At 39.5% G+C, this 288,358-nt stretch overlaps 1 protein-coding gene and 1 pseudogene across 2 annotated transcripts; one reads left to right on the forward strand and one right to left on the reverse strand.

The window, feature by feature from the left end:
- Positions 1-21,777: 21,777 nt before the first annotated feature.
- LOC149175056 (uncharacterized) lies at positions 21,778-221,904 on the reverse strand. 2 transcript variants are annotated; one of them, XM_089419505.1, is made up of 6 exons: positions 220,980-221,882; positions 201,640-201,737; positions 201,498-201,522; positions 112,719-112,839; positions 112,505-112,639; positions 21,778-22,273 (listed from the first exon to the last, which is right to left on the reverse strand). In XM_089419505.1, exons 1-6 carry the CDS (start codon positions 221,410-221,412, stop codon positions 22,069-22,071), a joined length of 1,017 nt encoding a protein of 338 aa, XP_089275631.1. In that variant the 5' UTR covers positions 221,413-221,882; the 3' UTR covers positions 21,778-22,068. The 2 variants fall into 2 exon arrangements, with proteins under 2 accessions (XP_089275631.1, XP_089275632.1); XM_089419506.1 differs by having other exon boundaries at positions 22,041-22,273; positions 112,505-112,614; positions 220,980-221,904.
- Positions 155,741-156,723, forward strand: LOC149175057 (uncharacterized; annotated as a pseudogene).
- Positions 221,905-288,358: the final 66,454 nt, after the last annotated feature.

The raw sequence follows: 288,358 nt of genomic DNA on the forward strand, positions 1-288,358 counted from the left end.
AGTGTTTTCTTCATTACATATGTTCTTTACCATTTATGCACTTTTGGCAAATAACAAAGTTACCAACTTAACAATAACTATAAAGTCAAAACGAGAACTTTAGCCCAAAAACCCTTATTTTTGCGCAAAAAAACATGAAAAAACACCCATAAAGCGAAAAGTGTTGATGTGGCATCAACATTTTTTCATTTTTATTTTATTTATTTATTTATTTTTAGGCAGGGGGTTAAAAATTCAACCATTTTTAGCAATGGTAATAAAAACCACCCTATAAATGAAAAGTGTTGATGTTGCATCAACGTTATTTTTTTTCTAAACAAAATTTCATCATCAATGACGTTAAAAATAAAATATCACGACTCCAATTAAACTTAAATTCCAACAATTTTCAGCCATGGCATTAAAAATAAAATGTCACAACTCTGAAAAAAAACCCTAAAATTCTAACAAATTTCAACCAGTGTTCAAGATATAACATCGTGACTTTGAAAAATCTTAAAAGTCTGATATTTTTCAACCATGGAATTAAAACCAAATATCACGAGTACTAAAAACCTTAATTTTTCAACATGTTTCAACCATGGCATTATGGACCAAATATTATGACCAGAAAAAGAAAAATGAACACATATTTTAAAAATTCATATGCCAAGAGTAATTTTTATTTTAAAGGCTAAAAGTATAGCTCTTTTGACATCTTAGCCTAAAACAACTTGTCTCATTGCAACGAAAACTTAAAAATCAACTATGAAATTGAAGTATCCCCTTTTTAATGGGGCATTAAAATTGCAACATTTTTTTAACTATGGTCTATCAAATCATAACAATAAATAATATCATGAACAAATTTACGTATAATTTAAAAATTCAACATTAATTCCTAATATTTTTTTACTTTTAATCAAAATATCAATATTAAGTCAATTGAATGAAACATAAATTATTTCTCAAAGTTATTGTTGCATTGTAAATATTTTAAACAAAAGAATTCTTCATAATTAAAACATATAATCCAACAAACATTGAAAATATATATGTGTGTGTGTGTGTGTGTATTATTCCTTTCGAAATTTTACTTAAATATTTTTCTCTCGTACCATTGTCTTATTCTTTTAATTAAAATTTTTAGGAAAATTCTTCAAGAAAATTTGCTACAAAATTCTCTCAAAAAAAAATACCACAATTTTGTACAAAAATTACCAGCACAAATGAAATTACAAATATAAAACCCAGAAATGCTACAACACGAAATACACAAGAGAAATAGCAGTGCACTCAATGAAATCCAGCCTTATTATATTAGATGGGTTCTGGGAACTTGTTAAAAACAACAACAAATATTTGAATGGTTGACAATAGCTCATCTCGAGTAGCTCTCAACCTTCCATTAAATCACTGGAAATGAAGCCCAAATTGGAGATTTGGGTGATCCCCACTTCCAACCCGCAGATTTACTCCAAATTTGTTCACCCATTGATGTTGATGAAGCTCTATGAGATTTATGAATGAAATATCCACAATAGTGAGTTGGGGTTTCGTCCTACACACCAAGAAACCCAAAGGGTTTTCATCATAAGGCTCTTTGAATGTAAAAACCAAGTTCTCCAAACCTTTCCCAAAGAAAATATTCCAAATCCAAGATATCCCAACGACTTGTTTTCCCCTCTTTTAAAGATTTGATGGATCTCTCTTCAACCTTCTAGAAGCACTTTAATTTTATTATTTTATTTTCATTCTAGAAGTTTCTCCCTTTTATTTTATTTAAGTGAATATTTTTATTTTATTTTATGAAAGTCACATTAAATCCCAGAAAATGATTAATCTGCCTCTATGAAACTTCTGACCACTTAAAATCATTATTTATCATCCCATCCTGTAGATCTCTTCATCCTAGTTCCAATGAGCTATTACACTAAGGTGTTTCTCCAAATAATCTACTTCAAATAACACCTTTAGCATATTTAATTAAAATATGCTTGATAATAACCCCATTTTACAAGAATCGTCAAAATGCAACGGAACGAAGAATAAACTATGCAAAACTGACCCTGGTGATGAAATATAGCAAGTGAACACCATTGGCCCCATAAAACTCCTCCAAAACCCTCAAGGCCCACTGATGACATAATCTTGCTCATATGACCTAGATTACACAACCCTAGAAATTCACCCTAACCGCACCATAAGGGAAACCAAAACTGGGGATATTATAAGTCCTCCCACCCCGAGATTGCTTTCCCTCAAGAAATCCACATCTATCCACTGTAAAGGGATATGTACACTGATTCCAAGATCCCATAAGAACCATTGTCACATCATGCCTATGTGCCACCAAATCATGAATGGATCCCCCGATGCCTGGATCCCAAAAAAGGCTTGGGCTCATCCTACCACCAATAGATTCATTCACCTGGATCCCATTGCCACCTTGGCCATCCATTATTGCCCATGTCCCATGGCCCCAATTATACATTATCCTTGTACTTTGTCCCTGGCTATGGGTTTTGCTCTATAAATTATCCACTCGGTAGTATACCAACTCATCACTTCTCTCTAATCCATCCCCTGGCATGGACCTTGTGCATAAGGCCCTATACAAGAGTCAATCTCATAGTGTTGATGCTAGGCTAGTGCAATTGGAATGTTGATGAACTTTTGGCCAATATCCCAATGCCAACTAGATCATCTAGTAATCTCGATGTCTAAAGACCTTTGCTGAGTTGTGTTGCTAACTAAAACTACCTTTGCAAGTCTAACCCATTTCATAGGGTACCAACTCAATATATCTCGCCATTCAACCCCGTGGGAAGGATCGAATGCATGAACATTTGTACAGGGAACAAGTCCACTATGCCAATGTTGCACCATGCTCAACTCATGTTGCTTCACCTAGTCAACCCATAAGATCCATCTAGAAAACTCTACCCAAGCTCTCTCCAATGTGCAGAGGTGGGTTGATAGTGTTGCAAGCCCTGTCTATGTACTTCTGAAGAGGATTGCTCTAAAACTCCAATTTTTTTATATGCTCCCCTGGTTGCCCAATTAGGGACGTCAGTTGTTCCCCAATGCTAGACAAATTGGCTGCTAACTTGGCACACACAACTCCAAGCTCCTTAAGTTTACTGATCTGTTGCAAGATGGTGCCTCGAAGTGTCTAGGCCTTCTTCTTCATCGCCATTAAGAACTATCCTAAAATTCTCCATCTTCCCTTAGTGACTATCATCTGGAAGTCCTGTAGACATGTTAGATGTCTTAGCACCTACTTTCACTTCATCCACTGTTGGTCCCATGGATGAATACTCAACCATCTCATCCATCACTATCACTTGAGCCTTCGTAGGCCTCTCCAAAAGAGGAAACTCATGATCCTCATGACGAAAATATAAGTCATGCATCTCCTTGTGATCATGCAAGTCAGAGTGCCCCTCATGTGTCTCGTTGCCAATGATGGACCCTTCAACCATTTCTTCAATCTACTAACCTGAATTCTTTGTCATTTCTCACTCTCCTTCTGTTAATTTTAGGATAACAATGGTATGTTCTATGCTTGGAGCAATTTTACTTCAATTTCTTTATTAGCCCAATATAAATATCTAGTTCTGCAATCACATCATCATGACAGTAAAATGTAGATAGAACATAAACAATAAGCGTAGAAGACTAGCCAAGACAAGAGGACACAAGATGTGGCACCAGCCAAGGACAAACCCTAATGTGGGAAAACCCTTCATCAATTCTTCTTATAATTCTTCAAAAGTTCAACAAAGAGAGAGTACAATATATAATATTCACTTGCCCAATTACAATGAAAATCTAATCAGTCAAACAGCAGAAACAGAAAGCCCTAACCAAGAAATTCAACGTTGGTCAATAGGGCTGAATTCTTTCTCCAATTCAACTCGATATAACCTAGTCAACTTCGGCCTGCAACAGCAAGTCCAATCAACCCAAGAACAGTTTGAAAAAGTCCAATCAAAACTAGTCAACAAAAGTCAATGCTATAGCAAACCCTAGCACAGTGAACACTGGTCAAACAGAGGTCAAATTGCCTTGGATTTCGTGCCCAAAACTGCGTCTTGTTCAAACAGAGATCCTCCACCCAAAACCGCACTCAAAATAGGTCAATGCCTGGTCAACGCAAGTCAAATCAGCCTCCTGCAATTTCAGTCAACTCTGGTCAATGGTTGGAACAAAAAACCCTTCCCTTTCTTCGCATGTGTGGAGAGCTGCCTCTGAATTTCGTACCCAATCAATGAAGGAGAGAGAAGATTGTGAGTGAGTGAAGTGTCCAAATGAGGAGGAGGCACCATGTATTTATATGTAAACGTTGAGGATGAATAGATGTGATTGTTGGGCTTCTAAGCCTACATTAGTTTGTTGGCTGACCTTGACAATTTGTCCATAATCAAAATAATTTCATGTGTACATGTCAGAATGGGATGATCTTTAGATCAATCCTAAACCTCTCGGAGAGAGGAATCCAATAAAAATATGAGTTGACTCATATGAGCTATCCAATGTGAAGTTTGGCCCTAGTTGCCAAATTTAACACTCCCTCTCAACTAGGGAGAACTTCACCTACCAAATTGTCTGACAATCTGTACGATCACTGTCTTTGTTCTACTCTGCTTTGTTGAACAATGTAGAAAGAAGAAATGATGGATCATACCATTCTCCACTGACCCGAAGTCAGTCTCCAATAATAGAGTGTGTCATACCACTCTTAACTGACCCGAAGTCAATTTCCATTTATCTCAGATGAATATCAACATCCTAGCATAGGGAGTACAGTAGTACACGATGCGTCCATCGGTTGTGCTATGGTCCCTATCCTCATTTCCCTACTCATTGGCCAGATGAGACGTAGTTCCCATGAGTCTCGGACTGCATGGGTAGGATGCACCGGCAAGAGAAGATGAACTACTCATCCTACTCATATGCCATAGGAGAAGGTGAACCACTCAACCTATGCATATGTCATCATGGGATATCACAGGGGAAGGTGAACCACTCACCCTGTACATCGTGCACCACTAGGGGAAGGTGAACCACTCACCTTATGGTCACTCATCGCTCCAAGAAGTACCCCAAGCCCCCTGGAGCTCAACATCCATCTCATATGGGACCCTCATAAGAGGGTCTCTCCATGACTCCAAGTCATTCACGGAAGGTTAAGAATTTGACCTTCCCCAGGGGCTTCATAAGAATATCGGCGACCTGCCCATCAGTCCCAATGTGTTGGAGCCTTATTGCTCCCCGTCGTACCATATCCCGGATAAAGTGGTACCTAATATCAATATGCTTGGAGCAATCATGAAACACGGATTCTCCGAAAGATGGATCCCACTCTGGTTGTCGCAAAAGATCACGATGATATCCATCACATGTCCAAATAGCTCACTAAAGAGCTTCCTCAACCAAACAGCTTCACAGGAGGCCAAAATAGCAGCAATGTATTCAACCTCAATGGTGCTCAAGGCAACCGACTTCTGTGTTCTTCTCATCCATGATATTGAAGAAGAACCTAGAGAGAAGCAACATCCAGATGAGCTTTTACGATCCACCACACTGCCAGCCCAGTCTGCATCAGAGTAACCAAGGAGCCTCACATTCCTGGCAGTGTATCTCACTCTGTAAGTGATTGTGCCCCGAAGATATCTCAAGAGATTCTTGACACCAATCCAATGTATGTGATGAGGCTCGACCATAAACTGACTCACTGTATTCACTGCAAAATATATGTCCAGACAGGATTTCACCAAGAACATCAAGGCCCCCACGAGTTAATGATACTTAGAAGGATTTCCCAAATCGAGCCCAACAGCACTTCCACATAACTTCTTGAAGTTAAGTTCCATCGGAGTAGTCACGGGCTTGCATTCCACCGTCCCAAATCTTTCAAGTATCTTCACAATATATTTTCCTTGAGAAAGGAAAATCTCAGTTGCCTTTTGCCAGACCTCCAACCCTAGGAAGTAATGCATCATTCCTAGGTCCTTCATCTCGAATTCAGAAGCCAACTCCTTACATTGATGAATAAGAGGGTTTGCACCTGTCAGAAATAGATCATCCACATAGAGTACCAAGATGAGAGGTCTATCATTCTCAACTTTAAAATAAAGGTTTGGATCAGCTTCACTTCTCGTAAATCCCAGCTTCATTAGATAGCTATCGATCCTCTCATACCAAGCTCTAGGTGCTTGCCTAAACCCATAGAGGGCTTTCTTCAGCCTGCATACATGTGTCTGACGATCTTGAACTTTGAACCCCTCAGGTTGTTCTACATAGACTTCCTCCTTAAGTGAACCATGCAAGAAGGCAGTCTTGACATCCATTTGATGTAGATTCCATCCTTGTAAGGCAACAAGGGCTATAATCGAACGGATGGTGGTGTAGCAGGCAACCAGTGCAAATATCTCATCATAATCTACACCTTCCATTTGAGAGAAGCCTCGAGCAATGAATCTGGCCTTGAAATTTTTAGCACTTGAAGAGCCATTTCGAGGTGACAACAAATTTGTCCTTAGGTCTAGGGACCACATCCTAGACATCATTCTTCATAATCGACTCATACTCTTCATTCATTGCATCCTTCCAAACTTGGTGTTTGGCAGCTTCTTCGAATGTGCAAGGCTCAGATTGAACAATGGTGCTCATTGCAGTTAAGTACCCTTGGTACCTATTCGACTTCTTGCTTTCACGAAATGTCCCCCTAGGTGCAACATGTCTCTCGACATCTTCGAGAGTCTCCCTAAGCCATGAGGGTCTCCTTTTCGAGGAGGAGGGCTCATGAGGGGGTGGATCAATGGGATCCATTGGCCCTTCAGCATCGAGCATCGACTCATCCTGCAGTTCTCCCTACTTTCCTGAATCTGATTCTTTGTCCTTCCTTGGAAGAGGAAGGTTACTAATCTTCCCAAGGACATCATCCTCATCGAAGGTGACATCATGACTTATCTCCACTTCCTTTAACCAAGCACATAGATTTTATATGCCTTAGAAGTTTCATTGTAGCCCACAAATGTTCCTTTCTTCCCAGAAGCATCCAATTTGCTTCTCTTTCCTTTCGGCACATGAAAATATACAAAACTACCAAAAATTCTAAAGTGAGAAACATTAGGTTTCTTACTAGTGAAAACTTCTTAGGGAGTTTTGGAGTCCAACGCTTAATGAGGGCATGTATTTTGAACAAGCACGGTGGTGTTTGCAGCTTCGACCCATAAGAACTTCGGAAGGCTTTGATCATGAAGCATGGCACGAGTGGCTTCTACGATAGAACGGTTCTTCCTTTCAACAACATCGTTTTGCTCAGGAGTATATGCGGTAGTAGTCTCCCTCTTAATGTCGGCTTCTCTACAATAATATTTGAACTCATTTGATTCATATTTGGTTCCATTATCGATCCTCAATATTTTGATCTTCTTCCCAGTTCGATTTTCGACGAAAGCTTTGAAAGAACGGAACCATGAGAATACTTCGTCTTTCTTCTTCAAGAAATATATCCAAGTCTTGCGAGAGAGATCATCCATAAAGATAGCATAATACAAAAATCCTCCCAATGAGTTCATGGGCATTGCACCAAATAGATCAGAATGAATCAATTGCGATATGTTAGTAGTCTTGCTATCACTTGAGGGGAATGGTCCCCTTGTATGCTTTCCTTAGACACACCCCTGACAAACACCTTCATGTTCTACTTTAAATTCAGGCATATCTGTCACCATCTTCCTCACATCGGGTAGAGCCTTATAATGTAGATGAGCAAACCTCCAATGCCATAATTCAGATTGAAGTGATATGTCGCAAGACATAGCTCCCAATGGGCTTCCTCCAACTTGATATAGGCTATCAACCCTGAATCCAAGTGTAAATGCATCTTTGAAATTTTTATTCCACACACGTACCTCTCCATCAATGAATGCCACCTTGAATCCTTTGTCCTCCATGGTCGAGATAGATACCATGTTCTTCTTTAGATCGCGTACATATTGTACTTCTTGTAGATGAATGGTGTTACCTTGATTCAATTGAAGAGTAACATTCCCAGCTCCCTTTACGGGATAGGTGGCATTGTCTCCAAGGATAATTTCCAAATTTGTATCATTTTCAATCAGATTTGAAAGAGCTTCCTTATACGTACTGAAGTGCCTAGAGACACCACTATCAATCAACCAATTTCCCAAAGTGTCCGGAGGAGATGCAGTGGAGAGGGCAAATATAAGATAATAATAAAAAATTGCTTGCTATCAACAACATTAGGTTCATCATACATGAATCTTTGTCCAATAACTACTACAAGAACCCATGAATGGTCAATGGAGATGGGCCCAATATATTAATTCAGAACCTTGAAATCACTTTGTCCCCCAAAATTGTATTAACTTTGTCTGTCATACGAGAAAATAGATTGACTTTGAGGATAGATTTGCCACCAATATTGTTTCCTAACAAGAAAATGGGAATTTAGTTTTTGACAGATAGATCAATTCTTAGCTTCCATCACTAACCTAGATGCACAGGGTTTCTCAACCTTCACAAGATGTCACCTTATATAAAACTAGTCCATTGGTAGAAAACTCAATCTCATGGAGAGACTCGGCGTTCAAAAAGCTATTACTTTGAATTCAATGGAATTTTGACCAAGAAATGGATGTGGCCTGAATCAAATTATTTGCATAGCCTCGTCTCCTAACTAGGTAAATTATACCTACAATTAAATCGGCCCTTAGCCTCTGAGCAACTCAACCTACAATAAAACTCCTTTATGCAACAAATGTGGCCCTAGATTGGGTACAACACGATGGATGTAAGTTGTAACTCGTCCCTTAAGAAAATATTAGTCTGACCCCTTAAGTTTTACACTTTGGCACTCTGCGCAACACAATAATTCTTGGCTTGCTTAAGAATACAATTCTGGCCTATGCTTCCACGAACTCGACTTCAATAAAATTAGATAATTTTGGCCAAAGAATCTGGTTCTTGCACAATAACAATTTTGACTCCTGCAACAAACAATAAATCTAGCCTAGCAAATTGACAAGAAAACCCTCAAGCTAGTACGAAAACCAGCTTTGATACCACTGTAATATTCTTTTCGGAATTTTGGTTAAAAAAAATTGCTTTGATACCATTATAATATTCTTTTAATTAACATTTTTTAGGAAAATTTGCCACAAAACTCTCTTAAAAAGAAATGGCACAATTTCGTTTAAGAAATGCCAGAACAAATGAAATTTCATATATAAAAGCCAAAAATATTGCAAGACCAAATACACATGAGAAATAGCAGCAAACTCGGCAAAATTTAGCCACATTATATTAGATAGGGCTATGAGAACCTGTTACAAATAGTGACAAATATTTGAATGGATGACAATAGCTCCTCTTGAGTAGCTTCCAGCCTTCCTTTAAATCATTGGAAATGAAGCCCAAATTGGAGATATGGGTGATCCCCACTTCTAACCCACATATCTACTCTAGATCTGCTCACGAACTAATGTCGATGAAGATCTATGATATTTTTTAATGAAATCTCCACAATCGTGAGCTGGGGTTTCGTCCAACACACCAAGAAACCGAAGGGTTTTTTTCCTAGGGCTCTTTGAACCTAAAAACCAAGTTCTCCAAACCTTTCCCAAAGAAAATATTCCAAATCCAAGATGTCCCAAAGACTTGCTTTCCCCTCTTTTAAAGATTTGATGGATCTCTCTTCAACCTTACAAAAGCACTTAAATTTTTTTTTTCATTCTAGAAGCTTCTCCCTTTTATTTTATTTGCGTGACTCTTTTTATTTTATTTTATTTAAGTTAATTTTAATCCTTGAAAATGATTATTCTGCCTCTGTGATTTGAAAATCACTTTTCATCATCCCATCATGTAGATCTCTTCATCCCAATTCCAGTAAGTTATTAGACTAAGGTGTTTCTCCAAATAATTTGCACCAAATAATACATTTAGTGTAGTTAATTAAAATATGCTTGATAATAACCACGTTTTATGGGAATTGTCGGAATGCAACGAAACCAAGAACGAATTGTGCAGAACTAACCTTGATGATGAAATGTACCAAGTGAACCCCGTCAAACCCCATAAAACGCCTCCAAAACCCTCTGAGCCTACTGATGAAGTAATCTCGCACCTGTGACCTAACTCAATATTTGTCTTCTTGACTCATATCTTGATGTGGAAGAGCTTCGTCATTTCTTTCTCTTCCTGCTATTGAAAGCTACTCATACTCACCTACTTCTGCACTGACATATAAAAAATCTTCTCATCCACGTCCAAAGTGCTTTCAACTTGGTTGCTCGAATGGGTGGCCATGAGGTTCTTGTTCTTACTGTCTTTCTTTTTGTTCTTTGAGTTAAGCTCTAAATGCAACTTCCAGCACCTCTCCTTTGTATGATTGTCAATGTTGGAGTGGTTGTTGGGATCTTTGCAATGGTGTGTTATGTTTGTCATCTTTTTATCTTTTCCCCCTTTCCAATTCTTTCCACCCTTAGAAGTGTCTTGTAGGTCCTTCTGCTTCAATCCACTTGATTTCTGTTAAAAATGGCAACTAGGGCCAAACTCCATGTGGGTCATCTTATTTATGGCAGCTGATATTTTTATTGGATCCCTCTCATCGAGAGGTGTAGGATTGATCTAAACATCATCTGATTCTGATAAGTATTCATGGAGTTAAGAATTTATTTGTGTTATAAGACAAATTATCAAGTCGGCCAGCAACTTGTGTAGGCTCAGAAGCCCAATAGTCATGTCTATTCATCATCTACGTTTTAGTATAAATAGGAGAAGACTTGAAGTCATTTTGGAGAGACACTCTTCATGTGATCTCCTCCTCTCCACGTCTTTGGGTTTTTGGTGAAGGAGAGAAACACTAAGAGTACGTTAGGCTAAGTAGTTGATGCCCTAGTCGTAGGTGATGCCCTAGACACAGTGATGCCCTAGCCGCAGTAAGTCGCAGGCTTATGAAGAAATCTAAACGCAGTCAATGGGTCAATAGAACGCAGTCAACGAGACCTGTTCACGCAACAGAACTTCGCATTCCTCTCTGCCATTCCACGTGAAGTTTGGATATACAGGTATGACAAAACACGCATATAATCGCAGTAGCCGCAGTTGAGGAATGACGAAGCCGCAGGGAATGAAGTAGCCGCAGTCAAGGGAAAATGACGAAGCCGCAAGGAATGAAGTAGCCGCAGTCAAGGGAAAATGACAAAGCCGCAGGGAATGAAGTAGCCGCAGTCAAGGGAAAATGACGAAGTCGCAAGGAATGAAGTAGCCGCAGTTAAGGGAAAATAATGAAGCCACGGGGAATGAAGAAGTCGCAGTCAAGGTATATGAAGCTGCAGTCAAGACATAGGAAGTCGCAGTCAAGGAGAGGGTAGCCGCAGTGATAAGGAAGAGCTGCAAGGAGCTGCAGGTGGTCGCTATAAGGTAATGAGGCCACAGGAAGGAACTGTTGTAGCCGCAATCAATGCATATAGATCTCGGTGGTATCCCTGTGGCAGTTTAGATGCAATGAACAACAGTAACTCAGATTGCACAATGAAAATTACGTTGGGTGTCATCTCAGTCTCACATATGTATATGTTACTGTCTCGGCATAACCACAATGATGAAGCAGGTTTCAGTGTTGATCAAGAGCTTCTCGGCATACCTGTAAAAGGAGACATACAGTGTCAATAGTCATCACAGTATTCAGATCTAGTATTCTTGATATGAATAAGTATCTCAGAGGCAGTCAAGATGATAAGGATCATAACAGCCTCAGCATGATGAAAGAAGCAATGATCACCTAGTCAAGAAGAGTCAGCTTTGGCAAGGATCAGTGTCTAAGATCATGATCTCACAAATGATCTCATCCTATAGTAATGTGCAGTCGTGATCTTCATAGGTGCAAAGATCATCTCAGTAATAATCTCAAGGAAAAGTCATGATGCAGCAATGATGCTCTCAAGAACCTTGCAGCAGTAATGAAGTTCTTGATGTAGTAGTGATGATCTCTGAGGTGCAGCAAGGATGATGATCCCAACAGCATGATGATGAATGAGACAGCATGATGATGGGCATATTAGTAAGGAGCAGCATGATGATGGGAGCAGATGGGAGCAGCTCAGTGACTAGGTGCAGCACAGTGACGAGTGCAACATGAGTACAAGCTGCATCACTATGTTAGGTGAAGTCGTCACCTTGGAGAATCAGTTGAAGCAGAATGTCTTCAACTGATCTCATGTATCATCATGATAGGAGATGATATATGCTCATATCTAGATAAGTCAAAGTGTTGACTTCTGTTGTAAATGTACTATCTCTCTTTCTCTGCTAAACATTGAAGAACATATAAGAAGAATTGATCAAGGGTTTCCCCACATTGGGGTTTGTCCCTGGCTGGCGCCACATCTTGTGTCCTCTTGTCTTGGCTTGCCTTCTGCGATTTATGTTTATGTTCTATCTGCAGTTTACTATAATGTTGATGTGATTGCTAATCTGGAAAAGATATGGAGCTAACTGTGAAAATTGAAATAAATTGCTCTAAGCATAGAACATACCTAAAATTAACATGGTATCAAAGATGAGGTGAAGACAATGCCCAAGCAAGAGTGAAAGAGCAATCATCAAAGACAATTGGGACAGGACAAAAGGATCAATGGGTTCCACATCCCTCTTCTAAATTCACCAAGGGTGAAGTCGAAGCAAAGAATATTATCAGAATGGCGTAGTGGAAGTTTCTGATGGCCTACCGAAAGATCACTTCATTGGGAAGTTCGGATCTAAGGGTGGAAGAAAGGCGGATGCCTTGGTTGCAATAAGTTCGGCCATTATGCGAAGGAGTGTCTGAATGGCTGAGACACATCTTTTGATGAAGATAACAATCATTCCAGGGACATCTTCAATGATCAAAGGAAAGACAGTTAATGCAGGTCATCAAGAAAATGGTCGACTCTTCAAAGAAAGCAAGGAACCCCAATGCCTCAAGGCACTTCATCGGATAGATGGGTGCACTCTCTAATTTGGTAGAGATGGAAACAATCGTGGGATTATACTTGGAGTCGATGCCACCTATTCCAAAAAGGGTGTAGGGAATGTTACCCCTCAATTGAATGAGGGTAACTCTATTCATTTACAGAATCTCTTTTATGTACCTGATCGCACAGAGAACCTGGTGTCCATTTCAACAATGGAAGTCAAAGGTTACAGGGTGGCACTCATCGATGGAAAGGTACGTGTTTGAAAATAGAATTTTCAAATATGTTTTTGAGTTTAGGATTGTATCAATTTGTAGGAAGTCCACTAGGGACCAAGTCTATTGATACATAGCACCAAAGGTCTGTGAGTCAGATGGTGATAGGGATGCTTGAATTCAAAAAGAGCATGAAAGTACATGTCTGAGATGTACCGAAGGAAAATATTACAAGGGGACTATTCCCCTCATGTAGGAGGTCCTCAGGCTTGGAACAACCCGAGGAGTTTGAGATTCATGATCAAGAATCTCATGTATACAGGTGGAAGAAAGCCCTCTATGGCTTGAAGCAAAACTCCCCAGGCATGGTATGAGAGGATTGATAACTGTCAGATGGAGCTGAGATTCACTAAGAGTGAAACCGATCCAAACCATTACCCGAAGGTTGTGGATGATAGACCTCTCATACCAGCACCTTATGAGGACGACCTATTTCTGACAAGTGCAAACCCTCTCATTTGCAGAAGTAAGAGGGAGTTGGATTTCGAATATGGAATGATAAACTGCAAGCCTGTGACTACCTCGAGGATATTAACTTTCAAGAAGTTATATGGTAGTGATGTCGAACCAGATTTGGGAAATGCCTATGAGTTTCATAAACTCATTCGTGTTGATGTTCTTGGTGAACTTCCGTCCAGACATATGATTTGCAGTTAGCATGGTGAGCTCATATTTGGTTGAGCCTCACTGGATTGGTGCCAAGAATCTTCTGAGATATCTTCGGGGCACAATCTCTCATGGATTGAGATACACTGCAGGAAATATGAAACTGCATGATTATTTGAATGCTGAGTGGGCAGACAATGTGGAGGATCACTAGAGCACTTCTCAGTGCTGGTTCTCTTTGGATTCTACTTCAATGCTACGAGTATGATCTCGTGTGAAGCTGCATGAGTTGTTTGTACAAATGATGAATACCACTGTGATTCTCTGTGACAACCAGAGGTGGGATTCGATTATTGAGGAATCCTGTATTCGATGATTACACTCCAACAAATAGACATCAGATACTACCTTATCTAGGATATGGTAAGTCAATGAGCGAGGAAGCTCCAGATGATGTACAGGTCGCTACACTTTGTCTATGCCCCGGGGGGAAGATCAAATCTGTGATTTTCCCGAACGACATGGAGTCATCGAGAGACCCTTGTAAAAGGGTCCTGCATGTTGCATACATTGAGCTCTGGGGGCTTGGGGTACTTACTGGAGCAACATACGACCACAAGGTGACTCACCATCCCCTGTTGGTGCACTTTGTACAGGGTAAAAGGTTCAACCCTCCCTTTGACACCCCGTGGCGATTATGGAACAGGATGATTAGTTCTCCTGTGGGCCTGGATGATGTGTTCTCCATGGCGATTGTGGAACAAGATAATTCGTTCTCCTGTAGGCCAAGATGATTAGTTCTCCATGGCATCCACTAGATAGGATGATTCGCTCTCCTGTGGACAAGATGATTAGTTCTCCTGTCAAGGCATCCTACCCATGCAGTCTGGGACTCATGGGAAGTACCTCTCATCTGATCAATGAGCAGAGAAATGAGGATAGGGACAATAGTAGTACCGATGGACGCATCGTTGTATCTACCGTACTCCCTATGCTAGGATGAACTTCATTGATCTGGGATCAATGATACTGGTTTAGGACCAATGAGAGTGGTACACACTTTGAAACTGACTTCGAGTCAGTAGAGGACTGGTCTGGGACTAGTGAGAGTGGTACACACTCTGAAATTGACTTTGGGTCAGTAAAGGACTGGTCTGGGACCAGCGAGAGTGGTACATACTATGACACTGACCTCGGGTCAGTAAAGGACTGGTCTGGGACCAGTGGTACACACTCTGAAACTGACTTCGGGTTAGTATAGGACTGGTCTGGGACCAGTGTGAGTGGTACACACTCTGAAACTGACTTCGAGTCAGTAGAGGACTGGTCTGGGACCAGTGAGAGTAGTACATACTATGACACTGACCTCGGGTCAGTAGAGGACTGGTCTGGGACCAGTGGTACACACTCTGAGACTGACTTCGGGTCAAGTGGAGAATTGTATGAGACATTCTCGATCAATTCTTCTTCTTCATGATTCAGCAGAGCTGAGCTGAGCTGAGCAAAGCAGAGTAGAGCTGAGCTGAGTTGAGCAGTGCAGGGCACTGATGGCAGAGATAGTACAGTTGGACATATGGATCAACGGATGGAGTTTTCCCTAGTTGAGGAGGAGTGTTAAAATTGGCAACTAGGGCCAAACTCCATGTGGGTCATCTTATTTATGGCAACTGATATTTTTATTGGATCCCTCTCATCGAGAGGTGTAGGATTCATCTAAACATCATCCGATTCTGATAAGTATTCATGGAGTTATGAATTTATTTGTGTTATAAGACAAATTGTCAAGTCAGCGAGCAACTTGTGTAGGCTCAGAAGCCCAATAGTCATGTCTATTCGTCATCTACATTTTAGTATAAATAAGAGAAGGCTTGAAGTCATTTTCGTGAGACACTCTTCATGTGATCTCCTCCTCTCCACGTCTTTGGGTTTTTGGTGAAGGAGAGAGACACTAAGAGTACGCTGGGCTAAGTAGTTGATGCCCTGGCCGCAGGTGATGCCCTAGACGCAGTGATGCCCTAGCCGCAGTAAGCCACAGGCTTATGAATAAATCTAAACGCAGTGAATGGGTCAATAGAACGCAGTCAACGAGACCTGTTCCTGCAACAGAACTTCGCATTCCTCCTGTCATTCCATGTCAAGTTTGGATATACAGGTATGACAAAACACGCATATAACCGTAGTAGCCGTAGTTGAGGAATGACGAAGCCGCAGGGAATGAAGTAGCTGTAGTCAAGGGAAAATGACGAAGCCGCAGGGAATGAAGTAGCCGCAGTCAAGGGAAAATGACGAAGCCGCAGGGAACGAAGACGCTGCAGTCAAGACATAGGAAGCCGCGATCAAGGAGAGGGTAGCCGCAGTGATAAGGAAGAGTTGCAGGGAGTTGCAGGTGGCCGCTATAAGGTAATGAGGCCGCAGGAAGGAACTGTTGTAGCTGCAATCAATGCATATAGATCTCGGTGGTATCCCTGTGGTAGTTTAAATGCAATGAACAACAGTAACTCAGATTGCACAATGAAAATTATGTTGGGTGTCATCTCAGTCTCACATATGTATATGTTATTGTCTCGGCATAACCACAATGATGAAGCAGGTTTCAGTGTTGATCAAGAGCTTCTCAGCATACCTGTAAAAGGAGACATACAGTGTCTATAGTCATCACATTATTCAGATCTAGTATTCTTGATATGAATAACTATCTCAGAGGCAGTCAAGATGATAAGGATCATAACAGCCTCAGCATGATGAAAGAAGCAATGATCACCTAGTAAAGAAGAGTCAGCTTTGGCAAGGATCAGTGTCTAAGATCATGATCTCACAAATGATCTCATCCTACAGTAATGTGCAGTCGTGATCTTCATAGGTGCAGAGATCATCTCAGTAATAATCTCAAGGAAAAGTCATGGTGCAGCAATGATGCTCTCAAGAACCTTGCAGCAGTAATGAAGTTCTTGATGCAGTAGTGATGATATCTGAGGTCCAGCAAGGATGATGATCCCAACAGCATGATGATGAATGAGACAGCATGATGATGGGAGCAGATGGGAGCAGCTCAGTGACTAGGTGCAGCACAGTGACGAGTGCAACATGAGTACAAGCTGCATCACTATGTTAGGTGAAGTCGTCACCTTGGAGAATCAGTTGAAGCAGAATGTCTTCAACTGATCTCATGTATCATCATGATAGGAGATGATATATGCTCATATCTAGATAAGTCAAAGTGTTGACTTCTATTGTAAATGTACTATCTCTCTCTCTCTGCTGAACATTGAAGAACATATAAGAAGAATTGATCAAGGGTTTCCCCACATTGGGGTTTGTCCTTGGCTAGCGCCACATCTTGTGTCCTCTTGTCTTGGCTTGTCTTCTGCGATTTATGTTTATGTTCTATCTGCGGTTTACTATAATGCTTATGTGATTGCTAATCTGGAAAAGATATGGAGCTAACTACGAAAATTGAAATAAATTGCTCTAAGCATAGAACATACCTAAAATTAACAATTTCCCTTTCTTCAAGCCTGTGTTCTCCAGGTATTATGCTTATACACAAGTCTCGTCCATCAATCTGGGCTTGAATAGCATCACTTGCTTCCTTAGATGGTTGTGTACTTAAGGAATACATCTAGGTTCTTTGGGGAGATACCCAACATTATGGCCATCTTTCTAAATTATGTGATGTACTCCTCTACACATTACCCCTACTTTTACCGGAAGTAGTACCACAGGATCCACTGGTCCTCTACATACCCGATATGGTAAAATTGTGACTTTATGAGGGTTCTGAAGTCCTCGAACTTAATCACTAGAGGACTTCCCTCCAACCTCAAGGTCTCTATGTGGCTTTCCCACCAAGTCAGGGCATGGCCCTCTAATTTTAGCCGCGCAAATGAAATCTTTTGTTCCTCCTCTATATGATGAACATTGAAATACACTTCTAGTTGCTACAACCAGTGAATTAGCTTCAGAGCATCACTATCACCTTGGTACGGCTTGATATCAACCTTCGCTTCCATTTTGAATAGGGACTGCGAACGATTCACGGCACTCGAACTAGGTTGACTTTTCTCGGGTCCTTTCTTTAGTCGGTTCTCTGTTTCTTCTCAATCTTTTAATCAGACGTTTGCATTAGAACCCCCATCTTCTCCAAATATCTCGAGCTTATTGCTCAGGGCAAACATGAGGAGATTCATATTATGACTTATATCTATAACTTGAGCTTCTAGCCGCAAAAACCGCTACTCTATAGAATCACGAGGGTCATTCATAGATTCATCGGCCATGATTAGGGTTTTACAACTTTTGGCCTAATCAATCTAGATCCCTTGCAAATCTCCACAATACACCCAAAGAAACATGCGTTGATACCAATGTGATCTGTAAATTGTTGTGGATATTCCACTGGTTAGTTCGTCATAACAGATTTGATAAAACTATATTTAAAAATCCAAAATCTACACTAGTGCGATTTTATTTTCTCTTTAGATTTTCGAATCTGTAGATTGTTGTTAATTGTGTATGCATGCAAATTAAAATTATGTAGAAAATAAAGAATAGTGAAATAAAAACTCAGAACCCATGATTTGACACAAGATATGACCTAAGAAACCCTTTCGGGAGAAAAGTCAGTTGGAAGGTGAGGTCGTTCTGCTCTCTTTCTCTAAATAGAAAATGGTTGCGAGTACAAAAAAGTATGGTTTGTGGCCCACGAGCTACTACAGTGCACAAGTCCTCTTTATGTGTTCTATCTCCTCTACCTCTCAGTTATTTTTGCTCATCTGTGGAACAAATGCACTCGAAAGAATGGAACTCATTTTCCTCCTAGTGGTCCAATTATAACACATCCCAATAGCCTACTAGTGGTTAGGGATGACTACCCCAACTCTTGACCAGAGTTACAATATAGACTTTTCTAGAGTCTTCTTCATCATAATCACGTGGCTAGCCCCTTTTCCATGAATAATGGGGGCTGACATGGCATCCTCTCAAATTATGGTGGTGAAAACAGGAAGGTCAACTTCATAGTGGCATAACTTTTGCATACGGACTCCAATTGAGGCAATTCTTAAGGCGTTGGAAAGGTATTTGTGTGTAGAATATGAAAATATGGTGTACCGCTAAAGTGGCAAAGTTTTACCTCCAAAAAAGGTCATGCAATGCCTCAAAACGCTCCCAGAAAGCTTCGGACCAGTCAAAAAGGTCATGTGAGTTGATTCCTCCACTAATTCCACTCTGAAAGCATCGAGATGGATGACAAACAACATAATGATCCAATCTGGATCATATTTGGTCATTAGGAACCCAATATGAAGCAAAGAACCTTTATCTCTTTAAGGAAGAGTACATTAGAATGCAAAATAGCCATGACACTCATGAAAGTGGCACATTCGTCATCCCTAGATGCCCCTAACATTCTAGATCGAAAGTTCTATCTTCATGGGAAGCCAAATCAGGGCCCTGTTCAAGGACTGCAAAAGTGTTTTTAATAAGGATAGCCTCAATGGGGATGCCATCCAAAATAGCAATGAAAACCTGTTGAGTCTATTGGTGGAGCACATTTGGAAGCAATGTTGTTACTCACTATTGAAAAACTTTGGCAAGTTGACAACACCCTATGGAAATGGACATCAGATTTATTCCCAACATTGTGATCAATACTTGTGGAAATCCATTGGGGCATACTGCTCATGCTTATGGGCACATAACTGGCACTCTTTGTTTTGGTCCTTGTTTAGTGTTTTCCCCTGTTTTGCACCCACCATCGCCGAGATCCTTTGACAAGTTTTGAAAGTGTTTAAATGGTATTTTCATGTGTTATAAGAACTAGACCGAACCGAACTGAACCGGCTAGTCTAACTGTTTTTTAGCAAGAATCAGTCCAAACTGGTGCCACGAACTGGAAAAGGCCATTTCGGTATCAAAATGGCATTTTTTCATGTCACCAAAAGATTTCATACAATGTGACTAAGAACCCTTGGAATGCAATTTTTAAAAAAAAGTAATAATTCATGAGTGGAGCAGCCTAATATTCACCCATAGGGGCCTACTAATGCTATGTAATTAATGGTAATGTTAAATTCTCATCCTTTTATTTAATTTTTTAACATTACCATTAACTATTTCTAGATGTTTAAGAGTGGTTCCAACCTCATTGGATTTCATATGAAGAAAATAGAATCTTAAACCACACCAAAAATCCAACAGACTTAACAATTTTTAGGATTTCAAGATTGGGGGATTGCAATGTTTCCATTGGACTATGTCATGTATAAGGGTATGAACTAGCATTTAATAAAGAGCATCAACCCCTCTATGTACCTCAATGTTGGTGGCACTAATTATTGAACTCCTCTGTCATGACCCTAGTAAAAATGTACACATCAGTCAAACAAAATCTTGATTTGACATGTTAAGTTTTTCCTATGTTATTTTAATGCTTAGAGGATGATATTGATGATGAGGATCCCAATATAAGAAACGATTTTGATGGTATGTATGTACTTCTTATAGCATGATTTTCTTGGGCTCTAGAGGCCATCTATTATTGATGCATTTTTGGTATAAAGATGGATTGCACTTGGTGCTGTTTCAGTTATATGCACCATTGTTTGCTATATAGGAGAAACTTCACATATTTGTGTTTAATGGTTTGGATTCATATGGATGCACAAGTATATATGTTCTTTTTCAAAATTTTAATATTTATGTATTTTTTGGTCGACTGGTTTTTTCCTGATTTTGGTCCAGTGCACATTTTTGGGCTCTACCGATTTAATGAACGATCCAGTTCTGATAACATTGGTTTTTTCCTTTTCAGCAGATAAGATAAGATGAGATCATTTTGCTAGTGTCCAATGAGTGACCACAACAATTAGGTCAACGGGACTCAAAAGTACGCGTAGATACATAGTGGGAGTATGAAAGCAAATCCTTTCAGTTCTCTATCAAATGCAGAAAAAGAAATAAATAACTAACCAATAGAGATAAAAAGCAGTGCAAATACAATACCATTTCATGTATAAAATACAAATATCAAAGCATGGTGGAGCTAGAAGCAAAATGAGGTGAGAAAGAGGAAGAAGAGGACTCCCCGACAGAAGCATCAATCACAGTGAACAGGCCAATGCATTGTCTGATGATGTCATACTGAGAATAACAGTAACAGAGGAGGGCTGGTTATGTAATCCTGAGAGGAATTAAATTAATGAGATATATCACTCCTAACATCCAAGGTTGAAAAAGAATATCTTAACGGGATGAATTGCTACACAAATGGGCCTGGAGACCAGTACTCTTTGGAGAGTCAATCCGAGTCTAGTATCTCCTAGAGTTGGTTGGTCCACCAGGATGGTGGGATCAATCATGGGATCTAGAACCAGAGATCCTCAAAATTCTCATGGATGTCAGTCGTCCCATCTGGGGGCTCAAGAAGAAATCCAAGGTCTCATTGATCTGTGTCAGTTGTGGTATGAGCCTCAGCCTCTCTGAGGGAAAAGCCTCAAGCAAGGGCCATGTCAAGCTAGCTAAAACAACCTCGAGCAGACAGAACATCCAGAATAAGCAGTTATGGCACCATCCAGGACAAATCAACAAACAAGTAAAGGCCACCAGCAGAGAATGAATGCAGCAAACTCATGTTAAGACAACACTAGTCTATTCAGGTCCATGGTGGTCATCCAACCTCCTACCTTCCATCAGCTACGATTTTTCAATTCCAGCAATTCCTGTAACTGATTCCTTACATTTGTCTGTGGTTTCTTTCTGCAATGTGGCATTGACATTAATTGTTTTTTCAAGTCTGGAATCCCCAGTTGCAAGGCAGGGACAATAGAAATATGGCTGATACAGTATCTCCACTTAATGCTGCAATAAAGCAAGTTTCTCTGAAAAATATCCCCACCTACAAGGCTGCCACTTCCAGAAATAAGGATAAATACTTCAAATAGGAAATATTTTTCATTGATAGATGCAGCAGAAAAGTGTTAGTGGGCCAGCTGGGAATATAGGAACGTACAAATTCCAGGTTGCATAATATAATCTAGGAACATGCACGAAAATTTGGAAGTTGCTAATTTTTTCAATTTCTTGAAAACTTCCATACTGAGAACAAATTCCATGTGCAATAGATGTTTGAGGAACGTGGGACCAATTAATCCACCATAGAAAACCTAAATCATGTTACTATGGGGGGTCCATGTATTGCAGATCATGGAAATTTTACAATGTTATGAGAAGATACGAGCCACCAAATGTTGTTTAACTTCTTGCCAATTGTGAACTTTGGTGATGAGGGGGTGTAAGGAAATGTCACTAATTTTGCACCAAGGATAGCTATTATGATAGTCGAAAAGAAGAACTTCAATACCATTTTCTGCACATTCCAATGCATATCTAGGATTGTCATCTATCAGAATCTGTGCTCCAAATGACCTGCACAACATTAACGACATCATCCATCAAGGCAATAATTATGTGAGAGAAAATGAAATTGATACTACAGTCAAAATCAATTTTAATATATAAATTATATTCAAAACAAGGCTATGCAAGTGGATATGCTGGCAGTCCTTGCCAGTCTAAGGAGGCGAAATCCAAATGTTCATGCCTTGGCCCACTGAACTGTGATTATTTGATCTATTGTTTTATGTGCATTAATGAAATATCAGATGCACCGTTCCCAAAAAAACAAGGATACGAATGAACTAAAGAAAGCCTGTATAGTCCAATACTACAAACCATTAAATCATGACATCAATAAAAATTGAGAGCGGCTACTTTTTAGATATTCTTGTTCTGTCCATGTTGAACTTTTGAACTAAACATAGTAATTCTTATTTTCCTGATGAGGTGATAATGCACCCTACAGAAGGTTTCAATCAGATGTGTGACCACTGACAGCCTCCAATAAGCTGGGCATATTTGTCACCATTTGATTGGATCCTTCTACGTCTTACATGGTAATGTCTTTCTTAATGGATGATGAAGTGAGCCAAAGTCCCACAGTTTTTCTATTGATCGCTATTACTGAATTTAAAGGATGCTATTGTTTTCTGATGATGACTTTAAGAACACTACCATTAGATGGTCACTCTTATAAACCTATGGATCTAAAGTTTAGATTCTAAACATAAAATTTTGCAAAATGGGCAAAACAAAAATATCGAAACTCCCAAATAAACTTAATAGAAGTAAAGCATCACATCATTCAATTTTTTATCAAAATACTAGAGGAATCTATTCAGAAGAAGAGAAGGAAAAGTTAAAAATATTTGAAGAGTCCAGAAGGAAGATGTTGGATTGGGAGGAATCCAAATGGAGGATGAAAGGCAGATCAGTTTGGTTGGAAGAATGGGATGAAAAGACCTATGTTCTTTCAGAATTATGCAGAGTATAGGAAAAACATTAATATAATATGAGAAATGGGAAAGGACAAAGTAAAGTAAGAAGGTTTCCGGAGATCGCTGAGATCAGGATTTCCAATTTTCAGAAGATTTATCAGCAGCCTCCTAGGGCTCATATAGAAGAAATAGTCAAATGACTTCTTTCTTTCCCAGGTTCATTGAGCAGGAGAAAAATGAAGAACCAACAGCCAAGGTAACTAGATAAGAGTTTAAATCAATATTGAAATCTTTTCAGAAAGCAAAAAGCCCAAGCCCTGATGGGTGGACAATGGAGTTCTATTTGGGAATTTATGATCTGATGGAGAAGGATCTATTGAAGGTGATGGAAGAGTCTAGGGCAATGGGGAAGGTAACACATATGATCAGTTCTACCTTTATTGCTCTAACAGCCCAAAGAATGATAACCCTGATGTTAAATTGGCAACTAGGGCCAAACTCCATGTGGGTCGGCTTATTTATGGCAGCTGATATTTTTATTGGATCCCTCTCGTCGAGAGGTGTAGGATTGATCCAAAGATCATCCGATTCCGATAAGTATTTATGGAGATATGAATTTATTTTGTTTATGTAATTATAGTCAAGCCGACCAGCTTTTATGTAGGCTCTAGAAGCCCAACCGACGTGTCTATTCGTCATCTTCGTTTTGGTATAAATAGATGAGGATTTTATGTCATTTAGACACCTCTTCATGTGTAGTCTCCTCCTCTCCACGTCTGGGTTTTTGGTGAAGGAGAGAGACACCATGTGTGATACGTTGGTCTTCAAGAAATGCCCTAGCTGCTGTACATTGCCCTAGCCGCAGAAATCTGGCCGCTATAAAAGAGGTCACATATGCAGCCAAAGGAAACGTTCTATTCACATTGCCATTGTGGAAGAGCCGCAGTCATAAGGATATATATATGCAGGGCAGACAATACAACGCAGCAACATTTGTATATGCAATGATACAGTCACGTAGGCAATTGCGTATGTATATATATTGAGTCATCAACGAACAGCTTTCACACTCAGGAAATGCAATATATATTCACTGTTAAGACAACCTAAATCTGCAGTGATATAGAGACCTGAAACCGCAGTAAAATGAAGGGTTAGCTACAGCAAGAGGAAGCTGTTGCTGCAGGAGAGGCCTAATCAGCAAGGTCATTTGAGGACTGTTTCAAGGGTCCGAGTTGCTGATTGTAAGGCCGAGGCCCTGATCTTGGAGGCCAAGGTTAGGAGGACTTGCTGTAGCGTGGACAGTCCTTACGTTGGGCTTGAATCTGCTCTAAAGGAGCAGCATGTAGGGCAGCATCTTATTGGAGGACAGCCGCAGCAAGGGAAAGCAATTCTGGGCCAGTTTGATGAGCTGTTAGGGACTGTGATTGGTGCCCTAACCAGTCCCAGAATTGCAGCAGTGCAACAAGAAGTCTACAGCACTTTTAAGAGATGCTTTAAGCATTTGATTGATGATGTTTTGAGGACATTTGCTACAGGAGTTGCTATGTGCTAGGCCACAGGCCATAGCACCATAGCAAGGGCTACTTAGGGCTGCACTTTGTGCCTTAACCAAAATTGCAGGAGCAGGCAATCAGAGTAATGTTGCAGTAGATTGATGATCTACCAAAAGGGATATGCAACAGCACTCTTATTGAATGTTTTCAGGACTGCATCTTAGATCAGTCATCATTAGCAGAATGATGGACTTACTGCTGCTGTCGTAAAATCTCAGATTTGTATATTTGTACTATCTCTCTCTCTGCTGAACTATTGAAGAATATAAGAAGATTTGATCAAAGGGTTTCCCCACACATTGTGGGGTTTGTCCCTGGCTCGCGCCATATCTTGTGTCCTCTTGTCTTGGCTTGTCTTCTGCGTTTTATATTTATGTTCTATCTGCAGTTTATCATAATGCTGATGTGATTGCTAACTGTGAAAATTTAAATAAATTGCTCTAGCATAGAACATACCAAAACTTAACATGGTATCAGAGCCAGGTTAAGACAATGCCCAAGCAAGAGTGAAATAGCAATCACCGAAGACAGTTGGGACAAGATAGAAGGATCAATGGGTTCCTCATAATTCACCTAGGGTGAAGTCAAAGCAGAGAATGTTATCAGAATGGCGCTGCGAAAGATTCTGATGGTCCATCTTAAGATCACTTCATTGGGAAGTTCGGATCTAAGGGTGGATGGAAAGGCGGATGCCTTGTTGAAATAAGTTCAGCCGTTATGCAAAGGAGTGTCCGAATGGCAAAGGCACATCTCTTGATGAAGATAACAATCATTCCTAGGACATCTTCTATGATCAAAAGAATGACTGGTAATGCAGGTCATCAAGGAAATGGTCGACTCTTCCACGAAAGCAAGGAACCCCTGAATCTCTTTTATGTACCTGATCGCCAGAAGAACCTGATGTCCATCTCGGAAATGGAAGTCAAAGGTTGCAGGGTGGCACTTATCGATGGAAAGGTACGTGTTTGAAAATAGATCTTTTAAAGATGTTTTTGAGTTCAGGGTTGTATCAAGTTGCAGGAAGTCCACTGGGGACCATGTCCATTGACTCAGCACCGGAGGTCTATGAGTCAGATGGTGACTAGAATGCCTGAATTCAAAAGGAAGCATGAAGGTACATGTCTGAAATGTACTGAAGGAAAATATTATAAGGGGACCATTCCCCTCATGCAGTAGGTTCACAGGTTTGGAACAACCCGAGGAGTTTGAGAATCATGATCAAGGAATCTCATGTATACAGGTGGAAGAAAGCCCTCTATGGCTTGAAGAAAAACACCTCATGCATAATATGAGAGGATTGATAGCTGTCTAATGCAGCTGAGATTCACTAGGAGTGAAACCGATCCAAACCATTACTCGAAGGTTGTGGATGATAAACCTCTCGTACCGGCACCTATGTCTGACAGGTGCAGACCCTCTCATTTATAGGAGACAGAGGGAGTTGGATTCTGAATGTGGGAAGATAAGATGCAAGCTTGTGACTGCCTCGAGGATCTTAACTTTCAGAAGTTATATGGTAATGATGTTAGACCAGATTTGGGAAATGCCTCTGAGTTTCATAAACTCATTCGTGTTGATGTTCTTGGAGAACCTCCGTTCGAACATATGTGTTGCAGTTAGCATGGTGAGCTCATATTTGGTTGAGCCTCACTAGATTGGTGCCAAGAATCTTCTAAGATATCTTCAGGGCACAATCTCTCATGGATTGAGATACACTGCCGAAAATATGAAACCACATGATTATTCGAATGATGAGTGGGCAGGCAGTGTGGAGGATCACTAGAGCACTTTTCAGTGTTGGTTCTCTTTGGATTCTGCTTCGATGTAGGAAGCAGAAGTCGGAATACATTGCTAATAGTATGGCCTTCTGTGAGGCAGTCTGGTTGCTGAAGCTCTTCAGTGAGCTGTTTGTACACATGATGAATACCACTGTGAATCTCTGTGACAACCAGAGATGGGATTCGATTATTGAGGAATCCCGTATTTGACAATTGCTCCAGCAGATAGACATCAATTACTGCCTTATCTGGGATATGGTAAGTCGATGATCAAGGAGGCTCCATCACACTGAGATGATGTACAGGACAGAGCCCTGAGGAAAGATCAAATTTGTGATTTTCCCGAACGACTTGGAGTCGTCGAGAGACTTAACAGCAATATCATTGTGCAATTCAGTTTACAGAATAATTGCCTAAATTATAACAGACAAGTCAAAACTGTCTTTTCTAAATCCATATTCAAGAAAAGTTTGGTTTTTACATGAAAGATGGATACATGATGCTGTGGGGGTGGCAAAGGAATGAATTTATAAAATTGAAACTAAGAGATTGCCTGCCATTGTTCCATTGGATTCATCCAAATCACATTACAGGTTAAGTTGGTTGTAACTAAGGCTAATATTCATCCAACAAAAGTGGTACACAAGAAGACTCCAAAAGTCAGCGCAATTTTTTTGGTTAAGTGGTATATGCAAGGGTTCCTAAAGAAAAATGAACCAAACTCTGCAAAATCCTAGAAAAAGATGCTCACAGGCTATAGTGAAACAATAAATCTTATAGGTTGGTTGATGTTAAGACTAACATGGTATGTCTTAGACATGATGTGGTAGTTGATGAAAAAGCAGCGTTGTCCCAAAAGAAATCAGATCCAAAAGTTGCTGAAAATAAGGAGGATATGGCTAGAAAGGCAAGTTCAATGGATGGGCTGATCCAAAAGAAATCAGATATAAAAATTGATAAAAATAAAGAGGATATCGCTGGAAATAAAAGGTCCATGGATGGCACAAATCAACAAAAAGGTAGGTACTAGGGATCACCTTTCAAAATGATTACCATGATTTTTTTAGCAAAGAGGATGCAAAGACGATGCTTTATATAGCTCAAATCAGTAGGAAATCAACATTGTTTTGCAGCTGCAAGAGGGAAAGAAAAGACCAAAGTGGCGGCACAGCACCTACAAAGATGCCCATTTGGATGAACTACCAGATATGAGCCACAATGTTAGACCAAAAAGAGCATATGCTTCAATGAATTATAATGATGATGCTAATTTGGATAAGCTAGAGGTTGAGTCAAAAAGATAGACCAAAAAGAGAAAAAGCATCCACATGAATTATACTTTGATGGCTAACCTTCAAAACTCTTTTGAGCCTCAAGATTATGAAGAAGCTAAAGGCAGTCCAAAATGGGAAAAGGTTATGCAAGCCAAACATGAGACTTTGATGAACTACCAAATATGGCCTCTCACAGAACTAACTCCAAGAGAAAAACCCAATGATTGCAAATGGATTGATAAAGTCAAGTATAAGGAAAATGTAACGCTTGACAAGCATAAAGCAAGCCTGGTCGCAAAGGGCTTTGCTCAGAAGGAAGGGATTGACTATGAGCCTTGAGGAAACATTTGCTCCTACAGCAAAAATGGGTACAATTCACTTGGTTAGAGTCATGGCAGCACAGTTTGGTTGGAAACTACATTAGATGGATGTAAAGGGTGCTGTCCTCAATGGTGATCTAGAGGAAGACATATACATGTCCCAACTGCAACAAATTTCAAGTTCCTGAGAAGAAGCATCTAATACACAAATTGAAGGAAGATCTTAATGGGCTGAAGCAAACTCCCTTGGCATGATACATCAAAATTGGTAGGTAGATATTTGAGAGCAGGGATTCAAAAGATGTCATATCTACATCAAAAGCAAGAATGGTGATGTGGCAATTCTAGTGATATATGTCGATGACATCACCATCTCAGAGAATGAGGCAAGAGCAATTTCCAAGATAAAATCTGAGTTATGTTTAGCTTTTCACATGACAGGCTTAGGCCTCCCACATTATTGCTTATGTGTTGAATTAACATATAATCCCGTTTTTGTTTCATAAATAAAATATGCCAAAAATTTGTTAAATTGTTTCAGGATGGTAGATTGCAAAATCTCATCTGCACCTACGGAATATGGACTAAAATGTTCAGCCAAGAATGATTCAAATGAAATCAATAGATCAGTCTACATGCAATGAGTGGATAGCTTAATCTATGTTACTACCACTAGACCGAACTTGAGCTATTTAGTCAGTTATATCTCCAAGTTCTCCAAAAATAAAACACTGCACGGCAGCAAAGAGAGTGCTACTGTATGGATGTGAAACATTGGATTTTGGCATCCTATATGGGAAAAGCAAAGAGCCACAGTTGTCTGGCTATATAAACTCAGATTGGGCAGGATCCATGGATGATAGGAAGTCTACAATGTTGAAGGACGTAACTCGTGTCGGTCTTTATAATTGTATTTGTCAAAAGAAATTTTATTATTAAAGAAAATGACTTATTAAAGCATGGGTTTCATGCTTGGGTCAATGTTTTCTAGGTCAAAACCTCCATTGAAGGCTTCTAGGTTTTGTATTGAGTCAATAGAGTTGTTGTCATTTGTATTAGACCCTTCTTGGGCTTTTGTATCATGTAAAAAGAATATTTTTTGAGTCAAGAAGGTTATTTGTCACCTCCACACCAAGTCAGCCCTGTGTCCATGAAGTTGGCCTACATTACAGCAATTCAACCCAGCATTAAGGCTATATATAGAGAGGCAGTTCGACCTATTTGGAGCACTCACTCATCAAATTCGATCTACAAGGAAGAGAAGCAGAAAAAAAGAATGAAGGAAGTTGGGAAGACCTAAAATGAGTTCTTGGGCTATCTATCTCTCACACGAGCGAAGTTTCTAGGCAGCTGCTGGGGTCGAAATTTTGAATCTACTGCAGGTACGAAATTCTGAAGTTGGGGGCCGAAAATCTGTTGTTGGGGGGCGTAATTCTGGATTGAAGCTTCTACTGTTAAGTTGTCACTTGGAGACTTTGACAGGGATCATCTATTGAAGGGAAGGGCTGACTTGGTGATTGGAGAAGGTCTTTGTCTATGTCTAAAGGGTCTTGGATTGTCTCATCTCGATTTGAATCTACTAGTGATAGAGTTGGACTGGGTTTTCCCCTTGAAGGAGTTTTGCCTTGGCTGAGTGCCTACATCTTGTGTCTTTTGTTCTTGTGGTCTTCATATACATATAATTTGGCAATTGCTTGATGAAATATAACTAATAAAGAAGTAAAAGAAGCCAACATAATTCACAAGTAATTATCTAGAAAAAGAAATCAAACCCTAATACCTATAAGCATTGATTTCTCAACATACAACGTGTTATGTGTTCAATCTTGGCACAAGAGCAGTCTCTTGGTTCAACATGAAATAAATGTGTTTTCACTTTCCTCTACAAAAGCAAAAAACAGAGGAATAGACGAAGGGGCATTTGTAGCAAACTAGGTTAAAAGAATGCTTACAGATTTGCAAATTCACTAAAATAAGTCCACAGTATTAATGTGTGATAACTAGGGAGTTCTCAAGCTGGTGAATACTCTCATCTTCCATAAAGGAACAAAACATATTGATGTGCATTTTTCATTTCATCCAACAACTTGTAGAAGATGGAGCAGTTGAGCTAAAATATCGCCCAACTCAACACCAAACTGCATATATTTTAACCAACACTCTTGGCCCAAGTAAATTTGCAAAATTTAAAGACAAACTTGGTGTGTCTCTAGAATGACCATTAAGGGAGGATGTTAAATTTATCTAATAAATAATGGTCATCTAGACTATAGCTTTAGACATGCCACTGTTGAAATTATGATGTTCTAAGTTGTTACAATCACTTAAATCTAGAACTTCTTTATGCTGCAGACTATGTGAAGTAATTGTAAATAGAACATAAACCATATAAACGATATGCACAATGGAAGACAACCAAGAACTCAATGAGACACAGAGAAGTTAGGTCAATGACCAAGGAAAAACCCACAAGGGGGAAACCCAACTAGATTCTTCTTCTATTAGAAATCATTTGTTCAGCAGAGATCCAAAGTACAATGAGAGAATGAAAAAGTTCACCCAAATCTGAAGATCTCTGATAGCAGTAGCTAATGCAAACACTAAATCACTTTGGCTCTCCAAGATCTGCTCTTGCTCTTCAAGACTCTCTCTCTCTCTCTCTCACTAGACTCTCAAACTCTCTCTTTCTCAAATTTGAATTCTCCTTTCACAGGCACAAGTAAGTGTGTCAAGTGAGGATGAGAGGCACAAATATATAGGAAGAGCAAGGAGGTTGAATTCATGAGGAAGTAACTCCTATGCCTTTAGGAGTTACATATGCCAAATTAGGAGTGTAACTTATGCCATAAAGGAGAAGAGTGTAACTTATGCATTTAGGAGAGAAGTGTAACTTATGCATTAAAGAGGTGTAAGAGGAATCATTTTATGATGAGTCATTAAAGTGTGAAAGAGAGTGTAAGAGGTGCATAAGAGGATTAAAAAGAGAGAGGAACGAATCCATTAAGAGAGAGAGAGAGAAACATATGCATTAATTGAGGGGAGTTACATATGACATGATTGAGAGACTTGAATTTCTTTTTAATAATAATCTCATAATATCATAAAGAGGATGATAGTGATTAATAATAATAATATTGATGATTAAGTTAAAAATTAAACAATTGAGATTGATTAAGGACAAGTTAAGTGATTTTCCATCATGCAGATATGACTACAAATTGATGGAAAGTGATTTACTATTTTTGGAAAGTCATGGTTGCAAAATAGACATGACTTTCTATTTTTAGAAATCCACTTTAGAAAGGTTAGAAATGAGATTTTATTCAAGGAAATTCATCCCATGGCTGCCAATTTTCAACACTCCCTCTCAGTTAGGGAGGAATTTCTTTCTGATACAAGGATCTCTACTATCTTTGCTTTGGAACAATGATGTTACAATCTAATGAAGAAGAATCATCATAGGGGAGATACATCCATCACCCTATACACACTTGGGGGGATCCACTTGTCAACACATGACAAGGATCTCGCACATCCAAGGCTCATCACTGCTTGGGGGGATCCACTTGTCAACACATGGCAAGGATCTCGCTCATCCGAGGCTCATCATAGCTTGGGGGGATCCACTTGTCAACACATGACAAGCATCTCACACATCCAAGGCTCATCACTGCGTGGGGGATCCACTTGTCAACACATGACAAGGATCTCGCTCATCCAAAACTCATCACAACTTAGGGGGTTCCACTTGTAAACACATGACAAGGATCTCGCACATCCAAGGCTTAACATCTATGACCACCCTCTCTAGGAAGGGTCACATCTATCAATCCAAGTTGCTCTCTAAAAACCAAGAACTTTCCTTTTGGCAAAGGCTTGGTAAGAATGTCAGTGATTTGGTCATCAGTCGCTATATGATGAAGTCTTACTGCTCCTCTTTGCACCATATCCCAGATATAGTGATATTTGATCTCAATGATTTAGGACTTGTCATGGAACACTGGATTTTCAGTCAGTCGAATCCCACTCTTATTGTCACAGTAAATTACTATAGTAACCAATACTTGTTCAAACAGCTCTCCAAAGAGCTTCCTTAGCCATACAGCCTCACAATTAGCCATGTTAGCAACAATGTATTATGCTTTAGTTGTGCTAAGGGCAACAGATTTTTGCTTTCTGTTCATCCAAGATATCATGGCAAATCCTAAGTTGAAGCAACAGCCTGATGTGCTCTTTCTGTCAATAGAGTTACAAGCCCAATCAGCACCAGAGTATCCATGTAGCCTTACATCTTCGGCAATGTTGTCGCTCAAATTGTACACGTGAAGGTGACAATGCTCAGGGCAAGAGTTGTCACTCTGATCCCGGCCCTTTCCATTTAAGTTGTCTCCCTATAGCAGGCTAAGGGGGGTAGTTCCAATGGATGACATGATAAATTCGGGAGACACAACTGAATGGCCTAGCAACTTGGTCAAAGATAATTGGCAAGTTTAATTATTTAGCACAAATTGATTAGATTTAAAGACTTTTTAGTGTTAGGCCAGTGCCTTGATGAGTTATTTACTTGCACAATATAGATTAAACTCCAAGTCACCAAATGAACAGTTGCTGCTAGGATGAAATCTATCCTATAAGAGATGCAACACCTTAAAATAAGTGAGATGCAGACTCTTGGTCAATTTTAGTTAGAATGCCTATTCTAGGTGTATCCTTTCTCTCAATTGTTTTGAAGTTAGTCTCAAATGTAGGTTGTAGAGAGCAGTCCAAAGCAAGGAAGTTAAGGTCTCATTAACGATACCTCCCGTGGAGTTCTAACCACCCGAGTGTCTCTATTCCTACAAGGGATTGCCCACAAGAGAACTGTAAGGTCACCATGTTAACCACAAAAGAGAGTTTGAACTTCGGAAGTTGGGTGAGAAAGGTGGTCCTATCTTATTTTAACCAAGCTTATGCTTGGAGGTAAATTTATTGATGCACAACTAATCCTATAATGATATGCAAGATATGAGTGATAGCTTTAAGTGAAATTAAATGATTTCTAAGTATTACTAGTTATGTTACTTGAGATTCAATGCTTATGATGTCCAATACAAGAGCATAAAAGAAGTACTTAGAGAGAAATTATAGGATCAATCTCAACTAAAGCAAATGTGTAAATGAACTACTTGATTTGCCAATTAAAGTGCTTCAAAACCAATTAAATATTTATCCAATGAACTTAGCAATGAAACAAATGCTCTAAAATCAATATCTAATGACAATGGGAAACAAGGAGCACAAATCTTCCAATGAATCCTTCACAGCTTGATGTGAAAATTAGATAACACGGGAGAATGAACAATGCCAAAATTGAGACAAGAAAGCTCTAAATACAATGGGTGGCTTCCAATAGAGATTATTCAATTATACCCTTAAAACCACAAAGAATTTTACCTTAATAATCCAAATATGACGCTTACAAGATACTATAAAGTGATCTTCTTTAAATGACAATAAATAGTAACAAAAGCAATCTTATGTCACTTTCGCAATTAGGAACAATAGGCTAATTTGAAGTTATGCTCTTTAACAAGAAAAATGCTCTAATAGTAACAAAAGAAAGAATAAGCTACACTTATACAATACCAAGAGAACTTTAGAGCATTAGCAACCATTCAAGCCTCTTAAGATGTGCAATTAGATAACAATGAGATTTCTTTACTTAGGGCACAACTCCTTTAATATTGCTTAGATATCAGAGAGCACTCATATGCAATCTTGAGATGCAAATGAAAACAAAAACTATGCCAATGATGCAATGCAAAACATGAGAAATGCAAGGAGTGACCAGCAAGACAATAATCACTTTATTTCACTATATTTCCACATTAATTAGCCCAACCACTTAGAGCAACCTACTTAAATCAGATTTTCAATTAGCATCATCAATTGAGTAGGATTGCATCACTCAACCATAATAAAACCCTGGAGGGTTTGGGCGCAGGGGCGTAAGCCTGAACCATGGCCGGCTAGGCCGAGGGCCTAGAACCCTGCAGGTTTAGGATCAGAGCATGCTGACGGTGGCAGCCCAGTACGAAGAAGGACAGCGTGGGGTGAAGTGAGGCAAGTGGCAGACAAAGGCCTTGACAGAGACAGCTGGGGGAAAAAAGAAAGGTAGTTTTGGAATGAGGGTTTTACTGCGCAAGAGAATGTTTGGGTAGAAAAGGGTTAATGCGCTGGCACCTTCTCCTGAATACCCGAGTCTCTACATCGTTTTTGTTGGAGGTTTCAAGGCTTGAGCGGTTTCCTTGCGATTTGTCTTCAGAAAGATTTAACCATGGTTAACCCAAGAGAAGTTGTCGACCTGGATCCAGCTCCGGAGGATATCTTATCGGTCTAGGGGAAGGATTTAACCGCCCAGAACTTAGAATGGTATTTTGGGTCAACTGGCAGTCAAGAAAACGATTCTCTTTCACCGGGAGGGTTAGGGAACAACAGGTCTTCAAAAGTTTTACTGGAAGGAAACCTGGATCTGGGCGGTTTAAACAGTCAAGGCATTAAGGGCTTTCAGGAGGTGCACTTTCAGGAGGAGAGCGATCATCAAGCAAGGATATCCCTCCCTCTCCAAGTACGTAAAGGGAAGCCTTTCTCCCTGGGTTCATTTCTATCAGGAGGCCTCGAAGACATAGTAAATTATGGGTCGTCTCTAGGGCTTAGGAACGAAGGTGAAATTGAAAGGGCGCCGGCAGTCATCAGGGCTATTCTTGCTAAAGGCCTGGTAAGCCCTAGTAGGAATGCAGGGTGGAATGATGCCGGAACAGGTGGGCCTTTGGATACTAGAAAGAGCCACCATGGATCTGGAAATGGAAAGCAGGTAGTGGATTTTGATTTTACAGGAGGGATAGACAATGATCCAGGCAACAAAATAACATCAGCTCCACCGTCTTGAGGAACCCCATATCGGATAAGAATGAGCAGGAACAACAAGAGGAGGTGAACAGAAATGAGGCGAGCGTTCAAATAAGGGAGGAGGGTTTTGAGAAAAGGAAGACAGGGGAGAAAAGAAAAAAACAGAAGCCTATAAAAAAGAAAGATCTCGAAGCAAATTTAGTGCTGGGAATGGATGTGCAGATAGAAGAGGCTTTGGAAGTGGTCGAGTGTACCCTGGTAGGAAGAGCGAGGGGCAAGAAATACTCAACCCATTACATCAAATCCTGGGGAGAGCAGCAATGGCAGTCGGACCTAATCAACAGCTTCAAGGTCTCGGTCTTAGCTAAAGGTTGGTTCATGGTGAGGTTCGAGAATAAGGAAGCGGCAGACTGGGTTGTAGGGAGGAATTGGGCCTTTGGAAACATCCCTGTGTTATTTAAAAGATGGAGCCCGATGTTTGATGCGATGCACGAAAAGACTGATGTGTTTCCGGTTTGGGTTCGGGCACCGGGGCTGCCCTCCTTCCTCTGGGTGGAATCGGTGTTTAAGTCCATAGGAAATATGTTGGGCACTTACTTGGAAACGGATATGTCTTATATCCAAACCTAGAACAAAGCTATGGCGCGGATTTTGGTTAGTTTAAACCCTCGAGGAGGCCTAGCTGAGAAAATAAATACGTCTTCGAGCAGCCACTGGACTATGAACATCTTCCCTTCAGATGTCATAGATGCCACGTCTATGGACATTTGGCTAGGGATTGCCCATTGGGGAGGCGCCGAAGAAGGTATCAGAAGACGGCTGAGCAGGTGGAGAAGGTAGCAGAATAGAATCAGTCTACTCAGAATTTAGAGACAAAAGGGATTCAGGACGAGGAGGCTATGGAGGTGGATAAAGCTCAAGAGGGGAAGTCAATGGAACAGGCCATTCAAGTCACTCCAGGCAGAGAGGGAGCGGCTGATGTCATGCCCGGAATTGGACGTTCAATCCAGGAGTCCATCAAAGAACTTGCAGCCATCACCAATACAAACTCCAGCGAGGACTTAAAGGGTATGCGACTAGACTCAAGTAATCCATCTTTATCTAATTCCGAAATAAAAGATGCTTGCTTGTTTTCTGGTACACATAGCAAAAATTGCATCCCCGATGAACAAACTCTTGTTGATAATTATGTTGAAAACATTACGGCAGCCATCCCTTCATTAGACCTGAACCGTGAAGACGCTCCACATGAGGAGGTAAAAATTGATCCCTCTCCTCCTGTTTGTCACTATAACCTCCGATCTCTTGATAAAAAACCTGAGACATTAGAAACGGTTGGCGGAATAGGTCTGACTCCTCCTCAGAGCCTGAAGAGGAAAGTGAGGGGAAGAAAGTCCAATTTATCAAAAGCACAGGTAAAAGCGAAGTATGATGTAGCTAATGGCAAACAAATGTCAATCCCTGGGGCGCTTAGAGCAGTGCATCCCCATGAGAATGTTATAAAATGATTATTACTTCTTGGGATTGCAGGGGTTTAGCCAGTAAGCCCAAAAAACTGGCTCTTAAGGAGATGGTTATGAATTCTAATACTGATATCCTTCTGCTACAAGAGACTCTAGGGAAGAGTGAAGAAGTAGAAACAGCTTTAAATTCTCTCCTCTCGGGCTGGCACTTTACAGCAGTGGACTCCGTTGGACATTCGGGAGGATTGGCTATTAGCTACAGGGATGGGAGAATGAAGATCGTAAACCAATGGGGTATGAATCATGCAATGGGAATGGAGATTCAATCACCAGAATTTGGCTTCCCCTTAGTGATTTTAAACATCTATGGGCCATGCCAGGGGAGGGTGAATTTCTGGAATGACCTCCTGTCGAAATCAATTGTGAAATGCCAAAATTTGGTTATGGGTGGAGATTTAAACTTTTCCATTGGAAGCGCTGAGGCTTGGGGACCTTCGGCCAAGGAGGACCCTCTATCAGATTTTTTTACTGAATTCAATCAACTCCCATAATCTGGTAGATGTAAACTTAATAAAATTAAAACCGACCTGGAGGAATCGAAGAGTTGGAGAAGCAAGAATCGCTAAAAGATTGGATCGATTTCTTCTAAGCGAAGATCTGACCTCCAGAATCCCAATGTTTAGGCAGTGGGTAGGCGAGGGAGGAATTTCGGATCATTTTCCAATCTATCTAGAGCTTTCCAAACCTCCTCGAAAGCCGGCAGCTCCCTTCAAGTTTAACGCTTCCTGGCTGCAAGAGGATTCCTTCAATAATCTGTTTAGAGAGACTTGGAGACACCCAGGCAAAAGCTCATCAGAGGAAAGAGGGTTCTTGTTTATGGAAAACTTAAAAAGATTAAAGAAAGAAACTATTGAATGGGCAAAGTCCAGAAAGCAAAAACAAAACGAGGAATTACTCCAAATCAATGAAGAGCTCCAAAGGTTGGAAAGTACTGAGTCGGATGGCTATGCATCCCAGGAATCTAAGGAGAAAATTCTCTTGCTTGAAAAACACAAAAATCAAATTCTTTTGGCTAGAGAGGAGGAATGGAGGTTAAAGAGCAGAGCGATATGGTTAAAAGTCGGGGATGAAAACACGAGATTTTTCCATAATTATGCAAAAGGGAGCAAAAACTCGAACACCATATGGAAGTTCAAGAATGAGGAGGGCAGGGAGGCAAATACCTTTGAGTCTCTCTCGAACCTGGGGAGAAGTCATTTTCAGAACCTGTACGTTGAACAAGGTGAGATTACTATAGCAAAAGTAATCAGGACTGCTCAAAGCTTCCCTCGGTATGTGGAGGAGGAAGAAGCGGAGAATTTAATGTGTGAAGTCACAAAGGAGGAAGTTCAAAGTGTTATTAAATCTAAGTTGCAGGAAACGTGGGGGGAGGGGTCGTTTCAGGCAGGAAACGGAAACGAAACTGGGAAACGCGTACGGTACGGCCTGGAAACGAGTTTCCGGCCGTACTGCCACGTTTCCCGAAACGGAAACGTGGCAGTACAGTCGGAAACGCGTTTCCAGGCCGTACAAGCCACGTTTCCCCGTTGTAATGTGTTGTTTTTTAATTTTTTTTTTTAATTTGTTTTTAAATTTTTTTTAGGTTTCGGTAGATTCTAAAAGCCTATTCTAAAGTTATAAAAGAGCAGTTTGTCTCATTCTCTCATCACACTATTCAGCAAGTCGTTTCTCTTGGAGACTGGCAGTTGTTTCAGCTAGGGTGTTTTGAGCAGTGAGCAAAGTAGATTTCAGCAGCAAGAGAAAGAGATTTCAGCAGGAACAGAAAGAGATTTCAGTAGCAGCAGATTTGGCTCAGCTACAGCCATATTTCTCTTCTCTTTTCTGGCATTTCAGGATAGTTTCAGCCACAGAAAATTAATTTGGGTAAGCCACATTCATTTTTTTAGTTTCTTCTTACTATTTCTTCAATTTTTCTAGGGTTTAGGCAGCCAAAAATATGAAAAACGTTTTTTCTTTATAGATTTGTTTTTTAAATTTATTTTTGCAGCAGATTTGGCTCAGCTACAGCCATATTTCTCCTATTTTCTGGCATTTTAGGGTAGTTTCAGCCACAGAAAATTAATTTGGGTAAGCCACATTCATTTCTTAGTTTTTTCTTACTATTTCTTCAATTTTTCTAGGGTTTATACAGCCAAAAATATGAAAAACGTTTTTATTATTTAACTTTTTTATTTACAGATTTGTTTTTTTAATTTATTTTTGCAGCAATGGCTTCAAGCCAAAGTGCAGCTGCAAGTTCAAGCCCTAGGGCCAACCCAAGGGCTGAATATTATCCTCTTTGGAGGCATGTGACGAAGCTTCAAAGATGTGGAGGTGGTGGCTCATGGGAATGGCGATGCAATCTTTGCAATAATACGTACAAGGGCTCCTACCCAAGAGTGAAGGCGCATCTATTGCATGGAGGAGGACAGGGGATTTCAGGTTGCACAAAAACATCAGATCCGTTGGCAAGGAGGGCATATCAAAGACAGCAAGATGAGGCGGATGGTACTAAGAGAAGGCATGATGAGCTTACTCAAGCTCCATCTAACATTGAGCCAAGGATTGTAGTTGAAGCAAGAAAGAGGAGAGCTGGTCACACTCAACAACATGAACAACCAGCACCCAAAAATACCAGAGGCCCAGGGGCATCCCCTTCAGTTCAGGATAGCAGAATTGCTAGATTGGTGAATGTGCAAGCAAGAGAAGAAACTGATTCCAGAGTGGCTAGGTGCATTTATGCATCTGGTATCCCATTCAATGTTGTTCGCTCTCCTTACTGGCAAGATATGATAAGGGCATTTAACAAAGCTCCTCAAGGGTACAAGGGGCCCAACTATGAGAAAGTCAGAACCCAGCTTCTCAAAAATGAGAAGGACCTTGTGGAGGACATTTTAGCTCCAATTCGTTCTTTCTGGAGTAGCTCTGGGGCTACCATAGTCTCAGATGGTTGGACAGATATGAGGCGCAGACCATTGATAAATATCATTGCCACTTCCCCCAAAGGAGCAATGTTTATCAAGGCAGAAGACTGCTCAGGAGAGGTGAAAAATGCACAGTACATTGCTGATGTTATTATAAAAGCTATTGAACAAATAGGGCCTAACAAGGTGGTGCAAGTTATCACAGATAATGCACCGGTTTGCAAAGCTGCAAGTTTAATTATTGAGGGGAGGTATGACCACATCTTTTGGACACCATGCATTGTCCATAATCTGAATCTGATCTTAGAGGAGATCGACAACAAAGTTTCCTGGATAAAGGAACTCACAGGGGAAGCAAGGGAGATTATCAAATTCATCACCAACCACCACCAGTCTCAGGCCATATTTCGAGAGTACTCCAAATTGGAGTTGTTAAAAGTTGTTGAGACAAGATATGCCTCAAACTTCGTGATGTTGCGTCGCCTTGTTGAGGTTAAGCATGCATTATTTTCTATGGTGGTGAGTCAACTTTGGATTAAGTGGAGACAAGCAGATTCAGAGCGGGGATCTATGGTGCGTAGATTGTGCCTTGATGAGGATTGGTGGAGCAAGGTAGATTTCTTGCTAAAGTTCACAACCCCTGCATTTGAGCTTCTCCGGAGTGCTGACACTGACCAACCTTTCTTGGGAGAGGTATATGATGGCATGGATTCCATGGTTGAGAAAACTATGGAAATCATTTCGCAGGAGTCTCCACAACTTTTGTTTGTTGATGATCATTTTGCTGGTTTGATCAAGAAAATCATTGTTGATAGGTGGAACAATTTCAATACACCATTGCACACTTTAGCACATGCTTTGAACCCCAAATTTTATGATGAGGAGCTTATTGCTAAAAGCAATGGGAAGAGGAAGGCACCCCGTAAGGATAGAGAGGTGGCTACTGGGGTGAAAAAAGCCCTTATGAGAATGTTTCCTTCTCATCTACATAGGGAGGTAAAGGAGGAATTTGCCAGTTTTGCTGCAGGAATAGATGATTATGCAGATATATCAGCTTTGGAGGAGAGAAGCACCATGAATCCAGTTAGGTGGTGGATTTGTCATGGAGCAAATGGTGTACATTTGCAAAACCTTGCCATTCGTATTCTTTCACAAGTGGCAAGCTCTTCATCAGCAGAAAGGAATTGGAGCACTTATGGTTTTATTCATTTTGTGAAGCGCAATAAGTTGGGTTCACAGAAAGCAGAGGATCTTGTATATGTGCACTCCAACCTTCGCCTTGCATCTCGTAGGGGTCCAGAATACAACAGTGGTCCTTCTAAAGAATGGGATGTGGATGCAGAAAATCCTGATTTGGATCTCTCTCTTGCTGCCCTGAATATTGAGGCCGAATCTGGAAGTGGAATTGGTGCATCATCTTCTTCAGCACTACCATCCACTGTTGAGCATTGTGCTGCTTCTATTTTTGATGAGGATTGTTATGATGAGGATTAGTCTTTTGTGACTTGTCTCTATAGTTCTTGCAGCCTTATAGTCTTTATTGTACTTGCAGCCTCATATACTAATATAAATAAAGGCTGATTTTGGATTTTCCTATATTTTTATTTTCATTATGTGATCATTCATGACTCATGAGTAAATGTGATGTAAATTTAATCTTAATGTTTAAATGTAATAAATTATAATCATATAATGTAAATGTATCATTAATGCTTTATGATTGCACATATATAATTTTTAAATATTTTTAATATATATATATATATATTATATTATTATATTATTATATTATTCGCGTTTCCCCGTTTCCAAAATTTGGGGAGGTCGCGTTTCGTATCGCTTCCCGTTTCGGAAACTCGTTTCCGTTTCCCCGTTTTGTGCAACTTAGTATTAAATCAATGGCAAGAGACAAGAGCCCAGGTCCGGACGGGTGGACCATAGAACTCTTTCAACACTTCTTCGACCAGATAGGAGCAGAATTAACAGAAGTGGTTGAAGAGTCTAGGAGGAAAGGAGAGGTCTACCACCCGTTCAATGCAACCTTCATAGCGCTCATTCCTAAGACGGATGTCCCTGAATCCTTTGAAGATTTCAGACCTATTTCCCTGTGTAACAATATTTACAAAATCATTGCAAAAGTGATAGCTGTCCGAATAAAACCGATACTGTCAAGATGCATCTCCAACGAACAGTTTGGTTTCTTGGACGGCCGTCAGATTCACGAAGCTATAGGAGTGGCGCAGGAAACATTGCATAGTGTCAAGCAGATGAACATGAAAGGAGCTGTGATTAAAATTGACTTGTCAAAATTCTATGATAGAATCAACTGGATGTATCTCAGGATGCTCCTAACCCACTTAGGCTTCAAACCGGACTTCATCAGCTGGATTATGGGATGCATTACTAGTGTCAGCTTTGCAGTTCTCATAAACGGTGCAGCCTCTCCTTTTTTCAAAGGGCAAAGGGGATTAAGACAAGGATGTCCTTTGTCACCCTTGCTTTTTCTCCTGGTTGCAGAGGGTCTGAGCCAACTGATCCAAAAGGCCAAAAGGGAAGGTAAGGTAAAAGGCCTAGAAGTGGCGGTCAACATGTTCATTTCTCATCTCCTTTTTGTAGACGATATTTTAGTGTTCTCAAATGGAAACATGAACGAAATCAAGGAATTAAAAAATATTCTTGACCTTTTTATGAAAGCGACAAGGATGCAAATAAACTACAGGAAATCTCAGCTAATTCTGGAAGGATTAAATAGGCAAGAGAAAGCCCGGATCTATTCAATTCTTCCCTTTGATGTGCCCAGCATGGGAAACCCTTTCAAGTATCTAGGCTTTTGGCTAAAGCCCAATGCCTATAAGAAACAAGACTGGAATTGGCTGATTGCAAAAATTGAAGCCAGAATTTCACATTGGAGTTATAAATGGCTGTCTAGAGCGGGGAGATTGACATTAATCAAATCAGTGCTTCTAGCCATGCCGGTATACTGGGCAGCGTTAACATGGGTTCCAAAAGGGATTCTGGATAAGATAAGAAGGATTTGTAGCAGATTTCTCTGGGCAGTTTCAAAGGAGGATTTTGTTCTTCCATGGGTCGCTTGGGAGAAAGTGGCAAGGCCTAAAGAGTGGGGAGGATGGGGGATAAAAAATCTCTCTGACTTCAGCCTCTCTTTGATAGCCAAATCAGGTTGGAGAATTATTAAGATGGAAAACCTCTGGGCGAGAGTGGTAAAGAGGAAATACATAGATCCGGTACCATTAGAAGAATGGATCAGGAACCCAAGCAAGAAAGAGAAAAATGTTTCGGTGGTTTGGAAAGCTACTGTGGAGGCTTTCAAGGTGATTGAACAAGGTCTGGCCTGGCAGATTGGTAATGGGGAAAATCTGAGGGTAGGAAAGGACCCCTGGGTTGGATGTAAGGAAAAATATGCCCTTTCCCCTGGATTAATCAGACACCTCGAATCCAAAGGAATTTTATTCTTAAGTCAAGTAGAGAAAGTTGGCTTTTCTACAATATGGGGACAAGCATGGAAAACTGGAGAAGAATTAGATCTAAGGCCTATCTGGTGGAACGAGTGGAAGGATTATACTCAAGAACTATCCAGATCAAATGTAAGGTTGAAAGGCAGGCAGGACCAACTGGTATGGGCTCATGCGGAATCTGGATCTTATTCCCCAAAATTTGGGTATAAATTCTTAATGTCCAAAAAAGGATGGGGAGAACCGGAATGGTGGGCCAAGAATTTGTGGAAACTTAAATGCCCGGCAAAATCCAGATTATTCCTTTGGTGCATTCTCAAAAGGAAAATTCCTACCTGGGACATCCTCCAATCGAGATATATGCAAGCACCGGGGAGATATCCCTTATGCAAATCTGAAGCAGAAACCATCAATCATCTGTTTTTAGCATGTCCAGCTGTTAAAAATGTGTGGGCGGAGGTTGGAAAACTCATGAATAAACAGATAGACTGGGTAGGAGAAAATCTCCCTGATGTCTGGGACAAATGGTGGTGACAATATCCTGAGGGGAACATGCGGAATCTACCTCCCATCATCTGTTGGGGGGTCTGGATCGCAAGGAACAGGTGCACTTTTAAGGACAAGGAAACCACAGCAGAATCAATAGCAATTCAATGTACTTCTATCTACTCAAACATTCCGGAATCAGAGGAGGAAAGAACCCCCAGACAGATAAGGGATGAACAGATTAAAGAAGGCATCCCATGGGCATATTTTGATGGGGCTTCGCAGAACAATAAAGCTGGAGCAGGGATAATTATTCATTTAAATGCAAATCAGTCTTTAAAAGCTCCAGTGGGGCTAGGCACTGGAACAAATAACTTTGCAGAGATGTCTGCCTTGAAACTACTTCTTTGCTGGCTCATTCAAAGGAACATCTACACGGTTCAGATCTTCGGAGACTCTCTAAATGTCATAAACTAGGTTAATGGTCAAAGAAACTGCAAAAATTATATGTTGAGACCTTTATTAGAAGAAATACAGGCTTTAAAAATCTCTTTTAATGTGTTCTCACTGTGCCATATATACAGGGAGCGCAATGGTTCAGCAGACAAACTTTCTAAGGAAGGTTTGCAACAGGATCTGGGCAGCTGGAAAGTAGCAGAGGAGTGTCATGGACAGATCCGTGTGTCGGATCAGCCCCCACATATCTAGTTTTCAGGGTTGCTGTTTTAGTTTTCACTTTCCATCAGTTTTGTTCACTATGCATGTCACCTTTTTTGGGACTGCTGTTATATACTGAAAAACTAGCATAAAATATTTTGCTTAGAACCTTTTTTTTGCTGGGTTGTTTTCCTCCTTCGAGGAGACCCGGATTTCAGACATGGGAACGAGTCCTCTTGACGGATAATGGCTCTTTTGGAATGTATTTAATGCCTCGTTGCTGGAAACGTAAAATGATTATGATTTTTACGTCTTCAGAAGATACATTGACAGGTTTTTGTACAGAAAAGACAGCTTTTTTTTTCTGTAGCAGCTTTATGATATAAATCATAACAGCAAAAGGAATGCCCGGGCATATGCAATGTAACTTTTTATCTTGTTAATAAAAAGTTCACTTTTTTCTTTGGAAAAACCCTACTTAAATCACTTTGCCAATAACAGAAACGATGTTCAAAAGCCCCAAAATGAGGTTCTTATGAATTTAGGTGTTCCTTTTATCACTGTTATGACTTATATCAGAGTTATAAAAGCATATATAAAACCTTATAAATCATGTGACAGTCCTGCAAAATCACTTAGAACACCATGAATACAATGCCACAAACCTTTCGTATCACTTGAGATCAAAACTGTGATGATTATAGGTTTATGCTAATGTGTTCTAGAGCTTATTTAAGATGTATATTCAGAGATTTTACCACTGTCATGAGATGATTTCAGATCTGATCCTGCAAACAGTGGGGAAAAGGTAGGGTTAGAAGGCAAACCTTTGGCCCTAAGGCCTTGCTAGATGGCTAGTTGACTTCCCAAAATGTACTACAGTTCCTTCAAACACTTGCAACACAAATATTAGCCTTGACAAACAATGGATCAGCCCTCTTGTGACTGAAGCTAGGTCTTCTAGGGCTAAATGATGGACTAATGAGACCTCAAGCCCTTGAATACTCAATGACAAGTCTGCAAAACCTAATGTTAGCTTGGAAAATCAATGGACCAATGGCAAAATAATCTAGAAACCAACTAGAAACTTACCATAAGCCTGCAACCACAAATGTTAGTGCCAAACTCAGAAGTATGTCGAAAAATGACTGCAATGAGGGGATGAAGGCCTAATAAGGCTAGTGGCTAGGGTGAGAAGGCCTCCTAGGCTTCCAGCCTAGAGCTACAAGGCCACAAGGGCTTGCGTCCAAGCACAAAAGGGTTGTGGCTAAGGGTTTCAGGCCCTTCAAGGGTTGTCACTACCAAAAATAAGCCCTAAAAGGCCTGCTGCTGCCCAAGAGAGGCCACAAAGGCCTACGGCTAGGCCTTAGAAGGTTGTTGCTAGGGTAAGAGGAGCCCACAAGGGCTGCAGCCAGCAAAAGAAGGCCCTCCAGGGCTGCGGCCACCAAGATGAAGCCTCAAAAAGAATTGTGATTAACCAAAATGGGCCACGACACCCCTGCAACAAGAGAAATGACCTCCAAAAAATGATGGAACCCTCCTACAAGAGTTATGGCCCCAACTTTTGGCTGAGCGTTGAGTTACTCGCAGATGGAAAGGCTAGATCTTACCCTCTAGAGCCTAGATCAGCCCTTCTTCCTTGAACGATTGGCTCAAAACTTGAGTTATGCTTCAAACCCTTGAGCTATCACATGCACAAATGAAAAAATAGAGAAGCCCAAGAAACCAATATATACAAAAATTGAAATAAAATCCCAATACTATACAACGAAATAGAGATTAGTATTTTAAAATACAAGGGTTAGTGGAAAAATAACTTACAAATATTTACAATATTTACAAAATAAAATTTCCTCTCATTAGCTTAGTAAACTTTATGGCACAAGTAAATAATTTTGAAAAATAGTGAGAGAATAATCTTTAAAATTTTTGCAAAGCCCTCTTGCATAAAATTTTCATTAGATCAAGACTTGGGGCCTGTTATCCAACATTTTGTGCGTGATATCCCTAGGAGAAAAATTTTCTCCAAGATGGTCCTTAGCCGGCAACCAGCAGCCCCTTGCAACCACCAACTATCTCGTTGTGCCATTTCTCCACCACCTGAGCTAGCGATGTGGTCCCTCACCCATATGTCATGATCTTATGTTTGAAGGTGGGCCTCCCGAACCTAAAGGTATGTCTTGTCATTTGGTAAATGAGTATTGTAGTTTGCTTATCATGGATACTTCTGGACATGGATTAATGGGGGGTTCGGCAGAAGGAGTGGGCTAGGTTTGTTCTCTTGTCCCCTAGACCTCTTTTGGATGTTAACCTTGGACCCTAGTCTCGTGGGATTTCTTTTACTAACCTTTGGGCTTTAGGGATGGTACTACATGGGAAACCCTGATTTTGGTTGTGTGGTCCCACTACCTCATCTACATATATCACTCCCCTTCCACTCATTATAACCCCATTCATCATTTCTCCCACCTGGGTCCACATTTCTCCACTGGGTCCACATAGGGTTAGCCTTTGTTGATTTTCCATAGCATCAGATGTGCTCTAGCCATGAAAATTGGTGGAGAGGCTAAAGCACATGAGATCTCCAAGACCCAAAAATGGTTTGGGGAAATTCCACCCAGTTAGAGAGATATTAAAAAATTAATATTTTTAATAGGGTTCCTAAGTCTAAACTTAGGAAAATTAAATATTAATGGGTATTAATATAAAACTACGTGAGAATGTTCTAAATGACATGGATCAAGCCAAATCTAATCTTAGTCGTTGATTAGAGACTTAATCTCGGCTGTTGAAGACTCAACAGGAAAAGTATAAGAGGCTTGAGGGTCAATTGGAGATACACTAAGATTGATCAGTCAGTTTGATTTTCTGGAGCGGGGCTTGCTAAGAAAATTCAAACAAGTGATCTATTGCAGCAAGGGGCAGTGAGTACATAGCAAAGAGGCAGAGATAGTGCCTGAGGGTCAGCGCAATGACTGAAGAGGTTGACGCAGAGGCAGCCAGAGCTACGTAGAGGTAGCAGGAGCCATGAGGAGGCAGCTAGAGATTGCGCAGAGGCTGAGGGGATTGCGTGGGTGATGCAGAAGGCCAGAGAGCTGATGCAGTGAGGCAGAAGGCTGACGCAGAGGGTTCTAGAGCTACGCTAAGGCTAGCAAGGCTGACACAGTGCCTAAGAGAAGCGCCGAAAGGATTTTCGTGGAGCAGACTTGCTGAATATCTCTCTCCGAGAAGAGGTATTATTGTCGTGTAACAATCTCTGTTGGGTGAGCCAGTTCAGCACCCTAGTTGTACTCAAAAAATTTGCATAATAATAAAACCCTCAGAACTACTGCACCGATTTTCCAGCATTGGGTTTTTTCAGGGTAGTTGGTTCAAAAATAACAGTGTCCCTTGTGTGTTTGTCTAGTATTTCAGTTGTTGACCTGTATATGAGTTAAGGTTGCATTTGTGTTTATTTTCAATATTTATATGTATAAATAACTTGTTAATTGAAGCATAAAATTTGGTACTGAAATATGAAAATTGATTGCTTGGAGACTTGAATGCAAAAATACACGAAGTATTTAATAATAATTATTTATTAATATATATAAAATGTATAAGTGATGAATGTTACAATGAGGATCCGCATTTATATACCTAAGCAGGTGTCCTTTCGTGAATGGGCATGTCTTTTAGACAGGCCTTTTCACTTAACTTAATGACTATTTAACCTAATTAATATTTGATTATTTAATATTTATATTTATTTTATTTATTTACTTGTTATGAATTATATTCATAACATAGCCCCTTCCTTCAGAAGCTTTGTCCTCAAAGCTTTAATGTTGTGGATTTTCTTCAATAGTGTATGTCGTCTCAATATGATCTGGCCATCCTCTCGTCTTATAGCTCATCAGTGATATTTCCTTGGAATTGTTTTTTTTTTTAGTAAGTCTCAATTTTTTTTTATAACTCTAAATTTTTATTTTTATTTTTATTTTTAATAAGATTGTTGTTTTATATATATATATATATATATATATATATATATATATTGATTTTTTATTTTTATTTTAATAATAATAATAAAAATTTAATATAGTTTTTTCTTTAAATATATAATTTTTTTTAAATATATATATATATATATATATATATATATGATTATTATTATTATGATTTTTTTTATAATAATTAATTACTATATTGTAACTATAATATAGTTTATTGTGCAAGGAAATTATGTGGTGCCTGTTATAATGTCGAACCCCAAGATAACACTATGTATATTAATGTATTTATCGAGCCCTGTACTTGACGTCATGTCTTTCGACCTAGGGACACCACGTTTTATGGGAGACAGAAGTAGCATTTAAACGAAATGTATGGGTGTAAGGTTTGTCGGCTATCCGAACAAGGGAGCACGACCGTTCTTCAATATCTCGACCATCCGCAGGTTGCAACTGGAGCGATCGCGCAAGAAAATCCACAGTGACGTCGACCATGTACGGATGCACCAGGGCCTCGGCAACAGTGATCCTCTTCTGCGGGTTGAAGGCCAGCATTCTCTCCAGCAGATCCACCACCTCAGGCTCAGCATGCGAAACCACGGTTTTCAGAAAGACACGCGTGGGCATGGTGGGCAACGCAGACCGAACGTGGCGACGGATGGCCTCGTTCTCCAGGAAGTTGAGGGGATCGTCGGCGGCCAGCTTGGGAATCACGTTGAAGATCTCTCTCAGGCACTTTGTGATGTTCATATTGTCGCGCAGGTTGGCAAAGAGAGGGTCGTCGTCGCCATTGTTGTGGCCGAGAAGCTCTGCGAAAATGCATCCGAGAGACCATATGTCGATGGTTGGGCTGTAATAACAGTTGTCGTCGGCGTCATCGGTGAATAGGAGCTCCAGCAGCCTGTATGAGACAGTCACCACCAACCGAGTCATCCTCTCATTCATATCAACAATCATAATAACAGTTCTAGTTACACCACGTTCACTCATAAATTCCAGCGAAGTTCGTGCCCCTCTTGATAATTTGGAAAATATCGATATAAAATCTTCAACACGTGATTTTTTGTCTTGAGAGTCCTAGAATGATGGCATGGTGCGGAACACCTGCCTTTGACAACATAAACCCTGGTTTAGCAACATATGGTAGACCGCACTCGAATCGAAAATTCCTAGCCTGTTGGTACAATAGAGGATGAATCACGCCACCACTTACTTCCAAGAAATAATGAGGAGTTATTGAGTGCAAGTCCTGGACCTCCAAACTAACCATTAGAGGAACACCACTCCTCTCAACCTCTACATCGACGGTCTTTCCAACATTATCATCCAGCACTGTCTCCAACTTCAAAAATTGTGTTACAATTTCATCATTCACTCGTACAAGTAAATCCCCGGCCTTCAAAGGCGTCTTGTGAGCACTAGCAGGACCTCCAGGAACCACCAAAGCTATAACAAGAATTCTCGTCTCGGAAGGAGAGGTCTGTCTCGCAAACTCTTCAGTCTCACGTTGAAGCCCTAATCGATGCACCTCATCAAATCCTTTGTGAACAAGGGTCATCTGGAGCGTGCCTCGAGGAATATGGACTACACTACCGTCCTTAGAGTTTTGTATAATTCTCAACGCTCTTTGCACTTTGTCTAGCGGAAGAAAAAATGTTGTACAACTCTCATTTTTGCCGCCGGAATTTAGTGCTATTGCTCGACCATCACAATCAATAACAGGTGTGCCCCTTGTACCTCCATATATCCTTGACGCTGCCTGCATATAAAATGTATTGAAGTCGTTGTAGCCATTATTCTTATAGTGAGGGGCCTCTCGATCCACTCAGTCCAAGGTTCCTGTCATAATGGAAAGACTTCCATCACCGTCATTATCTTCAATTTCTTTTTCTTTGTCATCATCTTTTATTTCTTCATCATTATCATTATTTTGATCGAAATCTTCTTCTTTTGCTTCCTCTTGTTTCGTTTCTTCACCATCGCTATCATCTTCCTTTGCATAACTTTTCTTTAGACATGTTGCAACTTTTGCACATGATTTTTCTAATCATTGAAATGCTTCTTGAATTTTACTAAATTGCTCAACACATTCACGATGTGAATGTAATGGCACATTGTGCTGTGAACAACGTTCAAAGACTCGCATCATTATATTGTGTGCCATGGCTCTGATACCATTGAAGCATAAAAACTAGTACTGAAATATGAAAACTGATAGCTTGGAGACTTGAATGCAAAAATACACGAGGTATTTAATAATAATAATTTATTAATATATATAAAATGTATAAGTGATGAATGTTACAATGAGGACCCGCATTTATATACCTAAGCAGGTGTCCTTTCGTGAATGGGCATGTCTTTTAAACATGCCTTTTCACTTAATTTAATGACTATTTAACCTAATTAATATTTGATTATTTAATATTTATATTTATTTTATTTATTTACTTGTTATGAAGTATATTCATAACATTAAGGAATAAACAAGTAGGTGAAATAAACCAGATAATGCAGTAGGGATTTCTAACGTGTGAGACTTGGAAATTTCAACATGGTATCGAAGCATTGCAAATCACAGGAGGACTGAAGGCATCAACAATATCGGAAATTTGCAGCAGTAGCAATTGTCCTCAGAGACAGAGCTGCTCCTAAGCAGAAGGCAGCAGAGGAGTGACACAGAGGGCCTGCGTCATCATTTCGAGCCAAAGAGAGGGTCAACGCAAAGGCAGAGAGAGGCAGAAGAGGCTCACGAAGAGCCATGTCATCCTACTCAGCCAGGTAGGCTTGACGCAGTTGGCCAGAGGAGTGATTCAGCCTTTGCCGGGATTGCGCAAAGCTGGAAGGCTCAGTTTCTTCAGTTGTCAAGGCCTAGGGAGCTATGGGCAGATTGTGGATTGGGAAGTTGGTGGGGTGTTGTTTTTGTCGAAGCAGAATAGTACCTAACGAGACAGAACCAAGGTAGAGGGAGTTGCTGCCTTGACGGATTTCTAGCCAAGAAATCCAGATCCGAGTTGCAGTTGCAAAGAGGATTGGAGAGGAGCAGTTCAACATTTGGCGGGAAGATTTCCAACAAGGAAATCAGGACTTAGAGGGAGATTTCCAGGGGAAAGTCGAATCTCAAAGGGAATCCAAAAGAGGAGCGGAGATGGCAATGAACAGATTGAGGCATCAAGACAGGTTGGACAAAGCTTCCAACTTTGTCATCTGGAAGGCCAGGATCTTGTCAGTCCTGGATAGACATCACAACAACGGATTTTCCTTGAGAACCGTGGCTATCCCAGTAGACTCAGCTGATAATGAGAAGTATGAGGATGCAATGGCGAGGGCAAAGTGCATAATCCTTAATGGGGTCAAGGATCATGTCGTACCACATATTGCCGAAAAGAACACGGCAAAGGAGATGTTGGATACTTTGACGACATTGTATCAGGGCACTTACGTGCAGAGGAAGATGTTATTGGAGAATCAGTTGCGGTCATATCAGATGCAGAAGGGGGAGCAAATAGATCTATACCTCCTCAGATTGCAAGAAATTCGGGACCAACTTACTTCCATAAGGGCCACGTCGGATCAGGAGTTCATGGTGAGGACCACCCTGAATGCAGTCTCCAAGGAATGGGAGACATTTGTCCAAAGCATTTTGGGCAGACCTAACCTTCCAGGATGGGAAGAGATGCGGGCAGCTCTTCCCCAAGAAGAGATCAGACAGTTGACCAAGGCGGGGAGTAGTGGCAAAGGAGGTCGAACCAAGAAAGAGGAGGAGGATGTGGCTCTGGCATTTGTAGGACAACAGGGGAAGAGGAAGAAGGATATCTCCAAAGTGAAGTGCTTCCATTGTGGGGAGTTGGGTCATTATGCATCCCAATGTCCCAGGAAGAAAAACAAGGGAGAGGCTTCTGACTCCAAGGTAGCTCCGGCTAAGGCGAAGAAAGAAGTCAAGACTGATGACGACTGTGCCATGAGTGCTCATGCACCTCTAGAGAAGAGGTGGGGTGACATCGAGCTGTAGTCAGAAAGACTACAGAAGATGTAGGGGCAAGATCCTTGAGGTGCCCAAACTCTTGGATCACATCCAGCTACGGGAGCCCTTAATGATAGTAGCAGGATGATGGATGTCAGGTAGAAGCAAGTTGTGATGGAGCGACAAGGCAGTGCTAGAGTGCAAAGGTCTGTAGCAGCGTAGTGGGGGTTGTAGCAGTGCGAGAAGCACAGAGGTGTCTTCAGCAAAGCAGAGGCAGTAGAGGGAGCATAAGATAGCAACAGAGGTAGCTTCAGCATCAGAAGGGCTTCCAGACTGACAAGGATGTCAGAATTTGGGTAGATCAGTTACTTACTTTTCAGTAACTGAGTTGCAGTGCAGCAGTTAGCAATCGCAGTGCTATGGGCAACATGATACAACATGTTGAGAGGGAGCTACAGTACAGATGTAGCAGTGGCAGTGGCACGGTCATGGGCAGCAGTACAGGAAGCAGCGATGCAGTGAATGTTAGGCAGCAGGCCAAGCATCAGCACAGGTACCGGTGCAGAAGGATTACTATGATGTTCAGTGGTGGAGCATTACTAGAGCACATTCCTCGCTAAGAGGGAGTGTTGATTTGTGGTAGCATCGGATGTGCTCTAGCCATGAAAATTGGTGGAGAAGCTAAAGCACATGAGATCTCCAAGACCCAAAATGGTTTGGGGAAATTCCACTCGGTTAGAGAAATATTTAAATAATTAATATTTTTAATGGGATTCATAAGTCTAAACTTATGAAAATTAAAATATTAATGGGTATTAATATAAAACTGGGTGAGAATGTTCTAAATGACATGGATCAAGCCAAATCTAATCTTAGTCGTTGATTAGAGACTTAATCTCGGCTGTTGAAGACTCAACAAGAAAAGTATAAGAGGAGGCTTGAGGGTCAGTTGGAGATACACCAAGATTGATCAGTGAGTTTGATTTTCTGGAGCGGGGCTTGCTGAGAAAATTCGAACAAGTGATTTGTTGCAACAAGGGGCAGTGAGTACATAGCAGAGAGGCAGAGATAGTGCCTGAGGGTCAGTGCAATGACTGAAGAGGTTGACGCAGAGGCAGTCAGAGCTGCGTAGAGGAAGCAGGAGCCACACAAAGGCAGCTAGAGACTGCACAGAGGCTGAAGGGTCTGCGTGGGTGATGCAGAAGACCAAAGAGCTCACGCAGAGAGGCAAAAGGTTGATGCAAAGGGCTCCAAAGCTACGCTGAGGATAGCAAGGCTGACATAGTGCCTAGGAGAAGCACCAGAAGGATTTTCGTGGCGCAGACTAGCTGAATATCTGTCTCCGAGAAGAGGTATTACTGTCATGTAACAATCTTTGTTGTGTGAGCCAGTTCGACACCCTAGTTGTACTCAAGAAATTTACATAATAATAAAACTCTCAGAACTGCTGCATCTATTTTCCCGCAACGGGTTTTTCCAGGGATGATTGTCCAAAAATAATGGTGTCCCTTGTGTGTTTGTCTAGTATTTCAGTTGTTGATCTGTATATGAGTTAAGGTTGCATTTGTGTTTATTTTCGGTGTTTATATGTATAAATACCCTGTTAAGGAATAAACAAGTAGGTGAAATAAACCAGATAATGCAGTAGGGATTTCTAACGTGTCAAACTTAGAAATTTCAACAGCCTTCCCCCTCCCCTTTCCCACATCTTGGGTCAGGCATGGAATAATGCCCCGGAGGTTGATGCAGCTGAAAAGAAAAGTAAAAGCATAATTGGCCACATTCAACAGGAAAAGGTACCACAAAATGCAAAAGATGGTCAGGACAAACACATTTAGAACATGGGAAAAAGCCAATAGATGAGCTCTACCCCATTATCATGGCCATCACCCTGGTTCTTATAGGCCCTAGATTAGCCTCCTTTATCATTCAGAACCCATGATTGTCCCAACCCCTGGTGGGAAATGAATCGCATTATCTTAAAGGGGATATCCATTGCTATACCTTACACATCATGCTCTCATCCCTTGAGCCCTGAGCAGTTAATCAAAGAAAAGTCATAAAAGGCAAAAGGCATATAAAGAAGGGTGGAAAAATCAAAGTCCGGGCACCTCATGCACCACGATTGCTCCCTCTTATACATTATATACCCAAGTGTGGGCTTCCCTTTTACTAGCTACCCTTGTACCCCAACGTGTGGCCCAGGGCTACCCCTTTCATTCCCTACTCCATTCATCTCTTTATCACATGCCACCACCCTTTGAAGGATGTACCTCGGACATACTATCCCCTTTAAAACTAGAAACCAGCTAACAGGGTACTTGGTTAAAACCCCATTTGGAGCTTGGAGACATTAGCACATTGTTACACGTCAATTTATCGCCATGACACTTGATCAATATCTGGATATTTTTACCATCCTTGAACATGTTGAAACCACATCCCTTAGAAGACAAACAACTAAATATATGTTGAAGTACATGAGAAATTTGGGTCAAATAGTTGTCACACCTTTTTAAGCAACACCTGTGCCGATTTCTCTAGAGTTTCCCGTGCATGCACTGAAATTAACTCTGAAAACAAAGCAGAGTTGCACTCTGTCTGTAACTATAAACTCGCGCAAGTGAATTTTAGAAAGTAAATATAAAAAAGTACATTCTAGAAACATAGTTGGTCAAATATTTCCCAACTGAATGCTTCCAGGTGATGACTATTCGAACTATAACCCTCTCAAGATGCATTTCCATCCCTTTTCTCATGGTAACCTCATCCCTCATTAAAGGAGGTTCATCTTCTTCTTAGGGATCTGAAACTTCCTCCCCTTTGGTCTATAAAAGGACTGAAGGGTTGAGGAATGGGAAGAGATCAGAATTCAGAGAATACAACCTTATGTTGTTCGTTTGAGATTAGAGAGCTTGTCATCTGAGGAGGAGATTGAAGTCATTTGGGAGGGACCTCACAGCATCAAGGCAAAGGTTGTAAGGCTCCTCTTATCTTCTGATTAATACAAATGAGCACTTTCTCCCATTGATTTTGTCTTTTGTGAATGATGAACGGTTTGCAATTGTTTATTATATTTATTAAGGCAAATTCAATCCCTAATTTCCTTGATCATTAGGCTAAGTTGTTTGGATTACTATATCATATGTGCTTTTGATCCTTTTATGGTTTATGTTTGCAAGCCCTATCAAGCATTGAAGAACTGCATCAAGTTACAACAAGGGATCTTCATCAGGCATTTCGTGAAACCGGTAAGAGGTTTATCCATTAGCTATACTACTTATAATTTGAACAAGTTTAACTTAGGGAAAGAGTCAGTTCATTTGTCATGATTGTTTCTAGTTTCCATCTAGGATCTAGGGAGATCGCTCTTGTCCGCAAGAGGGATTGTCCAGTGTAACACACATGCCAAAGCCCACTATGGAAGGGCATGCCATTATGAAGTGCCCACCTGTTGTCCATGGTTTGTAAGCTCTTTAACTCGATTACCTTAAATGACTTGTTGTATTGGAAGGCTAGGAGACGCATTGAATCTTATGCAAGATTACAAATGGTCTCCATTTTGGATTTGGTCTTCCTATACGGGGTCCTAAACCTCTAGAGGGCTACATTGGCACATGTAGGGTGCATGTAGAGAGCCATGGGCCTCCACAGCAGTAGAAAGCACTCCATGGATCCCCAAAGATGTTCAGAGATTGCTTGAGATTCACCTATTGGACAAAGGAAGATGCACCTGGTTCACCATGCCCATCCGACCCCACAGTTGTACCATGTACTTGGCAAATGACCCAGGACTTGTATGTGTTGATTTCTAGTAGCATCGAATGTGATCTAAGTCTCAAAATTTGCAAGGAGGCTTAGACACATGCATTCTCCAATACTCAAAAATCGTTTTGGGAAATTCGACTCGGAGACAGTTTTATTAAAATAATTAATTATTTTTAATGGGACCCTAAGTCTAAACTTAGGAAATTAAAATAATTAATAGGTATTAATCTAAACTATGGGTGAAACTTCTAGAAGACAGAGATCAAGTCAATATGATCCTAGCCATTGATTAGAATCTAATCCGGGTCGTTGATTGATCAACGAGAGGATTATAAGAGGAGACTTGAGGGGCACTTGGAGAACACACTAGAGGCAAATACTCAATTACCCAAGTAAGATCGATTTTCTCACTGGTCGAAGTTCGGCAAAAGAAAATCAAATCAGAGGGAGAGTTGCAGGCAAGAAAGGAAGAGAGGGGGCATCAGCGTCCTTCGAGAATGCAAGGCAGCAAGACGCAGAGCAGAAACAGGGTGATGTAGACAGAGGCAGTGCAGAGGCAAATTCATGTAGAGCCTACGTGGGCAGCTAGATGCTGGGTCAGTGTGAGAAGTTTTGACGCAGAGGGACACAGAAGGATTCTGGGGAAGAGGAGTACTTCACCTGAATCAAGAATTTTGTCAGGAAACGTCTGTAAAATTTCTCACTCCTGTTTTGCTGGTTGTAATTTGTACATGAGAATTCGCTAAAGAATAATAAAACCCTCATCTGCTGCATCAGTTTTCCCACATTGGGCTTTTGTCCAAAATAACTGTCATTGTGATTGTATTTGTGCCAGTTTTTTTCTTACATTTACTTTCTGCAATATTTTAATTGTGAAGGCTGCAGTAGAATATATTTCAATAATTGTTGTAAGAACATTGTGAATAACTTATTTCTGAGATAATAAGTACAAGAAATAATATTAATCACTGCAGTAGGATTTCTATTTAGAAATTTTCATAGTATGTTGATGTGACATCACTTAAACCATCATCTAAGCCCTTACAGATGGTCTGCAGACATCTTCGATCTACTTGGAGACCCATGAGGTTACTTGTGTGCCCTCACACCCATTGAGAGCACCACAGGTTTATTATTTGGAGAACAAGGGGGCCAACCCCTTGTCCACTACTTTTGGGAGTCATATTCATCATTGTGGCACTTATGGACTTCATCAGGCTTCTTAGAAGGCCCAACGACATGTATTATTGATCATTCGACTTGTTGAGACGCTTATTATTTTGTTTATGAGCTAGTTTGGTGGGCTTGTCACCAAAAGATTAGTTGTTTTGCACATTATTTTATTCTAGGGGCTAATGTAAGCCCAAGTAGCTAAATCGAACTCATTAGAAGTGTATAAAATTTAAATAAATAGAAGTGATGAGGATTCATTTTAGCATCACCACTTGGATTTGGAACTTGTATCTCTTTATAGATTTTCGCTATCCTTCTTGAAATACGAATTTTTGGAGCATGGAATGAATTTTGATGTTTGAATAATTTTCATATGTCTAGGACCTTCTTGAATGACAAGATCTTGAATCGTTGGATATATTCTTATACATGTAAGTACATTTTAATGCTATTCTTTCTTTCTAATTTTGTCACATACATTGTTGTTGGGATTTTGCTATGGTAGGGCTTATTTGTTGCATCTCTTTATGCGAATTTGTAGAAATTTTGTTTCTGGATAATGAATGCTACATGTATGGGCCATGTATAATGAATGAATGTTCCTAGGGATGTTTCATTACTGAAATTCATCTTGATAAGCCATCTATCTTGCAAAACGAAGTATAAAGTCTTTGTCATTGCTTTTGTTGTTGCCTTACTGCCACACGAAGTTTTCTTTGAGGCCTCCTTGACGTAGAAAATTCAAAGGTCCATAGTCATAATTCTACCTGACTCCAATCTCCCCAAAAGGATTAGGCACTGGTCCACCCAAAGGTGATCACCTTAAACCTTTTTTTATCTTAAACCTTTTTTATCCTACTCCCTCTCATTTTCTAGGCCTAGCCCATTAGGTCCCCTAGGGCATCAATTATCTTGCAAACTACCCATCAAAAAAATTTGATCTCCTGGCCCCTACTACACTGGTGTGTCTCCTAGGTGCCCCCCAATTTTGAAGAAATTCCGACAGTGGGATTTTGAGATATACCAAGCCCTAGCCTCGAGATTGAATCTTGCCCTTGGTTTCCTTAGGCTAGTAGCCTCATTAGGACCCTCACATTGTCCTACATTAAAAATTCTTTCTTTGGTCCCTTTCTCCCTCTAGAATAGGTCAACCATACCATTGGTCGCTAAACCCTACCCCCTGTGAAAATTTGGGAAATGTTGAATCTGAAGCGAACAAAGTTCCTTCTTCAGATTAATTACTCCATAAGACTTGGAATATAAAGATATCCATGAGGATACAAATATTATATATTAAATGTATGAATATGAATGATGATACAATGAGATCGAGAGGCTTGCTTATATACTGAGAAGATGTCTCTTCATGGAGAGTCATGTCTCATTTAGACATGACTCTTCAACCTAATTACTAATCATTATTTATGATTATTATCATTTACATTATTTCCTATATATTTATTCATAACATTGCCTTCCTCCTCAAAAGGCTTTGTCCTCAAAGCTTGCCGATGAAAAAGGCTTGATCTCTTTTTTGGTTTCCAATATATTCTCGTCTGAGAACAATCATCTCTGTCGATACAAGTTGATATATCTTCTAAGCGACAAACAAAAATGTCGCACTGAGAAGGGATTAGACCACCCTAGATTAATCTTTTGTGGAATATTCTAATCACTAGAATTTTGTAACGACTTGTCATCATAGGACTAGATTCAGGTTACATCACTATTCTCTGAAACATCAGTTTGTTGTTTCTGTTCTGAATGGTCCCGATACGTAGCTTGGTTGATTTGACTACTCTCATGATTCGGATGTCGATAGGGAACCTTTTTGGTTCGCTTTCCCTTATTAAGTGTGTGGAAATTTTTTTATTTACTTCAGGTGATATTGTTGTTGAGTTGGTTACAGAACCTTCACTTGGGGTGTTTATCATCTGAACTGCAACATCTAAGTGCGTCTTTTCTTCAACTAGTTTGCATTCTTCTTGAGTTATGATATTCACTAGATCAGTATTAGTTCCCTTGTCTTCCACTTGGACTGTTACGACTGGAGATTTCGATACTTTTTCTTGAGTAAATTGTTCTAACTTGTCTTTTAATGCTTTGTTATCATCCTTAAGTTTCTTAATTTGAGTGAGTAGGCTTTGACTATGGTTTCTCAAGCGTAGAAGTTCTTTGGTTTCTGATTATCAACCTTATTTCAATGTTTTGATGTTTAAGTTTTTCATCTTTTAGATCTCTAATTTGTTCTAATAAATTTTTATTAAGGTTCTTCAACATAAATTTTCCTCTTCTTGTTTTGATAAATGCTTCTTGAGTTCTTTCTTTGTGACCTTAGTCTTCTTCACTTGTGCAAGTAATTTTTCGACGTGGTCCTTGAGGCAAGAGATTTCTTCATCCTTTTCCATTACTTCCTTGTAATGCATATCCACAAGATTTTTATGTTCATGTTGTAATGCTTTCTTGTTTTGCCGAAGTTTGGCTATTTTGCCATTCTCTTGATCTTCTAGCTACAATTTCTTGGTACACTGGATTACATCATTTGGTAGGAGTGATGATGGGCTTTCAACTTGCAATGTGGATTCTGTTTTCTTCATTTCCTTATTAAAATCAACATGTTGTCACTTATATCTTACCATTAATTGTCCTATATCTCTTGCAATTGATTGTTTTTTTGTATCACTTAGAAGTTCGAATAAGCTAAAAGTTTTGTAATATTTTGTGCAAACAACGTTTTGATTTCTGAATGATTCTTGACAATTAGGTGTTGATCAGTGGTTGTCATTGATGTCAACCCAAGCAGCACCAGGGGCTATCCCGATCTTGCAAGGGCATTTTGACTTGACAATTCATATTATTTTGAGTCAAAGATCTTCTCGATGGATTCTACTCATCGAGATGTTTCTGTTGATATATGGTACGCCTCCCAGTTCTTCATGGTTTGAGAGTTATTTGTGTTTGAAGTTAGTAACCCCAATTAGTGGGCTAAAACCCTATGTGGTTGTGGCATGGCACTCATAATTGGTTGTGGTTATTGAATAGTCAATAACTAATAATATTTTTTTCTCCTAAAATCCCTCCAACGTTCACTTGTTGAGGACCCTCTCAACTCAAGACATTCATATAAATAATGACCCTCATATCCTCCTCTTGTAGGGATTTTGTGGCTTCAAACAAGTCATCGTGGAATTTTCGCTATAACTTTTCTTCTGCGAAGCTTCAGAAGCTTAAATTAAAACCCATCTGAGCCGAAATCTTGATGAACCTTGTGACCGAATTTCAGATTTTGGTTCGCTATATTTTCGCAGATATGATCTGAGGAATTTAGGGTTTTTGCAAGTCGTCGAATTCCATGTCAAACAGGCGACGTTGGGAAAATCGTCATAACTTTCTCTCTGAGCATTGCATTCAAATTTCGTAAATAGTCACAGAAAGTGGACGGACTTAGTTTGTTGAGTAGCGTTTTCAGGACCTAAGGTCGCAACAGTGACATGTGGCACTTCGTACAAGTTCGCTCTACTGAACCAGTCTATAATCAGGTCATCATGGGAGATTGGATATAACTCTTTCTTGAAGAATCCAATCTTGATCAGACCTGTGGGGTTGGAAAGAGGACTCAGAGGACTACCACAAGATGGAATTTCAAACCATAGAGATCCGAAATTACATAGATACAACAGATTCAATATCGAGTTCCTAGAAGGCAAGAAAAAACATGCATTCAAGGATCACTGCAGTAAGGACCACACATCAACAATCAAGGGTAAGTCTCCTACAGCAAGGTATGTATGATTAGTGTTTACATTTGAATTTTGAGTATCATCTCTGACATATGTTTTTGTAGAACAACGTAAGTATATATAGTGTCTCGGTTATAGCTCTATGTCTCTATATGTCACAATTAGTTTTTCGAATGTCCTATTCTTGATACTACACATTTATGTTACATATTCTTGATGCTACACCAAGTTTGCTAATTCTATATGATGTTGTAAGTTCATGTTACTTGTCTTGTCATAGTTGATAGAATGGTCTCTATTGTTGTACTTAGAACTTGGTCCATCACAAGTCTAGAGTTTGTCATCAGTGTTTATTGTATATATCTTTAGGTCAGTTTTGGGTATAGTCTTGCATAGAGTCCAATTCTATATCAAGAATGGGAGTCTTTTTCTACTGCTGCAACAAGTCAACAACAAAAGTGACAAGCACACTTCAGGTACGCATTGTAATTTTAATTTGTATTTATTCATTATTATGCACTTACATGTGTTTTGCAGGCAAAGGTAAGTTGAAGGGTATTTTGTTTTGTTTTGGGATTGGTTTCGCCGGACAAATTTTGCATGCAGGTAGAAGAAGATTCAAGGACAACTTCAAGCAAGAATTCAAGAGCAGAAGTATCAAATCAAAGGAAGCATTATAGCAGGACATCCTATGAAGACATGATAGCCATCCGTATATTGTGAAGAAGTGTCAAGGCCAAAAGTCATCATTGTAAAGTTGTAAAAGTGTCATCATTGGAAGAGTCATTATTGTAAAAGAATCAATTTGCCTAGAGTCGAAAAGGCATTGTTGGGAGGTATAGGAGTCTCTGTTGGGATGATGTCATGGTTGGGTTGCAGGTCATAGTGTGATTGGGTGTTCGGTCAAAATCATTGTAAATCATATTGTATCATGGATCATTGTCCCTAGTATGGGAGTCCACACTTTTGTATTTAATTTTTGTCTTTATAGGGTGGTAGGGTGGTGTTAGGCAGGTGAATGAAGTCGCCTACAGGTTGGGGCCTGTGAACACTTCAGGGTGGTAGGGTGGTGCTAGGGTGAGTTGTGGCTCGCTAGGGTGTTGGGGCATCCATTCAGTTGATTACTGAAGAAACCAGGGCGTTGGGGCGTCCTTCCAGTGGGAGCTGGAGAAGAATGTTTTTCTAGAATTCTAGGAAGTTGTTGCTTTCATTTTAGTTGGGGCTGAAGATTAAAGAATTTATTAGAAAAGCGTTCGATGGTTTTTGACCCGGAGGGGGTTTTCCACCTAAAATTCTTGTGTCTACTATGTTCTTTTATTTACTGTTATTACTGCATAAACATTAATAATAATTGAAGATTAACTAATGCTCTGAAAAATATTTTAAAGTGCTAATTGCTAAGGAATATTGATTCACGCCCCCTCTCAGTATTTCCAACATTCGGGTATCCTTTTGAACAATAAGGACATATTGAAAAGAAACCACTGCTTTTGGTGGACAACATCTTTTTGTTTTTTCTTCACTTATTTTATCTCCCTTTTTTTATTAATTTTTATTGTTATTCCTTTTTTCACCTTTTTAATAAATAATATTTCTTTTTTCTTTTCTTTTTTCAAACCACCCCAAAACTATAAATATTTTTTTTCTTTTTGTACTTCAACTCTTTTTTTTTAATAAATTAATTAAATAATTAACATATTACTTTATATAATTATATGCACTATATAATATAACTATGTTACAGTTAATTTACAACCATATAATATAGTTGCATTATATGAATATTAATATAAGTTATAAAATCAAATACGACTTCATGAAAAAACGTGATGGTTGATGGGTGGAGGGTGTGAGAGTCAAAGGAACCAGCAGAGGACACCGTGGCAGAAAACCATACAATGATTAAAGCGAAGGAACGTTAGAGGCTTGGCGGCACAACATTCTGAGGTTGGCCGATAAGAATGGTGAGCACAAATGGGTTCAACGAGATAGTCGGGGAGTGGGGGATGGAATGGTGTTGTTAGCGTTTGGCACGATGGCGGATGAAACTATGGTGGATAGTTGCAGTGAAAAAAATGTATCTGGCAGCGGTATTAGTGTTTGCAGCAACGTGCTGGAGGTTGGCCCGTTGTGGCTTGATCGGAACAGCGACAAGGTTGCAAACGGGTGTGGAGGCAATAACTGGAGGAGGAATGACTATGATGGAAGGTTTGCTTGTACAAGGTGACAGAGCTCTGTGGCAATGGGCAGTCGGTTATTGTGGTAATGTAGGACGTCGACAACGAAATGGCGCAGTCGCAATGGTGAGGATTGTCGGATAGGTAATTGTTTTGTTTGGTCAAGCATCCGGTGGTCTGGTTTGTGGCAACAACTGCATTCTAGCTCAACGTTTATGCGGTTTGCAGAAGTCAGGTTTGGCGTCACTGAGGAGGTGGAGATGGCCTCAGGTAATATATATTTTATTTCTTATTTGTTTTTTCCCTTTTTTACGTTATTTCTTTTGTGTATATATATAAATATGTTTTGTTGGTAATCTAATATATATATATATGTGTGTGTGTGTGTGTGTGTGTGTGTGTTTTTCTTGATTTTTTTTAATTTTGAATTTTATTTTCTTGATTTTGTTTTTTGTTTTTTTTCTTAATTTTTTTTATTCTTTTTCTTTTTAATATGATTTTTCTTTTTTATGATATGGCCAAAGGCCTAGTAGCAATTGCAGAATGGAGAAGCTCCTTCTTCATAGCGAATGCTTGATTGACGACAACAAAGCTGTCAGGAGGTTGATGACCAAAGGCCTAATGATCAGCCAACGTGGCTCCGATACCAAATGAAGGAAACAAAGTTCCTTCTTCAGATTAATTACTCCAAAAGACTTGAAATATAAAGATATCCATGAGGATACAAATATTATATATTAAATGTATGAATATGAATGATGATACAATGAGAGCGACAGGCTTGCTTATATACCAAGCAGGTGGCTCTTCATGGAGAGTCATGTTTCATTTAGACATGACTCTTCAACCTAATTACTAATTAACTAATCATTATTTATGATTATTATCATTTACATTATTTCCTATATATTTATTCATAACAGAATCCTACTCCAGCAACTGATTAAGTTTCTTCTATTTGTTAAATAAACTGAACCAATTATTTATTGCATCCCACGATAAATATCGAAACTAATACACTACAGCATTCACAAATACAATACTGCGGAAGAAAAATAATGTTGGAAGAATAGATGCACACACACACAAATAACACTGTTATTTTTGGACCAATGTCCCTAGAAAAACCCAACTTGGGAAAACTGGTGTAGTAGCTGAGGGTTTTATTATTATGCAGGAGTAAATCTGAGTACAAAACTATGGATGCTCAAATCTAGCAATCCATACAGAGAAATGATTGACAGGAGTCTCGTGAGAAAAATCTCACTCCCACCTGTGATCTGACACTGACCTTGGCTCAAGATGAGTTGTTATTTGTTGCCTCTGCACTGTCCTTGCATCAGCCTATGCAATTCTACATCACACAGCTCAAACCAGTGTCTTTCTCGCTAACTGATCAACTGTTGTCTGGGAAATGGACTCTAATGGACTCCTGGCTCCCACTTCAGCTGCTAGCACTGAATCACTGATTCTCCCCAACAAAATACGGCTTGCCCTCTGAAGAAATGTGCTACCTCTCTGCTTTGCGTTGCCTCTCTGTGGAACTCTCTGTCTCTCTTTTATGCACTCATCAGACTAGAAAATCTTCCTCCCGGCCTTACTATCCATGCCCCTCTCTCACTACTTCAATCTTACTAAATCACTTTTGGCAACACACAACTGCTACTCTGAAGATCGATTTCCCAGCAAAATTGATGTTGATTTTTAATGTACCTTCGACAAGTGATTTTCCATGGGTTAGTCTCTACCTAGGGAAAAGTGTCCAAAATAATTATTTTCCTAAGTGTGACTTTATAAAGTGAAAGTGAGTTTGTAAGTGGTAAAGTCAATGTTAAATTATAAAGTGAGAAGTGACTTTAGACATAAAGTACAATGTGGGTACTTTATTTAATGGGTGAGTTAAAAAATAGAAAGTGAGAATTAAATGCACATTTATTCTCATCCCTTGATCTAAATGAATCTGAGCCATTAGATCTTAGGGTTGCCCAAAAGTCATTTAGGGAAACAAAAGGAGGAAAATAAAAGAGAGACTACATTCATTCTTCATGAGCAGATTGGAGAAAGGAGGCTACGAGCTGGAGAAAAGTTTTGAAGCAGAAATTTGTTGCAGCAAGCTAAAGGAATGATTTCTAGGCAAAGCTGGGCAAGGAAATCAAGGCATAGAAGACAGCAGAAGGTACAGTACGAACAACATTTAATTATGTGAACTACACGCCGTTCGAGAGAAGTTTTTGGAAAAAAAAAAAAAAATTGTATAGTAGTACGGAAATCCATACAGTCCGTACGGAATCCATAAAGTACATTCCGTATAGTCTGTATCCGTACAGTACATATTTTCAGCTTCAAGTGGGCATGGTTTTCAAGGAGTTTTGGGCTGAAGAGATAAGTTGTATTTTGCTATTTTGTTTTGTCTGCAAATGTATTTTTCCTGAACTTGAAAGATAAATAAATTTCAAGAGCTCTCTAATAGGTTTTCCCCAGAGAAGATTGAAAAGGTTTTACCTGGGTCTAAGTTGACCAAAAATATGTGTGTATTTTTATGTGTGTTGTTGATCTGTTTATGTCTATATTCATTTTCAGCATGTGTTGACAGTCCCAAGTGTTTTAATCTAAAAATTTCATTTCCAGAATTCTATATGTTGAATGTATGTTTATGGGAAAGGGCATTTAATTGAATGGGAGTGATAAGGTGAAATTAAAACCGGGTTGGGATTGCAGGAAACTTTTTAGTCATCAGATTTCAACAATCAAATTCCTTGGTGTCTCAAGTGTGTTCTCCAACCCCCATCGAATTTCTTCTTATTATCTTTCGTTGAGACATCAACGGCTAAGATTAAAACATAATCGATGGCTAAGATTAACTAGAACTCGATCCATGTCTTCTTCTAGAAGATTCTCACCATGACTTAATTAATACCCTTTAATTAATTAGTTTTCCTAAGTTTAGACTTAGGCACCATTGAAAAAAGGTTAATTATTTTAATTAAGTCATCTCTAGGTGGAATTTCCAGAAAAGATTTTTGGATTTTGGAGAATACATGTATTCTAGCCTCTCCACCAAATTTCATGGCTATAACACAACTGATGCTACAAAAACTAACACTCCCTCTTAGCGTGGAATGTGTTATAGCGCTGCAACCCACTGAAGCAACACCCTGTCTTTGCACCACCTCCTGTCACGTTGTTGATGTATGGCTACTACTGCCTACCAACTACTGCGCAACTCTAATAAACGTTGCATCTGTGTTGTTGAACTACTACCAACACTGCATCTGCACTGCAACACCCTTTCCATCTGCTGCTACTACAACTGCAACTGAAAAGCATCCAAAATACTGAATCAACTGAGATCAGTATGATGCATCTGTCTCCTGAGTCTTTGACTGTTGCTAGTCTCTGCGCTGTCACTGAAGCCTCCTTGTTACTGTTGACTCTGCTTTGTGCCAACTGCCCTGTTGCCAGCTCTGCACTGCACTGCCCAGTATCTTACTGTTACTAGCCACTGCATCTGTCACTATGGCATCTGATTGCACCATCTGCCACTAATCCATCCTGCTACTGAAATATTGTGGGCTCCCGTAGCAAGGTTCTAATTTAAGAGGTGGACCTCCTCAAGAATCATGTCCATCCTGTAGGTCTCTGGGACAACAAAACCAAATCACCCCACCTCACTCCTGGAGGTATCTCGATGATCATGGCAAACTCTTCCTCCAATCTAGAGGACAGCTTGTCAATCTCTATGGATGCAGCCTCATGATCCTGCTTCTCCTCTTTGTCCTTCTTTCTGAGAGGACATTGAGTGTTGTAGTGGCCAAGCTCAACACATTTGAAGCATTTAACCTTGGAAAGATCCTTCTTCCTCCTGCATTGCTCATGTTGCCGCTTTGATGCGAGATCTGAATCATTTGACCTTGGAAAGGTCCTTCTTCCTCCTGCGTTGCTCTTGCTACCCCTTTGATGCGAGGGCCACATTTTCCTCTTCCTTTACTTGCTTCGTCCCATTGCTGTTGTTGCTACCAATGATGGTGGTCTTCACCAAATCTCGCCCCATCTAGATGAAGACTTGCCATTCTTCGGTAACACTATTGAGAGCAAACCGCACCAATTCTGTAGGCTGAGACGTTGACCCTACTGCAGACAACTGGTCTCGGATTTCCTGAAGCCTGGTGAGGAAGGGGTCTATGCGCTCCCCTTTCTGCACCCTTGTGCATCTCAGCTTCTCCTTAAGATACATCTTCCGCTGCTCAGAAGATCCCTCGTATAACGTAGCAAGTGCCTCCCACATATGTTGGGTAGTATCTTTGCCAACTATGTGAGACACCACGTGATCTCGAACCCCATCAAGAATCAACCTCTTTGCTTTCGTCATCTCCTTCTTATAGTCCTTTAGTGGATCTGCATCTGCGGGTATAGCTACCACACTATTGATGTAAGCTTTGAGATCATACTCATCTAGAAGAAAGGAAATTCTTGCCTTCCAGATCTAGTTGGAGGCTCCCTCCAATCTATCCTGATCTCTCAACCCTGCTGATGCCATCTCTACAAAAATGTCGAATTCCTCTTCTTCTCCCCTCGCAGCTGCTGACTGGCTTTACGCCTTCCTACTGGAGTGGGCAAATCTGCTCACAGCTACCGTTGCTCTGCTAGGAAAAATTGAACTTTTGGGCTAAAAGTCCCTTGAGAAAAGAATTCCCTCAATGTGTGCTCTTCCTTCCTCCTAACGTTATTTTGCACTAGCAAACTACTGCAAAAAACTGCGTCCCAGTTGAAGATCTACTCTGCAAGGAAAATATGGTGTCTCCCTCTACCTCTGGTAAGCTCTGATCTGAAAAATCTAATTTCTCTGTTGACTTTCTCAGAGAAATAAATTTTCCTCAAAAACTAACCCTCCTGGCCCAAAGATTGCACTGCCTCTTGAGGGTTTCGAACTGCTGCCTCTGCAGAGATTCGAAATTCCTCCTTCCTTCTGCTACTGAGCTCTCCGACTTATGATCTGTGTTCTGATCAGTGTTGAAAATATCGGTATCGGCAAAATATCGGCGAGGGTCCAGAAAATATCTTATCGGCAATATCAACTAAAATATCGGCAAAATATCAGCAAATATTGGCAAGCATAAAAAATAATTTTTTCGGATTTTTAAATATCGCTGATATTTTGCCGTGATATTTTCAAATATATCCGATATTTTGCGCGATATTTTCCAGATAATATCGCGATATTTTCTCGGCGATTTATCGTTTTGCCGAAAATATCGCGATATTTTAGAATATTGCCGATATTATCAACAGTGGTTCTGATACCATGTGAAAATTCGAAAACCCTGAATCCTACTCCAGCAACTGATTAAGTTTCTTCTATTTGTTAAATAAACTGAACAAATTATTTACTGCATCCTACGGTAAATATCGAAACTAATACACTGCAGCCTTCACAAATACAATATTGCGGGAAAAAAATAATGCTAGAAGAATAGATGCACACACACACAAATAACACTATTATTTTTGGACCAATGTCCCCGGGAAAACCCAACTTGGGAAAACCGGTGCAGTAACTAAGGGTTTTATTATTATGGTAGTAGTAAATCTAAGTACAAAACTATGGATGCTCAAATCTAGCAATCCATACAGAGAAATGGCTGACAAAAGTCTAGTGAGTAAAATCTCACTCCCACTGGTGATCCAACACTGACCTTGGCTCAAGATGATTTGTTCTTTGTTGCCCTTGCACAGTCCCTGCATCATCCTACATAGTTTTGCGTCACACAACTCAGACTAGTTGTTCTCTGATAAATGGACTCTCCTGGCCTCCGGGCTCCCACTCCAGCTTCTGGCACTGAATCACTGCTTCTCCCCAACAAAATATGACTTCCCCTCTGAAACACTATGTTGCCTCTCTGTGGAACTCTCCATCTCTCTTCTATGCACTCACCAGACTGGAAAATCTTCCTCTCGGCCTTACTAACCTTGCCCCTCTCTCACTACTTCGATCTTACTGAATCACTTCCTACAACACACAGCTGTTACTCTGAAGATCAATTTCTTAGCAAAATCAAATTCCTTGGTGTCTCAAGTGTGTTCTCCAACCCCCATTGAATTTATTCTTATAATCTCTCACTGAAACATCAAAGGCTAAGATTAAAAGATAATTGATGGCTAAGATTAACTAGAACTCGATCCATGCCTTCTTTTAGAAGATTATCACCGTGACATAATTAATACCCTTTAATTAATCAGTTTTCCTAAGTTTAGACTTAAGCACCATTAAAAAAAAGATTTTTTTTTTAATTAAGTCGTCTCTAGGTAAAATTTCCAGAAACGATTTCTGGGTTTTGGAGAATACATGTATTCTAGCCTCTCCACGAACTTTCGTGGCTAGAACACAATCGATGCTACAAAAACTAACACCCCCATGTCCACTTCGTCTTGTGTGGTCCCATACACTATTAGAGGTAATCCTTCAAGGATCACTTGGAATCCAAGCTTTCACAAGAATTTCAAGGCCTAGGAACCTCCATTATAAGATGTATAACCTAAACCTAAACCTTGAAGTTCCTCTTAAACCCTTCCTCAAGAGCTTTAAAACTTGCCTCCAAAGCAAGCAAGCCACATATTTGAGCCTCTCTTGTGAATAGGCTCCCAGGATCACCCCTCACCCTATCATTGGCCTATCCATTTCATGATCCTCATCATAACGGGTCTCCTCCCATCGGTGAAAGTCCATAAAGATAAAGGAGCCTTAAATGAGGTGATAGTGGGCTATTGCTCCATTGCTGCCCTTAGCCTAGTAGTAGCCCTTTAAGGATCCCCTTTTAGGACCCCTGCTAGTTTGAGTGGTAACAGGGCCAAACAAGGGTATGGTCCCCTCACAATCTATGAACTTGGAGACCAAGGGCTAAAGCAACCTGTAACTCAATGCACTTCAAATAATAGACTATTAAACAAGAGGGGTTTGATTTGTACAATAGATATATAAGCCTGGAGATACCTGCTAGTTTTCGCTTTACTCTCACCCAACACCTAAGGCAAGATTCTCGTACCAATAGATGTTCCTGCTACCGACAATTGAAATAATAATCAATGATATAATCAAAGCATATCAATAAAACATCCAACGCATACCACAAATCAGCAAATGAGACACACCTTGAATTGAACCTCAAAGTCTTTTTATTAAGTGCAAAAAGTTTCCAACAGAGCCTTGCTTAGTACATCAGATAATTGTTACATCATCCAAAGATGAAATGAGGAGCTTGATAGCTTCCTTATATAGAAAATGAAAGAAGAAACCCCTCCAAATGGAAAATAATAGCTAGTTGGCTTAATCGTCGTCAAAATAATCTCATCCATCAATCATCAATTGAAATAACTTGAACTCCACCATCGATTGGATTTTTATTTTTTATTTCGAGGAAAATTTCGAATTTCTCTTAAAAACCCTTTTTATTAATCCAAAAAATAATATTTTGTACTAATATCCTCAAAAAATCACTTTGACTTAACCACCAAGGACCAAGGGGTTTATTTCTCTTAAAAAAATCATTTTTCCCTTGGCGGACCTCCAAAATTTAATTCTTTTTTGACCCACGAATTTTTCAATGATTTTCCACTAGGAGAGAATTTAATCTTTCAAATTATTATTTGACTCAAAAATAATTAATTTTCTGGCTAATTATTTCTTTTTATTTTTGCCAGAAAAAATTAATTAGAAGACTCAAGAGGGATTAATTATTTTTTTCGCCCTCAAGTACTTTAGCCATGGTGTCTAAATATGAGTAACCATGCACTAAAATATGTTTGCAAGATATTACAATTTAATCAAACATCTAGAAGGGGAAATACACATTTGACACAAACCCTCAAGACATTACCTAATTCTACGACAAGACACATGATCCAGTTTGAAAAATACATAGACTCGATAAACACTAGGACTCGCGTAAGACCTCGCCAAAGAATTCCACCCTAGCTTTGGGGTATATCTGGGAGAAAAACTCTATCAATTATTCGTGTTTACAAACACACATAATTCGGGGAGGTTAAAAAACTCCCTCGTATGAAACCCTTTTAGAAGAATCATAGGCCTACCTAGGTGTTATTACATGGCTTAATAGTCATACTAGAATCATTTACAATACAAAAGCAAAATATGGATTTACAATGATGACACTGGAAGTCGAATGATGACAATGATCTAAAAAAATTTGATCCACTGCTTTGTTCTCTACTTCTTGGACTATTGACATGTACATGGTCAACAAGCAGCGTATCTCAATCCAACATTGATGGTCCCATGCAGGTACCTCAACACATCCTTTGCAGTGACCCAATGTGCATGAGCAGACTTAATCATGTATTGAGTCAAAGTATTGACTGCAAAGCATATATCTAGTCTAGTGTTCACTATCAACATCAGTGCCCCAATCAACTGATGGTACTCAGAAGGATTAGCCAAATCAGTTCTTGTAGCTTTACCACAAAGCTTCTTGAAATTCATTTCCATTGGAGTATTCATGAACTTACACTCAATCATGCCAAACCTTTCTAGTAGTTTGACAACATAGTTTTCTTGAGAATGGAAAATCTCACCAGATTTTTGCCATGCCTCTAGGCCCAGAAAGTAGTGCATCAAACCAAGATCTTTCATTTCAAATTCAGAAGTTAACTCCCTCTTACACTGGAGAATAAAAGGTTCACAACCGGTCAAAAATAAATCATCAACATACAATACCAAAATCAAAGGCATATCTTAGACTGTCTTAAAGTAAAGATTTGGACCTGCATTGCTTCTGGTAAAACCAAGGTTCATCAAGAAGTTATCTATGCGAGCATACCAAGCTCTTGGAGCTTGCTTCAAACCATAGAGAGCTTTCTTCAGACTACACCCATGAGTTTTTGGATCATGTACTTCAAAACCTTGTGGTTGCTCCACAAATACTTCTTCTTTAAGGAAGCCATGCAGAAAAGCAATCTTCACATCCATTTGGTGAAGAGAACATCCTTGGCTTCCAGCTAGAGCTACAATAGATCGGATGGTTGTGTGACGGGCAACAGGTGCAAAAAATTTATCATAGTCTATTCCCTCTTTCTGAGAGAAACCTCTAGCCACAAATCTAACTTTATATTTTTCAATACTACCATCAGCACCATGTTTAATTTTATTTTATACAACCATTTAGAAGATACAGCAGATTTACCTTGGGGCCTTGGAAACATTTCCCATTAATCATTATAAATGATGGATCCATATTCTTCACCCATTGCATCTTTTCACACTTGGGCCTTTACAACTTCTTCAAAAGTGCACGGTTCAACTTGAATAATGTTGCTCATGGCTACAACATATCCTTGGAACCAGCAAGGTTTCTTGCTTTCCCTGAAAGTTCCTCTGAGAGCAACATGTTTATCAGCACTTGAAGAGTGTCACAAAGCCATAAAGGTCTCCTTAGAAGGAGGATCACATGGAGGAGGATTCAAAGGATCCATGGGCTCCATGGGTTCATCAACAAGATCAGTTTTAGCTTTAGGATCTTCTTGTATTTCAAATACATCATCTTGACTATCGAAGCTAGCAAGAGGACGAGGAGTGTCTCTTACTTTTTGAAGAGCTGCATCTTCATCAAATGTTACATCCCTGCTAAATTCTATATTTCTTTGACCAGGTACGTATATTCTGTAAGCTTTAGAATTCTCACAATAACCAACAAATGTACCTTTCTTACCTGAAGCTTCCAACTTGTTCCTTTCCACTTTTAGGGCATGGAAGTAGACAAGACAACCAAAGATCCTCAGATGCCCAACTTCAAGCTTCTCGCTAGTGAAGACTTCTTCAGGAGTCTTGTTGTTTAGGGCACGGTGAGTATATCTATTTTGGACCTAGACAATTGTGTTCGTAGCTTCTCCCCATAGAAAATTTGGTAATTTTTTATCATGCAACATAGCTTTGATCACTTCCACGAAAGTTCTATTCTTTCTCTCAGCCACACCATTTTGTTTTGGGTTATATGGTACAGTAGTCCCTTTTCTGATTACATTTTCTTTGCAAAAGTCAATGAAATCACTGGAAGTGAACTCTCCTCCATTGTCAGATTTGAAAATTTTGATTTGCTTTCCAATTTTTTTTTCTACTAGAGCTTTGTAATCTTTGAACATGTTAAAAGCTTGACTTTTATTTTTCAAAAAATAAATCCATGTTTTGCGAGAAAAATCATCCACAACGATAATATAATACAAGTAACCACCAAGAGAAGTTATAGGCATTGGTCCACATAAATCAGAATGCACAAGATGCAATACCTAACTGGTTCTACTTTTGCTTGAAGGGAATGTCCTCTTCACTTGCTTTCCACTTGCGCATCCTTAGCAAACGCCATCATGATCAGATTTGATTTCCGACATTCCGAAAACCACCTTTCTCACATGAGGTAATGCTTTGAAGTTTGTACTATGTAGTGCAAGTGAGTGAACCTTCGATACCAAAGTTCACTTTGATGATTGATGTCATGGATTAGTGCATGAATAGGTCTTCCATTGATTTTGTATAGACCTTCACATCTAGATCCCAAAGTGAGGGCATCTCTCATGTTGGATCTCGATGGCCAAGTGAGAACTTTACCATTTATGAAAGCAACTTTCATTCCTTTATCTTCTAAAGTTGATATGGACACAAGATTCTTCTTTAAACCAGGTACATATAAAACTTCTTGAAGAGTCAAAGTTTTACCTTGATCCAGATGGAAAGAAACGAAACTAGATCCCTTTATGGGATATGTAGAGTTATCTCCAAGAATGATCTTCAAATTTGTCTCCCTCTCAACCAGATTAGAGAGTACTTCTTTGTAACTAGTAAAGTGCCTTGAAGCACCACTATCAACCAACCATCACAAGAATCTACAGGAGATGAACTAGAAAGAGTAGAAACAAGAAAGTACTATGATTGAGTCTCAATTGCATTATTACCATACCTTTCGTTCCTTGAGGAACGATAGTTTCCTCTACGAACAGAAGGAGCTTCTCTTCTTCTTCTGTAATCAGATTTGTTAGAACAATTGTTGAAGTTGGATTTTGATGCTCTTTTGTTTTTTGAACAGTCACAAGCATAGTGGCCATGTTTGTGACAGTTGTAGTATTGGACTTTTCATAAGTCTCAGGTCCATTGAGAGGAGTTGTTGGGAGCAGACTTTATCGAATAGTGCATTCCTCTTCTTCCTTTCTTCTTCTTGCCTTGTACAACAAAGGCAGTAGGTTCTCCCTCCTCATGCTTGGGAATTCTCCCTCTAGAAATCATTATGGCTTCTTCTTGACTGCACTTTCCCAAGAGCTCATCAAATGTAGGAAACTGTCATTATTACTTATGGTAGTAATTAAAGTTTCCCAAGAAGAAGGAAGACCTCTGAGCGTAATCAGTATCAGTTCTTTATCGGAAACAACTTCACCAGAAGTTGACAGTTAATCTTTGATTTTTGATATCCTCATGAAGTATGCTTGAATGATTTCTTCTATGCTCATCTTAACATCCTTGAGTTGATTGTTCAAAGCAAAAATTTGACTCAAGTTGTTCACTTAATACATTTCAATCAGTTTGTCCTACATTTCTTTGGTTTTCTTCAAATTGGAGACATAAGTGATGAGGTGGTCTCCAAGAGAGTCAAGGATAATATTTTTAGTCTTGACTTCTTTCTTGTATCTGGCCTTGATAATAGCATTGGAGTTTTCAGTTGGCTCTGCTACCTCTCCTTCAACATACTCTAGAACATCAAGTTCCTCAAGAGTAATATCCAATCTGGCCTTCCAAAGGAAGTTTGAAACATCAACCAGCTTCTCTTCATTCTTAAGGTAGGAGGAAGACATCTTGATCTACTCAAAATTTCAACAATAAATAGAAAGATACAACAAGAGATAATTTAGCTGCAAAAGGGAAGAAAAATTTCAACAAAAAATGAGTAGCAAGTAGAAGGAACAAGAAGAGATATTTTAGCCGAAAGATAGTTGCAAATGTGGCAGATAGCAAGCTATATTTCAGCAGAAAGAGAATTGCAAATGGAGCAAACAGCAACCTATATTTCAGCAGAAAGAGACCTGCAAATGGAGTGGACAACAAGCTATATTTCAACAAAAAAAAGAGCTAGAAATGGAGTTTGTCTTCACCAAAGCTCTAATACCATGTTGAAATTCTAATGTTCTATGTTGTTACAATAACTTAAATCTAAAACTTCTTTATGGTGCAAAATATGTTAAGTAATTGTAAATAGAACATAAGCCATATAAACCATATGCACAATGGCAGACAGCCAAGAACTCAATGAGACACAAAGAAGTTAGGTCAATGACCAGGGAAAAACCCACCAGGGGAATGCCCAACCAAATTCTTCTTCTATTAGAAATCAATTGTTCAACATAGATATGAAGTACAATGAGAGAATGAAGAAGTTCACCCAAATCTGAAGAAGATCTCTGGTAGTAGTAGTTGATGCAAACACTAAATCACTTTGGCTCTCCAAGATCTACTCTTGCTCTTCAAGACTCTCTCTCTCTCTCTCTCTCTCTCTCTCTCTCAATCTTCCTCTAGACTCTTAAATTCTCTCTTTCTCAAGTTCGAATTTTCCTTTCACAAGCACAAGTAAATGAGTGAGGATGAGAGGCATAAATATATCAGAAGAGCAAGGAAGTCGAATTCATGAGGGAGTGACTCCTATGCCATTAGGAGGAGTTACATATGTAAAAATAGGTGTAACTTATGCCATAAAGGAGAGGATTGTAAATTATGCCATAAAAGAGAGAAGTGTAACTTATCCATTAAAGAGGTGTAAGAGGAATCTTTTTATGACAAGTCATTAAAGTGTGAAAGAAAGTGTAAGAGGTGCATAAGAGCATTAAAGAGAGAGAGGAATGAATCGAGAGAGAAAGTAAGTGTTACAAATGATTGAGTTTCTCATGATTGAGAGATTTGAATTTCTTTTTACTAATAATATAATAATATCATAAAGAGGATAATAGTAGTAGTAATAATAATATCTATGATTAAGTTAAAAATTAAACAATTGAGACTGATTAAGGACAAGTTAAGTGATTTTCCATCATCTATATATATATATATATAGAATTGATGGAAAGTGATTTACTATTTTTGGAAATTCATGGTTGCAATGATAGACATGACTTTCTATTGTTTAGAAAGTCACTTCAGAAAGGTCAGAAATGAAATTTTATTCAAGGAAATTCATCCCATAGCTGCCAATTTTCAACAGTCACATATTGGCTTAGTCTAAATCATAATGTGGTGTTTGTATTAATTTTAAATCATTTTGAGCTTCATGTGCCTAAGGACAATGCACTTATAGTTTTTGTCATTCCTTTACCATAAAAGGACATAAACACTCTTCATTCCACAATCTAAGAAGTATTCCTCTCCTCCAAGTTATTTTATGTTCTTGGTTTCTTTGTGCTCAATTTCTTTTGTTATGTCGTTATAACCACCCTCACAAGTGCAACCTCTCTCTCTAGCTCCAACACCTATGTTATTGCTCACCCAGGTTGAAGGGAGAAGAACTTCAAAGCAACAATGTAAAATTCTAACGAAGACCCTCAAGAAGGGACATCCAAGTGGCCTGGAAGTATTTCATATAGATACACTGCATATCATTTGATTTAAATTCTATTTACACAATAGAATAGTAACATGGATCATTAAAACACTACTCAACAAAGTTAATAGGGGAAATGGCCACTAACTAAAGTCATTGAGAAGCCTTCGAAAACTAACAATGTCCATCTAGAAGGGTTAGGTTAGTGTAGGAAATAGCCTAAGAAGAGCAAAAATCCAGGTCAGGGAGTATCAATCCCTAACAGGAGCAAACTCTCCCCAAGAATGAATGTCATGTAAAAAGAGACAAGACTAAAGCTAACCTCAAGGCCCAAAGGATGGACCCCTAACTCTACCTAGATAATACGCTAAGGAACTAACCGCTTCCAATGGATGATGTCTTGTAGTACAAGTGTTTATAATCTCTTTGACCAAGCTCTATGGACCCAAAGAAAACTAGGCCGCCAAATTTTGAACCATAAAAGTATAGTGGATGTGATGGTTGTGTCCAAGATGTGCATCATGGATGAGATATCCCATAAGTGACTTTGAAAGCATTTTCACACAACCAGGGCAAGGAAACCATATACCATGTTAATCTGACATTGAGAAGTGGTAGTCAAACAGAGCATGCTAAGATGCATTAAAGATCATACCTTAGTCTTGTTAATTTCTTAGTACCAGGTTCATATTAAAGTTTCCTATAGCTACTTTAGCCCCAGAAATTACTTTAACTCGGCAACTAAACTTTTTATTGTAAAATAAAATCTCAAAATTATAAAACATAAATACTCTGGTACTTTTATCTCAGAAAATTAGCAGCGAAATTTTACAGAAAATCAGTTACAAAAACACAATAAAATTGCCCCAAACAAATTCTCCTTCACTAAATTCTTATCTGGAAAATTAGGGGCTCCCTTACCAGGGAAATTGGCCCTCAAAAATACAGAAATTACAAAAAAATAAATGTGGAAATATTCAGAAATTTTCCAGCATCAGCAATCTCCTTCTCGCACACGTGCACGAAACACCCTACTCAGCCTCCCACATGTAGTTGATCACCATCCCTATGCTTTAGTAAATTTTTGCAGCTCTTTTTCTGTGTTTTCAGTCTGTCAAACCTGCAATTAGCTCTCACAAGTCTACTGGAATATTAATCAATATGCATCCATGTTCTCCCTTATGCTCCTTTTATAATTTCAAATTGAGCAAAATCCCTAACCCTCAATCTCCAAAGTGATAGACGGCTAGGATTAAATCCTAACCCACTTAGATCAATGGTTGAGATTAGATCTAAGTCACTTAAATAATTAAATATTTATCCTTAGAAATTTGCTCAATTAGCCAACATTAATCAATTAAATTAATTAATGTGTTTTTCCTAAGTTAGACTTTCGAAAGAAATAATATTAGTTCTTCCTGTCAAACAACCACCTAAAGAGGACTTCTCTGTATGCAAGTTACTAGCCTATGCAAAAGACCTTCCAAAGCTACAAATCAACACTCCCTCCTAGCAAGGAAGGGATGCTCTAACACCCCCAGCTTGTCCCTGTAGAACACAAACTTCCCCTTCACTAAGGACTTAGTGAGAATATCTGCCACCTTTTCTTTTGTGGATATGTACTGCAATCTCACAGCAATTCTCTGGACCCTGCCTCTAATGAACTGATATTTGATCTCTATTTGATTCTCTGAAAGCTTGATATAGATTTGGTTGTAACAGTGAATCAACGTAGGCCCCATCTCAAGACTAAACAACACTGAGAGCATCTTGTGAATCCATATGGGCTCGCGACTTGCTAGACTTGCTACCATGTACTCAGCCTCTGAGAGCTAAGTGCCACTAAGTGTTGTTTCCTATTAGACCACAAGATCACTACTAATCCCAAAGCTAAAACATCCTAAAGTACTCTTCATGTCCATTGCACTCTCATCCCAATCCGAAACTATATAGCTTTGCAACTGCACACCACCAACTCTGACATACTTGAGTTCATACTCCACTGTACTCCAAACATGCATGAGCACATGCTTCGCTGCCACCTGATGAACCTTCCTTGGCTCCACCATGAACTAGCTGCATGTGTTTAAAAAAAGAGCAAATATGTAGTCTAGTATTAACCAAATACATCAAGTACCCAATCAGTTGCCTATACAAAGTGGGATCCATCCATAATTCTAAAAATCAGAATCGGGTTTTGAACCAAGCACATATCTAGCCAAGATTCGAACTGGAACCAGATCAAACCAGATCGAACCGGATATGAAAAAATACAAAAATAATTAATTTTTAATGGAAAAAAAAATTAAGATTTCAAGCCATGATTCCAAACCATCAAAGACAAAATTTGCAAAGTTTGATCATTTATATACCATATAAGGGTGAATATATCAAAATGGCATAGAGTCCAATACATATCAACAACAAAATACATAATCAATGAGGCTTTAAGTGGCCCTAGAGTCCAAAACAATGCTACAAGTTATTGGGCCGCTGGCCTACTACAAATCATTGATCAACATGATCACTCATCAAACTCATCACTGATTCACCACTACTAGAAATGGGATCATCAACAAGAGCTACATAAACATCATATAGCACAAAATCTTGAGACATGGATTGCTCAACCTTACAATATGGTAGAAATTGAAAAGGCTTAACATGCATAACCAATGATTTTGGTTTGAGCGAAGGGTTCATCTCCTCAATGTTATAATATGGTAGAAAAATCTTAGAATGCCTAACCAATTATTTTGCTTTGAGTGAAGGGTAAATTTTTGTTAAGGTCGTGGCGAAGGAGTTCAATATTTTGAGAAATCAAGGGGCAGCTTAATTAGATGATTTCTCTTACTTTCATCACTGTTTGTGGCGTCTTTTTGCTTAACTTAATTAGTTTCTTCTTCTACTTGATTATTATTGTATTTTCTATCACCAAACAATAAAGATCAATGAGACAAGAGGACACAAGATATAGGCTATCAACCAGGGCCAAAACCTCTCCTTTGAGAGGAAACCCCACAAGAACTCTTCTCTTCTTATGGAACTTCAAATGACGAATTCCAAGACCTAAGACCCATGACACAAACCCCTCCAAGACCAAGTCAACCTCCTCCTTGAAGAACTTCCTTCTCTCTCAAAGTCAAACCAAGTCAAACTTGCCTTGAAGCAACTGCACTTTTTCCTTTGACTAAGATTTCGAACCTACAACATATGTCTGCAATTTCGGCCTACAATTTTCGACTTCCAGTACTTACTGCAACTTCGCACGTGTGGAAGTTTAGGGCAGAATCATAGTACCTCTTATGTTCGCTTGGATAGGATCTTCCTCCTTGGGAATTCAGCTTGCAAAGTGAGTCTTCTTGACACCAAAAAGTGACTTCTTAATGGTTTCGCAATTTGGTCTTCCTGCGGCAGATGGATGCCCTAATTCACCTCGTACCTGTGAAAGATTTCATCCCAAAACAGATCCCAAAATGCTTCGATTTATTTCTTCTTTTAGTTCTTCTTATCTTTGCTCCCTCTAGGTCTCCTTCTTACTCTTGATCGAACTTCTTGATGTCTGATCCTTGTCTGTAAAATGAGGTCGATGCCTTCCTTATATATTTCCTTTTCTTCATGGTCGAATAGTCCAACATGAGGCCGACACGTGATTGCTTATAGGCCGACTTGATAAAGGCAAGTTGACTTGTCTTGGAGGGTTTATATAACACAAAATAATTTATCCTTGACATGTTACATGATGTCAAAGAGGGTCTTTACATATTTCAATGACTTCCTTGATCTCTTTGACTCAATAACAAAACCCAAAGGCACTCAATGGGTGCTTGACCTAAATAAAATAACCTTGAGCATGAAACCCATGCATCAAGAATGACAATAATAAATTTATTTTTCTTCTTTACATCAAATACATAAAATCATGATTGCATATGTCATTATGAAGACCAAGCCTAGTTACATATTTCAACACTCCCTCTTAACTAGGGAGGTATTCATAATCTATACGAGGTAATTGGACATTCTCATACTGAAGAATTCTCATAAGAAGTGTCGGATTGGTAAGCCATATCATAAGCTACTTTCTCAGCTTTCATCATAACAACCAACATTGTCACATAGCAAGGTCTTGACTAACAGCTCTATCTCTCCACAAGATCATAGCACAATGTTGGCGAGACAAATGACTGATAGACACCATACCCCAACCCACATACCCCACCCAGCACATACCCCACCCGGGTGTTCAAAGGGTATGTCCTTTTAGGACAATTCCTATCTTGAAATAACACGTCCTCAAGGAATTTCCTCTTCAACTACTATCTTGGAATTTCCACATCCTCAAAGACTATCGAAATCAATCTCAAATGCTTACTCAATCCTCCATTCTTTCTTCATAACATGAAGACAAGAATGGTGTGTTTATCTCTCCCTCTTAACTAGGGAGGATATACTCATTCCTCTAAAAGGAATACACTCAAGCTCCCTCTTAACCAGGGACTTGCCCAAGCTCCCTTTTAACTCGAGACTTGCCCAAGCTCCCCTCAACTAGGGACTTGTTTCCAATAGCAACGATCTGTTCTTTGGTGGAGATCATGGTACTATCTAGAAGTATAAGCTACTTGTAGGGCTCCTCTTTCAACATCATGTCATGAATTTCATCTTTTTCATCATGGAGCCTTCTTCATCATAACTTCTTCATAGGACATCGGCCATCTTCTTCATCACTTTCCTTCAACGAACCATAGTGTTGAACCAATAGTCATGTCATCCTTCTCTTCATCAGAAAGTGATCTTCTAGTCCACATCTGGCTTTTCTTCATATAGCTACCACTTCCAAGTCATGTTTCTTTCAGGATCTTCCATCCAATCACATGAGTATTAGTTGTAGATAACTTCTACAACTCTTTTTCAATAGCCCTATTTCAAACCAACCAAATGTTTTCAAAAATCAAAATGAACATCAAATCAAAATTACCTTTTTATGATGGTCTTTCCTCACGACATCAGCTTCATGCAACATCAACATCTTGCACATGTATGACTCCATCTCCAAGACATTCAATATCAATGGTCTCTTTCTTTTTCAGATTTTATCAAGGTCTTCATACGTTCTCCATGGAGATGTCATAGCTAATTCTTTTAGTTATCGGATGTTAATCACTCAATTTATCTTACATGACTATAGTTGCATCTTTCACGAACTCTTCTTCCTTTCTTCACATATTGCTTTCCTCGAGATCATATTTACATGGTTCTTTCAACATAGGAACCATGATTTTCAACCACTTCATATTCCATATGAGGTCATATTATGTTGATTTCCTTTTATCAATATGTAGAAGAGTTCAAGGCACATTGTCTACATGCCTTCATGCATCATTCTAATGGAAGAGAACCTTCTTCTTCAATCATGCTCATGAGATAGAGCATTCAACCATGCTATCTGCAACTATATGATAACATGACTTTATCTATTAAAAATTTAACTATATACCTACCTTTTCCTTCTTTTTGTCATCTAGACTTCCTTCTAGCAGCTTCCTTTCCTTGCTTGAAGATGAAAGTACTTCAACCAACTCATCATACCTTACCAGTGGATCCCACACAAGGTTGAATATGGACTATTAGTGAGGCACTTGCTTCTTCTTAGTGGAGGTGAACCTTCTAATGAAGGTTCCAATGGAGGATCTTGATTATCGTCATCCAGCAACTTCTCCTTCCTAATGATGATGATGTATGATGATTTCTTTATCTTCTATCTTACTAGATGACTTTCCTCCAACCATACATATTGTTACTATGGTTGTCCTTATATGCTTCTAATGGAGATGTCATGAGTTACTTTCTTTTTATCATGATGTCTGCTACAACTATGTAGACTTCTACTTCAGTTATCCTTCCAAGTTTTTACGATGATGTCATCTCCATCTTGCTATAATGCATCCTATCATACTTGTGATGCTTTCTATTTTCTTCAATAACAGAAAAGAACTAAGTGAAGGAGATTATCTCATTCATAGTAGAGATACTTCACTTCCTCCTTTGATTTCTTCTTTTCTGATTCTTCCACTTCTTCTGGAACATGGGCTTCATTTCTTTCCATTCTCTTCTTGTTGTCCTTCTTGAGTTTGAGACAATTGCTTTTAAAGTGCCCATATTCGTTACATTCATAGCATTGTATCTTTGACATATCGATCTTCTTCTTTTTCTGAGGATCAAACTTTCCAAACTTTCCTTTTCTCCTGGCCATGGCAGCATATGCTTGAACTTGTCCATTTGACCCAACATCGTTTTTTGCTTTCAACCTAGTTTCTTCAATTTTACATAATGAGGAATCCTTGATTGATTCTATGACGATTCTTTGAGCCCTTATTTCCCTTTACATATACTTCGATAGTGCTTGAGCTTCCTCTTGTGATGGTTTGGAGACTAAACCCTTAACATGTCCAAAAACTTCATTCTCTATGCGAATCAAATCTATCCTCTTCTTCCATGTAAGAAAATTTGATGACCCAACCTATTTGTTGCTTTCCTTGCAGAATAAAGTCATTTTGATAGTAGATTCAGACATAAATATGAAATACTTACTTTTCAAGTGAAGATGCTTCTTCTATAGATGATATCTTCAACTTGATGTCTTCTTGATGGTGTTGATGATTGAAGATCCCTTCTTGATGATGATTGCTTTCTTGAAGATATCTTCCTTCTTCAAAGATGATAGTGCTCCTTTTTCTTTCCTTGGATGATAATATAGAATGTGGATGCTTTCCAAGGTGCTTCCAATGTAGACTCCTTCTTTAGTGAGATAGGGTCTTTGAGGTCTTCTTCTTCCACAATGTGTTGATCCTTCTAGATGATATGATCCTTGAAATGAGATGGATTAGTCCTTCTAGATGATCTTCTTGTACTCTGCTTTTATGTGTCCGTCTTCAATTGATGATCTTCAAACTGCCTCTTCTTGTCTTGTCACCTTAAGCTCTGATACCATGTTGAGAAATAAAGGGGTGGCTTAATTAGATGATTTCTCTTACTTTGATAACTTCTTTTGATGTCTTTTTACTTAACTTGAACAGTTTCTTCTTCTACATGATTATTATTGTGTTTTCTATCATCAAACAGCTACCAAACAATAAAGATCAATGAGACAAGAGGACACAACATATAAGCTATCAGTCAGGACCAAAACCTCTCTTTCAAGAGGAAAACCCACAAGAACTCTTCTCTTCTTATAGAACTTCAAATGACGAATTCCAAGACCTAAGACCCTTGACACAGACCCCTCCAAGACCAAGTTAACCTCCTCCTTGAAGAACTTTCTTCTCTCTCAAAGTCAACTCAAGTCAAACTTGCCTTGAAGCACCTGCACTTTTTCCTTTGACTAAGATTACGGACCTGCAAATTATGTCTGCAATTTCGGCCTACACTTTTCGGCTTCCAGTACTTACTATGACTTCGCACGTGTTGAAGTTTAGGGTAGAATCATAATACCTCTTCTCTTTGCTTGGATAGGATCTTCCTCCTTGGGAACTCGGCTTGCAAAGTGAGTCTTCTTGACACCAAAAAGTGACTTCTTAATGGTTCTGCAATCCGGTCTTCCTGTAGCAGAGGGATGTCGTAATTCACCTTGCATGTGTGAGAGATTCCAGCCCAAAGCAGATACCAAAAAACTTCAATTTATTTCTTCTTTTAGTTCTTCTTATCTTTGCTCCTTCTAGGTCTCCTTCTTGCTCTTGAGCGAACTTCTTGATGTCTCATGCTTATCTCTAAAATGAGGTCGATGCCTTCCTTATATATATCCTTTTCTTCATGGTTGAATAGTCCAACATGAGGCCGACTTGTGATTGCTTGTAGGCCGACTTGATAAAGGCAGGTTGACTTGTCTTGGAGGGTCTATATAACACAAAATAAGTTTTCCTTGACATGTTACATGATGCCCAAGAGGGTCTTTACATATTTCAATGACTTCTTTGATCTCTTTGACTCAATAAAAAACCTAAAGGCACTCAATGGGTGCTTGACCTAAATAAAATAACCTTGAGCATAAAACCCATGCATCAAGAATGACAACAATAAATTTATTTTTCTTCTTTACATCAAATACTTAAAATCATGATTACCTATGTAATTATGAAGACCGAACCTAGTTACATATTTCAACACAATAATCAACACCACCAACATCAACGAAGTTCAACAATTAATACAACCAACATCAAGGTACATAAAGGGCTTCATGCTCTTGATCAAATGAAAATCCCACAAGACAGAATCAAATGGAAACATTGCAATTCCCCGAATCATGAAATCTTGAAAACTATTAAATCTATTGAATTTTGAGTGAGATCTTAAATTCTAGTTTATCCATATGAAATCCAATGAGGTTGAAAGTGTTGAAGTTTCTAATTCTAACAATTAGAAACCCTCCATGTACTTTCTGATTTATTCCTTCCTACTTGTTTTGATTAATTAACAAGTTATTTACCATGTAAATATTGAAAATAAACACAAGTACATGCTCAACACATTACAGATCATCAATTGAAGGAAACAGAAACAAGCACACAAATGACACCGTTATTTTTGGACTAATATCCCTAGAAAAACCCAATGAGGGAAAACCGGTGCAGCTATCTGAGGGTTTGATTTATTAAGCAGTTTCAAAAAACAATCTGGGTGCCAAATCCAGCTCACCCAACAGAGAAAACTCTCGGCAGTAGTACCTCTCCTTCGGAGACAGATGCTCCAGCTGAAACCCCGGATAAACACTCCGGCAACTCCTCAGCTCCAATCTGCCCCACGAAAAACCCCAACGTCAACCTCTAGCCTCTTATGTCCTCTGCGTCAGCTTTCACGACAATTCCGGCAGTTCCGGCAATTCCCAGCAATTCCGGTTGTTCCCGGCAGTTCCGGCTTTTGCCCTCTGCGTCATCTTTCCCGACAGTTCCGACTTTTGCCCTCTGTGTCAACTTTCCCGGCTGTTCCGGCAGTTCCAGCTTTTGCCCTCTGCATCAGCATTCCCGGCTGCTGCGCTAATCCTCCCAGCACTATCTCTGCCTCTCTGCTTCTATAGTCACTACGCCTCAGCTACAACTCCAGATCACTCTCTCAACTTTCGCAGCAAACCTAGCCCCAAAAAGTCAAAATCTTGATCTCTTGGTGTGTTCTCCAAGTGACCCTCAAGCCTCCTCTTATACTTTTCTCATTGACAAATCAACGACCGAGATTAAGTCCATAATCAACAGCTAAGATTAGATCTAGCTTGATCCATGACTTTTGGACCATTCTAACATAGTTTTATATTAGTTCACATTAATATTTTAATTTCCCCAAGTTTAGACTTAGGGACTCCATTAAAATATTAATTATTTTAATATCTCCCAAACTATTTAGAATATGCCCAAACCCTTTCTGGGTATTGGAGATCTCATGTGCCTTAGTCTCTCCACCAATTTTCATGGCTAGAGCACATCCGATGCTACCCCAAATCAACACTCCTTCTTAGCGAGGACTGTGCTCTATAATACTCCTCACTGAGCATCACTCTGATCATCCGCCATCGGTCCTTGTGTTCATGCTAGGCCTGTTGCCCAACATCCTCTGCACTGCTACATCATGTACTGCTACCCATGGCCTTGCCACTGCCACTGTTGTATCCATACTGCATCCCCTCTCATCATGCTGCATTATGCTGCCCATAGCACCACCACTGCTAACTGTTGCACTACAACTCAGCTACTGAGAAGTAAGTAACTGATCTCCCAACTCTGACATCTCTATCTAGCTAGAGACACTCCCGATGTTGAAGCTCCCTCTGTCGCTAACATGTGCTCCCTCTCTGACCTCTGCACTATTGCAACAACTCCCTACATCTCGCACTGTTGCACACCTCTCTGTGTCATCCTGCACTGGTGCAACACTCTTGTGCCTCTCGCACTGTTGCAGCCTACTAGCCTCGCGTTGTCCCGGGAATCCTACACTATAGTTTTCTCTGCCACTCCATCCTCTTCCGTCTCTACCGACATCCCCAGTCCTACTACTCCTCTTCGAGGCTCCCGTAGCCAGGTATAAATCATAAGGTTGGGTACCTCGAGGATCCTGCCCCTCATCTTCTGTAGTCCTCCTGACTACAGCTTGATGTCTCCCCACTTTCGCTCAAGTGGTGTGTGTGCACTCATGACACAGACATCGTCTGTCTCAACTTCCTTCTCTGCCCTTACTGGCATTGCCTTGGTCTCGGAAGCCTCTCCCTTGTTCTTCTTCCCCAGACACTGGGTCGCATAATGACCTAGCTCCCCACAGTAGAAACATTTGACCTTGGAGAGGTCCTTCTTCTTCTGCTTTTCTTGCTTACCCTCAGATTCTAGGGCAGCATCCACCTCCTCCTCCTCCTTGATTCTGATCCCCTTGGTGCTGCTTCCCGTCTTGGTCACCCTCCTGATCTCTTCTTGGTGAAGAGCCGCCCACATTTCCTCCCACCAATCTGGAAGAGTCACCCTACCCAGTGTGCTCTAGACAAACACCTCCCAGTCTTCTGAGACTGCATTCAGGGTTGTTCTCACCATAAACTCTAGATCTGGTGTGGCCCCTATGGAAGTGAGTTGATCTCGGATCTCCTTCAATCGATCGAGGAAGGTGTCGATCTGTTATCCCTTTTGCATCTGGTATGACCGCAGCTGATTTTCTAGGAGCATCTTCCTCTACACGGAAGTATGCTGATACAACTTGGTCAGGACCTCCCACATCTCCTGTGTCATATTCTTCTCGGCAATATGTGGTACTATATGATCCTTGACCCCATCAAGAATGATACTCTTGGCCCTCGCCATTGCTTCTTCATACCAATCATTGTCAGCTGGGTCAACTGGGACTCCTATCGTCTTCAAGGTGAAGTGCTTGACACGATTTCTGTCAAGTACGGATAAGATTCTGGCCTTCCAGACTATGAAGTTTGAGGCTCCGTCCAGTCTGTCCTGGTCTCTCACTCCGTGTAGTGTCATTCCGCTACTCTTTACTTCCCTCCTGGAAGTTCTCGATGTGACTCCCTCTAAGCCTCAATTTCCTCCTGGAAATCCTTCTGTCGATGTCGAGATGCCCCCTACTTTGATCGTCTGTGCAACCACACCATTGATCCGAATTTCTCGGCTAGAAACCCTCGATAACAACTCCCTCCTCCTTGGCCTTGCCCTGTTAGGTATTGTTCTGACAACAGTACCCCACCATCTCCACTTTGCAACTTATCCACAGCCTCCTAAACCCCAACAACCTGAAGGTGAGAGCTCCTAGGCTCTACACAGTCCCAGCACCAGCAAACTAGCTCCCTAAGCCAACTGCGTCAGCCCTCCTCGCCTCTGCGTGAGCATGTCTTTGCCACCCTCAGCCTCTGCGCAGCGTCTTCTTGGCTCGAACTTGATGACGCAGGCACTACATCACCCCTTCCTTACTATTTTGCCGCTAGGAACAGCTTCTGTCACTCTAGATAGTTGTTTTCTGCTGTTGCTGCTTTGCTCGGCTGATGTCCTCAGTTCTCTTGTGATCTGCAACCACGCTCTAATACCATGTTGAAGTTTCTAAGTTTAACAGTTATAAACCCTCCATGTACTTTCTGATTTATTCCTTCCTACTTGTTCTGATTAATTAACAAGTTATTTACCATGTAAGTACTGAAAATAAACACAAGTACATGCTCAACACATTAAAGATCATCAACTGAAGGAAACAGAAACAAGCACACAAATGACACTGTTATTTTTGGACAAACGTCCCCGAAAAAACCCAATGCGGGAAAACCGGTGCAACTATCTGAGGGTTTGATTTATTAAGCAATTTCACAATACAATCTGGGTGCCAAATCTAGCTCACCCAATAGAGAAAAATCTTGGCAATAGTACCTCTCCTTCGGAGACAGATGCTCTAGCTGAAACCCCAGATAAACACTCCGGCAACTCCTCAACTCCAATCTACCCCACGAAAAACCCCAGCGTCAACCTCTAGCCTCTTCTGCCCTCTACGTCAGCTTTCCCGGCAGTTCCGGCTTCTGCCCTCTGCATCAGCTTTCCCGGCAGTTCCGGTTGTTCCCAGCAGTTCCGGCTTTTTCCCTCTGCGTCAGCTTTCCTAGCAGTTCCGGCAATTCCGGCTTCTGCCCTCTACGACAGCTTTCCCGGCTGTTTTGGAAATTCTCGGCAGTTCTGACTGTTCCCTGCAATTCCAGCTTCTTCCCTCTGCGTCAGCTTTCTCGACTACTATGCTGATCCTCCCGGCACTATCTTTGTCTCTCTGCTTCTGTATTCACTGCCCCTCAACTACAACTCTAGATCACTCTCTCAACTTTCTCAGCAAACCCAGCCCAAAAAAGTCAAAATCTTTATCTCTTGGTGTGTTCTCCAAGTGACCCTCAAGCCTCCTCTTATACTTTTCTCGTTGACAAAATCAATGGCCAAGATTAAGTCCCTAATCAATGGCTAAGATTAGATCTGGCTTGATCCATGACTTTTGGACCATTCTAACACAGTTTTATATTAATTCACATTAATATTTTAATTTCCCTAAGCTTAGACTTAGGAACTCCATTAAAAATATTAATTATTTTAATATCTCCCAAACTATTTAGAATCTGCCCAAACCCTTCTGGGTTTTGGAGATCTCATGTGCCTTAGCCTCTCCACCAATTTTCGTGGCTAGAGCACATCCGATCCTACCCCAAATCAACGGAAACCACTCTCAAACATCCTGAATCATTTAATGGTAATGTTAAAATTTTAAGTAAAGGTGTCACGTTTACTTTAAGAATTTAACATTACCATTGATTACCAGCATTACTAGGGTTGAGTTAGGTTTTTTGTTTAGGTTTAGGGTTTAAGAGGGGGAGGGTTGGTTTTATGGCCAATGGGGGTTGTTTTCGAAGGAAAACAACTTTGTGTTTCCTCCAAAGCCACCTGAAAAACCATCATCAATGGCCCCAAATTACCCCCAAATGTGAGATCTAATCGGGTTAGTTAGGGGTTGGAACTAGCCAGTTAGGGCCAGTTTGTACCGATTAGGTACCAAATCGGTCGGTTTGGTACCTAACGGGTACAAACCATCCCTCCAACCGAATTTTTCTACCGGTTTGATTCCTCAGCTTTTCTGACTAGCTGGTTTGATCGATTTTCATGTCAAACCAGTCAGTTTTTAAACTATGGATCCATCAACTCACTCTTAGAAGCATTGAACTTCCTCAAGTTTGTAATCATATGTGTCGACATCGACCTGTGATCCTCCATCCTGAATCTCTTCAGGATATAAATCACAGACTTGCCCTACCTAAGGAATATCTCTCTTGACTATTGCCACACCTGCAATCCTAGAAAGTGTTGAGAAATCTAGAGCATGGAGATTAGGTGATTTCTCTTAGATAAATAACTGCTTGTGAATGCTTTTTACTTCTTGATTAGGATCTTCTTTTACTTATGTTATTATAATGTTATTCTTCATCAAACAGCTACCAAGCATAAACCATAAAGAGACAAGAGACACAAAATATAGGCTATCAGCCAGGGCCAAAACCTCTCCCACTTGAGAGGAAAACCCAAACAAATTCTTCTTCTTATAGAGACTTTAATTGATGAATACCAAGACCAAGAGCCTTGACCTATTTGCCACTCCAAGACCAAGCCACAAGACCTCTTAGTTTAATTCATTTCTTCAATGGTCAAACTACTTGCTTCTCGTTCCCTCTTTGCTATCTTTCAGATCTCGGCTTCTTAGATTAGACCTGCAACCTTCAACAGCCCTATTATGCAGCACGTGTAATGTATGATGTACCTTGTTATCACTTTACTTTGGAGGGGAGACTTCCTTACATACTTCGGCTTGATGTATTCAATGAATCTTCCCTTGATTCGACTTCCCCAAGTGGCCCTACTAGCCTCAACCCTTCTAGAACTCTTCACGGCTTCTTCTGCAACAAATTTTGTCTTCCTTCCTCACACAAGTGACAAGAGACATCCCTAAAATAGATCTGGAATAGTTTGGATATCTTCCCTTCTTCTTCGCTGGTGAGGAGGCTTCCTTCTTAGGCTTCTCGCACTTCTTGCTTATTGCAGACCTTAACCGAAAATACTTGCTCTGAAATGAGGCCGAGTGGCCTATTTATAGTTGTTTGTCATGATAATAAGCCGACTTGTCATCAAGCTAGGCTGATGTGTCATTTGGAGAGATATTATTATTCCTTTTGAAGTTGATTTGAAGGAGAGGTCTTATGCTTGTCTTGGAGGGCTTTCATACTTATTTTAATGACTCATACAAAATGTAACATGCCCAAGAAGGGTCCTTCATACATGACATTGACTCAATTTGACTTTTATGACTAGATGAAAAATCCTAAAGGTTCTCAATGGGAACCTTAACTAAAATAAAATTCCTTGATCATGAAACCCATGAATCAAGTACTACAAAAATAATTTTATTTTCTTCTTTTCATCAATTACATAAAATCACAATTACATGTCATTATGAAGACCGAACGTAGTTACACTTTTCAACACTCCCTCTTAACTATGGAAGTATTCATAATGGTACTTGGTCATTCTCAATCTAAAGAATTTCTCATAAGAAGAGTCGAATTGGTAACCCATCTGTTTAGCATCATATCAACCAGCATTGTCACATAGCAAGGCCTTGACTAACAGTTGTATCTCTCCACTAGATCTGAGCTCAATGTTGGCGAGACCAATGATGTATAGACAACCTCATCATTGTCTCTCTCGGAACATACCCCACCCGGGTTCTCAGGGTGTGTTCCACCAAGATTATTCTTATCTTGGATTCCCAATCCTCAAAGAATATCGGTCCTCTACGACTACTCTTATCTTGGATGCCCTAACTCATCCTCAAAGAGTATCAGATGCCAGATGTTTACCCAATCCTCCATTCTGTCTTCCCAAGTGAAGACAAGAATGATGTGTCTATCTCTCCCTCTTAATTAGGGAGGCGATATCTATTCCAATAAAGGAATATACTCATTCCTACGGAAGGAATGTACCTAAGCTCCCTCTTGAATTATGAATTTTGCTTCCAAGTTTCTACCAAGTAAGAAACTTGTTTCTAGGCTCCCTCTTAATTAGGGACCTACAACAGCTCCTCAAGTGGAGATGATGTGACAACCAGCTACTTGAAGAACTCTTCCTCACGATGTCGTGAACTTCTTTTCGTTATCTAGAGGTCTTCATGTTTGGAACTTCTTCATAGGGCACAAGACCATCCATCACTTTCATCCATGAGTCAGTCATGTCATCATCAGAAAGGGATCCATCTATTCATATTTGGCCTTCCTTCATGCCATGCTGTTTTCATGCCATGTTTCCATAAGGATCTTACATCCTACTACATGGGCATTGATGGTGGAATATATCCATATATCTTCCCTCGGCAACCCTGCATAAGCCCATCTAGATATTTGTTCAAAAATAAGAAATGAACACTTAAATCAAAGTTACCTTTGTGATGGTCTTTTATCATGACATCTTCTAGTTTGCATCAGCATCCTGCATACATATCGACACATCTCTCAAAGATGTATATATTGTCAAGGGTCTCTTTCTTTTTCAGACTCCATCAGAGTCTTCATATCTTTCATGGAGATATCCTACTCAAATCTTCTTGGTCTTTCGGATGTTGATTTTCTTTACCATGGTTGCATATTCCATGATCTCTTCCTTCCTTTCTTCACATATTTCATTCTCAGGAACTTCCAATCAGGGTTCCTCCATTTAATGTCAACCACCTCATACTTCATATGAGGACATATTATGTTGATTTCATCTAGTGAATGTGTGACCCATGCATTCCTGCATTCCTTCGAGGGAGGAGATCCTTCCTTTTGATTATGCTCTCAAGATAGAGCATTGATCCATGTTACCTACAACCATATGACATGACTCTTTAATATTGAATATAAGCATACATACCTCATTTTCCTTTGGGTCATCCAGACTTCCTGTAGTAGCTCCCTTGATTGAAAAAGCTTCAATCCATTGCTCTGCCTCTTTTATGTCATCATACCATCATCCCATGAATTCCACAAGTTTGGAATTCTTGATGAAACACTTGCTTCCCCTCATGATCAGTGAACCTTTCAATGAAGATTCCATCAGAGAATCTTGAGGATCTAAAGTATCCCCATCAGCAGATGTTTCCTTTTGACAGATGTATGATGAACCTTGTACTAGATGACCTTGCCACTTATGTTTCCAATGAGATTCCCAAGAGCTATATCCTTGACTTCCATAGATTCTAACCATCTTTCATGCTTCTCTATGATGATGTCCCAAGCTCTTGCTTTCAATGCTTCTATGATGCCTTGATGCATCCCGTCATTTTTCTTAGTGAATCGTGATGGCCATATCTTACAACAGAAGGTTTAAGAACTTGAAAAGAACTTAGGTGAGGAAGACTATCTCAGTCATAGCAAAGATCTATTACTTCCTCTATCTTGGACTTCTTCTTTTCAGCTTCCTCCACTTCTTTGGTGATATGAGCTTCTTCTCTTCCTCTCTTGTTATTGTCCTTCTTGATCTCAGGACAATCTCTTTTGTAGTGTCCATATTCTTGACATCCATAACATTGAATCTTAGACATGTCCTTTTCTTTTTTCGAGAACCAGACTTTCCAAATTTTCCCTTTCTTGTCATTGAAGCATAAGATTGATTTTGCTCACCTGCTCCCACATAGATTTGGCCTTTAGTCTAGATTCTTCAATCTTGCACTATGACCATAGATCTTGGAATGGAGTAGCTTCTTTCTTCCCATAAATGCTTGAAGTAAAGTCACCCCACTCCTCTGGTAGTGCATTTAGTACAACTGTATTCATTTCTCTATCAGACATGACTTCTCCCAAATCTTGTAGTTGATCCCAGATTTCAGATATCCTCATAAAATATGAGGTTATTCCATCTTCCCTTGGCATCTTCAACTTGTAGAGTTCTTGCCTTAATGAGATGACTTCTCCAGCAATGCTTACAGAATACAACTCTACCAGTTTGTCATAGATTTCATTTGAAGTTTCGAGTTTGGATACATATGGGATGAGGGGATCATTGATGGATTCTATGAGAATCCTTTGAGCCCTAACTTCCCTTTTCATATACTTTGCAAGAGCTTGAGCATCTTCCTTTCTTGGTTTAGTGATATATCCTTTGACATGTTCCATAATGAGATTCAGATTTCTCCTTTTCTTCCATGCAAGATAATTTGAAGCCCCAACCAATTTGTTGCTTTCCTTGCAAAAATATGTTTTGACAGATTTAGATGTGGACATAAATATACTTACTTGATAGGATGATCCTTCTCCTCGTTGCTTTCTTGATGTTGATGATGATATAGAGAATAGAAAACTTCTCCCTGATGAAGATAGTTTTCTTCAATAATAATCCTTGATCTCACAGAGAGGGAGTCCCTTTTTAATGGTGAAGTCTTGTTGATGAAGATCAATGACGACTTCTTGATGATGTCTTCAAAGGTAGGAATCTTGTTTCAACGAGAGAGAGATTGCCTTAGAGTCTTGATGACAATGCCTTTTGATCTAGCTTCCTTTGGATGAATAGTCTTCAAAACACTTCAACTTGATTCGTAGATCTTTTCAACTTGAGTAGATGTAGGGTTTTGGCCTTCTTTTCTTGATGATGATCCCAATACTTCTTTGTAGACTTCTTTGATCTAGGGTTTTGATGCTTTCTTTGTAGATCCATGAATCATGAATCAAGTACTACAAAAATAATTTTTTTCATTTTTTCATCAATTACATAAAATCACAATTACACGTCATTATGAAGACCGAACCTAGTTACACTTTTCAACAGAAAGTAGTGTGTCATCTTTATGTCCTTCATCTCGAAGTCTAAAGGAAGCTCCTCCTTACACATCACTATGAACCTCTTAAATCCCATCGAAAAAAGATCATCCACATAGAGCACCAAGATGAGTGGATCACCATCAATAAGTACATAGTACAAGTCAGAATCTACCTTACTCTTGGTCAAGCCCAAGACAAGCAAGTACCCATCAATCCTTGAGTACCATGCTCAAGGTTCCTGCTTAAGTCTATACAATGCCTTCTTTAACCTACATACATGGGACTCCCTCCCATGCACCTCAAATCCCTAAGGTTGCTCAATATACACCTCCTCCTCAATTACCCCACTGAGGAAGGCAGTCTTCCCATCCATCTGATGTATCATCTACTCCATCTCTGAAGCAACGGAAATGACCACCTTGATCAATGCATATGTAGTGACAAGAGCAAAAGTCTCCTCATAGTCTACTCCCTCCTTCTGGGAGAACTCTTTCACCACAAACCTCACCTTATACTTCTTGACACACCATATACTGCATGTTTGACCCTTTAGATCCATCGAGAAGTGACCATTGACTTCCCCTCAAGCCACGATACAATCTCCCAAACATCATTCTTCATGATAAAGTTGTACTCCTCCACCATGGCATCCCTCCAAACCTATTGGTCCACTGCCTCCTCAAAAATAGAAGGCTCAAACTCATTGATGTTGCTCATCAAGGCCATGTAGCTAGAAAATCTCCTCGGCACATTACTCTCCCTGAAAGTGTTGCTAGGAGCCTACACATGCTCTTCAACATCCCTTAAAGTCAGCTTGGCCCATCTTGTCCTCCTCTTGGCAGAGTTCAAAGGAATATTCTGATCCTCCTGATCAAAAGATCGTGTCCCCGTTGTTGGTATTGTTTATCCTTCCTCGGTCTTTAGGGCCTCTCGCTCCCAATGCTCTGCCACTGTTGCCTCCAACCCAGGCAACCTCCTAAAGGTCCTACCCTCCTTGAATCTAACATCCCAAATGTCTTCATTTGTGGTGGATTGTAGACCCTATAAGCCTTTGAAGTCTTGTTGTATCCAACAAATATGCTTTTTTATGTTGAGGACTCCAGCTTAGTCATTTCCTCTGATGGTATGTGGGCACAAACTAGACTATTGAAGATCCGAAGGTGGCTCACATCAAGTTTCACTCCTATGAAAACCTCCTCAGGAGTCTTGTCCCCCAATGCCTTATAATAACTCCTATTCTACAAATACACAACTGTATTACAAGCCTCTACCCACAAGAACATAGGCAAATCTTGATCATGGATCATGGCCTTGGCTACTTCGATGATAGCCCTATTCTTTCTCTCTGCCACTCCATTTTGTCGCAAATTATATGGCATTGTCAACTCCTTTTTATTATTGCCTCCATCTAGATATTATTAAACTCGTTGGACGTATACTTCCCCCATTGTCTAATTTGAGAACTTTGATCCTCTTCCCCATCTAATTCTCCACAATAGCTTTGAACTCTTGGAACCAACTAAAGACCTCATCCTTGGCCTTTAGGAAGTATATCCATGTCCTCCTACAAAAATCATCTATAAATGTCACATAACAGCAATATCTAATCACAAAATCCATTGATATAGGACCACACAAACTAGAAAGAACAAAGTCCAACACACCCTTGGACTTGCTTTCACTACTTGGAAAAGCGGCCTTGGCATACTTGCCAAGTGCACATCACTTGCACACTACATCCTACTCTATATTGAACTCCAGAAGACCAATGACCATCTCTCGTAACAATGGTAAAGCTCTATAGTGCAGATGACCCATCTTCCTGTGCCACAACTCACATAGGTTGTCATTGTCATGCACTAGAGCAAGATACCTTCAAAATTTAAATTATTATTCAAACCCCAGCGACTGGGCAAGATACCTGTACTCAAATCACTCTTCAGAAGCTATCATCAATGGCTTTAGAAAAAATTATGCATGAAAATAACACATCTTACAATATTCCCGTGAAGAGTAACACCAGCAGATTTAACCCCAAAGTCTTTCTTTATTATCCAGAAAAAATATTACACCAAAGCTTCTTGCTAACCACACGACTCAAAAGTTGGATGAATTGACTGACGAATGACTTCCTATTTAAAGATAAATCCTCCAACGGCTAGTTCAAGTGATCCTCGTCAAAGCAATCTCGACCGTTGATGAAGATTAAAATTCCTTTTAATCTCATTTAGCAAAATATTTAAATATTTGGGGAAATTCGAATATTAGCAAAATATTTAATTTTTGAGTTAATTTCCCCAAAATTTTGACTTTGACTTAACCCCAGGGATCAAAGGTTTAAAATTTATCAAAATAATTAATTTACCTTAGTCCCTGGGCCTCTTAAAATTTAATTTTTAAGGACCGACGAATTTTGTCTTTGGAGAATTTAAATTTACTTAGAACCTAAAATTAATTAAATTTCTGGCTTAGGATTTTAATTAATTTTTTGTCAGAAAATTTAATTAATTAACCTATGAGGGGATAAATTATTTTTCCAACCCTCAAGACACTTTACATCATGATTTTCATATTTTTTTACATCACAAGGGGGAAAACCCATTTGTAATATACCCTCACAGACTACCCATTTCTGCGACACAAATATAATCCAGCAGACCAAGCAATTTGTAATAAAATAACCTAACCAAATAGTTAGGATTATTCCCAAATCACTTTTACATAGACTCGATCTAGAACACTAGGACTCACCTAAGATCCCAGTGATAAAATCCATTCCGGCTTTGGGGTAAGACTGAAGGAAAACTCTGTCGACCATCCGAGAATGGATCGGTGAGACAAAAAACCTCCCAGAATGTAGATCGTCACTAGAAAAGTAGGTTTACCTAGGCAATTACATACATGACACGGATCTGTTGAGATTATTTACATCATATATATGCAGAGTGGGTTTACATTATAACATGATGATCAGGTTGATGATGATAATTGAACGGCATGGACACATCGATCAGGCACTATCCCTTTTGCGAAAAAAAAGGGGGTACTGCTATGGGTCGTTGACACATAGTGGTCAATAGTCCTCATCGTCATCAACCTGTTGGTCAGCCCAACTACCAACTAGCTTAGACCAGTGATGCAGGAATCGCCCCCCCCCCCCCCCCGGATCCAAACCCGGAACCGCGGATCGGAGCGAAGCGTCCCGGAATCCAAGTTGGAAGCGCGGATCGGAGGAGGAGGTGGCGCGGATCCGTTTAAAAAATGCGATTCCTGGCATTTTGGGTTGCGGCCGCCCGGAACCGCGGATCGGAGGGCGGTTCGGGCACGGGGTGGCGCCACGCTTCCGGCCCGGAACCGCACGCCACCCAGGCGCTTCCGGATGCAACCCCGCGGCAGCGGATTTTTAATTTATTTTTTTTAAATTTGTTTTAACATGTAACTTAACTAGCATGAGGGGGTGGGTTAGGTGAGTTTAGGGTGAGTCTAGGGTGACTTTAGAAAAGAATAAAGCCCCCATTCTCTTCTCATTTTCTCACTTTGAGTTTATGAGAGTTGGAGAAGAGAAGAGAGGAGAGGAGAAGAGAAGAGAGGAAAGGAGAGGAGAAGAGAGGAGAGCTTGGAGGAGTGAAGAAGGAGGAGCTAGGAGAAGGAGGAGGAGCTAGGAGAAGGAGGAGGAGCTTGGAGCAAGAGCTTGGAGGACTTCATCTACAAGAGCTAAAGAGGTAAGTTCAAACCCCAAACTCCCTTGTTTTTTTGAAAAAAAAATTGTATTTTTCTCCTCCCTCTCCTACTCTTTCCCATTGTTTCTACTTGCTCCTTTATTTACAGGTTGTCCACCACCTATATCCATATTCCAAGATGGTGTTCTTTTGGCTTCTATGTATCATTCCACTCTTGGTTTTAATGATGGCAAGGGTGAGGAATAGAGGGGAAGAGGAAGGGGATGAACTTGGTCCTAATAGTAGTGACCCAATGTATGATGAGGAGGAAGGGTTTGAAGAGGAAGGGGATGAACTTGAAGAGGACACTGAAGCACAAGATGGGAAAGGTACATCAAATCCCTTGTGGACCTTTGTGACCAAACTTGAAGGGGGAAAGGGTGGTGGATCTTACAAATGGATGTGCCCTCATGGTTGTCATGGAGGAAAACCATATACGGGTTCATATACCCGTCTGAGGAGGCATCTTTGTGGGGTGCTAGACAGTGATGAAAAAAAGGGTTCCGTGGGGGTAACCATTTGCCCAAACATTTCAAGTGAACAAAGACAAAAATACATCAAATTAGAGATGGCTGCACAAGGAAAAAACAAGAAACAAAAAACTCATTCTGAATCAAGTGCAACCTCTAAATTTGGTAGTTGCCCATCTCCTCATGGTACTTTTGCAACCTCTGGAGGTAGAAAAACAATAGGGGATTTCCTTAATGTTACTGGGAGGGATGATGTGGATGGAAAGATAGTCCGTTTTCTTTGTGCTTGCGGTGTACCATTCAATGTGCTTCGCTCTCCCTATTGGCATGAAATGGTAAAGGCCATCAATGAAGCCCCAAAAGGATACAAGGCCCCCAACTATGAGAAAGCTAGAACAGTGTTATTAGAAAGAGAAAAAGCTAAGGTTCAAAGAGCTTTGACACGTTTTACACATGAGTGGGTGGATTCTGGGGTATCCATTGTATCAGATGGGTGGACAAATATTAGAAACCAACATTTGATAAATGTTCTTGGTGTTTCTTCTAGTGGTGCAGTATTTATTGCATCTCATGACTCCTCCTCCATCAGTGCAACTGCACCAAACATTGCAGATCTCCTATTGAAATCAATCAAAGATGTTGGTCCGAATAATGTGGTTCAAGTGATCACAGATAATGCAGCAAATTGTAAGTTAGCAGGAAAAATTATTGAGCGTACTCATCCACACATCTTTTGGTCTGGGTGCCTGGTTCACACATTGAACCTTTTGATGCATGATATTGTGAAACACAAAGAATGTGGGTGGATTGCTGAGGTTTACAGGAAAGGGAAGCAGCTCATTAAATTCATCACAGGGCATACAAGGGTAAACTACTTCTATGGCACTTACTCCAAGTTGCAATTGCTTAAAATTGCAAAGACAAGATTTGCTAGTTATTACCTCACCTTTAGGCGGCTAGTGAAGGTGAGACAAGCTTTAACTAATCTGGTGTGTGCTGAAACATGGGATGAAATTAACAATGACACAGATGGTGCTAATGAAGTCAAGGACACTGTTCTTGACAGTTACTTTTGGTCACAGGTTAAATATGTTTTGCAATTCACCAAACCAATTTATTACATGATCAAGTTTGCAGATTCAGATCGACCAGTAATTGGGGAGGTGTATGAGCAAATGGATAGCATGTTGGGGCAGATTAAAGACATTGTTGAGCCTAGAGATACCACCTTGTACAATTATATTCGTGAAGAGGTGGTAAAACGATGGGATATGCTAAATGTTCCATTGCATGCATTAGCATATGTTTTGACACCTAAATACTATCATCCATCATGGCTTTCAAAACCAGCACCTGGGGGGGGAGTCAGGAGAAAACCACACCAAGATAAAGAGGTTCACGAAAAATATATGGCTGCATTGAGTAGATTAATCCCTGATGAGGAGGAGGCTGCATTGGTACGGAGACACGTGAGCAACTATACGAGCAGCACTGGTCCATTTTCGAGCATGCATGCAATTCAAGATCGAGAGAATTTTTCTGCTCTTGAGTGGTGGAACATGCATGGAGGGCCTACTCCACTTCTACAGAGTTTGGCATTGCGGGTGCTATCACAGGTGGTAAACACTTCTTCTGCAGAGAGGTGTTGGAGCTCTTATTCTTTCATCCACAGTGTTAAAAGGAACAGGTTGAATTTAGACCGGGCAGAGAGCTTGGTTTATGTTCATTACAACTTGCGATTGTTGTCCCATTACTGTGAAGATGCAAAGTCTAATAAAGACTTGTTGACTTGGGACAAGAATCCAGAGGAACCCAATTTGGAGGATGGAGTGTTGCGACTAGAGCAATTAGAGGATTCTCTTATCCAGGTATGTCCATTGTGGTATGAATTTTCCAATTTTCCCTTATAAAGAATTCATGTTTTTAATTTTTTTGTTAACTAGTGTTTTTTTTTTGCATGAATTTTTTGAGCGATTCTAGGATGATGACACGGGTGTTGATATGCCACCACCCCCACCCCCATCTGGTCCCTTGGTTTCTACTAGAGGAGGTTCTTCTTCATCAGTTCCAGTGCCACGACTTACACAGGGACCATCTTCTTCATTGCCACCACGTGGAGGCCCGCCATCACGTTCTATTCGTGGTGGAAGGAGGAGAGATTAGTAGATATATTCACAATCTACTTCTTTTTGTCATAGATTACTCATTAGACTTGTAGACTTGTGAATTTGAATTTTGAACCTTTTTGGCTTGGCGGTGACCAAGTGACATATTTTGTAAACATTATTATTTGAATTTTGGACATGACAAATGTTGACAGTTGCTCACTTGCTAGATAAATCATAATATGCTCTATGTTTTATGTTTTATAATATGCTTAAATGTTTTATGTTTTATAATATGCTTAAAAATTTGATGTATGTTTGTAATAGCTAGAATATAGATGATTGTTGTACATACTAGTAACTACAATGGAATCATGGATGCCATATCTATCTTGATTTATGCAAAAATATGCATGTTTTCATGTCTTCTACAATTAATTTGGTATTTGGGATGTTTGTTTTGAGTATAAATGCAAAAAAATATAAAAAAATATATATATATAGCAGACGCTTCCGCGGACGCTTCGCTCCCTAGATTTTTGGAAAATGACGCTTCCGCGCTCCGCGCTTCCGCTTCGCGCTTCCGCTTCGCTCCCGCTTCGTGCAACATTGGCTTAGACTGAAACTGAGACACTAGCTGCGGCTCCATCTTGAGAGCTCTATCCTGCTCTCACTCAAGCATCACTTCTCTACTTTGTGCACTACCAACCTTGTTGCTCAAGGTTGCACCTATCTCTACCTGCAACTTAGAGAGATTCTTCACCCTCACACCTATCTGCTTCTTACATCCAGAAGCTAAGTGTTGGAGGTACACCTTACCTCTGTTGAAGATAACATCATATCCCTTGTCCTCAAATGTAGCTACTAAAACAAGATTCTACCTTAATCCTGGAACATAAAAAACATCTATGAGATGAAGGGAATTACTTGACTCCCTCTGAAAGTTGACAGTACGAACTCCTCTAGCTACATACTGACCATCATCTCCTAGCTCAATCTGAACCTGCATGTCCTTCTCTTTCAGGTGGCTGAAACTCACGCTGCTCTCAGTGATGTGCAAGGAAGCTCCTAAATCAATATACCACGTACTATTATCTGCTCAGCTTGCCATGCAAGCTATAAACGAGAAATCCTTCTCGAATTGGGCAGAAAAGTCATCTACCTCCGCCAATGCAGCAGCATGATTCTTCCCAACCCCCTTCTTACCAAGACACTTAGAAGAATAGTGTCCAAACTCATGGAAATGGAAGCACTTGATATTACTTAGATCCTTCTTCTTGCCCTTTTCATTGAACCCAGCCTCTCATTGGCCCTTCTTGCCCTTAGTCTTGCTACCATTGCCTGTCAGGACACAATTCTCCTCGGCCTCTGTCATAATTGATCTCCCTTCTTTGGTTCCTCTTTGGATCTCTTCCTGTATGCACTCAGTCCAAAACCTTTCCCACTTTGGAAAATTCTCTCTCCCACTAACAGCATCCTGGAACCCTTTCCACGACTTGTGAAGTCCAAGGCAAAACTCACAAGATCATGATCACATACAACCTCGCCCACCCCGCCTAGTTCATCTCGTACCTTAGTGAACCTTGACAAATATGAGATGTTGGGCTCATCCTTGCTCATCCAGATACTCCTCAACTTCTCCGTAAGAGCAAGCTTCCTGGCATCACCATTACTCTGATATAACTTCGGGATTGTATCTTACATCTCATACGTTGTCTTCTTCTCATGGATATGAGGCACTATATGATATTTGACCTCTTCTAGAATGATCCTCCTTGCCTTGATATCATTCCTATTTTGTTGGGCCAATTGTTGGGGGTCTTGACGTGGTGTTATCGCCTGCTTGATGTACTCTCCCACCCCATTATCTTCCAGCACTATCGTGATCCTCCCTTTCCAAGCTATGAATTTCAATGCTCCCTCTAGATAGTGATCTGCTCTCAACCCTTGGTAAGCCATACCGCTTCCCCTAAGAGCTCTCTAAAAAAAGTTGCCCACTAACAGTCTTGTAGTCCTTCACAAGAAGTTGTACTTAGGGCTCAAATAATTCTGCCTCTCCTATCAGTCTTGTAGTCCTTCACAAGGACTGAACTTAGGGCTTCTTCTGGCAGCCCTCTAACAATCTTCCAACCTGTACACGAGCTGCCCACTTCTGTCCAAACAGGACCTCTACCAACTTAGCATCAACACGATACTTGAAAGGAGGAATATCATACCTGAAGGATCAACTTCTTTCTCAATTCTTTTGGACATGCACTTGTACAAGTATCAGCAACCTTTGGCCCTGGTTACGGCTGTTGTGGCAGCTGCTACAGCCCTCCTCTCAGCATTTTATTGCCTTCAACACCTACGTTGAGCCTTCTTCTAGCACCCTTTCCACCTGCGTTGTGCCTGGGTTCTACTCAGCCACTATAGCAGCTTCTTTTGAGGCCTTATTGCCCTCCCAAATCTCTATTACAGGAGCTTGGTCTATCTCCAAGAGACACAGAGCTATTATGGCATGTTCTGAGGAGAATATGCCCACTAATCTTGCACAGAAAACCTTCCAAACTTCAACCTTGTCACACAGCCACCAGTTGCCCAATCTCGGCTGCCCTGAAAGACAAGAAGAAACACTATCTCAGCCTCCTTTCACTTCAGACCAGCACCTAAGGGACTCGTCTGCCACAGAACTTCTTTTCCTTGCATGATGCACTTGTGATGATCTTAAAGCTCCGATACCATGTAGAGTTTCCACAAAATTTTGATTTGCTGATAAGAGCAATCGGAAAAACACTTTCTTTTCTTACAAACGCATAATTTCTCTACTCAATTTGCAGCAGAATTAGGAACAGAAATAAAACACAGTTGCACAATTCAAGACACTAAATTATTTATAGGGAACCCAACTGAGAAAACCCTCTGCTTGACGAGAATTTTATTGATAGCAAAAACTGAGCAATTGATCTCTTACAAAAATACAACTGTTTCAATCTGAAGGGCACACTTGTCTTTCCTGCTTCATCTAAGCTTGAAACCCTGGCAAGACCGCTGATCTCTGCTACCCTCTACCAACCTGTGCACAAGCTTCTCTTGGCACACCTTTCTCTCACAAGCTCCGCACAAACTTGTGCTTCCTATTGCTTGGTCTCACCAACTCGTGCTCACCAAAACAATGACCAAATTGTGCCTTCGTTCCTCCTTTTAAAACAATTCAAATGGCTAAGTTTAGTGAGTTTCTAATTAAGGAGTTTGCTTTTGTGATTGATTGAGTTAGCATGAGTTAACTGCTGATGTCAAGTCAACCACTTGAAACTTGATCACTTGTGTTTTTCCCCAATCAACTCACACTAGAAAATCAAGAACTTGACTTTCAATTTCAACACATCAGTTAACTGCATCCTAACTCGTCCTAATTTTTAGGGACTGATTCTTAATTATAGGAAGTCGAGTCATGCACAAGAAGGAACTCGTTCTAGCTCCTATAAAAAGACACAAATCAAGGAACCCTTTTCTCGCTAATATTTTCAACAACAAATTCTCCTTCATTAAATTCTCTTTTGCAAAATTAGGGGTTCCTTTACCAAGGAAATTGGCTTTCAAAATTACATCAGAAATAAACCTGGAAATATTCAAAAAATCCCAGCAGCAACAATCTCCTTCTCCCACAAGTGTCAAAACACCCTATTCAGCCTCCCACATATGGTTGATCATGTCCTTGCACTTTGGTAAATTTCTGTAACTCTTTTCCTATGCCTTTAGCCTCTCAAGACTGCAATCAACTCTCACAGGTCTGTTGGAATCTCTCCAAATGAATATGTCAACATCCTCTCCCTTAGGCTCCTTTTTATAATTTCAAATTGAACAAACTCCCTTTTTAACCCTTAATATCGAAAGTAATAGACAGCTAGGTTAAATCCTAACCCACTTAGATCAATGGATGAGATTAGATCTAAAACACTATTAGCCAACATTAATCAATTAAATTAAGTAATGTGCTTTTCAAAAATCTTATTAATTACCCCTCCCAACAACCACCTAAAGAGGACTTTTTCTGCATGCAAGACACTAGCATATGCAGAAGACCTTCCAAAGGTACAAAATCAACAAGTCTTGCTCATAGAAGCCATACAAAAACTCATAACTATTGAAGATTATATAAGCTAGATATGACTCCAATGCATCAATATAGATCCCAAAGAGTGTGAAGGAGAGAAAGAAACACTCTTTGACCCTTATAGTGCCTCTAATGAAGTCTGAGACAACACAAGCAATGCGCAAATGACAGAACCAACTAGTAAAGTCTCATGATGGTAACTAAAAATGTCTCTCAAATACCAGCCTTACATAACCTTTGTAACAAGGCCTCTCTTAAGATTGATTCAAATGCATCCACTTGTCATTGATTGCCTCAGGCATACGTAACAACAAAAAATAAATAATTGATCTCCCAGATGGGCTCTATGTTGAAATTTCTAACTCTAACACGTTAGAAATCCCTACTGCATTATCTAGCTTAATTTCTCCTACTTCATTCCATTAACAAGTTATTTATAAATATAAATACTGAAATAAACACAAATGCAGCCTTAACTCATATATAGATCAGCGACTGAAATAACTGAGACAAACACAAAAGGGACACCGTTATTTTTGGACAAATTTTCCCTGGAAAAATCCAAAGTGGGAAAATCGATGCAGCAGATCTGAGGGTTTTATTATTATGCAGTTTCTGAATACAACTAGAGTGCCAGAAATGGCTCACCCAACAGAGAATGACCTTGATAGTAGTACCTATCCTCGGAGACAGATATTCCAGCTTATCAATCATCGAATGAACGATCCCACAGCAACAATGGCAGCTCCTTAGCTAGACAACGAAAGCTACTCCAAGCTTCTCTACTGCTCTGTGTCACTTTGCAGGGACTGCATCACCCTTCTCGGCTCACCAGCACTCAGTCTGCCCCACGAAAATCACCCCAGCGCTGCCTCTTGGCCCTGCGTCAGCTCTGCTAGCCTCTGCACAGCTACTGAAGCCTCTACGTCAGCCCTCAAACCCTCTACATCACCCAAGTTGGCTTCTTCAGCCTCTGCGTAGCTCCCAGCTACCTCTGTGTAGCACCCAGCTGCCTTTGCGTCAGCCTCTCAGGGCTATGCGTTTTCTCTCTGGCATTATCTCTAACTCTCTGCTATGTGTTCTCGGCCTCGTGTCGAACTGCCCCTTGCTGCAACCACTGTTTTTAAAAACGGTCGGCTCGGAACCGACTCGACAGAGTTGGTCCGAGCCAAGCCTCCCAACAACGACCCGGCTTAGGAAACGGTTCAGCCAGTCGGGTTAATACCGAGTCGGCCGAGTTGTTAGACAACTCAGCCGGCTCGGTATTAACCCGGCCAGCTCGGCCAAGTCCGTATTAACCCGGCCGGGTTACGTACAGCGGCCCAACAACCCCAAAAAAAAAAGCGATTTTTTAAAATTATTTAGTGTGGGGGACTCCAAAACACTTTAGTTTTTGTTTATTTGGTCTTTGAGGTCCATTCTCTCCTAAACACTATTTAACTCACCCAACCCCTCTCATTTCCTCACAGCCATCTCATGCATTTGAGTGAGAATTTCAGTGAGAGTTTGTGAGGTTGAGTTTGTTTTTGGAGCAGCAGTGAGGAGTTTTGGGCAAGCATTGTAGCTGGAGTGAGGACCTTCTTGGGCAGCCATTTGGAGCAGCATTGAGGAGTTGGTTTCTTGGAGCAAGCTTGAGGAGGCAGTTTGTGCCTGGAGGTATTTTTTTTCACTTGTAGAAATTTGTTTTTGCTTATTAAATTTTATGTGCAAATCTTGAAATCCTAAAGAGTTTTTTTTGTGAAAGAAATGAACATTGAATCAATGTTTTTTTTTTTCATTTTCAGATTTTATTCTTTCATTTCCAAGTCAAAAAATGGCACCTAGAGTGAAAGATGCTACTTGGGCATATGTTGAAATGGTTGATAGTCAAATGCATTGCAAATTTTGCCATAGGAAAATTAAGGAAGGTCCTGGGGGCATTAATAGGCTGAAACAACACTTGGAGGGGATTAGAGGCCAAATTACTCCATGTACCTCACCAGAAATTGGGGAGATTAGGAAGGATTTGTTAGCTAGCTTTGAGAAATTTAAAAAAAAAAAGGCTAGGCAAAAAGAGTTAAGAGGCTGAAATTGGGAGGAAAAGGAATATACAAAAAATGATGGCTACCAACCCCCATTTTGATTTTGAGGGTTCTTCCTCTATCCCTTGTACTAATGCATCCAACCCCTTCCGATATGTTCCTCCATCTTTTGAGTCTATTCAAGAAAAGGGAAAGGGTAGAATGAAAAAGGGTGATATGAATATCAAAAGTTATTTCACTCCCTCCTCTCCATCAGATGCACATGGTCCTCAAGCTAGTAGAAGTCAAATGCAGCCCACTTTAGATAACCATTGGAAGAAAGAATTGAGGGGGATTGCTTGTGATTACATAGCTAGATGGTGGTATGACGCTAATATCCCCTTGAATGCTTCTCGTTCACCATATTATGAGCCTATGTTTGATGCCATACATGTTGCTGGAAAAGGCTTCAAAGGCCCTACTATGCATGAGCTAAGGGGGTATCGTTTGCAGAAAGAAATTTTATCCATTAATGACTATTTGAAAGATTTCAAGGACTCATGGGCAAGAACAGGATGTACCATCATGTCAGATGGATGGATTGATCAAAGAAACCATACCATCATAAACTTTCTTATCTTTTGCCCACAGGGAACCATGTTTCTAAAATCAGTTGATGCATTTGATAAGGTAAAAGATGGGCAATTTTTGTTTCAACTATTGGATGAGGTTGTTGAGGAGGTGGGGGTGGCGGGAGTGGATAATGTTGTTCAAGTCATCACAGATAATGCCTCTAACTATGTTCTTGCTGGTAAACTGTTAGAGGAAAAACACAAGACCATCTTTTGGACCCCATGTGCTGCACATTGCATAGACCTCATGCTTGAGGATATTGGAAAATTAGATTGGGTCAAAAACACTGTAGATCATGCCAAAAGCATAACAAAATTTATCTATAATCATTCATGGATTTTGAGCCTCATGAGGAAACACACAGGGGGCAAGGATATTATTAGGCCTGCCATCACTAGATTTGCTACTCATTTTTTGACATTGCAATCTATGCTTTCACAACATAGAAACTTGCAAAAGATTTTTTCCAGTGAAGAATGGAATCTAAGCCAATGGTCTCACAAACTGGAAGGCAAAGAATTGAAAAAGAAAGTTAATGAAGAAATATTTTGGAGAAAGGCAGTAGATACTGTGAAGCTTGCTAAGCCACTGGTTAAGGTGTTGTGGTTGGTGGATGGGGAAAGATTGGCTATGGGCTTCATTTATGAGGCTATGGATCAAGCAAAGGAGCAAATAAAGAGGGCATGCAAGGATAAAGTGGCTAAGTATGGGCCCATTTGGGAAATCATTGATGAAAGATGGAACAATCAACTCCATCACCCTTGGGTATTTTTTGAACCCACGGTATCATTATAAAGCTAAGGCGACAAGAGCTTTGAGGGGGAGGTTAGAGATGGACTGACTGACTGCATTGGTAGCATGATCCCATTGGAGTGTGATCAGCTGGAGATACACCGACAAGTCACAACCTTCACCAATGCCTCAGGTACCTTTGGGAAGAACCTAGCAAAGATTGCAAGGGAAGCAGATGAGCCAGGTAAACAAAAATTTCAATTTTCAAACTCTTAATACTTTTTTTGCTAAATCGTTTATAATTTGAAAGTTGAATATAATTTGTAATTTTGTTGAGCTAACTCATTACACTCCTATGTTTTTTGCAGCACAATGGTGGGAGGCTTTTGGTAGCCATTGTCCTAAATTGCAGAAGTTTGCAATTCATATTTTGAGTCAAACTTGCAGTGCTATTGGGTGTGAGCGCAATTGGTCTGTCTTTGAGAGGATTCACACAAAGAAGAGAAATCGTTTGGATCAAAAACGGTTAAATGATCTAGTCTATGTCCAATACAACCTCCGGCTCAGACGCAACCAATTGCTGAACAAAAGACCTGATTCAGATCCCATTGTGTTGGAAGACATTGATCCAACATCAGATTGGGTAGTGGAGAGTCATCCAACAGAGTTTGCTTCTGATGAGGATATGGATTATGAATTACAGACGATAGCATCACTCGAACATAATGTTCAGTTGAATGCAGATCCTGATCCACTTGTACCAGCCTCAGCCTCACAGCCAGCAAGTCCTCCAGTTGTAGGCGCTTCCTCTGCTCAGCCACGACAGAAGCGCATATCTCGTCTATCTCAGCTTGCATCTGCTACACAGCCTGCTAGTGCTACCACTTATACAGTTGCAGTTGGAGATGATGACAAGGAGGAGCCACTGGGCCCCTGTCTGACTCTGATGATGATCCAGAGATTGATCCACATGATCTTGGCTCCTCTGGCAGTAGCCAATAGCACTGGTCACAGTTTACTTTTGTTGTAGAGGCCATTTCTAGCCTCCTTGGTTATGTGTTTTTGTTTTGATCTCTATATCATGATTCATGATCATGTATGTATTGGACAATGCATTGGGTGTCATTTTGATATAATGGATATATTCATGAGCCTACTTTGATCATATGTTGTCTTCTATCTATATTCTAATGTTGTGTGTTTAGAAACATGAATGAAAATCTTTAAAATTATGTTTTTTATAAATTAAAAAAAAAAAAAAAAAAAAAAAAAAAAAAAAAAATTAATGTATTTTTTACAACGACCGAGTCATTGAAATCGAGCCGACCAAGTCAATACCGAGTCGGAGTCAGAGTCGACCCTCAGCCGAGTCCAAGTTTTAAAACAATGGCTGCAACAGATCACTAACTCGATTTTCTCAGCAAAACCCTGCTCCAGAAAATCGAACTGACTGATCAATATGGTGTGTCTCCAATTGACCCTCAAGCCTCCTCTTATACTTTTCTTGTTGAGTCTTCAACGGTCGAGATTAAGTCCCTAATCAACGGCTAAGATTAGATTTGGCTTGGTCCATGTCATTTAGAACATTCTCACCCAGTTTTATATTAATACCCATTAATATTTTTCCTAAGTTTAGACCTAGGAACCCCATTAAAAATATTAATTATTTTAATATTTTTCCGACTGGGTGGAATTTCCCCAAACCATTTCTGGGTCTTGAAGATCTTATGTGCCTTAGCCTCTCCGCCAATTTTCATGGCTAGAACACATCCGATGCTACCACAACTCAATACTCTAGTTATGTAGGTCCACAACAAAACTATGATGTGCCCCAAAACCTCCCATTTGAAAAGATATAGACATCTCTAGCCTGAATAGTGAAAGAATGTAGAGACGAAGCCTCCCAAGTCCTAGTAAACTTCCCTGTGATCTCATCAAAAATGGGATATTTGAAAATGAGGTGCTCCTCCAACTCACTCCATTACAAGTGGCATAGTTGGCAAGTCCTACAAGGTGTTGGATGTGGTGATCTGTCTCCTTCCTAAAAAAATAAGAAGCGCCACTATATATGGATTGCCAAATAAAGACTTGGGGGGCTCACCAAGTGAGACTGAATTGTCGAGAATAGCGAACAATTATGTCACACCATTGCAAGGAAGATATGAGGTGTGACATTTTCCTCTACTTCCTTGTTGACTCGGCATAGAAAGATAGGATAATTTTATTAATGTCTGATGAATGACCACAAAAGTAGGTAAATGGGACTGAAGAGTACAACTAGTATGAATACAATGTAGGAGTGCCAACGCAACCGCTAGAAAAAGGCAAAAAATAATACAAAGAAAGAAACCTGCATGAGTATAACAGCAAAACATATGTATAAAGCCATTACCAAAGTACGATGAAACAAAACACTAAGTGAGCTTGTCAAGAAATAAATGCCAAAAATAGAATTTTGAAAATATAACGTTAAAAAATCAGTACACAGGAATCCAAGTCAGGCCCACAACTTTCCAAAAAGAAAGATGCAAAAGCAAATTGTTTTGTGAAAATCTATCAATATTCCAAAAAGTAGAAAAACTTAACTACAAAAAGTTCTATCAGAGCAGGGTGAAATCTGAGTTTTGGAGATTAAAGTGCAAGCCAAAGCCTTTCCAACTATAGTTCATGGAAGCCAAACAAACACTGATTGCTCACATCTAAGATAAAATGGTCTCATTTCCAGTTTTACTCGACTATTGGTACTAGATAAGACAAACAATTATATCATTGTCCAATGAATGACCACAAAAGTCAGTCAACGGGAGCGCAAGTGCAACTACTAGAATTGTCAAAAATAATATAAAGAAAGAAACCTACATAAGTATAACATCAGAACATATGTATAAATATATAAAATCGTGACAAAGGTACAGTGTTACAAAATACCAAGAGAGTTTGGGCAACTCAAGAACCTGTCATGAGAGAGAGAGAGAGATCGAACAATGTGACCAATGATGTCAAGATCTCCTGAGTCTGATGGTCAAGGGCAAAGGGGACGAAAGGGGCAAATAGAGCACTAGTTCACTGTCAGGGTCCTCCAGAACCATCAAGGGGCCCGACTGTAAAATCTGGGGGGGGTGTACAAGCAAGGGATACTCCTAACATTTGACGTCAGAAGAAGGAATCTCCGAATGGATCTCTAGCTGTTCCTCTGGGACTGGTAGGCAGTCCGACAAATGGGAGGTACTCTACTCTGAGACTGTCTGGAGATGATCTCTCTAGCACTCTCAGAACATGTGGCCTGATGTGTGAACTGGTACTGACGAGCCAGTCTCGACAGTATCGATTGGCCTTCCTAAGAGGGAGGCTGAGAAGGAACACAAGGTCTCACCATTCTCCAGTCTGGCACACTGGGGAACTCTGCCTGCTGTTTGTTGCTTCGATTTGATGGATCAACAAGGAAGTATGATCTGTTTGTTCAGGATTCCATGAAAATGTCAATTTTCTCAAATCTGGGAACTTTTCAGTACACTTTCAGTTTTCAAGAAAAACCGAAGGTGGAGGAAGGAAAAGTCCACTCAGTTTTCTTCAAAACTGAAAGTGGTTTTCAAGGAAAACTGAAGGTGGAGGGAAAACCCACTCAGTTTTCTGAAAAAACTGAAGTGGAGTATGTTTTTCATCAACAGGTAAAATAGTTCAACAAAAGCAGGGAAGGACTTCAAATGCCCAATATTATGATAGAAATGAAAGGTATCATCATGCCACTTTTCACAAGTTTTCTCTGCAGATCAAGCAAGAAACAGTACACTTTCAGTCTTCCAAAAAACTGAAAATGTACTTTTAAGTTTTAAGTATACTTTCAGATGTTTAGGAAAACTAAGAGTGGACTTTCAGCCTTTTAGAAAAATTAAAAATGGATAAGTGACGATGAAAATGTGAAAAGAAGGGATGAAGGGTTGAAAGAATCTATAACGCCATCAACAATGAAATAAGCATACAATAATATCATACATATCATATGAAAAAAGGAAACTTCAACGACAAAGAGACTAGCTCATTAGATTATTATCGTAATTTTAACAAATGAATAAAAGACGTAAAACTGGTCATGAAAATCAAGGAAGAGTTTTTTAACAAGATATTCAAGCAACAAAAGGTTTTGTATGTTTCCAACCTCCATAGAAAATCTTTAAAAAAGCATTGCATTTCAAATGTTTTCAACAAAACAGATGGTATTTTTTAGATATTTTTAACATTAATATGCAACCATATAAGAATATTACCATTTAATCATAAAAAAAGATGTGAAAAATAATTAGCATTAAGATCCATTTGACAGTTATGTGATACTCTAACTGACATAATTTAGAACATCCATATTTCACCTAAAGTAATGCCAGAGATGCATGATACAAGCATATAATGTGAACAAAGGCAGACTTTTGTTGACACTTTTTGTTGCATGATATATCAATATAAAATGGACATAATTTAAAGTTACCTGCAAATTTCTGACTTTGATTTTTCTGCTCCATCAAAGGAAAAGTGGTTTCCAAAATAAATTTCCCTGAATAAGCCTGAATAGTGCCTTTCAACCCAATCAATTGTTTGCTGCTTTATTACATTTTGACGAGACCTATTACAGGCACTCCATTCAATGAGGATGGACCTTGAAATAAAATAAAAAAGATTCAAAATACCAGTCAATTACTTACGTCGCAATCGAGAAATGGCAAAATGATCTCAACTGAAGGAGAGCTTGGTATGCACCCGGAATCGGATGGATCCCCTCTCTGAAGTGTTTGGATTTAAAAAACTCATGAACACGAACATTGGCTGCCAAAACCCACAAATCTCTTTCAGAAGAATTCTCGTACCAACAATAGCATAGAACCAAGTAGAAGATATTTGCCACTTCACAATTACAACAAAATTCATGGAATCACATCAAAGTGCCATTGCCCAATGAATATAATATGTATGTAGGTCGAGCAATGACTGTTCCCCATAATACCATAGAAAGAACATTTAATACAATTTGCCATAGGGGTTCAAACATATGTGAATCCTACATTTGACCGACTCATATGGCTAAAGTACACAAAATCTTGGTAGTGAAAAACTAGCAACTAAAGGAAACAAAACCCCTGTGCATGCACAATCAAAGAAGCTCTAACCTCTTAACACTTTTTCATTGAAATATTATCTTTCTAGTGTAACCAACTCAATCACGTTGATAGCAAATGGAAAACCACTAGAACATGACCACAGAAAAGATATCATATACAAGACACATTAGAATCTGATATCATCTGGGGAGAAATATGAGAGAGGAAAGACCTTGTATTGCAGCTTCAAAAAGAAGAACTTGTCCATTCGGGGGCTAAAAATACCTAACTCTATTAGATGCTTGTACAACGCATGAAAGTTTGGCACTTTTAAGAGAAAAATCACACTACTACATGTCTTTTGCACCTTGAATATCAATGACCTTGTGAAGAAGAGGAATATTCTGATTCTAGATTGGCAATTATATTTCCTCTTTGCAACATACATGATGGTGACACACACATAACAAAATACAAATCTTGCTACAGTAAAATATTTTAAAAGTTACAGTAAATGATGAGCATAAAATCATACCTTTGTTGTAATCATTTTCCTCTCTACTAGAAGAAAAAACTGTTCCCATTTGATGCCTTAATGAGGGAACATCTACTCGAAATTGGATTTAGAAAGCAACATGGCTTGCAAATGCAAGATGTCATTCTTGTCAAAAAGGGTGACGCTTTAAGCTTTTCTCTTGTGGTGTGAGTTTCGATGTCAAGAAGAGTATCTTAGGAAGCAAAGGCTGCAATTATAGGATGGTGTCAAATGGATGTGTTACAGCAAAATCGCACACTTCAAGATAAAATCGTAAAGCTCAAGTGTGAGACCTGATGTGTACTCAAGAGGGGAGGTCTCACTTTTGGCCAGCTATCCTCCAGCTCAAGGGGGATTCTCCCTAGTAGATCTTAAGGTTCTAATGACCCAGCCAAACCAAGTCAAGAGCCCCTCAAGGGTAATTTCCATATTTGAGTTCATAGAGAAGATCCCCAAACATGCACAATCAAATAATTACAAGTTGATTTTTGAGAGTAAACCCTAGCAAAAGGTAATTAAGGATTTTATAAAAAAAAAAGATGATGGAGGTCTTGATCACTCTATGTCAACGATCCCATAGAAGTACAGCCCATTTTTCGCAAAAGGGATCTATCATGTTCGAGTGTTCGCACCTTTCAAATTTCATCAGCAGTCGGCAATTGTATAAAAATGTCAACCCATTTTGCATATGTATAATGTAAATAATCTCAGTATGACCGTGTCTGTATGTAACAGCCTAGGTAAACCTATGGTTTTCGTGAAGATCTCCATTCTAGGAGGTTTTTTGTCTCATTGATTCATCTGTGTCTCTAGACACAAATGATCGGCAGAGTTTTCCCCTCCACTCTTACCTCAAAGCTAGAATGGATTTTATCGCTAAGATCTTAGGCGAGTCCTAGTGTTTTAGATCGAGTCTATGTAAAAGTGATTTGGGAATAATCCTAGTTAATTGGCTAGATTATTTTAATACAAGTCACTTGGTCTACTAGATTATACTTTGTGTCGTGGAAATGGGTATTTTTTGAGGGTTTATAACGAACGAGTATTTCCCCCTTCATGTATTTAAATTGTAAAATCTTCATGTAAAAAATATATAGTGCATGGTCCCTCATAATTAGACATCGTGGCTAAGTATTAAAGGGTTGAAAAAATAATTAATCCCCTCGTAAGTCAATTAATTAACTTTTCTGGCAAAATTAAATTAAAATCCTAAGCCAAAAATTTAATTTATTTTGTGTCCTAGGTAAAATTAAATTCTCCAATGGTGAAATTCGTGGGTTTTAAAGAAGTTAATTTTTTGAAGTCCCCAGCCAAGAGAACATTGAAGAAATCAAGAAATTTTGGACCCTTGGGCCTTGGTAGTTAAGTCAAAGTCAAAATTTTGAGGAAAAAACACAAAATAATTAATTTTCAGTTAATTAAAAATCAATTAAATGATAAATTCGATTTTTCCTCAAAATTAAATAATTTTGACGATGATGATTAAAGATTGATTAAATCTTTACGAATGGTTGAGATTAATTTGACAGGGATCAAGCCAACTAGCCGTTGGAGATTTTACCAATAAAATAGAGGTCAGTGTCAGTCTGACTTTTCATCCGATCTTTTGATCGTTTACTAGCCCTTGAAGCTCTTGTAAACTTTTCTACAATAATACAACGCAAAGTCTTTGGGGTTTTACTTGATGGCAGTGTTCCTCTCTGGTATCTTATGGTAACATGTATTTAAAATTTTTGCTCATCTTATTTATAAGTTGTTAGTTAATAGCTCTTGTAGATCAATTTATTGCACAGGTATCTTGTTTAAATTATTGGGTTTTAAGATAGCATTAATATTTTTATTCGATTGGAAGGTATCTCCAATCATTGAAGATTTAATCGTTATTTTATACCTCTATTAATTTGACAGCTTATATTTTAAGCGTGCAGAAATTATCTTTATTCAGAAATTTTGGGTGTTTGGGGAATTTCTCGGTTGAACCAACCGACTCTCGAAACTTAAGATCTGGAGTGCCTTCCATATTGAAATAAATAAACTATCTAATGAATTATATCTTGCAAGGGTGTCCTGGGCTAGTACCTAAAAATTAAAAAATTTATTTATCTTTAAATATTTTGTGGAAAATTGATAGATCTGGCTATTGAGAGCCTTAGATTATCAGATCTAGGAGTGGAGTTGGACTCATACTCCTCAGATCTGATAGATCTACAATCTTTGTGCATAGATCTGTAATTTTTTTTTTTTTAGTTTTTTGACTTGGGTTCTTGGGTTTTATTTACTTTTGTATATATCTAGAATCTAGGTGTTTTGTTTTCGTTTCTGCAAGTGCAAATCTAAAGGAAATTTTTTATTTGAACCCAGATCTAGGCCCTGCAGGTAAAGGTTTGGCTTCAATACCATTTTGCAAGGACATTATTCAAAGTTTTTTACAATCTGAAGGTTTCAAAATTTAGATCTGGAGATTATCTAAAGTTTTTTCTGAGAGAATATTTTAAAATAGGAATATATTAGTTTAAAAAATATAAATTTCTGGGTTTATTTTGGGGTTCTTGGGCTACCAATTTTTTCTCCTTTCTGTTGTCTTACTGCCTTATTGAACCTCTCTTTTATGTTGTGTTTTTCTTCTCTCTGGAGAGATTCAAAATGTTTTTTTGTTCCTCCTTTTGCTACTGCATTTTCTCCTCTCTAAAAAAATTTGAATTTCTTTGTTACCTGCATTTTCTCTCTTTCTTCTCTGTGTGTTGCCTACTGCTCCATCTCTCATTTGCGTTCATCTTCAGCTCGTTGTTCTCTCACCTGTAAAAACCCTCATCCCCCTCTACTTCCTAACCCCTCACGCGTCCAAGCTAACCCGTCATTCCTTTCTCTGCGCGGCCCTAACTCGTCCCTCTGCATTTTTCTCCTCCATCGAGCCTGCAAACCCTCGCATCTCTTTCCCTTGCCACGGCCCATCATTCCTTCTCTGCTTGCACGTAGATCCCTCGAGCTTCATCTCCCCCTCACAGCTCCCTGTCTGCATTCCATTTCCTGCGTACCTCCAGACTTGCATCTCTCTCGATCATCGCTCCTCCTCGAGCTCCACACTTCACTGCCGTAGAGCCAACCTGCAAAACGAATAACATTCGATTTATTTATTTATTTTTGTGTTTCTTATGTGCGTTAGGTTTAGATTTTGATTTTTTTATACCATAACATAATTCGATTTATTTTAGCTTTTCATTTTAATTTTTCCTTTCTTTGTTTTGATCTTCTTTTTTTATTTTGATATTCTTTGACATTTTGATTTTATTTTTCTTAAAATTATAAAACTTAAAAAAAAATCATTTCCATATTTTTTTAATGTGACTTTGATATTTCGAAAGATTTAAATCAAAAGAAAGCTTTGTGCTTTACATTAAAAATTTAAATTTTTATGTGGCCTCTGGCCCATTAAAAAATTTAACTTATGAAAGCCTTTTGATTTTTTAATTTTTGTCACATTAAAAAAACTAAATTGATCATTTGCCACATTATATTTTTGTCATAAAACTTAGCATATTAAAAATTGCCTAAGGATTAATTAGATTTTTAATCTAAAGTTCCTTCTTGGGTTTTTATTTGTGTTAGGGATTTTTGGACTTTAAAATTTAAAGGGAAACATTTGTGGTATTAAAATATTTTTTTTAATTCTCTATAGTCAAACACGCTTAATATTTTTAAAATCATCTCTAAAGATTGACTATAGGGAAACGACAAAAAAATGGACTTGGGTCATTTAATGAAACATCTTTTTAATTTTGGAATTGTTAAGGGTTGTAGCATTTAAATTTCATAGTACTTCATGGTATTTAAATTTTTCGAAATTTATTTGCTAGAATATTTTGCATGCTAAGGTTATTTTGAGCATTTTCTTATGTTTTGAACATCTATTTAGATTGTGTATCGTTTTAAAAAAGCTCTAAGTGTAACCTAATTACTTGAATTATTCGATGTTTATTGCATGTTAAATACTTTGTGAATATTTCAAGTAATTATCAAAGTACTATGTCGTGGAATTATGATAAATTGCATATCTTTTGTTTCTTAAGCTGAGTATTTTTTGAGCATCTGTTGGCATTGATATTAAATTGTAAACAAGTCTTTTTTGTTCTCTTTGAGCTATAGTTTTATCAAAAAGATTTGAAGTAAGCTTGTGGTTTAATTGTGATTATTGCAGGGGTTGTTTATCTTAAAATCTTGGTCTAGTGAAGTGAAAATTTCATTTTGGTAATTAAAGGGCTTTTGTGAAATAAACGCTTCTAATTCTCGAATCTAACCTCATCTCATCTTCTAATCATATCATGCATTTGCATATTAAGTTAGTTCCGCATAATTACAATTTACTTCCAAGTATAAGCTTGGTCGATAGAGAGATAGGTACCCATCCATCTTTGCTTGAGAAGTTTGCTTTTAATAGTACTTCAAACCATGACCTTGCAGTGGTCAGAGCCACAGCTCTCTGCAGCACCAGAGGCACCGGGTATATTAGATTTTCAGGAGAGGTATCGTTAATCACACCTTAGTGTGCTTCACCTTATCTTCTCTTTGTCAATTACTACAAAATCAAGCTCAATATAGAAAGGATTTAAGGGGTTAAACTTAGATAGGCATTTAACTAAAATTTACCAAGATTCTTGCATCTCACATTAGCTTTAGGAGCTGGATTTCAATTATTCATCCAAGCAGCAGTTGTTAATCAATTATTTGGTCTTAATTTCCCTAGCAAGATCATTGACTCCATAAGTCACTGGTATCAATCGTTTAAATTTAGTCAAATCCTATAAGTCTTGCTAAATCTTAATCAAGTACTTGGTCGTTTCACTATGTCTCCTGAACTAGTTGGTTCACAACTAGTTCTTCTTCATTCCATTTCTGTAGGGTCTAATCCCCTTAGCCTATTGTAGGGAGACAGCTTAAACGGAGAGATCGTGGATCAAGGCAACAACCCCTGATCTGAGTCGTTGTCGCGGTGCCTAGACATTCTGTGCGACAACATTTTTTGGCGTCGTTGCCAGGGATATTTTATTCTCGACGCTTCAACAACATTTTATCTTCTTTTTCCTCATATCATCTTTATCATTTTTGTCGGCAACGCCAACATTTTTTGGCGCTTTCTGTCCTTGATCCTCACGACAATTTTCTAATCATCTTATCTTTTCCGCCATTCATTGGCCCGTCAAGGGACACAACAATTCCTAGCACCATTTGATATCTTCATCTTTTCATCGCCTTATTTTTTTCCTCTCACTAATCCTTTCATCTTCTCTTTCGCACCTACACATTTCGATTGGTTACCTGTTTGGGTGGTGACTCCACTTATTCATCCATTAATCTTCAGACAAGAAACTCTCCCTGGTATCCATCTGCTTTCCCCCTGACTAACCTTTCGGTTTTGCCTTTTGGATCTTAGAGCTCAATTCATGTTCAAGTGGCAACTCCACTTCTTTCATTTCTTACAAGAATTTCTGCTAGAAGCTCGCTTCTTGGGGATATCTTGATTTTCCTAACCAAGGGTCTCTCTTTAGCATCCATTTGATCCCTGCTTATCCCTTTAAGCAAGTCATGTTTGCCCCTTGTCATTTTACTAACTTTCTTCATGACATGCCGAAAGAGACCATTCATAAATTAGTTTTGTTCTCGGGTGTTGATTCAACCACTGCTAGAAAGCATCTCTCCAGGGTTACTCATATAATAATCAAATATTGTCTTTCTTCACAATATAAACATGAAGATGTCAAGATGCATCTATTTGCCTTTTCTTTAGAAGGTGATTCTTTGAATTGGTTTCATAATTGTCTTGAGGATTCTTTTGCTTCTTTACAAGACATCATTGATGCTTTTAAAGATAGATATGGAAATCAAGGTGGCTCGCCTTGTGTCACTAGTACTATGCAAAAGGATGAAAGTGATCTTGTAAAGAATCCAACTGTCAACGAAAGATTTCAAGACAATTCTCCATATCAAAATGTACCATATTACAGGCATTGTGAATCTTCTCATGATGAATCCACTTGTGTCGTTGCAAGACGAATCCATGATAGTGGAAAAGCAGGAACAAGTTGTCAAATCAGTGTCGACAAGGAAAGGGCAAATGATAAGCATCATATAGAAGAACTAAAGCAATTGATTAAAGACATCCAGTTCAATCAAACACCGCTTGTAAAAAATATGGAACTTAATCAAGAAAAACTGATAGTTGATTATGCCAAGAATATGAGAACTTTGTACACCCAGCTAGAAAAATGTGATGAGGAGATAGAAATCATGAAAATTAAACACTTTGATCACATAGCCACCGTAGTAGAAATGTGTTCTCAGAAGACTGAGGCTATGAGTACTGACATGCAGAATCGTCATGAGAAAGAAATGAGTAGTATTCAAGTAAATCATAACACAATGATGAAGGGCATGGAAGTTGGACAGATTTCTCTTCAGAACAAATTGGTAGCCATGGAGGAAAGCCATGCCAAGGAAATCAATGCCATGAAGGTTGAACTCTCTAAATAGGTTGATGCCATCAGAATCGAAAGGACCACACTTCAGGATAAGTTGCAAATGGTGAAAAGTGCACAAGTTCTGAGATTTCAGGTTAGACCAAAGCACAAAGCGTTTGTCACGACTCACAGATCTCCTGGTCCACCAAAGCATTTCCCATCTTGTCACAAGGAGGATATTAAGAACAAGTCAACTTTGGTTAAGGAAGACCGAGCTTATGTATCACCATTAACACAGTATATTCAGAATAAAATTGGGCATACTTCAGATTCTTCAGATCCTTCGTCCAAACATTTCAAGATCAGGACAAGAAATCTATAGTGGTCTCATTGTTGACATCACATCACATCCCACCCAAAAGAAGAGAAAAAAGCAGAAAAGCAAAAGGAAGCAATTTGATGCATCTAATGGCCGAGAGCAGCTCGATTTTTGAATAAGACAAAATCCTATGAAATGCAGATTCAGGCATGGCACATCCGAAAAACAACCCACAAATTTGCCATAAAGCAAGGAAATGCTCAGTATGCACTATATTGAACACATCTGATGCCACAGGGCATCCTTTGTATTATATTTCTAACCCTACACAATGTTAATTCAACATTTCATTTTCTAGTTAGATTAGATTTACATTTCATGTTCGTAGAATAGTTAATAAATGAAGAGCTTCAATTTTCATGTGCTTAATATTATATGATGAATTTTGGATGGACGCTACTTATATAATCATGTATGTTGCTTGAATGCAAATTCTGAATTCTCACATTCCTTCGATGAAGTTGAGCCCGATGTTGACCACTTTGTGTCAATGACCCATACCAGTACACCTCTTTTTCGCAAAAGGGATCTATCGTGTTCGAGTGTTCGGACCTTTCAGATTTCATCAACAGTTGGCAGTTTTGTAAAGATGTCAACCCATTCTGCATATGTATAATCTTTATAATCTCAGTATGACCGTGTCCGTATGTAACAGCCTAGGTAAACCTATGGTTTGGTGACGATCTCCACTCTATAAGGTTTTTTGTCTCAGTGATTTATTTGTGTCTCTAAACACAAATGATCAGCGGAGTTTTTCCCTCCACTCTTACCCCAAAGCTAGAATTGATTTTGTCACTAAGATCTTAGGCAAGTCCTAGTGTTTTAGATCGAGTCTATGTAAAATTGATTTGGGAATAGTCCTAGCTAATTGGCAAAATTATTTTATTACAAGTCACTTGGTTTACTGGATTATATTTTTTTTTGAGGGTCTATAATGAACGAGTGTTTCCCCCTTCGTGTATTAAATTGTAAAATCTTCATGTAAAAAATATTTAGTGCATTGTCCCTCATAATTAGACACCATGGCTAAGTATTAGAGGGTTCGAAAAATAATTAATCCCCTCATAAGTCAATTAATTAACTTTTCTGACAAAATTAAATTAAAATCCTAAGCCAGAAATTTAATTAATTTTGTGTCCTAGGTAAAATTAAATTCTCCAATAGTGAAATTCGTGGGTTTTAAAGAAGTTGATTTTTGGAGGTCCCGGGTCAAGGGAATATTGAGGAAATCAAGAAATTTTCGACCCTTGGGCCTTGGTGGTTAAGTCAAAGTCAAACTTTTGAGGAAATTAACTCAAAATAATTAATTTTAAGTTAATTAAAAATCAATTAAATGATAAATTCGATTTTTTCTCAAAATTAAATAATTTCGATGATGATGATTAAAGATTAATTAAATCTTTATGAACGGTTGAGATTAATTTGACAGGGATCAAGCCAACTAGCCATTGGAGATTTTACCTATAAATTAGAGGTCGATGTCAGTCTGTCCTTTTGATCATGTACTAGCTCTTGAAGCTATTGTAAACTTTTCTGGAATAATAGAACGCAAACTCTATGGGGTTTTACTTGATGGAAATGTTCCTCTTTGATATCTTATTGTAACGAGTATTTAAAAATTTTGTTGATCTTATTTATAAGATGTTGTTAATAGCTCTTGTAAATTTATTTCACAGGTATCTTGCTTAAATTGTTTGGTGTTAAGATAGCATTAATATTTTTATTCGAATGGCAGGTATCTCCAATCTTTGGAGATTTAATCGTTATTGTATACCTCTATTAATTTGACGGCGTATATTTTAAGTGTGCAGAAGTCATCTTTATTCATAAATTTTGGGCGTTTAGGGAAATTCTCGGTTGAGCCGACCCTCGAAACATAAGATCTGGAGAGCCTTCTGGATTAAAATTCCTGGACTATCTAATGAATTATATCTTGCAGGGGTGTCTTGGGCTAGTACTTAAAAATTAAAAATTTTATTTATCTTTAAATATTTTGTGGAAAATTGATAGATCTAGCTATTGAGAGCCTTAGATTATCAGATCTGGGAGCAGAGTTGGACTCATACTCCTCAAATCTGATAGATCTACCATCTTTGTGCATAGATCTGTAATTTTTATTTTTTTTTTTTCTGACTTGGGTTTCTAGGTTTTATTTACTTTTGTATATCTGGGATTTGGATGTTTGTTTTTGTTTTTGCAGGTGCAAATCTGAAGGAAAATATTTATTTGAATCCAAATCTAGGCCCTAGAGGGTAAGATTTGGCCTCAATACCATTTTGCAGGGGCATTATTCAAAAAAAAATTAGTCTGAAGGTTTCAAAATGTAGATCTAGAGATTATCTGAAGTATTTTTTCTGAGAGCATATTTTAAAACAGTGATATATTTGTTTAAAAAATATAAATTTATGGGTTTATTTTGGGGCTCTTGGGCTACCATTTTTTCATCATGTCTGTTGTCTTGTTGCCTTATTGAACCTCACTTTTATGCTATGTTTTTCTTCTCTCTAGAAAAATTCGAATTTTTTTTTTGTTTTCTCCTTCTACTGCTACGTTTTCTCCCCTCTGAAAAAATTAGAATTTCTTTGTTGATTGCATTTTTTCTCTTTCTTCTCTGTTTGTTGCCTACTGCTCCAACTCTCATCTGCGTTCATCTTCTACTCAGTGCCGTCTCGCCTGTGAAAACCCTCATCTTTCTTGACTTCCTAACCCCTCACACATCCAAGCTAACCAGTCATTCCTTTCTTTGCATAGTCGTAACTCGTACCTCTGTGTTTTTCTCCTCCATCGAACCTGCAAACCCTCACATCTCTTTCCCTTGTCGTGCCCTGTCATTCCTTCTCTGCCTACACGCAGATCCCTCAAGCTTCATCTCCCCCTCACAGTAGTCATCTCCATCTCATAGTTGTCATCTCCCTGTCTGCATTCCATGTCCTGCATACCTACAGACCTGCATCTCTCTCCGCCATCGAGCCAACCTACAAAACGAATAACATTCGATTTTTTTGTGTTTCTTATGTTCATTAGGTTTAGATTTTGATTTTTTTATAACACAACATAATTCGATTTTATTTTAGCTTTTCATTTTATCTTTTTCTTTTTTCTTTTTTTTGATCTTCTTTTTTTATTTTGATATTTTTTGACATTTTGATTTTACTTTTCTTAAAATTATAAAACTTTAAAAAAAATTCCATTTCCATTTTTTTTAATGTGTCTTTGATATTTCAAAATATTTAAATCAAAAGAAAGCTTTGTCCTTCACATTAAAAATTTTAACTTATTAGATCCTTTTGATTTTTTAATTTTTGTCACATTAAAAAAAAAAACTAAATTCATCATTTTCCACATTAAATTTTTCTCATAAAACTTAAGCACATTAAAACTTTCCTAAGGAATAATTAAATTTTTAATCTAAAGTTCCTTCTTGGGTTTTTATTTGTGTTAGGGGTTCTGGACTTTAAAATTTAAAAGGAAACTTTTGTGGTATTAAAATATTTTTTTTAATTCTCTATAGTCAAACACGCTTAATACTTTTAAAATCATCTCGAAAGATTGACTTTAGGGAAACCAAAAAAAAAAAAAACTTGGGTCATTTAACGAAAAATCACTTTAATTCTGGAATTGTTAAGTGTTGTAACATTTAAATTTCATAGTTCTTCATGGTATTTAAATTTTTCGAAATTTATTTGCTAAAATATTTTGCATGCTAACGTTATTTTGAGCATTTTCTTATGTTTTGAACATCTATTTAGATTGCTCATCGTTTTAAAATAGCTCTAAGTGCAATCTAATTATTTAAATCATTCGATGTTTATTGCATCTTAAATATTTTGCGAATATTTCAAGTAATTATTAAAGTAATCTGTCATGGAATTATGATAAATTGCGTATCTTTTGTTTCCTAAGCAGAATATTTTTGGAGCATCTGTTGACATTGATATTAAATTGTAAAGAAGTTTTTTTGTTCTCTTTGAGCTATAATTGTATCAAAAAGGTTTGAAGCAAGTTTGTGGTTTAATTGTGATTTTTTAAAGGGTTTATCTTTAAATCTTTGTCTAATGAAGTGAAAAGTTCATTTTGGTGATTAAAGGGCTTTTGCGACATAAACGCTTCTAATTCTCGAATCTAACCTCATCTCATCATCTAATCATTTTGTGCATTTGCATATTAAGTTAGTTCTACATAATTACAATTTACTTCCAAGCATAAGCTTGGTCGATGGAGACATAGGTACCCATCCATCTTTGCTTGAGAAGCTTGATTTTAATAGTACTTAAAATGGTGACCTTGCAGTCATCAGAGCCACAGCTCTCTGCAGCATCGAAGGCAGTATGTTAGATTTTCAAGAGAGGTATCATTAATCACACCTTAGTGTGCTTCACTTTATCTTCTCTCTGCCAATTACTCTGAAATCAGGCTCAATATAGAAAGGATTGAAGGGTTTAAACTTAGATAGGCATTTAACTAAAATTTACCAAAATTCATGAATCTCGCATTAGCTTTAGGATCTGCATTTCATATAAGATAGTTATTCATCCAAACAACAGTTGCTAATCAATCACATGGTTTTAATTTCCCTAGCAAGATCGTTGACTCCATAAGGCACTGGTAATCGTTTAAATTTAATTACTATATGTCTTGTTAAATCTTAATCAAGTACTTGGTAGCTTAATTGTGTCTCTCGAACTGGTTGGTTCCCAACTAGTTCTTCTTCATTCCATTTCTGTAGGGTCTATCCCCCTTAGCCTATTGTAGGGAGATAGCTTAAATGGAGAGATTGGGGAAAAGGCGATAGCCCCCGATTTGAGTCGTTGTCACAATGCCTAAACATTCTGTGTGACAACATTTTTTGGCACTGTTGCCGGGGATATTTTATTCTCAGCACTTCAACGACATTTTATCTTCTTTTTCCTCGTATCGTCTTTATCATTTTTGCTGGCAACGCCAACATTTTTTGGCGCTTTCTATCCTTTATTCTCACGACATTTTTCTAATCATATTATCTTTACCACCATTCATTAGCCCGTCAAGCAGCGCAACATTTCCTAATGCCATTTGATCTCTTCATCTTTTCATCGCCTTATTTTTTCCTCTCACTAATCCTTTCATCTTCTCTTTGGGACCCGGACATTTCGATTGGTTTCTTGTTTAGGTGGCGAATACCACTTATTCATCCATTAATCTTCAGACAAGAAACTCTCCCTAGTATCCGTCTACTTTCTTCCTGACTAACCTTTCGGTTTTTGACTTTTGGATCTTAGAGTTCGATTCATGTTCAAGTGGCGACTCCACTTCTTTCATTTCTTACAAGAATTTCTGCTAGAAGCTCGCTTCTTGGGGATATCTTGATTTTCCTAACCAAGGGTCTCTCTTTAGCATCCATTTGATCCCTGCTTATCCCTTTAATCAAGTCATCATGGATGACTTGTTTGCCCCATGTCATTTTACTAACTTTCTTCATCATATGCCGAAAGAGGCCATTCATAAATTGGCTTTGTTCTCGGGTGGTCATTCAACCACTGCTAGAAAGCATCTCTCCAGCGTTACTCATATAATAATCAAATATTGTCTTTCTTCACAATATAAACATGAAGACGTCAAGATGCGTCTATTTGCCTTTTCTTTAGAAGGTGATGCTTTGAATTGGTTTCATAATTGTCTTGAGGATTTTTTTCGCTTCTTTACAAGACATCATCGATGCTTTTCAAGATAGATATGGAAATCAAGGTGGCTCGCCTTGTGCCACTAGTACTATTCAAAAGGATGAAAGTGATCTTGTAAAGAATCCAACTGTCAACAAAAGATTTCAAAACAATTCTCCATATCAAAATGTACCATATTGCAGGCATTGTGAATCTTCTCATGATGAATCCACTTGTGTCGTTGCAAGACGAATCCATGATAGTGGAAAAGCAGGAACAAGTTGTCAAATCAGTGTCAACAAGGAAAGGGCAAATGATAAGCATCATATAGAATAACAAAAGCAATTGGTTAAAGACATGCAGTTCAGTCAAACACTGCTTGTAAAAAATATGGAACTTAATCAAGAAAAATTGGTAGTTGATTATGCCAAGGATATGAGAACTTTGTACACCCAGCTAGAAAAACGTGATGAGGAGATAGAAATCATGAAAATTAAACACTTTGATCACATAGCCACCGTAGTAGAAATGTGTTCTCAGAAGACGGAGGCTATGAGTACTGACATGCAAAATCGTCATGAGAAAGAAATGAGTATTATTCAAGTAAATCATAACACAATGATGAAGGACATGGAAGTTGGACAGATTTCTCCCTAGAACAGATTGTTAGCCATGGAGGAAAGCCATGCCAAGGAAATCAATGCCATGAAGGTTGAACACTCTAACCAGGTTGATGCCATTAGAATCAAAAGAACCACACTTCAGGATAAGTTGCAAATGGTGAAAAGCGCACAAGTTCTGAGATTTCAAGTCAGACCAAAGCACAAAGGGTTTGTCACGACTCACAAATCTCCCGGTCCACCAAAGCATTTCCCATCTCGTCACGAGGAGGTTATTAAGGACAAGTCAACTTTGGTTAAGGAAGACCGAGCTTATGTATCACCATTAACAGAGTATATTCAGAATAAGATTGGGCATACTTCAGATTCTTCAGATCCTTCGTCCAAACATCTTCAAGATCAAGACAGGAAATCTATAGTGGTTTCATTGTTCACATCCCACCCAAAAGAAGAGAAAAAAGTAGAAAAGCAGAAGAAAGCGATTTGATGCATCTTATGGCTGAGAGCAACTCAATTTTCAGATAAGAAAAAGTCCTATGATATGCAAGATCAGGCATTGCACATCCGAAAAACAACCCACAGATTTGCCAAAAAGCAGGCAAATGCTCAGTATGCACTATATTGAACACATCTAATGCCACAGGGGATCCTTTGTATTGTATTTCTAACCCTACACCATGTTAATTCAGCATTTCATTTTCTAGTTAGATTAGATTTACATTTCATGTTAGTAGAATAGTTAATAAATGAAGAGCTTCTATTTTCATGTGCTTAATATTATATGATGAATTTTGGATGGACGCTACTTATATAATCTTGCGTGTTGCTTGGATGCAGGTTCTGGATTCTCACATTCCTCCGATGAAGCAACGTGTCCCCAAGTAGAGCCAGATGTTGACCACTCTGTGTCAACAACCCCATAGCAGTACCAACCCCATAGCAGTACATCCCTTTTTTCGCAAAAGGGATCTATCATGTTCAAGTATTCGCACCTTTCAGATTTCATCAACAGTCGGCAGTTTTGTAAAGATGTCAACCCATTCTGCATATGTATAATGTAAATAATCTCAGTATGACCATGTTTGTATGGACAGCCTAGGTAAACCTATGGTTTTGCTGACGATCTTCGTTCTAGGAGGTTTTTTGTCTCATTGATTCATTTGTGTCTCTAGACACAAATGATCGCCATAATTTTTCTCTCCACTCTTACCCCAAATCTAGAATGGATTTTGTCGCTAAGATCTTAATCGAGCCTTAGTGGTTTAGATCGAGTCTATGTAAAAATGATGTGGAAATTATCCTAGCTAACTGGCAAGATTATTTTATTACAAGTCACTTGGTCTACTAGATTATATTTTGTGTCGCAGAAATGGGTATTTTTTTAGAGTCTATAACGAACGGGTGTTTCCACCATTTAACTGTTGTTGTTGCTGTGCGCGCGCGCGTGCCTGAGCCTGCCATCGAATCTGCCTGCTTCCTTGCAACAGCTTGATCGGCCAGCATCATGGATCCTCCGGATCCGCCCAGTGGGGATCCGGAGCTACAGCGGGCCTTCTCAAATCTGATTAAATCTCTTCCTCAGCAAAGACCTAGACCAACAGCAACGAAATTTGTGAAGAAGCTAGATATTCTACAGGAAGTTCATTTGCCTCCGACCATTCCTCGCATGGCAGCCATTTCCTTAGCAGAGAAAGGATTAATCGGGCAATTTACAAGACTGTGGCCTTCCCCCAAAACAGTGCAAAGGTGGGTTGAACGGAACTGGTCGGACAAGATCCAAGGCAAAATATCCATCAGATTCTGTGGTAGAGGATACTTCACCTTTCATTTCGAAACTAAGGAGGACAAGGACCTAATCTTCAGAAACGGACCTTACTTTATGGACTCCAGGGGTCTCTATCTCAACAAATGGACCCCGGATTTCGATCCAGAGCTAGACATACCAAGCGCAGTTCCAGTCTGGGTCAGGCTGCCCCATCTTCCTCTTCACTGCTGGGGCGACGATTCGGTCAAAGCAATAGGAAACGCGGTCGGAAAATACATAGACCGCAGTGAACCCAAAGACAACATGCAGGCCTGTGCGCGGATTTGTGTTGAAGTTGATCTGGGGCGTGGACTGTCGGAAGCCATCAAACTGAAAGTAGACGACTGGTGCCACATTCAGCAGCTGGATTATGAACAGATCCCCTTCAAATGCAAGGTATGTCACGAATATGGACATTTTGCAAATAGATGTACTAAAATCATAAATGTAGAATCAGAAGAGCAAGAAGGGCAATGGGAAACTGTTAAAAGGAAAAAATCATCACCCCCTCAGAAACCATCGGACTCTGAAGCCCCTGGGCTTTCCCACCAACACCCCTCCAATCTTCATTCAGCCCACCAGCTCCCTTCCTCTTCCTCCCAGCAACCTCCTCTCCATCACCCCTCCTCTCCCCCTCGATCTGCGGATCCTTCCATTCCTCCATCTTCTAATCCTTTCGCATCTCTCACTGAGGAAGATTCCGACCCCTCATCTGATCCTCCTCTCCATCCCTCTCCCCCTCACATTTCTCAACCCTCCCCTGATACCCCCTCTGCCAGAATAACCAGAAGTTCTTCAAAGGATCATGGAGCGCCCAGTGATGTTCCCAAAAAAGGGCCTGGCAGAAAATCGGCCAAACAGCAGAGAGAAGAAAGCACTCAGAAAGATATTGCCATGGGCTCTCAGACTCCTATAAAATCCTTTATCCTTGGACACTCGGATAAAGAAAATAACACCAAAGGCAAAGAGAGGCGAGCACCTCTCCATGTATCTGGTAAATCATGATGAAAATGCTATCCTGGAACAGTAGGGGACTAGGGCACCCCTCCAAGATAGCAACCCTTAAGGATTTAATCCAAAGTGAAAAGCCTGAAATCATCCTTGTTCAAGAAACAAAGCAGGATCAATCTGAAATCAATAGAGTCATCAGCCAGCAAAAGCGTTACAGCGGTTGTGCAAGTGAAGCAAGAGGAGCCTCAGGTGGCATCCTAACAATGTGGGACAGTAACAAATGGAGCTGCAATTCCACCAAAATACATCAGAACTGGATCAGCGTTAATCTAGAAAGCAAGGAAGATGGAACAACGGTAAAAATCTACAATATTTATGCTCTGAATCAATACAGGGAGAAGGAAGTGTGCTGGAATACTTTGGAAACAAATATAGAAGAAGAACAGGACAACAATCTCATTCTTGCAGGGGACTTCAATTTGGTTTTGCATGCCAACGAAAAAAGAGGGGGAAACTTCAACCCAGACCCTTTCAGAAACTGACTTGAGAACATTATGCAGGATCAAGATCTGATCGATATCAAACCCAAGAACCGCAGGTATACCTGGAGCAACAGACGATTAGGAGCTGGCAACATCATGGAGCGCCTTGACAGGTTCCTCATAAATATAACATATCTGTCCACCTTCACTACTGGCCAGTCAAACATTCTTAATGTCTCCGCCTCTGATCATTATCCAATAATACTTACTCTGCACAGACATTGCCAGCTAGGACCTCTTCCTTTCAAATATTGTTCTCTCTGGAATCGTATCCCTGCAGCAAAAGACGCGGTGTGGCAGGCTTGGACCCAACATGTAGAAGGCTCCCCGACTTATATCTGGGAGACAAAATTAAAGAGAACAAGGCAGGCTTTAAAACACTGGGCAAAGAGCAATTACCAAGAGCCCGAGTTGAGTAAAAAGAAAATTAAGAAAGATCTTGAGGAAGTGCAGCAAAATATTGAAGTCTTTGGGCTTTCCCAGCAAGCCAAAGAGAACGAAATAAGACTTTATACCCAGCTGAAACAAACTATAAGGGATGAAGAAATTAAATGGAGACTGAAGTCAAGGCAGCTGTGGCTGCACGAGGGAGACAAAAATACTTCATATTTTCATAAGCAGGCTACAATCAGAAAGGTTCGAAATACGGTGAGCACAATTAGGGATAGCGATGGGAATAGCTACAACACCCAGGATTCCATAAAAGAAGCAGCCACCAATCACTTCAAAAATCTTTTGACAGAGGAAAAAAGTGAGGAGGATTACACAAGTTTACTTCAGCACATGCCTAAAGAAGTCACCCAAGAAACAAACAGCAAGCTCACGCAAGAAGTAGAAGAAGAAGAAGTTCAAAAAGCAGTATGGAGTCTTCACCCAGACAAAGCTCCAGGACCTGATGGGTTTCCAATCAGTTTTTACAGAGAGTACTGGCAGATGATCAAAAAAGATCTTTTAAAAATGATACGCTGGGTTTTACAAAAAGGCAAAATGGGGGGGCTCACCAACTCAACCCATCTAGCCTTAATTCCAAAAGAGAACAGACCCTCCACTTTCTCAAGGTTTCGACCAATATCCTTATGCAATTCTGCATACAAAATAATTACAAAAATTCTGTCAACCAGACTTAAGCCTTATCTCTCCTCTTTGATCTCAGAAAACCAAGGGGGTTTTCTCCCCAATAGGCACATCTCTGACTCCATTCTTCTTGTGCAAGAGGCCATTCACTCAAGCATAAGCCGAAAGGAGAAAGGGTTTGTCCTAAAGCTGGATCTTGCCAATGCCTTTGATAGGGTTAGGCACTCCTTTCTGCTTGCAGTTCTTCATAAAATGGGATTTGACCCCTCCTTCATCAATATGATCAAAGCCTGCATATCGAACCCATGGATTTCCCCTCTGATCAATGGGAGACCTTGTGCTGCATTCCAATCCTCTCGAGGCCTAAGACAAGGCTGTCCCCTGTCCCCATACTTATTTATCCTCATGGCTGAGTCTCTTAGCAAAATCTTGGATTTCAATCGAAGAATAGGCCTAATCACTGGCATCAAATTTGAGCAAGGTACAAAGAACATCAACCATTCCCAATTTGTTGATGATACCCTCTTGATTGGAGGGGCGTCCACCACTATTGCAAGGCGCTTCAAGACGATATTAGATCAATTCATGGAATACTCAGGAGGGAAGGTTAATCAATTAAAAAGTTGCATTTATGGGTGGAACACATCAGATCACACCATCCACAGCATTGCAAAAATTCTAGGAGTCTCATACAAGATAAACTGGAACCACTTCACATATCTAGGGATGCCGGTAAGTATGGGACCATTGAAGGCTGATACTTGGAACGAAATCCTTGACAAAATAAAGAGAAAAATCCAACAATGGGGATCTATGTGGCTGAACCCAGCAGGTCGCCTGGTTCTACTAAAATCAGGTTTGGCCTCTCTACCTATTTATCGTTTCTCTTTGTACCAAGCTCCAATGGTCTTCCACCGAAAAATGGAAAGAGCTCTCGGGAATTTTTTATGGCAAGGAGGGAAAACGGAAAAAAAAAAAGTTCAATCTGGTCAGTTGGAAGAATGTCATTCAATCTCAGGAGAAAGGAGGACTTGGAATAAGATCTCCAAAACTGTTGAACTTAGCTCTTGGAGCTAAAATAATTTGGAGAATGATCACAGGGGCCACAGCCTGGTGGAAGACGGTTCTTGAAGCAAAATACCTGAACAGCTCTAGGCACCAACTCCTGGACACTAATATTCCCAATAGAGACAGCACAAAAATTTGGCAGCTCTGCAAGAAAGCCATACCCTTTTTGTCACAGAATACTTCAAAGGTCCCAGGAGGAGGGAGCAGCATCAATTTTTCCACTGACCGCATATTAGGACAGCTTCCCATTGGATCAAATCTGGAGGCAACTCCTGCCATAAACTGGCTTAACAGCAGAGGTATATGGAGCTTAGCCCAAATTTCGCAATGGGACAATCACTCTCATGCATGGACAGGTTGGACATTACCGAATTACCCCAGAGAGATAGAGGCAAGCATCACAACTTTCAAGAACCTTCTACACAATAAAGCTCCGACTCAAAAAGGCAAGCAAGATGGCTACCGTTGGGACCCAACGGGAACCCAATACACGGCCAAAGCTGGTCACCAACACCTCTGTGACAGCATCTTTCCACAGGAAGTATGGAGCCAATGGAAACTGGTGTGGAGAGCAGAAGCGCCCCCTAAAGTCAAATTCTTTTTTTGGCTCCTCCTGAAAGGGAAGATACTAACAGCAGAAAACTTAAGGAAAAGGGGTATAATGGGACCGTCAAGATGCCCAAATTGCTGTAAAGCAGAAGAAACAATACAACACCGATTTATAGATTGCCAGGTTGCTGAAGAATGCTGGAGTCAGATGGCCACAATTGGGGAAATAACATGGGAGTCCAAGACAACTATTGCAGAAATTGTCTATAATTGGAAAAAGAATTGTCCATGGAAAGGGAAGAAGAGCAACTTGACACAAAGGATATGGAACATTATACCTTTGACCCTTCTCTGGCGCATCTGGTTGGCGAGAAACGGGAAGGTCTTTCAAGAGAAAGGATGCAATACCAGAGTCATGTGTCATAAGGCAAAGACTTTAGCGGTGGAGGCAATTTTAGCCCACTCTCAAGGCAAGATCGAGGCTACCAACTACAGCATCGAAGAAAGAAACTTGATCAGCTATGCCCAAGGGATTACAAGTAGCACTCAGGAATCAAGACAAGAAAGGATTCAACCGAAAGAAACAAGCAGTGTCTGGAAGCTGAGGTTAAAGGAAGCGGATTTTGCAATCTGGTTGGGTAACTGTAATAGGTTCTACATGTTCTTCGATGGCGCCTCAAAATCAAATCCAGGCCAAGCAGGTGTAGGGGGCCTTATCTGCAATGCTAACGGCGAGACAATTTTTCAATTTGAATGGGGATTGGGAGAGTTATCCAATAACAGGGCTGAGGGATTGGCTCTGTATCAGGGTCTCACTCAATTGATCAAGATAGGAATAAAGAAAGTAATAGTCTTCGGCGATTCAGCAATAATCATTAGGCTCATGGCTCTGAGGCAAAGCACGCCAAACATTCTATTGCAACAAATAAATTGCAGGAATCAGATTCTCCACGACCTGCTAGAAGAAGTCCGCTACTATCACATTCTTCGTGGGCTGAATAAGGAAGCTGACAAGTGTGCCAACAGGGCATGTGATCGTGCCAAAGGTAGTCTTCGCTGTAATAACACATCATCCTTCCACCCGTTACCATGAACATCACGCAGCTAGTCAAAGCCTGGTGTACCGTAGTTAATAGAATCTATGACTGCAGGAAAGCAATCAGTGCAGGAGACAGAGTAGGTATGGTAGATAAGACTTATATCAGAATTCAGATAAGGAGATCTATTCAGCGCAGGGGAATCGGTCATCGCGCAGGGGAAAATCGTCCTAACAATCAGATCCTCGATGCAGGCCAAGATATGCATCAGACGGTGTGGTGGATTATTGGGAGACGCAGGGCTCACTCCCGCCAACACAGCCTGTTGAAAATGCCTTTATATGCCCCGGGCATCACAAGCCATCCTCCCATAGGAGATATCTGTGCCCATAGTTGTAAGAGCGGAGCTGCTTCTGCATCTTTACAAATAGATCGAGGTAGTTGCTTCAAGGCCCTTGCGCGCACGGTGTCAGCAAACAGTAGCAAGCAACGCATACAGAGACACTGTGTTAAGAAAGAGGTCAGAACAGACAAGTATCTTCCAGCGACAATGGAGCGTCCAGAACAATGCTTCCACTTCAGGGATTTACAAGCAGAGTTTGAAGAAGTCCGAGCGCAGCAACGAGCCCTGGAGGATCAAGTGAGAAATCTGGAAGCGAGACTTGAGGAACAGTGCAAAATTATTCATGAGAAATAAAGGGCTGAGATGAACCTCTTCTTACACAGAGTTCATTCCTTGCATGAACAGTTTAGCAGTCTGAGCAATAGATGTAGCCATGCTAAAGAAAAGATATCTATCCTCAAGTACATGATGGATAAAAAGTTTAAAGATGCAACATCCTCTTCTAGTGCAAAGCAGAACGAACCAGATCTGGACCCAGAAGCGTCCACAGCAAGAAAGATGAGTCATATAGACATAGATTAGATATGGTTTGTAAATGTAAATTTTGGGGCCTGCAGTTCGTAAGGATTTATAGTAATACTAGAAGTTTTAGAGGCAGGATAACTAAAGTAAGGATCAAGGAAAGGAATCTTTTTGTAATTCCTTGGATCCAGAATGCTCAGGAAGCATTATATGTATGGCAAACTGCCTTTTCTTTTCAGATTAATATATAGCAACCGAACTTTGTCTCAAAAAAAACGAACGGGTGTTTCCCCCTTCACGTATTGAATTGTAGAATCTTCATGTAAAAATATTTAGTGCATGGTCCCTCATAATTAGACACCATGGCTAATTATTAAAGGGTTGGAAAAATAATTAATCCCCTCATAAGTCAATTAATTAACTTTTCTGGCAAATTAAATTAAAATCCTAAGGCAAAAATTTAAATAATTTTGTGTCCTAGTAAAATTAAATTCTCCCATGGTGAAATTTGTGGGTTTTAAAGAAGTTAATTTTTGGAGGTTCCAAGCCAAAGGAATATTGAGAAAATCAAGAAATGTTGGACCCTTGGGCCTTGGTGGTTAAGTCAAAGTCAAAATTTTAAGGAAATTAACTAAAAATAATTAATTTTGAGTTAATTAAAAATCAATTAAATGATAAATTAGATTTTTCCACAAATTTAAATTATTTCGGCGATGATGATTAAAGATTAATTAAATCTTTATGAACGGTCGAGATTAAATTGGCAGGAAACAAGCCAACTAGCCGTTGGAGATTTTACCTATAAATTAGAGTTCGGTGTCAGTCTGTCTTTTCATCCGATCTTTTGATCGTGTACTAGCCCTTGAAGCTCTTGTAAACTTTTCTGGAATAATACAACACAAAGTCTTTGGGGTTTTACTTGATGGCAGTGTTCCTCTCTAGTATCTTATGGTAACATGCATTTAAACTTTTTGTTGATCTTATTTATAAGTTGCTAGTTAATAGCTCTTGTAGATCAATTTATTACGCATGTATCTTGCTTAAATTGTTGGGTTTTAAGATAGCATTAATATTTTTATTCGATTGGCAGATATCTCCAATCTTTGAAGATTTAATCGTTATTTTATACCTCTATTAATTTCACGGCTTTTATTTTAATTGTGCAAAAGTCATCTTTATTCAGAAATTTTGGGCATTTGGGAAAGTTCTCGGTTGAACCAGCCAACTCTCGAAACTTAAGATCTGAAGAGCCTTCCAGATGAAAATTACTAGACTATCTAATGAATTATATCTTGCAGGGGTTTCCTGGATTAGTACCTAAAAATTAAAAATTGTATTTATCTTTAAATATTTTGTGGAAAATTGATAAATCTGGCTATTTAGAGCCTTAGATTATCAGATCTAGGAGTGGAGTTGGACTCATACTCCTCAGATCTGATAGATCTACCATCTTTGTGCATAGATCTATAGTTTTTTTTATTATTATTTTTTAGTTTTCTGACTTGGGTTTCTGGGTTTTATTTACTTTTGTATAGCTGGGATCTGGGTGTTTTGTTTTCGTTTTTGCAGGGAAGATCTGAAGGAAAATTTTTATTTGAAGCCAGATCTAGGCCCTAGATGGTAAGATCTGGCCTCAATACCATTTTCCAGGGACAGTATTCAAAGTATTTTACAGTGTGAAGGTTTCAAACTTTAGATCTGGAGATTATCTGAAGTTTTTTTTTTTTTTTCTGAGAACATATTTTAAAATAAGAATACATAGGTTTAAAATATATATTTTTCTGAGTTTATTTTGGGGTTCTTGGGCTACCATTTTTTTCTCCTGTCTGTTGTTTTGCTGCCTTATTGAACCTCTCTTTTATGCTATGTTTTTCTTCTCTCTAGAAAAATTTGAAATTTCTTTTTGTTTCTCTTGCTGCTGCATCTTCTCCTCTCTGAAAAAAATTGAATTTCTTTATTGCCTGCATATTTTTTTTTCTCTTTCTTCTCTAAGTGTTGCCTGCTGCTACATCTCTCATTTGTGTTATCTTCTGCTCACTGTCCTCTCGCCTGTAAAAACCCTCATCTCCCTCGACTTCCTAACCCCTCACCCGCCTAAGCTACCCCGTCGTTCCTTTCTTTGCATGGCCCTAACTCGTCCCTTTGTGTTTTTCTCCTCCATCAAGCCTGCAAACCCTCCCATCTCTTTCCCTTGTCGCGGCCCATCATTCCTTCTCTGCCTGTACGTGGATCCCTCTAGCTTCATCTCCCCCTCACAGTTGTCATCTCCTTCTCTGCATTCCATCTCCTGCGTACCTGCAGACCTGCATCTCTCTCCATCGTCACTCCTCCTCGAGCTCCATCCTTCACCGCCATCGAGCAAAACTGCAAAACGAATAACATTCGATTTTTTTCTCTTATGTGCGTTAGGTTTAGATTTTGATTTTAATTATAACATAACATAATTCGATTTTATTTTTAGCTTTCCATTTTATTTTTTTCCTTTTTTTTGTCTTGATCTTCTTTTTTTATTTTGATATTTTTTGACATTTTGATTTTATTTTCTTAAAATTATAAAACTTGAGGAAAAAAAAATCCATTTCCATTTTTTTTAATGTGACTTTGATATTTCGAAAGATTTAAATCAAAAGAAAGCTTTGTGCTTCACATTAAAAATTTAAATTTTTATGTGGCCTCTGGCCCATTACAAATTTTAACTTATTAAAGACTTTTTGATTTTTTAATTTTTGTCACATTGAAAAACACTAAATTGATCATTTCCCACATTAAATTTTTCTCATAAAACTTAGAATTGCCTAAGGAATAATTAAATTTTAATCTAAAGTTCCTTCTTGGGTTTTTATTTGTGTTAGGGGTTTCTGGACTTTAAAATTTGAAGGTAAACTTTTGTTGTATTAAAATATTTTTTTAAATTCTCTATAGTCAAACACACTTAATATTTTTAAAATCATCTCTAAAGATTGACTATAGGTAAACGACAAAAAAACCTCTGGACTTGGGTCATTTAATGAAAAATCATTTTAATTATGGAATTGTGAAGTGTTGTAGCATTTAAATTTCATAGTTCTTCATGGTATTTAAATTTTTCAAAATTTAATTGCTAGAATATTTTGCATGCTAAGGATATTTTGAGTATTTTCTTATGTTTTGAACATCTATTTAGATTGCTCATCGTTTTAAAATAGCTCTAAGTGTAATCTAATTATTTGAATCATTCGATGTTTATTGCACATTAAATATTTTGCGAATATTTAGAGTTATTATTAGAGCACTCTGTCATGGAATTATGATAAATTGCAAATCTTTTGTTTCCTAAGCTGAGTATTTTTTGAGCATCTGTTGCCATTGATATTAAATTGTAAAGAAGTTTTTTTTTGTTCTCTTTGAGCTATAATTGTATCAAAACGGTTTGAAGTAAGCTTGTGGTTTAATTGTGATTTTTTAAGGGGTTTATCTTTAAATCTTTGTATAGTGAAGTGAAAATTCCATTTTGGTGATTAAAGGGCTTTTGTGACATAAACGTTTCTAATTCTCGAATCTAACCTCATCTCATCTTCTAATCATATCATGCATTTTCATATTAAGTTAGTTTTACATAATTACAATTTACTTCCAAGCATAAGCTTAGTTAATAGAGAGATAGGTACCCATCCATCTTTGCTTGAGAAGCCTACTTTTAATAGTACTTAAAAAAGTGACCTTGCAGTGGTCAAAGCCACAGCCCTCTGCAGCGTCGTAGGCACCGAGTATGTTAGATTTTCAAGAGAAGTATCGTTAATCACACCTTAGTGTGCTTCACCTTATCTTCTCTCTGCCAATTACTACGAAATCAAGCTCAATATAGAAAGGAATGAAGGGTTTAAACTTAGATAGGCACTTAACTAAAAGTTAGCAAGATTCCTACATCTCACATTAGCTTTAGGATCTGCATTTCAATTATTCATCCAAGTAGCAATTGCTAATCAATTATATGGTCTTAATTTCCTTAGAAAAATCGTTGACTCCATAAGGCACTGGTATCAATTGTTTAAATTTAATCAAATCCTAGAAGTCTTGCTAAATCTTAATCAAGTACTTGGTCGCCTCACAATGTCTCCCGAACTGGTTGGTTCCCAACTAGTTCTTCTTCATTCCATTTCCGTAGGGTCTACCCCCCTTAGCCTGCTTTAGGGAGACAGCTTAAACGGAGAGATTGGGAATCAAGGTAACAACCCCCGATCTGAGCTGTTGTCGCGGTGCCTAGACATTATGTTCAACAACATGATGTTGATGATAGCTTGAGATCCCTCTGGAAGGGATGGTACACCTTTCTAAATGAGGACATCTTGCCCTAGACTTATGACATCACCCTCATGAGACCTAGAGTGATGACATGGGCTTGATTGATAACCACATGATGATGAGGGTGGTTTTTCTTGATGATGCACACTTGATTAGGAGATGCAAAAGCACCCTTTGACCAATCCTTAGCACCTTTTTCATGGAGATCTTCACCATTGGAGGATGATGTCACTCTTGGAGGACCTTCTATTCACAAGTGTGGGCTAAAAGGAGGCTTTTTTATTATGATTTAGGATTGAAATAGCTATCTTTTGGGTCAGCCTGTGACCTACTTAACTTGTAATTACTTAAAATATCATTTTTATGGATTTTAGTCTAATTTTTCCCTCAATCGACTTGGTTTTCCTCATATAAGTAGAGGGAAGTTGATTTAGGTGGATCATTGTCACACACACTCACTATTTCTCACTAAAGACAATGGACACTAATTCTTTTATCTCTTGGATGCAATGGAGCACTAAGGTAGTGAATTATATTGGGGGAGATATTTTTGCTTGTAGAAATTTTTTCTTGGATTAATGAAGTGACACAATGGTGAATTGAGTTAATTTATTGTATCTTCTTCCATTTTGCAAATGTTGTACGATTGGGGTTTCTATGAAGCTTTCATGATATGTTGAATAGTTTATGGCTCTAAAATCTCCTTTGCAACATTTGTCGCCAAGTATCCATCAAGGAAACTTAGAATAGCATTCATTGACTTTATATCTCCAATTGATTGAAACCTGCTAGGGTTAGATTGAGAGGCTTTTCTCTCTCTAACTCACTCCAATCAAGGTCTTCCACCTTTTACCCATAGTTTTCAAAACCGGTGGAAAAAACCGGTTACCGGCCTAACCGGCCGGTTGGAAGGCTGGCCGGTCGGAACCGGTGGAAAAACCCGGTTTACAGCAGCATTTGCCCGAAAATATGCCCTAACCGGTAAAAACCGGCCGGTTTAGGGCGGAACCGGCCGGTTTATTGCTAACCGGCCGGTTCCGTCCTAAACCGGCCGGTTTATGGACAATGGATAATTCTACATTCCTTGGCTCTGTGATCTCATGCACACCAATGTGTCAAGACTTAGTTAATAATGGCTATCCAGATCAACTTTTAAAGGAGAGATTCCTCCTCCAAACAATTCCCATGGGTAAGTTTCCCTCTGCAATTTGGCTACTAAAAGCCTGCCTTGCTGAGGTGTATGCTTTGATCTGACCTACTCTTTCAAATATAACTTGTCATTCTCTAACTGCCTAATGAATTCTACACAGGCTGTCCAGTTTAGAGAAGCTTTTTTTCCTTTTGTATGCTTAGATGTGTTGGAAAGCTCCTAACAACAATATTGGGATGACATAGGAACCACACAAAGCAGTTGTGTAAAGTATATATCATTGCAATAGTTGGGTAGACGCATATCATTGAAACAGTTGTATAAAGTTCAATATGCAAAACCAGGTGCAGACACAAGGCCTGTGAAGAAAACCAGATTCTCAGAAGATAGTGAAATTCCCACACAAGGCGTGATCATCAAGATCCGATACAAATATATATTAGAATGATCAGAAAACAAACACAGAACTTCTAACAATGCACATATGCTAGAAGTCGCAAAGGAAATGTATGAAAGAAAATAGGAGGAATGCATTAAAATTTTCATGATGTGTTTTAAAGTAGGTATAGAGGCAATTATCAATAGACTAACAACATCGTGGGACCACTAACATGTTATGATTATCAATTTAAATGCACTCGGTGCTATTTTGTCGATGATATGTATTGCACTCGGTGCCATTTTGATATATTCACCTTTGCATGGTATATAAATGAGCAAACTTTGCATATTTTGTCTCTATTGGCTTGGAATCATGGTTTTACATCTTAAAAATAGTTTTGTTTCATTAAAAATTAATTATTTAATGTATTTTTTAAAAACCGGTTCGTTTAGACCAAACCAGTCCCGGTTAGACCGGTTCCGGTCGGTAAACCGGTTCATTAGGTGGACCGGTTCGGTCACCGGTTCCGGTTTTAAAAACACTGCTTTTACCTCGCTCGTTTCGAGTCCATATACCTGATATTGATAAAAGCAATGATCTTTCTGTGTTAGTCTTTCAAAATTAAATCGTTTTCTCTTTTTTTTATGGTAAACTAAGGTTAGTCTACAGCAAAATTTGCATTAAATAGCATGAAATAACTTACATTATAGACCAAGGGTTAGGCATTGCATATTTTAATTTGGAAAAAGAAAAAAAAATTATCATTTTTAAGCATTTTTCAGTTATCTTTTTAAAGTTGACATCTAGGGTATGGTAGATGTTTATTGCATTTTCAGCCATTAAAAAATTGATTTAACCTTTTTCTTTGTTCACTCTATAAATAGCCTTTGATTGTTCACTTTTTATCATTAATTGTGGGTTATTTTTGTTTTTTGCGCTTTTTTTTGTTGTCCTAAATTTTGCTTGTTGTAAATTGTCTTTATTCAAAACCCTAATTTATAACAACAATCTTTAAGGGCGTGTATGTTTGGAATCTATTTGAACACCCCCAAGACTTGTCTTCCCCCTCTAAACTTAGCCATAGGTTCTTTGAACCAATGTTGCACGAAGCGGGGACATTTTTTGGAAGCGGGGACGCGGAAGCGTCATTTTCCAAAAATCTAGGAAGCGAAGCATCTGCTATATATATATATATATATATATATATATATATATATTATTTTTTTGCATTTATACACAAAACAAACATCCCAAATACCAAATTAGTTGTAGAAGACATGAAAAGATGCATATTTTTGCATAGATCAAGATAGATATAACATCCATTGTACATTAATGATTAATTATTCGAGCATCAACCATTTAAATTCATCAACCATCTAGAATCTAGATTCTTCTCCTCTTGTCTAGCCTTTGCTTCTACCTCGATTGTATAGGGATATTAGTCAACATTGCCCAATTTTGATCAAACTACCTAATTCAAGACTTAAAATATGGTAGAAAAATCTTAACATGCTTGATCGATGATTTTGACTTGATTGAAAGGTAATTTTTTGCTAAGGGCATGCCACGTGACAAAGGAGTTCAACAATTAACACCACCAACACTAGGGTACATATAGGGCTTAGTGCTCTTGATTAAATGCTAATCGCATACCTTCATACTTGATATAATCTAATGCAATGCCACAATCCCATTGATCCTGAATTCCTAAAAACTGTTAAGTCTGCTAAATTTTGAATAGGATATGAACTTCTATTTTCTCCATATGAAGTCCAATGAGGCTGGAACCACTCTCAAACATCCTAAGTCATTTCATGGTAATGTTAAAAATTTAAGTAAAATGGTGAAAATGAAAAATAAAGGAGAATGTCACTTTTACTTTAAGAATTTAACATTACCATGAAGGAGCATTTGCTATATTTATATTTTTTTTGCCTTCATTCCTCACCCTAACCCAAGGTGGACCCACCCCCAACAAGCAAACTCACCTAAAATTTAAAAAAAGATTGAAAAAAAAAAAAAAACGATTTTCTAAACGGCGCGGCGCTTTTTTGGAATCGTACGGAAGCGTATGGGAAGTGTACGCTTCGCCCTCCGAAGCGTCACACTTCGTACTGCCGAAGCGTCGTACGAAGTGCGCTTCAGAGGAAAGCTTCCGAAATTTCCAGGAAGCGTCCAAAACAGGGAGAAACACGCTTCCGAATTTTGTAAGCGCGCTTCCGGGGACGCTTCCTGGACGCATCCGCACGGGACACGCTTCGAGCCTTAGAACCGCACGGGGGGGGACGCTTCCTGCAACATTGCTTTGAACTCACTATCTCATATCACCCAAAGCCCTACCTTATTGAATTTAATTTTAAGGTGTTAATTTAGCAAAGTCCTTGAAGGGTACTTAGCCTTGGAATTCTTGGGTTACTTAATCTCAAAGATTTAGAGGGCAAGCCTCCCTCCTAGAAATAACATCCATCCACAAAACAATAGGGGAACAACGACTAAGGTGAAAGTGGAGGTCGATCCCATTGTTGCGCTTAACCTAGAGTGCCTAGTGGGGTTTTGCACTAGATTGCTAGATTTTATAGTAACATTCCCAAATGCAGCTAGGCATGAATGCACACTGTAAATTCTCCATTTTAATTTAGAACATGTTCTGGGACCTTCAACACCATCTCTTCACACAAGTGAGCTACAAATCTTCACAACAACAATGCATCTCTCTATGGATTTGATGGATAAACACACTATTGCAAACACATAGCAGCAATCTGCTCGACTCTCCGCATGTTCTTGGGCACCCCAGACCAGCTTCAATACCATCATAAATTGAGATAGTAGATCTTATTACACACCAAAACTATGCATGAGAGCTCTATTGAATCAATGTAATGCTACATATAAATACATGATCCTAGTCTCAAGATAAGCAAACTACCTTGATCATGTAATCTATGAAGTCAAGTGAGTATCGCAACCTCACACCATTCTAGGAAGCATCTAGCTAGGGAGAATCTTTCAAACCAACTAGATCTAATTTGCATGAAACACTGAAATGTTTCAGAGATTCTGAAACGGGTATATTTTGAAACGTCACCTCCCAAAAATGGAATATATATATATATATATATATAAGTGAATAACACATTATATTGCGAGATAAAAGGTAATAAGACCCATAGATGACAATTTAGAAGGAAAACCAAGTCTATATTAACTCTCATAAATGATTAGATGGTGGTTGAGTTTCGGCCGAGTTTTAGAGTTTCCGATACAAGTATGGCCCAAAACCTCAAGTCCCTAGAAGTTTCATGCAACATAGAACTAGATCCAACTTATTACAAACTAGAAACTAGACTCTAAGTAGAGACCAGCACTACCTAATCATGACCAATAATAAGAATAACCATAAAAATGAATCATGATCACAACTAAGACAAGCAAGAGTTACATATTCCAACATAAAGGGCCTCCTAGTATTCCTTAATTTTCTTTTCAACAATGTTAAGTTCTTATCGTAGAATGCATATTGTAGCCCTTGTAGTCTTTAGCCTTTAATGAGATTGCCCTCTGGGATCGACCTTTTGAGTCCATTTACCCTTAATGGATTAGGAATAATCTATTGATGCCTTTATCATTCTTTTACCATGAAACTATAAAAACATAGTTTTACTAGAGCTACCTCTTCACATCACCTAGCTTTAGTAATCCTAATTGCTAGGGATATCCCCCTTTAAGTAGAAGAGAACCTAAAGTGAAATTGGGATTTTACCATTAAGTGCAGGTTGGAATCTCAATTCATATCTCATATATATTTTATTTAGAGTATAGCCATGATATTTTGAGTGGTTTTGTAGAGCCCCATAAGTCGTTGTTGCTTGAGCAAAACAATGATGATATTAAATGGGATGATAAGTAGTTGCTTTATAATGTTTTCAGCCGATGATGTTTACATTAGTCCTATCCAAGCTTCAATAGAGGAGTCTTGTGATGGTGCATGTCCTTATTGGCATGATTTTGTTATCCTTCGCCATCTTCATGAGCACATCACGGGTTTTGACCCTCCTCTAATGGATATTCCAGCATGTGTCTACTTCGCATTTGATGTATCCTTGTTTTGCTTGATGACCAAAACAAGGGAAGAGGTCATATCAATGATGAGATGCTAAGGTGGTTACAATGGATTTATGAAATTACCTAGCATGCTCATTCTCAACACATAAACCTGTGCAGCCTTCTCACAAACCCGTGAACTCTATTGTCTTGTCTCACCAACTCGTGCTCACAAGACAATGATCAAATCTATGCCTTCGTTCCTCCTTTTAAAGGCAATTTGAAAGGCTAAAATTAGCAAGTTGTTATTTCTGGAAAGTCGAATTGGTGATTGAGTGAGTTAAGTGAGTCTAACTGACTCATGTAACTCGATTTGCCCAAATTTAGACTTGGAACTCACGCATGTTGGCTTCCACAGCTAACTTGCACTAAAAGACACAAAACTAAGCCTTCCACTTTAGCCTATTAGTTAACAACCTCATAACTTGTCCTAACTTTTAGGAACAAATCCTAAACTATAAAAATTTGTCCTAACTTATAGGGAACTTGAGTATGCTAAGGAGAAACTCGTTGAGGCTCCTTGAATTAAAGCAAAAATCAAGGAACCCATTCTCGCTATCATTTTCAATTGTCTTTGTCACCTTTGGGCTTCTTTGGGCGTTAAACTTCAACATCAACTGCGGAAGCATGTTGCTTTCCCTTTCTCTTTTTGTTGTTAGTCATTTCAGGACAATCTCTCTTAAAGTGTCCAAATTTCTGACAACCATAACATTGAATCTTTGACATGTCCTTCTTCCTTTGGGAAGGAGGAGATATTTTTCTTGACTTCTTGTGTTGAGAGCCAAAATACTTCTTTCCTTTGTTCTTGAAGCAAGTTGCAAGTGCTTGAGAAGCTTCTTCCTTCTTATCTCTTGACATAAGCCTTGATTCTTCTTGAGCACAAGAGGTCCATAGTTGTTCAAATGAAGGAGCTTCCTTCCAGCTGCTTATACCTGCTGCAAATGCATCCCATGATCTAGGTAGATCATTGAGTGTTGTAGTCACAAGTTTGTTCTTAGAAATAGTTTCTCCAATTGCTTGAATTTGGTCCTTTATTTGAGAAATCCTTACAAAATATGAAGCTACAGTGTCATCATTCGTCATCATCACATCACGAAGTTCATTTTTCAAACTCATGGCTTGACCAACATTCTTGATAGTGAATAGATTGGTTAGGGCATCGTACATCTTCTTGGAAGTATCAAGCTTTGCAATGTAGGGAATAAGATGATCTTTGATGGAGTCCACAATAAGACTCATAGCAGTAATGTCATCCTCCTTAAACTTCTCCTTTCCTATAGTATCTGTTGGTTCTACAACTTTCCCTGTCACGATATCCAAAACTTTGTTCTTTGCAAGAATAAGATCAATTCTAAGTTTCCAAGCTCTGAAGTTTGAGGCTCCTTCCAACTTGTTCTCAGATTTCATAGAGGAAGCCATGGATGTGAATCAACAAGGACTTCAAAGGTGATCTCAGTGTTCCTTCCTTCACCAAAGCTCTAATACCATGTTGATTTTCTAAGTGCAATATAGACTAGCACAATATTTCTGAAATACTAATAATTACTTTTGATGTTGATCTTCTTTTAAATTATTCCAATATATCATTCAACAATTATACTTCAGAAATTCAACCATACAAGAATAGTAGAATAGTAGAGATCACAATGCACAAAGAGAAGACAAGATTTACCCTGGGAAAACCCAACAACCTTTTCAATAGAGAAATTCTTTTGTTCAACAAGAGACACACCTAGACCCGTAGTCAAACCTGGTCAACCGCTCCAAGTCAAGCCCCCCCCAATCTAATCCAAAATTTCACTCTGCCTGAGCTGACCCTATATGTCGGCCCGCCTGTAGTTGCCAATTACCCTAAAATTTCGGCCCCCTGTAACAGAATTGTCCAAAAAAACTGCTTACTAGAAGAAAGAGAATCTATACACACGTGTGAGCTGAAGAGAGAGTGAAAGAGATGCAATTCATCTTATTTTTCATCCTCCTTGTCCTTCTTGATCTTTGTTGAGATGCCCAGAAAATGTTTTCTTGAGGAAGTGTGAATTGGTGGTGGAGGAATGAAGTCAAGTTGCCTTTATATAGTGATCTGTTGGGTCAAATGGGTGTGTCCTTTGCCCTAGGCCGACTTGACTTGGAGGGAGGCCGACTTGACAACTTTTGGAGCCAAAAATTACAATTTAAAAATTCAAATTTTCTTCTTTTAAAAGTCGCAATGGGACTTTGACTCAAAATAAATTTTCTTTTGACTCTAGCATTTAAAATATGCTTTACAATAATCAATATAAGTACATCAAGTGGCCAAATATACATTATGAAGACCGACCATAGTTACAAATTCAACACTCCCATGGCCAATTAATTGGAAGAGGACATTACAAAATTCAGAGGGGGGAGGAGGATATCGGGGTCCACCTAAAATTAAAAAAAAAAACCCAACAATAAGAAATCATCCCATGTAAATTCATTATTGTGCAATGTAAACATACTAAATCCAAATTTCGAAATGACAGAAACATGACTCATCAATTACCATTGTTATTATCATGTTTCACATTGACTCAATGATACATGTAGAACAAAAGTTCAAATTTATAGCTTAGGACAAAATTAAATACATTGATTCAAAGCCCCTTGGGTGTAGACCAACTGGTGATCGGGCATTTTGTTAAGGCACTTGTTGTGTAAAGATCACAAGTTCAAACCCCGACTTACCCATGCCCACGAAAGGGACATACATGGACACCTAGAGGTTACAGTGGTAGCAGTCAGAATTGACCCCATGTCACGCAAGAACAAAACTGGCCTAGCTGCCAATTCCTCTAGTCACCAAGAAAAAAGAAAAACACCAATTCAAGTTTCAAATAGTACTAAGTAAATACCAGTGTTGCAAACATCCCGATTTTATCGCAAAAAAAATCATGAAATCACAATTTTTTGGCCTAGCCGATATTTGCTGATTTTTACTGTTATTTTGGTGGTATCTTAATTTTGCCAATGTTTGCATTTTTATCAATATTTTCTCAATTTTCACGATTTTTTGGTTTGCCGGACCCTTGCCGATTTTATCCCGATGTCAATGTTTGCAACATTGGTAAACACTAAATAGTAGATACAAATGTCTGAAATAGTAAATTAAAATTACTCAAAAACAGTAAAGAATAACAAGTCAAAGGCTCAATCATAACTCACTAAAGTCAAAAGTTACAACTAAAAAATTAACAATGGACAGTGAAAACTAAAAGTAGCTAAAAGAAATGAGCATCAAGGAGTCAACGTCATCGATTGATCCTCTACATCCATCTGTTGTATGAAGGCATCAGGACCAACAATTGGAGTCAATGGGAGTGTCACTATCTATGCCAAAGTCACTCTCATTAGTAACCAAGGCAAATCACGACTCACTTTCATCTCAAAGTCAAATGATAAATAACTTGTAAATGCCAAATAAGAGAGATGTATAGGTAAAGGTGAATTAAGTTTATTAGTTTACTAGGTTTTTTGTTCTTTTAGCTTTAAAGTATTTATGTTTTTTGGAAAAAGAAAAATCGGGGGTGGGGGTGAACATGGGGAGCAAGACAGGCATGCCCCCGACAATGCAGGACACATCCCCATGGATCACTAATGGCAACTTGTTAAAGCAAAGGACGATGGTCTCCTTCTCTTAAGTTTCTAACATATTCAAGACTGTAAGATTTCCTCAAAGGAACCTAAGGAAGAATTCAACTGGAAATGGTAAAGACAACAAGCACGGGCAAAATAACAGCAGAAGAAAAATTGGAACTCCGATTGGTACCATGCTACAGCAGCTTTTATGCACATAGATATGCAATTAAGACGATGAAACAAGGGCAATGCAGGTAGCCTTCTTCAGGTTTGAGCAGAATGTATTCAAACAGATATAGAGAAGCTTGGAGAGCTATGAATGTCAACAGACCAGATGTCTACAAATGGAAAAGAAAAACTACAAAGATCTTTTGAAGGAAAATTAGAAATAAAGTCCAAAGATATTTGATGCTCTGATACCAATCACGGTATGTGCAGCAGATATGATGAGAAAGGTCAAACTTTAGTTGCAACTCAAAGAAGCAGAAATTGCTTATGGAACAGGATAAAAATATACAACTCTTGTAAAGAAGGAAAACCTACTTTATACATTATAAAAAAGTAGGGGCCTACTAGAGCAAAAGCCTATTACATGCGATAGATATCTTGTCTGTAATTGATATTTTGAAGAAGAGGAATATTGAGAATGTCTTTTGGATAAATCACATCATTAGTTGTTGGTCGACATTTTGAGCCATCTAATGTCCTAAGGATGAACCACATTAGATGGTTTGAAACGTCGACCAACAACTAATGATGTGATTTATCCGAAAGACATTCTCAATAACAATATGGATCACAGAAGTCTGAAATCAAGAGGAAAATTTTAAATCTAGTGTGGCAGTTACGTTCCAGCTTTGCTAAATAAGCAATAGTTACACATACATAAATACTATGTAATACTTTCTAAGATGCATACATTTTAATATTTAAAACAAATAATAAGCATCAAATCCTATTTCTAACGTCCTTCACTAAAAAGTAGGCGCCTATAAATACTAAATAGAGCAAAATCCTATTACATGCGATTGATATCTAACTGACATTTTGAAGAAGAGGAATATTCTGAGTCTAGTGTTACATTTCAGCTTTGTCAAATAAGCAATAGTTACACATACATAAATACTATGTAATACTTTCTAGATACAAACATTTTAATATTGAAAACAAGTAATAAGCATCAAATCATATTTCTAAAGTCCATGACTAAATACTCACGATAATTGAGAAGTTGCAAATGAAAATGTCGAATATGCCAACTTATTTGGAACATGGTTTCATTAGCACAGGCTTCTAACCACGCAGAAAGAAATGATAACAATAAAGTTGTGGCATTAAAAAAAAAAAAAAAATTGATTAACAAAAATATTGTATTATGGTGTTTCTCTAGTGACTCACTGTATATTGGTAACATTTTCCATGCTACTTACTGATCCCTTGAAATTCTCTGTATAAAGAATGGAAAAAGCATTCAACTAGAACCTGTGGTTTTATACAGGTAGAGAAATAATTTTCTTACTAAAAGTTTTGAGAATTATGTATTTATATTAAATGACTGATAAATATTACAAACTAGATTAGCCTGGTGGGTTAGCTCAAGTGGTTGAATAGTGTGCATAACAACAAAATCTAGCACAACTACATGATGTAACGTCCCAAGCATCAAGGGGCTAATTTGTGCAACTCCGGAATGCTACTCACTGTCACCTCAGTGGATCTTCCTGTCTCTTTAGGTTGGCTCTTCTCCAACTCAGCCGAGGCTTCCCTAAAAGGTAGAATTGCTAGGCTATAGAGTGGGGGACAAAGGTGATTTAAATAAGAGTTAGCCTAAGCAAAATGAGTGTTCACTCAGTATATGAAATAGGATGGCAATGGAAATGGGATAAGGAGAAGATAGGAAAATGAAGGACAAAACCAAGGAAAGAGGAGAAAATGGAAGAAAACCAGTACCTATCAGCCATGGGCTAATGGAATCATAAGCCATTGGATATATGAGAGAACTAGTGTGTCATAAACAACTACTTTGAAGCAGGTCATATGGTAGAAGAGGCTTGTTTACCATTGTCCACCAATAAATAGATGAAGAAACTAAAGGTAAAAAGGTAAAAAGGGCCTAAAGTAACAAGATGAATAAATTCATTATTAAGCCTTTATAAAATATGGTAAGAAGAAGAATATACAATAACACAAACAGCAAATTGAAGAGCATAAGTAAACCATACATCAAAGTGGATCAATACCTCAATCTTCCATTAATCTTCAAGAATGGTAGTACAAAGGAGCTCCATCAAGTTTAAATTCATAAGCTTGATACTTCATCAATTCTCTTACTCCTAAATTTTCCAATTGCCAATTACAAATAAAATGGATAGAAACTCCTATTTATGTAGAGTGAGTTAAGTCTCTTGTGCAAATAAAATTTATTATCTTTCTAAGTACATGAAAAGTAAACAATATCTTGTACAAAAGAGTTTGCCCTCATCCAGAAATAGGCAGTAATATGAAACAATAACCTCCAAGAGAGTACACACCATCCAGAAATAGGTATTATACCAAATCAAAAACAAAATGGGTCTACACAGAATTTGCCCTCCAAGAATGGATGTATGCAAAACATAATAAGATACTATTCAATCTAGGAGGGATGTGTTCAAGGAAATGTTATCAGAACCAAACTGTTCATCGAACCAGTTGAACCCCCAAAACAGGAACTGGTCTGGAACCAGACTAGAACAGGAAAAAACTGGACGAAAAAACCGGTCAACCAAAAACTACATAAAATATTCAAATTTTAAAGAAAAATATATATATTTGTGAGCATTCATATGAATCCAAACCGTTTTGTAATATACTCCCCTTGGAATATCTCGAGATTCTCACTAACTTTTAAAGGAAGATTATTATTCAGCTTGGTATTCCTTTTATTAAAAGACTTAAAATTAATGTTGGGCAAGCAATCATCAAGTCGGACTCTCCCATAAGCAATAAAGGCTTAATTCTTAAAATGGTTTTTCATCAAGTCAACCTATGTCTTCAAGTCGGCTAGCTGTTGAATTTTCTAAGTCTATCCGTTAGAAATTAATCTGTATTCTGTTGGTTTATTTCTTCTACTTGTTTGAATTCAAACAAGTTATTTAAGACATTTAAATACTGAAATAAACACAATACAGTAACAACATCTACAGATCATCAACTGAAAGAAAACAAGCACACAAGTGACACCGTTATTTTTTGGACAAATGTCCCCGGAAAAAACCCAATGCGGCAAAACCGGTGCAGCTATTCAAAAGGTTATATTATTATGTAGTCTATCTGAGTACAACTGGGAGCCTAACCAGCTCACCCAACAGAGAAAAATACACGATAGCAATACCTCTATATCCGAAAACAAGTATTCAGAAAACCTGTCCCACGAAACCCTCTCCGACACAACTAAAGCTCAATTTTGACCCTTCTGGCCTCTGCGTCAGCCTTCCGCTGACCTGCGTCAACCCCTGGACCCTCTGCGTCAACCCTCTGAGGCACTGCACATCCTTTGGGACCCTCTACGTCACTCCACTAGCCTCTGCGTGGATGACGCAGTCCCTCTGGCCTCTGCGCTATCTTTGTTGGGCTTCGCGTAGCCTGGACTGGCTGTTGCTCTCGCTCTCTTTGCTTTTGCGTTGGTCTCTCAGTATTGTCTTTGCCTCTCTGCCTCGTACTCACTGACCCTCGTTGCTGATCACTAATTCAACTTTGTTTAGCAACCCCGCTCTAGCAAAATGAATGATTGATCACTCTGATGTATTCTCCAACTGACCCTCAAGCCTCCTCTTATACTTTTCTCATTGGTCCTTCAACGGCCGAGATTAAATCACTAATCAACAGCTAAGATTATATTTGGCTTGATCCATGACTTTTGGAACCTTCTCACCCAGCTTTATATTAATACCCATTAATATTTTATTTTTCCTAAGTTTAGACTTAGGAACTCCATTAAAAATATTAATTATTTTAATATCTCTCAAACTGGGTACAATCTGTCCAAACCATTTCTAGGTCTTGGAGATCTCATGTGCTTTAGCCTCTCCACCAATTTTCATGGCTAGAGCATATCCGATGCTACCCCAAATCAACACTCCCTCTTAGTGAGGATTGTGCTCTAGTAATACTCCTCACTGAGCATCACTCTGATCATCCGGCACCGGTACTTGTGCTAATGCTAAGGCTCCCCGCCCAACATCCTCTGCACTGCTACATCATGTACTGCTGCCCATGGCCCTGCCACTGCCACTATTGCATCCGTACGGCATCTCCCTCTACATCCGTGTTGCTGCTGGTCCATCCTCCCAAAACTGCATTTGCACTACATCCCTCTCATCATGCTGCATCGTGCTACTGCATACTATTATTGCACTACAACTCAGTTACTAATAAGTAAATGACTAATCCACCCAACCTCTGACATCCCTGTCAAGCTAGAAACACTCCCGCTGCTGAAGCTCCCTCTACTGCTAACAAGTGTTCCCTCTATTGGCCTCTACGTTGGTGCAATAACTCCCTACGTCTCGCACCGTTGCACACCTCTCTGTGCCATCCTGCACTGGTGCAACACTCTCGTGCCTCTCACATTGTTGCAGCCTACTACCCTCACACTACCCGAGGACTCTTGACTGTAGCACTCTCTGCCTATATCCGTCAGTCCTACTACTCTTCGAGGCTCCCGTAGCAAGATATAATCCAAGAGGTTGGGTACCTCAAGGATTCTACCCCTCATCGCCTGTAGTCCTCTTGACTACAGCTCGATGTCTCCCCACTTCTTCTCAAGTGGCACATGAGCACTCATGGCACAATCGTCATCCTCCTCGACTTCTTTCACCGCCCTCACTGACACTGCCTTCGAGTCAGAAGCCTCTCCCTTACTCTTCTTCCTCAAACACTGGTTCGCATAGTGACCGAGTTCCCCACAATGGAAGCACTTGACCTTAGAGAGATCCTTCTTCTTCCTCTTATCCTGCTTTCCCACAGATGCTAGAGTCGCATCCTCTTCCTCTTCCTTCTTGATCCTGACCCCTTTGTCGCTACTCCCTGCCTTGGTCAGCCGTCTGATCTCTTCTTGACGAAGAGTCTCCCACAGTTCTTCCCAATCCGGAAGACTCATCTTGCCCAATATGCTCTGGACAAATGTCTTCCAATTCTCGGAGACTGCATTAAGTGCAATCCTTACCATCAACTCCTGATCCGGCGTGGCCCCAATGGAAGTTAGATGGTCACGGATCTTCTTCAACCAACCGAGGAAGACATCTATCTACTCTCCCTTCTACATCTGGTATGACTTTAGCTGATTCTCTAGGAGCATCTTCCTCTGCATGGAAGTATGCTGGTACAATGTCTTCAAAGTGTCCCACATCTCCTTTGTCGTTTCCTTCTCGGCAATATGTGGTACCACATGATCCTTGACCCCATCAAGGATGATGCACTTTGCCTTAGCCATTGCCTCCTCGTACCTTTCATTAGCTACCGGGTCAACTGGGATAGCCATCACTCTCAAGACAAAGCTCTTGATATGATATCTGTCTAGAATGGACAAGATCTTGGCCTTCCAAAACACAAAGTCGGACGCTTCGTCCAACCTGTCCTGATCTCTCAGCCCATTCACGACCATCTCGCTACTCTTTCGTCGACTCCTCCGAGTCTCTCTACTTCCCACCTGGAAGTTCTCGGTTCGACACCTGCTGAATCTTTCTACTTCCCGCCTGGAAGTTCTCGGTTCGACTCTGTTGAGTCTCTCTACTTCCTGTCTAGAAGTTCTTTTCTGGACTTCCTCTGAGTCCAATTTCCCTCCTGAAAATCCTTCTGCCAACTATCAAGTTGCTCCTCTCCGATCGTTTGTGCAACTGCAACACTGATCCGGATTCCTTGGCTAGAAATCTGCCTAGGCAACAACTTCCTCTACCTTGGTCTTGCCCTGTTAGGTACTGTTCTAACCACAATACAGTTGCAATTTGGTACCGGAGGACAGGTGGTTCCCTTAGGCTTTGATCTTTGGCCTAGGGAAAAGTGTCCAACAGAATTTAATTTTTCTCCTAAAGTAACTTTATAATTTTTATAAAGTTATATCTAATTTAAAAGTGACTTTAAGTGATAAAGTTACTAAGTCTAATTTTAAAGTGATTTTTATAAAGTCAATGAAAAATTAGAAAGGAAAAGTGACTTTGGAAATAAATGACTAAGTGGGTCTTTATTAAAGTGGGGTGAATTAAAAAATAAAAAGTGAGATTTAAATGAGCATTTAATCTCAGCCTTAGATCTCAATCTATTTCAGCCATTGGATTTAGAGATCACCCAAAAGTCACTTGGGGTTATGTTGGACACCTAATCCTAAAGGGTTAGTGTGGAAGCCGAAAAGACTAAGCAGTCCAAGAGACCTTGGGATCTGAAACCCAAGAGTCATACATTGTACTATAAATGTATATCTGATGTTAATAAAATTATGCACTCATTGTTTTATCTTTCACATTGTTTTCCTGTCCATGTGAGTCTAACATGGTATCAGAGCCACTTGTTTTTCTGTGGCCTTTTTTATGTGCATGTCAGTGCTGCTTCTCCATATAATTAGCTGCTACACTGCATGCGCTCTGTCCTTTGAATTATGCCTGCGCTCTTTACTGTTTATAAACGTTCTGTAAAAGAAGCGCTGCCCTGACATATTCTATTCCTGCTCCCCGTCAGAACTGTTTTCTCCGTCTAATCCACTGAAATTCTTCTCAGAACTGTGTCGGTCTTAGAAAACGCTTCTGCGCCACTGTGTAGTAACGCTTCTGCGCCACTGTGTATTCTCTTCGTTTTTTTTTTTGATAACGCTCAGAAAACGCTTCTGCCATGTGCTGTGCTGCATCTGTATGTAGCAATTTGAAAAAGATTATCATACTGTCCCACAGTTTTATGCACTCGACGAGATGGGAAAACTGTTATTGTTGCTGGCCTTGATGGGGATTATTTGAGGAAGAGCTTTGGATCAGCTCTTGAGTTGATACCTATAGCCGATTCTGTAGTTAAATTAAAGTCACGCTGTGAGCTGTGTGGTAAGGCCGCATCATTTACATTTCGTAAAACAGGAGAAAGAAAAACTGAAGTTGTTGGTGGTGCAGACATTTACATGCCAGTGTGCTGACGGCACTATGTAAATGGGCAAATCGTTATTGATACAACGAGGCTGTGCTGGAATCCCCGGAGGCACAATATGATACTTGTGCACAAGCAACCACAACATCTGGATAATTATGTCACAATTTTCTGTATAAATCTCTTTTCACTACTTGTGGGATATACTTATTTCCTTCGCTAAATGTCAAAATTTGTCTTGGCATAATTAAGTGCACTAGGGGTGGTTTAATGGTTAGTATTGCTCAGGCAAGGAAAGGTTTGACTACCTAGGGGTTCTGTGGAAAACACTCTCTAAAATGAACTGGTTAATTTATGTTTGCATTACTTTCTGGCTATGTCAGAGATGCTGAGTTGGTTTCAGTGTGTATTTTATGCTCTGTGAAGACCGTTTGGTATTCTATGTTTCGCAGTTAGGAGGATCTGGAGTATGGTGGTTATATTCTGCGGTAAAATGGAAGATGGAGCACATGCAAGCCGTGCTGTCACCTGCGTATGTCAATCAACCAGCGTATTTAATTCTGGGCGATTTCTTCATTGCCAAAGGCTGAAACGAAATGTTGAAGGGACTATTTGCATTTAAAATTCATTCCAAGACTGCAAATAATTATCAGCTGGGAGAAAGACTCGTCGAAGGATTCCATCATTGACGGAGTGCGTTGGAGGTCTCTAAGTTTAGTGCGCGTTGAATAGTTTGTGTTGAGGAAGAGAATTGTTGGTCGTTTCTGTTCAAGTCATTCTGAAAACCTTGGTCGTTTCTGTTCGAAGCATCTAGAATTAAAGAAAAACGAAAGCAACATTTTTTGCATCGATTGCAGCAAAAGTATCTGTCAACATTGTCTTCCCAACCATCGGTCGCATCGGCTTCTTCAGGTGCGAAGCGACCCCAATCCAGGCCCGCCAAAGGACTGGTAAACTCTTGCCAAACTTGTGACAGAAGTCTGCAAGAAGCGTACTGTTATTGCTCGGTTTCGTGCAAGGTAAATGCTGTGCTGAATAAAGAAAAGGATTTATCTACATTACTGTACCATTGCAGTTCGCTGCCATTTCCTGATATTTTTGACTTCTCCCCAAGAGAAATTAGTTCCAAGGATGGAAAGCTTGCAGAGATCAGAGAAGAATTATCGGCTAGCAGTATGTTAGAAGAGACATGTTCTGGCTCCAATGCTAACGATGTGCGTTGGATGTTGACATGTTCGGAAATAGACATGCCTTTGGTAAAGAAAATATGCAGGCGTGTAGCTGCGCCCCACTCTATTGCCCGGCCATCAACTAGCAGGAGAAAGGGTGTTCCCCACAGATCACCAATATATTAATTAATTATAGTATATTTCCAATAATTTTAATTTATTTTGAATGCCTATTCGAAGAGCTATGTATTGTGCGCAGTAGCGGAAATTTTGGGTTGGTCTGGTTCGAGGAGTCAATTTACAAGGTTTTCTGGTCATTTTGAATAGTGCGTCGTTTATGTTCAAGTCATTTCTCTCTTAGGAAGAGCAGTTCGAGGACTTGGCTAAATCCACGAGCTATTTCATCTACTGAACGAATTTCTTGTGGACTGAGTGTAGGAGACTGGACTGAATAAGCTATTTGTGGGACCCATTCTCTGTCATACCCAGGACGTGGTGACTGTATATCAACTGGGAAAGGTCCAAAACGTGCCTATTATTAACCCATGCAAACAACAATCAATTCTGAGGCAGAAGCACAATGAATATCAGTTATTAAATTTGTCTAGCTGAGCGTAGGAGTTACTGGTGCAAGTTCTGTCTTGCGCTCAATAATTTCTGGACTTAACTTGAATGAGGACCACTTGGAAGGGAAATTATTGCTGCTTGTTCAAATTCAAGGCCAACTTTGTATTTTCTACAGCGACTTCCATAAAGAATGATCTAGCCCCAAGGCTACAAACTTGTATTTTCTGTGGTTACACTTATCTACAGCCACTGTTCTTCCTAACATTTGCTGAATTTAAAGAACAGAATCTCTAAAAGTCTGGTGATATTTGTACAATTTTGACAGTTTCAAGATATCTCTGGTTGATTTAAGCTATAGGTCTCTCTTGTGCAACTTGAAGATATTTAGCAGCTTACATTTTTCTGTGGGATTTGGAGTTTTTTAAGGTGTAGAAAAATGGCTAAGCTTGAAAGAATATTAGAATTATTGAGAACTCTAATCATGTCCACTGATAACAGCACAGTCAAAATTAACAAAGCCTCTCTTTCAGACATTCAAACATGTCTGCAATATGCACAAGAAAAGATAGAGTTTTTGCAGCTTGAATCACAACTGCAGCAGGAAGAATTACAGCAGTGGAGTCATCATTCTGAACCTGTTTCTGCTCAGAGGATTGAAACAGACTCCCATAAACAGCAAGTCAATAATGTTACCATACATTCAGATAAAGCAGCAGTTGTACATGCAGATGCAGAGGTTCAGCTTGCACTTCCCAAGCCCATCATCAGACCTTGGGAACAGCTTGTCCACAACAAGCACAAAACTGGTCTTGGATATGACAAGGACTTGTCCTTTCATATTCCAGACTACTCAAAACCCATTCAGTTTCAGAGTGTTGGATTCATTTATGACAGTTCACCTGCTCCTTATGACAGTGCAGCTTCAGCTGTTCCAGACTCTGCCCCTCTTCCACAGCAACAACAACAACAACAACCACAGATTGTAAAATGCCAACACTGTGACCGAGTTGGCCATATGAAAGATCATTGTTTTGATCTTCATCCATGTAAGCACTGTCATAAAACCAGCCATTCTTCACACAGATGCTTCAGAAACAAACGTCCTGCAAGAACAAAGATTCATCTTGGATGGATCACTTCTTGGCAATGGGCATCAACAGCGAAGAAGTTATTCCAAACACATGTCAGAACTTGTTCCAGAATATTGAACAGTCTTGCAGTTGAGTTTTCTCCATCTTCTCACCTTGTATCTGACAGGGGGGGAAATGATGGTCATCTACAAGCTCCAAAGTCACATCAAGCGAGCCTGAGCCACAACCTGCCACACCAGTTTCAGAGTTGCAGCCAGAGACAAAGATGCCCGTGAACACAGATTGAGAACACTTCCTCTAGCAGAAGACTCCAGCTTCTTGCCAGTTTTGGAAGAGTTCCAGGAATTGCATTAAGCATTCCAGAGTTGTTGGTCATCCTTAAACCATCACAGATTGAGAACACTTCCTCTAGCAGAAAACTTCAGTTTCTTGCCAGTTTTGGAAGAGTTCTGGGAACTGCACTAAGCGTTCCAGTGTTGGTGGTCACCCTTAAACCACCGCCCTTTATACCAACATTTCATAGAGCACATTCAGCCTAGTGCTGCCATGCATTTTTTGCAGATTTTGTATTACAGCTCTCTTCTTGGACTCATACATAACCCTTCGGATTAAGGGGGGGAATGTTGGACACCTAATCCTAAAGGGTTAGTGTGGAAGCCGAAAAGACTAAGCAGTCCAAGAGACCTTGGGATCTGAAACCCAAGAGTCACACATTGTACTATAAATGTATATCTGATGTTAATAAAATTATGCACTCATTGTTTTATCTTTCACATTGTTTTCCTGTCCATGTGAGTCTAACAGGTTAGATTAAAGGAGGAAAAGGAGGAAAAGGTCATTTCATTCTTTCATGAACAGATTGGGAGAAGGAGAGCAAGAGAGCAAGAGAGATTTCTGAGCAGGGAGGAGAAGGAGACAGCAGCTTGGCACACATTCCAAGGCAGCAGTTGAGCAGATTTGTACAACTGGTTCAGCACACAGTGAAAGGCAGATTTTGGCACGATTTTCGAGGAGTGGTTTGCACAAAAATCGAGGAGCAGTTTGCTGATTTTTTCTGCACGCAAAACGAGGGTCGTACAGCGCATTTATTGCAGTCCGTACAGCGCATTTAATGTTGGTCATACAGCAGCATTTAATGCTGAAAGTGGGCACGAAAATCGAGGAGGCCGTACAGCATTTATTGCTGTCCTGTTTGCTGTAATTTCCAGTTTGCTGTGAGGCATGGGAAAAGAGATAAGTTGTAAATTTGCTTGCTGATTTTTTTGCTGAATATTTCTCACTGTGAAAAAGGCATTTTCAGAAATAAAGAAGAGCTCTCGAACTGGTTTTCCCCAAGAGTTGTAGGGGGTTTTTCCAGGGTCACATTGACCAAAAATCTCAGTGTTTAAATGTGTTTTAATGGCTGTTTATTACTGCTGATTTTTATTTCTGCAATTTCCAGCATTCTGTAAAATTTCCAGAATTTGTGTTTTCAGCAATATTTATTTTTTCAGCTTGTTAAATGTATGGTTATGGGAAAGGGCATTTAACTACATGGGAGAAATAAGGTGAAACTGAAAACCGGGGTGGGAAAACAGAAATTTCTACAAATACCCCACCAGCTTTGCTCCGCAAACTACCCATAGCCTCCTATGCCCCAGCAACTAAAGGATTGAGCCTCTTGACTTTGCGCAATCCCGGCACCAGCAAAACAATGCCCTTAGCCAACTGCGTCAGCCGTTCTAGCCTCTATGTGGCTCTGTGTGAGCCAGTTTATGCTCTCCTTAGCCTCTCTCTGGTACCTCTGCGTCACTCCTTCCTCTGTCGCTTTCTGAAAGGATCACTTTGTCACTCGGGACAGTTGAATCTGCTGCAAATGCTCTGCTAAGCTAATTCCTTCAGTTTTCCTGTGATCTGCAACCACGCTCCGATACCATGTTGAATTTTCTAAGTCTATCCGTTAGAAAATTAATCTGTATTCTGTTGGTTTATTTCTTCTACTTGTTTAAATTCGAACAATTTATTTAATACATTTAAATACCAAAATAAACACAATACAGTCACAACATCTACAGATCATCAACTGAAAGAAAACAAGCACACAAGTGACACCGTTATTTTTTGGACAAATGTCCCCGGAAAAAACCCAATACGGGAAAACCGGTGCAGCTATTCAGAGGGTTATATTATTATACAATCTATCCGAGTACAACTGGGTGCCTAACCGGCTCACCCGACAGAGAAAAATACACGGCAGTAATACCTCTATATCCGAAAACAAGTATTCAGAAACCCTGTCCTATGAAACCCTCTCCAGCACAACTAAAGCTTAGTGCTAGCCCTTCTGGCCTCTGCATCAGCCTTCTGCTGACCTGCATCAACCCCAGGACCCTTTGCGTCAGACCTCTGAGGCATTGCGCAGCCTTTGGGACCCTCTGCGTCACTCCAGCAGTCTCTGCGTGGATGACACAATCCCTCTGGCCTCTGCGTTGTCTCTGCTGGGCTCTGCGTAGCCTGGACTGGTTGCTGCTCTCGCTCTCTCTGCTTCTGCGTTGGTCTCTCAATATTGTCTCTACCTCTCTGCCTCGTACTCACTCCCCCTCGCTACTGATCACTGATTCAACTTTGCTTAGCAACCCCACTCTAGCAAAATGAATGACTGATCACTCTACTATATTCTCCAACTGACCCTCAAGCCTCCTCTTATACTTTTCTCGTTGGTCCTTCAACAGCCGAGATTAAATCTCTAATCAACGGCTAAGATTAGATTTGGCTTGATCCATGACTTTTGGAACCTTCTAACCCAGTTTTATATTAAATTTTAATACCCATTAATATTTTATTTTTCCTAAGTTTAGACTTAGGAACTCCATTAACAATATTAATTATTTTAATATCTCCCAAACCGGGTACAATCTGTCCAAACCATTTCTGGGTCTTGGAGATTTCATGTGCTTTAGCCTCTCCACCAATTTTCATGGCTATAGCATATCCAATGCTACCCCAAATCAACACTAGCCCCCCCAAGAGGCACTTTTTCGCATAATCAAACTACTATATATTCCCACTTCTCCTCCTCCAAAAGTTACCCAAAACCATCTGCGGAAGATAACGGGCACTGAGGCATATGAATTTCCTGTGGCAAGCAAAAGTCTGAGGTCTGTAATTTAGGCGAAATTCCTGAGATCCTATACAAAGTTTCTGAGACTAAGTCTGCAAGAGATGCGAAGTTCTGAGGCAGCTTCTGTGGCATGAGAAGGCTGGTACAGAAGGCAATTTGGATTCATATTACAAGTGCAAATAAATCATTAAAGAAGGACTAATCTGGCCGCAAACCTATAGGATCTAGTCCAAGAGAAAAAGGACGAATTTGTTGGATCTCTTTGTGTGTTTGGAAGGCCGTGCTTGGGCCGAATTTGGAGACATTTCTGGGCATTTTTTGTGTATGGTTTGGTGGCTAATACTCTGTGACAGGACCGCTATATTTCTAGGTTCTGCAGGTAGGGCCGAGCCCTTGTCTCTGTGTGAACAGTGGTCATATGACCTATGCAAAGGGGACTGAGATGCCTTGAAGAATAGCGCAGGAGCAGAGGCTTGTAAGAAGAAGATCAGCGCAAATTTTGAGGAGGCTTTGAGACCTGTATTAGGGCTGACATGGACTGGATAGGAAGCCCTAACCAGGGCCGAAAAACCTCTGGTTCATGCACAGAACCCCAGAAGTATTTAAGGACAGAATCAAGTCATTTCACCGAGGTATGGTCGGTATTTCCATATTGATGTTTTGCTAGGATGTCGAAGGTTGTTTAGTCTATTGAATAGCAATTTGAATCAGCCTTAGAACAGTGACTTGGAGAGTAGTTATTGGCTGGTTTGGCGAGCTCTAAAACAGTGGTCAAAAAGGGTAGATTTATCTTCTTTGGACATTGACGAATTGCAATGATACTTGTTCTTTTGGAGAGAGATGTATGGCAGTGATTCTTGATCTTATGACAAAGATGTTAGCCAGTGGTTCTTGTTCTTATGACAGTGATGTGTGGGCAGTGATTCTTGTTCTTATGACAATGATTGATATGACCATGGAAGTAATATGTATGCTACTTGAGACAGATTTACGTATACTGCTGTGACAGTGATATGGAGACCTATCAGAGGTTTTGTGGAGGGCTTATTAATACCTCCTTGGTAGGCTTGTCTGCTGCCATCTTATGAGCATCTTATATGATCTAGGGTTGGCCCTAGGAGGCCTAATGTGCTTGATGATGAAAGACTTATGTCTTATTATAATTGTACTTTGTATCTCAGCTGAACATTTGATGAATATCTAAGAAGAAGAAGAATTGATTCTCGGTTTTCCCACTTGTGGTATTTTGCCCTGGTCTTTGACCAAAAATTTGGTCTCTATTGTGTATGTTTTTCTTCTAATGTTCCTTACTGTTCCGTTGCATTGCTGATGTTAATGTTCTCTCTATAAAATTTTGCTTATGATGATATGGGGTGAACATAATATGAAAAATGTTTAAAATTGCAATTATCTCCAACAGAGATCAATCTAGCCCTAAAATTAACATATTTCGTCAAACAGTTTGCATACGAACTGTTGCGGATGCAATTTTCTTTTGTATTTTCTCAGTAATGGAAAACTTCACACACAATAATACAAGAAAAATTTAAAATACTTGGAAATGACAACACTTTATTATGATAATATTCAGAGAAACATACCAGATCGTAGAGTACACTTGCTACAGACAGAAAATATAATGCAAATCAGTGATGAAGTTGATAGCAGACTTTTAACAAACACTTGGTTGTAGGTGTCCACATACAAATAGAGGATTTCCCCACTGATAGAATGTTGAAATTGTCTACCAAATCCTACGCTCCCTTAAGCCCGGAATTCACCCACCAATAGACAAGAAATATGTTGTATAAGAGTAAGGTTTGTTGCTCGATTTTGATGTGTGTTAATGCTGCTACAGGATGACTCGATTTGCTGAGTAGACAGACAGTGAATGCATCTCGTTTATCCCTCTGTTTGCTGCCCAGAACTTACACTAAACACACGATTTTAACCTCTGATATCTCCAGCGAATGCTAAGGGGTTCCTTCTCCTCAAATTTGTGGCCCGAACTGCCTATACTTCGGCTTGTAGAGAATGCTTCTTTGCTGTCAGAGGAACAACTCAATCTTGTGAGAGGAATAGTAGAGAATGAGAGATGCGGCGAGAATCTTGATAAAATCAACTGATAACACCTTCAATGGCTCTAATCTTCTACAAACACTTTCCTTCCCTAAATCTTTGAAGTGAAATGTCAAAATCTGAGTGATTTCGATCACAAGACTAGCTAGGGTGTATCGTTGCAACACTGAAACTAGTAATCAAATGAAGGGTTTCCAAAACCCTAGCCTCTCTTCTCAAGAGCTCTCCAAATTCTTTTCTCAAGTGAGCAAATGCAAGAATGAGGAGAGACTCCTCATTTAACTTTTTTATAACTCACTCTACCATTTTGTCACCCTTTTACCTTTTGTTTTAATAAAGTCACTTTAGTCACTTTTCACACTTTATAATTTAAAAATGACTTTTCGTTAGCCTAGGACCCATGTCCCCTTTTCTCCACTCAGCTTTTATAAGGTTTTTCTCCTACGGAAATTGTGTTCCCTTGATTAATTTTACCCGCCCTAGCCTACAGGAAGTTAATTAGGCTAGCAAAATCTTCCCTTTATGTCTCCTAAGCAGATGGAGACATTACAGTTCGCCCCGCCCAATATTGCTTGTCCTCAAGCAAATTCAATCCAAAATGTTGGAGCACCTATTCTCCTTTCCACATGGCATATTCAATAGGTAAATCCTTCCATTTAACTAGGTACTCTTTAATGGTCCTATTTCTTAGCTTCCGTTCCCTTACCTCGAAAATTTCTTCAGGGACTAGAATCAACTGCCCTTCATCCAATGGCAGAAGAATCAATAGAATTGGCGTGTTGCCCCATTGCCTTCCTGAGGCATGAAACATGGAAGACATTATGTATTTTGCACCCCTCTAGAAGCTCTAGCCCATATGCCAATTCTCTAATATGCCTTGAAATCTTGTAGGGTCCATAGAATTTGGGTTTCAATTTCTCTGCCCCTTTCATTTTAAGTGATGATTGCCAATAGCGTTGCAGACGAAGATATACCAAGTCCCCTACCTCAAAGCTACACTCCACCCGATCCCTGTCTGCATAAACCTTCTATTGATTTTGAGCCATCTGCAAATTATCTTTGAAGATTCGCAGTATGTCTTGGCTCTCCTGAATCCAATCCTTAGCTTTAGGTGCCCTGTTGTCTCCAAACACTCGATCCACAAACGTTGGTACGTCATACCCATACAACGTTATAAGGAGTGTTATAACACATAGTTTCTCAAATAGCCCTCCAGCCATTTGTTGACTATCTCACACTGCCTATCTGTCTACGAGTGGTAACTAGTACTCAGCATTAACTCTATCCCAAAAGACCTTAACAGCTCCTGCCAAAATCCACCCATGAATCTATTGTCCATGTCGCTGACAATGGTCATTGGCAGTGTGTGCAATCAGAATATCTCTCTAAAGAATAGCTCTACTACCTGTGTTGTCGAATATCAGGAAGGTATGGCGAAGAAGTGTGCAAACTTTGTGAGCCTGTCAACCACCACATAAATGCAATCCTACCCCTGCGCCTAAGGTAACCTTGTGATGAAATCCATCGAAATGCTTTCCCATTTTTTCTTTGGAATGGGAAGTGGTTGAAGTAACCCTGCCAGATGAGTATGCTCTACTTTATTTTGTTGGTAGATGTTACACTCCCTCACGAATCTCAACACATCTGTCTTAAGGCCCTTCCATGTGAATCTTTCCCTGATCTGCCTGTAAGTTTTCAAATACCCAGGGTGCCCTGCCAGTGGTGAGTTGTGCGTTGCATGCATGATCTTTTCCTTAAGCTAAGATTTTGGTACTAGGTAGATCTTGTCTTTGTAATAAATGATGTCATCAATAACGCAATACCTATCATCCTGGGTCAGTCCATCAAGGATCTCACAAGCAAACTTGTTCTTGGAGTACTCAACTAGCAAGAGAGATTTCCAATCAACTGAAATCTCCATGAGAGAGAGAGAGTAGGTGGTACTCTAGAAAGGGCATTGGCTACCACATTGTTATTGCCCTTAACATATTTGATCTCAAAATCATATGCTTGAAGTTTACTGATCCACTTTTGTTGTCGCTCACTTAACTCTTTCTGCTCCATAGGGAACCTTAAGTTGTTATGAATCATGATCTATCTACACCTTAAACTTGTTCCCACCAAGTATTGTCTGAATTTGGCCAATGCATGCATGATGGCCAACATCTCCTTATCATATATCAAGTAATGTCACTCATATTCCTTGAGTTTGCGGCTCTCAAAAGCAATGGGATGGTTATTCTACATCAACACAGCTCTTATCCCTATCCCTGAAGCATCACACTCAAGCACGAATGGTTGAGTGAAGTCCAGTAAAGCTAGCACAGGACATGAACCTCTTATGGTCGTGTGTGCCTCATCTGTCCAACTGAAAGCTCCCTTCTTAGTGAGGTTTGTAAGAGGCATCGTGAGTTGTGAGAAGTTAGAACCCCTTAACAAACTTCCTATAATAGGTGCAAAGGCCTAGGAAGCTTTTCAGTTCTGTCACATTAGTGTGGGTAGGCCATTGGTGGGGGTAGGCCACTCAATGATTGCCCTGATTTCATCTTGGTGTACCTGGACCTCATCTCTCCCGATCACGTCTTGTTGGAAAATGTAACTAGTTTTGGTCTTCATAATTGTCAATGTACTCAAGTCATTATGTATATTTTATGTTACAAGAAAAAGAAGAAAGAAAAATATTATTTTAAGCATGGGTTTCATGCTCCATTTTGATGGTCATCTAAGTCAAGCATGTTTTTCATGCTTCTAGGGTTTGTCATGTCAAAAGAATATTTTTCTTGAGTCAAGAAAGTCCTTGTCAATTGTATAAGACCCCTTTGGGCAAGTTGTAACATGTAAAAGATATTGATTTTGAGTCTAGAAAGTTTTATGAGCCTCCAAGCACAAGTCGGCCCTGGAAGTGACAAGTTGGCCTAAAGAAGGGAATTCAACCTCAAAAAAAGCCTATAAATAGACTCAGATTCGACCTCATTTAGTCACCAATTCGATCTCTCAAGAAGAAGTTCGATCTGAAGTTGGGAACATTAAGAAAGCTAGAGTGAAGGTCAACGAAGCAAGGAGAAGAAGAAAAAATTGTTTTTGGGCCATTTTTCTCTCACATGTGCAAAGAAGCTAGAGTTTTTGCAACCACTGTAGGGGCCAAAGTTGTAGGTCAAAGTTGCAAGACAATGCTAGGGGCCAAAGTTGAAGCTGGAAGCTAGTTGAAGCAGGATTGATTCTTGATGTCTTGGTTGATCTTTGACCTAATTGGAAGGGCTTCCTAGAGCGCTAACTTGGTGCTTGCAAGACTTGGTCTAGGGTTTTGGGTCTTGGTTTTCTCATTTGAAGCAAATTCTATAAGAAGAGAAGAATTTTTCTGGGTTTTCCCCCTGGAGGGGTTTTGCCCTAGCTTGGAGCCTATATTTTGTGTCCATTGTCTTTATTGTTTTTGCACTTGATAGTTGTTTGATGAAAAGATCTAATCAAAAAACATAAGAAGATAACTAAAGTTCACAAGCAATTATTACAGTTAAGGAGAATTTGAATTAATAGTTGCCCTACTGCATTCTCCAACATGCCCCAAATAAAGCATCCCAGTCATGTCGAACTCATATTTGGACATTTTTGCATAGAGGAGTTGTTCTTCCAAAATTCCCAACACATCGTTCAAGTGCCTGAGATGATCTTCCCAAGTCCTACTATAAATGAGTATGTCATCAAAGAAAAGCAACAAAAAAATTCGTACTTGTTTATTGAACACATGGTTCATGCAAGACTGAAATGTAGCGGGAGCATTGGTTAGCCCAAATGGCATCACCAAAAACTTATAATGCCCATAATGGCACCAAAAAGCAATCTTCGAGGTGTCCTATTTCCGAACTCTGATCTGGTGGTAGCCTGAGCAAAGATCTATCTTCAAAAAGTATTTTGCTCCCTTCAACTCGTCCATCAACTCATCAATCCTTGGAATCGGATACCATTTCTTAATTGTTTTCTTATTAAGTGTTCAGTAATCGATACACATCCTCAAGGTGCCATCTTTCTTCTTGGCCAACACTACCGAAGAGGCAAAGGGACTAGAACTAGGATGAATGTGGCCCAACCTTAACAACTCCTTGATAGTTTTTTTGATCTCGTCCTTGTATACTTTGGGATGACGGTAAGGGTTGGTTATAACTGCCTGAACCCCCTCCTCTAACTCTATAACATGCTCAAACCCTCTATCTAGGGGTCTACCTAAAGAAATATCACTAAAAACTTTTTGATGTTTAAGGAGTAATATCTGGATATCATCTAGATGTTTTTAAGGCTAATCTGGTGGCTTCCTGTCAAAAATATAGCACTCAACTACCCACTCTATGTCTCCATGCTGCAACACTACCTCCATGCTGTGAGATGACACTATCTTGGGCAGATACTGATGCATGGCCTGCAAGACTACCTTTTTTCCATCATGGTCCATGAACTCCATCTCCATCTTCCTCTTATCAATAGTGTATCTCCCAATGGAATAAAGCCACTGAACTTTGAGTACTGCATTGGTATCTGACACATCCACCACAAAGAAGTCATCTGTCAACTTGTAATTCCCCATGGTTATTTTCAGTTTGGGATCCATCTAGTGCACTCCATCTGATAACCACTTGATATGATCACTGTGAAACCATCAAACTCCTATGTTGGAATTTCTCGCCAATCCACCATAGTTGTGTCTATAAAGTGTTAGAAAAATGTAAAGTGGAAGCTTATTAAACTTATTTTCTTTAACCTTGATACTTGCTTGTGAATCTTAGTTATCTTCTTTATGTTCCTTTATTTAGATCTTTTCATTAAACAATATCAAGAAGTCATAACAACAAAGAGGACACAGATGTAGGCTCTCAACCAAGGCAAAACCCCTCTAAGGGGAAAACCTAGAAAACTCTTCTCTTCTTAGAATCTGCTTCAAATGAGAAACAGAGACCCAATCCTAGACCAAGTCTTTCTCCCAGTACCAAGTCAGCCCTTCCTCAAGTCCCTTTTGAATTTGCACCAAACTGCTACACACTGCAACTTCGAATTGCCAGCTACAGCATTGCTACTTGACCTGCAACTTCAGCCCCACAGCTCCTGAGGAAACCCTAATTTGACCTCCTTCTGGGACCTTCCGAGAGCAAGAAAGCTCTTCCTACGGTCAACGACATCTAGACAGAGTTTCCTTCCTTCCAGATACCAATTTCTGCACTTCGTCCTACTGCAACTCGTCCCTGCAAATTCGGCCTCTTTTTGCAACCTAGAAACCCTATAATTTCGCACGTGTGAGAGATAGAGCCCAAAAACTAAGAAATTTCATCCTTCTTCTTGACCTTCACTCTCCTTCTTGCAGCTACCCAGCTATAAATCGAATTCTTTCTTGTAGATCGAACTCGTGAGTGAGTGTCTACAAATGAAGTCGAACTGCTCTTTATATAGCCTTCTCAAGGGGTCGAATTCCCTCCTTTAGGCCAACATGAGGATCCCAAGGCCAACTTTTATTCTTGGATATTCCAGGACTTTCTAGACTCAAAAATAGTTCGTTTTACAATTACAAATTGCCTGGAAGGGTCTTATAAACATGATGTTGACTCCTTTGACTCATGACAATAAATCCTAAAACCTGACAAACCCTAGAAGCACGAAGAACGTGCTTTTAGCTAAAATACCATCAATAATGAGCATAAAACCTGTGTTATAATAATAATAATTTTTCTTTTATTTTCATGTTTGTTACATAGGATACATATTGAAATGAGTACAACAATTATGAAGACCGAAAATATTTACATTTCTCAACACTCCCTCTTAACTAGGGAGGTATTCATAATTGTACAACCAGTACAACATCATATCTCAAACTGAATAGTTCTTAAGAAGAGTCGGATTAGTAAGCCAAACTGTAAGCATCATCATTATAACCAACATTGTCCCTGAGGCCTAACAGGACAAACTCTTATTTTATTCAAGAGCATTATGCTGGGAGGCTTTATGTGTGATACCGCACTACCTCTTTAAGGTACATACCCCATCTGGATGTCCACAAGGTATGTCCTTTTAGGATTATTCTTATCTTGGATCTCCATACCTGAGTCCTCAAAGAATATCAGTCCTCTTCGACCACTCTTCTCTTGGATTCTTGTCCCATCCTCAAAGAGTGTCAATCCTTTCCTTTTCATGCATGTTATATCCTTAAGGAAACCACAAATGCTTATCCAATCCTCCGTCATTCTCTCTTTATCGTCCAAAGAGGAGAATGCACATGTAATGTTCATCATCACTCCCTCTCATCCAGAGAGTATATCCTTATTCTCCCTTAATCTTGAGAATAGAACCTTGTTCCTTATTCACAGTTGTCAAAGACTCCTTTTGTTCCCTCTTAAACCAGAGGAGATCCCTTCCTTCCAATAATGGAAGTCAACACCACAAGCCTTTACAGCGTGTCTTCATCAAAGTATCAGCTACTAGTTCTCCATAGCTACATGGTTCCTGCTTTCTTTTGCATCAATTGTTTTCTTTCGAGGTATCATGGAGCCATTTCCACTCTTTCATTCTTGTGATAGGATCCAGGTCATCTTACTTGCTCATCGCTTTCTTCAATCATGAAGGCATTGCATTGAGCCTTCCCAATCTTCAATCTGATCATGAAAGTGATCTTCCTTGACCTTCAAGTTATCTTCTCGTATAGTTACCCTTTCAATCCCAAGATGGACTCATCTTGACTTTACAATTGCCAGGTACCAGACGTTCTCAACATTCTTCGTCCATACAGTTGAACTTGCCCCAACTGTCATCATGTATTCCTGCAACATTCTTTTCCTAGTATCCAAAACTAATATGTTAGCCAGATAACCAAACCATAAATGAAATAGACTTAATCACCACAATGACCTTCTCGTAATATAAACATCTGTATTGACCATCTCCACTTGATGGTCTAACTTTATATCCTAGATGATCTCTACTAAGAAACATAATAAATTCCAGTCATGCTACTATCATATGCTTCTACCTATGATGCTTATGCAAAACATATAATCTTAAAGAGAAATCAACATTCATAAAGAACCTAGAAGTCAATGAACCTTCTTTCAGTAGTAAAGATCCTTCACTTCTTCCTTCCTTTCCTTCTTCTCAGGTTCTCCCACTGCTTCGACTACATAAGCTTCACTTCTATCGTTTCTCTTGTTGATTTGGGCTAGCATCAAATGTGTTCTAGCCACAAAATTTGGTGGAGAGGTTGGGGCACATGAGATCTCCAATACCCAGAAAGGGTTTGGGCAGATTCTAAATAGATCAAGAGATATTAAAATAATTAATATTTTTAATGGAGTCCCTAAGTCTAAACTTAGGGAAAATAAAATATTAAAGTGTATTAATATGAATCTGTGTTAGAGTGGTCCAAAAGACTGGATCAAGCCAAATCTAATCTTAGTCGTTGATTAGGGACTTAATCTCACCCATTGAGATGTCGACATAAAAAGTATAAGAAGAGGCTTGAGGGGCAATTGGAGAACACATTGAGGGAGACCAGTCAGTTCAATTTCTGGAGCGGGGTTTGCTGAGAAATTGAACCAGTGGTCTAGAGAGCAGTCAGGAGGCAACAAGTACGGAACAGAGAGACAGGAGATCAGCGCAGAAGAGGCAGACGCAGAGCCACAGGAAGCCACGCAGAGGTCGCAGGGACTGCGCAGAGGATGTAGGAGTGACGCAGAAGCCCAGAAAGGTTGCACAGAGCCTCGGTAGGCTGACGTAGAGGGTTTCAAGCTGTAGCAGAAGTCAGTAGGGCCTACGTTGGGTTTAGGAAAGTGCTGGAATTTTGTCTATCTGTGGGTAAGCCAGTTTGGCACCCTGTTGTACAAGAAAATTATTGAATAATAAAATCCTCCCTTGTTGCACCGGTTTTCCCACATTGGGTTTTTCCGGGGACATTAGTCCAAAATAATTGTGTCAATGTGTGCATATTTTTGTTTCTGTATTACGATATGATATCTGCAGCAGTGTTTATTTTAATGTTTGTTGAAGTAATTTCATGAATGATGAAATAAGTAAGAAAAGTAAATCAATTGCTGCAGTGATAGAATTTTTACATGGTATCAGAGCAAGTAATCAGAGACAGAAAGGGAATTTGGGTTATGGGTTGAGACCACGATGCAGAGGCATCCACCTCAGGAGACTCACACAGATTTTCAGAAGATTACACAAGAGAGAGAGATTTCGATTTCTCTATGTTAGTTTCCAGGTTGGAAGAAGAAGTGGCGTGCATGACTAGTGTTGCATCATCAGAAGTATGGTATATAGGCAGTGGAGCCTAGTGGCATATGACGAGAATCAAGGAGTGTTTCTCTGAATATCAAGAAGAGAAGATGAACTCTCAGATCACCATGGGGAACAAGGCAAAGTGTACTCTAGTAGGAAAGGGTACTAGTTTTTCAGACAGAATCAAGAGAGCGGTTTCGTGCCACATATGTGCTGCATGTGCCAAGATTGGGGATGAACTTACTTTCCGTGTCACAACTACAAGGAAAGGGCTATGACGTCTACTTCATCAAGGATACGTCAAACACCCAAGCTAGAAAAAGAAAGTGCAGATTGGGATCAAAAGTAATCGGTTGTACAGATTACAACTAGAATCTCCAATGGCACTAATAGGCAATCATGGGGACAAAGACTTGAACGAACTATGGCACAGAAGGATGGCTCACTTGCACCATGGAGCTCTGAGAATTCTCAGGAGCACTGTAACAGGAGTTCCGGATCTGAGTACGGAATGAGATGATGTATGCAGGGGATGCGCTCTAGGAAAGTATGCCAAGGCGGCATTTCCTAGGAGCAACCACAGGGCCAAGAGTGTACTAGGATTGATACACTCAGATATCTGCGGACCTATGTCCGTCAAAGCTCTCAACAGTACCGAATATTTCCTTACTTTCATTGATGACCACTCGAGGAAAACTGGGATCTATTTTTTGAAAACCAAGGATGAGGTTTTTTGTCGATACAAGGAATTCAAGGCTCTAGTGGAGAATCTGACAGTTAAGAAAATAAAAGTCTCGCGCTCAGATAATGGTGGAGAATATGTCGATAGGGAGTTCACTGATTTTTGCGCTAAGGAGGGCATCAGAAGAGAGTGGACAGCTCCCTAAAATCCGGAGCAGAATGGAGTGGCAGAAAGGAAAAACAGGACTATTGTAGAAGCAGCTAGGGCCATGTTGTCTGATCAGGATATGCCAAAATTCCTGTGGGCAGAAGCATACAACACAGTTGTCTACATTCAGAACAGGACTCCTCATCGGGCAATGGGCAAGATTACTCCAGAGAAAGTCTTCACTGGGAAGACACCTGAAGTCAGTCATTTCAGGATATTTGGGAGTTTGGCATATTGTCGCATACCCAAAGAAAAGAGGAAGAAGCTGGATCAGACTGCAGAAAAGGGATATCTGGCAGGATATAGCAAGAACGTTAAGGCATACAGGATCTATCTTCCAGGGAGCAGGAAGGTAGTAGTATGACGAGATGTAAATTTCATGGAGGTCAAAGCTTTCAGAAGATATCGCGAAATGCCTTCCAAGGAGCAATCGAAAGAGGATCCATTGGTCACGCCTCTTCAACCAACGGAAGTGAAGAATCCTTCCTCAGATCAGGAAGATTCTCAGGGTGAGGAAGAGGAGCAAACAGAAGCACCTGTTGGCAAAGGAAGAACCAACAGGGAACTTCGTCAGATTCTGCGTGATGCAAAGAACTTCATCGGAGAGCCAAGGAATAGTAAAAGGGAGTGAAAACAGCCAGACAGGTATCAGGCGTTAGTAGCTCAGGATGGAGAGCCTGCCAGCTTCAAGGAGGCAGCCCATCATCAAGTCTAGCTAGATGTGATGGTGGAGGAGTATAACTCCATAATGGTAAACGATGTCTGGGAGGTGGTATCAAGGCCTCAAAACAGATCTGTGGTAGGTTCAAGATGGATCTACAAGATCAAATATGCTGCAGACGGCAGTATTGAAAAATACAAGGCCAGGTTTGTGGCTAAGGGGTATGCTCAAAAGGAAGGGATCGACTATGAGGAAACCTTCGCCTCGGTAGCTAGGTATACATCTATTAGGACCGTGATATCTCTTGCGGCCCAGATGGGATGGGAGATCCATCAGATGGATGTCAAGACGACATTTTTGAACAGGGTAACAGAAGAAGAAGTATACATTGAACAACCAAGGGCTTTGAAACTCATGAGAAGAAGTCTCATGTATGCAGACTAAAGAAAGCCTTGTATGGGCTGAAGCAAGCACCAAGAGCGTGGTATGGTCGAATAGATGGCTACTTGCAGAAGATGGGATTTGTCAAGAGTGACGCAGATACGAATCTCTACTATCTGGTCATAGAGAGCGAGCCACTTATCTTAGTATTATATGTGGATGATCTCTTCCTGACAGGATCATCCAGACTCATTGAAGACTGCAAGAAGAATTTAGCCACAGAGTTTGATATGAAGGATCTGGGACGAATGCACTATTTTCTAGGGTTGGAATTTTAGCAGCAGAAAGCAGAAATCTTCCTTAGGCAAGGAAGGTATGCTACAAAAATTGTGAAAAGGTTCAGGATGGGAGACTGCAGACCTATGGCTACGCCACTGATCACCAACTGGAAGAAGATTGATGCAGCAAAAGACAAGGATGTCGATCCCACCCTATACCGACAACTCATAGGGTCCCTGATGTATCTAGTCAATACTAGGCCAGATATTTGCTACTCTGTCAACACCCTCAGTCAGTTCATGGTGGAACCAAAGAGAGTTCATTGGGCAGCAGCCAAGCATGTTCTCAGGTATTTACAGGGAACAGTTGATTATGGGCTCTTGTACAACAAGGGGAAGGATATCAGGTTGAGTGGATTTACTGATGCAAATTGGGCATGAAGTTCAGTGGATCGGAAAAGTACCTCTGGGTATTGTTTCAACATTGGATCAGGAATAACCTCTTGGTGCAGTAAGAAACAGAAGTCCGTGGCTCTAAGCTCGTCTGAGGCAGAATATATGGCAGCAAGCACAGCTTCGTGTGAGGCCATATGGCTTAGAAAACTGTTGGTAAACCTATTCAGAAGAAATATGGAGGCGACCAGGATCATGTGTGATGATCAGAATTGCATCAAACTCTCTGAGAATCCAGTATTTCATGATAGGTCGAAGAATACAGTTGAGCTACACTCCTACAGGGGAACAAGTGGAACATATCCTCACCAAGGCCCTTGGAAAGTCAAAATTTGACTACTTCAGAGAAAAGATGGGGATGGTAAAGAACCCCTTTTAGAAGTAGTGTGTTAGCAACACAAATGAAGAGGGAGTTGCAGTGCAAATGCAGTGTTGGGAGGAAGGACCAACAGCAGCACAAATGCAAAGGAAGGTGCAGTGCAGATGCAATGTTGGGAGAAAGGACGAGCAGCAGCACGGATGCAGAGGGAGTTGTCGTACAGATGTAGCAGTGGCAGTGGCAGAACCATGGGCAGCAGTAAAGGATGCAACAGCGCAGAGGATGTTGGGCAGGGAGGCCTAGCATCAACACAAGTACCGATGCCGGATGATCAGAGTAATACTCAGTGAGGAGTATTGCTAGAGCACAGTCCTCGCTAAGAGGGAGTGTTGATTTGGGGTAGCATCGGATGTGCTCTAGCCACGAAATTTGGTAGAGAGGTTGGGGCACATGAGATCTCCAAACCCAGAAAGGGTTTGGGCAAATTCTAAACAGATCAGGAGCTATTAAAATAATTAATAATTTTAATGGAGTCCCTAAGTCTAAACTTAGGGAAAATAAAATATTAATGTGTATTAATATGAATCTGTGTTAGAAAGGTCCAAAAGACATGGATCAAGCCAGATCTAATTTTAGCCATTGATTAGGGACTTAATCTCGGGCGTTGAGATGTCAATAGAAAAAGTATAAGAGGAGGCTTGAGGGGCACTTGGAGCACACACTGAGGGAGACCAGTCAGTTCAATTTCTGGAGTGGGGTTTGCTGAGAAATTGAACCAGTGGTCTGGAGAGCAGTCAGGAGGCAGAAAGTACGGAACAGAGAGATGGGAGATCAGCGCAGAAGGGGCAAACGCAGAGCCAGAGGAAGCCACGCAAAGGCAGTAGGGATTGCGCATAGCCAGAAGGGCCTACGTCATCCACGTAGAGGCTGTAGGAGTGACGCAGAAGCCCAGAGAGGCTGTGCAGAGCCTCAGTAGGCTGACGCGGAGGGTTTCAGGATGTAGCAGAGGTCAGTAGGGCCTACGTTGGGTTTAGGAAAGTGTTGGAAGTTTGTCTATCTGTGGGTAAGCCAGTTTGGCACCCTATTGTACAAGAAAATTGCTAAATAATAAAATCCTCCCTTGCTACACCGATTTTCCCACATTGGGTTTTTTAGGGGACATTAGTCCAAAATAACTGTGTCAATGTGTGCATATTTTTGTTTCTGTATTACGATGTGATATTTGCAGCAGTATTTATTTTAACGTTTGTTGAAGTAATTTCATGAATAACTTATGATGAAATAAGTAGGAAAAGTAAATCAGTTGTTGCAGTGATAGAATTTTCACATCTCTTATTGTTTTGTTGATTTGGACAGTCCCTCTTGTAGTGTCCAAATTCATTGCACTTGAAGCATTGCACCTTGGACATACCTTTCTTCTTGGACTTGCCAAAATTTCCTCTCTTCATCTTCTTGACTCAAGCTAGAAAGGCTTGAGACTGCTCATCTGATCCAATGTCATCCTTGACCTTGACCCTTGATTCTTCCAATATGCATTGTCCCCCGAACTCATCAAAGGGAGTTGAATCTTTCATGGAGTAAACACTTGTTGCAAAGTTGCTCCATTCTAGTCGCAATGTATTCAAAACACATACGGTTACCTCAGAATCAGTGATGGGTTCCCCAAGTCCTTGTAAATGGTCTATTAACTGAGAGACTCTCATGAGGAAGGATGCCATATCCTCATCCTTTGATTTCTTCACTCTATACAGCTTGTTCCGTAATGACATCTTTTGACCTGTTGTACTTATAGAGTACAAATTCACTAGCTTGTCGTACATTGCCTTGGAAGTCTTCAAGTTTTGCCACAAATGGAACAACAGAATCCTTGATTGATTCAACTATGATCCTTTGAGCTCTTACTTCCCCTTTCTTGTACCTTGCTAGTTAATATGTCTTGTCTTTCTCAGGTTCAGTGACTTCTCCAGTAATATATCCCATTACATCTTACTTCGTGAGTAGTATTAAGTCAATCCTCTTCTTCCACGCAAGATAGTTTGAATCCCCAATGAGCTTATTGCTCTCCTTGCAGAAAGAAACTACATGGCTTGAAGATTCAACCATTATGAGATAGTGCAATACTTACTTGAATAATATCTCCAACCTGCTTGATGTCTTCAATATCTTTGGAGATTTCTTGATGATGCCCTTGAAAGATGTTCCCTAGGATTCCTCCACCAACAGCTTCCAAGATTGATGCCTTGCAAAGAGACTTCCTTTTTGCGAGATCAATACCCTGTGAGATGGATGATCAATACCCTGTGAGATGGATGTAGTTTTGATCTTCTTCAATGTAGAAACCCTAGATTAGAAGGGTCTTCTACCAACGAGCCTTTAACCAGATCCCTTCAAGATACAATCTTCTTCTTTTAGGCCTTGAGAGCTTCCTATCCCTTTATCAACAATTCTTTCTAGTGTCCTTCTGACTGCCTTCCTTGCTCACCTTAACTCTGATACCATGATAGAAAAATGTAAAGTGGTAGCTTGTTAAACTTATTTTCTTTAACTTTGATACTTTCTTGTGAATCTTAGTTATCTTCTTTATGTTCCTTTATTTAGATCTTTTCATCAAACAATATCAAGAAGCAATAACAACAAAGAGGACACAGATGTAGATTCTCAGCCAGGGCAAAACCCCTCCAAGGGGAAACCCACTCTTCTCTTCTTAAAATTTGCCTCAAATAAGATACAAAGACCCAATCCTAGACCAAGCCCTTCTCCCAGTACCAAGTTAGCCCTTCCTCAAGTCCTCCTTGAATCTGCACCAAACTGCTACGCATTGCAACTTCGATCTACCAGCTACAGCACTACTATTTGACCTGCAAATTCAGCCATGCAGCTCCTAAAGAAACCCTAATTTGACCTCTTGGGACCTTCCAAGAGCAAGACAGCCAAGTTAGCCCTTCCTCAAGTCCTCCTTGAATCTGCACCAAACTGCTACGCACTGCAACTTCGATCTACCAGCTACAGCACTGCTACTTGACCTGCAAGTTCGGCCCTGCAGCTCCTGAAGAAACCCTAATTTGACCTCTTGGGACCTTCCAAGAGCAAGACAGCGCGTCCTAAGGTCAACGAGGTCTAGACAAAGTTTGGTTAAATTTGGGTACGTTCTACGCTTAAGAGCAATTTACTTCAATTTTCTTGTTAGCCCAATATCAATGTCCAGATTAGCAATCACATTAGCATGATAGTAAAATGAAGATAGAAAATAAACATAAACAGTAAAAGACAAGCCAAGACAAGAGGACAGAAGATGTGGCAGCAGCAACCCAATGTGGGGAAACCCTTGATCAAATCTTCTTATAATCTTCAATAGTTCAGCAGAGAGAGAGATAGTACAAATATACAAAACTGATATTTTATGACAGCAGTAGTAAAGTCTTGACCAGAGAAGTCAATGCTGGTCAAACAGGACAGAATCTTCCTCTAAAGATCATTCACCGGGATGTATATTAAACTGAGCCAAACATGGTCAAACCATGACCCAATACATCTCCCAAAACATTGTTGTCTTCTAGTTGCACTAGCTATCACTGCTTCAACAGTTAGGGCATCAACCTTCAGTCCTCATCCTTCACATAGTCAACAATAGTTTTGTTGTTGTCATCATGAGGACTGGTTAGGGCACCAAACACTACTGTAACAGTCCTCCAACAGTCATCAAAACAACCTTTAATCTCTGCGGTATTAACTCACAAGATAACTCCTAAGTTATGTTGTTGATCTGGGCATATATAAGCCCTTAAACACCCATACACAATCCTTGACTGTGGTGTTATGGCCTGCGGCCTAACACACACTCTTCCTGTAGCTTCCAGGCAGCGTAAACATTATTCCTTGTCCCTCCAATGATACCCCAACCGATATGTTCCTTAGCTCCTCTAACTTGGCCCTCCTACAAGAAGAAAATAGCCTAACGCGGTCACAAAAAGGATGCTCAAACAGTCCCTTAACCCATGTCTCTTTTACGTTGTCAACAGGGTTATCCTAGCTACGTTAGGGCTCCTTTTGTTGCAGTTAGGACTCCTCTTGCTGCGGCTAGGTGACCTTAGATGACAACGTCTTAGGCCTCTCTCTTGTTGTGGCTAAGCCTTATTTTGACTGCAGTTAGGGTTGCCTTTGACTATGGCTAGAGCTCCTTCAAGACTACGGATATGGCTTCTCCCTTCTCACTAAGACTACGGCTAGATCTCCCTCTTGACCTCTCTTGCCACCAAACCCAAACGAGTGGAAGATCATGAGAGATGAGAGTGTGCCACAAATAACTTGAGGTCTCCTCTATTTATAATGCAACGTTGAGGTTGAGCTGGGGGTTATTTGCTTGTTGGCCGACCTTGACAAATTGTCAATAACACAAATGAATTCATATCTCCATAAATACATGTCGGAATTGGATGATCTTTAGATCAATCCTACACCTCTCAGAGAGAGGAATCCAAGAAAAATATCAGCTGCCACAAATAAGATGGAGTTTGGCCCTAGTTGCCAATTTTAACAAGTTTCCTTCCTTCCAGCTGCAAGTTTTTGCACTTCATCCCCCTGCGACTTAGCCCTGCAATTTCGACCCCTTCCTACAACCCAAAAACCCTAGAATTTCACACGTGTGAGAGAGATAGGGCCCAAAAACCAAGAAATTGTGTCCTCCCTTCTTCTTGACCTTCACTGTCCTTCTTGCAGCTACCCAGTTATAGATCAAACTCTTTCTTATAGATCGAACTTGTGAGTGAGTGTCTCCAAATGAAGTCGAACTACTCTTCATATAGCCTTCTCAAGGGGTTGAATTCCCTCCTTTAGGCCGACATGAGGATCCAAGGGCTGACTTGTATTCTTGGAAATTCCAGGACTTTCTAGACTCAAAAATAATTCTTTTTACAATTACAAATTGCCCAGAAGGGTCTTATAAACATGATGTTGACTCCTTTGACTCATGACAATAAATCCTAAGACCTAACAAACCCTAGAAGCACAAAGAACATGCTTTTACCTAAAAGACCATCAATAATGAGCATGAAACCCATGCTTTAATAATAATAATTTTTCTTTTCTTTTTCTTGTTTGTTACATAGGATACATATTGAAATGAGTACAACAATTATGAAGACCAAAACTAGTTACATTTCTCAACATAAAGTTGTGGGATGCCCCACCATCAATCAATATTGTCACCTTATGTCCCAACAAAACCCCTCTAGCTCTGAATGTGTGGTATCTAGGAAGTCCTGACATGGATGGAATAACAGGGCCTTTAGCCCCAGCCTATGATGTCTCCTCACTAGTTACCTGGTGCTCTTGTTCCTGTGCCTGCTCCTCATCCTCATCAATGTCACCGTCCAAATAAACTTCAATGTAATGGGCCTTGCTTGCCTTGTCCTTCCCCGAACATATGTGCCATGGTACCCAAGGCTCTTGACAGCTGAAACATATTTTTTCTTCCTCAGTTCTTTCCGAGTCTCCTCATCCAGTTTTGGCTTTTCGGTCCACTCCTTTTGAAACGGTTTAACCTCTTTGTTCTTCTAGGGGAAGGATGGTTTAGAAGGAAACATGCTCCTAGGAATAGCATCATGCATGTCTCTAGCTCTACTGATTGCATCATGTAGAGTGGCAGGCTTATAAACCTTAACCCAACTACATAGAGGCTCAAATAACCCCTCAACAAACAACATCGCCAACGAGCATCAGATCATCACTGCCAACCTCTGAAAGTTTGAAATATATGACTCTACACTACAAGTCTGCTTGAGTTGTGCCAACTCTCTGAAATGAATCTATGGGTCCTTCTTGTCAAAGAGTTCAATGAGATTTTGTGTAAACTCGCTGTATGAGGTTATGCTGGCATGACCCAAAGTCACCAACCCATGGTACCACCACTCATGGGCCTCATCATCCAAATGTAAAGTAGCAAACTTGATGGCATTTATCTCTGTCATCTGATGAAGCTGGAAAAATGTGCCAGATTTTGAACCCATGATCAATCTAACCATTTTAAGGACACATCAAAGTTTGAAATGGTGACTTTCCCCAGTGTTGTTTGTAGCTCCTTGTTCTATATCATAGCCTTCTTGGCTCCCTTAGGCCTATTTCTACATTGGAGGCTATAAAAATCTGTAAAGTCATAGCATCGTGAAAGCCATCCCCCAACCTCATATACTTCTCCAAGTAGGCCCCAAAAGGCAAATCTTGGTCATCTTGCACCATTTGAACCATTGTTGTCTCATCTAAAAAATTTGGCATAGTGGGCCTAGGTGTTTTGTTGTATAGGTGTGGGAAGCTTCGCATAGTTGTGCATGCATCGTTGCCTACCTCATTAGAGCATTCACCATTATGGTTTGGCTTGGGTTGATTAACAACCAAGGTGCCTACTATTTGACCCAAAACATCCATCATTGCTTCCTATCCCTTGGCCATGTCATTTAGAATGGGCAACATACTGTTGTTTTCTGCATTCCCTTCATCCCCCATGACTACCTTACCCTTTTTAGACTATACTTCTTCCTCTTCTTCTCCTTCAAAAATTTCTTCTTCCTCTGAAATTGGAGTGGGTTCTCTAACCTTGTAGTGTCTCTTATAGGTGATGTATGGGTGGTCTTCGAGATTCATCAATTGATGTTATAAACTGCTCTTCAAACCACACAGTTGTCCAAGACCATGTTTTGATACCACTATAAGATACCCCCCTTGGAATATCTCGAGATTAACAAAATTTAAGTTTTGTCTCTGAGATATTTTGTCAAACAATTTGCATACAAACTACTATCGCTGCAAAAAAAAAAATTGTATTTTCTTTGAAATGGAAAACTTCTAACACACAATAATACAAGAAATATACTTGGAAATGACAACACTTTATTATGATAATATTCAGAGAAACATACCAGGTCTTAGAGTTCATGAAGTTGATAGTAGACTTTTAACAAACACTTGGTTATAGGTGTCTGCATACAAACAGAGGATTTCCACACTGATAGATTGTTGCAATTGTCCACCAAATCCCATGTTCCCTTAAGCCAAAAATTCACCCACCAATACACAAGAAATATGTTGTATAAAAGTAAGGTTTGTGACTCGATTTTGATGTGTATTAATGTTGCTATAGGATGACTTGATTTGTTGAGTAGAACTAGACACATGCTAAATGGATCTCATTTATCCCTCTGTTTGTTGCCCAGGATTTACACTAAACACATGATTTAGCCTCTAATATCTCCAGCAAATGCTTAGGGGTTCCTTCTCAAATTTGTGGCCCAAACTGCCTATACTTCAACCTGTAGAGAATGGTTCTTTGTTGCGGCCGGAATAGCAGAGCATGAGAGATGCCATGAGAATCTTGATAAAATCAACTGATAACACCTTCAATGGCTCTAATCTTTTGCAAGCACTTTCCTTCCCTAAATCTTTGAAGCGCAATGTTGAAATTTGAGTGATTTAAATTCCAAGACTAGCTAGGGTGTATGGTTGCAACGCCGAAACGAATAATCAGATGAAGGGTTTCCAAAACCCTAGCCTCTCTTCTCAAGAGCTCTCCAAATTCTTTTCTCAAGTGAACAAATGCAAGAATGAGGAGAGATTCCTCATTTCCCTTTTTTAATGACTCACTTGACCCTTTTGGTCACCCTTTTACCTTTTATTTTAATAAAGTCACTTAAGTGGTTTTCTCACTTTATAATTTAAAAGTGACTTTTTGTTAGCCTAGGACCCATGTCTCGTTTTCTCCACTTAGCTTTTATAAGGTTTTCTTCTAAATGAATTGTGTTCTCTTATTTAATTATCCCTGTCCTAGCCTACGGGAACTTAATTAGGCTAGCAGAATCTTCCCCTTATGTCTCCTAAGCAAATGGGGACATTACACATTTATGCACAAATATGCAAAAGTTACCATTTATATAGCAAGAGTGCATATAACCAAATCGCTCTTAGTGCAATACATCTATGAACCAAAAATACAACAACAAAGAGACTCTAGATGGCATCTAGCGTCAAAAAAAATCATGCTCCAACAAATATTTACATGTCATCAAAATCGTCGCCTATATTAGGATCCTGATCATCAATATTACCCTTTAAGAATTAAAATAATATAGAAAAATCTTAACATGTCAAATTGAGATTTTGTTTGAGTGATGGGTACACTTTTACTAGCGTCATGATAGAGGAGTTCAATGGTCAATGCCTCTAACATCAAGGTACATAGAGGGCATGGTGCCCTTGATTGAATGTTAGTTCCATACCCTTGTAAACGATAGAATCCAATGCAAACGTAGCAATCCCCCAAATCCTGAAATCTTAAAAACAGTTAAGTCTACTAGATTTTGAGTGAGATCTAAAATTCTACTTTCTCCATACAAAATCCAATGAGGTTAGAACTATTCTCAAACATCCTAAGTCAATTGATGGTACTACTAAAAATTTAAGTAATAGGATTACTTCAAGAATTTAACATTACCACTCATTACATAGCATTATTAGGGCACAAGGGTTGAATGTTAGGCTGCCCCAATCATAAATTATTGTTTTCCTTAAAAAAATTGTGTTTGGAGGGTCCTTGGTTACATTGTACAAAACCAGTCAGTTCAATACCCAACCGGCCTTTTCCGATTATGTGCCACAAGTTGAACGAATTTAGGCACCAAAGCGATTGAACCAACTAGTTCCACCGGTTCTGGTCCAATTCCAATATCAATGGCTCAAGGATCCACCCAGAAGGGCACAAAGTGTGCACTCCAAGGTGAATGAGAGATATAACAATAAAATATTCCTCCTATGAGAATGCTCCTTAACCAACCTTCAAAAATAGGAAGTGGTCCACAAGATGCATGCAACCAATCCATGTACAAATCCCAAGGCAAGCAACTCCATGGATAACTGTGCAAGATGTAACAGCCAAACCCCAATATCGTAAGTAGGAAACTTCCAACAAAACAAATCTAGGGACATAAGGGCAAAAGTGGGAAACCTACAAACAAATACAAGGAGATAAGGGAAAGTTAGAGTTTTGACCATGCCAAAACTCCATGAAATAAATTAATATACACCTCCAAGAATAGCAAGAAATGTCTCCACGAGTTCACCCTCCAAAGATATGCCCAAATATAGTAAGATGTCCAAGTAAATGCATGTAATGTGCCACACTTGTGACCCTTCAAATATGTGACACACCTCCCAATAAAAACTCTTTAAGCACCTCTAATTAACCCCGTCAAGCATGAAAAGGAATCCAATGAAGTAGGGTGCCCAAGCTATTAACCTTAATCTGGATAAATTATTAATTTAACCATTGTACAATTAAATCAATATCAACATGTGTACACAAAGGTTTATGTTCAAATATGACCATAATCCCCCTCCAATTAGTTACCAAGAGATTAAATTACCATGAACATGTATGCCAATGAGGGGGCACTCTAATAAAGTGTTGTACCATGTGTTGAGATTTGTGGCTTGGGAGGTACTCCAAACCCTAGGGTTTAGGGTTGTGGAGGAATTGGCACCACAAAAGGGCTTTGCGGGCTAAGAAACTGTTGTGGCCACAACCACCACCCTATTAAAACGTGCTCTGATAGCAAATTTGAATGGGTCCCCTAGAAGTTTGATCTTTCACTTCTCCGAATGATCTGTTTTTTATCTCCGGGATTTTAACTCTGTGCCGAGTCAAATCTTCAATTCTTAATGGTCAAGACCCCCCTTTAATAAATCTTTGCTGCATGGTTCATTCATGACCCAGTCTAGCCCTTCATTCATTTCCTTCATTGGGACTTTTCAATCCCCATAAACCTTCATGGTGCTCTATGCCCATGCATATAACCAAACCCCACTCTCTATTATGGTTGTATTTGGATTCAACCCACAAAACCTTCTATCGCATCTTTATTCCCATTATAACTCTTTATAATAGGAATGCTTCGCAAAACATGCATAACTTACCCTTTTTCACTTATCGCAATCAACATTGACACACAACGCGTACCATGAGGCATCGGACCCAACGGCATTATTAACCATAATATATATATTTCGGGTCCGAAGCCCATCGCATATTGCAATCGGCGGAGCCCAGGGCTTGTCTATAAGGCGCACCGCGATCAGCCGGACCCGCCAAGATCATTAGAGATATTATATATATTTCGGGTCTGCCTTCCCCTATCGCAATCACAATCGACAAAGTCCATGGCATATACATAAAGCATGATGCAATGTGGCGGACCCTACAATAACTTTGCATAATATTCCAAGTCCGGCCTTATGGTCGGCCGCGGGTTTTCCCATGTATTGCGATAATACGTGTGGTTGGGGTTTTCAAAGGGAAATCTTATGTGGCAGATCCGAAGGGATTATGAACCGCGCACATATATATTTCGGGTCCGCTCTCCCCTATCGCTAATCACAATCGGCAATTGGCGAAAGTGAAGCCCATGCAATATGCGAAGGGGCGATGAGCGGACCCGGCGATAATTATACGCCCGGGTGCATAATATTTCAAGTCCGGCCTTATGGCCCGGCCACAGGTTTTCCCGTGTTTTCCCTGTGTTTTCGATAAAGTGTTCCGGTTTGGGTTTTCAAAGGAAAGTCTTATATGGCAGACCCGAGGGGATTATGAACCGCGACACATATATATTTTGGGTCCGGCCAATCGCAAGTCGCAATCGGCAGAGCCCAAAGCTTAAACATAAGGCGCTATGCGATTAACAGACCCGGCGATAATTATACGCCCGGGTATATATTATTTGAAGTCCGGCCTTATGGCTCGGCCACGGGTTTTCCCGTGTTTTCCTGTGTATTGCGATAAAAGGCTCCGGTCCAGGTTTTCAAGGGAAAATCCCGTAAAGTGAATGGTCCGCTTTTGAAGCATTGTTAAAGCAATCCTTGAGTAAAAATGAATATTATGGGCAACGAAAATACATGTCACAGCAGGTTCGGTGGTTTGATAATCATAGTTGCTCTGCATTGTAAGATTAAATAGAAATTGTGGCTGAATGCAAGGTTTGTTTGTGAGCATGTTTGTCATATTTCTCATATGAATTATTTCTGCAGGCGAGTTCGAGTGGACCCAGTAGCGGATAAAGGCGAATTATATCAAGATGACACCTCTGCACCACCGATGTCGATATTGCAAAGGCATATTCCGCAGAAAGGGATATGAACCGCCATAGTGTGTAATGGAGGCACACTCCATGTCAAGAGGAAGCACAGCGCTGATACATCGAGATGTTATTACCTCCAAACAAACCTTCAATCATGCCAGATATGGAATGATGAGCGCAGTGTCTTTAGCTTCCTTCAAGAAATGATAGGGAATAACGTCCACTCAATACAGGTGGAAATGGATGACACGCAGTCATTCTCTTTTAATCAACATCCATTCATTTCCCCAGAAAAGGAAGCATTGCAACAGATATGCCTTCTACGTGTCAGCAGTTACACCGACTGTTCTACGTCTGTATATTCTGATTTGTATATTGAAAAGAACAGGGGGAGGTGAAAAGTTAAGGGAAGACCGAGAGTCATTTCCAGCTGTATAAGTATTACCTCCGGAGATGAGAGGAGGACTTTTTTTTGGGCAAAACAGTTTTTGATTTATTGTGAATAAAGAAGGTTGTTTGGTCGAGAAAGACCCTTTTTCAGATTCATTTGCCTCTCCTTTCATGTGTTTAGAATCAAGACGTTGTTGTTGGCATAAATATAAATGTGATTTGTTTTGTGCATATTGATAACAGACAACTCGTGACTAGTCTTGGATATTCAAATATGATTTGTTACCATGGTTAATTCATGAGCGATTGTTGATTTGAGACCTTGTTAAACATCAATTGCAAGTTTTATTTGTATGGAAAGGAATGTGTATTCCTGTATAAGTAATTAGATTGCAATTAAGATTTAATACAGCCTTGTTCATCTGTGAACCAGTAATTGATTCATTAGAACTTGGAATTTATATATGATGTTTAACTTCCTTTTGTTATGCTCCTGCAGGATAGATTAGAATAGTTAGGACTAGCATAAGTAGTTAGAGTTAGTGTAGATAGGATCTGATACATATAGGTTAGTTGTTTCGTTTGTTAATTTAATTGAAGTCTTCCTCCAAGAAGCAATGTTTCAACACATATAACAATTTACGGGATCCTCTAAAACCCGTCAGAAGTAGCCATTCCAAATGAAAGCAAATCTGATTGGGGTCTGCAATCGGGTTAGTTCCCCTTGTTGGCATAGCGAGCATTCGCCACATCAACAGAACCCAACATGTGGGCTTTGCAACCAAGCTTGTGGGTATGAAACCAAGGAGGATTTTGCACACTTGACCCTTGGAGATGGAAGAGCACCCTTAGAGGAGCAAGGGGCAACTTGAAGCACCAAGAGAGGAGGTCTAGAAATGAAGATATGATTTTTTTATGTGTCAAAGTGTGGAGTTGTAATTAAAAGTGACAAATTGACCTAGATTAAGGAGATGCCATTAAGGGCTAGTTGTCACACCACAAGTGACATGTAAATAGAATAAGTCGTGGAGCTCATTTGACATCCAAGGTGCAACACATCAAGAAAGATTATCTTTGATTTGGCCACAGATTTGAAGGACCCTAGCGAAGGAGAGAAGGAGCATTGTTTGCGTCTTCTCAAGACTATTTTGAGGGCCGAGTAAGAAAGGGAGCAGGTAGAGGGTGTAGAGAATATTTCTGGGCAGTTTTGGTGCACATTTGAGGAGGGTTTTTATCTCTAATTCAGGTCGCAAGGTTTCTATGTCAATTGCAGTGGATGAGTCATCTTTTGGAGGCGAATGAGAGGCTTAGGAGGAGGCCTAACCTAGGTCACAAGCACAAGACAAGGCAACGAGCAAGTAAGGTCTATTTGGAGCAAGAACTAGGGTTGACGTATGCCCTAACCAGAGTTGCCAAACCTCAATAAATGTGCACAGGAGTCAAGGACAAGAAGAGCACAAAACAAAGTATGTTTGTCTCTTTTTGTTGATGTGTTACTAGTGGATAGTTGGTCGAATATTGGACAAATTGTTGAGCATCTTAAGGTTGTGAGAAAAGCAGCAAGAAGGTGTCTTCGTTGTGCCCTAAGTGCACATTTGAGAAGGACATTGGGTCTGCTAGGAGAGGCAAATTTGGAGGTCTAGTGGTTGATCCCTTGAAGGAAGAAGTGGCAGCCTATGTGGGCTAGTGAATCAGCCCTAAGTTGACAGTTGGAGAAGGACATTTGACAGTCATAGTGGGCATCCCTCCATGCCCAAAGTTTGTCTTCATTGGAGCAGTGCAAGAAGGCAATAGCGGGAAAAGTCCCGTAGAGTTGAGGAGCAGAAGTGGGCAGTCTCAAAGTTGTTCACAAACGGGGTTGTGAACAACTCAACAGGAGTCCCTATGTGTTAAGTCATTGATGGACGAATGATCAGCTAGGGCGCAGATTGGTGAGTCGTGTTCACTGACCTAAAGAAGAAGGATCCATTGATGGAGGCAGAGCTGCAAATTGGGAGAAGACAGGCTAGCATATGTGTTCAGGGTATGACCCAGAGAAGCCATGATGTATGCTATATTAGAGAGATGGTCAGTTGTATCTTGTTCAGGGTAGATTGGTTGTCATAGTTGTTGACAACAAACCCTAGCTGTATTCCTTATCTCAGTGATTGTCTGAGAGCCATGATCACTGTTACGGGAGCCCTAGACAGTTGTATTACAATTTGTTAAAATAACGAAGTTGGGTTATTGAAAAATTGTAAAAAAAATTATCTATTTTGTGCACTAGTTGACTTACTACTATTTATATTCCACTACGCAAAGTAGTTTGTTGTGGCATTTGGATTGGTAGTGTCAGAGATTCTAAAACCCTAACCTGGATTCTCCAATGTCGTGGAAAAACAACATGGTATCAAAGCTACTTTGAAGGGCCAGTGAATCAGAGTGTGCACAATGAAGTATAGCTCAAGAGGGAGTTGGTCACATTGTTGTTGAAGGACTAATAGCAATGTCGAAGATGTCAGTTGGTTCGAGATATGAGGACAGGTTGGAAAGGTTGTCCAACTATAATACTTGGGAGGAAAGGATCAAGTTGGTTCTAGTGGTGAGCAAGATCTAGGACTTTGTTGAGAAAGAGATCAAGAAGCCAACTGACCCTAAGGAGCTGGAAGTGTACGAAGAGATGGATACGAGGGCCAAGTTGATCATCCTAGATGGTGTCAAAGATCCTTTGATACCTCATCTATCTAGGAAGAACATTGCCCATGAGATGTGGAAAGCTCTTCAGGATTTGCTCCAAAATAAGAACAAGAACCAACAGCTGGTATTGCAGGATAAGTTGAAGGCCACCAAGATGACAAAGGGTGAAGGGGTGACTTCGTATCTGACGAGATTGTCTCAGGTTCGAGATGAGCTTGCTGCCATCAAGGTGACTATTACAAATTTTGAGATGGTGAGGATTGCTTTGAAGGGGTTTACTCCAGAATGGAAGTAGCTCATCAAAGGGATCACTGCCAGAGATAAGCTACCAAACTGGAATATGATGTGGGATGACTTCCTTCAAGAAGAATTGCGAGACGAGGATCTTCATCCGAAGAAGAAGCCTTTTGATGATGACGTGGCTCTTGCAACAAGGATGAAGGGCAAGCAAAAGGACTTGAGTAAGTTGAAGTGTTTCAATTGTGGCGAGTATGGTCATTACTCGACGAAGTGACTGAAGAAGAAGCAGGGAGATGATGAGAAGAAGAAGGGGAAGCAGATTGCAAGTGTCGCCACTTCTACCGAGATAGATGACCTCTCCATGCGATTGGAGTAAGGATTTTGCTTTGATCTCTCATTTCTCTAAGGGTAACATCAATGAGGTTGCATGGTACGCGGACAGTGGTGCGTTGAAGCATATGACACGCTCACAGGATGTGTTCGAGACTCTAGCTAAGTGGGACTTGAAGTTGCACATGGTGGTGGGCGACAAGAGTCAGATAGAGATCAGAAGATCAGGTGTCATGCCATTCAAGATGGAGTCAGGTCAGTTGATGTGAGTTCAGTATGTACTGTATGTACCAAAGCTCAGATATAACATGTTGTTTGTCTCAATGATCGAGCAGAAGAGGTTTGACGTGATTTTCTAGAATGGGAAAGCAAAGCTCAGGCCCAAAGGCTCTAGCTCTAGTGGAGTGGTCATTGGAGTTAGAGAGCATGGTATATACAAGCTTACGGGAAAGCGTATAAATCATGAGAAGCAGAAGCAAGAGAAGGTCCAGGCTCTAGAGGTTCAGAGGGAACCAAGTCCTAACAAAGGTTTGCAAGTTCAGAGGGAGAATGTGCAGCCCAAGAAGGGCGCGTGGTCAGTGGGGAGCAAGGGTGCTTCTACAGTTGGCAAGAAGGAATCGAGGAATTGCCTGAAAGCATTTCAAAAGAAGAAGTAGGAGGCTTCTAGTGGCAATGACACTTTCGAGAAGGGCGTAGTTCATGCTTCAGGGTATGCTAGAGTGGTGAGCGCCAAGAGTTGGGATAGTGTCGTCGAATGTGGAAAAAGTTGAAGTCGGGATTAAATCAGCAAGGGTCCAAAAATTGAAAAAGTCGTTAAAGTCGGGAGTTTTTTGAAAAAGTCGGCAAAATTAAATAATACAAAAATATTAATTTTTTTTTTAATTCCGACTTTTTCAATAAAATCCCGATTTTTTCAAAAAAAAATTAAAAGCGTTAAAGAAACAACCTCATTCACGATTTTTTGGAAAAAGTTCCAATTTAATCCCGACTTTTTCAATTGGGAAAAAATCGGCCGATTTAATAAGCGAGCCAAGAAAATCGCATTTTGGGGATTTAATCCCAATTTTTTCCTGACTTTTTCCACACTGAGTATGTCACCAGCAATGATAGTGATGGCGAGTTACTTCCTAGTCTTGGAAGTACCTCCCTCGCAAAGAAGGAGTGTTGAGATTTTTAGCTTGGGAGGTACTCCAACCCCTAGGGTTTAGGGTTGTGGAGGAATTGACACCACAAAAGGGATTTGTGAGCTAAGAACCCGACATGTGGGCTTTGCAACCAAGCTTGTGGGTGTGAAAACAAGGAGGATTTTGGACACTTTACCCTTGGAGATGGAAGAGCACCCTTAGAGGACCAAGGGGCAGCTTCAAGCACCAAGACAGGAGCTCTAGAAATGAAGATATGAATTTTTTATGTGTAAAAGTGTGGAGTTGTAATTAAAAGTGACAAATCAGCGTAGATTAAGGAGATGCCCTTAAAGGCTAGTTGTCACACCACAAGTGACATAAATAGAAGAATTCATGGAGCTCATTTGACATCCAAGGTACAATACATCAAGAAAGATTATCTTTGATTTGGCCGCAGATCTGAAGGACCCCAGCGAAGGAGAGAAGGAGCATTGTTTGTGTCTTCTCAAGACAGTTTTGAGTGCCGAGTAAGAAAGGGAGCAAGCCAAGGGTGTAGAGAATAATTTTGGGCAGTTTTGGTGCACATTTGAGGAGGGCTTTTATCTCTGATTCAGGCCGCAAGGTTTCTGTGCCAATTGAGGTGGACGACTCATCTTTTGGAGGAGGACGAGAGGCCTAGGAGGAGGCCTAACCTAGGCCGCATGCACAGGCCAAGGCAGCGAACAAGTAGAGTTTGTTTGGAAAGGTAACACGCAGGATTTGGAGCAATAATGTTAAAATTGACAACTAGGGCCAAACTCCATGTGGGTCATCTCATTTATGGCATCTGATATTTTTCCTAGATTCCTCTTGTCGAGAGGCGTAGGATTGATCTAAAGATCATCCGATTCCGACAAGAATTTATGGAGATATGAATTTGTTTGTATTTACTTGACAAGTTGTCAAGGTCGACCAACAGTTAAATGTGTGGCACACATGCCCAGTGAATCATATAAATACAAGTGAGGTTGATTCATTTTATCATCATCTCATCTCACTCATTTATTCTCTCTCTCTCCTTAGCTTTGGGTTTCCCCGCATTAGGGTTTGTCCCTGGCTAGCCGCCACATCTTGTGTCTCTTGTCTTGGCTTGTTTTCTGTCAATCATTTAATGTTCTATCTGCATTTTACTTAATGTATATGTGATTGCTAATCAGTGGTTAATAAGAAGAAAAGAAGTAAATTGCTCTAAGCATAGAACTTACCATAATTTAACATGGTATCAGAGCTGAGGTGAAGGCAAAGCCCAAGTAAGAGCAAGAGCAATCACCAAAGGTTGGCAAGGCTATCCTAAAAACTTCATGGGGTCCTCAACACTCTTCCCCGTTGAAGACAAGCTCCGTGAGAAGTCTGACTATCACGGATGGAAGATGTCTCTCAATCTGACTTTAGAAGATCAGGAAGTGTTGGACCATGTGAGAGGCAATATTGTTGCGCCTCCATCAAATGCATTCGTTGCTGCCAAAAGCAAGTGGACCAAGGGAGAAGTCAAAGCAAAGAAGATCATCTGGGACTCTATCGACAAGCGCTCGGTGGCCTATGTTTCCGAGCTGACCGCCTCCAAGGAAATCTACGATAGACTGGTGAGTTTATTTAAAGTTAATGATGCAAATCAAGTTTCGTTCCTTACAAATAAGCTTAAGGAAATTAAGAAGGGCAAAGATGAGAGTATGCAAGCATATTTCTTAAGGATCACCGAGATCAAGAATGATCTCCTATCTATCGAGGAAGTAGTTCCTGACAGGGAAATGACTATCACAACTCTTGGTGGACTGCCACCTGAATGGTATATATTCAGGACTACTCTTCTCAACAATAATGTCATCCCAGGATTTGAGGAATTGATGGCTAGATGTATTCAAGAAGAAACAAGGATGGAAGAGCAAGAAATGCCCGCACTTAAAGGCAATCCCTCTGCCTTTTCTTCTCATGCTAAAAGAAGAAACAATTTTGGGGCTAAATCCAAAGGAAAGGCTGGACCGAAGGGTGGAAGAAAAGGACGATGTTACAATTGCAACAAAATGGGCCACTATGTGAGGGAGTGCCCTGATAAGAGGGACTCACACCATGACAATGATCAAAATCACTCTCAAGACAATCAAAGGAATGGCGGGTCCAATGGCAGAGGTAAAAGAAATGTCGGAAATCAAGGCACAGGACAACCCTTCAAGAAGGCAAGAAACTCCAGGTATGAATCTAATGTTGCTAACAATAAGCAAGATGAATATTGTCTACCAGCGGCCCTCTCTACTACTGCTCCCCCGGACTCACTGGGAAATTGGCTTATTGATAGTGGTGCCTCAAGGCACTTCACTGGTTACAAAGAAGCTCTCTCTAAAGACCAACCTGGAAATTGTTCTTGGGGACAACGCAAAATATCCCGTGAAAGGCGTAGGGAATGTCACTCTTAAATTGAATTAGGGTAATACAATTCATTTGCAAGAAGTCTTATATGTACCTCATCTCAAAAAGAACCCGGTGTCCGTTTTGGCAATGGAAGACAAAGGTTACAAGGTGACCTTCATCGATGGCAAGGTACGTGTATGGAAAAAGAATTTTAAAGAAGCTTTCACTCTTGGGTTTCGAGTCGATTCATTATATAAGGTCAGAGGAAGTCCGCTGGGTGTCATGTCTTGTGACAAATCACTTCAGTCTGAACTATGGCATCGTAGGTTTGCTCACCTTCATTATAAAGCTCTACCCAAGGCAAGACAAATGGTGACAGGGATGCCCGAGTTCCGAGTAGAGCAAAAAGGTGTATGTCCTGGATGTGCCGAAGGGAAGCTCAAAAGGGGACCATTCCACTCAAGCCAAAGCAAGACCTCCGATATATTGCAATTGGTTCACTCAGACATATCTGGTATGATGCCTGTGAACTCTTTGGGAGGATATTTATATTACCTCACTTTCACAGATGACTATTCTCGCAAGACTTGGATATACTTCTTGAAAAAGAAGGATGAAGTGTTCACTTGTTTTCGTCACTTCAAAACCTTGATCGAGAATCAAACCGAAAAGAAAATCAAGATCTTAAGGACTGATAATGGCACTAAGTATGAATCCAATGAGTTCCATGACTTTTGCAAAGATGTTGGCATTAAGAGGGAAATTAAAATACCATATACTCCTGAGCAGAACAGTGTGGTGGAAAGGAAGAATCGTATGATTGTAGAAGTTGTCCGTGCTATGCTCCATGATCAAAGACTTCTGAAGTTTCTATGGGCTGAAGCTGCGAATACCATCGTCTATGTGCAAAACCGATGCCCTCACCAAGCATTGGGTTCCAAGACTCCCGAAGAGATGTTCACTGGTAAGAAACCTGACGTATCTCATTTTAGAATCTTTGGAAGTCCTATATATTTTCACGTGCCTGTTGTGGCCACAACCACTATCCATTTTTTCGAGTGTTTTTGTTGTTCCCTCCAGGGAACAGCTACTGTTCCTTCCAGGGAACAGCTGTTGTTCCCTTTACCTTTTTGGAGTGTTTTTTGTTGTTCCCTCCAGGGAACAGCACTTTTAGAGTTTGTTGCGGCCACAACCACCACCCTATTAAAACCTGCTCTGGGGGCAAATTTGAATGGGTCCCCTAAGAAGTTTGATCTTTTGTTTCTCCGAATGATAACTAAAGTTAGATGGAATTATGTCTTCAAAGCTGAATGGTTCAATGGTTTAATAATTATGGTTGCAATGCGTTTTGAGATTAAAATGGAAACTGTGACTGTGCATGCCTGAAGAGTGTCACGAAATGCTTGATACTATAATTCATGGAATCAACCTAAAGGTTCCTGAAGGTTGAATCATGTCCGGCGTTGAAACCTCGCCTAAGATAGTAGGAGTCCGAGATCGTCGTGTGATCGCTTCCCCTGATGCCTCCCCTGATGCCTGAACTCTAGATTTCAGGGAAATTCCTTGAGGGTTCTCAATTCACAGTACCGAACGTGAATAAGTGAAAACAAAGTTCAAAAGAGATGCATCCCCACCGCGCCGAAAGACTTTAACCATTTCATCGCATGGCTATCCGTTTTGCTTTAATCATCAGTTCCCCATTGCCTAGCAAGTTTAGAGCCATCATTGTGCCGTGACCAAATAAAGATCACCGTGCCCTCTTGAGACTTAGAGCCCGAAGGACTCACAGAGCTCCCAATTACAGAGTCTGTCTCTTTATGAAAGTTTTAATGAAGGCAAGGTTTGTTTTTGGGCGTTTCTATCATATTTCTCATAATCATAGCTAATGTTAATTATTTCTGCAGGCGAGGACCAAGAGAAGAAAAGCGAGGTCGGCGAGCTGATGCATAAGCATCATGAAGGGCTGCAACGAAAGATGCAAAGGGATCGTGAGGTGGTAATAAAATTCGAGAAAGTAACGCAGCCTTTGAATTATCATCGCAGGAACATGCAAACACATACTCCGGAAGAAAGGGATATGAAACCGCCACAGTGCATAATGGAGGCACACTCTATGTTAAGTGGAGGTACTCCTGACAGCGCAGATCCATCACGTTGTTGTTACCTCCAGATACACCTTAAATCATGCCAGATGCTTGATGATGAGCGCAGTGTCTTCATTTGCCTTCAAGAAATAACAGGGAATAACGTTCAGTCAATATAGGGGCGAAGAGATGGCTTGCAGTCATTTTTCTTTCCGTCGGCATCCATTCATTTCCACCAGGAAATAAAACGCTCCAGCAAATGTGGCCTCAATGTGTCAACGGTTTCATTGACCGTTCTACGTCTGTATATTTTAATTTGTATACTGAAAAGAACAGGAAGGTGGAAAGTCATGGAAGACCGCGGGTCAGTTGTCTTGCTGCATAAGTATTACCTCTGGATATGGGTAATGGACTTTTTTTTTAGAGAAGAGGGGTCGATTTTATTATGCTAATAAAGAAGATTGTTTCAGTCAAGAAGAAGCCTTTTTTTTTCAAATTCATTTTCCTTTTTCTTTTATGTTTGGAATCAAGGTGTTGTGACTGGCATGAGGATATATATGTTTTGTTTTTGTGCACAGTGATAACAAACAGCTTATGACTAGTCTTGGTTATTCGAATATAATTCGTTATCATGGTTAACTCATGAGCGGCCTCTGATTCGAAGCTATATTAAACATCAGTTGCAATTTTTATTTGTAGGAACAGGAATGTGTATTCTTGTATGAATAATTAGATTGCAATCAAGCTTAAATATAGTCTTGTTCATCGGTGAATTCAGTAATTGATTCATTTGGACTTGGAATCTATATATGATGTTTAATCTCTTTTATTACGCTCCTGTAGGATAGATTAGAATAGTTAGAACTAGCATAAGTAGGTAGAATCAGTGTAGATAAGACTTGATACGTATAGGTTAGTTGTTTCTTTTTTTGATTTAATTGAAGTCTTCCTCCAAGAATGTAATCTTTCAACACCTATAACAGTTTACGGGATCCTTTAAAACCCGTTGGAACTAGCCACTCCAAAGGAAAGCGGATCTAATTGGGGTCTGCAATCGGGTTGGTTCCCTTTGTTGGCACAACAAACATTCGCCATGTCAACAGTGCCGAAGGAGAAAAGGAATAAATTGGGTGCATCTGGAAAGAAAGGAATCTTTGTGGGATATAGCGAAAATACTAAGGGCTATAGAGTCTATGTGGCTGGTCAAAGGGAAATCAAGATTAGCCATGATGTCACCTTTGACGAAGATATAGCTCTTAGCAAAGTTGACAATCTTCCTACTCAAAGGGGATCTGAAGAAGCTGACACTAGGGAACCGAAGGAAAAGGAAGATGAGACAATGCCCGATGCGGAAGAACCTATGGATCCTATTGATCGCCCTCCGCAAGAGCCTTCCTCTTCTAGGAAGAGGCCTTCATGGCTTAGGGGGGACTCTAGATGACGCTGAAGGACACATTGCACCCAAAGGGACTTTCCGGGAAAGTAAGAAGTTGGCCAGGTATCGGGGATATTTGACCATCATGAGCACGATCATCCAAAATGAGCCTTCATCATTTGCAAAAGTTGTCAAGCATCAAGTTTGGAAGGATGCTATGACTAAGGAATATGAATCCATCATGAAAAACGATGTCTGGGATGTGGTCCCTAGACCTCGGGACAAAGCAGTTGTCACTTCAAAATGGCTTTACAAGATAAAGCATGCAGTTGATGGAAGTGCTGAAAAGTATAAGGCTTGTTTTGTCGCTTGTGGCTTCTCTCAGAAGGAAGGTATAGACTATGACGAGATATTTGCACCTGTTGCCGATATACCACCATCCGCTCGATCATAACCCTCGCTGCTTCGCAAGGATGGAACCTACATCAGATGGATGTCAAGACCGCATTCTTGCATGGTTCGATCAAAGAGGAAGTCTATGTGGAACAACCCGAAGGATTTGAGATTCATGATCGGGAATCTCACGTGTGCAAGTTGAAGAAAGCCCTCTATGGGCTGAAGCAAGCACCCTGAGCGTGGTATGAGAGGATCGATAGCTACCTGATGAAGTTGGGATTCACTAGGAGTGAAGTCGACCCTAACCTTTACTTTAAGGTTGAAGATGACAAACCTCTCATACTGGTGCTATACGTTGACGACCTCTTTCTAACAGGTGCAGACCCTCTCATTTTCAAATGTAAGAGGGAGTTGGCTTCCGAGTTCGAGATGAAAGACCTAGGACTGATGCACTATTTCCTAGGACTGGACGTTTGGGAGAAACCAGGGGAGATTTTCCTATCTCAAGGAAAATATGTGGTGAAAATATTGGAGAGATTCGACATGGTGGACTGCAAGCCCATGACTACCCCGATGGAGCTTGACTTCAAGAAGTTAAGCGGTAGTGCTGTCGGACCTGTTTTACGAAATGCTACCGAGTATCGTCAACTCGTCGAAGCATTGATGTTCTTGGTGAACTCCCGTCTGAATATATGCTTTGCAGTCAACACGTTGAGTCAACATATGGTTGAGCCTCACCACACACATTGGATTGGTGCCAAGAATCTGTTGAGATATCTTCATGGCACAGTCACTCATGGGTTGAGATACACTGCCGGAGATGTGAGACTACTTGGATATACCGATGTTGATTGGCAGGCAGTGTGGTGGACCGAAAGAGCACTTCTGGGTGCTATTTCTCTTTGGGATCTACCTCGATATCCTAGATGAGCAAGACGCAGAAGTCGGTGGCTTTGAGCACCGCCGAGGCAGAGTACATTGCTGCTAGTATGGCCTCTTGTGAGGCGGTTTGGTTGCGAAAGCTCTTCAGTGAGCTGTTTGGATTCACATTAGATACTACCGTGATCTTATGTGACAAACAAAGCGAGATTTGTTTATCAGAGAATCCTGTATTTCATGATCGCTCCAAGCACATCGATATCAGGTACCACTATATCCGGGATATGGTATAGTGGGGAGCAATAAGGCTCCAACATATTGGTACAGATGAACAGGTCGCAGACATTTTGACAAAGCCCCTGGGAAAGGTCAAATTCCTGACTTTCCGAGAACAACTTGGTGTCGTTGAGAGACCCTCTTATGAGGGTTGTGTATGATGCATATATTGAGCTCTAGGAGCTCCAAGGGGGCGTGGGGTAATTCTTGGAGTGACATGCGACCACAGGGCAACTCACCATCCCCTGGTGGTGCACTATGTACAGGGTGAAAGGTTCAACCTTCCCCTGTGACACCCTGTGGCGACTGTGGGATAGGATGATTAGTTCTCCTGTGGGCCAAGATGATTAGTTCTCCCGTGGCGACTGTGGGACAGGATGATTAGTTCTCCTGTGGGCCAGGATGATTAGTTCTCTCGTGGCGACTGTGGACAGGATGATTAGTTCTCCTGCGACGACTATTGGACAGGATGATTCGTTCTCCTGTGGACAGGATGATTAGTTCTCCTGTCGAGGCATCCTACCCATGCAGTCTGGGACTCATGGGAAGTACCTCTCATCTGATCAATGAGTAGGGAAATGGGGTTAGGGACCATTAGTAGTACTATCGATGGACGCATCATTGTATCTACCGTACTCCCTATGCTAGGATGACCTCCATTGATCTAGGATCAATGACACTGATCTAGGATCAGTGAGAGTGGTATGACACACTCTGAGACTGACTTCGGGTCAGTGGAGGATGGTATGATATATCCTCGATCATTTCTTCTTCTTCATAGTTCAGCAGAGCAAAGCAGAGCCAACAGTGCAAGGCAGTGCATTTGATGGCTAGGACGACAATCAGACAGATTAGCAGATGGAGTTCTCCCTAGTTGAGAGGGAGTGTTAAAATTGGCAACTAGGGCCAAACTCCATGTTGGTCATCTCATTTATGGCAGCTGATATTTTTCCTAGATTCCTCTTGTCAAGAGGTGTAAGATTGATCTAAAGATCATCTGATTCCGACAAGTATTTATGGAGATATGAATTTGTTTGTATTTACTTAACAAATTGTCAAGGTCGGCCAACAGTTAAATGTGTGGCACACATGCCCAGTGAATCATATAAATACAAGTGAGGTTGATTCATTTTATCATCATCTCATCTCACTCATTTCTTCTCTCTCTCTCCTTAGCTTTGGGTTTCCCCGCATTGGGGTTTGTCCCTAGCTAGCCGCCACATCTTGTCTCTTGTCTTGGCTTGTTTTCTGTCGATCGTTTAATGTTCTATCTACACTTTACTTAATGTATATGTGATTGCTAATCAATGGTTAATAAGAAGAAAAGAAGTAAACTGCTCTAAGCATAGAACATACCATAATTTAACAAATAGCTACGGCTGACGTATGCCCTAACCAGAGTAGCCAAGCCTCAGTAAATGTGCACAGGAGTCAAGGACAAGAGGAGCAAAAAACAACGTATGTTTGTCTCTTTTTGTTGATGTGTTGCTAGTGGATAGTTGGTCCAAGATTGGACAAATTGTTGAGCATCTTAAGGTTGTTAGGAGGGCAACAAGAAGGTGTCTTTGTTGTGGCCTAAGTGCAGATTTGAGAAGGACATTGGGTCTACTAGGAGAGGCAGATTTGGAGGCCTAGTGGTTGATCCCTTGAAGGAAGAAGTGGTAGCCTAAGTGGGCTAATGAATCAACCTTAAGTTGACAGTTGGAGAAGGACACTTGACAGTCATAGTGGGCAGCCCTCCATGCCGAAAGTTTGTCTTCATTGGAGTAGTGCAGGAAGGCAATAGAGGGAAGTCTCAGAGTTGTGAACAACTCAACATGAGTCCCTATGTCTTGAGTCATTGATGGACGAATGATCAGCTAGAGGGCATATTGGTGAGTCGTGTTCAGTGACCTAAAGGAGCAAGAACCATTGATAGAGGCAAAGTTGCAGATTGGGAGTAGACGAACCAACAGATGTGTTCAAGGTACGACCAAGAGGAGCTGTGACGTATACAATATCAGCTAGACAAACTATTGTATCTTATTCAGGGTAGTTTGGTTGTCATAGTTGTTCACACCAAACCCTAGTTGTATTCCTTGTATCAGTGATTGTATGAGGGCCATGATCCTTGGTATAGGAGCCCTAGATAGTTGTATTATAGTTTGTTAATATAACAAAGTTGGGTTATTGAAAATTTGTCTATTTTGTGCACTAGTTGATTTACTGCTATTTATATTCTGTTGTGCAAAGTAGTTTGTTGTGGCATTTGGATTGGTAGTGTCAAAGATTCTAAGACCCTAACCTAGATTCTCCAATGCCATGGAAAACAACACCATGTAAATAAAATATGCTCCCCCTAGAAAAACCCCATCGTGATAACAACGAACATAAAATCGAACCAAAGGTGCACCACCACCCAAGGGATTATTACATCAAAAGCCATCATCCAACCTTAGCGAAAAGGTCATATCACCATCAAATCAATGAGTATACTAACATCATTAAACACATTTCTTGTAGGTGATGTCTAGCAAAAAGTTACATCATTAATTTATGTCACCTAGAAAAATCCCACAAAGGCAACATGAATCATTCCACCATAGCAACATCATAAGAGAAGGGGATATAACAAAGTGCTAACCCATCCAATCATCATGTGTGTCCTCATCACACATCCAACACACGAGGACCATGTAGAACACCCCTTCCAAGTGACAACAACATCATACATCAACACGCCAAGTCATTAGGAAACCTCAACAACATCACAAAATATCTATCTCCTAGCACCATAATCTAATCCCTTGGTAAGCTAGAACCATCATCCATATCCAACATAAGCATACATTACCAAACCACACCATAATGAGATACTATGCTCCACATGCATCAAAAATGTAAGCAAGGGGTAATCAACAAGACAAGCACATGTGAGAAGACCATGAAACCAACCAGCACAATCATCCAATCAAGGAGAAGTGAAGTTCCCCCAATCAAAGATCTGCATGCGATGAAGGAAAGGGGTTCCATGAAAGATGAATCCCCCTCAAGTTGGTCCAATGCTCCAAGAGTGCTAGCAGCAATGCTCTGCCAATTTGAAGCGTCATCCAATATGAGGTGTAACAATATATTACATGCATGAGCTCGCCAGGTCAAGTCCCTGGGCTGGCTCCATCTGTGGATATTGTGGACCTCACATAATGTCCCCTAGGTTAGGTTGCCAAAATTGCAAGCAGCCAGTTTACCCTGGGTGCTATCATCAGAATGAGGGAAGTGCCTAGGGATTTTCCCAAGAATTGTATTTCAAGGGAAAAAAATATTACAAACTAGATGAAACATAATTACTTGCCATTCTGAAACATAACGCAGGTTATTTTCGTCTGATAGGCAGTCTGCAAAAGGAATAGTTATTCTATCCAATGAATTTTAATATAGAACATACACAGACAAGTTTACTAAACATTGGTAAACCTGGCCAGCATATAATTGGCAGGATACCTGGGACTTGTCACAGATCCATACTGGGCATATGGTGCCATTACAAGGTACCAAAGGCTTAAGAATGGCTAATCATAAGGGCGTTAAAATTTCAGTAAAAGTAAATAGAGGCTACCAAAGTCTTTTTATCTGTAATGTGTTAATAGACCCAGGTAAAAGATCTGTAAATCTAGTTTTCTGGACAACAACGGAGGACTGAACTACAGTACAACAATAATACAACAAACATTAGATACTGTATGTTGAGTTTGTCGTATGTACCTTCTGCAAGGGAGCATTTCCAAACCTGTGTTTCAAATAAGTAGAGTTCAATGTCACTTTATTGATACAAAGCTGCAATACGTAGCTTAAACAACAAAAATCAATGAACTAAGACAAAAAGCAATGCTAAGGAGACGCACACCTTGTCGAAGTTATAGACATGATACTCTGCAATGTTGTGATTCAAAAAGTAGCGCTCAGCTATAAATGTGTTCAAAGCAAGGAGGAAGTTGCCAAGAACTGCATAAGCAGGCATAACAGATTTTAAGCTGTGAAAAAAGCAATTAAAACAATATTTGATATTACAGGCTAGTACCAGAACACGGGTGTATGAAATGTTATAGACCATTTTACCACTGGCTCATAGTCTATAGGATTTTGAACATATCACCTCATCTGGCAAAAGTAGCAGGAATGCAATGGCAAACTTTAAAGACTTTAACCTACAGTTCTAATAGAGTTTCACTGATAAAAACAGACAAAAAAACTAGACTGTGCTTGATGAAACTTCCCTTGACAAGACTGATACAGATACATTCTTTTCAACTAGATAATTTTGAATATTTTGAGAAGAATTCTGCCACTTCCTTTCAATCAAGGAACTTGGATGAGAATTAACTAACTATTTGGAATTGCTATTCAAATTGCCTTTATGGTGGTTTTGCATATAATTTCTCAGCCATATTATTAGAAGTTGCAGTTCATTAAAATTTATATCACGGTATCAGTGGTATTCACAAAATGTTAAAGATTATAAAGAAAATCAACTCCAAGACACATTCCTACTGCACATATATATTTGTTTTATACAACTGTAAACCAAGAATGTTGTAACCGTTTATTTTAGAATTGCTGTAAACAGTGCAGTCTGGATATTTCTAATGTTACAGTCCACATACATCTGCAAGTATTGTCAGAAGTTAGGCTTATGTCAAGCTTGTGTTGGAAATACTGAGGGGGGGTGAATCAGTATTTCTTATTAATTGTTCTTGTTATTACCAAAAACACACATACATATGGAACACAGAAATAGATAGCTGGAATTAGGGCTTTTATTAACACAAACAGTGCAATGAAATAAATACAATATATATATAACTGGTTGCAATTAGTTGCCAAGCTCCAACTTGGACTTCAGTGAGGCTCCAACCTCCAGAGCACCAACTCTGTCTTGCAATAGTTCTGCACTTAGGAGCACCTACTCCCGAGGATTTCAACCCTGTTCAGTTTAGAGGCTCCAACCTCCAGAGCACCAACTCTGTCTTGCAATAGTTCTGCGCTTAGGAGCACCTACTCCCAAGGATTTCAACCCTATTTAGTTTTGAGGCTCCAACCTCTTGGGCTCCAACCGTTCCTAATACAAACTATTTTGTTGCAGTTCTCTACTCCCAAGCCTGCTGAGCTTCTACTTTCTTCCTGTTCTCTTGCTTCTTTGGCCCCTCCTGCCTCTTGCCCTGTTCTTCGGCTTCCTCTCTCTCTAGTTATTCATCACAATACATCTCACCTTGTTTTTCTGTTTTTATGTATTTCAGATGCCTCTAACTCTTCGTTTCCGCTTTCCACCGCCTCTTTGGCTTCCTCCTCGGTCGTTGTCGTTTCCTCTGACTCGCTTGATCTTTCGGCTTCCCTCCTTGGTCACTGTGGCTTCCTCTGCGCAAGCTTTCCATTCAACTTCCTGGCTTTTCGCTCGCTGTGTGTTAAAAACTGTAACACAGCCCCATCTTTTCAATGATAACAGGCATCCACAGAGACTATTTCGTTTAACGGACATGCCACGTCCTATCGCAATCGCAATCGGCTTGATTCTAGCCTTCTGAGCTATCGAGAGCATTCCATAACGTATTTCTATCTCCAAACCCCGCGCAAGCCAAATATGAAAATATACAGGAAATATGAGCAAAAACAGGAGAAAACGCTAAAAAACGGACTTCAGGAATTATTGCTCCCGCATTTACACTGTATCGGGTCCGCAACATGAATCGCAATCAACAATCAAGGCTTCCGAGGCTTTTCCTTTGTATTTCGGTCTTTGCACCGAAACCCGCCAATACATTGAAAAATCCCTTATGCGTGGAACTCAAACCTTATACAGTTGGGTATATAAAACCCATCGGGTTCGGCTGTGTAGTCGCAATCGGCAATTCGCAACTTCCGGAGGTCCTTTATACGTCGGGCCCATGACATCGCCGATGGCCGACGGCCGATCCACCTGCGGATGCGATATTACATTGAACCATGTTGCAATCAGACCATCGGGTCCGAGACATACATCGCAGTCGGGGGTTTTGGGGTGATGGCATGGTAAAACCCGCCGATTTCACTGTCGCCGATATATATATATATATATATATATATATATATATATATATATATATATAAACTTCTCCTCTCTGATAGTGTATTCCACTATACCTTGGTCTTCCGCCTCCGATAGTGCATTTGCCTATATATATATATATATATATGTTTTTGCCTCTGTTTGCGCCTCCGATAGTGTATTCTGTGCATACTTGTATGAATTCTGCCTTTTCCACTCCGATAGTGTATTTGCCTATGTATAAGCGTTTTATGTTGCCGATAGTGTTAAGTGCATATATAGATGGGTTTTGGCCTCCGATAGCTCCCGATAGTGTAATTGCACGCATATGTGTGATTTCTACTCCCAATAGTGTATTCTGTGACATATATGGCTCCCGATGGCTCTATTTTGGCATATATTACAAGCAACGCTCCTGTAGGTTCTTCTTGGGCATGTATTACAAGCAGCGCTCCTTCGATATGGCTCCTCTTGCTCTGATATTACTCCTTGCTCTGATATGCCTGTTTTGGCATATATATGTGATGTATATATATGGCTCCTCCTACAGCTCCTCTTGGTTCTTCTTATATGGCCATATTGACATCAATGACAATCTATGTCAACAATCTCCCCCTTTGTTATTGATGGCAATATTCTTCTGCTCTCCCCCTTTGACATCAATGGCAAAGGAATGCATACAGACTCCCCCTGTCGAACTACTCCCCCTATCCTGCAGCATCTTTATGAATGATCTTGAGTGATGCTAAAGAGATAACCCCCATCTTTTGACGAAGATGTTCAAATGCTTCTCGAGGAAGAGGTTTTGTGAAGATATCAGCTATCTACTCCTTAGTATTGATATATTCCAAAATGATGTTTTGTTCAGTTATTTGTTCACGAAGGAAATGATACTTGATTGGTATGTGTTTGGTCCTTGAGTGCATCACTGGATTCTTGCTGAGATTGATAGCACTTGTGTTGTCACAATAGATGGTAATCAGTTGGTCTGTACCTATGTTGACATCTTTTAGAGCTTCCTTCATCCATAGTATTTGAGTACAACAGTCTGCTGCAGCTATATACTCGGCTTCGGCTGTGGATAATGATATGGATGACTATTTTTTGCTGAGCCAGGATACTAAACAGTCTCCTAGGAAGAACACATTTCCACTAGTACTTTTCTGATCATCTACACTTCCAGCCCAATCAGCATCGGTGTATGCAGTTACAGTCAGTGTTGAGCTCTTAGGTTACCAAAGACCGAAATCAGGGGTTCCTTTCAGATATCTGAGAATTCTTTTTACAGCTAATAAGTGGGATTGTTTGGGAGCAGATTAAAATCTTCCCACCATTCCTAGTGCCTGCATTATGTCGGGTCTTGTAGCTGTTAAGTATAGAAGGGCTCCAATTATTGACCTGTAATGAGTTGCATCTACTGGAGGGGAGTCATCATCTTTGCTCAATTTGCAGTTTGTGGTCATAGGTGTGCTCATGGGTGCACAGTCCTCCATTCCATATCTTTTGAGCATGTCTTTTAGATATTTGGCTTGAGATATACACAATCCTGCTCTGGTTTGAGATACTTGAAGTCCAAGGAAGTGAGATAGCTCTCCTATCATTGACACCTCAAACTCTTTTGACATGTTTTGAGAAAATTCATGGCTCATTTCATCATTATTGCTCACAAAAATCAGATCATCGACATAAACAAGAGTAACTAGTAACTTACCTTCATCTATCTTTATGTATAGATTACTTCCAGCCACTCCCTTTTTGAAGCCTTATTGTTGTAGATAGTGATCCAATCTTGCATACCAAGCTCTAGGAGCTTGTTTCAACCCATATAAAGCCTTTTTCAACTTACAGACTAAGTCCTTTCCTTTTGTTAGATCAAACCCTTCTAGCTGCTCCATGTAGACTTCTTCCTTGAGTTCCCCACTTAGAAATGTTGATTTTACGTCCATTTGATAGATTTTGAATCCTTTTGAGCAAGCAAATGCCAAGAACATCCTAATAGCTTCCATACGAGCTACTGGTGCAAATGTATCTTCAAAGTCAATTCCTTCAATTTGTGAATAGCCTTTGCAGACAAGCCTTGCCTTGTTTTTGATAACCTGTCCTTCTTCATTCATTTTATTTTTGAACACCTATTTGGTTCCTATTATGTTTTTGTCCTTTGGACAAGGTACCAACTCACATGTCTCGTTCTTCTCAATTTGGGACATCTCTTCTTCCATGGCTTTTACCCAATGAGGATCCTTACTTGCTTCTGCAAATGTTTCTGGTTCTATCATGGATAGAAGAGCAATAACATTTCTCTTTGGTGTAATTGTCATCCTTCTTCGGGTTTGCATCCCTTCATCTCTATTGCCAATAATCTGCTCTTCTGGATGATATTTCTGGATAAACTTCATCTTTGAAGGGGTATGAGGTGGTTCTTTTTCCTCTTCTTCTTCTTCCTGATCTATTTCTTCTTCTTTAGGTTCTTCTTCTTCAATGAGAAGATCATCTTCATGTTCTTCAATTTCTTTTTCTGGAAGGTCTTCATCAATCTTTACATCAATGCTTTCCACTATTTTCTTTAGTCGAAAATTGTAGCACTTGTAGGCTTTGCTCCGTGTAGAGTATCCAAGGAATATCCCTTCATCAACCCAAGAGTCAAACTTCCTGGTGAGCCATCATTGATTTTTATGAAGCACTTGCTTCCAAAGATCTTGAAGTACTTTACTGAAGCAGGTCTTCCTTTCCATAATTCATAAGGAGTTTTTTCACAATTTGGTCTTAATTGGGTTCGATTTAAGGCATAGATAGTTGTCCCGACTGCTTCTCTCCAGAATTTTGGCTGCAAGTCTGTTGCTAATAACATTGTTCTGGCCATTTCTTGAACTGTCCAATTTCTTCTTTCAACTACCCCATTTTGCTGGGGTGTTCTGGCAGTAGAGAATTCTCTTTTAATTCCATGTTTGTTACAGACCTCATTAACTTCTTTTGATGTGAATTCTCCCCCTCTATCTGTTCTGAGGCATTTAATTTTTGAGTCCTTTTCATTTTCTACAAGTGCTTTTAGATTCTTAAAACACTCAAATGTTTCATATTTATATTTTACAAAATATATCCACATCATTCTAGTATAGTCATCAACAAATAAAACAAAGTACCTTTCTCCTTGGAGTGCCTGATTTCTAGTTGGTCCACACAAATCAGCATGGATGATCTCCAAGGGCTTTGATGTAGAGAGCTCCTTGGTCTTGTGGCTGGTTCTGGTTTGTTTTCCATGTTGACATGGACCACATACTCCTTGATTTGGTTTGAATAGCCTTGGGATGCCTCGTACATCTTTAATCTTGCTGATATTGATCAGATTTCGAAGCTTCCTTGATTTGGTTTGAATAGCCTTGGGATGTCTTGTACAGCTTTAATCTTGTTGATATTGATCAGATTTTCGAAGCTTGTATGTCCAAGTCACTTGTGCCACAGCCAACTTTCATCTGTCTGACTCAGGTAGCATTTATTTTCTTGAATCTTGTTCAGAATGTAAATGTTGTCTGGTGTTCTAACCCCTTTTGCCACAAGTTCCCCTGAGGAAGAGTTCCTTATTTCACAGTCTTTGGTGCTAAAGACAACCTTATGTCCTTGATCACAGATTTGGCTGACACTCAGGAAATTGTGTTTGAGCCTGTCTACTAGTAGAGCATCCTGAGCTTTTCCTTTTCCATTTATGAGGGTAACAGTTCCTTTTCCTGCAATTCTGCCAGATCCACTTCCAAAGGACACATTTCCTTCCTTTTTGCTCAATGAGACAAACTTCCTTTTGTCCCCTGTCATGTGTCTGGAGCACCCACTATCCACAAACCAATGTTTTTCATTATTTTGCAATGTTGCACCAATCGTTATCGGGATTAATTCGGCGTGGGAAAAAAATCGGAAAAAATCGTAAAAATCGGAAAAAAATCGATAAAAATCAGGAAAAAATAGTAACATACAAAAATATTCATTTTTTTTCAACTTTTTTAATATCTAAACCATCTACAACATAAAATAAATACATTGACACATAAATATGATAAAAGAACTAATATATAAGATGTTTAATATCATTTCTAGTGCTACATCATACATAACAGTGAATCATGTCCTGACTAGTAAGTCCTGACCCCTGAGTCCCAACTCAGCTTCAAAATATCAACAAAAAATATAATAATGTATCTCACGAGTCATAATGTCATATACAATGAAATGAACCAAATAACTAAAGTCTAATACTATTGATTTCCTCTGCCCCTCTTGCGAGAAAATGCCATAGCTTTCCCTTTCCCTCTAGATGTAGATGTTGGTGGAGTTGGCAGTGGACTCTGTTGTGCTCTAGAAGCTAAAGAACTAGGAGCTATAGAAGGTAGACCACGTCCTCTACTGGTGGCAAGGGTAGCCCAGGCAAGTGGTGTCACCTCCTCCTCCTGTTGCTCTGCCTCCTCCTCCTCCTCCTCTTCCTCCCCCTCCACTACCTCCTGCGCTAACCAATCATCAACAGACTCCATGAGAGGCCTCTCGGCCTCAACTCTCCATGCAGCAGTGGTGTCAATCCCATCCAATGAGATGGCCTCCATATCAGGTGTCCTCTCAAGTTGCCTCACCCACAATTGAAGATTGTAGTAGACGTAGACCATGTCATTAAGTCACTGGGACTCCAACCTGTACAAAGATCATGAAATAATAATTATAAAAAAATTATTGTTTAATGAATTCAAAAAATTATTTGGAAATTTGCAATATTTTAAATTTTTAAGTGTTAACCTATTGCGCTTCTTGTTGTGTATTTTTTCAAATACACTCCAGTTGCACTCACATCCTGAGGAGCTACACGTTTGGCTAAGGATTCGAATGGCAAGATTTTGCAGAAGGGGTACCCTGGCACCATACATTCTCCACCATGCATCTACAAGAAAATTACAAATAAAATTTTAAATAAACATAAGAAAAAAATGGAATTTGAAGAGACAATGAAATTTGAAACAAACTAAAAAATACCTGGCATTTTAATCGTCCTATCAGTCATAGCCATGTCAAAGTCAAATGTGCCACCTGCCATCCTATATGTCTCAATTTCTTTAGAGATTTTTGTACGTTCTGCTAGAGATCGCACCATCCTCTGAACACAGGTTAAGAATCCATCCATGATCTCAGCATCAAATACGAACCCACATGCGTAAGAAAATGCGGGTTCAGGTAGATCCCTGTAGCATGAATGGGATGATGGAGTGTGTTGTTCCATCGTTCATCAATCATTTCCCATAGGAGGAGTTGTCTCTGAAACCCCTCATCTCCCTTATCATCATAGTAGCCCAGAATGGATTCTTTCGCCCTGTCCATGGCCTCATACAAATAGCCCATTGCGGGCTTCTCACCATCAACTAATCGAAGAACCTTTACCAAAGGTTCAGTAACAGTGCACACCTCTTGCACTCCCGCCTAGAAGTCTTCCTGGTATGAAACTAGTCTGCATATGGCCTCTCCCTCTGGTTTGCAGTTCATTGTCAAAGCACGCCACTCCTCTAAAAGAAACATTATTTTCGCATCCCACATAGAATTCAAGAGGGATTGAAGAGATATGAAACTGGTGGCAAACCGTGTAATGGCGGGGCGCACCAACTCTTTGTTGTTGGTGAATTTTCTCATCAAGCTAAGCACAAATGTATGATTATATATTAATTTTGTAATGCTTTTTTATGACTCAACAATATCTTTGACAAAGGAAATTTTCCCTATGTCCTCCAACATCAAATCAATACAATGTGCAACACAAGGTGTCCAAAATAAAGTAGGATGCCTCTCCATAAACATCCTGGCAGCAGCAACATAATTTGCAGCATTGTCCGATATGACTTGGACAACATGTTTAGCACCCACCTCCAAAATAAACACATCCAGCAAATCACATAAAGTTTTTGCATCTTTGATATGTGCAGATGCATCAACAGATTTGATAAACATAGTCCCCTTGGGACAACTAACCAAGAAGTTTATGAAGGTTCTTCCCTTTTGGTCAATCCAACCATCTGACATCAAAGTGCATCCTGTTTGTGCCCATGATTCCCTAAACTCCTCCAATCTTTTGGTGCAGTCAATCTTTTCATTTTGAATAATCCATCCTCTAATGTCATGATAAGAAGGGATTTTGTACCCTGGGCCAACAGTTGCAATAGCATCAATAGCAGGCTGGAAAAATGGATTATTCCTTACAATGTTGAAAGGAATATCACTCCAAAGGAGAAATTTGGCCAACAACTTGTCAGCTTGTTCTTTCTCAGTTTTTTTAAGCATTGAAGTGATAGATGGTTGTGAACCAGGTGTGGTTCGAGGAACAAAAAATGATGAGGCAGCTACCGGGTTGGTTGATGTTGCAGTAGAACCAGTGCCACTTCCTTGTTCAGCTGACTTTGTTAGTTGCTTCTTCATTTCTGCTTTGGCCTCTCTATTGTGGTCTAAATTTTCCAATGATCTCATGGCTTTTCGGATGATTTCAGGATTTGTATTTGTGCAAGGCCCTACATCAAATCCAGGGATTTGTGCAAGGTGATACTTCAATCTGTACAACCCCCCGGACATATGGTGCCCACACAACTTGCAAGACAAGTTCATTCTATCAATCCCTCCATCAGGTTCACCAAATTCCCACAGAGGGTCCAATTTCCTTGGCATGTTTGACTTTGAACTTTGAACTTTGAACTTGAAGTTGAAAACTTGAATGGTGATTCGGTGAACCTATGGCAAAATAAGGATTACAATTTACAAGTTACAAACTTACAATTTACATTGTACAAAAACTAAAAAAAAATTACATACAATTTAAGAAATTTTAAGTTTTAACAAACAAAATGAAAAATCAAATGACATTGGACAAATGTCAAAAACCCCATCAAGATTCAAATCAATTCAAAAATATTTGATAACCCATTGAATTCTTTTGATAAACAATGGGTTATCCAGATTCCAAACCCAACCAAAAACATGGAAAAAAACCAAAACAAAGTTACAAAACACAAAACGTTGGTGCCCATACCGGTTTTATGGAGAAAATTCGTCTCCTCCTTAGCTCACACTTCGTTTTTCTCCTCCAGTTAGTGGATTCAGCTCCCAAATGACCAAGAGCTCACTCCAAGACTCCAAACCCCCGTCGCGTGCCTGTCTGTTGTCCAAATGAGAAAGTAAAATAAAAAATAACAAAAAAAACGTGTTTTTTAGTTATAAATCGCATTGTCCGCAAGGGGCACAATTTTTACCATAAAAATCGGAGAAAAAAATCGTTTTAATCAGCCGATTAAATCGCGATTTTACGAATTTATCGCGATCAGTGCAACACTGTTATTTTGAGCATATAGAGCCAGGCCACATTTATCCATGTTGGGTCTCTCACTCCTTGCTTTTCTCCTTTTGAGTGGGCAATTCTGTTCATAGTGTCCATTATTGTAGCATAATGAGCAAATCAGATCAAATTTGGTCAAGGGATCAAACAAATTGCAGGTTCTAATTTGTCCCTGCCATTTGGGGACATATGGTTTGATTATTTGATCCTTGAGCTTTGGTGTTTCACTCTTGCGAGCCATACAATGTCAGGCTTGATGACCAAAGTTTTTACAATGAAAACAATGTCCAAGAAAGATAGTCTTGTATCTGTTGTAGTAGCCACGGTTTGAGTCAATTTCCTTCCTTGGAATTACTCCCGCTTCATTCTTTGGATTTGAGATGGGCCTTTGATGGAATACTGGTTTGTATTTGTTGTAGTATCCATGATTTGAGTCCACATTCTTCTTAGGTGTTATTCTCTCTTCATTCTTTGGATCTGGGATGCGCCTTTGATGACATACTTTTTCTTCTTTTGGGTTGCTAGAAAGTGCATCGGCATAGCTTTTCACGCTATTCTTAGTGCTTGATGATTCTCCTTTAAAGCCTATTCCAGACTTGTCATGTTAAGGTTTTTGACTTTTTAGGATAGTCTCAAGTATTTGAGAGCTTTTCCAACCCTTTTTGACTTGCTCCAATTCTTTCCTCGGAGATACTATTTCGACTTCACGTTCTTCACACGTCTCTTCTTTTTCTTTTAGCTTTGTTTCCAAGAGATCTTCTCTTCTTCTTGTTTCCTCATTTTCTACCTTGAGAGAAATGATTTTATTCCGTAATTTCTCATTTTCTTCAATGGCACTTATTAACAGTTCATCCACATTTCCTTCTTAGCACTAATTCATCATCATTTGTGAATGCCATGAATAATGTTTCTTGGCTTTCATCACGGTCACTTTCCTCATCTGATTTCCTTTTGATGACTATAAATTCATCCTCATCCGACTCATCTTGCTTAGAGAAGAAGTTCTTCCTATTGGTCCCTTTCTTATTGTATACCCTTCTTTTAGAATTTCTTTCATCATCACTATCATGTTTATGAGGACATTTTGCAGCATAATGACCTATTTTTCCACATTTGAAATAGATAAGAGGGTACTTAACTTTTAGCTTAGATCCTCTCTTCAACTTTCGTACAAATTGAGCCAATTCAGATTCCACATCGGAGTCATCACTACAGTGATTCCTTTCTTTCCCCTTCTTTGATTTTGAAGCCTTGAATGCTGCATCTTTGGAGCTTTGGCCACCTTTCCTCGTCTCATAGGCAGTGAGGATTCCATGGAGTTCATCCATCTTGAGAGTATCTAGATCCTTTGCTTCTTCTATGGCGCTTATTTTGGAGTCAAATCTGTCTGGAAGAGATCTTAATACCTTTTGAACAATGGTACTTTCTTCAATCTTTTCGTCCAATCCTTTGAGGAAGTTGATCACTTCAGCTACTCAGAGGAAGTATGATGAAATATCTTCTTCATCTTCCATCTTCAGACTTTCAAATTGCCTTCTATGAGTCTGAAGCTTTGCCTTCTTGACTTTTGAGTCTCCATCGTATAAGCCAACTAGATTATCCCACATTTCTTTGACAGAGTTACAATTCATGACTTTTGTGAACTCGGAATCAGTGATTCCACTAGTGATGGAGTTTAAGGCCTTTGCATTTGCAATGTAAGCTTTCCTCTCGTCTTGATCTGTTGGAAGAGTGGGAGGAATTTGGTACTCATTTTGAACGAAATGCCAGACTTTGGGTCCACGGGACATTAAGTAGCAGGTCATTCTTTTTTTCCAGAACCCAAAATTAATGCCATCGAACAAAGGAGGTCTTCCTGATGCTTCGTGATTCCTCATCATGGCTATGAATCCTTCTTCAAGTTGTTAGGCTAATATGAAGAAGCTCGCTCTGATACCAATTGTTGGAAATACTAAGAGGGGGGGTGAATCAGTATTTCTTATTAATTGTTCTTGTTATTACCAAAAACACACATACATATGGAACACAGAAATAGATAGTTGGAATTAGGGCTTTTATTAACACAAACAGTGCAATGAAATAAATACAATATACATATAACTGGTTGCAATTAGTTGCCAAGCTCCAACTTGGACTTCAGTGACGCTCCAACCTCCAGAACACCAACTCTGTCTTGCAATAGTTCTGCACTTAGGAGCACCTACTCCCAAGGATTTCAATCCTGTTCAGTTTTGAGGCTCCAACCTCTTGGGCTCCAACCCAAACCTGATACAAACTGTTTTGCTGCAGTTCTCTGCTCCCAAGCCTGCTGAGCTTCTACTTTCTTCCTGTTTTGTTGCTTCTCTGGCCTCTCCTGCCTCTTGCCCTATTCTTCAGCTTCCTCTCTCTATGATTATTCATCACAATACATCTCACCTTGTTTTTCTGTTTTTATGTATTTCAGATGCCTCTGAATCTTCGTTTCCGCTTTCCACCGCCTCTTTGGCTTGCTCCTCGGTCGTTGTTGTTTCCGCTGACTCGCTTGATCTTTCGGCTTCCCTCCTTGGTCGCTATGGCTTCCTCTGCGCTAGCTTTCCATTCAGCTTCCTAGCTTTTCGGTCGCTGTGTGTTAAAAACTGTAACACAGCCTCGTTTTTTCAATGATAACAAGCATCCACCGAGACTATTTCGTTTAACAGACATGCCACGTCCTATCACAATCGCAATCAGCTTGATTCTAGCCTTCTGAGCCATCGGGAGCATTCCTTGACGTATTTCTGTCTCCAAACCCCGCGCAAGCCAAAATATGCAAATATACAAGAAATATGAGCAAAAACAGGCGAAAACGCTAAAAAACGGACTTCAGGAATTATTGCACCCGCATCTATATTGTATCGGGTCCACAGCATGAATCGCAATCGGTGATCAAGGCTTCCGGGGCTTTTCCTTTGTATTTCAGTCTTTGCACCGAAACCCGCCAGTACATTGAAAAATCCCTTATGCGTGGAACTCAAACCTTATACAGTTGGGTATATAACACCCATCAAGTCCCGTTGTGTCGTCGCAATCGACGATTCGCAGCTTCCAGAGGTCCTTTATACGTCGGACCCATGACATCACCAATGGCTGACGGCCAATCCACCTGCGGATGCGATATTGCATAGAACCATGTTGCAATCAGACCATCGGGTCCGTGACATACATCACGGTGGGGGGTTTTGGGGAGATGGCATGGTAGAACCCGTCGATTTCACTGTCGCCAATAGATATATAGATATATATAGATATATATATATATATATGCATGCCGATATATATAAACTTCTCCGCTCCGATAGTGTATTCCACTATACCTTGGTCTTCCGCCTCCGATAGTGCATTTGCCTATATATATATATATATATATATATATATATATATGTTTTGGCCTCCGTTTGCGCCTCCCATAGTGTATTTTGTGCATACTTGTATGAATTCTGCCTTTTCCACTCCGATAGTGTATTTGCCTATGTATATGCGTTTTATGCTGCCGTTAGTGTTAAGTGCATATATAGATGGGTTTTGGCCTCCGATAGCTCCCGATAGTGTAATTGCATGCATATGTGTGATTTATGCTCTCAATAGTGTATTCTGTGGCATATATGGCTCCCGATGGCTCTGTTTTGGCATATAGTGTATTTTGTGGCATATATGGCTCCCGATGGCTCTGTTTTGGCATATATTACAAGCAGTGCTCCTGTAGGTTCTTCTTGGGCATGTATTACAAGCAGTGCTCCTCCGATATGGCTCCTCTTGCTCTAATATGCCTCCTTGCTCTGATATGCCTGTTTGGGCATATATATATGATATATATATGGCTCCTCCTGCAGGCTGCAGCTCTTCTTGGTTCTTCTTATATGGCCATATTGACATCAATGACAATCTATGTCAACAGCTTGCAGGAGACGTAGTAATGGACTCTGGCATCCATGTACCAAACAGTTTTATCTCCAGAATGCATTTACCAATGGTCTATTTGATATGGAATTGAAGAAATGTCCGAAAACGTTTAGTAATTATCAGATTTCCATGATTTCTGTGACCAACATGCTTTTCTCTTTGAGATGTGTGCATCTGCACTTTTGCAGGACTCAAACCCAGCAGTACTCTCGACACAATCACACACAATCAGAGAGTGTGCCCAAGTTGATTTAGTCAATTTTGATCACTTGTGGTGCACCTATAAGCAGAAATATTTCAGGAACCTTCTATAATATGGAACTATTCTTTATGTAAAAACCATATGAGGGGCTGTCATCCTATAAAAGGGCCTCCTTGACACTTCACTATAGATCTTCAACCTTGGATTGGAGTGAACTTATGATAGTGTGAAATTCTTCTTGTCAAACAAAAAGGTTGCCCAATTCGCACACCTTTGCCTCTGCTTCTCCAATTTTCTTGCCAAAGGTTGAGGAGAGGAAAATCTTGAAGACTTGTTGAGGACCACTGGACTAGAGAAAGCCTCACGAGGAACAAACTCAACAAGAAGGGGTTAGGAGCCATCTCTTCATATTTACTCGTCTTGGTTTGATATATTTTTCCATGCATGTATCTTCATTGAATTGTCAAGTAGATTAGAAGGTTTCTATCTTGCTCACTTGAACTAGCTCTAGTGCTTTGTATGGTAAAATAGAAAAAGGCTTTCCTCATTTTTGGTGCAGATTGCTTGGGTAGTTGTTCTCTTCCTACCACTCCTCCAGCTCAACAATAACTTGGAACACTCTCCAACAACAACTCTTTACATATTTCTTCTTTCTCTTTCTCCAAACCCTAGATTAGATCTTGATTTGTTCGATATAGTAAAGCTCCTTGATTTCTTATTGTCCATTACTCGTTGATCTGCTATAGTGGAGAATGAGTAGTACGAAAGTTTCCATCAACAGGGAGTTCACAGTTCCAAAAAGTATGTTTGCAAAGGCAAGACAAGTTTGTGGGTTACACAACAGGAAGTCCTGCAGGTTCTGCAGGTGAGAAGATTGTAGACTTCACAAAAAGAGCTTATGGCTTCGTGGGTTCTGCAAATGGAAAATTTGCAAATAGAAAAAATGGAAGATTGTAGGTACTACAAAGGAACCTTGAGTATTCAGGCTGATTAATAAACCTAAAAACACAAGCTTGTGGCTGTGAGACCGTTGCTGCACATGCAGACGAGACATGACAGCTTACATATGCAGCTGTTAAAGGTCGCAGTTGTGGGTGTTCAGGTAAATGAATAGACACATAACACAAAAAGTCATGGCAGTGTAAGAAGTTTCAGAGTCAGTTCTATTGTCAGTTGGCAGTCCAAGAACTATTCTGTGACTGTCATGTAAATGTACAAATATGTGTTCTGCATATTGTGAAGATGGGTCCAAGAACTATTCTGTGACTGTCATGTAATGTACAAATATGTGTTCTGCATATTGTGAAGATGGATGACACTTTGTACAGTTGAGCTTCAGGTTAATGAAAATTTGTGAACTGTGGAGGGTTAGCTTTCACAAAAATACTTCATTTTCTGTGTTGGTCTCATATGATTGCAGGGTGACCCTGTAGTTAACTGTTCAATGAAATGTGGATTTGGCTGACTTGGAATACTGAGATGATACTACAATGAATGATGTGGCAAGAACCATTCCTCATATTTATGTTGCATTGGAAGACCATCAAGCAAAACACCAATCAATTGTGGTTGAAGTGTAAGGTAAGATTGCAAAGCAATCCATTTCTATTTTAATCGATTCGAGATCTCATCACAATCATGTTACCCTGAAAGTTGTTAAAACTTGTGCTCTTAAGAAAGACAAGCATATTAAACCATGGCTAGTCCAACTAGCTATCAGGACCAAGAGAAAGGTTAGTGAAACAGTGGAAAGTTGTCCTTAGAATTGAAATGACTCTTAGGCAAACATGAATATTTTGTCGCCTGGTTCTTATGATGTCCTTATTCAAATGGACTGGTTGGAACTTGGAAGTACAACTAAACTAATCATCACTGCTACAACAAGAATTTTGATTACATGAGGATGGAAACTCAAGGACATTAAAAGGCATTCCAAGGGCAACCTCTATAAAGCAAATTTCAGCCTTTTGTCTAAAGAAATGTTTCAAAAACAAGATGACACTTGTTTTCAACCCACATAATCAACAAAGACGATGAGCTGGAACCAGGTTTTGAAACAGCCCACCTATCTAACCGGGTTTCAAACTAGAACCGGATTGAGCCGGATTCAATGAACTGGGTTTGAAAACAATACATAAAATAACAAATTTTCAATGAAAAAAATTAAGATTCCAAACAATTAGAGACATATATGCAAAGTTTGCTCATCTATATCCCATGTAAGGGTGAATATCTAAGTCACCTGACACGGGGATTCGGGACACGTAGGATTCGGGATTCGTGGTGTCGGATTCGGGACACGCTGACCCCCCGGAACAGGACACGTTAGGACACGTTATATATTATTTTATTAAAAAATATATATATATAATATATTTAAAAATATATATATATATTAAAAATTAAATATTATCATATTTCTTACACAAATTTTAATTTAGTAGACATATATATACATATATTTATATCAAATATAAATATATTATATGTTATATTTATATGATATAAAATATATAACATAAATCGACAATAAATTAAAAATGTGTAGTCCCCACTCTCAAATTTACCATATATATTGGACATTAACATATATTGAGCATATATATAATTAACCCAACGGTCCCCACACACCCATGTCAACGCTCATCCATGTCCCTACCTATCCACGTCAATACATCCACGATGATCCCACTCCTCAGTGGTCACCATGTCATTTGTGGTCCCAAATACCCACACGATCATTCGTCCATCAGACGTGCAACAACGAGTGCGGGTTTCACAGAAACGTCGAACATCTTGATCACGTTCAAGTGCTCACTGATCATGATTTGTTTGCAAGTCTGCCCTCAAGTCGGTTTTATCTAACTCGATGTGTCCCTTCATATTCAATCAAAATGACTATAAATATAAGCTCCAGATGATTCATTCCTCATCGAATTTTAACGCAAAAGATACATATGGTTCACAACTCGTGAACTGAGGAAATAAGATCAAATGGTTTCATAAGTTGATGGCAATTAAGACTTCTGGAAGTAACAGTAACACGCCCCTTTTAAGTTTTAACTTTTAACCTAGCAGCAGATCCGAAAACGAATCCGCAAACCAGGACTCGACAGGAAAATCGTGACACGCTTTCGAATTTAGAACACGCCCCTGGACACGACGTGCCACAAGAGGACACGACGAGTCCTGCCATCATGACACGTGTCAGGACAGAATCGTGTCCGATTCGCGATTCGTCCAGGGTTTTGGACGAATCCGGTTTCATAGGTGAATATATTAAAATGGCATTGAGTGCAATACAGATCAAGTTATCAACAACAAAATACATAATCAATGAGGCTCTAAATGGCCTCCAAAGTCCAAAGGCCACTAACCTACTACAAATCATTGATCAACATGATCACACATCAAACTCATCACTAATTCACCACTACAAGAAGTGGGATCATCAATGAGAGCTACATAAACATCATTTGGCTCAAAGTCTTCAGACTTGGATTCCTCAACCTTGTAATATGGTAGAAATTGAAAAAGCTTAACATGCCTAACCAATGATTTTGGTTTGAATGAAGGATTCATCTCCTCGACCTTATAATATGGTAGAAAAAAACTTAATATGCCTAACTAATTATTTTGGTTTGAGTGAAGGGTACATTTTTGTTAAGGCCATGGCAGAGGAGCTCAACAATCTATACCACCAATCAACAATCAAAACCACCAACACCAAGGTACATAAAGGGCTTCACGCTTTTGACTAAATACCAATCCTATACCCTCATACATGATAAAATTTAATGAAATTGTTGCAATCCTAAAATACTAAAAACTGTTATGTCTACCAAATTTTGAGTGGGATATGAAATTCTATTTTCTCCATATATAGTCTGATAAGCTTGGAAACACTCTCAAACATCCTGAAACTTCTAATTTTAATGTTAAAAATTTAGTAAAAGTTGACTGGTTACTGGTTCAAACTGGCTGGTTTTTAAAACTATGGGTAGTAATTCCTATTTTCTAAGTTTGAACTTTAGATAGGGCACAGATTCCAAGGTCGAAAGGTTTTTCCTTATCTTGCATGCAGATCTGTTTTTGCAACCTTAGGCAACTCATCTTAATCTATAAGAATGTGTGAGGGTATACATCTGTATATGGAGTTTTTATTTATTTTTTTAAGTAAAAAAAAAAACAGATTACTGTTTTCTTCCTGTAGCAGATTTTTTGTTTGCAGCATTGATGAAAAGTAGTGACAGCTGTTGACAGTGATCTTCATCTAATTGAGTTATCGTTATATTCTCTAACTGTGCGTGTTCATAGATTCTAGCAACAATTTACAGACGATTCTAATGTCCTTTGTAAGCTCAAAAAGGGTTATGTAACTGTCATGTAAATATACAACTACGTATTTTGTAAAGCTGATCTTTTGGAAATCAAAAAAATTGTGGAAGGTTCTCATCCCCGTAAATATTATGCTCTCCGTGTGCTGTCTCCTGTGGTTGTCGTTTTCATTTCTGTTGCATACACGTATGCAATGCATGATTTTTGACAGGCATGTAAAAGTCAGTACCTGTTATCCAGAGAGTAAACTTCAAAACTATAATGATATGTATAGCATGCTTCAAGAGAGTCAATATTTTTTCTAAAAATTCCTCTCCTCCATGCAAACTGTGCCGCTAAATCTGATTCTAATATGATATGCATTAAATGATGGCTATTGTCTAAATGGAATTCTATAGAATTAGCAACGAGAGGCAAGACTCTGTTAGCGATCTTATAATGTTGATTGATAAATAAATGCCAGAGGAAATTCTTCACCTGAATATATGGCTGTCGCTTAATTCACTGTAAATGAACTACATTTGTACACAGGGATTCCCAAAGATCTCGTTAGCGAGGTTTATTTTCGAGTTCATTATAAAAACCCTAAAGTTCAAATTCCCAAAAACCCATCATCATATTTGTGTTTCCGAATTCACTACAAGAGTGGGAAACATCAAGGTCAATTCCAGAAAAACTTCAATGTACTAAGTTTCTTGTTTTCCAGCCAAGGTACCAGAAACTAAAAACGAAATGGGACGAAAAGAATAAATGGGCCTAGAGGGTTTTGGGGCTAAAAAAACATCAACCAACACCCCTCTGTTATGGACATAGATTTTACTAGCAATGCACTAATGCAAACTCAAGATGGGAATAGGAATGGATTTCGGGGTTAAAAAATATGACCACCTTGCGCGGTGTCAAGATGAACAGTGTCAGGAAGGAAATGGTAATAGCTTTTCGGATAAAAACATGACACGACCTTTTCTCTTATGAATATAAATTTCATCAGCAGTGTACTAATGTAGAGCTAATATGGAAATGCATATGGATTTGATTAATAGTGTACTAATTTAGTGCCAAGATGGAAATGGGAATGGATTTAGGGCATAGAAAACATCAACCTAACCCCTTCTGTTATATAAATTTGATTAAAAATATAGACTGTATTGTCAAGATGGGAATGGGAATGACAACGGAAAGTGAATAGGTTTCCTGGTCAGAAATTAGCAGCACACTACTCTATTGTTAAGATGGGAAAGGGAATGACGATGGAATGAAAAACGGGTTTCCAGGTCAGGTTTCTCGTAATATAGCTTTTCTGTATTTAAATTAAAAAGCAATTAAGAAATCTTCAAAAAATAAAAACACTAGCAGAATCCATGCCTTCATCGATGTCAACAGCAACAACGAGCTTTTCAGATTGCAGGCGATTGCTTTGACGGCCCAGCGGAACTCCACGAATACCAAGCCTCTCCAGATCATCTCTGCCGCCCCCTTCCGATGCATTTGAAGTTTGCAGATAAGATGCTACTGGATTCAGCGATTGCCCAACCCTGCTATGCTGATCAATCATAGCTTTAACGAATGTATTGTTCCTGTAATTGTTATTTCTCTGGCCCAAACAAGACCAATGCCCTATTTGGCTATTGACATTTACATGGTGCGGTCTTTTGCACTGATTATGGAAGAGACTCATTGAGGAAAATCGGGCACCCAGAGGATGGCGATGTTGTAATTCCATTGGGTTTGAGATTGAAATGGGCTTCAGTGGATATTGCAGGATCCACAAGGCCGAAGCCAATCTCTTCGATATCATAACTTATAATTGAAATACCTCAACAATGGTGATGATAAACTAAAATATAGAAATCAGGGGGGCCCAATTTGGTCTCGACCCCCGAGCAGACGTCCCAATTCGACCCCGATGTTGATACGATTGATATATATGGCGCAACTCGGCATCACCACAAAAAAGGAAAATCAGGAAATTTCACCCAATTTTAGCTGTTTGGCATGCATAAAGCTGAACGGAGGAACAAATTTTGTCGGTGACAATAAATGTCGCCAAAGTCTGATTGCGTTAGAGGAAAAGGCAGGGCGATCTCTCGTCCTCAAGGACGGCCAATTGAAGAAGAAGACCCAAGGGCCAACAGTAAGTGACACAAAGGAGGAGGGAGCTGCATTTTTGCCATTCGGAATCAGGGTACAAGGAGCTGCAGGAGCTTTATAGAACCGGCAAGGCTTATGGGTTCTGGATAGCCACGTGGATAATTTTCTGATGTGGCCGATTCAGTTACGTATGATCTGGTTACGGAGATGAATATGCTTTTTGACGTATCTCTGTTCGATGCTTGATAACAAATATCCAAAATGGATGCCAAAATAGATGCTTGAGCTTGACAGTCAAAATGGATTTGGAAATTTGGGTGTTTGACATTTACAACGGATGATTAGATATTCAAAATGGATTTGGAAATTTGGATGTTTGAGCTTTAGAACGGATAATTCGTGTTTTGATAGGATATTCTTCAAAATTTATCAAAATGGATTTAGAAATCAAATTTATTAAATAAAGTGTTTTGATAAGATATTATTCAAAATTTATCAAAATGGATTTAGAAAACAAATTTATTAAATAAAGTTTTTATTATTAATGGAGCATGGGTTTGAAAATAAAAATTATCATATTTTTTTAAGTTAAAGTTTTAATTAATAATGAAGAATGGATATGTCTTAAAATTGTTAAAGTTTTATTAATAATGAAGAATGGATATGTTTTAAAATTGTTTTTATTAAACATGTTAACGGTCCAAGGCTTTCAGGTATTCAGTAGGGGTGAAAGTTTGCCCTTTTACAAACTACTAGCAAGTCATTCCAAGTGGTTTTCCTTAAATAACATTGATGAGTTAGCTCGCATTCGTGGATAGTAGCCAAAGATGGTTGTCCTCAACATTGGTTTGATAACTGAGTTATGATAGGTTTTCCTACTATTAAAAAAATAATTGAGGATGGATTTGAAAATCAATTTTGATTAAAGTTAATTAGGTTTATTTAAAAGTGGATATAAGAAATGATTGTTATCCTACATTTAAATTCAATTCTTATTCCCCGATGGGGGTGCCTTAATTGTTGGACAAGTGGTGGAGGAGGCGACAGCGAAGCTTGTCCAGCCTCCACTGATGCAGGGTTACCCCCGCTTATACCCACAGTATACATGTAAAATGCATAAACACACTTGTCCCAGGTATTTAACTCACCAAGGAGTCAAATCTTCAACCATCAATGGTAATAATTTATAGACTAACCAACATGGTCTAACCCTTAGGTAATATCCACTTATCGAACCTCAATTAACCCTCAAGCCTTCACATAAGACTTTATTAAAGCCTTTGATTAGGTCCTTCCTATTGGAACTTTAAAACCCCTCATAACCTTCATTATCGTTAATATCGGGACTTATTCCCCTTCTAAACCTTCATTAACCCTTAAACCCGTATATATAACCTTTACCTTCCTTAACTTTGGTTACATATGGTTTTAACACATAAATCTCTCATCGGCGCTATTTTCCCTTTTAACCCATTTACAAAAGAAATACTCCTAAAACATACCTTTCCACCTGGTGCGACCTCTGCACACTTCCCAAGATTAACTTTATCGCAATCAAGATATTGCTTCTTCCGTGGTCACATTACATATGTACCTCATCACATCTGATATGTGGTAACACAATATTAGACTTCAAACCCATTTAAATGTGCCATATAACTCCATCGGTTCCACACTTTCCAACCATTCCCGAAGCGCTCCTCCTCCTTTCTGTTGATCTCCGATTTAAAGTAGGACCGTAGATCTTGTTTCCCATCCAATGATTGCAATTAAATCGCTATTGCTATCGCCATAGTTAAAAGGGTCATTCCAATAGTTTTGATTAAACCTTGATTGTTGATCTGGTGATCAATCCAACAGTCGAGATCCTTCCCGTTCCAAAGGTCGTTTGACGATCTTCCACCGTTGATCTACACTTAGTAGATCCAACGCTTTACATTTGTTTCGGGTTGACAACATGCAAGGGGTGTAACCGCCCGATAAAGCGGTTTCTCCTCACCACCTTTGTGCCACGTGTTGAATGGTGAGTGGAATCGGGTGCTCGGCCCTCGATACCACTTACCATTCCTCGCTCGCTCGAAATACCACTCCTATATGTAAACCTGTCGATGCGATATTAATTTCCTCTGTTTTCGCAATATGATCATGTCCGTTGATCATATCGATCCAACGGCTCCTGTGTATTGAAGCCTCACTTCACCGTTCTTCCTTTTTACTAAGAATTTACGTTGTTTCCTCAGCGTTTCTCTATGGTTCGAGTTTTTCTTCAAAAGGTTATGATCTTCTGCTTCCACTGCTCAACTCCTCTTAACTCAACTCCTCTGAACTTAACTCCTCAACAAATTCTTACTTTGCTATCTCTCCAGAGCTCCACTCTGTTTCCTCAATTGGATTCTAAGATCCCTTATGATTCCTCTGAATCATTCTGCTCCTCTGCGCGTCCTTCAGAATTCTGCCTGCAACCATGTCACAGAACCTACGAATTCACAAGTAATTCATTCAGGAAATACTCGTTTCACACACACTGACACAGTCAGGAATAAACCTTTGTATATATATATATATATATATATATATATATATATATATATATATAATAGATTACATCTGAGACTCTATGTCTTGCACAAGCCTGATCTTCAATTATCAGCGGCCTCCCCCTCTACTCTGCCCATAGGCTTACATTTATACCAGAAAGCTCTGTTTAACTAATTCTGGTTCCATTCCTAAATCTATTGAACTGACTCCTAAATCCTCTCTGTCCTCTATGTCCACTTCTAATCTCCATTTAATTCCTAAGAGCTCTCCTTAGTTCCTCGAATCATGGAACTGCTTAAAGAGTCCTAATTGACTTTAGACTCTTTTGTCATTATTGCCCACTCATGTTCTCATTTATTTGAGAGCATTTACAAACATATCACACTATCTAATTAAATCACTTAAAAACCTAAATATTACATTAACTTGAAACTTAGGAAACTAATTTCCATAAAACACATTACCCCCTATGTCTACTTAATTCCAATGGTTTTCTCTTGGGTTGAATGCTCCTACATCAGACTCCCAAAGTAGAAAATATTCATGATCTCCTGATCATGTGTCTCTAATCTTTGTCTTCCTGGATCCCATACTTTGTTTTGTAACTGTCCAACTATCTTGTTCCTTTGCTGTTGTTGTACTTCTATTGTCTTCTGCTCGATCTTCTTCTTCTTGTCAATCAGGTTCAAACTCTGATTGATCATGCTTCCTTTTGCTACCATTTTCCTCCATTTGGACTACTTCATCATCAGCTGCCACGTTTCTTCAATTTTTGTCTCTAGTACATCCTTGGACTGGTCCATACTTTGCCACTTACTTCTTCCTCTTTCTCTTTGCTTCAGGTTGTTATAGTTGTCCACTAACTCTTAAAATTGCTGCTAGTTACTTCCACCGTGTAGTTGTTGGTTCCTTACTATCGCCCTTACATCCTTACCCTCTTTCATGATTATCTCTTTTTGCATTGAATCATGATTTTCCAGCATTTTCTCCATCAATTGAACATCTCTGTTCCATGGATTAATTTCTTCCATAGAATCTTCTACTTTCATTTTTATTTGGTTGTTCATCTGTGCCAAATTTCTTCCAGCATCTGCAACAAAACCTGCACTCACAAAACACTTGTTAAAATAAAAAACGTAAGGCTTTTTGTGCCTTATATTCCTTTGGCAACAATTCAGTTTGTTGCTCTGTTCTTTCTCCTCTGTCAGCACATCAGTATGCTGTTTTGAATTCTCAAAAGAACTCATGAGACTGTCAACTAGTCTCTCTTCCACATCATCTGCTCTAATGATGTCTTCCTGCTCTTGTCCACCGTAGTGAACTCCTTCTTTTGCAGTGTCAATCTGCTAAACTTTCATTACCATCTCCTTTTTCTTATGATTGTCATTCATGACAATGTTTTTGTTTCCCTTTTTTAGCAATCTCTCTTGAACATCTATTCTCTGTTTTTCCAACTCCCTTCTTTGAAAATCTAATTTTCTATATAACTCAATAATTTCAATTGGAGTAGACTTTGGAAATTGCACACAATTTTCCATACCTTCCTTTGTTATTGATAAATCATCAGATGTCCTTTTTCCCCTTTGCTAAGTCTTTTGCATAGTCTTCTTCTTCCTTAATATCTTTCAGTAGATGTCCTTCTCTTTTTCTAACTGTCTCAACAGCTTCCACGCCTATTTCCTCTGTGCCTATCATCATGGTGAATTGATGATCCTTTACTATGTTTTTAGCTAACATGGTTTCTTTTTCTTCAGTACATTTTGCTTTGTTGTCCCTCTGTAACTCTTCTCCCAGAGTTATCCTTGTCTCACCATCTGCATTAACATTCTCTTGCATTTGTTTTTCATCAATAACATTAATCAAACTCATTTGATTACCTTTCTGAGACAATATTCCTTCATTCTTCATCAGAATAAGATCCTGATTCTTCATCTCTATGACAACTTCTTTAGACTCATCCATAGACTTTTTCTTCTGTATGCAGTCAAATTCTTCTTCTTCTGAGAAGTTTTCTTTGTCACCTTTTACTTCTAGATCTTCATCTCCTCTGAAGATATCTTCAAAAGGCTGCTTTTCTCCTGCAATACCTGCCATTATACACAAACTATCAGTTTTAAAAATATAAGACCCTGTGGTCCCACTTGATGTTTTAGCCATCATATCTCCCTGTTGTTCTATGGTCTCCATATGACTCGGAAATTCTTCGATGGTCTCCTCTTAAATCTTCTCAAACCCTTCACTTGGTTGCTTGATATCTTTCTCCAACTGTATATGAGACCTATCTATCTCATCTTCTTCCAGAACAGAATTTAGATTCTGCTTGTCTTCTTCCTCCTTTATGACAATATCAGCAAATTGTCCTTCACATGTTTCACCTGCAAACATACACAAATTGTCAAATTTAAAATAATCAGATCTTTTGGTCTCACTTGAAGTTTCAGTCTTCAAGTCTTCATCTTTAGTCAACATCTCCTCATGCTGTTTTGAACTATCCGAATAGTCCATGAGAACTACACTTGATCTCCATTCTTTATCTTCAGTGTAGTCTTCACTTTCTCCCAGAATTTCTCCCTGTTCTGGTTCACAAATGGACTCTTCCATTTCCAACTCAACTTCCTTGAGTTTTCCCTCAGCCACTTTACTTGCTTTTACTGTAGCCTTCTCTGCATCTCATGTCACTCCACTGGTTTCTTCCTCAAGACCCAACCTAGTCTCTGGCTTTCCTCAAGTATCCTCCTTAATGCATCGAGTTGTTCTTTTAACTCTGTAATCTCTTTGTCAATTTCCTCTTGACTCATCCTCTTTCCATTTTCCTTGAAATCCTCTTTCTTTATCTTTCTTCTGTTGTGACTTCTCTTAGAACCTCTACTATGACTATCAGTAGCCATCTTCTTCTCCTCTTTCTTCATGAGCTCCTCACTCATTTGCAATAAGCCTTTGTAACAACTAGTCTTTCTCGCTACAATCTTACCTCACTAAGCTCTCCTCACTCAATCTTTTGGTAAGCATGGGTCCTCTATCTGGAACCTTCTCTTGAGCAACACCTTTGCTCCTTCTAGGCTTCTGCAATCTCTTAAGAACACTTCAGTTATCCTCTCTCTCTCTGTCCAACCTCTTGTTGGATTCTTCAGGTTCACTACCACTTCTCCTTCAGAGTGTCTTCTTTACTCTATCTTCAAGAACACATCTGGTTCTCCCCTCACAGCTTCTCTTGCTGTCCTTTGCTAAGATGCTTCATCTGCAACCACAATCTTCAATCAAATTAAAACAACATGTCATCTCACCTTCAAGATCTCAGCATTATCATGTTTCACCATTCCACTTGTATCTTGAATGGATTTCCTCTGCCTCTTGCATCTGCGAGTTCTGCTACACATCACCTTTGTGTGTCTACTTTCTGTCAGATTAGAATTTGATCCTTCCTCTTACCTGCATAAACTCCTTAATACATAACTATGTTCTCAATTCTTTCAAGAAATGTTCACACAGAACTCCTTTAACCTACTCTGATACCACTAATGATGCAAGGTTACCCCCGCTTATACCCACAATATGCATAAAATGCATAAACATATATGTCCCAGGTATTTAACTCACAAAGGAGTCAAATCTTCCATCTCTAATGGTTAAGGCCCCTTTTTATAGTCTCATGCGGAATGATTTATAGACCCACAAGTCTATCATTCACCCACCTTTTCCTTTCCCATCGGGAATTAATCACCCCGCATAAACCTTAGTTTAGACTCTTATTAACTTTTCATTATAATTCTCCTACCGGGACTTTAAACCTCTTCACAACCTTTATAAACCCTTCGTTAACCCTTAAACCCGCATATATAACCTTTACCTTCCTTAACTTTGGTTACATATGGTTTTAACACATAAATCTCTCATTGGCGCTATTTTCCCTTTTAACCCATTTACAAAGGAAATACTCCCAAAACATACCTTTCTGCCTGCTATGACCTCTGCACACTTCCCGAGATTAACTTTATTACAATCGGGATATTGCTTCTTCCGCGGTCACATTACATATGTGCCTCATCGCATCCGATATGCGATAACACAATATCGGACTTCAAACCCATTTAACTGTGCCATATAACTCCATCAGTTCCACACTTTCCAACCATTCTCGAAGCGCTCCTCCTTCTTTCCGCCGATCTCTGATTTAAAGCAGGACCGTAGATCTAGTTTCCCATCCAACGATTGCAATTAAATCTCTATTGCTATCGCCATAGTTAAAAGGGTCGTTCCAACCTCGTTCCAATAGTTCCGATTAAACCTTGATCGTTGATCTGGTGATTGATCCAATGGTCGAGATCCTTCCCGTTCCAAAGGTCGCTTGACAGTCTTCCGCCGTTGATATACACTTTGTAGATCCAATGCTTTACATTTGTTTTGGGTTGACAACATGCAAGGGGTATAACCGCACGATAAAGCAGTTTCTCCTCACCACCTTGTGCCACATGTTGAATGGTGAGTGGAACCGGGTGCTCAGCCCTCAATACCACTTACCACTCCTCGCTCGCCCGAAATACCACTCCTATATGTAAACCCACCGATGCGATATTAATTTCCTCTGTCTCTGTGATATGATCATGTCTGTTGATCATATCGATCCAACAGCTCTTGTGTATTGAAGCCTCACTTCACCGTTCTTCCTTTTTACTAAGAATTTACGCGGTTTCCTCGGCGTTTCTCTATGGTTCGGGTTTTTCTTCAAAGGGTTATGATCTTCTGCTTCCACTGCTAAACTCCTCTGAACTTAAATCCTCAACAAATTCTTACTTCGCTATCTCTCCAGAGCTCCACTCTGTTTCCTCAATTGGATTCTAAGATCCCTTATGATTCCTCTGAATCATTTTGCTCCTCTGCGCGTCCTTTAGAATTTTGCTTGCAACTAATTCTGGTTCCATTCCTAAATCTATTGAACTGACTCCTAAATCCTCTCTGTTTGTTATGTCCACTTCTAATCTCCATTTAATTCCTAAGAGCTCTCCTTAGTTCCTCGAATCATGGAACTGCTTAAAGAGTCCTAATTGACTTTAGACTCTTTTGTCATTATTGCCCACTCATGTTCTCATTTATTTGAGAGCATTTACAAACATCTCACACTATCTAATTAAATCACTTAAAAGCCTAAATATTACATTAACTTGAGACTTAGGAAACTAATTTCCCTAAAACACATTACCCCCTATGTCTACTTAATTACAATGGTTTTCTCTTGGGTTGAATGCTCCTGCATCATCCATGCATGCCCCACCCCCATGTTTAATAGATGTGATAGTAAGGGCCAGCGTGCGAGGCTGTCACCCATGACGATGGTTGTTAAATCCCGTCCTTGGAGCTGGTTACGCATTGCTTGGTCATGGTGGGAGATGGTAGTGTTGTGCAGTGCGGTAAGGGTTGTGGAGCTCTTGCATGCCTTGCTGAGGTTTAGGCCTTGGGGGAGAGGCAGAGAAGCCAGCAATTGGTGTGCAGTGCGGGGTGTGTTGGTAGCGCTAGATGATCCTTGGGACTCTGGAACATCCAGGGAGAATGAATCGGTCGGCATTCTTGTCGGCCCAATTCATTTGCTTGACGCGGAGCAGGGGAGAGGAGAAGATCTAGGGCTGACAGACCTTGGCCAAGCACTGGTGAATTATCCTCTTATGGTTCGTGAGCAGTGGGGAACTTGTTCGGGAGACTAGTGGTTTGGGACTGATTGGCACCTATGGCAAGACTTTGGTTTCTCAGGGCCCCCGCAAGGAATTACAGTTGGGAAGGGCTTCGACTAGCTAGAGGAAATACATAGAGGCAAGTGTAGAAGAGGTGGCAGGACGCCGCGTTCAGCTTTTGAAGCCCTGTGCTGAGGAATCCTCATCCCGCTTTGCCTGGGTATGGAGAGTTGATTACGGTGACGACCGGTGCAAGATAGCCCCTCAATTCTCTTTGGGGGTAGTGGTAGAAGTTACATTGTTTTATGTTGTTGTGTGGGGTTGGGAGGGTGTTTGTGTTTGTCGCCCTTTCAGGTGTTTTGGGTATGTTAGGATGCCTCGCTGCCAAGGGGGACCACATCGTGGGGTTGGCAATCCGCGGTAAGCAGATCAACTGGAGCAGGATAATGACCTATTGTCGAGTTCGTTAGGCAGCCATGAGACAGAGGAGAGAGTTGATGGCTCCCTAGGGCATGTGGTTGCTCCAATGACGCTAGAGTCTATCGTTGCTCAAATCCAAAACATTCAAGTGAACATGGACAACCTCAGGAATCAAAGGTATGATTCCCATAACGAGCTAATAGCTTTCACCAATGACATTCAATTTGGCCGAAGTGAAATCATGGAACAATTGGATAATCCGCGACGCCAGCAAAAGCGCACCAATGACCACCTTCGCAGTCTGGAAGCGAGGGTGGATCATATTGATTTTCATATGCATGGATATGTTGGCTATTTCACACCTCCCTCTGCAATCCCTCCCCTCCCCAACCCCCTTCCTTAATATGTTGCTTAATATGTTTGCTCCTAGGCCACCGAAAAATAATGCATGAAGTCAGTAGCTTGTGTTATCCTCCAAGTCCCAATCTCAACAAGTTTGGTTGGACTGAGAGAAAGGGGCATGTTGAGATGCATTTTGTACTCTGCACTTTGATGTTAATATGATGATTGAACTTTGAGTTACAACAAAAAAAACAACAACAATTCATATAAATAATATAATAAACTTTATAGCTTAATTGGTGGAGTCCTCATTATTAAAGCATTTTTGCGAATGTGATTTACTAGAAGAATTATTTTGAAAAATTAAAAATAGATTTAAAAATAAAATTAAAAGAATATATATATATATATATATATATATATATATATATCATTAAAATTATAAAAAGAATTAATATGTAAAATTATAAAAAGAATAGTTGATATGAAGTTGTTAATAATTATTGACATAGTTTTATCATAAAAACAACATTGATTTAATGAAATTATATGGATTATTATAGTTTTTTTTAGAACAAAAATATATTGGAAAATAGGTGTTTCTTTAAATTATTGATTCATTGTTTGCCTCCACTTTTTATATAGCGGAGAGAATTTTGCAATAAAGTATACAAAATTGTACAAATTTGTTAGAAATCGCAACTGCTCAAGAATTCTAACTGAAAATCATGAGACACAATTCTACTCTAGTTTTATGCGGAATGAAATTCACAAATTAGAACAACATGCAATAAGCAAAACCACAAATACACAATGATTTCTAGGGGAACCCAACTGGGAAAAACCCTCAAACCTCTTTGCATTAATCAGTTGAATTGAGAAACTATTACAATTGCTAGCTCCAACTCTGAGCTCAACCTGCAAAAGAATAAGTGTTCTCCTATCGCGTAGGTGAGCCAAATATCAGCTCACCAAGGATCTTATTTCCTTGCACAATTCTTGAGGAAATTAGCCCTTATTATTTAGGAATTTTCCTCCAATTAATTACGCAATTCCCAAGGATTGATCATCTAACTGCATGTAACACTCGTACACTCAAACTAGTTTACAACTGCTTGTTACACTGCCTTGTCATCTCCACTTCAACTGAAGAACTCAAATTCTCAACATGCACTAGTTGTTTTAGGCTCATTGATTAGTTAACTAACAGATCTTTGAGTTAGACTATTGTCCCACTGCACAACTGGCCTTCAACTAACTCTAACAATAGTTAGAGGTCAATTAATTGTATACAACTGAAAATAACTTAACTAGATTACTAAAATGTTGCAATCACACATGCTTAACTGAATTCCAAGTCCTCTAACTTGAATTTACTAAGTAAACTGAGTGACACAAGCCATGTCACACTAGTTAACTACCTCTAAGTTGTCTTGCTGGTGTGGAAATTCGATTTACTCAATTTGAATAAGGCTAAAGTCAAATTGAGCCTTTCTTGCTACATTTTTTCAACACTCCCTCTTAGCAAGAAAGGGATTTTCCACCACCCCTATCCTGCAACTATGGAATTTGAATTCACCTCTTGACAATGTCTTTGTCAAGATGTCAACATCTTGCTCCTCAGTTGGAATGTATTGTAGCAACATAATTCTCCTCTGCACATAGTCTCGCAAATAATGATACTAGATATCAATGTGCTTGAACTTATCATGAAATATTGGATTCTCATAGAGCTTAATGCAACTCTTATTATCACAATATATCATTGTTGGAACCATCTCTTGACTAAATAGTACCACACGTATTATCCTCATCCAAATTGCTTCACATGTTGCTTGACTTGCAACCATGTATTCAACCTCTGTTGAGTTGCATGTCACAGACCTTTGCTTCTTATTGTACCAGGAAATAGTTGAGGACCCAACACTGAATATAGTACCTAATGTGCTTTTCCTGTCAGATGGACTTCCTGCCCAATTTACATCGATGAAGCCTTGCAGCTTCACTCCCTTTGTCTGTCTGTATCATAATCCATACTGGGTAGTGCCTCTGAGGTATCATAACACATGATTTGTTGCCTTCCAATATAATTTGGTAGGTCTCACCATAGTTTGTGATCTGAATGGAAAGTGGCATCCACCCATGGTATTCATCCACCCAAGGTATTTATCCACCCATGGAATTTACCCACGGTATTGTAATTGACATCCACTCATGGAATTTACCCATGGTATTGTAAGTGGCATCCACCCATGGTATTCATTCACCCATTGTATCCACACACCCATGGAATTTACCTGTGGTATTGTAACTAAAAAAGGCTATACGTAATAAGTCAAATTTTGTAAACGGACAGATTGTCCACCACAATGTAGTTTTTATAGTAATTCTCTATTTTAATAAAAAGTTTCTTGGTGGTTTTGTTTACTATGTATTCTCATCTTTTTTTGGAATTTCAAGTTTTCATATCTTGGGGGCCTCCCCCTAAGGTCTGGATTAGTGGTATCAAAGCAGGTTACGGCTCCATGGAAATGATGGTTTGAAGCACAATGATGGATGAAAAGTAGAGCAACAATCTTCAGCAAAATTAATGCAATTGTCAGGAACTCCATAGAGAATTTCAGAAGGTTAATAATATCTCATTTGAAATTATTTTCTGTTAGCTCAAATGGGTTTTTTATGGAATTTGATTTCGTTTCTCAGTTTGAGAGATATGAGCAATTGAAGTTATGGACCGTTTCGTGGTCACACGTACCATGAGTTTCAGGAATCATTTACTCACTCCATAGGTCATCAAAGTTCAAGTGTCTTATATCAATGGAAAGATCTCATCAATACCTGAAATGGGTCTTTGATGGAATTTGATTTCATCACCTGTAATATAAGTTATCAGCAAAGTTGCAGCAAGAGGTATATTCCTAGAAAAAAAAAATGTGAAATAAGCCTTTACAACATCTCATTGGATAGGAGAATCTACCAGACAAGCCACCATACTTTTACCAAGCAAACTTAAAAGCATCATGGTTATGGGTGACCCACAAACCCAAGGTTATGGGTCAACCTGTAACACCCTCCTCCCACATCTACCTAAGTAACTAGCCAACCGGGTTAAACATGTGATGAAGACTTATTATGATATGATTCAACTCCCCATGTGTTAGTTAAGGAAGTGGAATCGACCGAACACACTACACAGACCTTTTACTACATTAAACCCTCAGTCACTCCTATAACATGGTCATGAGTGTGACTGGAACTATATAGTCACTCCTAGAGCATGGGCATGCATGCGACTGGGGACATTACTAGATAGCTTTATGCTTGCGACATCGAATTTTGTGCCACTTTTTCAGGGACAAGGCTCAGGTCACTACCCAGAACTCCATGAAACTTCCATAAATGAAATATAACATTAGAAAAATGATACAAATGCAATTACTTGAACAAGGACTTTACTGGACCCCTACTAGCCATGACAAGCATTTCGTCAAACATGTCACAAATATGCATTCTACAGGTTTAAACAACATATCTAAGCATAGGGGTCTCATACTTATCTGATAATCACTAAGAATCATCGATGCCTCATCACAATAACTGCATTACCATCTATTAAGCCATATATTCATTATACATTTAGTGATTAACCAAAACATGATGAGAGCCATACATTTTCACTGTCATAAAACTCATTCATAACCAGCATATAACCAATATAAATGTCAAGGATATAACAACCATATAAGCCACATATAAACAAGTATATTCACCCAAAATACCAAGGAAAAAGAGAGCTCTTATTGATGATTGCATAAGCCAACCAGGTATGGGACTTCCACAAGCCACCTAACTATAGACTAGGCTGAACCTAATCTTTCTTTCGGCTAGTCACCCCCATGCCATATTCCAAGCATGAATGTGGGATCTCATAAAACAAATCAATCAAAACCATCAAGGGCTTCCAGAGGCCAAACCACCTCAACCCTCAACTAGTGATTCCACCTCACGGTCGGACATCACTAACCATCACCATATTGGTCTCTACCTAAGCTGTCCAGGGCTCCAGAACATTTGTTCCAACCAGGGGTTGCAAGACTAGTAACTCAACCCACAATTTCCGCTAGGCTTCCAGAGTGTTTGTCCAACCATGGCTTCCAGGACTAGTAACTCAACCCACCAAGGGCTTCTAGAGCGTTTGTACAACCAAGGCTTCCAAGACTAGTAACTCAACCCAAGTTGTTATAGGGCTTCCAGAGGGTTTGTCCAACCAAGGCTTCTAGGAACTAGTAACTCAACCCACAGCAAAAGGAACATGAGAACTAACCAAAAAACAAAAGAAAGGAAGCCACAACACCATGGCTATCCAGGAAAGGGCAAGGTTAGGCAAATCCACTGTCAATCCAAAAAATCATCCATGTCAATCACAGATCATAACCAAGAAACCAAATGAATATGTCATGCATGCCAAAACTAGTGAGGAAAACATACATGCAACTCAATACCTGCAAGCAAAACCCATTGTAGTTGTTGATCCCAATGTCCTCTTACGCTTTCCTTCTCTTCCTTCACCTTCTTGCTCCAAAACTCCAAGTATGCCACACTCCTCCAAGAGTGCTCCAATAAAACTCTAAGTGTCCAAGAGTATGAGAGAGAGAATAGAGAGAGAGTTCCAAAACTGAATTGACAAAATGTACCAATTGATCCTCATAAGCCTTTTTATCAATGAGGCCTATATTTTCTTCATTTTCCATTATTTTCCTTCATTTTCCACCTGACATGCACCCTGTGACCTTTCACCTCCCTTTTCTCCTAATTTCCATTATTTTCATAAATAAAATGTTAATAATGCCTCATGCCTTTCTAAAGCCTTAGCCATTTCCTTTGCCAATTTCCATAGCAAGTGATCCCCATCACTATGTTTCTGTCCAACATTTAGCTTGGAATGCATGTCCCATGACCAAGGTCTTATTTTACCTTTATTTTTTTTTACATGGATTTTTTACCAGGGTTGTTATACAGCCGCACAAAACCATTTTTATTGAAATCCATTTGTTAGGCTACACATTGTTAGTATCATAGTTGATCACAAGCATTACAAGGTATCTCTATCCTCATATTTTCATTTGTCATGGTTATGGGTCATCCATAAACCCACACTTCATCGAAGTCCATTTGCTAGGCCGCACACTATTAGTATCACAGTTGGTCACAAGCATTGCAGGGTATCTCTATCCTCAGATCTTCGTTCATCATAGTTATGTGTTAATCACACAGAACCCTTCTCTTCAGTGGCTCTTCATATTCAACAAAGGCTTCTTAGGAGGGAACTTCACGCAATGGGGACCATTGCTTCTTAAGGAGGGAGGAATGATCTGAATGGAAAGTGGCATCAACCTATGGTATTCATCTACCCATGGTATTTATCCACCCATAAAATTTACCCATGGTATTATAAGTGGCATCCACCCATGGTATCTACACACCCATGGAATTTACCTGTGGGTAACTAAAAAATGCTATAAATAACACATCAGATTTTGTAAAAGGACATATTGTCCACCACAATGTAGCTTTTACAATTATTCTCTAGTTTAATAAAAAAGTTTCTTCGTGGTTTTGTTTACTGTATGTTCTCATCTTTTTCTAGCATTTCAGTTTTTCAGATATTGGGGGCCTCCCCTCAAGATCCAGATCAACTTGGTTAAGCTGGTTGACTGCATAGCACATGTCGGGTCATGTGTTGATAAGATACATCAGTGAACCCACAAGCTTATTGTAAATGGTAGCATTAACCTCTTCACCTGAAGTGGCATTCTCCTTCATCTAGTTTGTAGCTAAAGGTGTTTCCATGAGCTTACAATTATCCATGTGAAATCTCTAAAGTATATCAGTAGCATACTTGCATTGAGACACAAATAATTCACCATCACCCTGCCATACTTCCAACCCAAGGAAGTAATGCATGAGGCCCATGTCTTTCATCTCAAATTACCTTGCAATATCCTCTTTACAAGAGCAGATCAACTGCTCATTACCTATCAATATTAAATCATCGACATACAAAACAAGAATAAGCAACTTACCATATACCACATTGTGATAGAGGTTCACATCTACTTCAATTTTGGTAAAGCCCGGTCCTATGAGGTAACTGTCGATTCGAGTGTACCATGCTCGTGGCGCTTGTTTGAGACCATACAATGCTCTCTTGACTTTGCACACATGTGAATCTCAATCATATGTCTCAAATCCTTATGGTTGCTCTATGTAAATTTCCTCCTCAACAACACCGTTGACAAAGGTGGTCTTCACATCCATTAGGTGGATTTTCCACCCCATTTGTGCAACCAATGTTAGAATGGATCTAATTGAGGAATATATTGCAACTAGTGGAAAATTTTCCTCATGGTCCACTCCCTCTATCTGAGAAAATCCTTTGGCCACAAATCTGGCCTTGTACTTATTAATTCTCTTGTCTGCTGCATGCTTCACTTTGTAGACCCATCTCGAACCAACCACTGATTTCTCTTCTGGTCTCAGCACCACCTTCTATACACTGTTGTTCATGATGGATTCATATTCTTCCACCATGGCATCAACCCATATTGGTCGAGCGATTATTTCCTCAAATGAATAAGGCTTTGTCTTAATGAGCTCTGTCATGAGAGCCATGTACGTAGTGTACCTATCAAGTGATCTCCTCTGCCTGCACTGTGATGTGGGGGCTCCCACATTCTCCCATGCATCCTGCAACAATCTATCAACTTTTTGGTTCTCTGTCTCCCCTCTTTGGAAGATTCTGGTTGAGTGGGTTCCTCCACTTTGCCTCCTATTTGCTCCTTTGCATGTGGCTGCTCCACAACTTCCTAAAGCTCATCTTGAGGTTCCTCCTTTGGAGCAAGAAGCTCCTGCTCTAGTGGTATACTCAGCTCTCATTCCAGATAACATCACATAGCCTTGTCCTCATCGAACTTGACATCTCTCCTTACAACTATCATCCTTAGTGAAGGAAAATACACCTGATAATTGTGTGGAGTTTCGATGTATCCCACAAAAACTCCCAAATCTGTTGTAGGCTCAAGTTTGTTTCTCGAATCCTTAGAAACACGACAATAAAATGAAGCTCCAAAAATTATGAAATGAGACACATCATGCTTTTTCCCAGAGAAAGCTTCCTTAGTGTGATCATGCCAAGAATCCTGTGAGGACTCTGATTTTGCAAGTAGACTGTGGTGTTGCATGCTTTTGCCCATAGATGCAATGACAACCCCTAATCATGCAACATGGCCCTTGTTTCTCCCACTATCCTCATGTTCTTCCTCTCAGCTACCCCATTCTGTTGTGGGTTATGGGGTGTTTTCAGCTCTCTTTGAATGGCTTATTTCACACATAAATCTTTGAAGGCTTGTGAAACAAATTCACCTCCATTGTCGCTCTTGAGAGCCTTCACCTTCTTCCCAGCCTCCTTCTCCACCAGTGCCTTGAATTCAACAAAATTGGAGAAAACTTCTTCCTTCTTCTACATGAAGAAGATCCAACACTTTCTGGAGAAATCATCAATACAAATAACATAATACTTATGTCTTGTTGTGGAGGACGTAGAAAAGGGTCCATAAACGTCAGAGTGGACTTGCTCCAAGATTGCATATTCTCTGCTCTCACAATCATGGAAAGTGGATTTAGCATATTTCTCCGACATGCAGCCCTTGCAGACATTATGCTGGTCAAGGGAGACTTTAGCGAGGTCGGTGGTAATTTGTTGCATGATCTTCAAGGCACCATCATGTAGATGACCCTATCTCTTGTGCCAAAGTTCACCAACATCTCTACTCGACACTTTATCAACCTTGTTGCTAAATGCAACACAATCTCCCACCTCTAATTTGTATAATTTCTTCACTCGAACCCTGATCTACTTCACCTTACTGGTAGTTATGTGTCTCAGAAAGGCTTTCCCTTTACACATCATAGCCATGATCCTCCAAAACTGCTACAAAAATCAGGTTCTTTTTCAGACCGGGTATAAACATAACATCTTTGAGGCGAAGAGGAGAGACTTTCTCCCTCTCAATGGTGACAATACCAATTCCCGTAGCATTGTACCTCCCATCATCCCCCGTTTCAATATGCATTTGGAGATCCTTCTCCTCTAGGCTACTGAAAAACTCCTTGCACCCTGTCATATGGAAGAAGGCACTGGAATCAAGGTACCACACTCCCCATAACAATGTTGGTTATGTATGCTATTAGGGTGAAGTCTAATTTGAATTGTGAAGCCAATGCTTCACCTGCTGCTCCTCCCAAAGGCTTCTTGATAGAATTTTTGTGCAGACATTTTTTTGCATAGTGCCTAAACTCATGGCAGTGGAAGCACTTGATCTTGCTCAAGTATTTCTTCTTGCCATTATTTTGGTTGGATTTAGGATTACTTTGGTTCTTCTTCCCCTTTCCAACCAAGTCAAAATTTTCTTCATCCTGTGCTCTAGATGAAGTTCAATCCCGATTATTTCTCCTGAACTCTTCTTGAACCAAATCGAACCACAACCTTTCCCAATTTGGTAATTTTTCCCTTCCATTCACAGATTCCTAGTAGCTGTGCCATGATTTTGGAAGGCCTAAAAGAGCTAGGCTCACCAGGTCATCTTCTCCAACAGTCACATCAACCCCTCCAAGCTCATCTCGAACTTGAGTAAATCTGGTGAGACACTGCGAAATAATATCATTCTTCTACATCTTAATGTTTCAAAGTTTTTCTTTTAAGGCCAATTTTCTATGGTCACAACTATTTTTGAATAGATCAGTAAATGCCTTCCATGTAGAAAATGGTGTCTCTTTTCCATGTAGATTTGAGACAACATGGTACGCACACCTTCTAGAAGAATTATCCTAGCCTTTGCAACATCCTTCTTCCATTGGGCTAATTTTTATGCATCTGACTGTGGAGGTTTTGCAATGTCAATTTTCACATATTCTAACACAACATTGTCATTGAGCACTGCTTCCTTTAGATCCTTCAAGGTTACGAAATTCTCTCGACTCTTAAGAAAAAACTGTTGCAAGAAGTCTGCGAATTCGAAATTCTTGAGAAACAAGTTTGAAATATTGGTTCTAATGTGAATTTAGGGCTCTGATACCATGTACAAATTTGATAGAAATTGCAATTGCTCAAGAATTCTAAATGAAAATCATGAGACATTATTCTACTCTACTGATCTGCATACTGAAATTCACAATTTAGAACAACATGCATAGACATGCAATAAGAAAAACCACAAATACATAGTGATTTCTAAGGGAACCCAACTGGGGAAAACCTCTCCAACCTCTTTGCATTAATCAATTGAATTGAGAAACTATTACAATTTCTAGCTTCAGCTCTTAGCTCAACCTGCAAAAGAATAATTGTTCTCCTGCTCAATGACAGACTTTGGCCAACACTTAGTCAAATATCATCTCACCAAGGCTCCTATTTCCTTGCACAATTCCGGAGGAAATTAACCCCTATTATATCACCTATAAGTTACCATAAGTTATATGGTAACTTGTAATTATAAGTTGAAAACTATGAAGTGATAGGCAAGTTACACTACTATTAGCTTGGTCATATAAATCAAATGGTTGGTAGACATTGATAGGTATCAATCCATGATATACATCAAACACTTGATAATTCATCTCATATTGTTAAAATTATAAGCTAGCGAAGTTATATAAATTAAATGGTTGGTAAATGCCTATAGGCACTAATTCATAATAAGCCCATAATAAGCATCAAAACACTTACTTCATAATACATCTTACGTTATTAAAATTAACTAAATTATAACTTTATTATTATTAAAATAATTAATATATAAGTTAAACATATATACATTTGAAAAAACATAGAACGAGATTTTTGTCCATAGAGATTTACAATCACTTTATTATGGAGTTTCTTAATTTGTAAATAGACTTTGTTACAATATCATGGGCCAATAGCATGGCTTATTAATAACGCATACCAAAAAAAAAACGTAACTCATTTCAAATGGCACCTGTCCATATGACATTTTTTTAATTAATCAATTTAATTAAAAGAACAAAAATGGCATAACTGTTTTGGAGATATATCTCAACCTTTGATTTGTGCATACTACTATGAATATTCTAGAATATTTTAGTGGGGTTAAATCCCTACCATCGACCTAATAATTATTGATAATTAAATTAAAATTCTATAAGCGGGCTATTCCAAAATTAGCATCTCTATCAGCGTAATTAGCTAAATGATAACCATATTTTATATTATTGTTATTGTTATTCATTATAAAAATAATTAATATATAAATTAAACATATATAAGTTAAAAAAAACATGTAAGAAGATTTGTAACCATGAAGATTCACCCTTAGTTTACCATGAAGATTCTTAATCTGTAAATAAGCTTTGTTACAATGACATGGACCAATACCATGGCTTAGCAATACCACATGCTCAAAAAAACATAACTCACAATTCATTTTATATGACAGTTATTCATATGACATTTTTTTTAATTAATCAATTTAATTAAAAGTGCAAAAATGTCATAATTGTTTTGAAGATAAATCTCAACCTTCCATTTATGAATACAACTAAGAATATTCTAAAATATTCTATGGAGGTTAAATCCTTACCATCCACCTAATAATTATTGATAATTGCCTCCAGAGGTAGACCAGTGTGGGGGAGATGTTATATTGTTTGTAAATAAGTGTAAACATTTAAATGTTTGTTTAATATGGGGAGATGTTGTAATGGTTGTAAATGAGTGTAAACTTTTAAACATTGATTCAATAAAGGAGGGATGTTGTATCAATATGGGGAGATGTTATAATGGTTGTAAATGAATGTAAATATTTAAATGTTGACTCAATAAGGGAGAGTTGATGTAGCGTAATGAAGCATTAAATCAAAAAATAATAACAAAACATAATATCAACTTAATTAAAAAAGCAATAAAGATAATAAATTGATTAAATTCAATTATATTGTAATTTTATTTTTTTTCTGTGTAAAGACTAAGCTATTGTATTAAAAAGAAGAAAAATATTTACAAAGAGGAACTAGCCTCTGAGGATGCAAATAACCACCCTCTGTCAGAAGAGCATAGCAGGTGCGCATGGCCACCTGAATTCCAAAGATAGAGTCGATAGATATGAGCACGGACGAACAGAAGAAACCCCTCCAAAACTCCAAAACATATTGTAATTTTATTTTTATTAACAAAACGAAAAACAAATTTTTGGTAGAAAAAACATAATATACATATCACATTAAAATAGATTAAAATAATAATTCATATTTTAGAACATATAATTAATATACATCTAAAAACTTAATAAATTTAATTAATAAAAGTATACTTAAAAATAAAAATAAAATCTAATGTTTGTCTATATATATATATATATATATATAGATTGATTCATTTAATAAATTGAAATAATAATTCATATTCACAAATCATTATATTTCATAATTTAATATTAGGTTTAATTAATAAATATATAAAAAATGAAAAACTACAACAAACTTAATTTTCTAAGTTATATATATAAAGGCATTGGGTTAGCTCAAGTAGTCTAGAGCTAATAGTGAAGTTCTTCAATATTGTTGTTGATCACGGTTTCAACTCTCTTCGATTCATTTGAGGTGAAGCCTCATAATCAAGGCCTACAGTTTACCCGGTTTACCATCCACGAAATGTGGGGAAGTACTCCAAAATTCTCGTGCTTTCATTATATATATATATATATATATATATATAATCAAGGTTTGTATAACATGGGACGGAGCCCCCATTGCCACCCTAGGTAATAGATGGAGGTGGTGTGACCATCCAAACATCTATGTTTCCCTACCATGCAAAGCATTCAACTTCACATGAACACACATTATGACTTCATCATGGAGGAAAATATAAGTTCATTCGATTTTTCTAGAGGTTCCTATGAATGGTATTATGTTTGGCTATTTCTTATTCTATGTTGGGTTGAGGCAATTGGTGACAACATTTCCCTTCTTATCTTTTTTATCCAATGCAAAGTAATTTCCCCTTCTAAATTTGTCGTTTCTGTCATTGCTCAAGGAGCTAGCTATAGTCATTTTGGCATGAATGCCCCCACCATCGAGTTTCTCCAACTCTCTCTGACAATCTCGAGCTCCACAAGTCCCTCAAATTGGTTTGTTTCACCTACCGACAACCTTCCTTACGTTTAATGAATAAAATTATGGACGATTGTGGATGGGTCGACAAAGTTGTGTGAGCTCGGTGCCCCTGGAGCTCTATGTTTCATGCTCCTTCAAGTGGTTCCTTCTCTTACCAAGGTACATTTAAATTTCGTCCACCATGCAATACATTTTATTTCGCTAGATTTTGGTTTGATTGGTGCAATTACATTGTCAATTGTATGGTAGATATTGCTAATTTTCTTAGGGCTACATTTTTTTGTTGCTGTTGATAATTGCATTTCTATACTTTTTATCACTTACATGTGCATTCACCCCCCAACATCATAACATCATTAGAAATCATGTAGAAAGAACAATAATATCAGTAATGCAACAAAACAAAAAGGAACAACAGAAGAAAAGCATGCACAAAAAGAGACACTAGGATTTGGTGAGGGACTAGGGAAAAACCCCCACAAGGGGGAAAACTCATAATTTAATTATTCTTCTTTTATTAGATTTTCATCAATTGTTTTGTTGAGAGAAAAAGTGCATAAATCATGAGATGTTATCCAACACATCAGGCTATCAAGGGCCAACCATCATGTGTGGACCATCCAAGTATGATCCAGACTTATGCAGGAATGCAACAAAATACAGAAATACCCATATACATAGAGATGCAACAGAAATAAGACTTCATTTCATTAATATCAAAGAACTGAAATATGCTTACATGCAAAAATAAAAATAAACTAGCTCGGGCGATGGTAACTTATCTATGAGAAGATATGTGGCAGCTACATGCCTCTGAACTATGTTACAATAAGGCTCAATCGCCTATTTATTATCGAACAACAAGGGAAAACCCTAAATAACCAAAACCCTAACCCAAGAGATGGAACACCAAGAGTTCGTGGACACCGTTGGGGTTAGTTGGGCAACCAACTTCCTGGGGTCGTAACTTGGTCATATTATCTCCATTGGGTGCATACGATACCTTGTTGGAAATATATCTCTGAGTACTATAGGATTTGCGGCAGGGCCTTGCCTATGGCTATGGGCCTATTCTATACCTAAAAAAATGTCGTTTATGGGGGTAAAACTGCTCCGGAAGTTCATGATCCCAATTTAAACAGGAACACAACAAATTACAGATATAACCATAAATAAAGAGATGCATAAAAAATAACACTCCCTTTCATTAATATCAAATAATTAAATATGCTTACAAATAGAATAGAAATGAGACTAGCTCGGGCGATGGTAGCTTATCTTTGAGAAGAGATGTGGTGGCTACATGCCTATGAACTGAGTTACAATGAGGCTCAAGGGCCTTTTTATTGTGTGGTGTCATCTTCCAGAGTCATCGCATTCATATTTTTGGAATCGACGTTTCAAACCATCCTCTGTGGTTCATCATGAGGATAGATCCACGAGTGAATAAGCTAGAACTCAATAGGGTTAATACATAAAGGTGAGGGCTAGGATGGGAATGAATGACAACCGACAAGTTCTAATGGAAAGAGAGTGAAACAATAGATAATGATTTAATTTTTAATTTTAGTTTTTAATACCTAGCTTTCTTTAAAGACTATTAACAAATTTTCGTTGTTTATTATTTAACAATTATAAAATAGATTTCATTAATTAATTATTGTTAATTTTTATTAATTATAAATGAGGGTTGAGTTTATTGTCTAAATCAAAGTAATGTGTCAAGTCAAAAATAAAAATAAAAATTGTTGGAATTAAATTGTAATGTAAAGTGTTTATTTTTATTGAAACTAGTTAATAACTACTTATTGTTGTAATGTAAAATGTTTAATTTTATTAATTACTTTTAATAAAATTAAACACTTTACATTACAATTTAATTCCAACAAAAAAAATTAATTTGACTTACACATTACATTTAATTTAAACATTAAACTCAACCCTAATTTATAATTAATAAAAACTAATGATAATTAATTAATACAATAATGAAATCTATTTTATAATAATTAAATAATAAACAACAAAAATTTATTAATAGTCTTTAAAGAAAGCTAGGTATTAAAAATTAAATCATTATCTATTGTTTCACTCTCCTTCCATCAGAACTTGTCGGCTGTCATTCATTCCCATCCTAGCCCTCACCTTTATTTATTAACCCTATTGAGTTCTGGCTTATTCACTCATGGATCTATCGTGATGATGAACCACAGAGGATGGTTCGAAACGTTGATTCCAAAAATATGAATGCGATGACTCCGGAAGATGACACCACACAAAATATAAATCGCAAAGGCCTTTTTATTATTGAACAATAAGAGAAAACCCTAAACAACCAAAACCCTAACCCGAGGAGATGTGAGACCAAGAGTTTATGGGCCCCGTTGAGGTTAGTTGGGCAGCCAATTTCCTGGGGTCGTAACTTGGTCATATTATCTCTATTTGATGCGCATCATACCTCGTTGGAAAGATCTTTTTGAGGATTTGCGACTAAAAACATGATTTCATTGAAATCACCCATAGGAATATTGCAAAAAACCATTGTTTGGGGCCTCAAAACGGCTCCAGAAGTTCAGGACCCGAAAAACTGCCAAAAATAGTAAATTGTGCTACAATTAAAAAAAAACAACAACAACAATGGTGAGGGTCCAAGTGAAATAGGTGGGTGGTCACCAATATCCACCTGGATCAGTTCAGGACTCGAAAAAACTACTAAAAATAGTAAATGTTGCAATAAACAAGGAAACAAATGAAACCGACTGGAGGTCTAGGTGGAATAGGCAGATGGCCACTAATATCCACCTGGATAAAATTCATTGGGTCATTGCTAACCAGTGCAGGCCATCTAGGCCATCGAGCCATGCTAGCCAATGTTGGCCATCTCGACCATCGGGCCATAAGGACCATCTGCTCCGGGCCATCCTAGGCCATATAAACCAAGTGTTGCGGGCTTCCCTAAGACATAGGGACCATTTATTGTGAGTAATCCTAGGCCATAGGGACCATCTGTTGTGGGCCATCCTAGGCCATATAAACCAAGCGTTGTGGCCCATCCTGGTCCATAGGGATCATTTGCTGCAGGCCATCCTAGGCCATATAAACCAAGTGTTGCAGGCCATCGTGGGCCATAGGGACCATTTGCTGCAGGCCATGGATTATGAACATATCATCAATGTGTAGTTGTATAATTTAGTGATGCCATAATATATATGGGGGTAGTTAGAGTGATTCACATTTACTACTATATGTGCCACAAGCGAGTCTTAGAGCATGTCTAATAAACCATCGTCATTGTTATATGTGCGAAGATCGAGATCATATGACTTGTTCCAAGAGTAAGAGCATACATATCGAGATCATATATCACAGAGATCATGAGACCATATACAATTGCAGAGATCATACATCATAGATATGCAAGAGTTTTGTAGCCATGCAAGGGTCATGTAACCATGCGAGATTCTTGTAATCATACGAGACTATGATCATGCGAGAGTGTTCCCATTGCAGTGAGACCACACCAACGATGTGAGCCATTATTAAGAGACCATTCATTACCATTATAACGATGTCATACAAAGAGCAAAGGAATAACAAATGCGAGAGACCTGTGGCAATATAGTGAGATTCCTGTAGATGTGAGAGATTTGTGGAACCCATCTAAGAATCCCAATATTGATTGCCATTCGAATTGAATTTTGGAGATTAACAAAATGAGGAATAGATGTTGTCATTAATGAAGGGTTGTGACCTTTGGAGAAATCTGACATGAACCATTTGGAGCTGACCTTAAAATTAAGCAAGAAACTTAAAATGTAACCTCAAATAATTTTTTGCCTTTGTAATTATTTTTCCAAATAAAATTTGTGCCAAATAATAATTATTATTATTTTATTGATTTTGAATTTACACTTGGGGTTTAATGAATTTTTTGCCGGAAATTATTCCTAACATTGCCCCATATTTTAACAGATACTAGGTTGATCCCATCGTTTTGTAAGCTCTACTCCCCTCGTCATCTTTTATTCCAACTGTGTAATCTTACTCAATATTATTTGCATGGTTAGAGTCTCATTGGTTTGGGCGCCACACTTGTGGTTTTTCGACCTTTATACCATCCTTTTCCTTTTGTGTCCAGTCCCATTCACATACATTTCTTTGTGCATCCTTTTACGCCTTGGGATTGGGCATTGTCCCCTCTTTGCTAAATTTGTCCCAGGCTTTTCCATACCCCTGCACTCCTACCCTGTCAATAAACTTTTATCCAACTTATAATAATGTTGTGTCAACACATGAGGTCGCAAAGGCTCCTCTTCTTGAGTAGGATGGAGTGCTCGTGGTCATCTGAGAGCCCACAATGGCACTCAACAGTTTCATGATCAAACCCCTACTCCAATACAACTGGAGATTGCCCAAACTAATGATGAAGTGCACACAGATCGGGATGAACACACTAATGAGGGGGTTTTAGCTTCAATGGTTGATTTGGTGCTAGACTCGAGTCGCACTCAGGGGCGCCAAAATTAATACCTGTGCATAATAGAGTTGTATTGGAACATGATCTCTCCTCAACAAAGTTTTGTTAGAGTGTAATGAAGCAAGGAGAGAGATACTAATGCATATTAATGAGTTGCTGAGGGAACACAAAACTTTAGGACTTGAGCAAAGGGATACCTCCACTCAGTTAGCTAGAATTGAAGCTTTGTTGTAGAAGGGCAATGGACTTGCTCTCTAGGGACCCTTACAAACCCTATATACGTATCCATGTCCTCCTGAGCACCTTTCATGGATCATTGTTTTGTCGATTTTTCCTTTTTGGTGATTAGGTCCAATTTTGTTTCTAGATATATAGGGCTTTCTCTAATGGTCAGGCCCAAATGAGATACTTTTTATTGTCTTAAGGATGTATTATTTTTGGAAAACTATTGTTTTGTTTTTTTTTTTTTAACAGTAACGGTTATGTGATGATTGTATTCATCTTGGCCTGAATGCCGAAAAGCTTGTTACATTGGGGAACTCATTGCCCTGATGCCACACTCTGAAGTGACTGAGTGTGCAGCTGGGGCTTGCAGAATTCCTGAGTACAATTGGGTCCATAAAATCCAAATTAGTAATCCCCCCCCCTTGAAGATGCAAACGAATTTATTTAACAACCAGCAATAAAACATGACGATGGACTGGCTATGGAATGGGTTCCCATGTTTCTTTTTCGTCTTTCATCTTGATTCCAGCAGGGAGGAGGACAGCTTTGTTGGCTTCTCTGTCCGCCTCTTTATTATGATTTCTCAACACATGGTAGTATCTTAAGTTCTGGAAATGGCTTTCCAAGCCTTTGATTCTGGTTATCAATCTTGCTAGATTAAGATCCGAAGCTGAGGATTTGGTAGCCATTGCGCTGATGATGATCTGGGAGTCTCCTATGACGATTGCTTCTTTTATGTTTAGATCCTTGAGGGTCTGGAGACCTTGAAGGAGGGCTAAGGCCTCCGCTTGAACGCCGGAAGCATGTTTGAGACCCCAGGCATAGGAGTGAATTTTTTCTCCTATCTGATTTAGAACGACTCCCCCTGCCTTAGCTTTGCCCGGATTACCCTTTGCTACCCCGTCAAAAAAGAGGGTATGCCTTACATGCATTTTGATCCAGCCTTGCATTTCATCTTCAGATTTCCTTATCTGCCAGTCTTTAATGATTGGGGTGGAGTTGGCAGCTGGCTGGAATCGAAGGCCTAGAGTCGATCCCCAATCGATGTCATGCTGACTCAGATTTGAGTCATCTTTGATATCTGCCAAGCACTCCTTAATTTGACATTTAATTTTATTTTCTAAGATCCTGTGACTATGTTCAGTGTTTTTGAATATTCTTCTGTTTCTTTCAAGCCATATCTTCCAGCTTATGATCTTAGGGAGTATTGCCCACGCTGTTCTGATTACCTGATTTTTAGAAGCTGGGCCAGGGTGAATGAACGCCCAGGTTGCAAAAAGTTCCGCCATGGTGCCTGGAAGCTTGAAATTCGACCTTGATATGAGGGAAGTCCAAATCTGCTTGGAAAATCTGCACTCAAGGAACAGATGAATAACTGTCTCAGCATTATCTCTGCACAGTGCGCAGATGGAGGGGCCATAATATCCTTTTTTCTGGAGGGTATCGTAGGTAAGGATTTTGGCATGACAAAGCTGCCAGGCGAAGAAATCCACCTTCGGCAGTGATGGGATACGCCATACGCCTCTCCATGGAGCCGGGTTGGGAGGAACGTATGGGCGTTCGATCAGTTTTTTGTAACCCTGCGCGACTGTGTATCCTTTTACACTTGTGCCCCACCCTTTCTGATCTTTGTGCCTCGTATGAGTGGGCGCCAAACCGTGCAGACAATCCATGAGCGTGGCGCAGTCTTTTAGCAGGTGATCCGGCACGTCTAACTGCTTCCATCCTGCCCAGGAGCCGTCGTTCCACTGCGAAATGTCATACAGTGTGCGCAGGCATTCACTGTCCATCCAGCTGTGCAGTTCGATGAGGGAGACTCTGCTGTCTATCGGCTCCTGGTTCATGATTCGATCGCTCCATATTCGGACCTTTTTACCGTTGCCTGGGATCCAAAATGAATGCTCTGTTATTAACTGTGCAGCCTTAGCATGGAGTTTCAGAAATGTTGAATTGGGCCTGTGGATGACATTTGCAAGACACCTGGTGCGGGGGCCCTTGAAGTATTTCTTCCAGAGGGCGACTTGGGCCCAGCCCGGATTGGGGGAAGTGATTTTCCAGAGGTTCTTTGCTGCCAGTGCCACGTTCTGATGGCAGAGGTTCTTGATCTTTAAGCCCCCCTCCCACAGCGGCTTGGTTATGGTTTCCCAGCTAATGAGTGGGATTTTTTTCTCATTGTTCTTTCCTCCCTTCCAGAAAAACCTCCGGATGTGTTCTTCCATTTTTTTAATGATGTTTGCTGGAGCAAGGAGGCCAGCAAATTGAAAAAGAGGGAGACTTTGCAGCACTGATTTGATCAACACAGATTTACCAGCAATATTTAGCCAAGAGTAACCCCAGGCTTGAGTTTTTGTTTTGAATTTATCTAGCAGAGGTAGCCAATCTTTACTTGTGAGTTTCTTGTGATGTACAGGCAGTCCCAAGTACTTAAATGAAGACCAGGAGGAGGAGGCTGCGTAACCCAGGCATCTTGAGATATCAACAAGCACTCTTGGGGTAATGTTCCAACTGTATATGTGGCATTTGCTCTTGTTGACAACGCTGCCTGTGGCTTTGCTGAAGTCATCCAAAACCACTTTGAATTTTGAAGCAGAGGAGATTGTGGCAGGTCCCAGCAACAGTGTGTCATCCGCAAACAAAGCATGATTTATGTTCTTTGCCCCTCTTGCGATGCACAATCCTATAATGTCTTGATCTTGCATTCTTTTGTTTAACAGGAAGCTGAGGACGGATGCTTGAATGACAAATAGCAGAGGGGAGAGAGGGCACCCCTGCCTAAGACCTCTCGATGCTTTGAAGAAATTAGTGGCTCTTCCATTCACTAAAGGGGCGATCCACGGCTCAGAGATGCATGCCCAGATCCATTTAATGAACTTTTCTCCAAACCCAAATTTGCTCATAACATTCAATAGAAAACTATGATTTACTCTATCAAATGCATTGGCTAAATCAAGTTTAATGGCCATACCTTGCTCTTTTCGAAGACGACTGGAGTGAATAGCATCTTGGACGAGAAAGTAGTTATCCACGATCTGCCTTCCTTGGATGAAGCCGCCTTGATTCTCAGGGATTATTTTAGGGAGGATTGGCTTCAATCTGTTAGCAATTATTCTGGTGATTATTTTGTATCCGGTGTTACATAGGGAGATCGGGCGAAATCTGTTGAAGGTGTTGGCCCCTTTTTCCTTTGGGATCAGGGCTAAGAAGGCATAATTTGTGCTACCTCCTATTTTCTGGGTATTTTGAGATTTTTGAACCATTCTGAGCAAGTCCTTTTCTATGATCGGCCAACATACTTGGAGAAATCTAGCTGAGAAGCCATCCGGTCCCGGGGCCTTATCCGGATCCATGTCAAAGAGAGCTTTTTCCACTTCCTCTTTGGTGATTTTAGCCTCAAGCTTTTCCTTTGTTTGCTGAGATATTACTGAGGGTACCACATCTAGCAGATCTGTATTTTGGTTCTGATCCTTGTCCTCACTATACAAACTTTGGAAGTGTGAAAAAGCAGATTTCTTTATGTGTTCAAAATCTTTATAGATGTCATTCTCTTCTTTGATCTATGAGATAATGTTGAAACATTTCCTCACCTGGGTCTATTTGTGAAAAAAGGCAGTGTTCCTATCCCCAGCTTTGAGCCAGAGATTGCGGGATTTCAGCCTCCAGTATTCTTCTTCAGCAAGGCAAGCCTTGTGGTATCGCTGCTGCAGTTGAGATTCCTGATCCATCACTTCCTTAGTGATTGCATCCTTCTCCATGCTCTTTTGGTGGGAGTCGAGCAAGGTTTTCAAGGATTTTCTATCAGTGGCCGGATTGGACAGAGTCTTGGCCCATCTTTTAAGAGCTCCTTTTACCCTCCTGAGCTTTTCTTCCCATACATAGAAAGGCGAGCCTTTGACCGACTGGTTCCAACTATCTTTGACAATTTGCATAAAGCCTGGCTCCTTAATCCAAATCGGGCTAAAGTGAAACGAGATAGGGCCCAGATCCCGTTGAGCTAAAAGCTCAAGCTTAATTGGCTTGTGGTCCGAAGTGCTATTAGGCAGGATGTGCATTCTTGGTTCTAGTCCTAGCAACAAAAAGGAGCTTTGAATGAAGAATCTATCTAGCCTTGCAACTATATGGCCAGGGCCTAATCTTTTGTTAGACCAAGAGTACTTACCGGAAGAGGGCTTGATATCCAGCATGTCCCAGTCCTGCAGGATGTCCTCCACCCATTCCCTAGCTGGATCTCGCACTATGCTGCCTCCCCTTTTTTCAGAGGAGTGAAGGGTGAGGTTGAGATCTCCGGCTATTATTATATTCTCCGTGTTTGCCAGCTCTGCTTGCTGCCTTATGGAGTCCCAACAGTTCTTTTTTTCCCCAATATTAATTGGAGAGTAAACATTGAATAGACAGAAGGTTTCCTTGGTGGCTAGATTCTGGATTTTCAGCAGTAACCAATGGGTGTTTCTAGCTTCAAATTGAACTGCAAATTTACTCATATTCCAAACAGTGCCAACTCCTCCCGAGGTCCCCCGGGCAGAGATGGCTCTTGCTTCACTTTTATACCAGATTTTCTTGCTTGACTGGTGGAAGACAGTGTCTTCCAGCTTTGTCTCCTGGATAAGAAGTATGTCTGGGCCTTCGGCTCTGATTAGGCTTCTGATAACTTCTTCCTTAGCTTTGCTCCCCATACCTCTATAGTTCCAGGAGATGATCTTCATTATTTGTGTTTCTAGTGGGCTCCCTTGGAGCCTTGGGTCTGATTTTTCATCATCTTTGACTTTGGCGCCAGTAGTTTTTCCAAGGTTGGTTGGCTGCCCTGTAGTTTTTCTTTGTAGGTCTCCTGCTCCCTTTTTTCTCTGTCCGTTTTCCATCCTCTTGTAGATCTTCTTACTGAGGATTTGGATTCTCCTATTTCTCCTTCCTCTTCTGACTCTTCAGATTCATGCTCTTCTTCCGCCGCTTCTGGATTCTTGTCGTTGGTATCTACAGCTCCTTTAGAGGAGGTTGAGGGGGTACCTTTTTCTGATGGAGCTGATTTGTGGACCTCGGTCTCCTGAACCATTTCTGTCTCTTTTTGGAGTTCGATCTCCTGGGTTCCCTCTGTTTGCGAACTCAGAGGGTCAAATTTATTTGCATGCACAGTCTTAATCGGTATCTGATGGGCAGTAGGTTGATGAGTCGCTTTGCCGGTAGGGCCTCCCAATTTCTGGTTTTTAGATTGAACTTTGGATCTCTTGACCTGGTTCCATCCTTCCTCCCTCCCTTGCACCATTTCTTTGTTGATCGGGCAGTCTTTGGCGAAATGTCCATAAACATGACATTTCCGGCATTTGAAAGGTAGTTGTTCGTAATCTAGTTTCTGAAGATGCGTCCAGCTTCCAACCTTTAGTGTGATGGCCTCTGGTAATCCCACTTCCAGGTCAACCTCAACGCAGATCCTGGCACAGTCATATTGATCCTTGTTATTTGCTCGGTCTATGAATTTCCCCAGGGCATTTCCGATGTGACTCAATGAGTCCCAATTCCAACAGTGAACCGGGAGGTTTGGGAGCCTAACCCATACTGGGATTGCTTTTGGTACATCAACTGTCGGATCAAAGTCCGGGGTCCAGTTGTTTAGGTACAGACCCTGAGGACCCATGAAGTAGGGTCCGTTTTGGAAAATCAGTTCCTTATCTTCCTTTGATGTAAATTCGAAGAGGAAAAATCCTCTCCCCAGAAAGTATGAGGTGACATTTTCTTTGATTAGCGTCGCCCAGTCCTTATTGACCCAACTCTCGGTGGACTTTGGAGACGGCCATAGCCCTGTAAACTGGCCGATGAGGGCCCGTTCAGCTAACGACACTACAACTTAGATTGGGGTTTCTGGAGGAAGAGAAATCTCCGGGATTTCATCTTGTTTTTTGACGAACTTCGCTGCATTGGATGTTCTCTTCTTTGGAAGGCTAGCCAGGAGCTGGGAGAAGGCCTCAACAGGCGATCTCGGAGGAGGAGGCGGGGGGGGGAGGAGATCCCAACCCCTCCATTGAATCAAACCCCAGGGGCTGGAGGATCAACACCCGACAGGGTCCATATGGTGGCCTATTCTCTGCATGCAAGTCACAAGGTCAGGAGGCTGAGGACCAGGGCCGATCCGCTAAAGTTGGCTCGCGTAGGTCGATTGCAGGACTCAAGCGCAGTCGCATCCTCTCGATCCTCTAGATGCTAGAATTCTAAGGAGATATTAAATCGAGGTTTCAAAGATCGGCCTATTCTCTGCATGCAGGATCAGGCCAGAGCCGATCCGCTGAAGCTAGCTCGAGCAGGGTTGCAGGGTGCTCAGGCGCAGCTGCAGTCCCTCAGGCGCAGAACAAATTACTTTTTATCTTTGGAAAACTATTGTTACTACAAGCACACTTTGTATGTAATATTTTAAACTAAATCTTTGTTCTTCAGATGCTGGTTTGGTTTCACTAGTGGAAAATCATTGGGGAAAAACTAGACAACGATGTATATATTTGATCCCTCTCGGTGTTTGGTAGATCTTAATTTAAGATGAATCTATGCTATTTAAGTTAAAAATCTAAAAACTCTATTCTAAAATAAACACACCCATCGACATAATAAAACAATAAGTAAAATAAATTGTGACTCCAATCCAAAATATAAAATAATAGGTAAATTGCTTTACCACAAAACCATAATCTTTTAAACTTTTTTCAATTAATATCTTTCTATCCTAATGGTAACAGCCCTGGTGAAAAAAAAAATTCCATGTAAAAATATATAAGACCACGGTTGATGGGACATGTATTCCAAGTTGAATGGTGGGCAATACATCCTAGTGTGGGTGTTCATTTGGTTTTTTATGGCTAAGGAAATTGGCAAAGGCAATGGCTAAGGATTTGGAAAGGAAGAATGACATTTTTGGCACATTTATTTATGAAAATAATGGAAATTAGGAGAAAAGGAAGGTGAAAGGTCATAGGTTTCATGTGAGGAGGAAATTGAAGGAAAATGATGGAAAATGAAGAAAATAGAGGCCTTGTTGATAAAAAGGGTTCTAAGGATCAGTTGGCAAGCTTGATCAATTCAGTTTTGGAGCTCTATTCTATTTTTTTCTCTCTCTCTCACTTTGTTTCTTGGAGCACTTTAGAATTGGAGCAAGAAAGGAAAAGAAGGCAAGAGGAAGAAAAGATTAGGTAGGGAAAGGCAGGATCAAGCAGCTACAACAGGCTCCATTACAGGTATCAACTTACATATGTATTTTCCTAGCTAGATTTAGCATGCATGGGATTGCATGTGGTTCTTTTCTATCATAGCATGGGATTTGTCAGGTGTGACAATGTTCTCTAGCCTAGCCTTGCCATTTCCTGATAGCTTTGATGAGATGGGTTTCTCATAGTCGATTAATGTGGGATGGCCAGATGGATTCGAAGTTGAGTGGAGTGGATGTCCGGACTGACAAACACATGGCCTAGTGGTCCTTGAACCGGACTGTAGATCACGATAAATCCATTGGCCTCGTAACCCTTGAACCAGACTGTGGGTTGCGGTAAAGCCAGATTGTGTGCCTCAGTGGGCCTAGGAATCCTTGTCGGTGAATGGTGGGATATACTGTAAAACCAAGAGGTGGATTTTCTCTTTGTTGTGCCTAGTAGTCCCAAGATGGATGTACGGTAAAGCTTGGAGATTATGTCTCGGTGTAGGGCCTAGGGACCCCTGGATCAGACTGTGGATAGTGGTAAATCCTGAGAGACTAGGAGGCACTCAATTCCTCACGATGTAGGCGGAGGGCTCCGATGGAATCCATGCTTATTGGTGTTTTTTGTGTGTGTTCTATGAGTCCCACATTCATGCTTAGAATATGGCACGGGGGTGATTGGCTGAAGAGAGACTTGGCTCAACCAATCTATGGTCGGGTGGAACATGGTAGTCCCATCTCCGATTGGTTCATTGCATTCATTAATGAGAAATTCATTCCCTTGATTTTCATGTGTAAATGTACTAATGTATATGTGGATTTTATTGTTGATATGTTTATGATATTTTGTCCCTATTATGTTGGTTAGATGTATGTTTTATGACAACAATTATGTATGGATCTCAGCATGTTTTTACCTGTAAATAAATGGATAATGTATCTATGGCATAATAGATGATAATGCAACAAATGACATGATGAAACAATGGTTCATAGCAATTTTAAGATAAGTATGAGATCCCTACACTTAATTACGTTGTTTACACCTGTAGGTCACATGTTGAAAATATGTTTGACAAAATGCTTGTCATGGCTAATAGGGGTCTGGTTAAGGTCTTGTTAAACTTATGGCTTTTGCATCATTATTTCCCTGTAATTTTACTGATTTTAAGCTATCACTCCATTATGGGCTTGAAAAAGTGGCTTAAATCTCGGGGTCGCTGGCATAGAACTGACAATTTTAGTCTTTGGTCGCTGACAAGCAATCCTGTGAGAGCAACTTTGGGTTTCTTGACGCTCTCTTTCATATAACATGGGAGCGAATGAGGCCTAATATGTCCAAAACATCAGTGGGACCCAGGGGAAGATTGTCTGAGTGGTTGACATGTCTCCTGAGGCTTCTGAAGTTGACGTTAGATGAATGTGTGACATTTTCGTTGATTCCACTTCCTTAAGGTCCCATAGGAGGTCGAATCCAATTATAGTAGCCTCTAGTCTCATGTTTACCCCGGTTGGCTAGTTACTTGGGTAGATGTGGGAGGAGGGTGTTACAAAGTGGTATCAGAGCATGGTTCACCCCTCGAACTGGATGGGCAGTGTTTGTTGGTCATGCATGCATGTCAGTTACATGTGTGTCTCTTACACTTGCATTCCATGTGCTTGTTGCATTTTATAATATTGATCATGGTTGTAGTAAGGTTGTCATGAGGAACTTGATGTTGATTTTTTGGAATGCACCATCATGAGTATATGACTGGTTACATATTGTTATATGTCACTCGATTACATCCTTGTATGTTACGTTTCATTATTGTATGTTTGATTACATGTATTAGTCTTGTAGGTTGGTTACAAGTATTGATCGCTTATGCTCGACTACATGCGTTCATTGCGTACGTGTAGTTGATTATGAATTGTTTATGCATGTTGATGGTTACATGTAGCAATGCGTACAATGACGTAATGGTTGTTGTTGTCATGCATGAGGTCATGGTTTGTGAAGTTGATATGGTCATGCATTGATGACTAAACTCTATCTAGAATGAGGTGTACATGGTTTGGTACTCATATGTTTATATGGTTTGGTACTCATATGTTTTATGTCTATATGCAATTGTTATGCATGTATGGTCTTGGTTATGGTTATGCATGAATAGTAGGTCAAACATGCCTTGTGAAGTCATGGTATGCAATTTAGGGCATTAGGGTGGTATTGGTATGTTATGATGCTAATATGTTCATTGAGATAGAGCAGGAGACAAAAATCATCATAATGAGGGAGCAGCATTGGACTTTGGGGTAAGAGTAGATCGTCATACAGGTATTGTATGTTTTTCATGCATATATGTAAGTCAAGGATTGTTATATGCATTAGGTTTATATACATTAGGTTTATGTACATGTATTTTGATGTTATGGTTACATTCATGATAGATGTTAGTTGTTTAGTGTAGTTATATGCACATGTGTCAGATAATCAAGAATAATGGTAACCTGTGGTGGTATGCATTTCTATTGTTATTTTATGTTAGATAACTTGATGATTTGGTTATATGTTGTTGATGAGCATGGTATATAGCTTATTGTTGTTATATGTTATTAACTTGACGATTAAGGTTATTTCATTGAGATCTTGATTTGTAATTTGTATTGGTCATATGCATGATAGTTATGTTCATGATCTGTAGCTGAATGTTAGTTTTTTGTGCTAATTTCATTTACAGATTTAAAAACACATGCTTGTCTATTGCTTCATGTGCGGGGTTCTCTTATGCTATTTCTGATTGGAAACAGGTAAATCTTATGTTAAGTTTTATGTGAAATCAGGAGCAGATTAACATAAAAGTAAATTGTTGATTAGTAGTAAGCAAATGAACAAAAAAACATCAAGACAAACACTTAACATAGTGTTTTGATAAAAGAGTTCACCCCTCCTGGACTACATCTCCTTGGTCCAGCTTCCATGGCTTGGGCCTCTCTATTTGCTCAAAAAGAAAAAAATTACAGTTTACAATGCTCCTGAAATTTTCTTCAATGGACTCAGAGCATCCCAAAACCCCTAAGTTGACTCTCCATACTCTACAAATGGACCATAGCTATTCTGGGCATGACTTCCTCCCTGGTGGCCCTCGGCTTCATAAAACTTCAATGTGGAAAAATCACATACAAAAGTCTTCTATTGCCTCTGCAACCTATTCCATTATGATCAGAGGACCCAAAAACCCCAAAAATGACTATTAGAATCTGAAAAATAACTCTGGTTGATTTGGGCATGACCTCCTTCCCTGGTGGCCTTAGGCTTCCCTGAACTTCCCTATGGAAAAATCACCTGTAGAAGTCTCCTATTGCCTCTGCAACCTATTCCATTAGCTTTAGAATGTCAAAAACATCTAGGAATGACTATTTGTTCTCCAAAAATTGGTTGAAATCTGAGTGGTCTAGGCTCTTCTCCAGTTTGGCCTAGAAAAACTCCTCTAATTTTGGAATAACTCTAATTAAGTCTGCTAAATGTGGAGTTGGCACCAAAATAGTCGGAGCCGCCAAAATTACGCCAACTATAATCAGGGTTTAATTAATTTTAAGTGAATTTAATTAGTAGTTAACTGGGGATTAGCGCGGAATTATCGCGCAGTTAGCTAACCATGACCCGACGGATTTGGAGGAGCGGTCACATGGCTTACAATAAATGTTAACGGTTTTCTAGCATTGGCCACCGGTCCATTAACTATAACCTCAAACATTAACCGTCGGACGTGTTCACATGTCGTGTTGTACTAACTGTTGCAATAGCCATCACAATTGGAGCCCCAACGGTTATGTTAACCGTGATCGTGTGGTTGGTGTATGTTCACATGGGGAGGGCTGGCCCTCCCTAACCGCCAACCCCAAACGCATTAAAACTTAAATATGCACATTGACCCTTAGTGGTTAAGTGGCAAGAGGTTAGTGGAGTTGGTAAGGCATTTGTATTGCGGAGGGGAGGTCACGGGGTCAAACTCCAGCGCCTCATAAATTTTTTATCACACCAATGTAGGGACACATGGTGGTCGTCGGGCTTGCCACATGTCGTCTTTTATTGGACCAACTCAACCACTACTGCCCAATAGCAGGATGCCACTTGTCAGCATATGATTTTCCCACTTGTACAGGTATATTCCAAGGAATATTTTAGGTAATATTCTAAGGAATATTCTCCTTGCTGACTAGGCTATATGGATGCCCAATCAACTTTTTTTTTTCAAATTTTGCTTGTTTGGTGAAACGGTCAGCGGGCTCTAACTTCCTCATGCGAGCTCTATTTTGAGTGAAACGAGTTGCGTTGGGATCGTTTTAACAAGACAAATGTGGTCGTTTAGTTTTTGCACGATTCTGAGCACTTCGATTTTTGAGCTAATTTTTGCCCCTAATCCAGATTCTGATCACTCCTTCCCACTAACGGGATTTTGGACCCACAAAAGTTGGTTATCTAATGAGAGATGAATACTCTTATCCTTCCCAAGTTCTATCAATTGATTCTACTTGAAAGGTCTCCATGACAACCACTTGGGTACACTGACATGCCTTGCATTGCAAATGGCTATGTCCCTCAACCACTGTTCTCCTTTTATTGCTGACCCAATCCAACACTTGTTGGTTTCTTGTTGACTGATTATACACCCTGTTGTACCAAAGTGATCTCTCAGTGCTTGGAAAACTGACTGATAACCTTCCTATTGAGAATCATGTTCCTCTTTTGCAACACATGCATTCAATGCAAGCTTCTTCTTAGAAACCACCTTTCCAAGTTAAGACCATCTGAGTGAACTACAAAAATGAGTTCCAATATCAGTAACAACAAGAAAATAAATGACCATTCTTTTACCTCCACGGTTCCTAATCCCACATCTGGAAGAATGCATTTGCTTTCTCTTTTTTCTTCTTAGCGTCAACACAAAACAACGGTCTTCCATGGCTGCAGAATTTTTGGCATCTTGCCTCTACCATCCTCCAGTTCAACATGGTACTCATGTTTTGATTTGAGAATGAAGGCTAGGCATGAGCATCTTGCTCAAGAATAGACCTTCCAAAATCCCGCGACATCTTCTCACAAGAACAACCATTAAATGGAAAAACACATTATGCAAGAAATGCAAATCGACGACCTCTTCTTTTGCTCATTCAAAGCAACAATTGTCACAACATGTAACATCACCATGTATTCTTGCATCTTGGTGTACAAAATATCGACTCACACAATTGGAAAAACATCATCGGCTAAACATAAGTCGACAAGACATGCTTCTTCAAACAACCGACTTTCAAGTCAAGCAAATGCATGTACAAGAACTTGACGATTCTTTGCATAAACAACAAGGATTCCACATTCTCATGCAATAATCCGTCAACATCTCCCTTTCATATTTGGAGACAAAATCAACTCTTTCAAGACGATATGACATACACATGACAAAAATCGACACAAGTCGACACTCATGCATGTATCCAAACACAATGAAAATTCTCAAGTTGTCAATCATACATGTTAACAAAGCAATCGACCAATACAAGTCAATCACTCATGCATGTTGCTAGTTTCATTGTTCACACACACAAACTCTCATGCACATGTACAATTCTTCAACTCTCCCTTAAGTACAAACATAAGTACAATAAGCCCAAAAACATGTATGGGTACATAAGAGATGAATTGACAAATTTGCTGCAAATTAAGTGAGTAACATACCCAGCTTTCACACACCTTCTTGGCGAATATATGCAACATCAAGAATGACTTTCAAAAGAAATGCATTCACATACAAACTTGTAACCACAAATTGCCTTCTTTGCTGCATTAAAGTGAGTTAAGAAAAACTCCACTTTCAACATCTTGCATCATACAACTTGTAACATACTTTCAACATAAAAGTAATGCATTCATAAGGAAAAGAAATGAATTTTTAAGGCAAAGAATTGCATCCATCAACAAAAGAAACGCAAGCCTTATTTGGATAAGAAATCAAACCACCTTTTACCAAACCATTTCAATAGCGATTCTTGCAGCTGCACATCATCTTGTGAATCATCTTGACCCACATCAATTATGGAATCTCCTTTTCCATCCTTTCCAAAGTCTCTCTCCACCTTCTTCAAATGTCGTGGATGAGTTTTGGGATGCAAATTCCAACATTTGTCTATGAGATAACCTTGCTTAAGGCAATGAGTGCAAAACAATTGCATCTTCTTTGCAACATGGTTTCCATTATCCATTGGACCTCTGTTTTATGTCGCTTTTGCTTTGAAAGTTTTCTGTATGTGGCCATTTTCTTCCAACATCTTAAAACATTATGGTTATTCAAACCACAAAAGGAACATGAACTTTCTCTCCAATTCTTACATGAAGATTTACCAAGTTTAACATAATCAAAAGAAACTTGATGAAAGGAAAATTTATACCTTGAATATTCACCTTTGTCACCTTCTTGAGGAGGTGAATTTGAAGAGGTAGTGGCTGTCTTCAGAATACCAACAATGATGTTAATAACCTTAGAGCTTTCATCATTCTCTTGTTTGCCCTTTTCACTAGTTGCATACTTATGAGCATCTTCTTGCAAAGTGGGTATTCAACTTTTGCATTCTTCATGAATACAAACTTCACCAACTTGAGGGTATGAAACATGTAAAGAAATCCCCTCTTGGAACACATTCATGTACCTCCTTGGCTTTGGAGCATTCTCCATCATTTTTTCCATAACCAAGACCCAAATACCTAAGCCTTTCCTCAACAACAATTGGCTCAACTATGCCTTGTGCATGTGTGCCTGACCCTTTACTTTCATAGCCCATATTCATCAATAATTTGGACCCTATTCCTCTAGTGTGTCTTTCAAAAGCACCAAAACATTCATTTTGAGAGGAAACTGAGGATAAACTTGAATTGCATACCTGATGTTCATGCATATACTTGGATAGGGTGTTCTTGGCATCATGGAGTGAAATCTCCATCTCATGCATCTTTTCAAGAACTCTTGCTTCTCTTCCTTCATGGCCATCAACTTCTCTTGAAGAACAGTGTTCTCCTTCCTATCTTCAATCATCTCTTGCACCATATCTCTCATGATGATAAACTCCTGCAACATCTCTTCATCAAAGAGTCTCTCATGATGATAAACTCCTGCAACATCTCTTCATCAAAGAGTCTTGCTAAGAAAGATGGATTAGAAACATCACTTGTTGAAGCTTCCATCACAAGTGTAATGAATTAAAGAGCTTCACAAAAATTCACAAAGCTTCACAAACTTCTTTACTATGATTGAACAATCTCTCAATCTTGAGCTTCTCCTTGCTTCAGCTTGTACACAAAAACTTGCACACAGTTAAATGATCCTTGCACAATTTCAAAACCAATAGCTAATTCTCTATCTAACCTTGGAAAAGCATCTCAGGGTTCAAATGAGCTAACAAGTGCTCTGATACCAACTTTGTCTATAGCTGAATGTTAATTTTTCTATGCTAATTTCATTTACAGATTTAAAAACACATGCTTGTCTATTGCTTCATCTGCATGGTTCTCTTATGCTGTTTGTGATTAGAAACATGTAAATCTTATGTTAAGTTTTATGTGAAATCATGAGCAGATTAACATAAAATTAAAGTTTTGATCAGTAGTAATAAAATGAACAACAAAACATCAAGACAAACACTTAACATAGTGTTTTGATAAAGGAGTTCACCCCTCATGGGCTACATCTCCTTGGTCCAGCTTCCATGGCTTGGGCCTCTATATTTGCTCAAAAAGACAAAAAGTACAGTTTACAATGCTCCCAAGCTCCTGAAATCTGCTTCAATGGACTCAGAGCATCCCAAAACCCCTAATGTGACTCTCCAAACTCTGCAATGGACCATAGTCGTTCTGGGCATGACCTCCTCCCTGGTGGCCCTAGGCTTCATAAAACTTCAATGTGGAAAACTCAAATAAATAAGTCTTCTATTGCCTTTGAAACATATTCCATTGTGTTCATAGGACCAAAAAACCTGAAAAATGATTATTAGATCTCTGAAAACTGACTCTGGCTGATCTGGGCATGACCTCCTTCCTTAGTGGCCCTAGGCTTCCCTGAACTCCCCTATGAAAAAATCACATGTAGAAGTCTCCTATTGCCTCTCCAACCTGTTCCATTAGCTTTAGAATGTTGAAAACATCTAGGAATGACTATTCATTCTCCAAAAATTGGTCGAAATCTGAGTGGTCTAGGCTCTTCTCCAGTTTGGCCTAGAAAAGCTCCTCTAATTTTGGAATAACTCCAGTTAAGTCCGCTAAATGTGGAGTTGGCACCAAAATAGTCGAAACTGCCAAAATTCTGTCAACTATAATCTGAGTTTAATTAATTTTAAGTGAAGTTAATTAGTATTTAATTGCGGATTAGCACACAATTATCGCGCAGTTAACTAACCATGACTTGATGGATTTGGAGGAGCGGTCACATGGTTTATAATAAATGTTAACAGTTTTCTAGCGTTGGCCACCGTCCATTAACCATAACCTCAAACATTAACCATCAGAGGCATTCACATGTCATGTTGTACTAACCGTTGCGGTAATCGTCACAGTTGGAGCCCCGATGGTTATGTTAACCGTGACCGCGTGGTTGGTGTATGTTCACATGGGGAGGGTTGGCCCTCCCTAACCGCCAACCCCAAACGCACTAAAACTTAAATATGCGTATTGGCCCTTAGTGGTTAAGTGACAAGTGGTTAGTGGAGTTGGTAATGCATTTGGCTTGCGGAGGGGAGGTTGCGGGGTCGAACCCCAACTCCTCATAAATTTTTTATCACACCAATGTAGGGGCACGTGGCGGCCTCCGGGCTTGCCACATGTCGCCTTTTGATTGGACAAACTCAACCACAACTGCCCAATAGTAGAAACTTGTGATCATATGATTCACCCATTTGTACAGGTATATTCCAAGGAATATTCTCCTTGTTGACTGGGTTGTACGGATGCCCAATCAACCTTTTCTTTCAAAATTTTCCCTGTTTGGTGAAACGGTCAACGGGCTCTAACTTCTTCATACGAGCTCCGTTTTGAGTGAAACGAGTTGCGTTGGGATCGTTTTGACGAGACAGACGTGTTCATTCAAGTTTCACATGATTCCAAGCACTTCGACTTTTTAGCTATTTTTTGCCCCTAATCCATATTCCGATCAGTTCATTGCATTAAAGATCTTGGTGTTATATGTATTGTGTTAACCTAGTTTGACCTATGTAGATGGTTATGGTTGTGATATTCAGGTATGAGCCGACATATTTGGGATATGGTGTCGTACTAATCTAGGCTGATCATACATATGTGATTTTTATGCATGAACGACAAATGCTTATGAGCTTATGATGTGAACATGTTAGTTAGTTATTGTTATGGATATAATGATTTATGTTTGAGTTGATATGTTGTGAAGTTGTATCGTGCTAACCTGGATTGATTATCCAGACAAGATCGCCTCCCCTGAGATACATTAAGGTACGAGTTTGGTTATGTCGTATATTTGGTGCTTGATTGTTTGATTATGTCGTCTAGTTAATTTATTTAACATGGTGTGTTGCAAGTTGGTTGAATGTTTGATGTATTGCATGATATGAGTATGAGTCTATAGGGTTGCATGAAGAATTGATATTGTTTTAATATGATTGTACTAATACATATCTGTCGAGACAGTGGATATGTACTTGCGTGTAAGTAGGTGATAGTTGTAGTATTATTTCTAATGACTATGAGTTGACTATGGATTATGACATGATTGTTAGCCTTACTAAATGTTGATTTCAAATTGATAGATATGATTGTCTTGATATTTGGAACATGTGGTTGACATGTATGAGCATTTGTAGGAAGCATGTTAGTATTACCCTGACAAGGTAATAGTTTATGTGTTTATATCACTAATAGTTGGGTGATGTGACAGTGCATAGTAACACTCAATTGCAACAAGGAAAAGGTCAAAGAAAGGAATTGGGCAAGAATTCCTTTGGATATGTTTAGAAACCCTAATTCCAAACGAATGAGTATTTTGCTACAGGAAGTCTTCTTAACCTTAATATTGTTTGACATTATGTGGATACATGCTATATTCATGAACATGTACTTGCAGGTTTATTAGATAGTCTTTAGTTACAAGTGGATCTTTCAAAGGATTGGAGTAGCTTGAGTTATGGTGTGGACGTGTTCAACTACAAGGAAACATGCTTGGCACAACAAGATAACGTATCTAGTGTATTGTTATGTTTATTTATGCACTTATAGTTATGTGTTCATGGTGGTATGACGTAGGGGATTGCATGGCAAAGAGACTGCCATGAAATCTTGAAGAAGGCTTAGGTTGAGATTTCCTTTGGAATCACTGGGAACCATGGGGATTGAGTCTTGGTGTATGTTGTTAGTCTTGTGCTTTTGGTATTTTGTGTTTTTCTTTTGCTTGATTTGAAGTTTTGTTATGTCTAGGGCATGATCATGCCACTTTGTTTGTGGTGTTGTATTGTTGTTGGTTTTCCATGGTTTTCTTCTTGCTTCTCAGTATTTCCTTTATTGTTTTAAGAGTCTTGGGAATCGGTTGGGAAAAGAGGAAATTAGTGGAGCTCGGGGAGAGTCGTGTGGTACCCAACAGGTAATGTAAGACACAGATGAAGCTCTGTGCATGAGTAAGTGCAACAAAAGGTAAGACTATGATAGTTGGTTGGATTGGCTGGGTGTATTGTGGTAAATGAGCAATGGCAATAAAGTCATGAGAAAGGTAACCAAAAAGGTAAAGTAAATGGATTTGAGGCGTCAGATGCCTTGGCTATGTTGGGAACGACTATTCTTAATGTTGTGCATGTGTTGCATGAATAAAGGAAGTTATCTTAAACCTTGACCTTGATATATGGTAATTATGTTATGATCATGATTATGCTGATGTTTATATATGTATACATGTAGGTGTGTATGTATGTCATGTTTGACAGGGTTGTCATGGATCATGATTATTAACGCTAACATTTATGTGTATGTATGCATATCATTTTCTGACATTATCATGATTGTTTATGCTAATATTTACGTATATGTATGTATGTATCCATGTGTCTATGTCACTATCCAATAGATCATCAAGAATCATTCTTGTGGTGGAATGATTGCTTATGCAGGCAAATGGCATGAAGAAGTTCTTGGCTATGAGGAATCAAGTGGGAAGAGTAGTCATGAAAAACATACGAGGTCAGTATCATGTGAATACAAATTTATATTGTATGCTTGTATTATGCCTATGCTTATGTTATGGATAGGTTATACCAAGGGGTACATCAGCAAAGTGAAAGCAGTGTGACGTGCGACATGTTAGGATAAGCATGGATAAGACACTAGAAGCAAGGTTTCTTGGTAAGGACAATGTGGTTTTGTATGTGTGGTACTATTGTTGTGCATATGTTGTACTTGTTGCATCTATGATTTGTGCACATGTAGTGTTGTGTATATATAGTGTGTGTACATGTTGTTTATGCAATGTTATGTATAGGATGGTACAGATAGTGTTGTGCGAATATTGCTTATGGTGTTGTGCGCATGATTGGATATGTAGTGATGTGTACAGATGATGCTATGTACATGTTGGACATGTAGTGCTATGTACAAGGGGTGTTACGTGCATGTTGTACATGTGGCATTGTGTACATATGGTGTCATGTGCATGATTGTACAAGTGGTGTTGTGTGCAGGTGGTGTTGTGTACATGTCGTGTACCTGATGTGTGCGTGGTACTATGTACATGTGGTATTGTGTACACATTGACATTGGTGCAGTGTACATGAGGCGTTGTGTACACATTTTGCAGGTGGTGCCGTGTACATGTGATGTTGTGCAGTGCAGGTGGTGCTTTGTACATGCGGTACTAGTGTACATGTGGGATTGAGTCCATGTCGTACATGTTGTGTTGTGGGCATGCAGTACTATGTATGTGCATTGTGTATTCACGGTATCGTGACATATGAATTCACTATGTTGCACTCTATATACGTATTTGTGTTGTGTTGTACACCGGGTGTAGGTGTATGTGTTGTATGTCATGTTTAGGTGCATGTATTGCATGGTGTTGTATGCAATGTGTGATTGTATGTGTGTGATGCACACTATGTGTACGTGCACATGGTTTAGGAGAAGGCACTGGGTGTTTTTCTGGTGTGGCAACCGATTCAGAGTGCGTACAAAATAAAGACAAAGGTAGAAGCTAAGGATTGATGAAAGGATAAGTATCAACATTTTATTTCAATTTTATCATGCATGTGATCTATGATTCTGGTTATGACGGTTACATGTGATTTATGATGTTGATATTTGATGGTTGTGTTGAGCTAACCAGATGTGATATGTTTATGCATGATGTTTTGATCAAACAGTTAGTTTGACTTGTTGTGGCAGGAAGTGAACATAATTGAAAGTGTACCTTATTGATGAGCTACCAATGAGGTATGATGTGAATTTATTTCAATTTATTTTAAATCTAATGGAAGTTATGTGCTTGGTACAGGAAGCATGAACATGCCCGCTTGGATGGTTGAAATCGACTACAAGAATTAGCAGCAACAGTGAAATAAATTGGAACATGTAACAATATGCTGGTAAATCACTTCACGAGTAGGGCCATTGTGGGACACTAGTACCCAATAGTGTCCATTGATTGCCATGAGCATGCTATGACTGGTATGATGCTTTTGAGGCAAGGATATGCCTTGGTTTTTTTATCTTCCAATGTGAGTAAGCCTTGCCAAGGGATGGATTGCCCGAGATGGTGGCGCCAATGGAACTTGGAAGGTGAGTGACTGCATGGAAGGGATTGACAGGATTGCCCAAGGGACTGTGTAGCAGAGAAGGGAAGGTCGGGGATGGATTTGTTTTGGTCATTAGCATTGCTAGATGGAATCAAATGCACATTGGGAGTGTGCCTTGGAACAATGAGCTGGTAACGGTTCGCTGAAAGGACAAGTGGCACAAGATTGTAGTGCTGGACATTGGATGCAAATTTGACTTTGCATTTTGATTTTTGACTTCCTCGGAAGGAGGCAAATCCTGGTAGGGTGGAGGTGTGAGCCTCTAGATTCCCTTGTTGATTGACACAGGCATTGTATTCTCTTATTTGCTGGTTTAACATATGTGCATATGTGGTTATTGTAAATGTCGTAATGAGTTGTGTTATAAAGCTCCAGTAAATGGTATGTTTGTCATGTTTTAGCAGATGGTCATTGTAAATACTGCAACGAGCTATGTTATAAATCTCCATGAGCAGTATGTCTTCTTCCAGCGGGTTGCTGAGGTATATGTGTGATTGAACACTAAGGACGGTGTCCCCTAAGGGGGAGGGTTCTGTAACAGCCCTAGTGAAAAAAAAAAATCCACGTAAAAATATATAAGACCACGGTTGATGGGACACATATTCAAAGATGAATGGTGGGCAAGACATCCTAGTGTGGGTATTCATTTGGTTGTTTATGACTAAGTAAATTGGCAAAGGCAATGGATAAGGCTTTGGAAAGGAAAAATGGCATTTTTGGCACATTTATTTATGAAAATAATAGAAATTAGGGGAAGAGGAAGGTGAAAGGTCATAGGTTGCATGTCAGGAGGAAATTGAAGGAAAATGATGGACAATGAAGAAAATAGAGGCCTCATTGATAAAAAGGCTTTTGAGGATCAATTTGCAAGCTTGATCAGTTCAGTTTTGGAGTTGCCTTCTATTCTCTCTCTCTCTCTCTCTCACTCTTAGACACTTAGAGTTTCTTGGAGCACTTTGGCATTGGAGCAAGAAAGGAAAAGAAGGCAAGAGGAAGCAAAGATCAGGCAGGGAAAGGAAGGATCAAGCAGCTACATCAAGCTTCATTGCAGGTATCCACTTGCATGTGTATTGTCCTTGCTATATTTGGCATGCATGGGATTGCATGTGGTTCCTTTCTATCATGGCATAGGTTTTGCTAGGTGTGAAAACGTTCCTCAGCCTAGCCTTGCCATTTCCTGATAGCTTTGATGAGATGGGTTTCTCATACTTGGTTAATGTGGGATGGCCGTATGGATTCGAAGTTGAGTGGGATGGATCTCCGAACTGACAAACACATGTCCTAGTGGTCCCTGAGCTAGACTGTGGATCACGGTAAATCCATCGGCCTAGTAACCCCTGAACCGGACTGTGGGTTGCGGTAAAGCCATATTGTGTGCGTCGGTGAGCGGATTCCTACTGAATGGTGGGATATATGGTAAAGCCAAGAGGTGGATTTTCTCTCCGTTGGGCCTAGTAGTCCTGGGATGGGATGTACGGTAAAGCCTAGAGAGTATGTCTCAGTGTAGGGCCTAGTGATCCCTAGATTAGACTGTGGATTGCGGTAAATCCTAAGAGGCTAGGAGGCACTCAAATTACTCACAGTGTAGGAGGAGGACTCCGATGGCATCCATGCTTGTTGGTGTTTTTTTTGGTGTGTTCTACGAGTCCCACATTCATGCTTGGAATATGGCACAGGGGTGATTCACTGAATAGAGACTTGGCTCATCCAATCTATGGTCGGGTGGAATGTGGTAGTCCCATCTCAAGTTGGTTTATTGCATTCCTTAATGCCAAATTCATTCCCTTGATTTTCATGTGTAAATATATTGATGTACATGTGGATTTTATGGCTGATATGTTTATGATATTTCTATCCCTATTATACTGGTTATATGTATGTTTTATGACAACAACTATGTATGGCTCTCAACATGTTTTTACTTGTAAATGAATGGATAATGTATCTATGGCCTAATAGATGATAATGCAACAAATGACATGAGGGAACAATGGTTCATAGCGATTATCAGATAAGTATGAGATCCATACACTTAATTATGTTGTTTACACCTGTAGTCACATGTTGATGATATGTTTGACGAAATGCCTGTCATGGCTAGTAGGGGTTTAGTTAAGGTCTTGTTCAACTTATTGATTTTGCATCATTGTTTCCCTGTACTTTTACTGATTTTAAGCTATCACTCCATTTTGGGCAGTGACCTGGGCTCTGGGCCTGAAAAAGTGGCTTAAATCCCGGGGTCATTGGCACAAAACTAGCAATTTTATAGTCTGGTCACTGACAGACAAGGCTGTGAGAGTGACTTTGGGTTTCTGGATGCTCTCTTGCCTATAGCATGGGAGCGACTGAGACCTAAGATGTTTAGAACATCAGTGGGACCCAGGGGCAAACTATCTGAGTGGTTGACATGTCCCCTAAGGATTCTAAAGCTGATGTTGGATGATTGCGTGTGATGTTTCCGTTGATTCCACTTCTTTAAGCTCACATAGGAGGTCAAATCTAATTATAGTAGCCTCTCTTCTCATGTTTATCCCAATTGACAAGCTACTTGGGTAGATGTAGGAGGAAAATGTTACACTAATAAAACTAATATATCCACATTTATATTTTAAAAAATCATCAAATTATATTTTACAAATCAAAATTAACTTAAACCTAACTCCAATCATTATTATATTTATTAATACGGTATTATAATTTTCTACCACTGGAAAACACACCCTTTACTTTAGAAAAATAAATAAATAAAATGATAAATAAAACCACTTGTTATTATTTCCAATTTGAAACTGTGATACGAAGTTCTAAAAATAATAGATAAAACCACTTATTATTATTTCCAATTTGAAACTGTGAAATGATACGAAGTTCTAAAAATAACTAAATAAAATGACAGATAAAACCACTTATTATTATTTGCAATTTGAAACTGTGAAATGATACGAAGTTCTACCAATATCGTTTAAGACTTCTAGATAAGAGGATATTTAAAATTATTATTACACGTGTAAAAAAAGCGTAAGCTTCTCTTTTGATAAAGTCAAATGAGTAAACACTTTATAAAAAACGTATCTTTCGATTAGGTCAAATGGGTGAACACTTTATCAAATGGATAAACAGGTCATTGTCGATGGGGACATGGTTTGTAAACACATGAAAAATGGGGAATAAAATCGTTCAATGGGTCATCGATAATATAGTCCTTACAAGAAAAGGGAATGTGGAAGGAATTAAAGAACTAAGGAGGTGGAAGGAATGTTTGGTTGATTATGTTTACTCTTTTGATCATTTTTTCCAAGAAAATTTTCTCACTTTGTTTGGTATAATAATGGTTATATGTATAAGTGTGGTTTAAATATGTTATAGGTTATATTTATTTATTTATTTTTTTTTAATTTTTTTTGTCCATTTTTTTGGGTTTAAAATTGGCTTTGATTATATATATGAATTTAATACTTTAAATCTTTTTGAGGAAATTCAATTCAACATTCTAGAAAACTTATAGGACATTTAAATTGTAGAGAATTTTCAACTCAAACTTGTGATTTCAATAATTTTTATTGGATTTTGAGCAATTAAACTAGAAAATATATTGAAAAAAACCTTCCAAAACATAACATAGGTAAACTATGACATATATATATATATATATATATATATATATATATATATATAGATAGATAGATAGATATATATATCAAGAAATTAGTGGGCAGAAAAAATGTTCAGATGATTATGTTTACTCTTGGATAATTTTTTCCAAAGATTACTTTCCCACCTTGTTTGGTACAAGAATTTTTTCCACTGGAAAAATCAGTAACTTTCATTTATATTAGAAAATTACATAAGCAGATGCCATGGCATTACTGTCTTGTTCATACAAAATCCACCTTTTCAGGTGATTTTCAGTGTGTATCAAAAAGTACTAATTACATTACATTGTTCTGGCTCTACAGCCTTTTCGCATATACAAAAAGATTCTATTTTATAAATATAACAGCAGTTTGTCGAATTAGTCTCCATTCACGGTCAGCTATTGGGACTATTGTCCCTCTGTTGCCTCTGATCTATATATGGTCGGTGGTAAAACTGATGTTCATCTGACCCATTCTGCTCCACTATTTGCCCATCGCCTCGGGGAAGTGTCGAGGCCTCTTTGGATAGTTTGTCAGCCTCGCTATTGTGTTCTCTGTAAATATGCACACAAGTGAAATGATCAAAAGCTGCTTTGAGTGTGAGAGTATTATGTAATAAATTGCTGAGTGTGTGAGAGTGGCAAGTAGTGACATTATTGATCCAGTTAACAACCACCAATGAGTCCCCAAATATATTGATCTGTGTGTGCTGATGTGATAAAGCAAATTGTAGAAGGTTATGTAGTGCAGAGAGCTCAGCAAAATTGTTTGATCCATTTCCGAAACCCAGTTTTGCTAGATATCTGTGTTGTTCATTTATGTGTAGGACAAATCCTCCACCACACCCGGCTTGGTTCGCTGCCCCGTCAAAAAAAGCCCAAGGGATGGATCTGTCAATCTCGGGCATGGGCTGAATGGATCTGGGCCTGGTAGGAGGCGGATCTGGTAACTCTTGATAAGCAGCAATAACAGCGATTTCAATCCGGCAGCCCATAATCGGTCGGTCCTCGAAAATGGCCCTATTCCGGGCGAGCCATATATACCAGGTGGCCACAGGGGGGAGGTTGATTAATTTTGAGTCCGGGTGGGTTTGTGACCAGCTAATCCATGCGCTTTGTAAATCAGGTCCCCTCCATTGTCCCGATATGCCCAATTGCTGACAAATATTTCTCCAGAGGATTTGGACAGTCGGGCAGAGTAGAAAGATGTGGTCTGTAAATTCAGACGCATTTTTGCAGAAGATGCACCAAGAGGGGCCGTGTATGGCTCTGCGGGTCAGCTGTTCTCCCGTGGGGACGATACCATGGAGAGCACACCAGAAGAATAGTTTTGATCGGGGAGAGGCCTTGAGCTTCCATATGATATGCCACCACGGGTGGATCTGTTCCGGTGATCTGTGAGATATGAGAGCACTGTATCCGTGCTTTGGTGCATATATACCATGGTCCGCTGGGCACCAAATAAGTTCATCTGGCCCTTGCTTGATGCGGATGTGAGATTCAGTTAAAGCCATGGTGTATTGATCCCATTCCTGATGCCATTGAATAGGGAGATCCAAATATTGGGCAGTTTTCCAAGCTTGAGCGAAAATGTCTGTTCGATGCGGGTCAGCAATCTGAGCGAAGTGCCGAATCCCCCGGGATTGTAGGTAATTGATAAGCTCCTGATTTAATATATGTCTGCCCCCGCTGTTATTCCATGGGTCCATGCCTATCCTGCCCGTCATGCCATCATTTATGCGCCAAGCCAGGTTGTCCCGAATGAGAGGGAGGGATTCAATCAAGGCCTTCCAGACAGAGGAGCATCCTTTTGAAGACCAGGTTGGTAGTCGGGCCCAATCCAAAATATTTTGAGGCCAAATGTATTTGTGATAATTAACATGAGTCCACAGATTTTGACTAGTGAGCAGTGTCCATCCCATCTTGGCAGCTAGTGCTTTGGCAAAATCTGGGAGGTCTTTGAGTCCCCAACCTCCCCATTTTTTGGGAAGAGAGATTTTCTTCCAACTGATCCAAGCGAATATTCTTTTCTCCTGACTCCCATTCCATAGGTAGCGATTGCACAGCTGCTGCAACCTCCCCAGGATATTCCTTGGAATCCAGGCTAGTGCCATCCAGAAGACTGGGGTAGCCTCTAGCACAGATTTGATGAGCACCAGTCTACCAGCCCTAGATAGATATCTGTGGCTCCAACCCAAAAGCCTCTTTTCTAGTTTGGCCACCAACCAGACCCAATCAGCTATCCTTTGGCAGGTAGGCTTCAGATTGAAACCCAGGTATTTGAGACCTCTATCCAGAGAGTGCACCGAGTAAGGAAAAGCCTGTAGGGCAGTCCGAGTCTCCTGAACAGATGTGCGAGCGCAGGTGATGGTGGATTTTGTCTGATTTGGCTGCATACCTGTGGCTGCAGAAAATCTTTGCAGGATTTTCGAGAAGGTCCGGGAGTCTCTGACACTGCCATTAAGTAGAATAAGAACATCATCCACAAAAAGTAGGTGTGTAAGATAGCACAAATCGGATATGCCAAGACCTCCAATATCACCATCCCTCTTTGCAGCTTCCATGAGGCGACTGAGGCCTTCCATGACCAGGAGAAAGAGAAGGGGTGATAGAGGGCATCCCTGTCGCAGACCTCTTTCCGAGTGGAAAAATGTAGAGGCCGAGCCATTGATGAGGATACTGAAGGAGGGAGAGGTGATGCAGGCCATTATCCAAGAGATAAAAGCATGTGGGAACCCCAAATGTATGAGTATCATTTTAAGATAGAGCCAGCTGACACGATCGAAAGCTTTGGAGAGGTCGATTTTGAGGAGGATGGCTTTTAGATTTTTAGACCAGATGGAGTGAAGGGCCTCCTGTGCAAGTCCAATGGCCTCATGAATTTGTCTGGAATCTAGAAAAGCAAATTGCTGCGGGGCAATAGACCTGGAGAGGATAGGTCTAAGCCGGTTAGCAATGATCTTTGAGATGATTTTGTATAGGCAGTTACACAATGAAATGGGTCGATAGTCATCAAAGGATGCCGGGGAATCAGATTTGGGAATGAGGGCAATAAATGTGGAATTGATAGCATGATAAATGGATCCAGTAGTTCGGCTCTCCTCAACCACCCTCAGCAGATCCTGTCCCAGGTCATCATAAAAGGCAAGGTAGAATTCAATGGTCCATCCATCTGGACCGGGACTTTTATCTTTCTTGAACCACTTCAACACCCCTTCAAGTTCTTCAGCTGTAACAGGATCGGTTAAATCCCCTGGTACAAGAATTGTCTTGAACCCTAAGGAGATTATATTTATATGTTTTTAAAGTTCATTTTTTATTTATTTATTTGGGTTTGATTTTTAAATATAATAATATAATGGGTTTAGTTTGAATTGTTTATATATATATATATTGTTAATAAAGATTTGAAATTTTATAAAATTCAGTTTATCTTTTATTAAAAAAATTAGAATGTGAAGAAGTGTTTGATGAGCTTTAATAAATAATGTATTAAGTTTTTTCCTTTGCTAGGTTACGTGAGTCTTAAGATGATTGACATGTCTAACTTGTGGCTTGAGTAGCCGCGACTCAAGTGTATCTAAGCTATCAAAATCACTCAAGGATCGTACCTCGCCTAGGCCACACTAGCCCTTAGCATGACTAAATTTTTGCCCATGAAATTTCGAACCAATAACCTTTACACCACAAAGTGCCTTAACAGAACACCCTGTCGCCATCTATTTTATGCCGCGTGAACTACAAATCTTATATGTCTCTATCGGATTAACTTTATGTATAATTGTTATCTTACAGGTCTATTGGATTTTATTCTATCTCATCTTAACTTTATTGATAGTTATTGTATGTATTGGTTTTTTATCTCCTCTCAACTTTATCTTTAGATGAAATGTTATTTTAAGAATAAAAATAAACCATAAAGTTGTTATATCATTTGTATTATAAATGTATTAGCGTTATGGATATTGTGAAAAACATTGACACTCTTTTACGTTTTCTTCCTATATTTCTTATTTTATATGTGTATGCTAATTATTGATTTTATAATTAGTTGTTTTTTTTGTGCTTTTTTGAGTTATATATATATATATATATATATATATACCACGTTATTTTCATTAATATCTAAGTTAGATGCTTATAGTAGGGTAGAGAATTGCTCGTATAGACATGATTTTTTGGAATTTTTTTTGTTAAAAGATAATATTACATTTGTGCATGTATAGTTTGTGATTTTTTATTATTATCTTTATTTGTGAAATGCGTAGAGATTGTCATAATTTGTAGTAAGTTAATGAATATGTATTCCATTCCATTACATTTATTTAGTTTTATATATTTGTGGATTCAATTGATGCTTGAGTATTGAGGATTTTGAATTTAAATTAAGCATGGTTGAAATTGAGTTGTGTCTTCATTTTTTGGTTGGGTAATTTATGGAAGGGGACATTATAGCTTTGTATCATTGTTAAGTTACAACATTGGGGTTTTTAACAAGCTAAACAATTTGACATGACTTAGTCCCTTTGGGAAGTTACAGAGTAATTTGAGGGATTTTAGTATGCTTAGGTTCAAATTGGGTTGTCGTTGACATGGATGGAGGTCAAAACTCAACTTGAAAGCAATACCAAGATTCTTGCTACACTAGGGCCCTTTCTTATAAATTTTGAAGTGAATCCCCATTAACTCGATGACCTTATTTTGAATTGACACAATGGCCTTGTTTAAAAAATCATTGATTGTTGACATTTAAAAATGGTTAAGGTTTGAAAACCATTAATGGCATGATGGTCAAGCATTGGGGCCTTTCCTTGAACTTCTATTATGCTTCTACATTGACTTTGATGCTCTGATAAAGCAAAATATGCAACCCTCACTTCAAGGTATATGACTACACAACTGATAAATGGTTTCACATATCTTCCCTCAAATTGGCGCATTGGTTGCCACAAAGAACAAAAGATGAATTGGTAAATGATCTTAAAGCAGATGAGGTAAGAATATAAACCTTGAGTGCATAGTTTTATGGTTTGAGAATGATATAGGTTATGAGCATCTTGCATAATTTTTCATGACCCAGAGGCTTTGTTGATCTAGATTAAATTGTTATATTGTTTTTCATCCATCTCGATGCTTTTACAGTGGAAAAAGTGGAGGAATCAACTCACAAGACCATTTTTACTGGTGGGACCCAGTTTGGCAAATCAGGGTCTGAAATCTCCCGGGAGCATTTTGAGGCATCAAATGATGTTTTTTGGGGGTAAATCTTTGTCGCTTTAGCACCACATATTTTTCTCCTATTCTACACACATAGACCTTTCCAATAGTGTAAGAATCACATCAATTGGAGTCCATATGCAAAATTTATGCCACTCAAAAGTTGACCTTCTTATTTTCACCATTATAATTCGAGAGGATGTCACATTAGCCCTCATTATTCATGGAAAAGGGGCTAGCCATGTGATTATGATGAAGAAGACACTAGAATATTCCATATTGTAACTTTGGCTAAGGGCTGAGGTAGTCAAACCTAACCACTAATAGGCTATTGGGTTATGTTATAACTGGGCACTAGGAGGAAAAGGGGTTCCATTCTTTCAAGTGAATTTGTTCCGTTGATGAGAAAAAATAGTCAAGAGGGATAGGAGATAGAGCACACATAGAGGATTTGTGCACTGTAGTAGCCCACGGGCCACAAGGCATACTTCTTTGTACTCACAACCATTTTCTATTTAGAGAAACATAATAGAGCAACCTCACCTTCCAACCAGGGTTTTCCCAAAAAGGTTTCCCAGGTCATATCTTGTGTCAAATCATGGTTTGTGAGTTTTTATTTCATTGTTCTCTATTTTTTGTATAATTTTAATTTGTATGCATATGGACTTAATAGTAATCTATAGATCCATAAGTCTAAAGAGAAATAAAACCTTAATAGTGTAGATTTTAGATTTTTAGACATAATTTTATTAGATATGTTGTGATGAACTGTTTAATGGAATATCCATGATAGTTTATGGATCATATTGGTATAAGGGTAGGTTTCTTTAGGTATATTATGGAGATTTGTAGGGGATCTATATTGGTTAGACCAAAAGTTATAAAACCCTAATCAAAGTCAATGAATTTGTGAATTACCCTCATGATCGTGCAAAGGAGAGGTTTTTGCGGTTGGAAGCACAAGTTGAAAATATAAGCAATAATATGAATCTCCTCATGTCAACCTTGAGCAATAAGCTCGAGATATTTGGAGAAGATGGGGGTTATAATGCAGAGGAAATATCAGAGGGGAGATTAGGAGATCGGGAAGAAACAAAGAACCAACGAAAGAAGGGACCCAAAAAAGATCAACCCAGTCCAAATTTTGTGAATCATTCACAATTCATGTTCAAAATGGAATCAAAGGGCAATATCAATCTTTACCAAGGTGAGATCAACATTCTGAAGCTAAATCACTGGTTGCGACAATTAGAAGTTTATTTCAATATCCATCATGTCGATGAAGAAAAAAATATTTCATTTGCATTGTTGAAATTAGAGGGCCATGTCCTCACTTGGTGGGAAATCCACACAAAGATAAGGAAGGGAGAACCTCCAATGACCATGTGGGAGGAATTTAAAACCCTCTTAAAGTCATAATTTTACCCTATTTTGTATGTAGAGGACCAGTGGATCTGGTGGCACTACTTCGAGTAAAAGCATGGGCATAGTGTACAGTAGTACACCATAGAGTTCAAAAATATGGCCATAATGTTGAGTATTTCCCCAAAGAGCCCATATGTACTCCTCATGTATTTGGGGGGTCTACACAACAATCTGCAAAATCAAGTGATGTTGTTCAAGAGTAAATTGATGGATGAGGCTTGTGTATAGGCACAAAACCTGGAGAACATAGGTTTAAAGAAAGGGAAATCAAGTCGATCTAAGTAGAAGGAGCAACTGGACACTTATAAGGAGGGGAAGAAGAAGTGAAAATGGGGAAAAGATAAAAATATGGTAGATACAATACACCAATGCAAAGATCCCAACAACCACTACAACATTGATGGCAAGACAAAGGAGAAGTGTTGGAAGTTTCATTTAGAGCTTAACCCAAAGAACAAAGAGAAAGATAATAAGAAGAATAATCTCATGGCCATTGATTCGAGTAACCAAGTTGAAAGCAACTTGGACGTGGATGAGAAGATCGTCTACACATCAGTGAAGAAGGAGGCGAATTTGAGTAGCTGTCAACAAAAATATGAGAAAGAAATGACCAAACTCTTCCACATAAATATACAGGTCATGAAGATAAATATTGATGCTCTGTTTCACTTAGGATCATAGCAAAATCTCATTTTATCAATGCTGGTCAACAAATTGAGACTGGAAGTTCATGATCATCTGAGCCATATCCATTGGGATGTGTTGAGTCCCAGTTTTGTTCAATTTTGACAGCCTTCCAAGACCTTGTTTTCCCATTTTCGAACTCTATTTGACCCCTAGTTATACCTATTTCAACCATATTATCTAGATTTTATCCAAAAGGGTACTATGTGCTTAAGGTATGTAAATTAACTTAAAAAGTGTCATTTTATCTTACTCTTAAGTAGTTCCTTAAGCTAATTGTTCCTTATTGAAATTATCGAGTCAACTGATCAAAGTCTTATGTAGATTCGAAGCAGCTCTGCAATTTGCTGTAGACAACTTGCGGTTGCCAATTTCCTGCGGCTGCGGATTTCCTGAAATCGTCCAGATTTCATGCAACTGTCTAGATTTCCTACAAAAGAATCAGTGGTTTGTTATGTTCCACTTAATCTCAGAATAAATGGGAACATGGGTTTTGTGGGGAATTCCACCTACATGGACATTGTCCTATTGGTTGCTATAGATTTATCATCAAAACCACCCAGATCTCCAATCTCCTTCTCGTTGGCCGCATTAAGAAAAGATTCACCAGATGTAGCGAAAAAGTGTGATCCATGCTTTCAGTCATGGATCAGACTCAACAGAGCTATTTTTGATATTTTGTACCTATAATAATAGTAAATAGTTCAGCAAGTAGTTTTTCCTTATTCAGGCAACTCATATGTCTGCAAACTTGTATAAATAATATTACATTGGATGTGTAAGGGGGTTGGTTGGCTGATCAATGCATCAGATTGTACAAGATTGTGATCTTTTCTATATTAATACAAGTTATATGTTCTGTGCATTTTACTGAGTAAACCCTTTTAATATTGAGGGGGTTGTGAGTAAGGGAGGGCCCCCTTTACTCATAGCTCCATTAGCAGTACTAGCATATTCTTTTGATTATGTTTATGCAGTGATATCATTGTTGCACAACTAGTGTTCTCTTTTCTGATCCAACAACATATATCAATTGGTGTATGGTTCAAATTTATGTGATTCATTTAATCAGTTTCATCTTTCAATTATCAAATTGATTTCTTTTGGCTGTGTGTTTGATCTTTTACCTCTTCTGATCAATATCAACAATATCAAAGCTGTAGAGGGAGGTGAATCCACTCTATAGCCTTTGCTGCCAAGTGTTGATGCAGAAAAGAGGCATTAGTGCTGTGTATATGTGATTGATTTAATTAGGAAGCACTTGAGGTATCAAGCCTGCATATATTTTGCACGACATCTCACAAGTTTACTTACCCTTGGTTGATAATTTATGTTGGTAAATTATAAGTCTATAATTTAACTCAACATTTTTGTGTCGTTGCCGGGGAGGTGCTAAGGGATGATACTGAAAGTGTTTTAGTATGATTTCTATTGTTTAAGATTTTCAGGACTAGGGGAGTCAAAGTGGTAAGATGTAGGGTAAAGCCTACACACCTGCAGAGTTCAGAATTCGCCAAAGCCATGTCCTGATTGCTTGGTAAGTAGAAGCTTTTGAATTTGTTTGCATAATAGATAAATAGGGTCCAATATTTACAAATGTCTTTTGTGGTGGTGTGAGCACCACTTCATTCACTAATAAACTAGCAAGAAAAAGGAAGTCTGCAAGAAACAAGGTAGCAAAAGAGGAAGAATTCGAACAGGAGGTCTGTGGTCCTGAAGATAGCTTGGTCTCCGACCCTAAGCAGACTAATATTTCCACAACATAATATTTTGTTGAAAAATTTTCTATTATTTCCCATTTAGAACTTCCTCTTAAAAGGAAGGCAATATCTCTGTTAGTGGTCAACCTGAGAAGGAATTCCTTGTCAATCCTATCCAAGAACTGGAGTTCTGGACCATTGACTCTGAAGAATCTGTGGTTTATAAGGGTCCTACTTTCTCTTGGATCGACATGGCTCATGAAGAAGGTACCATAATACAGATGGAGGCCACGTTGAAGAGGAACTAGTCACATTTGAATTTTCAATCAGGGAGACTGCTGGAGCTACTTAGATGAAAAATATTCCTCCTTCAGCCTTGCCCAACTTTCATGGTGTCTCTAGTGAAGATCTTGATGCCTTCTTATTCGAATTCGATGTATTATGCAGGAGCTACGACTATTCTTCCAATGCTCAGAAGTTGAAGTTGTTTCCTGCTACATTAAAGGATGCAACTCTCAGGTGGTTTATGGGGTTGGGCTCAAACTCCATTGCAACCTGGGATGAAATGAAGAAGGTATTCCTGAAAAAGTACCAAGATTATTGTAAAACTAGGGACCTCAGGGAAGAAATTTTTGGCATGACTCAGAAGGAAGGGGAGAGCCTTGAGGACTTGGTGGAAATATTTCAATATAATCTCTAGAGATCCAAGATGAACCAACTAAGCAAAGAAACCTTGAGAACAATTTTGCTCAGGGAAATCAGACCATAATATCTGGAGGTTTTGAACCTAATGGGAGCAGGTGATGTATGAAAATTGAGCTATGATGATGTGTGTGAATTGTGCAGACATTATTCACGAGGAAATTCTAAGGTTGGAGGAGGACCGAGAGACACTTCTTCTAGGATTGTCAAATCAGTTGTCAGAGCTAGAGTAATTAGAGCTAAAATGGGTAACTTATTTGAAAATTTTAAGACTGATATTCTTAGCACTTTATCTTCACAATTGGATGTTTTGTAGGCTAAGAAGAAACAAGAGGAATTGGAAAAATCCATGGCCGTATTTTGCTCCAAATGCAGGAAGAAACATGCTCTAAGGGAATGCCCTGTTGACAGCATAGAGGTATGCCGAATTTGTGAAGCTGAGCATTCTACTGATCAATGCCCCTCTCTTCTTGAGATTAAAGCAACCTATGCAACAGATCAGGAAGTTGTCAATGCACTCTATGCAATGGCACCTCAACGACCATGGCAACCACATCCTACAGGTATGTCATAGTCACATTTTCAATTTCCATATGCTCATAATCAGATGTGGAATGCTCCAATTCCCTGGCAACCCTGGCCTCCTCAACAACCTTGGCAGTGAAACTTTTCTTACCCCGTTGCACAAAATTTTCCACCTCAGAACTTTTATCCACAGCATCCCACGCTACAACATATGGTACAACCACAACATCAACAACTTCAGTTGCTTGCCCCACCAAATCAACCTCGTCCCACACAACTTCTTGCTCAGCCAATATCTAACCCCAATAATAAAACCATCCAATCTTCTCAAAATATTGGATTGGTCACTTATTCCACTTTTCCTACTTATTGTATTTCCCCACAGCCGCTGTAGGAAGTTTATGTTCCTTTACTACAGGAATTTCCTGTGTCGCTACATGAAATCAAACTCTGATATGGAAAAGTGGTGACTTAGCCTGAAAGAATTGAAGAGGTTATAGGGGAAGACACTCTGGAACCACCTGAAGTAGAAAACGTACATAAACCAGCAAAACAAATCACTTCAAGATCACAAGAACCTTCCTCATCCCATGTGGTCCAGCCTCCTTTTCCAGAGAGGTTGGAAATGAAAATAAAACAACCCGAGTTTGATCTTGTGTCTGAACTAAGAAATTTGTGCATTAAAATCCCGTTACTGCAAGCAATTAAGGATATCCCAATTTATGCCAAAACAGTGAGGGAACTATGTACCAAGAAGACAGGAAGACAAAAGAAAGAACCCTTGACAATTCAAGTAGGTGGAAAACTTGCAAGTCTTATGTCCACCGGATTTGCTACTGAAAAATATGCAGATCCCGGAATCCCTGTGGTTACCACCTTTATCAATGGGTATCCAATAAAAAACACTTTAATTGATTTAGGTGCAGCCATCAATGTGATGACCATGGATACTTTATCTCACATAGGATCCTTTGACTTACTACCTACTCCTACCATGTTAGAATTAGCAGATAGGTCTAAGGTAAAGCCAGAGGGGGTATTAGAAGATATTGTCATCTCATTGGATTCTTGGGAATACCCTACAGAATTTTATGTTCTTCAACCTAAAACTAACTTGGGAGGGCATCCTTTGATCTTGGGGAGGTCGTGGTTAGCCACAACAGATGCCTACATAGGGTGTAGATCAGGGAATATGACTATCACTCACGGGGCTGAAACAAAGCATATCAATTTGTATCCCCCTGCTAAACCCCTCTTAAGATCAGAAAATACACAGTGGGTTGAAGAAGAAGAGCATGATTTAGAATGTACCCAACCAGTTTTAACAATAGCCCAAGCCATGAGCCTTAAGGAAAACTCAGAAGAAAATCTTATAAATTGTTATATTTCTAATCCTGACTTTTCGCAGCATGAAGAAGGGCAGTCTAGTCATAATATAGATAGCATTACTAACTTGCAGAATTCTTATGAGCATAGTACCACGGTTGAATTACATTCAACCCTCTTATCTGTATTTCCTGCATATTCAATGACTGAATTTGGAGCTAAGGTAGTTGAAATTTTTCCTGAAAAAACTCTTAATATTAATGCTGCCTTGACTCTTGAACAAGAAAAACAATTAATTCAAACATTAGAAGAATTTTCAGATACATTTGCATGGGAATATACAAACATGAGAGGTATTCACCCAGATACTTGCATTCATCATATTTACATTGAGGGAAGTGCCAAACCTGTAAGACAACCACAAAGGAGGATGAACCCTGCTTTAAGAGAAATTGTGAAAAATGAATTGCAAAAATTGTTAGATGTAGGGTTCATCTATCCTATTTCAGACAACTAGTGGGTGTCCCCATTGGTTATTTTCCCTAAAAATAATGGTAAATGGTGAGTGTGTGTGGATTATAGGGAACTAAACAAAGCTACATTAAAAGACCACTTTCCCTTGCCTTTTATAGACCAAGTGTTGGACACTTTAGCAGGGAAGAAGTATTTCTCCTTCCTAGATGGATTCAATGGGTACAATCAAATCAGGATAGCTCTAGAGGACCAAGAGAAGACAACATTCACATGTCCCTAGGGTACCTATGCATATAAGGTACTACCATTTGGTTTATGTAATGCACCAACCACATTTCAAAGGGCAATACTTGGTATTTTCTCTGATATTTTGCATGATTGCGTAGAGGTCTATATGGATGATTTTACAGTAATAGGTGATACTTTTGAAGAAGATTTACATAATCTTAGGAGAGTTTTGCAGAGATGTAGAGAAACTAATCTTTCATTGAGTAATGAAAAGTGTTTTATGATTATGACTGAGGGCATTGTTTTGGGACATCATGTTTCTGTTGCAGGAATTAAAGTTGATTCGGCTAAAATCGAAGTAATTGTAAAAATGCCTCCACCAACCAATCAAAAGGGAGTGCGAAGTTTTCTTGGACATGCGGGCTACTACAGAAGGTTTGTTGAGAATTTTACAAAGGTAGCCTTGCCATAGTTTAAATTATTAACTAAAGAATATGAATTTCATTGGAATGATGAATGTCAAGCTGCTTTTGATACACTCAAGGAAAATCTTTCTTCAGCACCTGTCTTGAGAGGTCCAAATTGGAAATTGCCCTTTCATATTTCCACTGATGCCTCTGATTCAACTATAGGAGTGATATTGGGCCAAAAGGAAAATCTCGTAACCCATGCTATTTATTTTGTTAGTAAAAATTTAACTCCTGCAGAGCTGAATTACACCGTGACTGAGAAAGAATTCCTTGCTGTAATTTATGTTATTAACAAGTTTAGACATTACATCACTGGTTACAAAGTTTTTGTACATACCAATCATTCTTCTATTTGATATCTCATGAACAAACCAGTCACTAATGGCAGGATTAATAGGTGGTTGTTGCTGCTGTAGGAATTTGACATCACGATATTGGATAAGCCAAGAAAAGAAAATCAGGTAGTTGATTTCCTATATAGGCTTAACCATATAGGTGAGGATATTCTTGTTAATGATAACTTTTCCGATGAAAATATGTTTGCTATATCTGTTAAAACACCTTGGTTTGCAGATATGGCCAACTACCTTGCTGCAGGAAAGTTACCCCCCTACTTTTCATCTAGTCAGAAGAAAATAATTATTAGGAAAAGTGTTAATTACTCTTGGATAATGGGAGAACTTTTTTTCACTGGACCTAATTTGATTATTCGCAGGTGTGTTAGGGAGGATGAGATGTATGATATCTTGAGAGCTTGTCACGATGAACCTTGTGGAGGTCACTTTGCAAATAAGCGGACATCATATAAGATCCTTCATTCAGGTTATTATCGGCCAAGTCTTTTTAAATATGCAAGGGAGTATGTATGGAAGTGTGATAGCCGATAGAGAATAGGGTAGCCTGTTTAATCAGATGAAATTCCCTTGCAGCCACAAGTTCTCATAGAACCATTCGAGAGGTGGGCTCTTGATTTTGTAGGTCCCATCAATCCTATGTCCAAAGGTAAGAAGTATATTTTAGTTTGTACTGATTATGTGACGAAGTGGGTGGAAGCAAGAGCACTACCCATAGCAACGAAGAAAGTGGTGGTAGAATTTTTTTATTTTTTATTTTGTGAGATTTGGACTACCTAGGGAGATAGTTACTGATCAGGGTACTAAGTTTGTGTCAAATATTATGCAGGGAATCGTATAGAAATATCAGATTACTCATCGGAAGTCCACCCCTTACCATCCACAGGCCAATGGGCAAGTGGAATCAACAAATAAGGTGTTGGAGACAATCCTTACAAAGAGAGTGCAATTACATAAAAAGGATTGGTCTGATCGACTTCCTAAGGAATTGTGGGCCTACAGGATCACATGGAGAAATACCACTGGCTTCTCTCCGTATGAATTGGTGTATGGAAAATAGGTTTTACTGCCCATTGAATTTCAGATCAGAACTTTCAAGATGGCAACAGATTTGGGTATAGACCTTGATGAGGCACAACAACAGAGGATCTTGCAGCTCAATGAGTTAGATGAGATTAGGCAGGATGCTTTTCAACATACTGACTTGATCCAACAACAATGGGCTAAATGGCACGACATATACATAAATAAGAAGCAGTTTAAAGAGGGAGACTAGGCATTGTTGTATGATTCAAGATTTAAGAACTTTAAAGGGAAATTCAATACACATTGGCTGGGTCCCTATGAAATTGAGAAAGTTTTTGACAATGGATATGTCCGGGTTAAAATAATTGACAATGGGAATGTTGCCTTCTTGGTAAATGGGCATAGACTCAAGTTATATAAAAAACCCCAATCCAAGGAGGAATTTGTGGAAGAAATTGTGAAGAAGAAGGAGCTAGAAATGGCAGGAGGAGTTGTTCCTTCTACTACCTCTTCTTGATTTTCTATTATCATAAACTGAGCTTACTTTTTGTTCCTTCTCATGCTCAGTAAACCATGAGAGGAATGCATATTGGGTACATGTTTATTCCTCTTTCTGGGCCCAATGGACTAATTATGGAAAAGGAGCCCCCTCAGAGTCTTCTTTTTCAGTATTTCAGACTCTCTAAAATTGAAAGCTGGCGAGCATGAACTGCCCTGGGCTCGTTAAAATAACAGGACAGTAGATCCTTTGGATCCTCAAAATAAATTTTATTTTTCAGCTAATCTTTGGATTGCTCGTGTTTGATTGATGTGGGATTCCTTAAGGCTCTCCTTCCAACAATCTCAGTCCATCGACATCAGCAAATTATCTGGGCCCAAGATCAAGAGCCTCATGATGCCTTGAAGCTTGTATGCCTTAATGATAGGCTATCTTGCCAGCAGCAATGGGGAATCATCATGGCTCCTTGACTGCTGGATCCTATAGGGGGTTCGACATCAGCTCATAAATTCACACCTGATAGGATGCATCAGAGTACCTTGGTCCTCACTCTCATTAATGGTGATGGGCCTCACATTGGTTAACAGTTGACCTTAATGGCTGGTAATCCAATGAGCTCATTGCACATTCGACATCAACACCTTCATTCATGTGCAATGAACTGTACAAAAAGGGGAAGAAATGGGTTTGTTTTCTACAAAAGAATTTCCTGCAGAACATTCAACAATTGTGTAGACAGAACAATTCCTGTAGCACACCAACGGTTTCCTAAAAATACAGACAAAACATTAGCTTGAAATTAATTCGATAAAGTACTGATAATTTATTATTGGTTAAGATCACGAATTATGTAATCATGTTTATAACCTGTCATGTTTAATGTATACATGAATTATGTAATTCTAAGGTGGGTTAATATTTCAAAGACAGTGAAAATCGTCATCAAAGGACTGGATCGTGGGGAGGTAAGATCAGTAAGGTACAGTTGGTGATAGGATGCTTAAAGTGAAAGGTAATGATGCTTTAATCTTTTTAAAAAATTGCATGAACTTAAGCCTTTGTACCCTTTGCGAAAACACACGACCATGACCGTTACGTCATAAATGGAGTTCCATGTCCACCTATCATAACTCTAACACATCCTTTGGTGATATTTCCGATATCCATTCCGCAGGTCGGATCATGATGCTAATCATGATCACGATCAACATATTTTTTAAAAAATTGCCATACTTCCCTAATACTTCCAAAATTAAAATCCCATTTTCGATTTTTGCAAAGGCTTGGAGGCATCACTGTAAGCCAAATTAGCTCTGTTTCTTCCACTCCTAACCATGTCTAAACTGCATGCCCCTGTTCAGTTTGAACCACAAGGCCCTGCACTGTTAGATGTTGATCCTGGAAGCAAAGCTAGGCTAGAAAAGGCAAGGTGGTTGCCCCTGTTTCAAAAAATTTGTAGGCATAATTCGGAAGTGACCAAATCCTTCGCCCTTAACCTTAATGGAAATAAAGCGCAGGTGGGAAATTTCCAATTTCGGTTGATAGAGGAGCTGGTGGCTTGAGCCTGTGGCATTCCACAGGAGGGAGAACGTTGGTTTAAAAATCAACGGTTTGACAAATGAAGCTGTGCGCCCTTCCTCCCTAAAGAACACACAAACCCCGATTGGAGTAAAGGCATTCCGCAAGAATACCTCCAGAGTAAGTATCAACACCTGCTATTTTTCTTGTAGAAATATACAACTTTTGAAGGCCATTTCCAGCTTGCATTTTTGTTTCATATTCGCCTTCTCGGGCACTTCTGAGACAAGCCTTTAAATTTTCCTTATTTCTTAAGGACGTCTTTGATGAAAATGTCTACTGCCAATAAGGATAGAGAAACCCACATAGAGGAAAACCTCTATCACCATGGGTTAATAAGAATTATCCTGACCAAGGTTCTGAAGAAGAAAAATAAAACGTGGGACGATTTCCTGTCAGAAAATCATTTCGTGGAAGATGAGAAGGACTCTAGTCCTTCTGAAGTTAAGGAAGAAAATCTAGATGAAAAGCCAAGGAAAAAGCCATGAACCCGAGGTTTACTGATAAAGGAGAATCAGAAGGATGAAGAGGTAGTGGTGACTGGAGAACTCATAAGGAAGAAGCCTAAAATGAAAAACTCTTCTACCCCTACTAAAAGAGTTACAAGGATCCAAGTTGCAAAGCTGGCCACAAAGGAAATCACAGTAGAAGGAACATCACCAAGCAAACCTGATAAGAAGAAAAAGAAGCCCCAGGGCTTGGAAAAAGGAAAGGAGAAGGTGGTATTGGCCGAATTTATTAACAGAAAGGTAGTATCCTTCTAGGATTCACCGCTACAGGAAAGTGGAGATAAGACAGTAGAAGACCACCGAGGGAAGGAGGAGCCTGGTTTGCCTCAGTCCTCCCCTGGACGACAGGAGGTGGAGGTAACTTCTCAAAAAAAGCGGGGTCGATAGGAACTGGAAGAAATCATCCATGAGCTTATTGTGTCAGAGCAGGCTCTGCAAAAGGAGAAT

The sequence above is a fragment of the Pinus tabuliformis genome, chromosome 4_1 (assembly GCF_031772625.1).
Source record: "Pinus tabuliformis cultivar Carrire ecotype Pingquan chromosome 4_1, CPIR1, whole genome shotgun sequence".
NCBI lineage: Eukaryota > Viridiplantae > Streptophyta > Pinopsida > Pinales > Pinaceae > Pinus > Pinus tabuliformis.

Bases quoted from the DNA above. Each gene is read 5' to 3' on its own strand.
- LOC149175056 (XM_089419505.1), bottom strand. From the start codon at position 221,412: ATGATATCGAAGAGATTGGCTTCGGCCTTGTGGATCCTGCAATATCCA. The intron at 201,523-201,639 runs GTGTGCGTCTCC...TTTGAAACACAG, and splicing joins ATGTCTATAACTTCGACAAG to GTTTGGAAATGCTCCCTTGC. The intron at 112,640-112,718 runs GTAAGTAATTGA...TGCCTGTAATAG, and splicing joins TGCCATTTCTCGATTGCGAC to GTCTCGTCAAAATGTAATAA.